General features: G+C 50.9%; 4 protein-coding genes across 5 annotated transcripts; 1 reads left to right on the forward strand and 3 right to left on the reverse strand.

Annotated features, from left to right (window-relative positions):
- The first annotated feature begins 28,900 nt into the window (after positions 1–28,900).
- NEURL1B (neuralized E3 ubiquitin protein ligase 1B) lies at positions 28,901–62,503 on the forward strand. Its single transcript, XM_041489999.1, has 5 exons — positions 28,901–29,002; positions 52,997–53,557; positions 56,255–56,962; positions 57,995–58,120; positions 58,880–62,503. The coding sequence occupies exons 1-5, from the start codon at positions 28,972–28,974 to the stop codon at positions 59,122–59,124; spliced, it is 1,671 nt and encodes a 556-aa protein (XP_041345933.1). The 5' UTR covers positions 28,901–28,971; the 3' UTR covers positions 59,125–62,503.
- A 1,193-nt stretch (positions 62,504–63,696) lies between these two features.
- On the reverse strand, positions 63,697–128,812 carry SH3PXD2B (SH3 and PX domains 2B). Of its 2 annotated transcripts, XM_041490001.1 has the most exons (13): positions 128,696–128,812; positions 118,446–118,526; positions 100,274–100,349; positions 93,110–93,186; positions 89,229–89,320; positions 82,683–82,708; positions 75,823–75,957; positions 74,370–74,474; positions 72,377–72,494; positions 71,046–71,272; positions 69,176–69,225; positions 68,888–69,013; positions 63,697–68,082 (listed from the first exon to the last, which is right to left on the reverse strand). In XM_041490001.1, the coding sequence occupies exons 1-13, from the start codon at positions 128,765–128,767 to the stop codon at positions 66,598–66,600; spliced, it is 2,670 nt and encodes an 889-aa protein (XP_041345935.1). In that variant the 5' UTR covers positions 128,768–128,812; the 3' UTR covers positions 63,697–66,597. The 2 variants fall into 2 exon arrangements, with proteins under 2 accessions (XP_041345935.1, XP_041345936.1); XM_041490002.1 differs by lacking the exon at positions 75,823–75,957.
- A 5,201-nt stretch (positions 128,813–134,013) lies between these two features.
- Positions 134,014–177,868, reverse strand: STK10 (serine/threonine kinase 10). The gene is made up of 19 exons (XM_041489944.1): positions 177,559–177,868; positions 167,066–167,230; positions 153,943–153,991; positions 151,625–151,774; positions 150,286–150,358; positions 149,477–149,671; positions 148,380–148,461; positions 147,522–147,656; positions 146,172–146,810; positions 144,837–144,967; positions 142,928–143,051; positions 142,047–142,226; positions 139,834–139,926; positions 139,541–139,670; positions 139,005–139,129; positions 138,211–138,399; positions 137,800–137,925; positions 137,197–137,310; positions 134,014–136,571 (listed from the first exon to the last, which is right to left on the reverse strand). Exons 1-19 carry the CDS (start codon positions 177,712–177,714, stop codon positions 136,431–136,433), a joined length of 2,997 nt encoding a protein of 998 aa, XP_041345878.1. The 5' UTR covers positions 177,715–177,868; the 3' UTR covers positions 134,014–136,430.
- Positions 177,869–190,238: 12,370 nt separating this feature from the next.
- Positions 190,239–212,073, reverse strand: UBTD2 (ubiquitin domain containing 2). The gene is made up of 2 exons (XM_041489982.1): positions 211,810–212,073; positions 190,239–190,798 (listed from the first exon to the last, which is right to left on the reverse strand). Exons 1-2 carry the CDS (start codon positions 211,982–211,984, stop codon positions 190,401–190,403), a joined length of 573 nt encoding a protein of 190 aa, XP_041345916.1. The 5' UTR covers positions 211,985–212,073; the 3' UTR covers positions 190,239–190,400.
- Positions 212,074–283,244: the final 71,171 nt, after the last annotated feature.

The following is a 283,244-nucleotide window of genomic DNA, read 5'->3' on the forward strand; positions in this document are numbered from 1 at the left end:
CAGAAGTTAATTAGGGACTGAAGAGGCAAGGATGTCTCTGATCTCCTTTCCTTGGCTGAAGTTATGATACTAAGTCCCAACTTGGTCTTTTAACCTGGACATTTTCATCTGGGTGGAATATTGGGAACTGGAGTTGTCACTTGAGCTCTCCCTGTTCCTCCTGTGGATTTCTGGAGGAAATCCAAAAGGTACAGAGCTGGAGTTCCTTCAAAGGACTCTGGAGCAGAGTGTCCTAAAAGTGGGATGGAAAACTCCATGAGAACCAGCTCTCTTGTGGTATCCCAATGTTTGGGGTTGCTATCCCATGTAAATATAAATAAGCCCTTCCAGAAATCTTGATTCAAGTTCAGTTCCAAAAGTGGCCCCAGGCCAATGTTTCTTTGGGACAAATCCTACTAAAACCCTCCCAGCTTTAGGACTCACCATCTCCCAGAGCATCAATCTTGGACTCTGCAGTGCAGGTAATGAGTTTGGCAAGGGGACACTGCTGCTGTGTCACCCAGCAGAGTTCCCAAGGGAGGAAGGAGTGTTTTGATCACCAGGAGAACTTGGTGCTCTCTCCCTCTTTCATGTGGGTAATTTATGTGCTCTCCCTGCCTCCATTTTCCATTGGTAGTTTGGATGTACTCACACTCTGCTTCTATCATGCCTCATCAGCCTCCTTTAATTAGGTGCTAAGATCATCAGGGGAAGAACATTTAGCACATAAGGCAGCTCCAGTACATTTAATGAATAATAACAAATGCGCTTTCTCAATTAATTTTTTTTTTCATTCTCTTACAAAATAACATGTTAGTGGCTTAATCAGCAACCTGCCTCATGCTCTGCCCCAGAGATGGGGGTCCTGAGGGGGCTTAGATCCTGCACTTTGTGTTGCAGATTTGGGAGAGATTCTCTGGCAGGAAGGGAATGCTCATGTGGGGCAACACCTCTTTTGTGTGGGCATGAAGAGAATCAGAATGGGTTGGGTTGGGAGGAACCTTAAAAAAATCTCATTGCCACGGCCAGGGACACTTTCCACTAGACCAGGTGGCTCAGAGCCCTGTTCAGCCTGGCCTTGGACACTGCCAGGGATGGGAACAACTTTGGGCATTCCGTGCCAGGAGCTCACCTTCCTCACAGTAATGAATTTCTTCCTAATACCCAATCTGTACCTACTCCCTGTCAGTGTGAAGCCATTCCCCCTCCTCCTGTCACTCCAGGCTCTGTAAAAATTCTCTCTCTGTCTTTCTTGGAGGTTCTCTTCAGTTCCCATCCCTTGTAGATCACAGTTAAGTCCCCGCTAAGCTTCTCTTCTCCTGGCTGAACATTGGAAATTCTTTTATCTTTTCTTCACAGAAGAAGTGTTCCCTCCCTGTAATCATCTTGGTGGAATCCAACAGCTCCATGTCCCTCCTGTGCTGGGAAAAGGGGATTTCTTCTCACAGAGAGGTGCTCACAGTTTGTTGTGACAGTCACAGGTCCAGGCTGGGATATCCCAGCTGGGTTTCTCGTGTCTCCTGGCATTGGGCTGTTCATTTTGCTTGGGCTGACCTATTTCCTCTTGTCTCAGTTAATTTTTAACCAAAAAAAAAAAAAAAAAAAAAAAAAAAAAGGAGCTCAGGAATGCTCAGCTTCTCCTGCAGAACTCTTTGAGATCCGTGGAAGAAAGCTGTCATATCTTAGGAAGTAGTCACATTAAAGTGGTAATTCTTGGTGTTTAAACAGGATCTGATGACAGATGGGATTAAATGCAAAGCAGCTTGTTATGAGGTTTTAATAACTGTGACAGACCTGGGGAAAGTGGTGTGGGGGGTGTGAGTGATCCAGAGAAGGCAGAAGCACATGATGCAGGATGACAGCTGATGGCATTGCCCAGGAGGGAGGAAGGATTATGCTGCAAGAAATTTTGTGTGTTTTGGGGAGAAGGGAAGAGGAAGGAAAAAAATAACCCAAACAGAGGAAAACTCCACGTTCCCACTGTTCTGCCACGTAACAGAGCTGCTCGTGACAGCACAGCAGCGAGTGCCAGGTGATGTGGCCACTAAATATAGGGGAAAATATGTCAGTGTGAGTGTCAGGTTGGGAATGAAGGGAAAAATAGACTCTGCTTCCTGTCAGAGCTGGGGACTGCAGAATTTGCAGGTTGTAAACCAAAGAGGACGTTCTCTCCTTGGTGTGTCTTCACTCGTGCCCACTCTGTCTTGCAGTGTCTCCCTGAGGGTGAGGACAGGATGTCCCTGGGAGCTGGAAACCCTGGCTTTGTGCTCTCTGTGGGGCAGTGGTGGGGCTGTGCCCTTGCAAAGACTCTGCTGTGCTCTAGAGAGGGATGTGGAGGATGCACCTGCCTGGCTTTGCTGAGGAAGAGTCTCCTGGGGGTGGAGGTGCTGCTTTGCTGGCTTGGAGGGATCCCCTGAGCTCTGTGGTACCTGTTCAGAGAGAAATCACAGCACCCTTCACAGAATCCCAGAATAATTCAGGCTGGAAAAGCCCTCCCAGACCATCAGTCCCAGCTGTGCCCATCCCAGAGCCCCGAGTGCCACCTCCAGCCCTTGCTGGGACACTCCAGGGATGGGCTCTCCAAACCTCCCTGGGCAGTTCCAGTGCCTGAGCACCCTTTCCATGGGGAAATTCCTACTGTGTCCACCCTGAGCCTGCCCTGGCCCAGCCTGAGGTAATTTCCTCTTTTCCTGTCAAACTAAATCTCGTGGTGAGGACCTCAGTGTCATCAATAACCCTTGGTTGGACCCAGTGCCATTAACAACCATGGAAAAACTCAACAGTTTTCCACTGGGCTTGTGCATATCACAATTTTGTCTCAAATCACAACACTTTGTGCTTTAAGGGGCTGGCATTTGCAATGGCCCAGCATTGAAACTGAGTCTGTGACTGGCTGTGTGTTGATCTATTAATTTTTTTGCCTCTTGCAGCTGCCTCAAGGTGCAGCCTTCTTCTTGTGCCACCCCAATCTTGAAACTGCTCTGAGCTGGGGACCCCCCAAACCCACCTGAGGCACTTTGCAGGGGCTCACAGGTTCCTCCTGTGACATAGAGCAGAAAACACCTGCCTCTGCTTTCAATTTTGTGTTTCACCCAAGCAACAGCTCCCATTTTGCAGCCTGCATCCTCTCTGTGGGAAGATCCAAGACGAGCCCCGTGGCTCCCAGGAGCTGCTGCCCTGTGCCAAGAGCAGAGGCGGCTCCTCAGCTGGGCCCCACTTGCATTCTGCTGCTTCAGGAGAGGGGCTTGAGCTAAAATGGAGATCTGGAGCTGCCCAATTTTAGCAATCCTGGAGTCCTGAGAGCTGGGGAGCTTCAGTGACTGAGCACAGCAGGAAGTGAGTTGGCTCCAAGCCTTCAGGGCTGTGGGGATCTGTCCTTACATATAGGCTCCCTCTCTGGATATATCTCTGGGTGTATATATATATATATATATATATATATTTTATATGCCTATATCCTTACATCTCTTTTTAGGTCATTGGAGATACTTCCTAGTCTATGGCAATTCCTAAAAAGAAGTTTTACAGCCTTCAGCCTGCTGTTAAGGAGCAGATGATGTTCTGATGATCATTCCCTTTCCCAGGCAGCTTCCTTTCATCTTCTGGATTTCTTTCATGGGGAATTTTCCCCCCTCTCATGCTATATTCTGCTGAAGGCAGCTACATGGAACTGGAGGCTCAGTTGATCTTTTTGCTCATTTCCACCCACAGAAGTCTGTCTTTTTTAACATCCTAAATACCTTGGTAACAAGATCATGGGTCTTGATTTGAAATCAGTCTTTAAAAGATCTTTTTTTTCTCCCCTTTCCTTTCCCAGATCCAAGCACCATCACAGGGGTGAAGACATGCACCTTCCCACAAAAGACTGAGAGGGTTCCAGGCCCCAGGTTTCCTTTGGTCCCTTTCCTAACAGGGAATTTAATCAAGGTTTCTTCTTCCCCTGAGAAAAACTCTGGTAATTCAAAGGAGTGGAGGAGAAGACTTGGCTTTTGCTGTCCCTCAGAGCACAGGGACACCAGTGTGAGTCCTGGCACAACCTTCACGGGGTGTTGAAATCACAGAGTCATGGAATGGTTTGGGTTGGAGGGAACCTTAAAGCTCCTCCAGTGCCAGCCCTGCCCAGGGGCTTGCACAGATCACTGATCCATGGCTGGGCAGGCTTCACCCCACTCTGGGCTCTGCTGGCGTGTCCCAAATTCCACCTCTCAGCCCAAATCAGAGCTTTGCCCCTGCAGTGAGAATGGGGCCAGCACAACCTCAGTCCTTTGCTTTGTGCCACGCTGGAGCTGCTGACCATCCTCCAGTCTCCACAGCAACGCTTTCTGAAGGCCTGGCAGGGGATTAGGGATAAATATGTGTAGAAAAGGGTATCCTCCTGCTGGATGAAGGCCTCTCTCATTAGAAAGCAAGTAAAAATAACACAGGGAATAGTCTGCAAGCTGCTCTCTGGATGAAGGTCTGGATTTTTAGACTCTAAGCAGAGGGTCTGAAGTTGTGTCAGCTTTGCCTGGCTGGGGGTGGGAGGAGGTGAGCTTTAAGGTCACTTCTAACCTAAGCTGTTCTGGTTCTATGAATGTACAGGTGTTTGTAGGGCTGGAAGCTGAACACCACTGCTCCAGCTCCTTGATGGATGGTGATATTGTGAGGTGGCTGATATAAATGCAGAGTCTCAAGCAAATCTTGCCAAGTGCTTTGCACAGATCTGTGACCTGAAGCAGGAATTCTTGTGAATAATTCTTGTAATCAAAGTGACACTGGAAATGGAAGGTGGGGTCAGCAGTTCATGGGGCTGCACAGCCACTCAGCCATCCTGTGCAGGGGGTGACTCAGGGATATCAGGAACATCACATAAAGATTTGCTGTAGTGGAGACATTGGGAATGGCCTGAGGTCATCCAGCACAGCTCTCACTGCCTTGTAAAACCCTCTGGTTCATGAGCACAGGCAGATGTGACTCAGGCCCCAAGGTGATTCCTATCTCTGCCTGCTGCCCCCCAGGTCACACTGTGCTTTTGGAAATTGTCAGCAAATTCTGCCTTAATGAGCACAAAGTCCTTCTGGGTGAGGGTGTGGGGGAACATTTCTTGCTTTTCCAGATTCTTCCTCCTCTGTCACAGCAGCTGGGAACTTTCTTAGCCTCAGTGTTTAATCACTGTGCTATCAGAGCAAGGAAGGCTGCTCTGCTGCCCAGAGATCCAAATGGGAAGCTGCATCCCAGAGCCAGCCAGCTCTGTAAATCAGACCTTCCCTCCCCATCCCACCCTGCAGAGAGCATTTGGGATTGACATGGTGTTCTTGAATCCCACATGCATGGATTAACCTCTAGCAGCATCCAGGGAAAGAGTGGAAATTCCCTGACTTCGCTCCCGCTTTCATTTCTCATGCTGTTACCAAAACAAAAGGTAATTCCAAGGAGCAGAGCAGCCCCCGGGGTTAATCCTGGGGAATGGGAGCAGGATGTGGGCTCCAGCTGGTTTTAGGCTCTGTCCTCAGGAGCTGTGAGGCTTTGGCAGTGCAAATTTTGGCCTTTCTATGTGTGTTCAATTGGCATCCTCATCTCCCAAAGACTTTATGTAACAGGGAGGATTTTGAACATTTTTATCACTCGCGGCCAGAAGGCAAACAAACTCCAGTGAAGGAGAAAAGCCATACTAATTGATGGTTATTTTCAGTATTCCTTGGGATATTTGCCAGGATTTTTGCCTGTCCCTCCATATTTCCAGCTAGCAGACCTCGAATCCATGGTCTGGGAATGGCCTGGAATCAATAGGACAATTAATTTTGCTGAATGTAAAGATGATTTCTCTTTTGGGGAAGAATATTCCCACAGGACAGCTCATGCTGGGACAAACCCTACACAGGTCAGGGTTCTTCATTGTTTTCCCTTAGAAAGCTGAAAGGCACTGGGTAAATAAAGTGCATTTTCAGTTAAGGAAGCAGAATGGGCAGTTGTCCTGAGAAATCTAAGTGCAATAAAATGAGGGGCATCTGAGAAAAGAATGAGTGACCTCACCTGGAGAAGGTGCAGCCCCAGGGACAGGTACAGCTCACGCACAGAGAAAGGGATTCACCTGAGGGAGCTGAGGTGAAAATTAGAAAGAGAAAAGGAAAGCAAAGCTTTCTTCTGAAATATATTCCACAGAGGAGGATTTTCTGGTCTGTACATCCACACCGTGCTGCCACCCCACAACTGCTGAGGTCAGAGTTTGCCCCAAGAGCAGCCTCACACTGGGGTAACCAAAACACCTCTCCAGGAGCTGATGCTGAGGCCACCAGGCACCTGCACAGAGGGTGGCTGTGTCCCCTGAGATGGGATGAGGACACTGAGCGGTTAGGGAGGTGACAAGGGCGGTGCTGTGACACTTCTGAAGCACCTGGGTCCCTGCTGAGGAGCTCCTGGTGCCTTTTCTCAAACGGTTACACCCCAAACCCCATTTGCTGCCCAGTGGGGCTGTGCTGGTGAGGGTGGGTGGGCTCCACACTGGACAGGGGGTGGCAGCTCACAAACCAGAGTGCAAAACCCACCGGAGGCACCCGGCATGACTGTGGGTGTGGGAAGTACAGGAGTACCAAGCAAATGTTGCCATAAACAAAACGTAAGTGAGGAAGGAATTTGTTTTCTGAAGGCATTTAGGAAGGAGAGAGAAAGAGGCAGAAAAGTGTCCCCATGTGGGTATTTGTGTGAGAGACAGAGCAAGAAGGGAGCAACAATCACCTGGAGCTGAGGAATAAAGAGCCTGGAGGAAACTGCACATGGGAGATGTGGCTGCTGTTAAAATGATGCTAAAAATGACTTTTCTGTTATCCAAAACAACTTTGTTCTTTGGTTTGGGTTGACACATTGCACGTGTTTACCAAACTATCAAAAACTGTCAGCTGGATTTCAGCTCATTCTGTGCCTCCACAGCAACTGCATCCCAATCACTGACTCCCTGTTCCAGGGGAAGGTCCAAGAGCCAGGAAAAATGTGACTGGGTGGTCTGAAAAATATAAAAGCTAAAACCTGAGGCATCAGCAGCAGTTTTTGGGATCTGTAGAACAGACAAGCAGAGCATCCTGAATTGGTGAGCTCCCTCCTGACCATCCCAGAGGGCGAAAAGGAGTCCCTGGGACCCCGTGGGCCTCGTGCTCTCCTCCCAGAGCAGGGCAGGGCAGGGCAGAGTGTGCCTCGCTGATGTAGAAGTTGTGTTTCCAGGGTGTCCTCAGTGTGCATGGGGAGTGTTGATGCTGATTTTGGAGAAGGAGATGAGCAAGGCAGAGCTGCTCTGGCACGTGGCCCCTGGGAAAGAGAGGAAGTCGCTCAAGCTGATATTTTTCAACTGGGAAGGGATGAAATCAATGGGGAAAAGAGTAATTGTTCCTAGGTCAGAAGAGCACGTTCCAGATGGTGGGGAGGAAAACCCATTTCCCCAGAGGAGTGTGGCTGGGCATTTTTCAGCTGAAGGATCCTGAGAAAAGACAGAACTGATTATGTCCACTTGGAGGTGAAGCCACACTAAAAAATAAAAAAAAAAAAAATTATGTAAAGGCCTTTTCTACTCCCAATGTTTTTTGTTTTTTGTTTTGTTTTGTTTTTTTTTTCCCTTATCTGATCTCCACCTGAAGCTGGGAGTTGGCTTGTTTTTTATTGTGTTGAAAGATCTGGTTTGCTTGAGATCCTTCCAGTAACATTTGCAGCAAGGTTTCCTTCCAGATTGTTGTCATTAGCTCTCAGATACAGCTGGATCTGGGTGGAAATTCAGCTTTCTACCACAGACATTCTCAGTGACCAAACTGCAGCATTGCTGGAAGTTTCTAGAGATGAGACAAAGGGAAGCAGATTTTTCCCAGGCAGGAGGGTGGACATGCCCTAGTGCAGGCTTCAGAGAGGACATCAAAGATCATTTATTCCCCCCAGCCAGGACAGAAACTCCCAAATCCTTAGATATGATTGAAGAGGAAGAGGCAGAGGATGTTGTTCAGATTTAATTTGGGGCCAGCCCAAAGGGATACCCGGGAGAGTGGTAGGGAGCAGGAAATGTCAAAGCAGAGCTTTCCAGCATCACTGATTCCTTTGCATTTTTGGATAATGGTCAAGAGAACATTTTTATTTTCATGGTACATCAGCCATGTGCTTTGTGCCCACAGATAAAACCTAAATGCCACGTCCTTGCCCAAAGGAGTTTTGTATTGAACTGAGTCCTTTTCTTTTACAGAGACACATATCTGGAGAGAAACAAATTGCACTTAGTTTTCCTTCCCTCTCACACCAGCAGTTGCTGTACATGAGGTGAAATTGGGCCAGTGGCTTGCATTGCCAGGTTCTGAGATTGTTCTATCTCTGCAGATGCTGCCCACGGGGATGTTCCACAGCTGGACATCTCCCTGGAAATATTGACAGGCTTTAGCAGGGCAGGAGCTCTTCCCCCTTCCTGCCCTTGTGGGTGCAGGCACCACTGGTGTGGGTGGGTTTGGACCTCGTCAGCTGTGGAGCCACATCAGCTGAGCTCTGGCTGTTGGTTATGGGATCTTAATTTAACATGCAGGGAAATCTGAGCAAATCTGTACCCAGGAGTGGGCTTGTCCTAAAGACTCCAATATCCTGGTTTTAGGGAGGTCTGGAGGATATGAAAAGAAATGAGACCCCAGGTTCAAAAGCACCTGCAGGGATGCAATGTCACCTGCTTGCTTTTAGTGCAGAATATATTTTTATTCAAAATTCCTCATGACATGATACCCTCAATGTCTGCTTCAGGCAATTCTTTTTTTCCCAGCCTCTGAAGCAATCATGGAAAATTTGCTGCTTTGATTTGAGAGCTGTGCTGTGAAAAGGTGGCTGCACACCTGGTGTGGGAGAGTCACTGCTCTCTGTTGCCATTTATTTGGTTTTTTCCCCCAAGCACAAGTTTTTGTGACCATTAAAGACTGAGAGATTTGGTTTCCTGGTCATTATTTCCCCCAGCACTTGTTCTTCCATGCCTGGCATTTCTCTTGGCTTCCTGCTAGTTAAGTTGTATATTTTCTATATCCAAACAGATAAGAGATTAGGTTTAGATTAGGGATTAGGAAGAAATTGTTCCCTGTGAGGGTGGTGAGGCCCTGGCACAGAGCAGCTGTGGTTCCCCCATCCCTGGAAATGTTCAAGGCCAGGCTGGATGGGGCTTGGAGCAACCTGGGATAGTGGAAGGTGTCCCTGCACATGGCAGGGGGTGGAACTGAATGATATTTAAGGTCCTTTCCAACACAAACCAATCCATGATTCCATAATCTTCCTCAATCAAACACATTTTCCAACACTGGCTGTTTGGGAATACCCTACTTGTGTGTTTCTCTGTTTATTCCTGCGTCCCCTCTGTGTGTTGGGAGCAGCCCCTGCAGTGTTTGCAGGGAGCAGAACCCCAAGCTCTGAGCTCCTCCTGGAGCTTTGGGGCACGGGTGGTTTTGTGCAGCTGCACATGGATGTTTGCACAAGGACAGCAATAAATTTCAGGCTCTCGTGTCAATTAATTGCTGTGCAGTTTGGCCTGGGATTATGTCCCAACCTCAACAACTGTTTGTTAATAGTTAAGAAGGGCTTGACAGATTCTTAACTGGTTAATAAATAACTCAGGGCAGAGAAGGTTCTTTTCTAAATTACAGGTTAGTTCACTTTATTTTTAATGATGTCCCTTGTGTGTGCCTTGTAAAATTTCTCGAGAGCATAAGTGAGTGACAGGCCTGTGGCACTGAAATCTCCTCTGCTCTTTTTTCTGTGTTCAGCCAAGGCAACTTCATTTTAGTCTCTTCCATGAAATATGGGATAGCATTGAATATGCTGCCATAAATAGAGCTTCAAAAGGCCTGTGCAGCTTGGCCCCAGAGTCTGTCCTCTTGCAAAATCCAGGATTATGAATTCCAGGTGATGTCATGCCAGGTATGAAATCCTTCCAGCCAGTAGAGATGGGATTATTTTCCTCATAGCATTCCTGAGAATGACTGCCTGTGAATCTGGGATCCTGCAATTGATTTTGTTTCTCCATCTGGCAGAGAGTGCTCAGTCTCCCATCCCCCTGGATTATTTGGTGAATGTTTCTTTCATCTTAGATCACAGACAGACAAGCATCAGCTCACGAGGTGTCATGTACCAGCTACTGAATTTAGAGCTGCAAGAAGCAGAAAACACAGGCTCTGCTTCTTTAATTAGTCCCTGCATCTGCTTTGTTAGCTGATCAGAAGTCCAGGAGCAGAAGGAGTATTTGGCCCAGGACACTGATAGCCATGCAGTGAGATCATCAACAATTCTTTCCAAAAGGGAAAGTTAAGGAGTCCTCCTTCGAGGTCCCGAAATAGATTTCCTGTTGAAAACCCAGATAGTTTCACTATTCCAGTATCACACCAGCACTTCTGGCCGTGATGTGGAGGGCTGTGAACCTCGCTGGAGCTCCTACCCTCAAGGACATGACTTCCAGAAAGCCCTCAGGCTGGAGTTGAGGGATCTCTTGCTGTCTCACAGCTGTGTCCCTCCTGAGCTGCTGGTCCCTGTCCTGACAGATCTCCCAAAGGACAAACTTGATCCAAGCATCCAAAGGCTTTGCTTGTTGGAGCCTTGAATAACACAGGGACAGGGTGAGATCAAAGCTTCTTGGTGTAGGTTTTAGTTTGGGGAAGGCACTTTGGGGTTTGTCAGCAGTGACACATAAATTCTCCTTCTGTGAGCAGGAGAAGCAGCGTGAAGCAAAGAAGGTGTGGTGTGGGATTTTTTGTAGTGAGTTGGTGGCTCTTCTCTACAGGACACAACTCAGCAGGCAGCATGGGTGTTTTTGTAAGGAACCACAGGGAAAACAGATCTGTCTCATGCAGGTGAGGGTGGTGCTGTTTTCTGGGAAATACCTCGTTCTCAGGAACCTAGATTCTCTAGAACCACCAGCTAATGCTGCCCATGTTAATCTGTTTGTAGGACAGGGTTACATCCACATTTACTGCTCAGAATGAGAGCAGCCAGCCTGCTCAGCTGAGTATTGAGTAAGTAATAGAATAATTACATCTGTTTAGTTCTCAATGTGATAAAATCAAGTTCTGGCATGGTTGCTGGCTTTGTTTTAACCCTAACATGATGCACAGACTCTAGTTTAATACTAAGGTCCAATTCTAAGCTGCATGAATGTCTCAGGTTAAGAACTGACTGATGGTTGTGGGTTATGTTCACATCCTGCCCATCACAGGGTATGTTTAGGGCTCCCTTTTCCAAGTACATCCTTTCTGTCTTTTGGGGTTGAAAAGGTCTCTTTCCTGAACTGCCCAGGGTCTGCAGGGCAGGTGCTGTGGCCAGGGGGTTTTGTTTCAAGGGCTGATGGTGATTTCTGGGCACAGAGAGCACTCAAGTGAATCCCCAATCCAGCCAGCCTCAGCCACCATGAGCTGTCCTGCAGATCAATTTAAAGCATAGATTTATGGCACAAACTCTTGGCTGGAAACCCCACACTATTCCTGTCCATGGCTTGACTGTGAGCAGGGACTTCTTTCTGCAACTGGACCAGTTTCTTTCTCTGGTTCCCAGGACTCCCAGGGCAATTTCATTGATAATAATTTCAGATAAGAAAAGGAGGGGTACAGGCACATTTTGGCAGCACACAAGGGTGAGAAGGAGCAGAGAGGCACAGGGGTCAGGGCAGTGTCCCCAGTCCTGGCATCATTATCCCAAAAGGGACAAACTGGAGCAAAGTTAAGCCAGGCCTGGGGTGCAGGGGTGCCACACGTGCAGACAGCAGAGCACCGCTGTGCTTGGCAGGCACTGAGATGTGCAGACATCCTTGGCACGTGTTCCTGCAGCGCTCAGTCACGCCAGGAAAGCTGTCCCAGGTGAGCTCTTTTAACTCTCTCCAACTTCTCCTGATCCTGGGAGGAGCTGAGGGCCCCACCTTGCAATTAAAGCATCAGGAGCATGGCAGACCATAGCTCCTAATTAGCAGCTGCCTGGGTTAGATGCCAGCTGGGTTTTTCCTTCTGGGTGATGGTGACAAGGTGAGGAGGGAGGGAGGGACAGCCTGCTCTGCAGCTCTGTCCCCACGAGGAGGGACAGCAGGGACTCCCAGCCACTAACCCCAGGTTTCCAGTCATGGCAGGCACAAAGCAAGCAAGCAGATGTCACACGCTGTGCCCTGTCCTGGGGCCAGGAGCAGAGCCTCGAGCACATCTCTGAGCTCTTGAAAACACACAGATATCCTGGCTGCTGAGCTGTGCCTCCCCTTCCTTCACTTCAGGAGAGCACGGGGACTATTCTTGGAGCCCACCCTCGTCCTAGAAATCATAAACCTGGCAGCTGTCCTGGCCCTCTTGCCTGGACGTGGCCCTGTCTGCAGCACATCACAGGAGCCAGCAGGAGCTCCCCAAGGGTCTGCCCTCCACTGGGGACACCAGGGGCCTGTCCTCACTTGTCAGGCTGCTCACAGGGTCTGTTTCACTGCAGTCCCATGGCCAAAAGTGTCTTAAAAAGGAAATATTTGAAAAAGATATGAAATCTATTTTATATATTTATTTAGATAACTATATTTGCAATATTTTAATATATTTTATATAAAATCCCCAGCAGCCCTTTTAAAGATGAAGAATGAGACAGATCCAGTGTGGGCTGGGGGAGCTGCAGGCTGTGTGCTGCTCCACTTTGTCACTGGCCACCTGGGGACAGGGTTAGGGTTAGTATTTATTATTTATTTATTTTTATTTTACATTTTTGGTGGTTTTATTTATTGACTAGTCACCCCATCTCTGTAAAAGCTAAGAAAACCAACACAGAGCCATTCCTGCAAGGACATGGGGTAGATTCAAGCTGTCCCTTGAGTCCTCTGGAGATGTGGGAGAAGGAGATGCTCCCAAAACTGATGAGCACAGCCCTGAGTGGGGCCTTGTCTTCAGTGTCCCACCCTGGCTCCAACCAGCACAGCACAGGTGTAAAACCATAACATTCCCCCCCCAAAGCAAAAAAAAAAGGTGCTGAAAACATCTCCAGGTGTGGTGGAAGGGTCTGTGCCAGAGCAGAGGGAAGGATTTCTCCTGGGGGTGTTTGGATGCTCTGAGGTGATAACTGTGAGTCACTGCTCAAACACAGAGCTCCAAACCCTGCCCAGGGGATCCCAGCTCCCCCAGCCTGGATCACTGCAGGAGGGAAAAGGAATGAGTTTTTAGGGGATCTCAGTTACCATGTGCTGGATCACTGCAGGGTGGAAAAGGAATGAGTTTTTAGGGGATCTCAGTTTCCACGGCCTGGATACTGCAGGAGGGAAAAGGAATGAGTTTTTAGGGGATCTGTTATCACAGCCTGGCTCACTGCAGGGTGGAAAAAGAATGATTTTTTTGGGGATCTCAGTTCCATGGCCTGGCTCAATGCAGGAGGGAAAATTGATGATTTTTTAGGGGTTCTCAGTTACCATGACCAGGCTCACTACAGGATGAAAAAGGAATGATTTTTTAGGGGTTCTGTTACCATGTCCTGGCTCACTGTAGGACAGAAAAGGGATGATTTTTTAGGGGATCTCAGTTCCATGGCCTGGATCACTGCAGGACAGAAAATGAATTATTTTTTAGGGGATTTCCGTTACCACAACCTGGCTCACTGTAGAAGGGCAAAGGAATGATTTTTTAGGGGATCTCAATTTCCATGGCCTGGCTCAATGCAGGAGGGAAAAGGAATTATTTTTTTTACAAGGAAACATCAGGGCAGTCCTGTTCTCCAGGGACCCTCCTGGCTGCTGTTGGGGCCTCTCTGGGAGGAGATTTTCATCTCCTGGCACCACTTCAGTTCGGCAGCAGCGTTTGTGGCCGAGCTGTCCTGCTGATGGCTTCCTTGTAGCTTTTATCACCCTTTCCACCTCAGCAAACCCGTTCTGGCTCTGCTGAAGGAAGGTTTGGATGAGGATTTGTGGGACTGGGGGAAATCCAGGAGATCCGCTTTGCTGTGACCCCAGAATGGGTTTGGGGAGGAGATGCAGTGCAGCCCCAGGTTCCCCCAGGACAGGGGAGATCAGCCAGCCCTTGAGAGCTCAGAACAGCCCAAAGAGCTGCCACCAGCCCCTGTGCTGTCCCTGCTGCTCCAGCTGTGGCTCCAGCACAGCTCTGAGGAGAGTCCCCTGCACGCCCCGCGGTTGTTCAGGTCGGGGCACATTCCTGGGAGCAGCTCCATCCTTTCCACAGCTCCTGCCTCAGCTGTGCTTGGCTCTGCTGCTTCCCCCAGAGCAAACCTTCCCTGTGGTTAATGCTGGTTTGAAAGGGATGAAACAACAGGGTCTGGCTTGGGACAAGGGGAGAACAGAGACACAGCCATGCAGCCCCTGGGATGGGGACAAGGTGGGGGTCAGGCACAGCTGGGTCTTTTCCAAAAGAAGGGCTTTTCCAAATGATTCCGTGGCTCTCTGGTGCTGCCTCGCTCCCCAGCAAGAAGGTTTGAGACACCTCCGTTCTTCCTAGCTGAGGGAAAATTGTGTGGGTAAAAGAGGAAGGATTTCACTGGTCTTTGTGGGGGTTTAAAAGGCTTCCTCCATGAAAAAAAGAGGCCCTTGGGTTTAGATTTGCAGCAACCTGAGCAGTTATCCAGCTGTATTTAACATCTGCAGCTCCCAAGGAACCTCTGGGTTCCTTACCCATGCCTGTTGTCTTTTCTGACAGTCCCAGGTGTGTTTGGGTGCTTTATTTCCTCTTTTGATTTAGGTGACTCTGGTTTTTAAACCAGCACACCCCAGCTTGGGCAGAATTCCCAGAGATTTCTGGGGAAGCAGCATGTGCTGCTGTCTGTTCTGACGGGAGAGCAGGGGCAGAGGTGCCTGGGCCAGCCCCTCATTTCCAGAATACCCACATTTAGCTGGTTGTGTCTGTGCAGAGGAGCAGGGTGAGGCTGTGCCCAGCTCCCAGAGCCACTTCCAGCCTCTCATAACTCTCCTACCCATAGAAAGGGAGGGAGATGGAGCCAAGAGCTTCTGTCTGCCCTGTGACCCCTCAGTGCTTGACCTGAGCCCCCAGCAGCACCAGGAGGGACCAATTCCCCCAAGGAACAAGTCCTGTCCTTCCATTTTAAGCCCATTTCTAAAAGGAGTGCTCTTTTCCATTTGTTTCCCCCTTTTCTTCTTTTGATGCCAATCTCTATTGTTTGAGGAATCTCGTGCTAGGAAACTGGGACTGGGGAAAAGGAAGCTCAAAGACAGAGCAGCCAAACCCTTTGCAGGAATCTGCTCTCCTCTGAAGGTTAAAGCTTGTCATTTTTCTGATTTGCTGGAAATGATTGGTGTTTCCTTTGTTCTCTGTTGTGGTGGCTGCTCTGATAAGCCCCGAGGGATACTTTCCTTGGATGGATCTGGAACCTTTACAGCAAAAAAAAAAAAAGAAAAAAAAAAAAAAGAAAAAAGGAAAGTAAACCCATTTGCTGTTTTCCTCTATTCCATTTGTTGTAAATCAGGGGTTTTGCTTGTTTCAGGGAAGGACTCAGGGCTCTGTATCTGTAATTTCTGGGGACTTTAAAAGGCTGCAGACCTTGAAGCACCATCACCCCAGGCTGCTGTGATGGGAGAGCTCTGAATGCACTGTGTGGTCTGACCTTTGGTGTTTGGAGAGAGGCTGCTGGGACTGACACAGCTCGGAGATGGAGAGGTTTTGGAGCCTGATTGAAGTTTGCTGGGAGCCCAGAGCCCTTTCCAGTCAGAGTTCAACCCTGAGACCTTTCCAGGACCAGGGCAGGAGAGAGCTGCAGCTCCAGGCTGAGCAGGACTGTGTGTGGCCCAGAAATAGAGAGATGCTGCAGGCCAAACCCCGCTGATAAAGGAATAAATCTGATTTTAGGAATAAACATCCTCTCCCAGGCTGGGTGGGGATGGTGAGTGGAGAGGGCACTTGGCCAAGCACAATGCAGAACTTGTGCCATGCGAAGAGGTGCTGCTGTCACTCAGCCCTGTGCTTTCCTAAGGTGGCTCCTCTCACACCTGGGAGCTGCTCAAGGGCTGCCATTCCCTGGTGTGCAACAGCAAACTCTGATTGTCTGTGCCAGGAGGTCCCCTGTGTGAGGGTCTCACCTGTGCCAGGGTCTCACATGTGCCAGGGTCTCATCTGTGTCAGGAGTTCACCTGTGCCAGAAGCTCCCCTGTGCCAGGGTCTCACCTGTGCCAGGGTCTCACCTGTGCCAGGAGTTCCTCTGTGCCAGGGTCTCACCTGTGCCAGGGGCTCCCCTGCCTGGGGAAGGCTGATGGCCCTAACCCACATTCCCTCTGAAACAGCAGGAGATTTTCCCAGTGCCTTCAGTGGGCTGCAGCCACCTCTGTGCCATTTCTGTACCACCCTGTACCATCCTGTGCCACCTCTCTGCCACCCTGTGCCACCTCTGTGCCACCTCTGTGCCACCCTATGCCACCTCTGTGCCACCCTGTACCATCCTGTGCCACCCTGTGCCACCCTGTGCCTAGGTTTCCCCGTGCAGCCCAGCACCCAGCACCTCCCCGGGGTGCTCTGGGGCTGTTGGCATTTTCTGGAGCCCTGAGATGTGTGGAATGACGTGTCAGGAGTGTCCCTCTGGGAAGGCACAGCTGGGCCCTGCTGGCTGTGCCTGGAGGGTGGTGGCACCTGCTGGGAGGCAGGAAGGAGGGAAGGACCCTCTCTTGCTGTCTGGGGAGAGCTTAGACCAAAATACGGAGTGTCCAGTCCTCCTCCATCCCTCCCCACGACTTAGAGGCCTGGTGAGGTTTTTTGTGCTGTGCTGTGAGGGTTTTTTTTTGACTGTGGGCTTGGTACCCCCGTGGTGCCTTGTCCCTCCACCAGCCGAGCTGCAGGGTGATGGCAGTGCCACCAAACCCCTCCCGGTGACCCCGAAATCTGCCCTAGCTGGGTCAGTCTGGTTAGCAATGCGGTGGGAGCAGCTGGAAGGAGACACAGCAGCACTGCTCCTACAAGTCCAGATGAAGGATGGAAACACCTGGAAAAATGTTTGCTGTGGGAGGCTGGGAATGAGAGCCTGCGGTGCACGGGGCTGCTCACACACTGCATTTCACATCGGGCCAGTGGAGGGGTGATGGATGGGCTGCTGGAGCAGGGAAGGCAGCAGGCTCAGCCCTTGCCAGGCACGGGAGAGGGTGTCTTGCAAAGTGACTGTCACTGTTGGGCTGGATCACACAGGATCTAAGAAGAAAACGTTTTTATTCTGCGTGTTCTGTAGTTTATATACTCTTAACAAAGTGTGATCTTAAGTCATTAACTTATTATATTCATTGCTGCAAAGCAATTAACGTATAACATAATATTAATATAATATAATATTAATATAATATAATATAATTAGCAAAAGTTTTACAGAAATTTAATAAGGCACGTATACACATTTACTTATGCACATAATCTAACTTATAAAAATTTTCATGTATCTTTTCTCATCTGTTCCCATGCTAATGGCCTTATCTTCTTCCTTGTTATAAATACACTCAGAAATCATCAATTGTTAATTCTTCTACTAACTCAGCTTTACTTACAAACCAGCTATCAAGCCCCTCCATAGCGTCCTGAATACCAAGAGGTATCACAAGTATTGTGAGATGTCTCCTCCTTTTTACTGCACACAGATCTCTAAAAGATGCTGCTTCCTCTTTTCTTGAAATCAAAACTCCAGTGACCACGTGCACTGCAAGGATGGGGCCTTTCCTTCAGGACAGAAGGGGGTGGGATGGGGCTTTTCAAAGGGAAAAGTTGAATGCCATCCCAAAATTTCAGTTTTCTGGCAGTACACAGAAGAAAGGCTTTAACATCCTCCTGAGTTTTGGAACATCCTCATCATCTGAGAGGTCTCTGAGCCCAAACCAGCCTGGGGGTGTAATGAATTCAGTGTTCTCCCTCTGTAGACAGCTCTGATTTCTGGGGCTCTGTAAACATCCCCAAATCCAGTGCTGCTGGAGGAGCTGCCTTTCAGCTGCCTCTCCCCAAGTGCCTCTCAAAGGAGGAGACAAACCCTCCGTCCCTCTCCAAGTCACAGAGGAAAAACATTGAGATTCAGACCTCAACCTTGAATTTGGAAAGAAAATGGCCAATGCAGGTGCAGGAAGATTTTGTAGCTGCAGAGATTTCCCTGTCCATGTCAGTGGGGTTGGAACAAAACGATCTTTAAGGCTCCTTCCAAGCCAAGGCATTCCATGATTTATTGGAGTCTCTTTCAAACCACGTTGCGTGACTCAGGGGTTGTTATCTCCAGTCTGAACTGTTGAGTCTCAAGGGTGTGCTTTGGGTTTTTTTTAATAAAAATATCCTGTCTTTATTTAATAGCTGAGATAGAAGGTTCAAGCCAGTATCTCTTGGGAAGACTCTAAAATTGGCAGCTAAAAAAGAAATCCCAGTAGAATTGAAGAATTACTGATGCTTTATAGGAGAATTACTGATATTTATAGAACATGGATGTACATTTAATTTGGAGACAATAGTGCAGATGTAGCACATCTTGGCAGTTGTTTTATTTTGCTGATAAGGGTGCACAGGGACAGGAGTGTCATTCACTAGGACTTTCTGCTTTGCTCCTTGTGTGCTGTCCTTGCCCAGATCTGCACTGCCTGTTCCTGCAGTGCCCCTGTGGTCACTCAGGGCCCCACTCCAGTCCTTCTGCAGTGCTTTGGGATCACACTGGCTTAAGATCACTGGTACAGTGGCTTAGGATCCTTGGTTACAGTGGTTTAAAATCCCTGGTCACAGTGGTTTAGGATCCCTGGTTACAGTGGTTTAGGATCCTTGGTTACAGTGATTTAGAATCCCTGGTTACAGTGGTTTGGAATCCCTGGTTACAGAGGTTTAGGATCCCTGGTTACAGTGGTTTAGGATCCCTGTTTGCACTGGTTTAAGGCCTCTGCTTACACTGGTTTAGGATCCCTGGTTACAGAGGTTTAAGATCTCTGGTTACAGTGGTTTAGTATCCCTGGTTACAGTGGTTTAGGATCCTTGGTTACAGTGGTTTAGGATCCCTGGTTACAGTGGTTTAGGATCCCTGTTTGCACTGGTTTAAGGCCTCTGCTTACACTGGTTTAGGATCCCTGGTTACAGAGGTTTAAGATCTCTGGTTACAGTGGTTTAGTATCCCTGGTTACAGTGGTTTAGGATCCTTGGTTACAGTGGTTTGGAATCCCTGGTTACAGAGGTTTAGGATTCCTGGTTACACTGGTTTAAGGTCACTGGTACAGTGGTTTAGGATCCTTGGTTACAGTGGTTTAGGATCCTTGGTTACAGTGGTTTAGGATCCCTGGTTACAGTGGTTTAGGATCCCTGTTTGCACTGGTTTAGGATCCCTGCTTACACTGATTTTAAGTCCCTGGTTACAGCGGTTTAGGATCCCTGGTTACAGTGGTTTAGGATCCCTGGTTACAGAGGTTTAGGATCCCTGTTTGCACTGGTTTAAGCCCCTGGTTACAGTGGAACCACCCTGGCGCTCTCTGCCATCTCCATCCCATCCCCAATCCCTTTCCCCCGCAGTGGGACACAGGACAGGGCTGGCTGCAGCTGCTGGGTGGCTCCAGAGGGCAGGGACAGCCCCGTCTGTGCCCTCCTGCCAGCCCTGCAGGGCAAAACCCACCAGAGATCCCCTGGAGCCAGCCGTGTGCAGCAGCTTTGCTCCTGCTGCCATCCCAGGGAGCTCCATCTGCTCTTGCAGAGAGCTGAACCCGTGCTTCCTCAAAGGGTTTTTATTTTTCCGTGGTTCTTGGTGAGCACAGAGCCCTGGAGAGGGAAAATCCCTGCTGAGTTTGGTGCTGGGCTGCAGAGAGCCCTGCCCCAGAGAGTCCCTGCCCTTAGGGGGCTGGCAAGGGATAATTTGCTTTTTATTACACACAAGCACTTCTACAAATTCCTGAACCCAGCCTTTTGGTCAAAAGGTCCAACCTGAAACCTCTTGCAGGTTTTTTTTTTTTTTAATTAAAGCAGGTACTCTGATTTTTTTTTTTTTTTTCATGGCAGAAAAGCCAGCAAATCTCTAGGCTACCTGCTAGAGAAGAAAAACCAGGCACCATATGCAATGTAGCTCTTGCTCTAGCTCAAAAATGCCGAACTCTGGGAGAGAATTCGTCCCACCAAACGCCCACTAAGCACATTTTTTAAATCTGGTTTCTCAGCCTTTCGGGAAAGGAGAAGCAAAATCTTCTTGCCTGCTGGAACTGGGCCCCGTTTCATGAAATTAAATGGCTAAGGAGGAAAAAAAAATATATCCAAGGCAAAGATGCTATTCTCAACAAAGGAAACAGTATATGCAACAGCTTCTGCAGCATTCCTGCAACATGATGTCTTTCCCTGCAGAGTCCCAGTCAGGAATTGATTGTCTAAGCAGAGAATTGCTCGATTCAGAAAGGCTTAGGGCACACTTCATGAACTGTTTGCTGAAAGGATGAATAGCTGGGCATGTGTGTATATCAATCTATGAACCGTGGCTTGTTCTGCCCCAAGGAGGACAGCTGAGATGGGGTTCTTTGTCACTCGGTTTGTGTGCTCAGGGCTGGGGATGAGGGCAGCAGTGGCCAGCACGGGGTCAGGATTTGATGCCACAGCTCTGGAAGGACAATCTGTGGCAAAGAGGAGGTGGCATCGATGGGTAAAGGGGTAACAGCACTCCTGCTGCTCTGATGGGCTCTCTGGTGAGTGCCTCTCATTTGGGTTCTCTTTTGTCCCAGTTTTTTTCCCAAGTGATGTGTGGGTTGTGGTTTGGGTGTTTGGTGGCACCACTGCTGAGTTGTCACTGCCACCCTTTCTGTCCCCCTGCTCAGGAGTGCTCTGCTGCTTGGGCTGATTTGGCTGGAATTTGGGTGCATTTTGTCCCACTCTGTGAGGTTCTGGAGGAGGGGTGGGAGCTGGAACAAACCCCAGAGCTGAGAGGTGCTGCAGAAGGGCCCTGCAAGAGCTGTGCTGTGACCAGGGGTCCTCTGGGAGATGCTGAGCAGGGAGGGGACTGTCCAGGAGCCAGGTGGCCTGGGGAAGTGCCACTTGTGTCCCCCTGCTCCCCAGGCTGTGGCCTTTGGGCAGCAGTGGGGTGCCAGCAGCTGTGTGTCCCCCTCCTTGGGGCAAGCCAGAGGAGCCCACAGCAGGGCCAAACCTGAGCCCCTCAGCCCAAAACCTGTTTTCTGTCCCTGAGGCTGTGCCAGGAGGGAATCTCTTCTAGGAAACCCCCAGAGAAAAGCTGTGAGACCCCCCCAGGAATCCCTGCAGTGCCCAAATGTGATCCCACAGCCAAAGGCTGAGGGACATCCTGAGCATCTCCTGCTGGTTTGGGTTCTCTCCATAAATCCCACGGGTATCCAGGCAAATTTCACAGTGGCTCCGTGTCCCTGGCTCACCCCATGGGCATTTTTCCTCTTGGTGGGCTCTGCTGTGGCCCTGGCCCATGAGAAGCTGCCCCACAGCCCCTCAGGCAATGGCTTTGTGCTGGCAGCTGGCACAGGAGCACGGGCATCGCCTGGGCACGGAGCTTCTTGCTTATAAATTAACTACAAGTCACCAAGGGTCAGCTCCTTTTTGCTTTATTATGCATGAAAAGTTCAGGAAGGTCGAGCAAGGAGTGAAAGATGTTTTTTTCTTTGATAGTTTTCTGCCTATCCAGTAGCCCTGTGCCCTCTCTCCGTGCTTCATTTCAAAGGAATAACTCCTAAGTAGAGACTTAAGAAGTTGGTCTCACTTTTAGAAAGTGACAGAGGCAGTAAATGCAGGATTTGTCTTGTTTTGGTTTGGTTTGGTTTGGTTTTCCCATGAGCTCCTAAAATGTAAAATATTATCAACTGCTGCATTTCAAAGTGGCCTTTCAGTCATTGCCCTGCCTGGGGAAATCAGTAACAGGTGAAAGAGCTCGAAGCAGGGGCAGATGAGCTCCTCTGTTTGTGTTTCTCACTTGTCATCTGCTCCCCAAAGAGCTCCCAGAGGTCAAACAATTCTGTCTGCCTGCTTTGTCTGCCACTGAGAGCTGTCCTGCTTTCCTGGGAAAAGCTGGGCTTTAGGCAGCTCCATCCCTGGTTTTCTCCCCCTGATGTCTCCCAGTTCTGACAGATTTGCCTTGGCTGCTTTTCACAGGGCTCAGGAGAAACCCTCCTGCCAGCAAATGGAGGGTTTTGGGTTTTTTTCTCTTTTTCATTTCTTCCTCAGAATTTTTCTTCTTCCTTCTGGGGAGGGTTTCTCAGTCTCCCAAAATTCATCATGTGATGTTTGTGTCTCATGAAATGCATCCCCCTGGACTGTGGGAATGCTGCTCCCTCTAATCCCAGAGCAGGGGCTGTGGGAATGGAGAAAGGCAGATGGCAGGGATTCAAGGATTCAGGGATGGATTTGGCAATGGTGCAAAGGCATATCAGGGATTCAGGGATGGGTTTGGGAATGGTGCAAGGCAGATGTCAGGGATTCAGGGATTCAGGGATGGGATGGGTTTGGGAATGGTGCAAAGGCAGATATCAGAGATTCAGGGATTTAGGGATGGGATGGGTTTGGGAAAGGTGCAGAGGCAGATCAGGGATTCAGGGATGGATTTGGGAATGGTGCAAGGCAGATGTCAGGGATTCAGGGATTCAGGGATTCAGGGATGGGTTTGGAATGGGCACCATCTCTCCTGCCTGCCCAGTTCCCCTGGGATAGATGTGGGTCAGTTTGTGTTTCCCAGAGCACAGGGAATGGAAAGCCCGGGGGGTCAGGGGTAACCCTGGCAGATGTTGCACTCTGGGTTTGTTTGTTTGGATCTCCAGAGCACGCTCTGATCCCAAGCTTTTCCGCTCTGGGTGAGCTGATTCTGGAATTTTAGTGCAGCCTGAAGTGGGCAAGTGTTCCCAGCTCCCGGTTCACACGCACTTCCACTCCCCCTGTGGTGGCTGCTCATCACCACGTGGACACTGGGAGCCTCCCCGAGGAGAAGGGGAAGGGGAGAGGAGTTTCCCCAAGCGTTTCATGTATTTATTTTATCAATATTTGTCACAAACCATGCTCGTTTTCCAAAAAGTCGCAGTTTGCAAATCTCCAGGTTTCCTGTTAGGAATTCCCACCCACCGTCTGAAAATCCTTGTCCCCAGTTAGCTTGGGATTGGTATCCAGCACCCAGAGGCTGCATCCAGCCCTTCCCAAGATCAGCCTGTTGCACTGCTAAGCCCTTCTGCTTTCCTTGCCTCACTGAAATAACAATTTGCTTTTACATAATGTTCTTTAAAACCTCCTGGGTGAGCATTAGCTGACCCTGCTGAAGGCACAGGCGTGTTCCTGCTCTGCAGATGGAGGAAGGAGGGCAGGAGGAGGGTACCAAATTTGTGAAGGTCACCCAGCAAAGCAGGAGCAGAGCTCGGGCTGCAATTCCCTCCTGCTCCTTCCCTCCCGCTCCAGGCACTGACACACAGCACTAAGAGTCCAAATTAAGAGATTATAATGCATAATCCACACTGGTGTGCCAAGAATTCTCTAAATCATATTACACTGTCACATAAAATGATGACTCATTTGGTAACACAGCCCACAACCAGTTCCTTTATGTTAAAATTACGTGGACAAGACTGGATTTAACAAGAAGAAGGAGAGCTTGTTTTGTGTGTAGTGAATGCTGAGTTATAGATGCCTTCATGGATGTTATTTTGGCTGATGCTGAAGGAGCATTTGTGAGCCTGTTTGTTGACAGTGGTGCTGGGGACCAGAGATGCTGACATCCCACTAACAATAATAGGAACTGCCTCTGTTTGTTTCTAAATTGGAATTTCTTCCTTCCATGGGCCCAGCCCACCCTCCGCCCCCACAGGAGGAAAGGGCACTGCTCCGGGGCTGGCAAGGGAGCATCTCCCAGCAGGGCTGCAGCTTCTGGGCTGCAGGGATATCGTGGCCAGGAGCTCCTCTCCTCCCCACGCCCATGGGGAGGTGGAGAGAAAGCACCTTTGTTAATCTAAAGCATGAAGAGGGTGGAATTAGCCCAGTTGCGCTTTTCCCAGGAGAAGATGCTGTCACCAAGTCTCCCCCTTGCTGCCTCTGCTCTCCTCGCTCCTCCCTGCATCATCATCCTCGCTGCCACCCCAGCTCCTGCCCTTCCTGGCAGCCTCTGCTGCTGTTTGGGGACTGTCATTCTCCTTCCCAAAGCCACTTGGGACGTGGCTGCTGCGAGTGACACTGAGCTGTGCTTTGCTGCGCTGTGGTTTCACCATTTCCTTTTCCTCTCTCTGCCTGGGCTTGAATTCCTGCAGCTGAGGAATCCGTGGCAAAATCCCTTTCTGCCAGGAATGCCCACATGTTCCTCAGCTCAGAGCTGCTCTGGCATCTCGTCAGAGGTGGTTTCTGCATCCCCTGCGTGGCTGGCACACGTCACAGCCTGCTCCCTGAGCAGAGAGCCCTGTCAGGGCAGGTGCTCCCTGCTCCTTTGGATGTTTGACCACAAAATCCATCCATCCACCCCTGCAGGCTTTCCTTCCCTGTCTGCACCACATCCTGTGGGTCAGCTCTGGCCCAGCAGCTCTCTGCCCTATATTCCAGAAATTGTGGTTTAATGTCCCAGTTTGGGGTAAATAAGCCAAATCTCCAGCAGGCTCTGAGGGCAAGGATCAGGAAACAGCTTCGGCCGCTGCGCAGTCAAGGCCAGTTCAAGAAGCCCTTTACAAGATTTTCCTACTGTTGTGCTAGAAGCTCCTGCTTCCCTTCATTTCTTAGAGGGGAAAAAAAACCTCAGAGCCAGTTTGTGAGTGTGACCTGTGGAGACCCTGAGCATCCTGTGCTGGAGCTGGGAGCAGGGAGGGAAGGAATTGCTGTCAGCAATTCGGGAGGCGTGGGTGGCAGGAGGGCTTTGTGTGGCGCTGGAGGATGCTCTGTACATGCATCCCTCCTAAACAAATACCTCTTTAAATGTGTGTGATGGGAATTCAGCTTTTTTTTTTCCTTTTTTTTTTTTTTTTCCACTCGTCTCCAAGTAGGAGAGAGGCTTATTAGTACTCTCCTTCCATAGGCAAGATGCGGAGGCTGGGAAGTTGTGAGACGAGTTACATTTGCTTTTATCAGGCAAATCTGCTCTCTTCTGGACAGTCCCTTCAGCCAGAAGGAGGAGGAAAGGAAGCACAAGGTGCTGGCAGGAGCTCTAGGGGGAAGCTCATGAAACCACCCAGCACAGCCAGGGAAATGAACTCTTGTCAGGAGGAAGGAATTGTTTCCATGCTGGATGAGCACCTGTTGAAAAATATGTGTTGAATGTCACTGATGTGCATTCAGAGGAGCTGCACTCTCTTGGACATGGTGGTGTTTGTAAGCTGGAAGGGCATTTTAGGCTGGGACAGTCCCCTCATGTCTTTTTTAGGGCATTTTCCATCTTCAGGCTCTGAGAATTCCCAGGGAGCTCCTGCTAAGCAGGGGAGGGAAGGGAGGTTTCAGGGTGAGGTGTGATGGAAGGGAGGGCGGTTTGGGCAGCCTCAGAGCTCCAGGCAGATGGAGCTGGAAGAGGAATGGATGCTCTGAGCATCTCCTCAGATTTAGTCACAGAGAAAGGGAAGGATCCAGAGCTGAGGGCGCAGGGTGTGAAACAGGAGCGAGAGCTGGCAGCGCCCGGGCTGTGGCACAGCTCTGCACGCAGGAATCTGCTCTTTGGGAAGGACAGATAACTCTGGGAGCTCCCCAGGATTTCTCTGTGAACAACACCGACCTGGCCACTTTGAGAGTGTCGAGGAGCAGAGCTGGTGTTTGTGGGAGGCAGCCGGGAGCAGGGGCTCTGCTGGCCAGGCAAGGTGATGCCCCTGAACTGGTTTTTGGGATGGCAGGAGACTCCCCTGGAGGGCAGGAGGGCTCCCTGCCCCACAGATAGATTCCTCAGGGTTTGTCTCGCTGTTGTTGAAGAGCCGAGCCTGTCATTATTTACTGCCATCTGTTAGAGACACGAATGGCAGCTGCTCCCAGTGATTCCTTACAGCTCACAGCGGCTTTCAGCCCCCAAAACTCGAGCCCCCGGGGGGATTTACAAAGACAATGAAACCCATCTGATGCTGTCGGGCTGGTAACGATCAGTGGAAATTTAGCTGTCCCTTGTAAGCTATTTGCATCTCTGGGAACATTACATTTATACAAACGTGTTTATGTGATTGCTAATATTTCCCTCTCTGAGAGGCCTGGCCTGTGTGGGTGCTTAGAGGAGGGTTTGTGTCAGATTCCTGTCTGCGACAAACCTCAAGTGGAATTCATCACATTTTTGATTCAGGAAGAAATTTGTCTCTCTTTTCCTTTTTTTTTTTTGGTCCATTTTGAAAGGCCTGGGTACACACCCCTGCACAGTGAGATTTAGAAGTGATTACAGTGAGCTGGGAAGCAGCTGTCTGACATCAGTGGGATACAGAAAGCCTCCCAAAGACTTTTTCCTTTGCATAATATTATCCTGATCATACTCCACTGATCCCACTAAGATGAATTTGTTATGGGGAGCAACAGAAAATGCAGAGGGAGAAGCAACTAAAATGTGTGCAGCTAAAAGTGTCCAAGCTGGGTCCAGCTCGGTTTTGTGGCTGCTCCAGAGCTCTGCTCCCCAGTCTGCCAACCTGTGACCTTGTACAAATCTCCTGGCTTCTTTGTGGCTTGGTTTCATCCCCGATGAAATAAGGATAATGTCACTCACCTTGTCTGCAAAACGGTTTGAGGTCTAGTGGTAAAAATTGCCGGGAAGGAGCTTAGGTGGATTACAGTTTGATATTTATGGGAGAGCAGATAGCAGAGCAGGTGACAGCCGTGCGTGCAGGTCAGGCTGTGCCTGGTCAGCGAGGGGGACAGGGAAGGGGATTTCTTCAGAGGCACACAGAGGAGATTGCTGAAGTGTGTTTTGATCAAGAGTTATCAAAACTTGCTGGAGCAGAAAGAATCTTAAAATGCTAATGAGCTTTTGTCTGTGGAGCCTTGCTTGGGGCAGTTTCTGCTTTTCTCCAGGCTGGCTTTGCAGTGCTGCTCAGGCCCTGCTCAGGGTCCAGTCCTGGCTCTCTTTTACTCTCTCTTTCTGGGGAGGGTGAAATCCTCCTCGCTGAACCATTTCCCAGGAGTGTCGTTTTGCATTGTGAGAAGAAGGTTATTACAACAAACTCTCCATTTTCACAACGCCAAGAGCAGGAGCGCCGGTTGCGTTCCTGCAGGCAGCCCCCGCGTCCCGAGGATGTGCGTTTCCATTTCACTGTCCTCTATTTTTACCTCGTTTTGGGCAGGAGGAAGGGCCGGGACACCCTTGGGACGGGCAGTGTGTGGGCTGGTGTGGCCGGGGTGTGGCAGGAGGGACAGCGACAGGCCGGGAGGTGGCACCCAGCCCGCACATGGCACACGCATCAGCAGCCCCCGGCTGTGCGGAACCGGCTGCTGCCGCCGCCGGCTTTTGAAGGCGAATTTAAACCCTAAAATAACAACTGCCACTCCCTGCTGAGGGAAAGCGGCCGCGATGAGCGAAGCCTCCCATTCCCCGCTGTCTGGTGAGACAAGGACATTCCCCTCTGTGTCAAGAGGGTGACATTGCCACCCTCCCCTTGTCCCCCAAGAGGAGCACTGGGCTCCCGCTGCCCTCCGACAGCTCCTGCAGCAAAGGGAGTGGGAGACATGTGCTAACCTAAGGAGACAGCAGATGGGTGCAGGCGCTTTTAAGAACAGCTGCTGGTGTCTCACTCAATAATCCCATTTTTAACAAATCCCTATGATAGCGAAAAAATGCTGGAAATTAGGTTTTTCTGTCCTCTCTCATCTCTCGAGCCACACTTGACCTGTTCAACATGATCTAGGGATTAAAGGCTTGTTATTTTAGCTTCTCTATAATAGATCAGAGGCTGATCTCTGTCAGGCTATTGAGCTACTATTCCTTGGCTCTCCCCCTCTTCCCACTCTTCCTTTTGTGTCCCAGGCTATGTGTTACTCCAGAGATGTGACTCCTGCTGGGGGACACTTTCCCCCAACACTGTGCACCGTGTCATCAGCCCAAGGTGCTGGCTGCGGAACATTTTGGGGCTCTGAGGCTCCCAGTTCTAAAGTCTTAAAACTCTGGAAGCTGCCTCAGGGAGGGAAGGCTTGGCACCCTCAGCATCGTCACCCCTCGGGCAGCAGGAGTGTGGCCAGGAGGAGGGACGGGAGGGAGCCTTGCTGTTCTCCAGGGGGGCTCCAAAGGTGTTTTTCTGTCTGAGATCCGAAGGAGGGAAGCTGTGGAGCCGATATTGTCGGTGCGGAGCTGTCGGCTGTGGGCTGAGGTGTCCTTCGTCGTCACCGTGCTTCAAACTAATCACGCCTTTGCCGACACAACACTCCTGCTAATTCCCTCGGTTCCCAGCTGGGGAAGCCGTGTCACCGAGATGCAAAGTGGCTTATCCAAGGTCACCCGCAAGGAAATGGCACGGAGAGGGAGAGAGCTGAGGTTTATCGGCTCCCAGTGCTCCCCAGTGCAGCTGGTGCCCTTCGGGGAGGTGTTGCTGATGGATAGGTGTGCTTGTGCTACCGGAGAAAGAGGATTTTTTTTTTTTTTTCCCTAGGAGGGAGAAGCAGAAGGTCTGTCGGGGGTCTCTGGGGGCTCCGGAGGAGAGCCGGGCCCGTGTGTGCCCAAATCGGATTTTTTTTTTTTTTTTTTTTCCCCTAGGAGGGAGAGGCAGAAGGTCTGTCGGGGGTCTCTGGGGGCTCCGGAGGAGAGCCGGGCCCGTGTGTGCCCAAATCCCCGGCTGGCAGCTCCTCCGACAGGTGCCAGTGGATGCTCCCCGGAGAGCACACCCCCGGAATGGCACCGGGACAGGGATGGGGCAGAGCGGCACAGCCCGGAGGGACACAGGGACAGGGATGGGGCAGAGCAGCTCATCCCGGACAGACACAGACACAGGAGCAGGGATGGGGCAGAGCAGCCCATCCCGGACAGACACAGACACAGGAGCAGGGATGGGGCAGAGCAGCCCATCCCGGAGGGACACAGACACAGGGATGGGGCAGAGCAGCCCATCCGCCGCCCGGGCGGGGCGCTCCGCGGGGCGGGCCGGGGGCGGGCGCGGAGCGGCGGCGGGAGGCGGGCGCTGTCCATGGCCCTGCGGAGCTCCGGGCGGCCCCGGGCTCCGCCGCGCCGCCGACCGAGCGAGCGATGGGCAACACGGTGCACAAGACGCTGGCAGGTACCGACGGGGGCGCGGGGCTGCGGGCGGGGGGCGCGTCCTGCCCCGGGGATGCTGCGGGCGAGCGGCGGCGGCTGTGCCGCCCCAGCCGCGGTGCGAGGCTCCCCGGGAGAAGCCGAACGTGTCAGAAATCCCGGGAGAAGCCGAGCGTGTCAGCAATGGCCGGAGAAGCCGGGCGTTTCGGGAATTTTTGCGGCGATGCGCGGCGGGCGGGGATGCTTCAGCGCGGGGTGAAGCGGGGCTGATCCCGCAGCGGGAGCGGCGCTTCCCAGCCCTCGCACCCGCTCCTCGGAGGGGCTTTCTGTTTCATTTCACCTCCTCGTTGTATTATTTTAATACAACTTTTTAATGGGGGGAGACGGTAATTGTTCGGAGCGGCCGGAGGAAAACTGCAGCGAGGTCTGAGATGCTGGGTGGGCTGCCCTGGCTTTAAAACTGCCTTTTTAGCCAATTCTGCACTTGGACAAGAGATGTACAGATTCTTTTCCTTTGCAAGTTCGTAACTGTGGGGTTCTCTCCCCCCTCGGAGAATCTGTGCATAATAAAAGCAGTTGGTCTCTATAGAATCAACAGTGTTGAATTACTGAGCCCTTGCCAGGCTGTATCTTCAGCTACTTTGCTTTTCTTCTCTTTTCTGCTCTTGCAGAGCTCCTGCACTGCATCCTTTGTACTTCAGGCTCCCATAAATAAAAAGGGTATTATTAAACTTATTTAAAGAAGCAGGAGGACCTATTGAACACATACACGTCTGCCTGTAATCAGCCGGGGAGCTGAATATAGAAATAAAGAGAGGAATAGATTAGCATTTGGATGTGCCATATATTGTCTTTGCAAAGAGAGGGTGCCTGGGACCTTCAGGGCACAAAAGAAAGCTGCTAAGCTTGTGGTTTAGCTATGAAGCAGCGATTAAATTTCTAGTTGCATCTCCTCTCGTTCTCTATTACATTTAAATGGGACATTAGCTCCTCTCATAATAAGGAAGTTTTCATTTTTTTTTTAATACTTCACTAACTGGCAAATAAAGGCATCGTGAGTAGTGCATGACCTTGGAGGAATTTTTTTTTTTTTTTGGGGGGGCACATGCAAAAAACCTGTGAGAGGAAAAAAAAAAAAAAAAAAAGCCAGGGAAACATCTTTGGGTCAGCAGAGGTTACCCCGGTCAGGCTGGAACTTCCCAAAGGAAAATATCTGTACCTGCTGGGCCGTGGGATCCTGCTGAGAGCCGTGTTCCAGCAGGCTGGGAGTTGTACCAGCCCTTCTGCCTGGTGCTAGAACAGTCTCTCCTGAGCAGCCTCCACATGCTCAGCCCTCCACACGTGAATTTAAAAAAAGGGATGACATCAGCTGCACCGCAGTGATTCAGGACTTCCTCGCGGTGCTTTCGAAAGGAGTTGTTAAAGAGGAAAAGTTTGATGGGGGGAAAAACGAAGGCTTGATTTATGGAGACCTCCCAGCTCAAGCGTTTGTTCTGGTGGCCTAGAAAATCTCGGTCGTGTCCCTCCAGGTGGAGGCTGTCTGGGAGGATTGCAGCGCTGGGGACGGTCCATTTGCAAACATTTGTCAAATTGCGCAAGGCAAAGCTATGCAGGACACTTGAATGTCTTTGCCGAGGGCTGGATGATGCTGGAAATGTGTCTTTTCCCCAAATTCAGCTCGCTTTTTACAAGAATGATGACAGCCTGAAGGAGCTGTTAACCTGTGGCTGCAGAGGAGCTTTTGGATGTTTGCAGTTCGGAAGTTTATGAATGTCTTTTGTCGGGTTGGACCCCATTCAGCAATTTTTCATATGAAATTGAATTTTGGATGGATTGTTTGTCTTTCATTATCCAAATGGCATTGCGGAGGGAAGCAGGTTTAGAACTGTTCTTGGAACAGTCCTTTTGAAAATTAGAAAGTTTTTCCGGAAGACTGAATGGTTGGATGAAGTCCTATTTATAAATGTGAGGGCTGTTTAGAATTACTCAAAGATAATCAGTCAGAATTAAGTCTTTCCTTTTCTTGGTCCAAAATGCATCTCTTTCTTCACCCTGCAGACTGAGCAAGGCACTTTCACTCTCATTTTGACAAACAGAGGAATTGTTCTCTGTCCCATGGACTGAAGAAACTTCTTAATAAAACCCAAACAATCAAACAGAACATCTTCAAACTGAAATTTGCTTACTTGTGTTAAATTGATTCAGTGCAGAATCAGTTTGGTTGTTTTGTTCACCATAAATAGCTTCAGGTAGAAAAAGCCTTTTCAATGCAATCAAATGTAGAGGGAATGTGGAGGGACCTGGCTCCTGGAAAAGCCAAACAAGCAGCAGTTCAGGTTTTATACAGAAACGTCAATGCTTTTCTCAAACAGCGGAATTCAGTTTTAAATCCTATTGAAGACAACTCATTTTTATACCCGACTTTGTCCCAATGGGCTTGAACAAACCGTTCTTGTTGCATCTTTAAACCCTCGCCCAGCCTCATCCGTTTCCGTGGAACGATGCAAGAGCACACGCTATCGGTGCCGGAGGGATCCGTGCAGGAGCTTGGGAAACTCGTGTTTGCCAAGCACCCGGTGGTTAGCACACAATGGGCTCTGTCAAATTAACAGCGAGGTTCATGACGAGTCATGGGGCTGTGGCTAATGAGAGGCATTCCCGAGGAAGGGAGAGGAGCTGGGATGTGTCAGATGCGCTCAACAACGGGCCTGAGGTGCTGCTGGAAGTCGCTGTTATCTGGGTGACAGCTAAATGACACACGACACACGCGGCTGCTGCCTCCGGGCTGCCCCTGGGATGCTCCCGGAGCCCTCGGGATGCTCCGGAGCAGCTCCCGCATCTCCTGCCCGAGCAGCTCCGGCACAGCCTGGGAAGGGATGCTGCTGTTTCCCTGCTCCCCTGTCCCAGTTTCCCTGCTCCCCTGTCCCTGTTTCCCTGTTTCCCTGTTTCCCTGTCCTTGTTTCCCTGCTCCCCTGTCCCTGTTTCCCTGTCCCCCTGTTGTTTCCCTGCTCCCCAGTGAGGCAAGAGGGAATTGTTGGTTCTTGAGGCACGGTGTTCTCCTGGCTCCTGCAGGTGATGGGCAGCGCCTGCCTGGCCTGCAGAGCGGGCTGGGAGCTGCTGGTTCTGTGGCATTTGTGGCTCTGTGCCTGGTTTTCTGCAGGGAATCACTTTGGAGAGAGGCAGGGAGCAGCACAAAGCACCCCGGTGTCATGGATGGGGCTCCTTTCTCCATGGGGCTCCTTTCTGCAGGCACACACAGGGCTCAGGAAAGGGTTAATAACCAGAGGGAGCAGGAAGATGCCTGAACCTCAGCAGGGCAGGCTTGGGAGAGGAGAAAATTCCTCTGATCCAGGGAAACCCTTGTGAGGAGCAGTGTCTGGGAGGCTGGGACAGCAGCGTGTGGTGACAGGGGGAAGGTGGACAGCTGCTGGGACACAGCAGGCACTCACCACCCCAGGCACGAGTGAAGGACTTTCCACTCGGGATCCAGTTGTTGGTCCTGACCCAAATAGGGGCATTGGTATTTAAAAAAGGAGCCAAATTCCCTTTTTAGAATCTGGCTGGGATCTGATTGCTGCGCTTCTCCCACAGCCTTCCTCACAACTGCGAGGAATACCAAGTATGAGTGGCATTTGTGTCTGGTAAACACGAGGGAGAATGGGGCTTGTTCTGGCACAAGTGACTTCGGTGCAAGAAATTATTTTGTATTCTTAAGGAAAAGGCTTCTAATCATTAACCTGCCCTCAACAAGGCAGAAATCCCAAGTTTAGACATTCACCAGGCTGGTGCTCCCAGCTGCCAGGCCAAACAGGGATGGTTGGAGGGTGCTGGTTACGGCAGAGCAGCAGGAATTTACAGCATGTGGGTTAAAAAAGACATTTCTGTGTATGCTTTTTCAAAATACTGATTCAGTTCTCCTCTAAGAAATGAGGAGAAAAGTCCATGCAGCGGGAAAAGATCTCTCTGCCTTTTCCAGGGTCTAAAATTTCACTTGAAGGAGTACTTTTGTTTAGATTTGTTTTCTGGTCCCTCCTCCTTCAGCTGCTAGTGATGCACTGTGGGAGGAGTTCTTGTTATTGTCAGGAGCTCAGTAAATTGTTTGATTTGGCTCCAGTCTGACTTCAAGAAAACTACAAAAAACCACTTCAGGTTGTTCTGGTTTGAGTGAAAAAGGTACCTGTTCAGACCAGTTTTTGGTTTGGGTTTGGTTCAGTGCTGATCAACACGGACTGCAGGTGTTAGTCCAGCCCAATTTTGCCTGTTTTTCTGCATCTTTTAGGCTGGCAGTTGAGGTTCTGAGAGTCTGTCACTGATTTTGATGACTCCCTGTGTGACCTTTGAGCAAGTGGCTTTATCACTTTTTTTTTTTTTATCACTTTATCAGGATTGCTTTGAATGTAAGGGAGGTAGGAAACCCTGGCTCACATGGGGGTACAAGAGTTAATTAATTATGAAGCATCTCCTGGAAGAAGGTCACAGAAGTGAAAAAAAAAAAAAAAAGAGAAGAGAAAAGATTAATTCACTGCTTTCTTAGCAACCTTCTGCTTTTCCACTCTTCAAAAGGAAACCTGTGAGGCTGCTCAGCCTTCTCTGGGATTTAAGGCTGGAGCAGGTTGGTTGTGCACCGAGGGCTCTCTTTAACCACTGTACATGCCCCAAACTGGCACGATTAATTCAGCCTTTGGCACCTGGGCTCTGGAGGCTGGAGGAACAACTGTGCTCCAATCCAGGCAGGCATCACCTCCCAGGCTGGTGTTAAATGGAGCTGTGTCATGCCCCGTGGCCCACGGGCTGTCACACACGCTCAGCGCTGTGCCAAGTGTGTCATTAAAGCCAGAGCTTTCCCTGCTCTCCCCTGGGTAGTGCTGGGCAGGTGCCCTCTCTCTTTTTTTATTTTATTTTTTAAAAAATTTTAATTATTTATGCTCCAGAGGGGAAATGCTTTCCCCACTTTTATTTCTTTCTATTTTTTCGGATCACTGCTGCAGGCCAGGAGGAGCTGTGTGTGTCAGCACCTCAGCCTCCTGCAGACGCTGAAAATCCCACCCCAGGGTCTGTCTGGGTAGGCAAAACCCTCCCCGCAGGCAGAGGAAATCGTGGCTTCCAGCACATTATCATCCGACAACCTATGGAAGTGCTTAAGGATGTTTAAGGTGTTTAACTCCGGGCAGCCAGGTCTGAAGGCGAGGGCATTCGTGTTTATTTGACCGGAGAAGGATGAGTCAGTGCCAGCCTCATGCCGGGTTCCTCTCCCGGTCCTGCTGAGGATCCTCCTTGCTCTCACACTGCCTGGCTTTTCAATCAGGAATGCAAATCAGCACCTCTGAGCTCCGGGGGGGATTTCTCCTCCCTGAGCTGTGGAGCTGCTCTTGGGGCAGCCGTGTCCTGCCGCAGGGTTTGCCTTGAAAGGAAACATTTTCCTCCTGCCCAGCATCCCGCTGTTTACACAGCCTATCTGTGCCTTGGCAGCTAAATTAGGAGCAGGCTCTCCTCACCGGGATGGATGTGGTGGGCTCGGGAGAGGAGCAGGGAGCAGAGTGGTGCAGGCAGGCAGAGGGAGAGCCCGTGGCTCATCTTCCTACAAAGTCCCCAGCAAAATGAGAACAAAAGTTCACTCATCTCCCAGCCCAGAGGGGCTCAGGGTTCTGAGCTGGGGTTCCCTCTGGAGCCCCAGGTTTTTGGGGACTGGGCTGGGTGAGTGGCACTGCCTGGGGTGCCATCCAGGTGGCAATCTGGGTGACCCCACCAGCAAAGGCTGTCCCCATGGGCCAGGCTGGATGAGATTCCCTGGAATACCGTGTCAGATCCCGCCTGGATTTCCCCACGGGGAAGGGGTGTGAGATCCTCCATCTCTTCTCTTTGCGTTTCTGTGGGGAGTGGGTTTGTGTAATGGTGTGAGTTATAACGTCTGTGTTGTCTCAGCCTTCTCGTGAGACTGAAAATAGAATAAAAGTTTTTAAAACGCCTCTCAGTTACCCCACCTCTGAGTCAAAAAAGGTTATAATCCGACACATTTCCACGTTATTGTCTCCTGTGCTTGTCTCCCCCTGCCTGGGGCAGTTTTTGGGAGCAGTTTGGAGTCCTGTGCCCTGCACAGCAGCCAAACCACAGGGCTGACTCACAACCTGCACCTTCCCCCTCCTCAGGAGCTCCTGGGCCACTTTTGGGACTCCCTGGCAGCCAAATTCTCCAGATTATCCAGAGGGCAGGGGTGTGCTCGGCTGCCAAGGAGTGGGGCAGGCCTTGGGGAAGGGCCTGGCTCCCTGGCACAGCTCAGGGGAGTTCCTCTGGCTGCCCCAGCTCCAGGAAGCTCTGCTGGAGGAGGATTTCCATACTTCGTCCTGTCCTCTCATCCAGGCAGCTTCTCCACCCTTGTTTGGTGTCACTGATCTGTGTCCTGGAGGGGACAGAGCCTGGGCCAGTGGAATTTTGGCGCCCTTAGTGAGGTTCTGCCACTTGTCCTTCCCATCCCAGCTCTTTCCCCAGAGGCATCAGCAGGGGCAGGCCCTCCCAAGGCTCCCTTAGATAAGATCCTGTGCCCATGGGAGGACTTCTTTTGGTGGGAAGGAGATGCTGTTTACTCTGTGTTCTTCCCTGTCTTGGTGATGGCTGCGTTTATTTTCCCTGTGTATGATAAAAAGAATGAATCACTGGCACTGAGAAAGCTTTATTTCACCTTACCTGTGCCAGCTTTCCCCTTCAGACCTGGATGCCCTGTTGTCTCAATTACTGAGTGCTGGAACATGAATTCCTGGTGTCTGAGCAGTTGCAGTGGGGCTTTGGGGAGGAGGGAGGGAGGAGAAAGTGATTTCTTGCTTGTTAATTTGTTTTCCCCTCTGTGTCCAGGGAGATCTCCTCCTCTGCTTTGTGTAAGCAGGGCTTGCTTTCCACCCAGGAGGTTTTTTTTCTCCCTGGGTTCTTTCAGACCTCTGGCAATGGAGCAGCTCAGGAATCTCCTGCTGAGAGGATCTGACCCCAATCCTTCCCCCTTTCCAGCAAAACCATGTCTTTTTTTTTCCTTTCTGCACCCTTCTGCTGTTAGGAAACCAAATCAGAAGATAAAAAAATTATTTATTGCTTCACTTGCACAGGAAGATTCCTTAAAGACAAAACCATCTAACTGCACTTCAAAGCCTTCCCTGTGCAGCTGGGAAATCACATTTAAGATTTTTTTTTAAGAGCTGCTGATGCTTTGAGGGGAGAAGGATGGATGGAGTTGTGATTGTGGTTGTTGGCTGGGTAGTTGCATGTAACTGGTTTCATTTTTGAACTTTGCTGGTTTTACTGTGGATTTTTACATAATAATGATAATTCTGTACTTTAGGAATTCTCCTATTTTAACCATTTTCCTGTGATTGCATTCCTGATAGGAAAATGTCAAATGGTAATGTGGGAGAAATAAATAGACACGTAAAAGCAAAGCTCTGGGTTTCGTTGTCTGTGTGGCAACACAGGGGAAACAATCAGTCAAGAAAGAATTCCCTTGAGCAAAAGTTTTCCACCAGGTTTCCAAATGCCAGGGAATAAAGATTTTTGATTTTTGCCCTCCTCCACAACTCAAACATTGAATCCTCCAGGCCCTGCCTGGAGAAGCCAAAGATAAAAGATAGAATATCCCATTTGGCGGCACAAATGAAATAATTTCATTCAAGTTTATCTCGCTCTGCTCAGAGATAACTGGCACTGTGGCACAGCTTTCCTGAGCCTGTTATCTCCTCTCGTCCCATCGGGACACCAGCTGCTCAGCTTGATGTCTTCTGGAATTTATGGAGTGCAGTTCAAAAGTTATCTCCTCAGCTTGAAAGCATAATTCCTAATGAGGGAAATTTGCTGTTTCTTGGGGTCTTAAACTTGACATGGTTGGATGGAGCTTTTTTTTTTCCCTGGGAGCACAAAACTCTACTCCAGATCTGCCTGGTGTAGTGTGCAGGGAGTGACTAAAATTCTGTTAAGGGGAGCAGTTCAGAGGCTGCAGTGAATTTTGGGGAGAAGACAGGAATTTTGAGCATGTATTCTCAGGTAGGTTAGCACCCATGCAAAGCCTTGGTGGAATAGTTCTATCACTGGAGAATAAGAATAATAAGAATAAAAACAATAATAAGAACAATAAGAATAGTTCTATCACTGGAGATCTTAAAGAACAAGTTATTTTTATTTGTTATTCATCAGCTAGGAATGGAATGAGTAGAACTGGACCACCAGGGCTAAAGGTGGGTTTGATAATCCCTGTAGGCTCCTGACAAAAAGCTGTGTCCCCTTGTGACCCCTTTAGGGGCTGTTCTATGGTGGTCCTTTCCTCAGGACACCTGCAACAACTCTTGATTGTTTTGTCCTGCCAAGTGAAAGGGTTTCCAAGAATGAAAACTGAAATAATTTTCTAAGTGGCCGTTGCTTGTAGAGATAACGAGCTTCTTCCCCTGGCAGGTATTTCAGAATTCCAGGTGTTTTGGTGCTCTCTCCTGGAGTGGAGGTGTCCCCTGCAGGGTGCAAGGCAGATCTCCACCGGGGCTCCTGATTTGTGGGTTTAAACAGCAATTACCGGGTGGTTTGGCAGCAGCTCGAGCTGCCGATGCCATCAAAGGCACAGGGTGAGAAGGACAGAAGCTCCACAAGGCTCAATTTCACGGAAATCCATCTGGGGTAAAGTTTATACAAAGTGATCTCAGCCCCTGTAGCTCTGTGGCTGTAAACACCCCAGCCCGGAGCAGGGCTTGTGCCTGGAGATTGGATCCTGGGGATTGTGATCCCTGTTATCCTGGGGATTGTGATCCCTGTTACCCTGGGGATTGTGATCCCTGTTATCCTGGGGATTGTGATTCCTGTTATCCTGGGGATTGTGATCCCTGTTATCCTGGGAATTGTGATCCCTGTTATCCTGGGATTGTGATCCTTGTTATCCTGGGGATTGTGATCCCTGTTACCCTGGGGATTGTGATTCCTGTTGTCCTGGGGATTGTGATCCCTGTTGTCCTGGGGATTGTGATCCCTGTTATCCAGGGGTTTGTGATCCCTGTTACCCTGGGGATTGTGATCCCTGTTACCCTGGGGATTGTGATCCCTGTTATCCAGGGGTTTGGAAGGGGTGGGAAGAGACACCACAAACCCAAACGCTGTCCAGCGACCAAAATCAACCTCCTGAGCCCCAGTGCTGCTTCCAGGGATGCCAGAGTGGCTCAGGGCAGGCTCTGTCTGACTCCAGGATGCTTTTCCCACCCTTGTGCTGAGCTGGGGGCCTCGGATGGATGCAGGAAAACTTCTCCCTGCCTTCCTCAGAGGATGGGCTCAATAATCTTAAGAGATCTTCTCCAGCCTAAACTCTGCCTCATGCCTTCAGACATCTGACAAGTGCTTTATGTAAGACCTCTCAGATCCGTGGAATTGTGCAGGAAGGGGGATTTTATTTTGTTTTTTTTTTTTTCTGGAATAAGAATTGCTTTCTTCCAAATTAGCTTAGTCTGCTGCTGACGTCACCCGCTGTGCCAAGGCCTGGGAGTTTGCCAAATTCCAGGCTCTGCTCTGAGATGTGGCAACCAGGGATCTGCTGGCCTGGGCACCCTGCCTGCTGCCAGAACTTCCATGTCTAGACAAAGGATGCAGCTCACCTGCAGGGCTCAGCCATCCCCTCTGTTTGTTTTGCTAGAGCACAGTCATTAAGAGATGAATTTATATTAAAGGCTTCCAAGAAATGCCTCTGCAACCCCAATGTTTATGTAAGAGAGGCCGAGAAATTCATAATTTATTGAATTTGTGTGTGTTCTGCTTGGGATTATTCATTGGAGGAACATACTAAGTGATTTTTTGTATCCTAGTAACCAACTGCGGTTGCTTTTCCATGAATAATCTTTCTAGTTTAACTTGACCAGTCAAATCTAGAAGGGAAAACTCAAATTAAATTTTCAAGGCTCAGATAGCTTTCGCAGGTGAGAGAGAACACATTTTTTTCTCCCTCATTTAACCACATAATGATCAGATTGACAGATGCTGTCTGGAGAGTTGGATTTTCCCAAGCAGAACAAGAGTGGAATTTTGACTCGTTATGAACTGAGCTTCACAACTTGATTTCTTTAATATTCATAATTAATGAATTGGTTAAAATAATCCTTTCCTCCCTCAATCTGATGGTTTCCAGGGCAGATTTTGAATAGCAATGCAGATTATTTCCCTTTTGTGGGGAGCACAGCGTGGGGGGTCTCCCATCAGCTCATGAGGACACTCTGATGGTTAATTAATAAAATGATTTGTGAATTATTTCTCCCTGCCTTGCCAGCCCTGTGTAGAACAGCTGGAGTATCACTTAATAGGAGTGTGTTCACATTCTTCTTCAAAATTTATTTTGATTCAAAAGGACCCCCTTTTCAAAGTTGTGTTTCTTTCAAAATGCCTCTTGCTCTTAGAAACATTAAAAGCTACTTTGAGAAGCAAAACAAAAATAAGAATTTCCTTCCCAGCTCCCTGGGTGAGCTCCTCGTTTCTCCCACCCTCATGGAGCACTCAGCTGACCATCTCCACAGCAGAGGGCAGAGGGACATTCCTCCCTCAGAGGTCAACACCACTTCTCATTTCAAACCAAACTCTTTGCAAAGCATCTTTTTGTATGCATTCCTATTTAGTCAATGTTTACAGCCCCGTGCACATTGACTGCACTCCTGTAAATACCAGAGTCTGTGGGCACGCTGGAGGAATCCTCTCCAAACCACGTCAAGCAGCCCTTAAACCACTGGCTCAGATTTTCCTTGGAGGTGAGATTAATGGTGTGACCTCGTTGCACAGCCCCAGAAGGAGGGAGAAGCTTTCCCTGTGTGCCTCTGGATTGTGACCATGATTTCCCCTCCCTGATTTGCCCCCTGCCTCCTTTTCTTGGGCACGTGGAGCAGTCCTGCTTTCCTCCTTTGCAGGTGGCTAAAGGTGGTGGGCACAAATGTTGGGTAGGGCAGTGCTGAGGAAGTTTCTGTATCCATATTTCTGCATTTCCCTTTCTGTGCCCAATCCTGCATTTCCCCTTTCTGTGCCCAATCCTGCATTTCCCTTTCTGTGCCCAATCCTACATTTCCCCTTTCTGTGCCCATATTCCTGCATTTCCCCTTTCTGTGCCCATTCCTGCATTTCCCTTTCTGTGCCCATTCCTGCATTTACCTTTGGACTGGTTGCTGTTGGGCATCTCCGGCTGTCACTCATCATCACACACTCAACATCTCAGGCTACCATCTTTGTCCTACCCAGCCAAGGCTCTTCCCAAGCTCTCCCTGTCTTTTGGATAATCCTGGGGTTTACATTGGTACTGGGAGCACCTAAGAATCCTCAGATTCTGGAGGGGAAAATGCTGCTTGAACCTGAATCACCAGCAGAAATGTGTCCTTCAGACTGGGAACAAATCCTTGCTCTCAGCTCCTCGTAGATCTCAGATCTCATTTTAAGTTCCATGAGGAGCTGCTGAGGGAGCTGGGAAGGATCTGGAGCCCCAGGAAGGGCTGAGGGAGCTGGGAAGGGGCTCAGCCTGGAGAAAAGGAGGCTCAGGGGGACCTTGTGGCTCTGCACAGCTCCTGACAGGAGGGGACAGCCGGGGGGTCGGGCTGTGCTCCAGGGAACAGGGACAGGAGCAGAGGGAACGGCCTCAGGCTGGGCCAGGGCAGGCTCAGGGTGGGCACAGCAGGAATTTCCCCATGGAAAGGGGGCTCAGGCACTGGAACTGCCCAGGGAGGTTTGGAGAGCCCATCCCTGGAGTGTCCCAGGAAGGGCTGGAGGTGGCACTCGGGGCTCTGGGCTGGAGACAAGGTGGGGATGGGGCACAGCCTGGATTTTATGATCTTTTGATGATCTTTTGCAAGCAAAATGATTCTGGGATTCTTTGCTGGTTTTCCTGCAGCTCTGTTCTGATCTGGCATTTTGAAATGCTCCATGAGCAGTGAAAGCCACAGCACTCAGTGTCTGATGGGTTTGGGACCAGGGAAATCCCTGCTGTGGCTCTGTTTTGGTAACTTCCCTGTACCTTTGGGATCCCTTTTCCAGCTCAGAATCCCAGGAAGATGATGCAAATGGGAGCTTCTGGGTGTCCTGAATTTCGAAGAACTGGAGGGACAGTGTGGAGCTGTGTTTTATTGTGGCCAGAACCACAGAGGCTGTGAGCTGTCAACACATAATTGTGCATTTTGTGTTTGGTAGTAAAAGTTTGTTCTACCAAAAAAAGAACAAAAAGAACTGCCCAAAGAGGAACAAATTCCTTCTCTCTTTGCAGCTTTTCAGATGTGATTTATAGGTGTGTTTTTCCAAGTAAGTCCAAACAAGGGCAGTGAATGGCTCTGAATTAGTTTGATTCTGTTAATTGAAACAAGAGACATCTGGGTGGAAATGGGAGGGTTTAGGCAGCTGGCTTTTTTTTTTTGTTTCATGTGGGATTTCTAATATTCCCAATTCCACGGTTACCAAGGAGTGCTGTTGGACTGTGCACTGGGGTTTAGAGGTGGAAATGATCAATGAAAAACACAAAAACCCCCAAAATACAGCTGTAACAATAACAATAACTGGCAGCTCTGCAGTGAACTGCTTGGAAGGTATTGACCAAAGGAGTTCTGCTGCACAACAGCCCAAGCTCCACATTAAAAAAGTGAGAAAACAGGGTGTAAATTAGGGCTTGGTACTGCCTGGACCTGGCCATTGCAGTGTTCTTTGCTCCATAATTCACACCTTCATCCCAAGGATTCTTTCCTCTGGGGCAGGGAGCAAAAAAACCCAAAAATATTGTTTTCATCATTTTCTGGCTTTTCAACAATGCAAGGAATTGTGTCTCATCTCCAGATTGTTTTTGCTTCACCTGCCTCTGTCATATTTTGGCTGTGATACCACAAAGACAGAAAGAATAAAGGGAGAAAAATGCTGGTGTTGATTTAGGTGTGCTGGGGTCAAACCCCACTGGAATTAAGGTTGACACAGAGGCTTAAAAATAAACCTCTCTTGCTCAAATCCCTCTTGTGTTGAAATAATTGAAGACATTTGAGATGAAGGAAGGGGGCTGAGGTCATGGTGTGACCAGTAATGGTATGACTGTATTTGGTTTTTTTTTTGTTTGTTTGGACAGTTTAATGTCTTGAAGTGGGTCTTGTTTCCTCTTATTAATTCCTGCAAATATCACGGAAAAGGATCTCAGAGCTGAGCCATGCAGCAGCCAAGTGTTGCACAACCACCTGCCTCTCAGAATGCCTTCACAGCTTAGCAGAGAAATCTGCATTTTTAAAAACCTCAGCTAAGGAAAAGAGGGATGCATCTTTTTTTAGTGGGATGTTTTCCTGTGTTTCTGGACCAGAATGCTACTCTTTTATTTTTTTTTTTCCTTGCTTTTTTCTTTTGCCCTTTAACATTTTTTTTTTGGATTTGTTTCTGAAGTACTTAGAAAAAAGCCCCAGGTTGTTTGTCTGAATATTTACTAAAACAGCCAACTAAATATGTGATGTTATTGTACAGGTTGGACTCTACACGAGTTGAGTGAGGTCATCAGAAGGAGAATTTGGCCAGATGAAATTTCCTTGAAATCTCCCTGCTGGGACAGTGCTGGCTTGAGGCAGCAGCCCACCAGTACAGCCCCTGGAGAGCCCCCAGTCCCACCAGTCCCACCAGTCCCACCAGTCCCACTGTCCCTCAGCCATTCCTCCAGGGAAACGAGCCTGGCAGAGGAGCAGAGCTGTTCTGTGCCCCTGATTTAATTATAACCAGTTATTACCGTTGTTTTGCCCTGTTTTGGATTCTTTACATATTGTTTTGGAAAAGCTTAGTGGAATCGCAGCCTTTGTATATATAAAATATAGGGTGATTGAAGAGCTGGCCACTGCTTTATTTAGCTTCCTCAGCCATGCGTTCCTCCCCAGGCATTTTCCCCTCCTGCTGCCAGATCACTGTTTAAATTGTGTGTAAATAGAAAAGGAACTGTGCACAGAGTTAAAAAATGCTGGAAGTGGGGTTTACTGGGAAGAACACCCTCCTAGAGGCCTTTCCCCCCTTTTCCTGGGGTTTTTGGCTCTTTGGGCAGATCTAAAGCCCTCGATGGGTGGCACTGTTAAGTCTGATGGCTCTCTGGTTATCCATCCCTGTTTGGACTGGAGTAGCTCCACTGTTTTTTTGCTTTTCATCTGAATTCTTTGGAGTTTAGAGAAGTTGTAATTGGGAGGAGAAAAAAAAAAAAAAAAGGGAGTCTTAGAACCACTGTGAAGAGAGATAAAGACAAAAGAGGCTCCTGTAAAAGTGAGGAAGCAAAGAAAAAGAGCAGGTTTGTTCCTTTTATCTTGAGGGTTTTTTAGGGAAAAGTTGAAGGTGGAATGAATGGCCAAGATCTCCTTCCTGCACCTGCAGCATCGCTCCAAGTGCTGATCTCACCCTTCATAGAATCCCAGAATGGTTTGGGTTGGAAGAGACTTAGAGATCATTCCACCCCCCTGGCATGGAAGGGACACCTTCCCTAGTCCAGGTGCTCATCATCTGCAGCTTTTCTTCCTCCCCAGCCCTGGAGCTGGAGGATTCCTGTGCTCAGGGGGAATTTTCTGGTGTTTTCAGGGAGTGTGGAAATCACACTCCTGGCTGGAGCCTCGCACGCCCCACCTGAGTCATCCACCGAGCCTCCCAGCACAGCTCGTGGCCTGGCCTAGCTCCAAACATGCTTTTGGGAGGTGGGGAAGGCGTGAGGATTGTGTACAGCCCAACTCCAGAGGGATGAAGATAAGGTAAACACAGCTTTTCGGGGCTTTTCGGTGAACAATGCATGGAAAGTGAAGCTCAGTTGCCGCTATCGCTCTTCAAATCTTTTTTTTTTAAATTTTCCCTGTGTCACAAGCTGCCCTCGTGGTGCAGTGCCTGTCTGTAGGGGATGGGTGGGTTTCCTGCATCAGGGAGACAACAAAATGATTTCCCTCTTTGTGTTCCTGTCCAAAGCAACACATGGATGGGCTGTGGGAAGGATGTGCTGAGCCCCAGCGCTGCAGTGAAACCATGGCATGGAGTGGAACTGCAGCAGAGGATGTTCAAAGGGAATGCGTGCCATCCTTCAATTTCATTAAAAGCCATTAACATTGGCATGACATGGTCACTATTTATAAATCCCCAGTGCAGAGGACTTGGTGCAGCTGGCCAGGAGAAAAGGCTCAATGGAAACAGGGAGTTTATTTGCATTAATGGTCCTTACGTGCTGCTCTGGCAGCAGGAGGAGGCTGAGGGCATGGACCATTTCAATGTCAGTGATTATGGCAGGCACGGGTTCTTGTAACTCTTCAACAAACCCCAGTCCTGACTGGAGAACACCAGAATGAAGCTTTTGAACCAATGGGTTGCTCTGAAAACCTGAGCTGTTTATCCTCTCTGTGGGGCAGAGTTGCCTTGGAAGAGAGAAATGAACGGGGAGGAACTGGGGTCAAAGAAACCAAGCCAGGTTTTTTAATCTGTGAGGAATACTCTGTGATCTTTGCTGTGCAGAGGGATCAGCCAGGAGCAGGGGATGGTCTCACACCACGGGGTGGCTCCAGGGGCCAGCAGCACTCCCTGACACAGGAGGTTTTTGGGGTCTCTTGGGTTGCTCTTGGGCTGGGTCTGTGCTCTCACCTTGGACCCTATTTCTGTATGAATTTAGTAAATCTAAGCAGAGCCCAGCCACCCCAGAGAACATGAGGGTTTTGTTCACATCTCTGCTCCTCTCTTCCCATCCTGGGGTCTCCAGCTGTGATCATTCCTCCCAGACCAGTCTTTCCAGCCTCGAGTGTTGCGTATTTTAACTCCCTCTCTGCTTTCTGCTGCACACTGCCTGTTTCTGGAAAACAACGAAAACAATAAATCACAAGAAATAAATGTTTTAATCCCTGACTGACAATCACCAAGCATTTAGATTCGGAAAATATTCAGTCTTCCAACCTAGTGATGATCATTTCCAACCCAGCATTCCTCAGAAACCATTTGTGGAGTTGCTTTAAGAGCTGTCAGCTGCTCACTTCTCGCTGCTTTTGGTCACCTCCCAAAACTCCGTGATGGACTCGGAGAAGATAAAGTGAGCTGAGCAGACCTTTGCTCTCCTCAAGCTAAGCTCCACTTTCTAAAGAAGGTAAAAGTTTTGCAGACCCATCATACATCAAGTCAGGGGCAGGGGTTTGCTTTGCTGGTGTAGGAACTCGTGTGTGTTGCACATGCAGCTGATTAGCGAGAGCACAGCCCAAAAATCCCCACTCGGAGCTACAGCGAGAGTGGCTGACTGATCATTTCTGACAAGGTGTTTTTATCTTTAGCCAGTAGCCAAAAGTTGCAGCGGGTTTTGCACGATGGCTCTCGGATCCCTGCCGTCCCTCGGCGCTGTCTGGCTCGGGAGCGCGGCTCTGGGAGCCACACGAGCCAGGAGCTGGGTGTCGAGCCCGGGAGGAGCTGTGCCATTTCCAGGGCTCCTCATCCATCATGCTGCTGCTTTCATCGCTTGCACTGAAGGAATTAAGCCGGGATTATGGCATGAACCCTGCCTTTCCTCCATCCTGCTCGCTCTGTCTCTCATTAACCAGCTCGAAGAGTTTCTTACTCGACTTGCAGACTCATTGACCCAGATTCCCTAATAATACAGGGAAGAGGAGATTTTTTTTTTTTTTCCCGTGCTTAATCGCTGGCTTCTGTATATACTTAGTGCTATTTATATGCAGCAGGACTAAAAGCCTGTAATAAAGATGGGGCCAACTTTGCAGCAAAATTCCTGCATGCCCAGAGCAGGAGGCACAACAGGAGAGGCAGAGGTGAGTGTGGGTGGATGTTCCCATCCTTGCTGACCCAGCAGGAGGTTGTTTTTGGGGTGCAGCCCCTGCTTTTACAGCTTGATCCACCAATATTGGTTTAGCTCAGGGCTCCCCACTTTGCTCTGGAAATGCTTTTCCATCGAAGTCATGCACTGGCTTTTCTTGTGGCATATTTGATTTCTTGTACCACCAAAAACAAAGCCAAGCAGAAGAATATTATATTAATTATATTAATGATATTAATTAATTATGTCAATTCTATTCTATTCTATTCTATTCTATTATATTATATATATTATATTATATATAATTATATATTATATATTGTAGAATTTATAATATGTAATATATATTATATTACATTACATTACATTATATTACATTATATTATATATAGCATTATATATTTATATAATTTTATATATAATATAATATAATATAATATAATACAATATAATATATTTTAATATAATATACATTTTTAATATATATAATCCCATATATATTTTATATATTTTATATGTGTATATATGTATGTGTGTGTATATATATGGAAGAATATTCCTGGCTGGCTCTCCTCAGCCTCTGGGGCTCTCCTAGGTTGTGGAGGATTTGCCATCAGCACTTTCCATCCTCGGAGCAGAGCTTCTGTCGTGGTTTATTTTCTGCCCTGAGCCAACTGGTGGTTGCTGGGAGGGACATGTCAGAGTTTCAGCTGCACTCCCCATCTTCTGCCTTCAAAGCTGCTGCCATGAGGAGATGTTGGGATAACCAGGAGAGTTCAGGCTTGGTCTTGGCTTTCCTTTCAGTTCTTTTACGGGATGGGGCTGAGCTCTGGTGTGAGCTCCTCACTGCAAGAAAGGGGTTTCAGTTGAAAGGAGCAGCAATGCAGGAGCTCTTTTCCTGAGGACACACCAGAGGTGGAGCAGCCTGGGAAATACAGTGGGAGATGGGAGGTGGGACGAGCTGGAAATTACTGCAAGGTCCTGCTGGAGTTGCCTTTGCTGGTTTGAGAAAAAGGATCAGAATGAAAGGATTTTGCCTAATGCTGTTGGCAAATACCGCTCTGTTTTCATGGAGGTACACCTGGAAGTCCAGAATAAATACATCATTAGCTCCTGCCTGTATAAAAAAAATGGATTTTAGCATTTTAGGAAAAATCCTGCATAAAATGTTTGATTTGAAGCATTAGAGGGTTTTCTTGTGGAGACAGGCACAGCTTGATTTTGTGAGCTAAAGTCAATCCCTGTTCTCTGCCAGAGATTTTTCTGAACTGTTCTGCAATGAGAAATGTATTTCCATGAGATATTTGCATTGAGAGTTACCTCAGTGCCACAACACAGCTTCTTTTAGTGAAAAAGTGACTTTTATCTGTCTTTTCTCCTCCCCTCCTTCACAAGTGTTTCTTCAAAAATTTCACATTTCCTGTAATTCATCACAGGCTCTTCAGTGTCCCCTTAACACCTCAATTTCTGTGTCACTCTCTTGCAAATGAACCTTTTCTGAATTCTCTGGAAGTTGGTTTCAGGTTAGAAGACCAAGCAAGGAGACATTACATCAGAACAGGCCTCCAGACTGGTCGTGCAAACCATAGGAATTTACACAGGGGGGGTTTATTAATTGAATTTTCCAGTGTTTGAGCCAGCAGGACATTCAGAAATGAGGCAGATTTTTTTTTTAATGTTGAATTTGGTAGCCCAGCTTTCCAAATCCACACTGTTGAGTGTGGAATAGGCCACCCCAGTGCTTCCCACAGAGATCCCTGACACATTTTCTGTATTCAGAAAAAAAAAAGAAATAAATGTCTAGACAGCTCACTAAATTTATATGTGAGCAGATTTGTATCTCTTGTCCTCAGGAGATAAGATCGTGTCGGAGCAGAATCCTGTTTCGTGCTGCTGGGGATGTTTGGTGTCTGCAGTAACAGCCTCCCCTGCCTCTTCCAGTCTCCCAGTGGCTCCAGCAGTGAAGATGTTGTGGTGATGCCTCAGCTTTGAGCTTTTATGTGTTTCAGGATCTGTGCCAAGGCATCACTGGGATGAGGACTCTGAGGATGTGCCTTGACTGCAGCACACTGGGATTGACTGGGATTGTTTCCACCAGCTCGCTGTCACATCCTTCTTGTCCCCACCTGTTGGGATTTTCCTGTCACAAAGCAAACTCCACCTACCCCTGTCTGCAGACACCTTGTTCAATGTGCAGCAGCAGCAGCAGCCACGCGAGGATCTGCTGGGATAGGAAGAGGTTCAGTGCTGCAGATAAAGCAGAGCCGATAAAGATAAGCTGTGGGTGTGTTTGGTGAATTCCCTTTCACCGGGCACCAGGCTCCAGAGGTGGATTTCAGGCTGCATGCTGCTGCCTCTCAGGAGGTTTTCAGCCTCTCATCTGAACCTTTCAGCCTTTCTCTGAATCTTTAAGCCTTTCTCTGACCCTTTCAGCCTTTCTCTGACCAAGGGCAGACCATGCTCCTGCAGCATGAGCCGTGTCTGCTGCCAGCTGTGGATGGTCCCAGTAATTTTCCCTCTCTGTGTCCACTGCACAGCCCTGTTCGGTACCAAGCTGCTCCTTGGGATCCTGTGGGTCTTTTGTGATGGATTTACTTGGGAGAGGCCCTCAGGAGTGAGCTGTAGGAGCCAGGAATGTCTCTGGTGCAGACCATGGATTTACCGGTGACGCATGAGGACGCAGCGCTCTCCTCCTCCTCTCCTCCTGTCAGGCTGCTCTCGCTGTAGCTCAGCTCTCCTTCAACATTATTCCCTTCTCCCCCGTTTTAGGGGTATTATTCCTGCCTGGCTTGTCAGGGCAAGTGAAGACAGGATGGATCTGGCTCGAGGTCACTCCCCAGCTGAGCAGCCTCCTCCATCCCACGCCCCAGGGAGAGCAGCAGCCTCAGACAGTGCTCTGGAGCTGAATTTTGTCTGCTGCTGTCAGTGGGATTACAGTGCCACTGCAAACAAATGGGTGAAAAAAAAATGTTTATTTTTAGAACTGGAACCATGATAAATATGTGGAATTTGTCCAGGGTCTGCCTGCTGTACCTTTTTGAAATTCAAAGTGCATGTCTGTTAAAATACCTCTCCAAAGGTCAGCATAACCTCCAGAATGAGCATGTTGGCCTTTTGGAAAGCAGGTGAAGCTTCAGATGAGAGCACGGGCCCCCAGAACCCAAATCTGCCTCAGTGTCATCTGACACCACAAGGATGGAAATGCTGCCTTGCCAAAAGGGTTTATCCTTCAGGTTTCAGTGAGGACCCTCAGACCGTTCCTCACCCTCCACTTCGGCTTTTCCTTCCATTTTCCTGCCTTTTATATTTGCTGATGCGTTTGAGGGACGTGCTGTGAGTGTCATGTTTGAAACTGGTGAGAATGGGGATAAAAAATGGAAAACTGGAATAAAAAGAAGGATGGAAGCTCAAGGCATCCCTCAGTGGGTTTGTGTCCCCTGTGGTGATGCAGCCAGGCTTGCAGAGCTCAGGGGTTGAAGTGTTTTTCCATCCTTCCAGCTGCCCATGAGGTGGAGGAATGGTGTTACCGTCTCTTAGACAGGGAAGTGAGGCAGAAAGAGAAGAAATGACTTGCTCCCAAGAGTTGTAGGAATCTCACAGCTGAAAAGAAAAAAGAGTTGGCGTAGTTCTTCACTGCCTGTCAGGCACCCTGGGTAGGGTGGCACTTGTGCCACGAGCTTGGCTGTCGTCATCCCACTTTTTGGGTGGGAATGCACAGCCGGGAGAGGAGAGGCTCTGGAGCAACAGCAGAGGGAATAAACTCGAGGAGCCAAAGTGTGGAAGCCGAGCTGCAAATTAGGGCAATTCAAAGGCACAATTGAAAGGCACAAACATCCTGTTGAGCTTGGAGTCCCCGTCAGCACCTAATGAGTAAAGCACATGGCCCAGCTCAACCCCAGGGGTGTTTCAGTGGGAAAACTCTGCCTCTCTACCTCGGGTTGTGGCTGGCTTTATTCCACAGGCAGGTGTTCATGTGAAGGGGGGAACAGCGTTATAAATAAATTATCCGTTCATTTCCGTCCGAGCGTTTCCTATTGTTTAGCCACAATATGCTTTCCTGTTTTTTTAAACAAAACAAAACAAAATAAACACAAAAAGTGCTAGACCCCGACCCCGAGTCCCCTTCTGGAAGGGTGGACCCAAAGCTGTGTTTGAAGTGGGTGCCAGTGTCCTCGCTGTCCTGTCACTCGTGCTGGTGGCACTGACACTGCCACCTCATCCTTCTGTGCCTTCTGAGAGTGCCACGGGCATCACATCCCTGGCAGGAGCCTTTTCTCCATCAGGGGGCTGTGGGAGGAAGGCTGGTGCTGCACTGGCGTTGGGAACGAGGGGATTTTGGGGATAGCAGAGAGGAGAACAAAATCTGTTTTCCTTCCTTCCCCCTCCTGGCCAATGTGGGCATTGAGGCCATGGCACTTGCAACAACAGGGGGGTTGTTTTTAACCATTTTACAAACAAAAAGCAGATCAGCTGGTTATAAAACGAGGGTTTCTCTGCCTGGGGAGGCTGTTGCCCAGCCAGGCAGGGTGTGAGGTGGCACTGAGTCCCTCAGGAGCCCCTTGGGATCCATCCCAGCTCTGCTGGACCCAGGTCCCACCTCAAGGACACAAAGGCTGTGTGAATGCACATGGAAAAAGGGATGCTGTGTGGGGAGACAAGGCCAGGAGAGGCTTCACCCTGCCCTGTGCTGGCTGGGTCCCTGCCTGGAGCCCCCAGACCCCGCTCCCTTTGCAGCAGCTCCCTTTGTCAGGAGCTCTGACAGGCACACGCGGAGCAGCACCCACATGAGCACGGGTGGGCTGTGCTGGGAGCAGCCATTTCTGCATTTCAGCTCTTCAGCAGGCAAGGAATGAGATTTCTCCTGGAAATACACAAAGAAATGTCCCTTCCTGGGGAGCCCTCCTGTGCTGGGGCCTGGCCTGCAGTGCTGCTGAGAGCAGAGGTGCTGTGCTGGGCAGGAGGATTGAGCATCTGGGGAGGATTTTCCCTTCCTCATCTGCTCCAGGGTTCTTGTCCACAGCCCTAGCATGGAACTGGCACCCTCCCCTCACTGGCTGAGAGCAAGGATGTATTAATTTCCACGGTGTTTGACAGGATTAACCATTGCACAGCGACTGTCACGTGCAGGACAAACCAAGAGACAAAACACCTTTTGACTGTTATTTTTATCTTGCTGCAAACAGGAGCTTTTTGCCTTCACAGGCTTTTGACTCCCTTTCCAGATGCCTGATTTGAAGGGCTAATCCTGTGCTCTGATCTTGCTGCAACCTCTCCTCTCTTTGCTCAGTGCCTCAGTGCAGGTCCCAACCTCTCGCTGCCCTGTCTGCTCTGGTTTTGCTTCCAAAAAAAAGCTGCCACCACTGCAGCCCTCCTGCCAGCTCACGCAGCTGAGCTCCCAGGATCTTCTGGTGGGTTTTTTTCGAACAGAGAGAAATGACAGAAAATCCTTCCCTTGTCATGAAGCAGAACCTGGGGTTACACACAGGGAGGAAGCAGCTTGAAGGAAGGGCCTGGCAGGTGGCTGCTAAAGCTTCAAGCATGGCAAAAGTGCTCAGAATAATTGTGAGCATGTGATGGGGTTTTATATTTAACAGGAGGGCTTTGGGCATTCAGAATGTGTTCCATTTTTGCTTTAAACATCTACAAAGGCAGGTGCAGAGACAGGAGGAGAGGCGGAGTGGGTGTGGAATAGGGAGACCAAATTCCCTGGAACACTATGGTGGTGGAGGGAGCCCAGGACCTGGAGCAAGTCCCCATGTGCTCAGGGATATGCAAAAGATATCATCTCCACCTCAGGGAGCTTCTAGCTAAGGTTTAAGATTCAAAGTTGAGCTTTTTTTCATTGCTGCTTCATGCCTGTGTGAAGCTCGCTTTAGGTCCCAAATCTGCTTGTCTTGAAATCAGTCTCAGAATTGCTCTTGACTTTAAATGCTGCAAGATCTCACCCATCAATTCTCCTTCTCCCATCTGTAAAACGAGGATGGCAGGATTTCTGTGCCATCTGCGGTGCTGTGAAGCTGAAAACAATCATCATTTATAAAGTGCTTTGAGCTCAAATGGGAGGTTCTGGGTAAAGGCAAGGATGAAATGTTCCTGAATGTGCCAGTTGCATCTGATATCTGAGCCAGGGGCTGGGTTGAAGGTTTAGGAGGAACAATCTGGTGCTGCAGAGGTGCTCCAGCTGCTGAATGTTGTGTAGTATTTGTGTTGGTCAAACGTTCCTGTTCATCATTACAAAATCAGGGTACAGAGGAGCTGGTAGCTGCATGTCCCACAAAAATCTTCTGAAACCCGTGCTCACCTTGAGCATCTGTGATTTTTAACAGCCACAATCCTCAGGGCTCCTGTCTCTGGCCACCATGTGAGTTAGCAGCACGTGCACTGCAAGGAGGAAACTCGGAGCTGCAGATGTTGAGCTTTTCCGAGGGCAGTAGGAAGCATCTGATGGGAACAAAGGACGTTCCTTCCTCTCCAGCTTTGCAGGGAAGCTGCCTAACCTTGCTTGACACGTTTTTGCAGAAAGCTGAGGCCAAACTGGGACAACAAAGAGCAGGTTGTGGCTAAGCATGCTGTGTTAAGGTGAAATATTGAGGGGCTTGGAATGCAAGCCCTATGAGGAACGATGGAGGGAGCTGGGGGTGTTCAGCCTGGAGAAAAGAAGACTCAAGGGTGACCTTATCACTCTGCACAGCTCCTGAAAGGTGCCTGTGCTCAGCTGGGGTTGTCTCTTTCTCCAGGCAGCACTGACAGAACCAGAGGACAGCCTTGAGCTGCACCAAGGGAAATACAGGTTGGATATTAGAAAACAATGTTTTCCAGAAAGGGTGATAAAGTTCTGGAATGGCTGCCCGGGGAGGTGGTGCAGTCACCATCCCTGGGTGTGTTTAACAAAGCCTGGATGTGGCACTGGGTGCCAGGGTTTAGTTGAGGTGTTGGGGCTGGGTTGGACTCCATGATCTTGAAGGTCTCATCCAGCTTGGTGATTCTGTGAGTTCTGTGTGATTCTGGGTGTGATTCTGTGAATTCTGTGGTTCTGTGTGGTTTTCTGATTCTGTGTGATTCTGTGATTGTGTGTGACTGTGTGTGATTCTGTCATTCTGTGAGATTCTGTGTGACTCTGTGTATGATTCTGTGTGTGATTCTGTCATTCTGTGAGATCCTGTGAGATTCTGTGACATTTCAGGTCTTGGCAGAGCGGTGCAAATCACACCCAGCTGAGCCCAACCCCTGGCTGGTGCCAAGCCCCGCTGACAGATGTGCTTTGTCCTTCTGCAGACACGAGCCACCAGGCGCGCTCGGTGTCCAGCCGGCCCTACTACAGCTTGCCCAACAGCAGCCATGAGCGACGCTCGGTGCTGGCCATCACGGAGCCGCCGCGCTTCCACTCGCAGGCCAAGGGCAAGAACGTGCGGCTGGACGCGCACTCGCGCAAGGCCACGCGCAGGAACAGCTTCTGCAACGGCGTCACCTTCACCAACCGGCCCATCCACCTCTACGAGAAGGTGCGCCTCAAGCTGGTGGCCGTGCACCACGGCTGGAGCGGCGCCCTGCGCTTCGGCTTCACCATCCACGACCCCTCGCAGATGAGCTCCGAGGAGATACCAAAGTACGCCTGCCCCGACCTCGTCACCCGCCCCGGCTACTGGGCCAAGGCTCTGCCGGAGAGGTTTGCGGTCAGGGACAATATCTTGGCCTTCTGGGTGGACCGGCACGGCAGAGTCTTCTACAGTATTAATGATGAGGAGCCAATCTTGTTTCACTGTGGTATTAAAGTTTCCGGGCCTCTTTGGGCGCTCATAGATGTCTACGGAATTACCCACGAAGTGCAAATTCTAGGTGAGTGTGTCTTTGTGGCCTGTGGGCTGCTCTTCTGCTTGCTCTTTGTGATGCTGTAGGGAAAATGCATGATCTGTGTGAGCATTTCTATGGGACACTTAAGAAAATTAATTTGCTGTTGGTTTTGTACCTCCAATTAATCATCTTTCTTCTGCCAGCAGTAGGGATGTAGAAAGCAATATATTCCAGAGATGGCAGTGATGGAAAGTCCTGAGGCTGCACATTATGGGAGGGGGTAAATGGAAATCTTTATCTGTAATTCCTCTCAGCTTTCTCTGAGCTGGATGTGCTGCTTTGGCATGGAAAAACATGGAGCAAGGTCCCAGGGACTGAGAAGACAAAAAGGACCAGTTGTGACTTTGTCTATTTTTTCCCAGATACCAGTTACTGCCAATCCATGGGAAAACTACCAGTAATTGCCCAAGAGTTTCCTGGAGCCCTTCCCCAGCCCCTCTCTCAGCTCCTGGCCGTGGTCCCACCCAGGCTGGCAGTTTGAGGGGCTGTGTTGGCACTGTGACCCTTCCCTGGCACAGGGACATCACTCAGACCCCTGGAATCAGGTGGAGTCTGGCTGGTTTACAGCCTGTTCCTTAGGGAGGGCTGCAGGAGGGGATGAATCTGTTCCCATTAATAAGCCCAGCTGATGGCCATGGAATGATTTTCCTTTAGTGGCTTTTACAGCATTGAAGTTTCTAATTAATTCAGCGTTAGATGGAGTGTTTGAACTGGGCTGCACCACAGGGAACACTTTTAAAATCCAAGAGAGTTGCCCTTTCCTGGAGGCTCCTCGGAGCTGATGGAGTTTTAACAGCCAAAGCCAGCTGCACCTGCCCCAGGGGATGGTGCTGCCAGCCTGGCATGGAGCAGGCACCAGGGATAAGCTGTGGAATGGTGAGTCCAGAGGGCAGGCAGCTCCATCACACATCCTTCTGAACAGTGCCAATTATTTTACAGGCGAGAAGGCCACACATAAACAACGCTTTTCCCTGTCTGCTGTGCCTCAAATGTGTAATTAAACCTCACCAGCAGCTTGTTCTGTAATTGCAGTTGTGACACACTCCAGCCTCTGGTGCTCGTCACAGAGGAGAAGGAGTGTTTGCTGTATTGGCCAAGGCAGCTGCTTCACCAGAGCTCTCCTTTCTCCTCATTAAATTGGAGTTTGAAAAATAAAATGCAGCTTCTTTCTGCTCCTCACCTCCAGTCCTGCCTGCAGCATCCAAGAGTTCCCAGTGAAAGACTCAGGCTGAGAGCACCTGCACTCTGCTGGGAGGTTTTTTAATTAAAATACCAAACCCCTCACACTGCCCTAGGAATCAGGGCCATGCTCAGCCACATGGGGCACCAAGGGACCCGAATTCCTTGCTTGAGGGTGTGCTTGTCTCTGTCTCATCCCTCCAAAATGTTTTTAGTTGAGAAAATGGTGAAATACAGCTCTGGTTCTGAAGCACAAAATGCATCTTTCAGGATCATGAATCACAGAATGGTTTGGGCTGGAAGGGATCTTAGAGATCATCATTCCAACCCCCTACCATGGGCAGGGACACCTTCCACTATCCCAGGCTGTTCCAAGCCCTGTCCAACCTGGCCTTGGACACTTCCAGGAATGGGACATCCATCACGAAGCTAGGATGTGTCTGACTCCTCTGTGGGAGCATTTCTTGCCACACAAGCTGTGCTGGCTGAGAAGGAGCTGCTCCAGCCATCAGCCCACCCCAGTGGGCTTCTGAGTGAGGCACGTTCTGCTTTGCAGCTGCTGGGTGGATTTGGGTGTTTTTCCTTCTTTGCCAAGAGCCTGGGGGTTCTCTCCTCCAGGGAGCAGGCAGTGTTGGTGCTGGGCTGCTTCACCCCTCTCCATCTCTGGGAAGATTAGGAGTCGTTCACACAGACTCTTGAATTCCACGTGCTCTGACTTTGCTCAGTGTGTTAAACCTTTCAGAGTGAAGTGTCCAGGCTGCCCCAGGCAGGGCTGGAGGTAGGAGGGAGAACACTCCCAAACTTTCCCACACCTTTACATCACCCCTAGGCCTGGCATGGCTCAAGTGGAAACCTGGGAAATTAATTAAGGATCAACATCCTGACTTTCCCTTTGCTGTGAAAAGGGAAAACAACCTTCTGCTGTAAAAGCTTTCTAACACCTGCAGGAAGTAGCTTTTGTGACAAGCTCTCCATTCAAAACCCCTGCAGGGCTGTGAACACCCCTGAGATACGAGGCTTGAAATGACCTCTCTGGGACACACCTGTGCCTGGACACAGGTATAAGGCAATGACAAGGAGTGTGGAAAGAATATCCATTCATCCTTGAGTTCATCACTTGTGGACCTGTCTTGCAGAAGACCTTGGGACAACAAAATATTGAGAATTTTTTTTTTTTTTAAATAGTGTAACCTCAGAGCTATGAGATCCTTCTCCTCAGAAAGCTGTAGGACCACACTGGTTTACAGCTTTTCCCCATTTCCCAGTGCAGGGAGCTCCCAGATCACACAGGTACTTTGGAACAGTTGTTTTTCCTTGGCTGGTGCCAGATGCAGCCGCTCTCTGCCTGCTCCACGCGTGACTCTGCACCAGGAGCTGTTCATTAGTGGGTGACCCGTGGCTGATTTTTCCTTATGGAGTCTGTAGGCTGCAATAACAACCATAAGCATAAAAGCAGGCAGTTTTCTCTTGACTAAAGCCTCTGTGCCTGGGTTTCTCTCACAGACAGCATGTTTGCAGAGACCATGACCACTGCCCGGCTCAGCACCGCCCGGCTCAGCACCTGCCTTCCCCAGAGCAACCACGACTCGGCCAACTTCAACAACAACGAGCTCGAGAACAACCAAGTGGTGGCCAAAATTGCAAACCTAAACCTAAGCCGGGTACCAGGGCTTGGGACTGACAACCACATCATCCCCTGCTGCCCCAGCCGGCGGCAGCACGCCCAGGGAGTCCCGGCGTTCCTGGACACCGACCTGCGGTTCCACCCCACCCGCGGCCCCGACGTCACCTTTTCCCAGGACAGGATGGTGGCCTGCACCAACTGGCAGGAGAGCAATAGGACTTTGGTGTTTTCTGACCGGCCTTTGCACATCGGGGAGAGCCTCTTTGTGGAAGTAGGACACCTGGGGCTGCCGTACTACGGGGCCCTCTCGTTCGGCATCACCTCTTGTGATCCGAGCACTTTGCGGACAAACGAGCTCCCGGCGGATCCGGATTTTCTCCTGGACCGTAAGGAGTACTGGGTGGTTTACCGGGCCTTCCCGGTGCTCAACAGCGGCGACATCCTCAGCTTCATGGTCCTGCCCAACGGAGAGGTGCACCACGGGGTCAACGGGGCCAGCCGGGGGATGCTCATGTGCGTGGACACCTCACAGTCCCTCTGGGTGTTTTTTACCATCCACGGCGTGATCAACCAGCTCAAAATCCTGGGTAAGTACAGCCGATGGAGCTTCTGGCTGGAGAAGGTTCCTGGGTCAAAGCAGAGCTCTGGGTTTGCACTCACAGTGGTCACTGATGTGAGGATGCAGCTCCTCGTGTTTGCAAACAAGAGTGACAAAGCATGGTGCTGTCACAGAGATGTGTGCAGCCTCTATGGTTCCCCCAGGAAAGGATGAGAGATAAAACAAGCAGCAGGCAGGGAGGCAGGGATGGCTGTGGGGGGCAGCTTCTTTTTCAGTAGGTTTGTTTTTAGAAGGGATTCTTTATAAACAGGGATGGTTGTGGAGGGCAGCTGTTTTTTCAGTGGGTTTGTTTTTAGAAGGGATTCTTCATAAACTCCCTGTTCCAGTTTTGTTTTTAGAAGGGATTCTTTATAAACAGGGATGGTTGTGGAGGGCAGCTGTTTTTCAGTAGGTTTGTTTTTAGAAGGGATTCTTTATAAACTCCCTGTTCCAGCCCACAGGTATTAAACTTCTGCCTTGGTAAGAGTGATGATTTTTGTGAGCACAGCTGTGGTTTAAGCATGGGCAGTAATTGCTCCTGAAGCACTGCCACAACTCAGGGATCAGCTGGCATTTCTAATCCATTGCTGGTGGCCAGTTCCAGCCTTTCTCCTTTCCTCCTGTTAAGGATTCCATCAGAAAAGCAGATGTTAATGACTTTGTAAAGCAGGTTTTCCTCATCCAAAGCAATGGCTTTTCCCAGCTGACAGTGTGACAGCCACAGCTGGAGCCCACTGCTGCCAGGGAGAGTGGGACCATGGGGAAGTGGAAAGGCAAATATTGCATAACCTGGTGCTTGCTTCTCTGAAGCTGAACAGGCATCACACAAAGGCATAACGACGTCCAGAGCCTGGGCTCACATCCAGGATCTTGCCCTATGTCGTTACCAAGGGGCAGCACTAACTCAGGACTTGCCCTGAAGTCGCTGTGCAGGTGGGGTGGGAGCAGCTCAGCAGGCTGAGGGGGTTTGGCCAGGCTTGGGGTGTCCCTCTGTGGGCTCAGCTCTCTCCTGTGTTCCCAGGCACGGTGCAGTCCAGCCCAGGGACGGTGTCTCCCTCAGGATCCCCCGGTGGCTCCCAGTACGACAGCGACTCGGACATGGCCTTCAGCGTCAACAGGTCCTCATCAGCCTCCGAGTCCTCGCTGGGTAAGGACAGCCAGCCCTCAGCCCCGGGGGGGTTACCTCTCCTGCCAGGCCAACAGAAGGAATGGGAAGAAAACACAGTGCTGGAAAGGTTTTCATGGCCTGGAGAAGGGCTGTGCATTGGTTGTATCAGCCCCGGTGTGGCCAGCAGGAGCAGGGCAGGGACTGTCCCCTGTGCTGGGCACTGCTGGGGCTGCACCTCGAATTGTGTCCAGTTCTGGGCCACTGGAGATGAGAAAGACATGGAGGGGCTGGAGTGTGCCCAGGGAAGGGGATGGAGCTGGGAAAGGGGCTCAGCCTGGAGAAAAGGAAGCTCAAGGGGGCCCTCATGGCTTTGCACAGCTCCCTGACAGGAGGGGACAGCCGGGGGATCGGGCTGTGCTCCCAGGGAACAGGGACACGATGGGAGGAAGCAGCATCTAGTTGCACCCGGAGTGGTTTAATTTAAATATAAGGAATAATCTCTTTATGGAAAGGGTGGTCAGGTATCGAACAAGCAGCCCAGAGAAGTGGTGGAATCAGCATCCCTACAAGTGTTCAGAAAATGTGTGGATGTGGCACCTGCTCCATGTGTAGAAAGGGGATAACAGGCTCTGCCCAGAGCTGTGACTGCTGCAGGTTGGAATACACTGGGATCCATTTGGCCAAAGAACCAGGCAACAACTAAGACAGCCTTAAAAACTCCCTTAAATGTTTATACAGTGTCAGCTTTGCCCCATCCCAGTTGACCAAAGCACCTCATTCCCCCCTTTTCTTTCGCAGTGACTGCCCCCAGCTCCCCTTTGAGCCCCCCCATCTCTCCTGTCTTCTCCCCTCCGGAGCCATCGAGCAGCAAGAACGGGGAGTGCACCGTGTGCTTTGACAGCGAGGTGGACACGGTGATCTACACCTGCGGACACATGTGCCTCTGCAACACCTGTGGTCTTAAGCTGAAGAAGCAGCTCAACGCCTGCTGCCCCATTTGCCGACGGGTCATCAAAGATGTGATTAAAATCTACCGCCCGTAGCGCCCGTCAGGGGCTGCAGGAAGGGGGAACGCCGCTAGCAAACCACGCCTTTCCGTCCCTGCTTATGGGTTATCGTGCTGGTCAGTCGTTATCCAGTGGCTCGTTATCTGTGTTTCCTTTTTTGACTGCTAGGGCACAATTCAGGGAGCAAAGCTGAGGATCGTGTGGGGCCCGCAGGCCTCGCCAGGACCCGAGCCAGCTGCAAATGAGAAATTTCCCGTGCAAAGGCTCCTTTTTCCCTCCTCCTGCTGCGGGGGAGGCTCGCCGTGCTGCGGGTCTGGGTGGGGAGGTTGCCACTTGGGCAGTGCCAGGTGCCACTGGGCTTCCCGAGCCTAAAACCCGACAGCTCTGGGCTGCTGCCAGGGGTTTGTGCTGTGGTGGAGCAAAACTGGGACGAGGCCCAGCAGGAGGGTTCAAAGTGGACAGAAGTGATCTGGAAATGTCATGTAAGGAAAAGCAGCTCAGGCCAAATAGTGGCACAGCCAGGTTGTCACTTAATGGGGTCCTGTCCCCATGAACAGGCTCACGGGGACATGGAGGAGCCGGTCTGGGTTAGATAATGCAGATTTTTCTTTCTGTGGCAGAACAAGGACTTCTGGCCATGGAGGCTGAGAGCCAGGGAGCTGCCCTGGGGTAGCAGTGAGGAGCATGAGCCCACGCAGAGCCCCTGCAGTGATGGAGCTGCAGGGAGCTGTGAGGGGCAGCTCGGGCACTGCCCTGCTGCCTTCTGAAGCCATAAACTGCAGCCCGTGGGTGACAGGGGTGTGTGGATGGGCACACTGCAACCCTGCCTCGGGACACTGCAGTGGTGGGGTTTGTCACCTGCAGGCACACACCCCTGCACTTTGCTCTGCCCTCCTGGCAGGTGGCACAGCTGCATGTCACCCTGTCCTGACTGTCACCTGTGCTAGACCTTCCCCTGCTGGTGCCATGGTAGGGCTCAGCCTTCCTCCCGCCCCACCACGGGGATTTTTTGGAGGCTCTGGTGAGAAATTAATTTCTGACCCAGTCCCATCAGGCTCACCTTTATTTCTGGGGACTGTATATGCTGATTTTACCTGTTCTTTCTCCAGCCTTTGCAGATTTCCCAGCACAGCTCCCAGCTGCCTGCACGCTGGGTCTCAACTCTACCCGAGACCTTGTTGAGAAAAACAGGGACTATCTCACTTGGCTTTACTGAGGAGGAAAGAAAAAGCTCTGAGGCTGAATTAGATGGTGGGAATTAAAAGGTAAATGGGTTTTGGGTGTAATGTCAGCTGCAGGCAGCACCTGATTGTTCAGCACTGGGGCTGGTGTGAGGAGCTCAGCATCCTCCTCCCTGCTGCTCCAGCAGGAGCTGCCCTCCAGTCTCCATCCTTTGCCCATTGCACAGCCCCTATCCTGTCCTTCAGCCCCAGCCTGGCCAGTTTCCAGCTGCTTCAGGCTCATAAAGAGGGAAAAAAGATGAAAATGGGAGGATGAGAGGAGCTGTGTTCCTGTAGCTCGGTGACCGTGTGCTACCAAGTGCATAAGAACAGCTTTTCAGAAAGGTGCAATTACCACATTTTAGTCTGGAAAAAGGGAGAAATTGAATAATAGCTCCTGTACATTTTAGAGCTTCTGGGCACAGAGGGAGCCTGAGGGATATCTGGTTATTCCCTCTCTCCTCCAAGGCTCTGGGTGCTTGGTGCTGCTGCCCAGGTGGGGGCTTGGCTGTGCCAGGAGAGCTGGGTTTTCCTACTGGCCTGTGCCAGCCCCGTGCCAGCCCTGTGCCACGCTGCCATTGGTGAGGGCACACCCAGGGAGCAGCTCATCCTCATCCTGCAGCAGGCTGTTCTCACAGGGCACCCAGAAACCTTTTGTTTTTTCCTTGGAGAGCCGATGAACGTTTTTATTGAGTGTATCAGTGCTGTGACCTCTCAGCCATGGCCCTGCACGAGGGCCCAACAGCTTTGCAGAGCCCTTTTTGGAGACCTTTTTGGTGCCACTGGCTGTGCCATTGCCCTCAGCAGAGCCACTGCACCTTTCACTCCCACCTTTCCCCACGGAGGAGCCAGGGCACATTCCCTGCCTCTGGAGCTTTTCTGGAGCTCCCAGCTGTCCTCCACCCCAGGGACCAGAGGCTTTGCACTCCCAGGGATGTCCCAGCCCCACGCTGGCAGATCCAGGTCCAGCAGTGGGCACAGCACCAAGGGCACAGCGAGGCTGGGCACTGCCAGCCGTGGGATGCCTTTCCCTGGGGAGGAATTCAAGGAAAGCTGTGGGAATGCCCAGCCTGGAGCAGGTCTGGGCCATGCCAGGGGTGCTGTCCCAGCTCCAGGGGTGCCCTTTGGTGACAGCTCACAGGGGGCAGAGCCCCTTTGCTCGGTGCCACCTCAGGACCTCCATCAGCAGGGTGGGTGCAGCCTGAGGGGTGATTTTTTGGTGTAGCTCTGTTTTGTATTTTTAAGCCAGCAAGGAGAAACACCGAATCCACCCCAGGAGCTGTTCAGGACACTTTGCAGAGGCTGAATTTTTGCTGTAGCAGCCAAAACCAGTTTGCAAGAAGGGGCAGCACCCAGTGAGGCCAGCAAGGAACCAAGTGGGATGGGAGAGCAGTGGACCTGTGGCCCTGCCTATCCAAGAGCAACAGGAATTTTCCAAAATAGGCCTCAAAAAATAAAAAAGAATAAAAAAATATTTCCAGGAAAAGGTAGCCTCTTACAGATTTCATTGTTAGTATTCGTATTGCTATTTTTTTTAAACAGTCCAATGATATATGATTTGTACAGAAGATCTGTTTGTGCCTTATAAGGGTGTCTGTGCACTTTTTATCCTTTTTAAAGCAACTTTTAAAAAGAAAAAAAAAAAGATGTGGGGAGAAAACCAACACAGATCAATGGTAGTTTTATAGAATTTTGTGTTCACTGAGAATCCTGCTTTTTATATATATATATATATATATATGTATATACATACATACATACATATATATATATATATATATAGGAGTGAAAAAGTGTTTATTTCCATGGATTTTCCCCTCCTCTCCTCCTTAACCTTTGTTTGAAAATTTAAGGAAAAAAGGAGAAAAAGGAAGACAGGAAAGAGATGGGGGAACTCTTTTACCTCTCCCCCTTTCTGAGGCAGTTCCTCTCTTGTTGTTACCTTTATGATTCAATACTGTGACCTGTAGTATCTTGTTGAAGCTGAATCAGATTTTGGACCTCTGTATTAGGCTTTTCAAGCAAAATTTTGGGGGGCCTGGGGAGGGAGGGCATCGCACGAGGGAGGGAGCTGCACCTCTACATGTCAGTGCTCTATAGTGTTCAGTGCTGTGTGTTTTCCTTTTGTCCATTTACCTGTTTTCCATGAATATAATTTTGACTTGTTTATGAAACAAATAAACCTTTGGCTTGTACGGATTGCTCTGGAGTGCTTCAAAGAGTTTGAGCTGAGGGGTGAGACAGCCTTGATTTGCAAAGTGAGGAAAGGCTGATCCAGAGGGGCAGAGGCTTCCAAAATAATAAAAAAGATGCTTTACAAACCTTTCCTGAGCTTTGCTTTGCTCCTGGGAGTCACTGCCCAGGGGCTGCTCACTCCCTCGGTGGGCTGGGAGGCTTTGCTGGCTCATTTAACCCTGCAAATCCATGGAAGTTTTGGGGGACAAGGGTGTATTGCAGGGCTACAGAGATGGAGGGGTTTGGTGACCCTCACAAAGAGCCCCAAATTTCTTATTCAATCTCCAGCCTGGCCCTCTCCTGTGCCCTGCTGGGGCTGAGGCAGCCAGGGGTGATGCAGACACAGCAGGAGGGCTGATTTTCATTTTCTTTTTTTTTTTCCTTTTCTCCTTTTTCCTGTTTCCTTCCCCTTTGCCTTTTCTCTCTTCCCTTTCCTTTCCCCCTTCCCTTTCCCCTTTCTTCTTCCCTTTTCCCTTTTCCTGTTTCCTTTTATTTTTGTCTTTTCCTTTCCCTTTGCCTGTTTCCTTTCCCCTTTTCTTCCCCTTTTCCTCTTCCCTTTTCCTGTTTCCTTTTCCCTTTTCTTTTTCTCTTCATGTTGAGTGGAAAAATTCATCCACAACTCTGCCCTGCCAGAGCTGAGTGTTCACACAAACCCCTCATTCACTCTGGGTGCTGAAGGAGCTGACAATTTATGTCAAAATGCCTTTTTAGACACTCTGCTGCCTCAGTTTACCCCCAGAACTGATCCCTGGCCACTCAGAACCCCCAAAGCCCCTCAGCACTGGCAATGCCTCCTTCTCTCTCTGCACTTTCCCAAAATCACTGAACTCTGCTGGTTTGAGCCCACAGTAAAAACTTCCACACTCCACTGCCCCATTTGGTGGGATACAAAGCCTGGGCACCAAGGAAGACACAAGGAGCTGTCAGGGTCCCCATGAGCCTCCCTGCCACAGCTGCCAGGATGGATGGACAGACAGACCCCAAAGCAGCCCTGGACACAAGAGCAGCACCCCACAATTCCACCAGCCATACACATGGGTTCACCAGGGTGCTTGAAACCAGTCAAGCAGTTTATTTTTGTTTCTTAAAAAAAAAAAAAAAAAAAAAAAAAAAAAAAAAAAAAAAAAAAACCCCAAACCCACCAAATAAAAAAAAATCCATCCCTTAAAGGTGAAGGTATAGACAGGGCATGGACACAGCTACATCTACCTTCTGCTGCCCCCCACCCACCCACAGTATGGAGATTTATACACATTATATAATATAGAGACACATGGACAAACAAATGGGCTTTGGGAGCCTGGCAGGAGCTGGGCACTGCAGGGCTGATGCCCACCCAGGATGTCCCCAAATCCCAGCTCCTGGCCCCCAAGCCATGGCAGTGCCCCCCTTGGCACAGCCCCTGATCTCAGGGCTGCTCTGGGAGGCTGGGCTGTGCCTGGTGGGGGGCTGCCCCCGACTTTGGGGTGCTTTTGGCCACCCTCCTCCTCCTCACGAGGTAGGCAGGGAGGTACAGGGAGGAGAGGCAGCCTGGCTTGGGGCACAGGTGGCTGCAGGACCGGGGGCACAAATCAGAGGGGGACAAAGCCCTGCCAGCCCAGTGGCTCCTGGCATCTTCCCCACAGGAGCTCGGGCAGCCCACGGCCCCTTGGCAGCCAGGAGAGTGGGAAAGGGGTAAGGCTGCAGGTGTGGGCACCTCCTGAGGGGGATCCCAGCGGGGCATTCCCTCTTGGAAGCTCTTTGGGAAGAAGGGAGCGATCCTGCCCCACGCTCAGCGAGCCAAATACAGTACTTGTGTCAGGAGAATGGAGCACGACCAGTTGCGAGGCTCAGGCTGGGAGGGGAGAGGGGACAGCCCTCCTTCAGAGGCGAGACCACACAAATAGCACAGCCCTCTCTGAGGACAGCCAGGGCACGGAGGTCTCTGAGACAGAGCTGAGATGAAAAGGCCATTCAGCAAAGGCAGAGCAAGGACACGGTGCCTGGGAAAAGGACACCCAGCCCTTCCACCCTGTGTCAAGAGCAGGGATGCAGGTCCAGCCCTTCCCACATACTGTGGGAGCTGGATTTGGCCGTGGAGCAGCTCTGCTTTAACTCATCCTGTCCCCACTCCTTTCCAAAGCAGAAGGGATTGAGTGGAGCCAGGCAGAGCGAAGGCAGCGCTGTCCCAACCCACCCTGCAGCTCTCCCGGGAGCACATCAACACCTCCCGACGTGCCAGCAAGCAGCTTTGTTATTGCACTGGCTTGAAAATGCAGTGCTTTTTGCCAGCTCAGGTGAGTCAGCCCCATCAGGGGCTGATGTGCCACCGGAGAAAACCGCAGGTGGGAGGGAGAGCAATCAGCCACACACCGGGGTGCATGAATTCCCATGGCTAAAAATGAATTCTGGGGCTTCTGGATATGAGGATGGTCAGGATTTCTCTATCAGATCAAACTGCCCCATGGCCCTCCCATAATGATCCTGGGACCACTGTTTTATTCTGTATGCAGACAGAGGGATCTTCACATTCCCAGGGTGGAAAATATGGACAGAGAAGGAAGCGAGCATCTGGGGGAGTGGAGAATGCTCCTTCAATTCAGGCAGCCTCAAATTAGAGGGAAAACTGTCATTATTTTCAGCAGCAAAACAATGTGGCTGCATTGCTCACGCTTGCAATTAGACCAGAGAAGGCAACAGAGCTTGGTCAACACCAAACCTGCCCCTGCCTTGGCAGGGATGCTGGACTGGATGATCTCCAGAGGTCCCTTCCAGCCCCAACCATTCTGTAACTCTGTGAAAACCACAGACATCTGGGTTTAAAGCTCTTCTGGAGAGAAATGTGGCCCTGAAGCTGCAAATAGCCAAGGACAGAAAGGAAGAAAACAGCACTGGGGAACAACAGCTCATCCTCCTGCTGGGATAAGCAGCACTGAGGGCGAGGCAGGAATGTCAGCATGGAAAAACCCCAGGATCTGCTTGCCCAGAAGCCCCTCCAAGCCAACCTGGCCCACAGGGTGAAATGCAAGTACCTGAGGACAGGCAGGTGGGGTGACAAACAAGGCAGGCAGCCCCTGAGCACCAGACACACCTCAGAACTGGTGGTGATGAGGAGCTGAGCTCCCACATTCTGGATTGCACTTGATAATATCAGCACCGAGGGAAGGACCCAGCTCCCGGCTGCTGCCCGCCAGCCCGGGGAGCTCGGTGGGTCCTGGCAAGGGGTGGTCCCCTCCTAGTCCAACAGGCAGGGCAGTCTGTGTGGGGACGAGAGCAAAGCATCCCTTTTCCAGGGTTTTTGGGGTCGTTCTGGTCCTCTGTGCCTTGCATAGAATTCCTCAGCTCTGGAAGCAAAACCCCTCTGATGTTTGGTTGCAGTACTGCAGGGGAGAAGCCTGAGAGCTGTTCTGGAGCAGCACAGCAGGACCTGTTAAATGAAGGTGTATTTTTCCCTATTTTTTCCTACCAGGAGGATGTTGAAGTTAACACTTGTCATTGTTGAGCAGGGAAGGACCAAGGGATGATCCCTGTGCAGAGGGAGCATGGCACAGCCCTTAACCAGAGACAGAGCTACAGGAACCTGTTCTCAGCAGTCATTTCCTCCTTTTTGCCACATTCCTTGTGGCTCTGCTACGCCACTGGACTAAGCAACATGACCTGCAACTCTTGGCTGTGACCCTGAGCTTCAGGGAAAGGTAAATCCTACTGTGATTTCCTGCACTGGTACCATTCCACCTGGCTGGATTTCTGGAAATCCTGCTGGATTTCTTTCCAGTTCACCACAGAGGTGGCAAAATGTCACTCCAGGTCCATCTCCCCAGCACAGAGAACCACGGGAGCCAAGTCCTTTGGGGAATGTGAGGAGGAGGGTGGGTACAGGGAGCACAGGGATGAGGAGGGGAGGCTGAGCTGCTTCCTCCAGCTGCTGCCAAGGGGCTCCAGCTGGGAGGCGTGGGATCTCCAATTACTATCTTTTCTTTTAAAGCCAGCCTTACAGAAAACTATAAATTAATCTGCTCATTAAATACTCAGGTGAGAGACCAGGGAGCCTCCAGCCATGCAGGCCGAGGAGCAGCTATGGCTTCTTCCTCAGGTAATTGGAAGGGATCCAGCCCTCCCAGCACGGCCCCCCAGCCAGGACCCTGCAGAACCACCAGCCACTGCTGTTCTTCTCACGAACTTCAAACAAAGTCCCTTCTCTGAAGCTGTTGGTCTCCTCGTCACCTTCAAAATCCGCCACTGCCACGTAGAGAGCTTCCCTGGAGATGTCCGGCCCGGAGCCGGGGGCCGAGGGCCTCTCCTTGGCCTCCCCTCTTTCCACGGCCTTGGAGATGACCTTTGGGTTTATGCTGCTTCTGGCTTTGGCTTCGTCTTGCATGCAGGCAGAGAGGAAGGGCTTGGCTTTGGGAGGGACCAGCATGGGCCTCCCTGGCACTGCTGAGGGCCTGAGCTCGGGAGCCTCCCGTGCCGGGGCCCTGGGCTCGGCGGGGACGGAGGCCGGAGCCCCCATCTTCTTGGGAGGGGGTGGCCTGCGAGGTGGCACCACAGGGCGCTGCGGAGGGGCATCCCTGGCACAGGGGGGGCTTGCTGGGCCCAGGGGAGATTTGGGCAGTGCCTCTTTGGGGGCAATGTCCGGCTTGGGCAGGGCTTTGCTCTCCGTGCCCGGCCGCTCCGGAAACCGCCCGCAAGGCTCCGAGGAGATCACGGCATTGCTGAAGGAGCTTTCCCCAGCAGCAGGGTCCTGCTCCGAGGGCTTCTCTGGGCACTTGGCAGGTCTCAGCTTGCTCCGCAGGCTGCAAATGTCCAGTTTGTCGTCGGCTGGGGGTGGCTCAGTCCGGGGGGACGCGGCAGGTTTTGGCCTGATCTGAGGTCTTGACTTCAAGAACGGGTTCTGGGTGATGGGCTCAGGTTTGTCCTCCACAGGCTCAGCTTTTGGCTTGGTTGGCTTGACAATGGGCCGGAGGTTTGGCTTCTTCACCTCCTTGGCCGACACCTTGTGTCCACATTCCAGCCCCATTTCGTTTTTCAGCTGGAAGAGTTTGCCCTTCTCCCCTTTGAGCTCCGGCTTCTTGCTGTCCTTCGGGGCTGCCGACTGCTTGGGTGGGATCATGGGCAAAATCATGCCTGGGGGCTTGGGGGGAGGCCTCTGCCTCTCTAGTAACTCTCCTTCTGATTTGATGATGGATTCCTTCCTGGGTGGGAGGCTGGGCTTCTCCTCCGTGTCGCGGTCCGAGATCTCCTCGTAGCCCCCAGCAAAGGACAGGTCCCCGCTGTCAGGAGCCTCCTTCCCCTTCCAGTCCTTGCCCCACCTCCCAGTGCAGTCCATGCCGTTGGGAGGAGCCTCTGGCAGGGGTCGGCAGGGCCCTGTCACCTCCTCGCTGGCACTGCCATCGGTGTCACCGAGCCGCAGCTGCGCCATCTCGTTGGGAAGGGGAGCCAGGAAATTGGGCCTGGAGGCGTTGCTGGTTTTCTTGTACTTATCAATGAAGGTGGCAGGGGCCCAGCCCTCCTTCTCCTCGATCTGGATGTACCACCAGCCACTCAGGTTCTTCTCAATAACCTGCCAGGGGGAAAGGAGACCTCAGACAGCCACTCTGCGCTCAGGGGTCTGGGAAATGATGGCAGGGTGACACATGGCGTTGTGCTGCTCCAGCCAAAAGCCATGGAATCCCAGGAATGGCATCCTAAGGAGAGGGACACCTGGTCCTGGCTGCCAGGGAAGGAAGAGGGCTGAGGGAGGGCTGCTGAGCTGTCTCTGTCCCTCCCGGAGCGGGGTGCCGGCAGCTGGCGGTGGCCACAGCGTGGCACTGTTGGAGCAATGAAGCAGCAGCAGCGATCCCGTGTGGATCCCACACTGCCCAGCCTGTCTGCAGCTCCAGGAGCAGGGCTGGGGCCTGGCAGGGGCTGAGTGGGGCAGCCCTGAAGGAAAAATCCTCTTAGAGAGGCGTAAATCACATCCGCACACGGAGAAAGCAAAATCCCATCCGCAGGGAGCAGCAAAGAGGCTGTGCCAGGAATTTTGGAAGGGTTTTTAACTTTACACCTGGCCTAACTAAGAGGAAAAACTCCCATCTCCAATGCCATTTGTGGTGTGGCTCAAACAGAGCACTCACACCTGGGGGACAGGAGGCCACCAAGAACGGTGTGGGGTCAGAGTCTCTTGAGCTCCTACAGGTTTTTATGCCACTCTCAGAGTCTGGAATGTTAACAGAGACAAAACCATGCCTGGTTTGCACCCAGGGCACCATGGGGAGCAGATCCCCCTGGCCTGGAAGGGGAGCTCCTGCCTGAGATGTGCCAGGGTAGTGAGGGTCACGAGCACTGCCCTGAAGTGGCAGTGTGTGAAGGGAAGGTGACAGTCTCACCTCTACTTTCATTCCTGCCTGGAAGCTGATGCCATCAGGGATGGTGGTCTGGAAGTCAGCAATGGTGTAATATTCCTCTTCCACTTGAGGGGGGACAGGAGGCTTAGGCAGGTTCAGGCCACGGGGCTGGGACAGGAAAACAGAAAAACCATCAGTGTGTTTGTAGAGCAGGTGTGACACCACATCCAGGCACGGGGACAAGATCCCAACCAGCGACCAGAGCTCCTTGCAGTGCTCCCCTCCCTCCCCCTGTGCCACTGCTGCCCTCCCACACCAGCCGGCACTTACTATGGTGAGGTCTCGGCGAGGAGGTGGCCTCTGCCTCATCTTTGGTGATTCTGTGGAGGAAGAATTCCAGATGCTGTTGAGTTTCTGGCTTTTGAGCACGTGTTTAGAAAAGACAAGTGAGAGACAGAACAGAAAGGCAAGGACTAAACCTGTCCCAGGGAAAAGAACCTGAAGGAGGAGCCCATCATCCCAGAATCCGCTGGACTGGATCCCATCAGCCCAGAACCCATCAGCCCAGAACCCTGAGTGGCACAGGTCCCCCAGGTCTCAAGGGTATCCCAGCTTTCAGGCTCTCCTGGGAAATGCAGCTGAGGTGACCATGTGAAATTACTTTGGCATTGCAGGACTGACCCAGAGGACCTGGACTGCAGAGGAGTTATGATCACAGAATCCCAGAATCATGGAATTTGAAAAGACCTCAAAGCCCATCTCATTCCACCTCCTGTCACGGCAGGGACACCTTTCATTATCCCAGGTGTCTCCAAGCCCTGTCCAACCTGGCCTTGAGCACTGCCAGGGATCCAGGGGCAGCCACAGCTGCTCTGGGCACTCACAGGGAACAATTTCCTCCCAATATCCCTCTAACCTCACTCTCTGTCACTGTGAAGCCGTTCTCCCTTGTCCTCTAAAACATCCTCTCAATCTTTCTGGCAGGCTCCTTTTAGGTGCCCCACTTTCTGAGAGGAGAACATCTCCAGCTGACCCTGGAGCCTGGGGGGGGATCCCCATCCCATGTGCTGACCCTCAGCAGGTCCCTGGGCAGCGCTGTCCCTGTGCCCCCTGCATGTGCCACAATCCCCCCTGACCCCACTGCAGAACCCACAGGCCCTGCCAGGCTCTGTCAGCTCACAGCCTCTTATTGTGCTCAAAATCTGTGGGGAAGACTCCCTCTGCCTCATCTTTGGTGATTCTGTGGAGGAAGAATTCCAGATGCTGTTGAGTTTCTGGCTTTTGAGCACGTGTTTAGAAAAGACAAGTGAGAGACAGAACAGAAAGGCAAGGACTAAACCTGTCCCAGGGAAAAGAACCTGAAGGAGGAGCCCATCATCCCAGAACCCATCAGCCCAGAACCCATCAGCCCAGAACCCATCAGCCCAGAACCCTGAGTGGCACAGGTCCCCCAGGTCTCAAGGGTATCCCAGCTTTCAGGCTCTCCTGGGAAATGCAGCTGAGGTGACCATGTGAAATTACTTTGGCATTGCAGGACTGACCCAGAGGACCTGGACTGCAGAGGAGTTATGATCACAGAATCCCAGAATCATGGAATTTGAAAAGACCTCAAAGCCCATCTCATTCCACCTCCTGTCACGGCAGGGACACCTTTCATTATCCCAGGTGTCTCCAAGCCCTGTCCAACCTGGCCTTGAGCACTGCCAGGGATCCAGGGGCAGCCACAGCTGCTCTGGGCACTCACAGGGAACAATTTCCTCCCAATATCCCTCTAACCTCACTCTCTGTCACTGTGAAGCCGTTCTCCCTTGTCCTCTAAAACATCCTCTCAATCTTTCTGGCAGGCTCCTTTTAGGTGCCCCACTTTCTGAGAGGAGAACATCTCCAGCTGACCCTGGAGCCTGGGGGGGGATCCCCATCCCATGTGCTGACCCTCAGCAGGTCCCTGGGCAGCGCTGTCCCTGTGCCCCCTGCGTGTGCCATGATCCCCCCTGACCCCACTGCAGAACCCACAGACCCTGCCAGGCTCTGTCAGCTCACAGCCTCTTATTGTGCTCAAAATCTGTGGGGAAGACTCTGTTTGGAGCCCACTCAAGGCTGTGTTTGAGCCCACTCAAGGCTGTGTTTGAGCCCACTCAAGGCTGTGTTTGGAGCCCACCCAAGACTGTGTTTGAGCCCACCTGCCCTGCCCAGCACTCACTGCGGCGGATGTCGGCGCTGGGCAGGGGCCGGCTCTCGAGCCTGCTGTCCCTCTGTCCCCCCAGCCCGTCCTTGTCCCTGCTGGCCAGCAGCTGCTGCCTGGAGATGCCATCCAGATCCAGGGCACTGGAGTGAGCCGAGGAGCCCGAGCCCAGCTTCGGTGGGAACACATCTCCATTCCCCTTCCTGAGGTAGGAGGCAGGGGCCCAGCCCTCCTGGCCCTGGTACCTGTGGGGGCAAGGACAGCAGGGTCACTGCACAGGGACACGCCAGGGACCTGAGCCCAGAGCTCAGCACACACCTTGGCTGAAGGCACTGCCAGCTCTGGGCAACAGGAGCTCGCCAGGTTCTCCATGGCACCAGCAGAGCCCCCTCATGGCTAATGCTCCCACAGATGCTGGCCCCAGCCAGGGCCAAAGGCTGGGAATGCTGTGAAGGCTGGGAATGCTGGGAATGTGTGTTTTCACGTCAGCAATGGCACCAGTTCAGTAGTGAAGAGCTCTGGCAGGGAAAGCAGAGGGAAAAACAAGAGGGCTGCTGCTGGGATTGATGTACCTGGTCTTTGGAGAGAGCACAAGCCCTCTCCCTGCTGGCAGCTTGGATCCCTTCCCTGCTCTAAATCGGTTTAGGAGAGAAATCAGCTCCGTGACCTGATTGAAAAACCACATCCATGTGCCCCTGCCATGCCAGACCCTCCCTCCTGGCTGGGCTGCAGCTACCTCGTTCAGATGGCACCAGCTACTCAGCCTGTAATTGCCTTTGGAGCTCCTGTGGCAGCTCTCCTGTGCCTCAAACGTCAGTGGATGTGTTTCTGGGGCTGTGCTGCTGCCAGGAGCACAGGTTCAGTGTGAGGTTATGAAAATTGCAGCGTGTGCTCCCACCCTGAGCAAGCCCGGCCGTTTGCTCAACCACGGAGAAGAGAAAATGAGCTTCCAGCAGAAAACAAGCCCCAGCTGAGGATGGGCTGGAGCCTTTGGCTCAGCACACTCTGCACTCAGCAGAGCTGGCCCAGACCTGGCCATTCCCTGCAGGAAACTCCAAGAGAGCCAGGGGACGCAGCCTGCCCTGGGACATTCCTGGGTTTTCCCATCAGCAGGATGTGACACCCCACTAAACACACCCCGCTCTCACACCTTGGCACTGCAGGAGGACACAGCCACCTCCCAGCACAGGAAAGCTGGGCAGTTCAAAGATTTTCAACCAAAACTGTGCTTGAACATCAAATCTGTCAGGATGGAGAGAAAAGAGTTCTGGAACTCTGCTCTCCCCAGCTCACAGACTTGCCTTGGGGCTGGCACCCCACAGTCCCAGCTGCAGTGCCTGGGACAGTACCTGATTTTCCACCAGCCCTCCAGGTTCTTCTGGATCACCACCACCACGGCCCCTTTGTCCAGGTTCATCTCATCCTGGTCTCTTGCAGTGTAGGGGTAAATCACCGTGTACTTCTCCTCTGTTGGAAAGAAAGAGCAGCTTCACTGAGGAGCTGTTTGATGGAAACCTGGCCTCAGCTGACAAATGGCTAGGAACTTCTTTATACAAATGATAATTCTTGTAATTTAGGTGCAAACACAGAGATACATGACCATTCAAAGGGAAATGACAGTGAAATGTATTTGGAAATGTAAATTTTGGTGAGCTGCTCTGGCCCAAGAAGTTCTCTAAAACAGTTTCTCCTCTCCCTTAAAGACTTTTCACAACTCATCACAGAAACTCTTCCATGCATCCACTTCAGCTCAAATTTCATTCTCAGAGTTTTTAAAGAGGAACTGTCCTCTGTAAGGGGACAGAAATCCCACAGGCATGAGGGGGTAACCCCATGCACACAGAGGTGCCCTCAAACTGCTCCAGAGCAGCAGATCTGCAGGAACGTCACCATTTATCCCCCAGGACATTGGTCAAAGCCATGTGGGAAGCCTGGAGAGGAACCTGATGTCCTGTCCACCAGAACAAGGGATGTTAAGCAGGAATATGGATGTTCTTCCCTTCAGGAGGAAGGAGAAACATCCTAAAAGCCATGCAGCCATGTCAGACAGATGGGTCCATCCATCCTCCCCTCTCCCTCACCTTCCTCTCTGGAAGAAACACAGGGAAATAACTGCCTGTGCTTAAGCAGTGCCTTTCCAACATGGTGAAGGCCATTTGAGGAAAAATCTGCCTCCAAAATTCACCCCTCTGGACATCCCTACATCTCCACCATGCAGGTTTCCTAGATTTGTCTTCTGGGAGTGGCATGGCTCTGGAAGGGTCTGATTTCCCACCCCCTTCATGCAGAGGAGACCAAGCAGGGAATGTCCTGTCACATCCAGCAGGACCTTCTCCTCCTGACCCCACCTTGAGGCACCAGCCCAGGTTACTGCAGGAACTAAGGCAGCAGCTGCAAGAATTCTGCACATGTGTGCTGGGGGAAAGCAGGAGCTGCAGTTTCTGAGCCCAAACCAAGACGTGAGAAGGAAGAGCTGAGAGAGGACAGGGATGTGCACAGGAGGGAAGGCTGAGGAGCAGGGGTGGCATGCTCTGAGGGCTGACACATGCACAGCAAACCAACATGCACACAAGGCTCCAAGCACAACACAGGGGCAGCCAAGAAAGTCTCTGTGTGGTCCACCTTGACCCCATCCAGTGGTGTACAAGTCCCCAAGAGTCCGGCGGCGGCCAAGGTGCCTGGGCAGGGACCAGTATCTCCATGGCACTGGGAACAGCACGGTGGGGAAGCAGGAGAAGGACAAGAGAGGACGTAAGGAGGTGGCACTTCAGGTCCAGGAGGAGACAGGGCTGGCACAGAGAGTGGTACAGAGACTCTGCTCACCTGGAGCCCCCCCCAGGCTGAGCCCCCCTCCATCTCCAGCTGCCCAGAGCAGGGGCTGAGCCAGCTACTGCTCTGCCTTGGGCACACGGAGGCACTGGGAAGGGTGTGTTATCCAGGGGCACTTGGGATTTGCTCCAAGGACAGGCTGGAACCTTGCCTTCCCCACACTGCGTGCTCTTTGTTCTCTGCACATGCATTGTCCAAGGACCTGGGCTTTGCTCCTCCTCCAGGGCAGGTAAAACAGCCCCCTGGGCTGAAAGGAGGCACTGGGGTGAGCATTCCTGGGAGGTGGCACCTCTGTGGAGGAGCAGAAAGGCCAGTGGATTCACCAGCAGTGTCCAGCTGCCCCAGTCCTGCTGCAGCACTGGGCAGGCAGGACCAGTCCTGGGGCTTTTTCTCTTTTCCCAGGTTTTGTTCCTGGGTTTTGTCTCCCCCAGGTTCGTGCCCTGCCCCTTTAGGGAGGTGATGCAGTGCCTCCAGTAGAGGAAGCTGGGGCAGATGCCTCCAGCAGCTTCTTACCTTCATCAGGCTGCATTGAGAACTCATCCTGGACTCCATCCTGGGCCTCCAGGCAGGTGGCTGGCACCCAGCCCTGCTCCTCCAACGTGCTCACGAACCACCAGCCTGAGGAGAAAACAGCAGGAGGCTCAGCCAAGGGCTCACACCAGCCAAAAACTCCCTCCAAACCACGTGCCTGGGGGGCTGTGACCCCTTTCTTGCATCTCCAAGGGAAGCTGGGGTGACCCCAAAGCAACAGAGCCAAGCACAGGAGAACTGCAGCTGAGTGACATCTAAAAGTACAATTCCCTCCCCAGGAAAACCAGAAGAGGCTCTGAGAGCTGAATGGCTCCAGCCACTGCATTTGCTTTTGTTTTTTTCTGCCCCTTCATGGTTCATTTTCCCTCAGTGTGGGTCAGCAAGCCCGGGCTAATTAGCAGAGATGAATACCCTGCGTGTGAATCGATAGCTGAGTCCTGCTGCGCTCGCCTTCTCTACATTTGTGGAAACAGCAGAACTGAAAAGCCACGAGCAAATGCAGGATTTAAAACATCAGCTCTCCCAGTGGAAGCCCAGCCAGCTCCAGAGAGGCCACAAGCAATTCTGGGCCCCCCTGTGTGTCCAATCAAAACCAATGCTTGTTGCTCATTATTAAAAGCACAATTTGTGTCTTCAGGGGGGAAAAATAAAGACTTGAGTATTACCCTCAGAACCCTCCCAGTGAGCCATTTAGAAAGACAACCAGATTGTCAGGGAGGGAATCAGCTACCTGCATGGGAGGGACAAGCAGGCTGACCTTTGATAAATAAATGATTTTCCACAGCTTTTGAGCTGGCTAAGCTAATAGTTTCATTTGCTTCAGGGTTGCTTTTATTTCTCTCGTACTCAAACAGAGCTGCTGGTGCAACTGATCCTCTGGCAACCAGCTCTCCAGAGCTGTTAAAATCTATTTTCATTTAACTCCCCCCAACAAGCAACTTCTGTAAGCTTCAGGGAATACATTCTCCACAAGCTGGGTCCACGACAAGGCTCAGTCCATTTGCAGAGGTTAAGAGCTAGTTTAAGTTTCGAAGCAAGCGAAGAGCTCGGCTGCTGCCCACAGGAATTGGGAATGCACCAAGGGGGCTTTCATGGCCACCACGAGAATGTCCCCCTCTGTCACTCACTAAACCCAGCCTGCCAAGCCCAGGGATGGCTTTTGTCCTCAGGACACATCAGCCAAGTTTTGAAGCACCAAGCAGAGAGTGACGAAGGGGGACGGCATCGGGCACCCGGCACGGGGGGGGAAATCAGCCCTGAGAGAGCCCTGCAGCCTCGTCCACACTCACAGACCAGAGCTGCCTCCTGCACACCCCACCTCAGCTCACCATGCCCGTGGCATGCCCGGGGGCTGCTCTGCTTAAGGAGAACACTGCCAGCCCTGTGCTGCTCCTGTGCAGCCCCAGAACCCTGTGCAGAGCCCGGCTCCCTGTACCTGATTCGTTCTTCTCAATGATATCCACCACCTGGCCCACGCACAGGCTGATCTCCGAGCTCTCCTGCTTCTGGTAGTCGGCCACCACGACATACTGCTCCAGCACCAGGGGCTCAGCCGAGGCACAGTCAGCTCCTGCACAGGGAGGGGGACAAAACCGACCCGTGTGCCAGGTCAGCACTGTCCCCAGGGCACGGCCACCACCACCCAGCAGCTCCAGGACACCCCGGGGACCCCAGCGTGACAGGGGTGAGCCAGAGGTTTGGGCAGAGTGAGGGGGACAGAGATCAAACCAGCAGCCAGGTGAGGTGGGGACAGCCAGGTGAGACCTGCTGCTGCCCACCAGAGCCATCCAAGCAACCTCCACCAGCCACCACCAGCACAGGAGCTCACAGCAGCCTGGACTGCCTGGGGTTTTGGGAACCCTCCTGTGCACATCGGCTGCCCCAAAACACAGAGCCTGCAGTGGGTTCTGCTGGGCTGAGGAGCCCCAGACCCCACTGGGAGGGGTTTGTAGGACAGGACAGATCCCCTGGAGGTGTTTGTGGGACAGGGCAGCATCCCCTGAGGTGTCTGTGGGATGGGGCAGCATCCCCTGAGGTGTCTGTGGGATGGGGCAGCATCCTCCCAGCCCCGCTGTGCTCAGCCCCTCTGTCTGCTCTGCTCCCTGCCCAGCTGCACATCCCGCTCTCCTGGCAAAAAAAGTGGAAAAAAATACCCCGAGGAGGGGCAGAGGGGGCAGAACCCAGCGGGAACGAAGCGCTCCGGTGGCCAAGAGGAGAGCCGGGAGCTGCCGGGGAACGGAGCTGGACCGGCGGCAGGTGGCACTGCGGGACAAGCCGGGATAACGCGGGACAATCGGGACAACTGCGGGATAACCGGGACACCGGGAGAACCGTAGGACAACCGGGACACCGGGAAAACTGTGGGGTAACCGGGACACCGGGATAACCATGGGATAACCGGGACACCAGGAGCACTGTGGGATCACTGGGACACCGGGAGAACTTCTGGCTCACCAGGACCAACTGTGGGATAACCGGGATACCGGGAGAACCATGGGATAACTGGGACACCGGGAAAACTACGGGACAACCGGCACAACCATGGGATAAGCGGGACATTGGGAGAACTGTGGGATAACTGGGACAACTGCGGGATAACTGGGACACCGGGAGCACTGCAGGATCACCGGGACCCGGGAGCACTGTAGGATCACCGGGAGCACTGCAGGATCACCGGGAGCACAGTGGGATAATCAGGACACCGGGAGCACTGCAGGATCACCGGGACACCGGGAGCAGGGCAGAATCACCGGGAGCACTGCAGGATCACCGGGAGCACTGCAGGATCTCCGGGAGCACTGCAGGATCACCGGGACACCGGGAGCACTGCAATAGCGCCGGGACACCGGGATGCTCCACACACATCCCGGACCCTCGGGACACACGGGAGGGGCACTGCCAGCCCCGCTGTCACCGCAGGGGAGCGGGGCCAGCCCTGTGCCCGGTTTGTGCTTCACAGCACGTTCTCCTCCAGGGCAGAGCTCTGGATGTGGATCCCCCTGGCAGCCTGAGGCACAACTCCCCACCACATCTGCCACCACCCCACAAACTGAGTGTCCCCCACACACTGGGCAGCTCCCCTTTCCCACTTTCCCACTTTCCAGGGAGCCCATGGAGTACCAGGGCTTGGCAGGACACTGCCAGTGCCCCGTGTCCAGCTGGGCATTCCCTGCTCACACCCCCCATGAACCAGGCACGGGGCACTCAGGCACCACTGCACCTCCCTCTCTGCCTCCAAAAACCTCCAAGAAGCAAAAAAACTCTCAAAAAAAATCCTCCTCCAGGATTCCCCTGCACTGGGATAAGGAAAGGTAAAGGAACAGGCAAGGATCATGGCACAGTTTTTACAGCCCCTGATGGGATGAAGTGCAGTGAGCCCCAGGAGCAAAGGGAAGGGGGAGGCCACCAGGACAGTGACAAGGAAGGAATGATTGTGCCATTTGTGAAAAAGAACTTTAGAAAGGGATTGTTCGGGGTGTCAGGATCTGCTGCTGTACCTGGAGCCCCTGCTGGACCCAGAATTGTGTTTCCTAGCAGACACAGGAACTTCTCTTCTGAGCTGAATTTTATGCCAAACGGGGGACAATTGTTCAAATGTTCTTTTGCTAAGGGGGAAAGATGAGCAGGTGCATTTTATAAAATTAATATTGGAGAATGTGTGTGTGAGGTCATGGGAGGCCCTGGTACGGGTGACTTGAGGTCATCTGGGGTTCCTTGGGGTCATTTGGGGTTCCTTGAGGTCATTTGGGGTTCCTTGAGGTCACTGGAATCCCTGAGAGGTGTTGTTTTAGTTCATTTGGGATTACTAGAGGTCACTGGAGTATTTTTTAATTGATCTAGGGGTTACTTGAGGACATTTGAGGCCCTGAGTGGGGTTACTTGAGGTCACAGAGGCTACTTGAGGTCATTAGAGTATTTTTTAATTGATCTTTTGAATTGATCTCTAATGCCCCAGAGATTTGGACTCCCCAACAGTAAGAAAAGGATGGGAGGCCTTGGCTATCAGGAGCCACCTACAAGGATTACTGGGCTAATATGAACTCTCATTGTCTACTTTATTCTCTGTATTTACTTGCCACACCTGGTGCAGAGACCAGGAAAAGTCAGGAGGGGGTGTTCCAGGTTGTTCAAAAGTAGAATTTGTAAAGACAAATTGAGAGATAAGAGGAGGGATTGAGAGGAAAGATGTGTGCCAAGGTTCCATCCTCATCCTGAAGGACAAGATCTAGCAGGTCCTCAGGACTCCCAGGATGTTCTGCTGCCTCCTGGAGAAGTTCTCCTGTTCACAAGGTCACAACCTCTCCCAGCTGCTTCTGAGAACGTCAGACCACAACCAAGATTTAAATGAACCACGTGTCTGCAGGGCAGTGTTATTTAAAGGAAGAGAAGGAAACTGTCTGTGGCCATAAACAGCACTCTGCAGAGCTCCAGGTGAGCTGGCCAAGTGCAGAGGCTCTGCTCCTGCTCAGGAAAGCTTCCTCCACACCAAAACCCAAAGGTGGGGCAGCAGACAGAGTTAAAAATAACCCTGCAAAGTGAATGGTGGATGCTGGGACTATCTCTTCTAGCAGCTCAATTAAAGGTTTGTGCTTAAAGGGATCTGAGGATCTACCCAGCCCCTGAGAGAAGAATAACAACTGCAGGAAGAGATAAGTACTCCCCTTTCTGCCTCCCTCCTGTAATTACACCCGTGCCTCTGAGGCTATTTGGAGTTTCAGCAGCCAATTCTGGATCCTCCAATGTACCCATTAAACCAGCAAGAGAAGTGGTAAACCGAGCTTGGAGGAAGAGGTGGGCGTTAATTTTGGGAGCATTTCACCTGGCCTAATCATCCCCAGCCACAAAAACACACCCTGGAGTGAGCACAGCATCCTGAGCACGGCCAGACCTGGCTCCTCAAAATAGCACCAGTGTAAAGCTGCCCAGGGAGGTGGGAGACAGCACCAAAGCTCTGAGCTGGGGAGGGGAGGAGGGGGTTTGCAGGCATCCTCAGCTGGGACAGTGACACAAATGTGACCCAGGAAAGGGGAATCCATCGAGTCAACGGGACCACTGAGGCCTGGGGCTGGGCTTGCAGAAGTGATGCTTGCCCTGGATGCAGGAGAGGCACTCAGCACATCCCAGAGCCCACCCCAGGGCTGCTCAGAGCAGTGACCTCACGCTCAGCCAGCCCAAAAATCCTCACAGGTTTTGTTTGGCCAGAAACTTGGCCTTGACCCAAGGGCTGAGATGTACAAACCCAGCACAAGATCTCACAGATATGGGGTTGCTTGTGACCTTTTTCTTTCCTTTCCTTTTTCCTTTTTCCTTTTTCCTTTTTCCTTTTTCCCTTTCCTTTCCTTTCCTTTCCTTTTCTGTCCTGTCCTGTCCTGTCCTTTTTTTTCACTTTGCAAGTGCCAAAAGTGACAGATCTTGGCCATTGGTGCTGCCAGAGGGACACAAAGAGCTCAGCACTGAGTTAGGGGCACAGGTATTTGAGTTTGAAGGCTGTTGTACACTCCAGCCTTTGTCCAATGCATCTCCCAGAAATGCCATACTTTGGATAAAGTCCCTTCCTGCTCTGCCTGTGTGGATCAGACCCAGAGTTCTCAGGACAGCTCTTCTCCTAGCCCTGAGGGGTTTGGGATGATCAGTGCTGCAAGGGGATGGACCTTCCTCCTGCTCTCACTGAAGGCTCTGCTGAATTCTTTGCAAACCATCTCATTTCTCCAGGGATTCTTCCAGAATGTGGAAAACAATCACATGGAAATACCATCCACCAGAGGGGCTTCAGACAGCTCCCCTGTGGCTGCTGTGTTTTCACTGCCTCTCCTCAGACCAAACTCTGCAGTCTGGGGTCTCCCTGCCACTGCAGGGACATTCCTCAGCACAGCAAAAGGGACGTGGGCACACAAGAAAGCAGCTAAAATCAACCTGACAAAGGGGCATTTGAGGTCTCTGCCAGCCTCTTTGGGCAGCTCCACCCAAATATAAACTCTGGAGGCAGTTCCAGGCTCGCCTGCACCAACCCATGGCTCTCCATCTGTGCTTTCTGTGCAACTGTGAGAGGCAGAGAGAACAGAAACGCTCCCACAGTCAGGGGACTGATGGGATGACTGCTTTTAGACAAACCTAGATCAGTGGCCAAGGCAGAGCCCCAAAGTCTGGGGATAATCCACCCCCTGCAAACTGTGCAGAGCCCACGCCTCAGGCTCAGCCAGGTGGGATTACAAATGCTGGGGAAAAAAGCTAAGCAAAGAAAGCAGGTTTTATTTCCAGTGCTCACACACACCGGGCCCTCCTCGAAACTCCAAATGTCCTCTGGGTCTCGTGGTCACCACAGGAGCAGCACTTTAACCCACTCTGCATCCCAGTGTTTGCTCAAATCCCATTTCCAAACCCTCAGAGCTCTTTCCAACACTACTCAAGAGCAGTTCACCCCCTCTCTAGCAATTGGGAAATTGCTTTTTGGACAATCCTCGTGATTTTTGTTTGTTAGCAGCTGTTGGATGACCCCTCCTCAGGGACATCTGGATTGAAGGAGTATTTTTTGTGCCTTGTTCTCAAAAATCTCAAAGCAGGCCTGGCCCGAAGACCCAATGAACCACCAGGGATTTCCTCAAGGTATAGAAGGAGTTGGGCTGACAGCTGCTGAACCAAATTCTGTTTCTGCTGCCAGGAAATGCAAGACAGTGAGATGAATCTCTGAACATGTCTGGCACGAGGCATCAACCCAGTGTAAGGTTACTGAGAGCAAACACCTTTCCCTGGTGGGAAAGAACAGCACATCCTGCCCTGCCAGAGCAGGCTCTGCCTTGGGTGTTATCCAAACTCTTCCTTCTCAGTGGAGAACTCCTGCTTCTCTAACAGGCAGTGTCCTTAAATTGAATTTTACCCTCATTGAACTGAGTTATGCACCAGAAATTTTCTTCCCTAGAGAGGCCTCCCCTTCTCTTGTCCCCAGCACTTCAGAACAGAGCCAAGCTGTGCTTGCAAATGGTTCATGAGAGTTTAAAATGCCCATCCCAATGTCCTGCTTGGGCAGAGAGCAGTCAGAGATTGAGCAGAAAATGCTGTCCAAAGGTTTTAACAGGTTAAAACCCTGTGAATCCCACAGGAGAGCACTCAGCCAATGAAAACAGATCAAAACCAGGAGCCACCAACAACACCAGAGCTTCCCACCTGAATCCTACCACCAGCCTCAGTGTCCACTGGGACACCATCAGCTCCTGAGGAGGGACGACCTGCAGCTCCACTGGAAAAGGAACTGGAGTCTCTGAGTCCCTCCTGTGCCTCTCCTCCCTCCTGCAAGAGGAGCCCACTCACCCACAAGTGAGTTTGCTCACACAGGTGATGGCAGTGCCAGTTCTCTGGCCAAAATCCTCTCCACCACTGATTTCAGCAGGATCTCCATGCAGCCAAAGCTCAGGCCTTCCTTCCCAAAGAATTTCACATAATTTTTAAACCTTCTGCAGCTGCAGGAGCTGAAAGGTGCCTCCTTAACCCACGGATCAAAGGCTCTTCCACTCCTCTCTCCTGATCCTTTTGGGAAGCTCAAATAACCCTAAACCACACCAACAAGGGGGTCTTTCAGAGATGTCCCCCTCTCTTGAGGAGCAAGGCTAGAGCATCCCAGACCAAACCACCTTCCCAAGGCTCCCAGCTGAGAGAAGTTCTCTCTTCTCATGGTGAAGGAGAACATCCTGCTGCACTGGGTGACTTTCATGCCCACACTGCCCCCCAGGCAGCTCAGACATTCCTCTGCACTCCTGAAATATTTCACTGCCACCCCTGCAGACCTTCAGCAGGAGCTGGGGCACGTCCCCTGCCCCTGGAGCTGCACCAAGAGCCAAGCCCCAGCCCCTGTGCCACCACCCCGTGTCCACCAGCCACCACAGACAGCCACAGGGGACGTGACAGCTTCTGGCAAAGGTGACAAGCTTCTTGCCCCCCCCAGCTGAGCAGGTGTCCCCCCAAAAGGCAGAGCAGAGCAAGGGCAGGAGCAGCTGTTAGTACCTCTCTGCAGGAAAGAGGCCGTTCTCTGGATAATCCCTGATGAGGAACAAAAGGATGGGAGACAAGGCATGAGGCAGGGAGGGCATGGCCTGGGGGGTCCAGCAGTGCTTCCAGCACCTCCAGGGCAGTGCTGAGAGCTGTGGGCATCTGACCCACCTTGGGGAGCACCACAGAGGCTCGGGGGATACGGGATGGGGGCCTGGGTTTGCCATGGGGCTGGGACCTTGCCCCACAGCAGGAGCTGGCCTGGGGGTGGGAGGAGGAATTGGTGTAAGCAGCAGAGAGGAAAGGAGTCCTTACCAGACCTCTTCTTTCCAATGGGCTCCCTGAAAAAGAGAAGGAGGAGTGTCAGCAGAGCGAGGGGACAGTTGGGGTGACGGCCAAGTGACAAACCCACCCACACAGTGCTGGCTCTGTTGGGGCCACTGACCCTCCTCAACCAGCCATTGTCCCCATGGGCAGCACCCACCTGCAAACAGCCCCTGCCACCCTCCTTTCATTTCATAATTTAATATTTTGCCCTCCCCAGGCTGAGCTTGGCTGCTGGCCTGGCCTTGCAACTTCCACCGGGGCACTGGGTACCACCTCGGGCACTCATCCACGGGAGTATCAACAAAATGAAATAAAATGCAGCCAAGATGGAGTGGAAACAAACAGGACCTTGTTACAGAAACTGGAGCCTGGTGAGTTCAGAGACCACAGACTGTGCAGAGACCTGAACAGAACGTCCCAGGTGCAGACACCAGCAGGGGAATCTGGGACAGAGCATCCCAAGGATTTCTCAGCAGAGGCAGCATTGCAGAGCTAAATCAGAGTTAATTAATAATCCCCATTAAAATTGCCCCAGTTCAGAGGTACCACAGGGAAGGGAGGCAAAGCAAGGCCAGATGAGCAGGGTGGAGACCAGCAGGTGGGAATGGCACCCTGGTGCTGATGGGAATAACTGGAGTTTCTGCCCTGCCTTCTGCTAAAGCCATCACTGTAACTCATCCCCTGCTTCCCTTCCCTGGCTGCTCCCTCTGACTGAGGGGGCAAGGAAGGAGCTGCAATTCCACTTTGCTGCTGGGATGTTCCTGGCAGGGCCACAAAGAGCTGCAGGTCTGAAGAGCAGCAGCCCTGGCCCAAGCACCTCAGAGGGGACAGGAGCTCAGACAAGACAGGAAACAGCAATAAACTCCTGGCAGCATCTCCTCCTCCTCCTCCTCCTCAGATCCCCGTGGAGCAGAGAAGGGCAGAGCAGAGCTCATGTGCTCCCTGGAAACTCATGGCTCCAGCAGAAGGGAAGGAAAAACCACTCTGCCTTCCACTGTAAATCTCACTGAGCTGCAGCCCCCCAGCAGCCACAGCCCAGCTGTGACAGGGGGACACCAACCAGCCCCACAGAGGTGGAAAAAGCCAGGAATGCTTCTCCAGCTGCTTCCCAGAACGCTGAAGGCAAAGGTTGCTGTGTGACTGGAGCCTCACTTAGAGCTCTGAGCCAACACCACAGCCTCAGTGGGCTCAGCTCAGTGTCCTTCAAGAACCTCATAATCCCCTGAAAGGAAACTCTGACACATGGAGAACTCTTAGCACGTTCAATAATCCCCATGCCACGTTTGTTTTAGGAAAAGAGAGTCAGGTTTCTCAAGCATCTTCTCTAGGCAGCATCCCTGAGGATCCAGGGGTGGGAAGGAGTGAGATGGGGAGCACAGAGGTTGAGCAAAGTGAGCAGACTTTAAAAATAAATTAAAAACAAAATACAAAGAGGCTGCTTTTCCACAACCTGTAAGACAACTGTTAAACTACTCACTGCAGGATGCTGGGGACACTGAAATTCTTCATGGACTTACAGGGTCACAATTCAGGCATGAAATGTTAATTAAAAGTCATTAATTATAAAGCCAGGTCTAAAGAAGAGTTGTTACAAGCTGGCTTGAGTTTATAAACTTTTTCCTGAGGTACATTTGGGCCAGGCAGGTCCCAGAGCTGCAGGGAGGTAGCCCTGAGGTTGTCACACAGAAAAACCCACCTTGCAGTGGGACTCACAGGAGAAAATTGTCCCCAAATGTGGCTTTGGGGACCTCAGCACTGGCCCTGCTGCCACAGCCAGCTGGTGGAATAGGTGAAGGACTGGAAACCCAACAGCAGGAAAACAACTGCAGCTGCTGCAAACCCACACAGCAGCCACATCAAACAGGACGGATCTGAGGTCAGCATTCCAAGATTTATTCTCCCTCATATTAAAAAAAAAAAACCCAAAAAAACCTCTCTCTTGTAAAAAAAGTCCTGCTGTAACACAGTAATGCCACCAAAATAGCTGTCAGGAGGGGCTTCACCTCCTAAGCATTCAGCAAGCTCGGAGATGTTTGCAGGATTCCTGGAGGTGAGGAAGGGGGTACAAGAGAGCCCTTGTTTGGGAGAAGTGATGTTTAGCAAATGCTCCAGCAGCACTGAAAGGAGCCCCTGTCCCCACACTCCAGGGCCACTGCAGAGCTGGCCAAGCTGAGCCCTCAGGCTCAGAACCTGCCCTGGTAGCTCAGGAAAGCCAGTGCTCTGTCCAGGGAGTGGCACAAAGCAGGGCTCTGCAGAAATGTGGTATTTCTGTCTGCTGGCATCCAGCACAGCCAGCTCTCAGCAGAAAGGGAAGGAGGAGGCTGATCTGGAGCTGGGATCCAGCCTGAGCTCCTGGTGAACATGCACGTGGGGATCAGCAGAAATGCAAAACAAACAACTTTGTGTACAGGCTGTGATCTGTGTGGAGAGCAGGACATGACCCCAGAGCTACAAGCCAGCAAGAATCCTTATCCAAACCAACTCATGGGTCTCTGGTCCACCAGCAAAAGCTCCTGGAGTGGCTTCCTGCAGCCCCTCCATCCCAGAGCAGGGACAAAGCTCAAAGCAACAGCTTTTATAAGTGTTTTATACATGATGGGCTGCTCAGCCGCCCAAAAAATCCAGTGAAAGATGATTTTCATTGAAGGGGTTTCTCATGGCCAGGGGTGCATCCCATCCCCAGGTGTGGGAACAGCACCACGACAGCCCCTTCCCCACCACACCCCCCTTGTAACTGTGGGCAGTGAATAAATAACTGCTTGGTAAGATTAATAACCAGTTAGTCATTAATATTAATAATTTATTAATAACTATTAGGGCCTTGCTTCTCTACAGGGTTAACCTGGGCTCCCTCATGTCCCAGAGCTGAAATTCAGCTGCAGGAGAGAGCAGCTGAATGCCTTGACTCAGCAGTGGCTCCGTGCCCAGCCCCTCAGACTTCCCCAGCCTTGTTCCAGCACCTCTGCTGTGGTTAAAACCAGCTCTGAGCTGCAGAGGGCTGGCTGGGAGTGAGGGGGTGCCCACAGCAACCCCCCACCTCAGCATCCTGTGCTGGTCAGACCTGCTGAGACGTGGGGAGCAGGAATTTGATGACTTCTGTTCTTTGAAGCTGCAGGGCTTCCATCCAACACCGAGGAGAAAAATCCCACATCCCCCAGACGGCTAACTTTCCAGAGGTTTCTTTTTCCATAACTATTTCTCTTCTCCTCCTTCCCTCTTCACAAATTCCTCTGGATTCAGCCTCATTCTGCCCCACGTTGGGCAGCCCTAGGAGTTGGAAGCAGGGGGGTAATTTCAGTCCAGAGCTGGCTGGACAGGGATGCACATCACAAAAGCCACCAGCTGTCGCTGCCAGGAGAAGCCCTGCCACCTCCCCCTGCTCTCCTGTTTGATGTGGTCTCTCCAGGACACAGGAAAGCTGGGGATGAGGAAAGAGGGGATGGAGGGAGGGCTTCACCTTCCTCTTCCACGCACCAAATGCTGGAGACTCCTGTCTCAACTCCCCTCCTGGCTGTGACATCCTGCCCAGCTGGGAGAAGTGGTGGAAGGAGGAGGAATAAAGTCAGAGTTTGACCCTTTTCCTCTCCCTGGGACAGGCTGGGGCTTGGAGAGCAGGGGGGAGCTTGGGAAGGGCTGAGGACTGCTCGTGTTGTTCAGCACTGGGCTGCTGAAGGGAGCAGGAAAAGCTGGAGAGCCCTGGCCTGGGGAGAGCTCCAGCTCTGGGGAAAACAACACCACAGGGGCCTGGAGAGAAATGCTTGGGCTGTCCAACCTCCTCTTTCCATTCCCAAACACTGCCAGAACCAAGGGCTGAATTCACCCTTTGCAGTTAAACCAGAGCTCCAAGAACTGCAGTTAAACCAGAATTCCATGAAGTGCAGTTAAACCAGAGCTCCATAAACTGCAGTTAAACCAGAATTCCATGACTTACAGCTAAACCAGAGCTCCATGAATTTCAGTTAAACCAGAATTCCACAAACTGCAGTTAAAACCAGGATTCCAAGGACTGCAGTTAAACCAGAATTCCATGAACTGCAGTTAAAGCAGAGCTCCACAAAGTGCAGTTAAACCAGGATTCCATGAACTGCAGTTAAACCAGAATTCCAAGGAGTGCAGGTAAAGCAGAATTGCATGAACTGCAGCTCAAGCAGAGCCCCAAGGGCTGCAGCCAGCTGTGGCCCCTGGCAGGGTCTGACACCCTGGGGTGCAGTGAGTTGGGTGCCCCCAGACTGAACAAGCACAGGGTAGATCCAACAGCACTCACAGTCCCCTTCACTGCCACCAGCTGCCACCCTCGTGGACAGGGGTGAGCAGAGGTGTCAGCCAGGGAAGCCAAGCGAAGGGACAGGGAGCAGGAAGGTTCCTGTGAGAGTGGCTGACCAGTCCTTTTCCCCTCCCTCATTCCCACCTTTCAGCCACCCAGCATAAAAATATTTTCCTTTTCTTTTTTCCTTTTTTTTTTTTTTTTTCCTTTCTCCCACTCTGCTCATGGCCTGGCTCCCTTTCAAATTCCCAGAGCAGAGTATTTGTGAGCTGGATGAAGGATGACATCCGGCCCAACCCCAGACACGCCATCACGTCTGATCCAGCCCAGCCGTCTATCACGGCTCCCATCTCCTTAGTGCTGAGCTGGCAGCACTCCAGGCCTTGGGAATGGGCTCCCAGTCCCTCCAGAGGAGACAGTCAAGGACTTGGATTAATTAGCATTTTGAATTGTAGCTAATAAATACCCCTCTGGCATTTGGAATGGGATGGGGGACACAATGGGGATGTCCTTGAGATGCTGCTGTAGGGTTTGGCTGCTGCAGGCAAAGGGACACGGGACACCCACGGAGATCTGTGTGCTGCAAGCTTGGATCTCCTCCTGGAGAGGAGGAGAAAGGGAAGGAGCACAAGTGAGGCTGAAGCTGCCCTTCCATCCCCTGTGCTGAAGGTCCCTCACTGCAAGCAGGTCCAGGACCTGACTCCTACGGCAGAGCAGCTCCTCCTCCTCATGCAGGGCTCCAGGATCCCTGCACAGACAGTGCCCCACATCCCAAAACAGCCTCACCCTGTGACATCCCCCCTCTGATGTCCTTGTAAGCTCATCATGTCCTGGTGTCCCTTGCTTGCCCCTGAGCTGAGCTTTCCTTGAGGGACGACCTCCCCTGAGGGATAACCTTCCCTAAAGGATGACCTTCCCTAAAGGATGACCTTCCCTAAAGGATGACCTTCCCTGAGGGATGACCCATGGAGCAGCAGGTTAAGTGGTGAGCAATAGCTGGGCAGGACAGATGAGAGCATCAGAGACAGCAAGCAATTAGTTAATGGGCTCTGGGGCTCTCAGACCAATCTCATCAGTGACCACGAGCTGCAGGAGAAATGATGACAGGCCAAGCCAATAGAAACAGGAGCCAAAGGAGGAAAGCAGGGATGGGGGAAGGGGGAATTAAGAGAGGGAATGAAAATAATCCAAAACCCAGGGAGAAGATGTAGTCCACACAAGCACCGTACTGAGCTGACAGGCTCAGCTGCTGCTCAGGGGAGAAAAACAAAATCCCTTTATCTACCTCCACACCCTTGCAACAGAGAGTGGTGTCAAATCAATTTATTGCCTTTCCCCTGACAATCAGTCAAGCCTCCTGCACTGCTCAGAGCCGTGTCACATGCAGCAGGGAAAGGGAGAGCAGCAGAGCAGGACACGGAGGCGGCTGCTCAGAGTTCTGCTGCTCGTGATTAGCAGGAGATGGGTGGCTCCTGGCCAGAGCAGCTCACAGTCACAAGACTTAGAACCACACTGAGTTGTGGAAGGCATGCAAGATTCCCTGCAAACCTTGCTGGGTTTGCATGGAGAGGCTCTGGAGCTTGGTTATGGATGGGGCTCGTGGATATGGGGAGGCAAAGTGCCCTTCCAGAGAGGCAGAGGTTGGTGCAAATGTGTGAAGTGAGGCTCTTCAGGCAGACCATGCTCCTGAGACTGGTGTTTGCAAGTAGAAAGAGGCTCAGGAAGAGACCAACACTTCATGGAGTACCAGAGAAGTGTTTCCACTTCCCCACTGGAGAAAACTGCCCACACTGAGCTGCAGAGCCTCTCCACCAAAGTCTCCAAATCCCAGATCTGTCACTCACAAGGGAATTGCTCATGAATACCAGAGTCCTGGCTATCAGCAAGTCCAAGGCAGTTTGTGTCTCATCACATCCCAGTTTGTGTCTGCCCATCCCAGTTTGTGTCTCATCACATCCCAGTTTGTCTCTCCCCATCCCAGTTTGTATCACCACCATCCAAGTTTATATCTCACTATCCCAGTTTGTCTCTCCCCATCCTAGTCTGTGTCTCATCACATCCCAGTTTGTGGCTCATCATCCCACTTTGTCTCTCCCCAGCCCAGTTTGTCTCTCCCCAGCCCAGTTTGTGTCTGCCCATCCCAGTTTGTCTCTCCCCATCCCAGTTTGTGTCCCCATCATCCCAGTTTGTGTCTCCCCAGCCCAGTTTGTCTTTCCCCAGCCCAGTTTGTGTCTCCCCCCTCCCAGCAGTGGCACACCCACCCAACTCACTCTTTGGGGGGGGTCAGGTCGTCGGGCCGTGTCTCGAAGAACTGCAGCACCTCCTCGCACTGGGAGATGTAGGGGGGCAGCTGGATCAGAGCCTGAGGAGCAAACACACACACTGCTGGTGGGAGCTTCCAAACTGTGCCAGGAGCCCAGCGAGGACTCCTGGGAGTGCAGGACCTGGCACCCAAGGAGAGCCACAGCAAACCCAGAGAGCCCCACTTCCACCCACCACCCCACCCTGCTGCAGTTAAAACTAAAGGAAAATAAGCAGAGACTGCCCAGGCCCTGCTTAGCCAGCTCCAGCTTTTTTGGCAGGTGTTGTGTCAGAGGCTGAGAGCCCCAGGGTGTCCATCCAGCCTCCCAGCTCTGTTCCCAGCCTGGAGCAGCCATCCCTGGGAAAGGCTGGGCACTTTACACGTGGCAGACTCTCAGTGCCACCCCAGCACAACCTAAACATGCTCCCCTGGGCGGTGGCAGCTTGGGAAGGGGCAGGGAGAGAAGCAAGGGAGGCAAAAGCACAGACACCAGGGCTGGGAGGCTGCTCTGCTGCTGTGGAATGGCAGGAGATGGAAAATTCCCTCTGCTTCTTTCCCTTCAAGGAATCTATTGTAAAAAGTCTTCAACAGTGGGACCTGCAGGGTGAGAGTGCCTGGCTGGGAGGGCAGTGGAAAAAGGGAGTATTTAAAATCAGGGAGCAGAGCTGCAGCCTGACCTGGAGCAGATTTATATCCACTTTTCTGTACAATTCCCCCTCCCCTCTGTTTGCTGTCCCAGCAGTCCCGTGACAGCAGCGTGGGCAAAGCAAACCTCCCCTCATTTCTCTCCTGGAGACAAAACCACAGCTGCAGAGCCTCGGGGTGACCACAGAGATCAGATGTGGCTCCTTACTGCCCCAAGTGCTGGCCCCCAAAGCCCTTGCAGCCACTGAGCAGCAGTGCCTCAGTGCCAGCACAGCAGACTGTCACACCACTAATCACAGGCCAGGCTGAACAGGATCATGTGAGACACAGCAGAGACAAAACCACTCCCTCCATGGCTTCTGGGCCCAGGCAAGGGCTATTCAGATATCAGGTTTTGCATGGATGCCATTCCCATGTGGTACCACTCCCCAGCTCCAGCATCCCATGATCTAAGTGATTCCGCCATGCCAAAATCCCTGGGATTTTGTGGCCTGGAGAAGGCTCTGTGCCCTCTGAGAGGAGGGGATGATCCCAGAGAACACCCTGTGCTGGAAGGAGCAGACACGAGGCCCACAGCTCATTTCCCAGCACGTTTGGAAGGAAGCCCACCCAGAGCTGACAGTGCTGAGCCAAGCAGGTCACCCTGCAGAACAGAAACAGTGGCACGAGCAGCCTGATGTCTGTGCCACCTCTGGCCCTGCCAGCCAAAGCAGGGACAGCAGGACACAGCAAAGTCACCTTCCCATCCCTCCTGCAGGCCTGAGGAGAAAGGACCAAGACAGAGGATCCTTGTTGGATCAAAATCCATTTTGCAGGCAGTGAGAAAGGATTTTCTTTCCTTTCTCAGGGCAGCAGTATTCTCAGTGGGCCACCCAGGCTCCTTGGGGTAGAGCATCACCACTCCTCCATCAACCCCACTCTGACACCTTCCCAAAATCCCTTAGACAGGAGGAAGGCAGATCCCACACCACGAGAAAGGCCAAAGACAATAAACTGGAGAAATGGGAAGACATTTCAGGCCTCAGCTCCCTCTCCTTGCCAATTCCATGCCTGTTTGAAGTCTCATTTAGCAACTCATTGCTCTTACCACTTTGCTCTGATTCCTTCACTGCTTTTCCTGCACTTTTTCTTAAATTGCCACATTTTCCAGTACAACAGGAGCTGCAACAGAGCTCTCCAGCAGGAACACTGCCCTGTGAAAGCAGTGGTTCCCCTCCTGCTCCTCCTCCCTGCTTCCACCCCAAATCTCACCCAGAGAACCGAGACACCCAGCTTCCCCCAGAGGAGATGGCAATAAAGCAGAAACTTCCTCACACAGCTCATTTTCCACCTCTGCAGCCCCTGGTCAGTCCCACAGCCAGCTCAGCTCAGCTGCTTTCCGGGTAAGCAGCAGCAGCTCAAGGCCAGGAGGGAGAGCTGGGAACTCCTGGGTGATGCATTAACGGCAGGGGGAGAGCACATCTCCCTAAGTGGGTCATATAACATCAGCCATTACCTTCCTCTTGTTAAGTCAAATGGGTTCATTATATTTTATGCCACTAATGGCACGGCTCTGAAAGAGGCAGCAGCAGCATTTCACCACTGAGGGATGTTTTCTACCCCAAAATGGAATTTATGGCCACGTCTGTCTGTGCAGCTGACACGGGGGACAAGCACCACCAGCCTCCCCCAGGACAGGCACACCCTGTCCCATACCTCCAGCACTCTGCCCTCATCTGCTCTCCTGGCCCGCAGTGATTCTCATCTGCAGCCCCTCTGCAGAGCTGTCAGGATGCATTTCCCAATCCATCTCCATCCCTGGAGTTGTTATTCCAGCCACGGCCTCCCTGCCAGGGGCTTGGCTGAGCCCCAAAGCCCACAGCCTCCCCCACCACGCAGAGCCACTGCCACACCTCCCTCACCTAAGGGATGGCATGGATATTTTACCATTTCCCCATCTCCTCCCGTGGGTTTTACAGTCTTTGCATGTATTTCCAACAACATTCAGACTGGATTTTGGAGGTACCAGTCCTACCATGGCTGCTGCAAGTACTAAAGCATGTTTTTGACATGATGAGATGTGACACACTGGATTTGTGTGTGGACTTCAGTATTTTGTTTCCCCTGCCAAAAAAAATCTGCCCTAAAATCATAATTTCCCTTACACTTCAGCCCAGTTTTATATCCTTCAAGAGTATGGAGCAAATTGTCTCAGCCTTCTCCCTGTTCCAATAATTTTCTGAAGGTACAACTCATCTTACCCTGTTTTTGTAACCAGTAACTGGAGTCTGCATCCCAGTTTGGAGCCACCCCACCATCCTACGGCCTCAAGTGCTGTCTGCCACATCAAACAGGAGGCCTTTTCCCAAAAGATGGGAAAGAAAAGGCTCCCTGAGGAGCTGAGCCCTTCAAACCAAGTCCTGCACGGAACCATTTCACTCTGAACCGGTGGTGATGGACACAGCCAGGTCCTTTCCAGCCCCTCCAGAGCTGGTTCTGCTCTGGAAGGGACAGGGGGAGGCAAAGCCCAGCAGCAGGGTGCAAACTGGAGTGGGGCTGGGCACCTCTGCCCCCTGCGAGGCCAGGCCTCCAACACCAGCATGATCACGAGGAGAGAAAAGCTAAACCATGGGTGGGTTTTAATCCAAAAGGGAATTGATAGCAGGGGCTAAGCCACACTCCCCGTGCTCTTGCGTAACTCTGCCCAGCCTCTGTCCCAGGCAGCCTCTGAAGGCATCAGGGCAGCACTGGCACACCAATGAGATGCTGTCAGCCCATCAGGATGGAGCTGGGCCAAGCTGGGATTGTCCTTGGTGGGTGTCCAAGGATGGACTCGATGATCTTGAAAGTCTCTTGCAACCTGGTGATTCTGTGAATTCTGTGAATTCTATAACTCTGCGTGGTTCTGTGAATTCTATGTGATTCTGTCTATGATTTTGTGTGTGTTTCTGTGATTCTGTGTGATTCTGTGATTCTGTGTGATTCTGTGATTCTCTGTGTGATTCTCTGTGTGATTCTGTGATTCTGTGTGTGATTCTGTATATGATTCTGTGTGATTCTGTGTGTAATTCTGTGTGATTCCGTGACTCTGTGTGATTCTGTGTGTGATTCTGTGATTCTGTATATGATTCTGTGTGAATCTGTGTAATTCTGTGTGATTCTGTCTGTGATTCTGTGTGTGATTCTGTGCCTCTGTGTGATTCTGTGAGCTGGCAGCCCCCTCACCTTGCAGTACTCGTCAATGGGGATCAGCCGTTTGACCGCGACGTCGCGGATGTGGCTCCGGCGGAAGAGGATCTTCCCTGAAACACGAGAGGAGACAGGGACAGGTCAGCTCAGCACTCTGGGATCACTCTGTCAGGACCTTTTCCCTGCACCCCCCCTTGTTCCCAAAAGCACCATACCCCAAAAAAGCCCATTCCACACGCAGATTGAACACCTCATCAGAATGAGGCACAGTTCACGTGGCAAGGACACTCCAGGAGAGAGAAGAGGAAACAGCTCCCAGCAAACTGCATCCCCTGCTCTCCCACCAGTGATGTCCTCATCAGCCCCCACCAAAGCACACCTCTCTGCTCGCTGCTGTGCAAGTCTGGGGTGGACAAAACCCCTAGCAAACGCTGCAGGACATCCCTTGTCCCATTGTCCAGGGTGTCCAGCGTGGGCAGCAGCCAAGCCAGAGGGTTTTTCCCTGTGCAGCTCCTGGTCCTGGAAGTCACAGTGTCTGCAGCTCTGAGTCAGACCTATAGAATTTTCCTTCCTGTCTGGGGTTTATTTTTGTTCTCCATTAATGGGATCCTCTTGCCACTCCGTTTCCTCCCCTCTGGCTTATGGTACAGGCCTCTTGCCTTTGAAGCCTAATGAGTCCTAAATGCTTCAAGCTGCTCTCTTAGAGAACAGCTTCTCTGGTTTAAGCAGACAAAGGCCATTAGCAGACAGTGAAACAGATCCCTGATCAAAAGGGGTGGTACTGGCAGGATTTCAGACCACTTCCCAAAGCTCCAGGAACTGGCACTGCTCTGCAACACCATCACCTGGAAAGCTGAGGTTTGGAAGGTGGCTGGCAGTGAAGTTCCTCCTGGCAGCTCCAATACCACAGGAAAATCTTTTTTTGTGCCTGCTTGGGTTTCCAGTCCCATCCCTGAACCCAAGGAGAGCAATAACCCCTTCATTTATCAAAGGAGACAAGCCAGAAGCCAAACTCCCCTCACTCCACCCTTGCAAACCACATGAGAGCAGGGAAAAAGCACTCGGGCAGTCACAGCATGGCTTGCTTTGTCCCTTTGTCCCTTTCCCTCTGGAATTACTGAAGACAGGGGCTGGATGCTGCTAAGAAAAGGACACAGGAAAATGATCACATGATTCTGACAATTTTAAATCCAGGGCTGAGTCATTGATCAGAATTTGACATCCAGGGCTGGGTGATTTATCCCAGTGTGAAATCCAGGGCTGGGTCACCCCCTGTGCCTCTCCCTGACTTGGCCAGGAGCTGGGTCACGGGTGACTCGTGCAAGCTGCCAATGCATTTTTGAAGCAGAGATGAACTAAAGCCAAGCCAAGTTCAGCTTGCAAAGAGCACGAGCAAGAACCTTCTGGAGGAGCCAAATCTCCTGCCAGGCTCAGTTAAAGCTTTGGAACAGGACTGAATCCACTCAAAGGCAGCTCCATGCTTGCCCTGCAGGGAAGGGAGGGGGTCAGGCAGCTCAGCCCAGGATTGCTCCTCATTTCTGGGCCCCTGGCAGCAGGGCTGGGATGCTGCTGGTGGGAAATGCTCTGCTCTGCAGTGCATTCCCTCTCAAAGCATGCCAAGAAGAGCCAAATCTGGCAGCCTTTGTGACAAAGTGAGAACAAAATCCCCCTCTATTCAATCTTTTCCTATTTTGAGGGTGAAGAGCCTGGGAACAGGGGGTTTGTCAGGGAAAATTGGGACCAGCACCCAGGCTGGAGCTCCATTCCTTGCCCTGAGCAATTCTATTCCATCTGACAAGAGAATGATCAAATTTTGCCTTTGCATGAGCAATCCCAGAGTATTTGCTGCTGAGGATTCTGTTTGATGATTGCTAAAAAGATGAATGGATCACACCAGTTCTGTTGGCAGTGGGAAGGAATGGCTGTTCTGGTTCTAGGTCTGCCAAAATGAAATCACTGATGGGTGGGTAGGTTATAAATGGCTGAAATAATAAGCTCTGGGTGTGGGAATATTGAAATGTTTAACAAACATATGCTAGTGAGTAATAATAAAAAGAATACAGTTTGGGGGAATAAATTCATCACAAGTGATCTTAAATTAGCCCAGGCATGGAGCATGTGAAGCAGCAGGAAATCTAGCTCCTCTCTCTGTTTGCTCTAGATCTGGTATTTTTCAACAAGGAAGTTTATTTTCTAACAAAAAGCTGACTTTAATCAAAAAGCCTAATTAACATAATTGCAGCCCCTTCAGTGCTGCCAAATCCAGCAATAGAAACCCTTGAGCTGACAGGCAGGAGAGAGCAGGAAACCCCTCCTGGGAGGGAGAGCAGGGTCAGGGAGATGCAGCATTTCCCTGGGCAGGTTTTCCTTGGCCCAGACCTAAACCTGGGGATTTAGGGAGGAATTTCAGCAGAGCTGTGCAGAGGGGTTTTTCCCATGGCCAAACCAAACACGAGGGGAGCACAGGAGATTGAGGGGTGCAGAGAGCACCTGAATGATGCTGCAGCTCCAGGGGATGGCTCCCAGCACTGCATTCCCAGTACTCTCCCCCTGGTGCTTTTCAGGCTGCTTCCAGAACCTGTAAGGATCCTCAGCCAGGTTCTGGAAGTGTCCCAGGCCAGGCTGGACAGGGCTTGGAGCATCCTGGGGGAGTGGAGGTGCCCTGCCCATGGCAGGGGTGGATGAGGTGACCTTTAAGGTCCCTTCCAACCCAAACCACTCCATGGCTCCACGATTCCAAACTCGTTTCCCCCCTCCCAGCACTGCTCCTGCCTCGGGATGAGGAACACCAAGGACAAGGGGGCAGCTCTGCTGGTAAAGGGGTTTTCCATCAGCTGCAAAGGCCAGTGCTGCTGCAGGCTCCATTTGCTCAGCTTCTCTCTCTTGTCACCATGCCAGGACTCAGAAATAATTGGATTTTCTTATTTACATGGATAATGTGATGCATGAGCAATGGGAGCAGTTAGGCTCCATCCCTGCTGGCACCAGGAATTCCCTCCAGCAGGAAGTGTGGTCAAATACACTGTAAAAATATCCTGCAAAACGCACTGTCCTTTACACAAACAAAGCTGAGAGAGCACTGAACATTTATCACCCAGGAATGTGTCAAACAAGTTGATTTTGGAAAAAGAGGACTGAGATAAGGCTCTAACACACAATGGCTGTCCTGGCTGTGCAAGCACCCACGCTCCAGGACCTGCTGCCTGCTTTTTCTGGGCTTTAAAAACCTGTTAATCCCTACAAAGGAAAAGAGAAGCTCTACTGAAGGGATTCTGTCTGGCCATGAAAATTCCTCTGGTGCCAGAAAGGATCTGTTCCCCAGGAGTGGAAGAACCAAACTCTGTGGGTTATCAATTTTTGATTTGCTTTATCTGATTGACCCAGAGCAAAAATTGATGGAGCAGCTCCCAAAGTGGGGCTGGAAAAAAAATGCAGCCTGGTCCCCACTGCCTCAGGCTTTCATTGGGACTGGGAAGTGCCAGGAAACCTTGGGGACAAGGCTGATGAGGAATTTGGGTCTCCAGCAGTGCCAGCCACAGCAGGCAGGCCACAGGAGGGGTTAATCTCTCCAAACAAACAAAAACAGGGAAAACAGGGCTCTGCAAATTGTTCCCTCCTGGGGGAATTCTCCAGGTAGAGCTGGAGTTGTACTGGGAGCAAGGAGCTGGAAAAAAAAAACCAACAACAAAAAGCCCACAAAAAAAACACGCAGAGGGACCTTAAGCAGCAAAACTGTGGAGCCTGGAAAAAAAAAAAAACAACAACAAAAAACCCACAAAAAAAAACAGGCAGAGGGACCTTAAGTAGCAAAACTGTGGAGCTAAAGGCTGGATCTGCAGCAAGCTGAGAACCCCAAACACATCCCCCTGGCCAGCCCTGCTGTGAACCAAGGCAGGGGTTCCAGGAGTGGAAAAGCAGCTGTGCCTCCTGCTTTACCCTGGAGGAGCCCCCCCACTCTGCCCCTGCCCACGGCCTCGGAAAGAATTCACTTCTCTGCACCTTTCAAATCACATCCAGACTTTCCCCAGCACGGGTTCCAAGCTCACTTCAGAGAAAAGGCAGCCCTGAATGTACATGTAATTAATCCCAGCCCCTGGAGCAGCCAGCTATGCCTGGGATGGGGGATCAGGCATGGGAGATGGCGTTTCCAGGAGTCCTGCACGCAGCATCGGCTCTGTGCAGGGGTTCAGCCTGCCCTCCCAACCTGCTACAGCAGAGATCCCATCTCATCAGAGCACAAAACAACAATGAGGACCCTTCCCCATCTCCAGCTCACAGGAAGATGCAACAGGACTGAGCAAAGTCAAGTACCACAGCTGGAAAATGGATGAGTTTTCCCCCACTGCCTTCCCAGAGGTTTTGTGGGGAGCTAAAGCACCCTCACAGTTATCCTGGGAGAAAAACCCCAAATTTGTGGGTGTCACTGATGCCCACACCCAGCAGGCTGGTGGGCTGGGAAAGGAGCAGAAAGCAGGGCTAATTCTGCTTTTAAAAACCACCTCCCCAAACCCCCTTTCTCCTCCTCCCTCCTCAGGACTTCACTGCTAAATCTTCCTAAAAAGCAACTTTACAGCCAAAGTGAGCTCAGCCTCAGGCAACCCCTCCTTGCTGAGGCTCACGTTTCCAGCGAGGCAGGAGGACTGGCCAGGAGCTGCTCCAGGCCACTGGGGCTGCAGGCAGCTTGGAAAGCTCCACGTTCCTTAGAAAAGCTGTTTCCTGCAGCATCTGGCACAGCCCTCCCCAGCTGAGCTCATCTGTTTGCTCTGCTCCTTCTTTCTTTCCTGGGGTCTCCAGGCTGTCCCGTGCCAGGGTGGAACCCTGGTGTGGCTGTCCCAGCTGGGCACCAGCAGGGCTCTGCTCCTCTGCAGCTGCTCCAGAGCCGTGCCAGGGGCACAGCTGGTGCCAGCCACGGGCTGGGTGCTGCCACAGCTGCTCCAGCACCACAAAAAAAGCTCTGCCAGGGGATCAGAGCCAGCTAAGAGAGCTCAAAAAAAACCACTTCAAATTCCCCTCAGAGCTTTTCAGGCACAGAGCAGGAGCACTGCCAGGAAAATCCAAAGCCCACCAGGCTCTGCTGTGGGATGGAGGTGGTGCCAAGAGCCAGAAAGGGACAGGCCCTGGCCCCAAAGCTCAAGAGAGCTGCTCTGCTTTGGAGGACCCAGCTCTGAGGCTCCACAAGGGCTGAGGGGGCTGAAGGACTTCTGCACTTCCAAAAGCCCCTCCTGATAGCATCAAAGACCTGCTCAGAGAGGCCAAAGTCTCCAGAAATTTCCCATAAAAAGTCAAATCCTCAAAGCAATCACAAAATGAGGCCACACCAAGCCAGCAGGGTTGCTGTGGGCTGGTGTTGGAATGTGGGGCAATCCTGGAGCTCCTTCCCATGCCAGGAAACCAGCCTGACACACAAAGCCCTGGCACCTGCTCAGGTGGTGCTGCTGACCCCGAGCTTGGGGCACTTTGGGGTTTGCTAAGGAAGCCAGAGCTGCAGGAAGCATTTTGGAGAGCTGCAGTGGTGCTGCTCTGCAAGGGCTTCCCAGAAAGCAGAGGGCTTGCAGGAAAGCACAGCGGCCAAATCTCCCCTGCTAATGAAATTCAGATGCTCCAAATGGGATTGGGAACGAACTCCAGTATTCCCAGAAGCTGGACACCATCAAAACCCAGCAAGTCTAGGGAGACAGAACCACGTTTGTGCAGAAAACCAGTCCCAGGCTCACCTGGGCTGAGACAGACAGAGCTGGGGATCAGCTGTGACAAAACTTGTTGTCACCCCAAGCTGGGAAGGCAAAAAACTGCTCCAGAAAGGAATCAGGCTCCAGGGCAGCCAGCAAATATTGAAAGAGCCTTCAGGTGAAACCCTCTTTCAGAATCAGGGCTTGCCCAGGCTGTCACAGCTGCAGGGACAGCCACAGCTCCTGCCTGCCCCTGAGGACAAATCACCTCGGTGATTCCCAGCTCCAGCCACACACCTTCCCGAAGCACAGGCCTCCTGGAGCTGGCCCAGGTTTCTTTTCCAGCAATTTCCAGCCCCTTTTTTTCCCACAGTGGAAATCCCAGTGACACGTTTCCGAGCAAAGGGGAACTATTCCAGCACCAGGGAGAAACAAATACTGGTGAGTGCGAGCAGCAGGGCTCTGACCAGGCTTCCCTCCCAAAAATAGCAGAGTTTTGGTGGGAATTTTCTGCAAGTGTAGCAGGGCCAAAGCACAAATCCAATTTTTCCAAGTGATGCCCTTTGCTAGTTTGGCTCCCATCTCTCCCTGCTGGCAGGAGCACTTGTACAGCAAGAGCTTTTCTACTCTTAACACCAGCTGAGCTTTCCTGCTCTAACACCAGCTGAGCTTTGCTTTTGCTGATGTTACAAAGCCAGGACAAGCCAGAATCAGAAACCCAGACCAGATTCTCTTGCTCAGAAAGGGGTGAAAATTATTATTTTTTTTTTTCCACAGCACTCAGAGCAAAGCAAAGCCCACAAAAGCCTTTGTGTTTCTAGAAGAGCCAGGAGGCAGAGCACAGCACAAAGGCTGCACTAAACAGACCTGACAGCCACTGGAAGTGATTATGGTGCCCTGACATTCCTAAATATCCTCATTAGCTGCTGGGGGTGGGGGTAAAGACAACTCTGTGGTCAAAGAGACTCCCCACAGGCTGCTCGTTTTCCCAAGGCATATTTGGGCTCTTTTTCCCCCCACAGCTGCAGCCACCAGCAATCCCCACGCCACAAAGAGCCAGGGATTATCACATCTCTTCTCTGGGCATAAAACCACTGGTGCTGGGCATGGCACAGAAATGTGGTTTTGAGCAGTGCCTGCCAAACACCACGGCAGGAAGCCAAGTCTGTCCATCAGCCTGAGTTCCATTGTTCTTTCCCTCCCTCTGGATGTCCCCTGCAGCTGCCCAGGACAGGGAAAGCAGCGTGGCAACAGTTTTGGGGAGCCTCACACCACCCTCAGCCCTGTGCCTGTGGGGCTCTTGGTCTTCCACTCAACAATTCTGGAGGTTCAGAGAAATCCTGGGGGGTTTAACACCCACTGGGCACACTGCTGACAAATCCAGAGGTGTTAAAGAACTCAGTGGTGCAGCAGATAAGAGCTAAATTCTGTGTATGCTCCCACATGTGTGCATGCTCCCAGTCCCACAGAGTGGGTAAAAGCTCCTGCAGTGCCAAAACCAGCCTGGGCTCTGCTGAGCCCCCTGGCCTACCTGGCAGAAAGGGGATGATCCTTTGCTTGGGGTCCTTCTGGCCTCCTTCCATGGGGAACTTGTCCAGCATCTGCATCTAGGAAAGAAAATGCAAGAGAGGTGAGGAAGGTGAGGGATTCACTGGCAGGACACAAAGCAGGGGAGCCAGAACACACCCAGAGACATCCAACACTCCCTCCTTTGGGAGGAAGATCCAAACTCTCCTTTGGTTTCCCCAGGTCATGGATCTGCAGTGTCTCCCAGGATTTCTGCAGCTCCCAGGGTACTGAAATGGGTCTGGTTGTGTCTGTTGGAGCTCTCTGCCTAAAGAATTCACATTTTTGGAAGCACTGGAAGAGTCCTGAGCACCTGGAAAGTCCAACCTGCCCTCTGCAGCCCTTCACAGGCAGTAGTTACTCTCTTTTTCCTTGGATCTCAAACCCTGGGATAAATTACTGAGGTTTGGAGCAGAGGGGACAGATGGAAGGAGGTATTTTCCCCTGCATTTTGAGAAGAGATTAAAAACTCCCCCAAGCCTCCCAAAGACAAGAGGGAAAGCAGAAGGAGCTGTCAGAGTGAACTCAGAGCCTGGGTGGCACTGAGCACAGCGGGGCTCACAGGAACCAACTGGGGAGAAGTTTGTGAGGGAAAAAATGTCCCCAGCCAGGGACTGTGGTGACATTCCAGCAGCCCCAGGGAGGACTTGGCTGCCCAGGCAGGCCAAGATCTCTTCCCTCCATCCATGGAAATGCAGGCTGCCAGCACAGCCCCGTCCCTCTGTGCAACACTCCTGGGTGCAGAGGGGCCCCCAGCCCCGCTCACAGCTTGGGGCTGGAGAGGGGGCAGGAAAACAAGGCACAAACCCTGCACAGCTGGCTGTGCTAAACCCTGGGGGCACTGGGAACAGTCCTGGAGACACTGGGGCAACCCTGGAGGCACTGGGAGCATTTCTGGAGGCACTGGGAGCACTCCTGGAGGCACTGGGAGCATTTCTGGAGACATTGGGGGCATTCCTGGAGGCACTGGGATCAGTCCTGGAGGTACTGGGGCATTCCTGGAGGCACTGGGATCAGTCCTGGAGGCACTGGGAACAGTCCTGGAGACACTGGGGCAATCCTGGAGGCACTGGCGCATTCCTGGAGGCACTGGGAACAACCCTGGAGGCACTGGGGCATTCCTGGAGACATTGGGATCAGTTCTGGAGGCACTGGGAACAATCCTGGAGGCACTGGGATCAGTCCTGGAGGCACTGGGAGCATTTCTGGAGACATTGGGGGCATTCCTGGAGGCACTGGGATCAGTTCTGGAGGCACTGGGGCATTCCTGGAGGCACTGGGAGCTCCCCATGCCCTGCTGCAGCCCCAGCTGAGCTCCCTGGCTGCAGAGCTCTGTGATGCTCCAAGGCAGAGCAGGGCAGGCTGTGCTCTCCCAGCACACGTGCCTGGGCTGTGCCTCTGGCCAGATCCGGGAACAATCCTGGAGGCACTGGGATCAGTTCTGGAGGCACTGGGGCAATCCTGGAGGCACTGGGAGCTCCCCATGCCCTGCTGCAGCCCCAGCTGAGCTCCCTGGCTGCAGAGCTCTGTGATGCTCCAAGGCAGAGCAGGGCAGGCTGTGCTCTCCCAGCACACGTGCCTGGGCTGTGCCTCTGGCCAGATCCCTTCCCAGCCATGTGATCCCACCAAACCCATGCAGAACTCCTGCCCAGCCCATCTCCATCTCCTTTTGCTGCCCTGCAAAGCTGCTGCTCAGCGTGGGGACCCTTCTCTCTGTTCCTGCCCAGCCCAGGGGCTCCAGCACCACCCCCAGACCTGCCTGGGCTGGCACCACGCAGCCTGGAAGGAACAAACTGCTCTTTTTTCTTGCTGGAAGGAGGAAAAGGGGTGGCAGAGTGCCTGGAGCACCCTCTGGCATTGACAGGAGGAGGAGAAGGTGGGGAAGGAGAGGGCAGGGGGGTGATCCCATGGATCCCAGCCAGCCCGGCTGCCACATCACCCAGCTCTGCGGGAGGCAGCAGCAAACACCAGCTCATCAGCTGTCCTGGGCATGAGCCTGTGGGAAGAAGAGCTGAAAACCTCACTCCAAGGAAAACAAACCCCTGTGAGCACCAGGAATAGCAGATCCAGGAGCACAGAGGCACAGAAAGCCAGCCTGGGCTGAGGGCTCCTCCAGAGCTGCACACACACAAAACACAGAACAGAGAGGGGAAAAGAGAGCTCCAGAGGAGGGGAAAGGGCAGAGGAAAAGAAAAGAGAGCTCCAGAGGCAGGGAAAGAGCAGGGGAAAAGAAAAGAGAGCTCCAGAACCAGGAGAAAGAGCAGAGGAAAAAAGCAGCTCCAGAGGCAGGGGATGCCACCAGAGACAAGGCAGAGGCAGCTGGCAGAGCTCTGGGGTCCCTGTGTGCTCCCTGTCCTGCTGGCTCTGCAGGATGGGGATGCAGCAGAGGCTGTCACACTGCTCCAGTCAAGGAACGCCAAGGAAAGCAGCTCCAGCTCGGGAAAAGGGATGGGAAAAGGGTAAAAGTGCAGCAACCCCACAAACCCTGGGGGAGGGACACAGGGACAGGCACCAGAGGCTGGTGTGCAGGTTGCAGTGCCAGATTTTCTGTAGGGAGCACCCTTCCCCAGGCATGCCCCAGCAGAGCTGTGCCAGGGAGGGGGCTGGCATGGGGACACTCCAAAGGTCCCCTCCAAGCCCCAAACAGGGCTGCTCACATCCCAGCCAGGCTCCTGGGGAGAGGGGCAGACAGGGCAGCAGGGATGAGACAGACACAAAACAAAGGGGAGCCCAGAGGGGCCAAGTCCTGCTCTCAGCAATGCACCCAGCCAGCTCAGGGAGAAAAATGAAGGGAAAAAAAAAAAACCACCCAGCAACAATTAATCTATTGTTTCTCCTCTTCCAAGATTATTTTTAAGTATTTGTGACAGAGAAGGGAAAAGAAAAAGGCTGAAGTGGATGCAGTTTGAAGAATTTTGGTGTCTGTTATGACATGGGAAGCTGTTGTGTCCCATTTTTTCCTGACCCCTTTGCAGCAGGGAGAGGGATTCCAGGACTGGGGCACAGAAACCCCAGTGGGGTACCCAGCCCAGGCTTCCCACACCAGCACAGGGCACATTTATCCACATTTATCTCCACCACCAACTAATCTTATCAGTTAGCTGTTTTCCTTACCCAGGAATGTCTGGGCAGCGAGTCTGGAGTGAGGCAGAGTGTGAGAACTCCCTGTCCCCACTCCCAGCTGTCCATTACCAGGGAAATACAGGAAAAACAAACCAGGATAACACCCCCAGAGAGGGCAGCCTTGCAAAAGCAGCTCTGTACCAGCAGCCCTCAGGCTGGCAGAGAGCTGCTTCATCAACAGGAAACCCCTAAGATAAAATCCTAATTAGAGCAATTAAGAGTGCAGCAGGGGATCCTGGGGAGAGGGGATGTCCCTGCTCAGCAGGATTCCTGGCAAGCAAAGCCCAAAAAGGAGCTGTGGGGCAGTGCCAGAGGGTTTTACACCCCGGTGTCCCAGCCTGCAGGCAGGACATGGCACTTCCCAGCTGGAGACAGCCTGGGGAAAGCACTGCCAAAAATGCACAGCCTCAGGCCAAGTGCCAGCAGGTAACAAGGTGTGCCATGCTCTGCTGCCCCTCTCCTGTCCACACTGCAGAGCTGCTCCTCAGCAGGAGGATTTTGAATGAGACAAGAGGAAGGGCAGGAACTGATGCTCAGGAAGCTCCACCTGGACAAAGGGAAGAACTTCCCTGCTCAGTGAATAGAGGGGATGGGGGATATCCCCTGGGGATGTTGCAGAGCTGTCCCTGTGCCCCGAGCTCTGGGAGGGCCCTGCTGGAGCAGGGAGGTGGCACAGTGACCTCTGTGGTCACAATCCATCCCAGGATTCCGGGATTTGCTCTGCTTGGCTGGCAGAGCTTCAGCCTAAAGCCACACTGCTCCTTTGTGGGCCAGCAGGAGAGAGCTGCCCTGAGCCTTTACCCAGAGCACAGCAGCCAGCAGGGAAAGGGGGGAAAAAAGGAGTTCAACAAAAGGCTCCCAGCCTGGTGGCAGAATCACAAGAGACTCTTTGTGACAAGGGCAGCAGCAGCAGCCTGCCGTGGAGCAGGGATGAGCTGGGCCAAGGCTGCTCTCATCCACTCATCCAGCTTTAAATTCACGCTCAGCTTTAAATTCATGCCCAGTTTTAAATTTGTGCCCAGTTTGAAATTCATGCCCAGTTTGAAATTCGTGCCCGGTTTGAAATTCGTGCCCAGTCAAATTCATGCCCAGTTTGAAATTCGTGCCCGGTTTGAAATTCGTGCCCAGTCTGAAATTCGTGCCCAGTTGAAGCCTGTGGCAGGCCCTGTGAGTGTCCGTCCGAAATCTCCCTCATTCTTTGCCTCTCAATCCTCATGGAAGTCGAGACCACCGGGGAAAGGAGAAGATCCTGTTCTGAAAATCTGGGTCTGACTGGTCCACCAAGCCAAAAGAGGCTAGAGCTGACTGGTACCCTGGAGATCTCCCCTGACATGAACACGACACACTCTTCATCGACTGGACTTCGAGGGACTTTGCCATCCACACTTCTGGAAGCCATACACCTTTCTTTTCCTCCCCTCTTTTTTTTCCCTTATCCTTTCCCTTCTCTCCTCTCCCCTTCTCCCTAACGCATTTTTTATGTGGTTGTCTCAATAAAAGTACATTTGTTTTTTCCTGCAAAAGCCCCTTGCCGTGTCAGCCATTGCACCCTGAGGGCAGTGAAAAGAACCCTCAGGAGCCACGTCCTTGGGACGGATCGTGTCAGGCCCAGACACGGCGAGGCACAGGAGGAGGCAGGGGCTGAGCTGAGCAAAAGCTCAGGGCAGGAGCAGCAGCCTCCTGAGCCTCCCCAGCTCCCCACAGCCCATCCCTGCGGGCAGGGAGAGCCCCAGGCAGCCAGGCTGAGCCCCAGAGGGGACAGCCAGGGGAGCAGGGTCCTGCTCCAAACTGCGGCCACCAGAGTCCCACTGCTGAGGTGGGAAAGGGACTCGGGTCCTGCCAGCCCTGCCAGGGGGGACAGCATGGGGGACACAGCTCCTAGGGACTTCTCAGAGTGTCCCAGCAGATCAAAGCACTGGAGTCAGCCGGTTTGGGAAACCTCTGCCAAGCAATAGTCTGGGAAGAGACATCTGGCAGCAGCTCACAGGCCCCTGTTTAGTCTCCTTCAGATCCTTCCCTGCATCCTCAAGGGCTGTCTGAACAAACAGGGGGTGAAACAAGCCCCACAGCCGCCCAGAAGATAGAGGGATGAACAAGCAGCAAGCCCAGATCCCAGATGTGCTGGATGAGACAAGAGAAACGGGCAGGAACTGATGCCCAGGAAGTTCCACCTGAACACAGGGAAGAGCCTCTGCCCTGGGCAAGGGCTCCAGTGGTGCCACACCATTCCCACGCCATGCCAAGGGGAGCTGGGTGCTCACAGCAGCAGGAATTGCCCCAGCTGAGCAGCATGAGGAGCCCAGTGCATTTAATTTCACTTCACACAGCAGGAGCCGCCCCAGATGGGCAGAGTGAGGAGTCCAGTGCATTTAATTTCATTTCACACAGCAGCAGGAACTGCCCCAGCTGAGCAGGGTGAGGAGCCCCAGTGCATTTAACTTCATTTTACACAGCAGGAACTGCCCCAGATGGGCAGTGAGGTGTCCAGTGCATTTAATTTCATTTCTCACAGCAGCAGGAACTGCCCCATGCATGCTGAGCAGCATGAGGAGCCCAGTGCATTTCATTGCATTTCATTTCTCACAGCAGCAGGAGGGCCAAGCCCAACCTCCCCAGCACTGGGAAATGGCATCACACAGCTGGATTGTGAAAACCTCATGGAAAGCTTGAAGCATCGCTCAGGAATCGACAAAAAAAAAAGAATTAACTGAGGTCAGAGGGGAAAAAAAAAACAAAGGGCCACACAAATTGTCAGCAGCTGGCAGTGCAGGAGGGATTTCCTGTGAAGGCACAGGAGCATTGGCACACGCTGGTGCCTGGGGACAGCTCCTGGCATGGGGAGCACTGGGGTGGGCAGGACACTCCCTCCACCCCTGGGACCCCAGCACTGAGCCACCACCAGCTCTGCGTCACCCCAGAAAGCACAAGGGACAAAGCCAGGGAGCTGGGGGGGCTCCCAGTGGCAGAGCTGCTGGGGACAGAGCAGCAAGGTCCCCTCCAAGTGCCCCAGGGCTCACAGGGAGGGCTGGATATCCAGAACTGCACAAAATTCCAAGGGAAATGCCATCCTCTATCAGGGAAATTTGGAACTGCACAAGGGAAACACAGCAAAATTCCAAGGGAAATGCCATCCTCTATCAGGGAAATTTGGAACTGCACAAGGGAAACACAGCAAAATTCCAAGGGAAATGCCATCCTGTATCAGGGATATTCGGAATTGCACAAAATTCCAAGGGAAATGCCATCCTGTATCAGGGATATTCGGAATTGCACAAAATTCCAAGGGAAATGCCATCCTGTATCAGGGATATTCGGAATTGCACAAAATTCCAAGGGAAATGCCATCCTGTATCAGGGATATTCCCCCTGGGCCAGCAAACACAGAGGAGCTCCCAAGAGCAGCAAACCCTGCTGCTTTCTGGGCTTTGGAAAATGCAGATTTAGCACAGAACTCAGCCCAAAGCGCACCTTGCCCTTTTAGGATCCAAGCAGGAGAACCAAAACCTCTCAGGAGCACAAAGCCTGGATCTGAGAGCTCCCCACACAGTGTCACCACAGGGACACAAAGAGAGAAAATCTCAAAGCCTCTGGCCAAATTCATTGCCTGCTAAAAACCCAGCACAATTCTGGGGCTGAAAGCAGGTGTGAAGCTGTCACCCCCAAATGGAAACCTCAGAGCTCCTGGGACCTTTCCAAGGGGACTTTTTCATTTCCTGGAGGTAGGAGGGGGGCTGGAAAATGCTGATCTACCCAGGAGAAAGATCAGCAGGTGAGGATTCATTACAATTAACGTCTCAATGTGAGCTGCTGCAATTAAAAGGTTTGGTTGTTTTTTTTTAATGTTTTAAGTGACTCATCAAGGGGAAAGCTTTTCTTAAGAATATTAATAGTGAAAAAACCCAAGAGAACGTTTTACACAGGCTGAACTGAGCTTCTTTCCTTGCCTTCCACTTCCTCTTCCCCATCCCAGCCATGGGAACATCCCTGCAGCACAGCTGGGGCTGTGTCACACAGGATGTGCCCCCTTGGCAAGAGCCAAAATCCACAGAGCCACCACCAGAACCATCAGGAAAGCTGCACAGGTGAGTCCTGCTCAGCCACACCGCCCTCTCCAGCAGCCCCAGACACCTCAAACCAGCACCTTCCCAAACCATGGAAGACTGGGAACGCATCAGGTTTGGGTTTGAGAGCAGTGTGGAGGAACACCAAAACCTGTCTCACTGTGCTCACACCTCAGTTCCACACCTCACACGCTGCTCCACACCCACAGCCAGCCCCCCAAAGGTCCCAGGGTCCCAGAGACCCCCAAACCTCAGCCTGAGCTCCAGCTCTGGCCTCTCCCTTCCCTCCCTGCTCAGCATGAGGAGCAGCAGAGCTGTGGGCATTCCTGCCCTGAAATTGGTGCCCAGTTTGAGATTCCTGCCCAGTTTGAACCTGTGATGAGGCACAGGAGGAGGCAGGGGTGAGCTGAGCAAAAGCTCAGGGCAGGAGCAGCAGCCTCGTCAGCTTCTTCTTGCCCCACACTTCTTGCTAACCACCTAAACCATCTATTTCCCCTGCTGTTCCTTCTCCAGACACAGCCCCAGGCCCCGAGTCAGCAGAAAAGCCGATACTGGGAGATTTTTGTCCCCACACGAGGGAGGATTTCATCCTTTGGGTTCACAGAGGTGTCAGCAAGAGCAGCTCCAGGGAAAAGGGCACTGCAGACCCTGAGGGGCTCAGCTGCCAGACCCAGGGGTTCATACAGAACAAACCTCAGCCCCTGGCATGGCCGTGGCCCTTCCTGCCCTCTCCCAGCTGGCAGCGAAACTCTGGCAGAGACAGGAGGTGCTGGCAGCCCCAGGGAGCATCCCCAGAGCTCCCTCTGCACCTTCTGAGCTGAGCAGAGCTCAGGGCAGGAGCAGCAGCCTCACGAGCCTCTCCTTGCATCCCACAGCAGCTGCAAAATGCTGATCTGCCCAGGAGAAAGATCAGCAGGTGAGGATTCATTACAATTAACGTTTCAATGTGAGCTGCTGAAATTAAAAGGCTTTTTTTTTTTTTTAATGTTTTAAGTGACTCATCAAGGGGAAAGCTTTTCTTAAGAATATTAATAGTGAAAAAAGAAAAAAAACAAACCAAGAGAATGTTTTACACAGGCTGAACTGAGCTTCTTCCCTTGCTGGAATTTAAACACTAACCCTCCTCCCCTTCTGAAGAGCTTCCCAGCTGGTTTAGCTCTTCATGTGGCTGAGCACAGAAACTTCTTTGGGGCAGTGAAAATATGGGATTGCAAAGCTCTGTTGACTGAGATGGGGTGAGAACCCCAAGATCTCAGATCTCCTGGCAGTTTCCCAGCCCAGCAGAGGGGCAATGCCTGCTGCCAGCAGTGCCTCCAGGGGCAGAAATCCTCACACAGGGAGGGAGAATCACGATTTCATCTTCTAAAAAATAATTCCCTCCATTTTCCAGCAATATTATCCCCTAAAAAAAACCCCAAATCAAGCTGGCAGCTGCACTCTGCAAGGCTGAGCACCTCAGCATCACTGGGATGCTCTGCAGAGCACAGAGGAGTAGAAGTTACACAAAAAGCAAGAGTGAGGTTGCACAGAAGAGTTGAAGCAGCTGGACTTGAGCCTTCAGCCCAAGGCAGGGAAAGATCTCACCTCCACCCACCTCCTTCTCCTCCTTCCTGGCTCTCCAAGAGTTCCAAGCTGGTTTTCTGCCACTTTGGGGTGGTGGATCGGCCCCAGAAGGGTCTCAAATCCTCTTTTAAACACCCAAACTCCTCACTGAGGGAAGTATTCCTCAAAACCTGCTAGAACAACTCATTTTCCTCCTCTCCAGAAATGCCCAGTACCAGCCCATGGTTGGGGGTAAAGGATCAGAGGAAAGTGGGAGCACAAGGAATTCTCCACAAGCTGCACAGCAGCACCTTGTGTATTGAAAAACACCTGGTTTGGCTAATTTAACATGGTGAAAAACGACATCCAAGTGAAACCCTAAATGTTCAGTCAAAGGCAGTATGAAAACAATAATTCACCTCCCTTAATTACACCTCCAAGATCTGATCTCCACGCTGCCAGGTGCAGACAGCCACAAACCTCGTTTATAATTCCCTCCTCAGTGACTCACTGCTCCTGCAAGGGCCTCAAAGTGTGGTGCCAGCATGGCAGAAAGGCTCAGGGAGGTGGAATTGTCCCAGGGAAGGTGCTGGGTGTCCTCATGCCACCAGAGATCATTTTTTAGGCAGGTTATTGCTCACTCTGCAACCCCAGAAAAGACCAGAGCGTGGAAGTCACCACAACAGGGAGCAGAGCAGCACCTTGGGGGTGGGAAGGTGAGCAGAAGGAAAACCCTGGAGTCAGCCTGGCACCACAGAGCCCTGCAGCATCCTCCCACTTGGCACCAGCTCTCGTTTTCCCCTCTCCACTCTCTGGCTGGAAGGTCCCCTCCCCTGAGCTCCTCCCTGCCCCACGAGGTCTCCCCTAACCCAGCTGGAGTGCCCAGCCCTTCCTCACACCCAGGAAAAGTCTGTGCAGCACCCAGAGATGGGAATGAGGAGACAGGCAAGCCCCAGGGCGTGCTGTATAATGGGGAAAACATGGAAGGGAAGTAAGGAGAAAGGAGCAGCACTTCTGGGATGGAGCAAAAAAGAGGTTCAATTGTTCCCCTGTGCCCAGGCCCCCCCAGGAGATCCCTGCAGAGGTTCACAGACCTTTGCCAGGGGACCCCAAAGTGCCAGAAATCCCTCACCAAAAGCACAGGAGCAGTGATTTCCAGCAGCCTGGCAGCCCTGTGAGAGCCTGCAAGGGATGGGAGAGGAGTGAGGAGCCAGGAATGTGGGGAAACACCTCGTCCCTTCAGCTTCATCACCTCCCCCTGCAAGGGCAGCACAAGCCCAGCTCTCATTTCTGTCTCCCACTCCCCATCCAAGCTCACAGATCCACTTCTTGGCTGCCCAGGGTGTGTGGGTGGTGCTCAGAGCAGTCTGTGCCGTACCAGGAGGATTTAACAATAGAAACAGGTCCTGGCCATTTCAGTAAAAATCCCCCGCTCTGAGACACAGCACTCCTTCACGCTGATTTACTGCTCTCCGTCCTCAGCCTCTCCCCAGGCAGCATCCATCAGCTTGAAACTGGTTCATTTTGGATCCAGGGCTGCTGCCACATGATATAAATTGCAGGTCCTTCCAGCAGCAGAGTGGCTGTGTTAGGTTGATTAAAAGCACGCGCAGACGCTGGGTCTCACGTCAGCCCAGACCCAAAAAGCCCCACCAAACCCCCAGGGCACGGGCAGGCACCTCCCCAGGGACAGGGGCAGGAGAGGGGCCCCAGGGCCCTGGCAGCAAGGAGGAGATGAATTTCCAGAGCTTTTCCAATAATAGATAGCTGGGGAGTGGAGGCTCAGGGAGAGAAACCAGGAAAAGCTTTAAGCATCGCATTATCCAAAGGCTCCTCCCAAAAACCCACACTGGACTGTCAGCACCAGCCCTCAGCTCCATCCCCAAGGGATGGAACTTTTATCCCTCCCATCCTTTTGGCTCCATCCACTCAGGCTCTCTCCCAGATCAGACCTTGCCACGCTTCCCCTGGGATGTGCTTCCCACAGGGCTGGGAGTGCTGTCCCTGCAGCTGCTCTGCCAAGTTTCCAGAGGGAGGGAGACACATGGTGCCAGGAGGGATGAATGAGCAGAGAACAGGCCCAGGAGCCAGCCCTCCTCTGCCTTGGGTGCACTGGGAGCAAGGCACCATCCCAAGGGAACAGGCAGAGATGGACTCAGCAAAGCACTGGGACAGGGAGATGGGCTGGGAACCAACCAGGAGCCATGGAGAGCTGTTCCCAGTCTAGAATGAGCCATGGAGAGCTATTCCTAACCTGGAATAAATCAGGGGTCATGGAGAGCTGTTCTCAGCCTGGAATAAACCAAGAGCCATGGAGAGCTGTTCCCAGTCTGGGATGGGCCATGGAGAGCTGTTCCCAACCTGGAATAAATCAGGAGTCATGGAGTGCTGTTCCCAACCTGGAATGAGCCATGGAATGTTGTTCCCAGCCTGGAATAAACCAAGAGCCATAGAGTGCTGTTCCCAGCCTCAGGGGTCATGGAGCGCCCTTCCCAGCCTGGAATAAGCCATGGAGTGCTGTCCCCAGCCTGGAATAAACCAAAAGCCATGGAATGTTGTTCCCAGCCTGGGATGAGCCATAGAGTGCTGTTCCCAGCCTGGAATAAATCAGGGGTCATGGAGTGCCCTTCCCAGCCTGGAATAAACCATGGGGAGCTGTTCCCAGCCTGGAATAAGCCATGGGGAGCTGTTTCCAGCCTGGAATGAGCCGTGGAGTTCCCAGCACTGCCCTAGCAGGCTCTAGCCCTGGGAAGTGCAGATGTTCCCTCCTGCCCAGCCCTGCTGCGTGCCCTGGCTGTGTGCTGGCCTGGGAATGCTCACCCAGGCTGCTGCTCCCAGGGGCAGGCTCAGCTTTGTGTGCCAGGCACAGGAGGTGCCAGCTCAGCCCTTGCTGAGTCCCTGACCTGCCCCGGCGCTGGCACGCTCGGGAATGTGCTGGCTGCTGCTGCCAAGGGCTGGAACGCTATAAATGGGAGACATTTGGAGAGAGAAAGCACGAAGGAGCCAACTTTTAACTAGGCTGGAGTGCATTGGACTGTGCATGTTCTTTGTGGAGGGAGAGAGGAGGAGGGTGATGAAGGTCTTTGATGCACTGCTGGAAAAATACCGACTGCCCTTCCTGCAAACAGAAGGAGCCCTTATTTAATGGAGAGTGTTTTCTCCTGAGTTCAGGGATGGGAATTCACTATTCCTACACTTCTGTAAGTGGTGTTGAGCCCGTGGCTCTGGCTGCAGCCTGGGCACGGAGCACAAAGCAGTTGCTGGAGGAAGCTGTGGGTTTTTCCCTGTGCTCAGTCACGCAGGGCCTGCCTTTCCTGATCCAACTGCCTGAGAGCGAGATCCTGATGATTTATTTTTGTGGGAGGGTGAAACCACAACGTTCATTGCACGCACAACTGCTCAGAATTTTGCTGAACTCCATAAACCCTGGAGGGGGGGGAAAAAAAAAGAAATCCCCGAAGTGTTGAAATAAGATTCCTGTTACGAAAGAACTGTTGAGAGAGCCCTGTTTACCATCCCTGGACACACAAAACCCTGCAGCTCCTGCAGCCACAGCCTGGCTGAGCTGCCTCAGGGCTTTGCCATCAAAGAGGCCGCCCAGACCAGGCATGACCCAGGAGAGGGCAAATCCAGGCTGGCATTCCCACTGTATGACCCAGCAGAGGGGGATCCAGGCTGGCATTCCCACTGTATGACCCAGGAGAGGGAGATCCAGGCTGGCATTCCCACTGTATGACCCAGCAGAGGGAGATCCAGGCTGGCATTCCCACTGTATGACCCAGCAGAGGGGGATCCAGGCTGGCATTCCCTGCTGCTGGAGCCCTGTGCTGCTGAGGGCACACTGCTCAGCACAGCTGCTCTTTGCTCTCCACATCAGGAGGATTAAGATAACACTCACTTCACCTCTGAGCACTCCTGCCAGGAGCCTGGGTTAAATCATGGAGGAGGAGGAGAAAAAAGTGGAGGAGGAAGGGAAGGAGACAGAGGAAGGCAAGATCTGAGCTCACAGTAATGGAAGCAAGAGGCTCATTTTAATTTTTCAAGCCTCCAACTGCCTGAAACAAGCTGATGAGAACAATTCCTCTTTGTGTGCCAGCTCCAGCCTTCAGAGCCCATTCACTGTGCTGGATTATTCAGAACCTCTCTGACTCCCTGAGACACAGACTTTCCCCTCTCCCTGCCTCTGCCTGGCGCCTGTGTGCACACAACAGGTGAGGAACCCCTCCAGAAGGAGCAGGCTCTGTTCCACATGGAGATGGCAGGCACAGGCCACTGCCTGCTGCCAATTTTCTCATGGAAGTAGGCACCACTTCAACAGACTATTTATTTTTCGGTGTTCCACACAAAGCTGCTGGCCCCAGGGCTGCAGGACTCTCTCCAAGATGACACAGCTCCAGGTGGGTCAAAGCTGAGAGTTTCCAGCAAAGAACCTGAAGGAGTTCTTAAACATATGGACAAACAAGAGAGCTGGGAAACACACTGGATGCACAGACAGCCAGGAATGGCAGGGAGAGCCAGAGCCAATTTGCTGCCTCAAATTCCCAGTTTTTCTGTCCCTGAATTGTGCAGCAAGCACGTTTAGCCCAGCCTGTGTCGTGTCTCCAGCCCTGGCCCCAAAATGAAAGCTCTGTGCAGAGGAGCAGCCGCAGAGCATCACCCTCTGCTGCAGCTCCAGCTGGGACAAGGGCTGCAAGACTCCACTGCAAGGGGAAAAGCCTTGGGGCAACCAGGGGCACTCCTGAAACATGCCAGGGGACAGCCAGGGGGGTCAGGCTCTGCTCCAGGGAACAGGGACAGGAGGAGAGGGAACCTGAGAGAGGCTCAGCAGGAATTTCCCCATGGAAAGGGTGCTCAGGCACTGGAACTGCCCAGGGAGGTTTGGAGTGCCCATCCCTGGAGTGTCCCAGAAAGGGCTGGAGGTGGCACTCGGGGCTCTGGGGACAAGGTGGGATCAGGCACAGCTTGGATTTGATGGTATCAGAGATGTTTTTCCAACCTCAATAATTCTGGCATTCTGAGAATGTGGCTGCAGCCAAAAGGCAGAAGGTGCTGAGGACATGGAGTGGGGCTCCATGAGGACAGCACAGGGGCTGGCAATAGCAGGAAAGGTGTAAAAGAGTTGGGTTTGGGGTGTTTTAGGAGAGCAGCAAGACAACAGTGGTTCTCGGTCACATGAAGAGCTGAAGTGACTGCCAGCCATGCCTGCTGAACTCAGAATGACAAAGGGGGGGAAAAATGTTCCTTTCTGGGGGTTTCCACAAGAAACCACAAGAGACCAGCCAGAATCTGTTCTCAAAGCAGCAGTGCCACTCCTTGCAGGCAGTGGTTTCAAGAGGATCCTTCCAAGGAACTCATCAGGCCCTTCCCACAGGGAGCACCCCACAAGGCAGCCCCCAGTCACTGCACAGCTTCTCTACCCTTGGCAGGGCTGGCAGCACCTCCCAGGCAGGACCAGACCCTGATCCTCTCCCCCTGCCCACCACAGAAGCCACTCCTGTGCCTGATCACCTTCCACGGCAGCTGACATTGCCAGCATCCCTGCAAGCATCCATCCCATTCCCTTTATTTCTCAGGAACAGCATCCATCTGCTGCCAGCAGCTCACATCTGGAATAGCGAGTGCTGTGAAAGAGCCCCAGTCCTGTTGGAAGGAAATTATTCCTCCAGCCAAGGGATTTATGGAAAACAGAGTTTAGCATTTGGAGTTACAAATTTACTACAAATCCTACAGTTACACCAGGTTTTAAACCTCAGAATTACAGTTTTATCCTCCTTCGTTCCTAAAAAGCTGCCCTCATGTAAACTGCCACCTGACAGAAAATATTCACGGGGAAAACGAGGAGAGGCAGAGGCTCTGCAGAGCAAAACCCCTCCTGAGCACTGCCCAGCCCCCTGAGCTCCTGCACAGAGCACGAGCTGGAGCTGACCCTCAGCTCCACAATCAGCACTGGAATGGTGACCCCAGGCAGGAAAAGGCACGACCCGAGCACTTCCCAAGGGATGAGAGCCACGCTGCATCTGCCTAAACTGCTGGCATGGCTCCAGGAGGAAGCAGCCAGAGCTTCGTGCTGAGCTCAGCTCAGGGGTGAGCAGGGGTCACCAGCCCTTGGAGAGAGGTGACAACCTCCTGGGACAGCTCCTGTGGGACACTGAATGGCCCTGGGGGGCACAAGGACTGGAAACAGGCAAGCAGGCAGAAAGAGGAGGTCCTGCCACCCTTGGGAGAGAAAGGCAGGGTGGTGGTGCTTGGAAAGGCTGCTGCAGCCACGAGCTGGGAACCTGGAATTCTGCAGGACAGGGCCAGGCTTGGGAACCAAGGGCAGGAGAGGGAAGAGCTCTGCAAGGTCACAAGACCCAGGCAAAGCCTCAAATGCTCCTGGCTGGAAGCTGTGGCATCACTGTGACCAGCAAGGTGGCTTCTGACGTCCTAGCTGCTCTGGTGGCTCCAAGGCAAAGGAATTTCCCCATGGGAAGGGTGCTCAGGCACTGGAACTGCCCAGGGGGGTTTGGAGAGCTCATCCCTGGAGGTGTCCCCTGGAGGTGGCACTCCTGGCTGGGGACAGGGTGGGGATGGGCACAGCTGGACTCTGATCCCGGGGCTCTTTTCCAACCTCAAGGATTCTGTGGAGTCAGAGTGCAGCAGCCTCCAGGCTTCACTCCTGGTTCAGCTGGTGTTTGGAGTGTCCCTCCTGCCTGCCTGGGGAGGGGAGGACACTGTGCCCCTGGCTCTGCTCTCAGCACTCATCCTGCTCGTGTTTCCCTTGGCCCCGCTCCTGAAATAAATGTCTAGCCACGATGGAAGGTGACAAATGACTCAGCTGTGGCTCCACTGGGAACACCAGGAGGAACTCCCCAGGCACTCCCAGGGAGCTGCAGCATCTCCTCAGCCCCACCAAGCTCCTCTCTCCCACTTGGATCCAGAAGTTTCCACGTCCCTGCCAAGGAGCAGCTGCTGACAGCCAAGGAGGGGGCACCAACCTTTTCCCTGCTCTTGAGAAAAACAAACCCTGCTCAGCCTCTGACAGGAGCATGGAAAGTGCAGCCAGAGCCACGGGGAACACTGATATTAAATGAACAAACATCCCAACCCAAACATGCATGTACTGGGATTGCTCAAGGCTCTGAGCATGGATAAATCTGGATGGATTTTCCCTGGATAACATGAAAGGCAGATTCTTGACACAGAGCTCACCTGCAACTCAAATTTCCAATTCTTCCTCCAGCACATCAAAAAGATCATCAGAACTGGACCTAGGAAAAATATTTTCCCCTCTTGCTGTTTTCAGAAGCAGCTGAACCGTTTCAGTCCCACACTTATTTTGTGGGGGGCTGTGTGGAATTTTCCCTATTTTTTTTTTTTTAATAACCAGAGGCATGAATAATTTCCAGCATGGAAAACTTCTGCCTGAAGAGCTAAAATTGGCACAGAATCATCCAAGAGTCACACAAGAAAGGCCTCCAGCAATGGCAGCAGTGCTACCAAGCCTACCTAGAGCATTTTTTTCCACTGTGCTCACAGGATCTGTTTCACTCCTCGCCTCTCAATCCAATTTCCACTGTCCTGCACCACGAGTTTAAAATAAGGACACCAGGAAGCATGTGTGATAAGGGGGAAGGAAGGGAAAAACCACAGCTTCTTTCATTCTTTCAACAGAGCCAAAAAGGAGTGGTTGTTATCATTTTTTTCATTTTTTTTTAAGAAAAAGCTGCAGGGAACAGCGAAGGGCGGAGATGTTTGCTTTAAACTTTCCCACCTCCACCATGACACACATCTATATGGATTTACAAAGCATCTCTGCTTCTAAAGGTGTTTTGCAGAGTGCCTGACTCCAGTGATGGCATTTTCCACCCCAGGAGCTCCAGCCAGGATGGAGGGGAGGGAGCACAGCCACAATTCCCCACAGCCCTTCCCCAGCCCAGGGAACCAGCACAGCTGGGGGCACAGACACCCCAAAATCTGCGCCCCCCTCACAGCAGACAGAGCAATGAGCTTGGCCAGCACCTTGGAGCACCATGAAGACGAGATGCTGCAGAGAAGGAAGCACGAGTTCCATTTCCTTCCAGCCCTGGCTGCTGCCCAACAGCTGTTCCTTATTTATTTACTTTAATATTTCCTTGGTTACACAAGCAGCTGCTGGGCAGATTAACCCCTGCCTGCCCCAGCACTGCCTGGGCCACCCTCCCTGGGGCTGGGGCAGTGTGACAGCAGCACAGGGACAGCCAGAGCTGCCAGCTCAGCGTGCTCACAGCCACAGCTCTGCTGCAGGTGTCCTGTTGGGCAGGGGGCAGGGGACAGGGCAGCACTGCTGTGAGCAGCATCTGCCCCATCCCAGGCTTTGCAGGAGCCAGCTGAAGCTGGGAAAGCCATCTGCAGTCCCAGGGGCTGGCTCTGCTGGGCAGGCTGGAATTTCAGCAGGGTGTTTGTGTCTGGATGGAGAGGTCCCAGCAGAGGAATCCAGCCCACGGTGATGCTCAGCCCCATGTCAGAGGGTGCCCAGCTCCTCCCTGTGCCACAAACAGCCCAGGAAGGGCATCCCAGTGGCCCCTCTGGCAGATGCTGCCAGCCCAGAGATCCCTTTGTGCATTTTTTCTGTTCTCCTCTCTGCACAGAGCCTCTTCCAGCAGCTCAGTTTGTGTTTTGGCTCATAAAGCCCAGCCAGACCCCCTGGCTCATCTCCACCAAGGAGGAGGTGGAAAACACCCTTTGCCTGCTCACCCAGAGCACTGCTTTGGGATTTCTGCAGCCCAGCCTGTCCCAATTGCCTTTCCAGCCTCCTCTCTCCCATTTTCCTCCTGGCTCCCTCCTGCACCAGGAGGGAATTAAATCAGAATAATGGCATGGTCTGGCTTGGAAGGGATCTTACAGATCATTTAGTTCCAACACTCTGCCACGGGCAGGGACATCCTCTACCACAGCAGCTCGCCCAGAGCTCCATCCAGCCTCTCCTTGGGCACTTCCAGGGACCCACAGCTGCTCTGGGCACCCTGTGCCAGGGCCTGCCCACCCTCACAGGGAGGATTTTTCCTGATATCTGCTCTTAACCCACTCTCTCAGTTTGAAGCCATTCCCCCTTGTCCTGTCACTTCATGCTTTGGTAAAAAGTCCCTCTCCCTTTCCTGCTGGCTCCCTTCAGGTCCCAAAGCAGGCACCTCTGGGCTGCCAGGGGAGTGGGCACTGCCCCAGGAACCAGGGAACCAGCTCTTTCCCAGTGGCAGCCCTGCTGTGCTGGGACAGCAGCTGGGAAAGCCACAGCAACGGAATTTGGACCCAACTGGGACAAAATCCTCCCCAAAAGCAAACAAACCCCCCCTCAGTAACAACCCCAATGGCACAGGTAAAGCAGAAGCAGCAGCTGGAGGAGCTCAGCCTCTCTCATGTCCCCAGGGCTGGAGCATTCCCAGCGTTTCCCACCTGCAGGTCGAAGAACTTGCTGTACCGCCGGTAAATGACCTCGGTGGCTCCATTGGACCAGCTGACCCTGATGATGTACACCTGCAGGGAACAGAGGCAGGAATCAGAGGCAGGGACCCAAAAAAACCCCCACCACAGCCCAAAAGGTGCCAGTGCAGCCCCCACGGCTGGGTGGCGACCAGGGGAAGGCTCCAGATCACTTCAGCAGCACCACAGCAGAGGCAAGGCTAAATTACTGAGCCCCACTGCTGCAGCTCAACCAAATGTTTATTTCTGGTGGTGAACTGAGCTCTGTGGCCCTGGAGAGGGGCACACATTGACTGTGAAGTGATACTTGTGTGTAAAAACACAGCACAAATCCCTGCAGACACAGGAGTTAATAACCAAACCCTGGCCACCCCATTCACAGCTGCAGCACCAAAGCTGATGCTGAGATCCAAGGGCAGCACCTGCACCAGCCTGGCTGCTGCAGCTGGGACTGCAACAGCTCAAACCCCCAGGGTCTGAAACTCCACCTGCTTGGGGTTGGGTTTCTGACACTTGTTGGGGTGGAAATCAGCGTCCTGATCCTTAAAATGTCACAGGATCAGCCCCAGTCACTGCAGGCTATTCACAGACCCGTGACCAGGCTTTAACTGGTGATGAATGCAAAACAAAACACCAAAGCCAGCCCATTTCATCACTAATTCTTCTCTGAAGGACAACAAGCACATCACAGAATGAGGCAATTACTGATCTAATGTCCTCTCTGTGTTTCACAGAAAGCAGAGATAACCCTTGGTTAGGTGCCAGTGTAACACCCAAGTGATACAAATCTCAAATTGACAACAGATTCACTGAGCAGAACCCGGGGTATTTTTCCCCCCCCCAACTCAAGTCCTATTTCCACCAGAAATTCAAGTATCAGTTCCTTGAAGAAGGACCAAAACCTTCAGAAGACCAAGTGAAGGGACCTGCCAGAACTTCTGCTGGCAAAATCAAGTATCAAGGCTCTTAAAAGCTGATGTTTTGGTATTTAAAGGAGAATCCCTCAGGAGATTCACAAGGTTTTCCCACTGAGATGCCCATTTTTCCAGATTCTGGAATGTCACCATCCTCAACCAGCCCCCAAACTCAAACACCAGGACAGCAAAACACTCAGTTATTTCAGTTTATCAAACCTGCTCAAATCCTGTACTCAGAATCTACCTCAAGTCTCACTCTGCTGCTCAGAGGGCTGACACAGCCTGAGCCACCAAGGTGAGGACACTCCCGAGGGGTGACAAACTCTTCCCAGTGCAATCACTTCCAAATTAAGACAGAAAACGAGGCAGCAAGAGGGACCAAGTTCTTATTGCTGAAATAAAGAACTTCCCTACTTTCAAACCAGTAATTCAAGATCCACTTTTGTTGAATTTGGGTTGGGTTAGAAGGGACCTTAAAGCTCATCCAGTGCCACCCCTGCCATGGCAGGGACACCTCCCACTGTCCCAGGGTGATCAAACACCTGGCCTTGGGTACTGCCAGGGATCCAGGGGCAGCCCCAGCTGCTCTGGGCACCCTGTGCCAGGGCCTCAGCACTCAATATCCCACCTAAACCCCTCCCTCAGTCTGGAGCCATTCCCTGCTCTGCTTTCATTCCCCAACTCTTATTTTGAGATGAAGGACCCGCATTTCCTCCCTGTGAACACCAGGAACACAGATGGATTCTCCAAGACAACATCTGCTCCAGCTGTGGAGGCCTGGAAGGACCAGGCTGTGCTGCAGGGGAGCAAACCAAGGGTTAACCTGGTGTTAACACAGGTTCAAACTCCTTTACCCTCTCGCCAGGACTTGCTGCTGGGCCAGCATGAGCTCATGTGGGCTGGAAGCTCAGTTGATATCCCAGTTTTCTTACAGTCCCCAGCACTGCTCGGGGTTATATCACCGCTGGCTGCCTGCCTGGAGAGAGCCTTCCACTGGGGCAGCAGGAGGAGCCAGCTTCTCCTCGTTGTTTATTCCTCTCCTGCCTTTATTTGGAGTCAACAGCTTATTAGACTGGGATTTTAATCAGGATGTGGACAGACTCGAGCCAGGGTAATTCAGAGCTCTTCAGGGTAATGAAGGCACGAGGTCTGAGGGCACACCAGGCTTCTGCAGCGAGGGAAGCAGCACTGCTGCTGAGTGATGAGCTCACTGCTGTTTTGCTGAAATGCAGATCTCCCAGGGGTCAGGAGAAGAGTTTCTTGCACATCCCTTTCCAGCAGCAGAAAGGTCTCCAGGGGTATCTCCTCAGCCTGCTTATGGAAAGCAGAGAAGGTGGGGGAACCCACCTCAGTACTGATAAAACCTGGGGAAAGCCAACTTCCTCTCTCCTGGTGGATATTCCTCGTCTTTCCAACAGCCCCATCCCAGATCTTGGTCTCTCCCAATATCTAATCCAGTCCCTGCTGTCTCAGAAATAAAAAAATCCACCAGAAAACACAACTCTGATGCTCCCCTCACCTAACAACAAGCGCAGGTTTGGAAAGGTTTGAACAGTGCACTCACCCAGTGAGCGTTTCCAGAGGACTGCACATGAGGCACTAAGCTCCCACAGACCCAAAATTCCCTTCCTCAGCTGCTTTTGGAAGGCAGTTCCAACGACCAAGAGAGCTTTAAAACCACTGCACTTGGTCTGAAGTCTCCCCTCCTGGCCTGGCAGTGCACCGTGTCCTGCCAGGAGCAGCCACCAGGAAGCAGCAACCCAAATAACCCCAATTTTGAAATCATCCCAGTAGGAGTCACCCCTTCAGCTGCTCTGAGAAGAGGCTTTTTCCCAGCCCAGGACATGTGGAAGCAGTTATTCCATGGGTCTTTTTCACTGAGACACCACCTGCAGGGCTTTTCCCTGGAGAGGAGAAGAGAGGGGATCCCCCAGGGCTGTGCCCCCCCAGGGATGGGGCTGGATCCTCCTGGATCCTCTCCAGGGACAGCAAGGAGGGGTGGCTGCATCCAGGGGGGCTTGGGCTGGGCCCCTGGCCAAAACCAACAGCTGAGCTGCCCAAATCCCAAATATCCAAATATCTGCAGCCCTCCCCGGGCCAGCTGGGGGGTCTGCACCAGGGAAGGGAAGGAGCTGAGTCAGTGAAACCCAGGAATGGTGGCTGCCCTCTCTCATCTGGAAAGGACACCCTGCCTTCCCCCCAGCCCTGGGAGCCTCAGTGCTGGCAGGGACAGAAGGCACAGGGACAATTTCTGAGGTGCAGGTGGATTTTGTTTAGTGCCAGGTCAGAGGAGCATTTCTCATGAGCACCAAACCCTCTCCGTGCTCCCATCCCTTGGAGGACAGAGATGGAACAGATCCCTCACAGAAAATGGAAACCTGCAGATGCAAAAGGCTGAGTACAACAGACTCCACTGGAACTGGGCTCCCAAACTCCTTGGGATCCCCACAGCACAAGGAAATGGTCACAAACCAACCACTCACTGAGCAGTGTGACATCAGGACCACCAACCACTGCCCAAGGTTCTCCCTGGTGACACAAAATGCCCCAAATGGAAATATAAAATGGCAAAAGGCCCAGGGGATCCTGCAGCCTTCCCAGTGAGCTTGGTCTCTCCATCATCACCCAGCATCTGTCACTGCTGTCCCCTCCCCAGCACCTCTCAGAGAGAGAACAGGCCCGCGGAAAATGGGGCTGAAAACCTTTGGAAGGGAACTGTCAGAAAAATGAAATGCAAACAGCACCTGGCCAAGCGTGCAGAGCTGTCAGAGGAGCCCAGGGGAACAGCCTGACAGGAGAGAGCCACAGGGACATCCAGGACATCCCTCCGGGGCAGGAGGGCAGCCCAGGCAGGGAGGGAGCTCCTGGGAGGCTGCAGGAGCCAGCCCAGACACATCCAGAGCCATGGCAGTCACGGGGACAGGGGATGAGAAGCCAGGGAGAATCTGAAAAGGGCAGCCAGAGATTTCAGGGGTTTTTTTTTTCTTTCTTTTCCTCTTGAAGAAATGAGGCAGCGAGCCCTGGGAGCAGTCAGCCACCAGAAGTGTTTTTGCAGGGACTGCTGGAAATCCCTGGTGCTGCAGCCAGCAGTGGCTCCTGGTGACTCCCAGTGCCCAGAGGGACCGAGGGCACCGGAGCCATTCCCAAATCCTCCATCCTGCCCTTCCCAAAGAGGCACAAAGTCCCTCACAACAGCACGGGGAGAGAGAGGAGCTGATTCAAACTGCTGACTCGAGGCAAGGAAATTAAGAACAGATACTGAAAAAAAAAAAAATAAAATCAAATAACAGAACCAGCTTCCCGTTCTTAAACACGAGGCCGTGTGACCTCGCAGAAGAATCACTTCTGGACTCCCTGCATAAACACACCAGGACAAGCTGGGAAGCAGCCTGGACTGCTTAAATGTGAGCAGGAAAAAGGCAGAGTGAAGGTGAGGAAAACGTAGAGCTGCAGTTTCAGCTTTTCTCCCCTCCTACAGGAGTTTTCCCAAGTTTTTCATGGAGATTTGCACGGCATCCTGGCTAGGGGGGAGACACATAAACCCCACAAGGAAGGATGTGGGAGAGGGGAGCTGCCTGGGAACTCTGCCTGGCACCCAGCTGAACCAGGCAGCAAATCCACACCAAGCTCAGCAGCACCCAGAATCCAGGTGGAGCCCAGGAGCAGCTCAGCCATCCCAGCACCAGCTCTCCTGGCACGGCACAGCCTTCCCTGAAGGATCCCAGATCTTCCCTGGCATCCCTGTGTCCAGAGCTCCTCCACACAGACACGGGCAGGGTGAAGAGCAACCCCATGGTCACTTGGAAAGCCATCTCCACGGCAAGGCAGGGACACCAGAGAAGGTGCCCAGCCTCCAGGAGAGCTCCTGCACAGCTCCAGACACAGCAGCCTGCAGCGGGGGCTGAGCTGTCTGCAGAGCTGCTTCCAAAGGCTTGGAGCCTGTGTGGTCTCGGGTCCAGGGAGACTCTGCACAATAAACCTCTCTGTGGAAAACTCCACATATTTAAAGCATCTTTCACCAGCAAAAAGGAAAAGCATCAGTCAAAAGCATCAGGCTTTTGATTTCACCCACGCTACCCCGACCCTGAAACGAGGGGAGATGTGAGAGCCTCACCCTCCCTGCAGAAACCCAAAGGGCAGAGAAACCAAAGGAGCTGAGCAATCCAGCCAAGCCAGAGTGGGCTTAACATAGAAAAGGGAGTGGGAAATTTTAAGAGGAAAAAAAAAAAAAAAAAAAAAAAAAAAAGGAGGGAGGTGGCTGGAAACAAAGAAAGTTCTTGGCACCAAGCTGCTGTGCTTGGCCCCTCTCCATCAGCCCTCACTGCCTGCGGGGCTGGGGAGGGGACTTGGGGCTCCTGTGCCATGGGGTGCCAAAGCCTGGAGCAGGACAGGGCTCAGCTCGGGGGGCAGACAGCTCGTGACCCCCTGACTCCTGCTCTGTGCCTGGGGAACTGGGCCATGCTGGCATGAGAAGGGATTCCAGCCGCAGGGATGCCACCCCGGGCCCTCTGGCAAAGGGCAGGCAGGAGCAGCAAGGCAGAGCTGGAGGCAGGGCTGGAGGCAGCAGCAGGGCAGGCAGACCCTCAGCAGCAGCCAAGGCAGCCTGAGCACACAGCCACACTGCAGAGCAGCCACCTCCCCTCACCCCAGCTCATCCCTCGCGATTTTTGACCTGTACCCTCTTCCCCCCAGGCTGCTGTACAGCCTGGCAGGGCGCAGCACTGCTGGGGTGGCAAGGGCACAGCCAGCAGGCTGGCACCCCCAAGGACAGCCCAGCAAAGGCTGCTCAGAGCCCCGAGCCACGCAGCCAGCCTGCCCCAGTGCCACCGAAGGTCACACAGATGGATTCTCCCGTTTCCCGTCCCCCACTGCGACAGGAAGACAGAGATACCCTGCAAAGCAAAGCTGGGGGGATCAAGGTCAGAGAGCTGGGGGCAGGCAGAGGCCAGGGATGGCCCCAGAGCTGCAGCTCACTGCTGGAACCCAGGGTGAGCATCAGCTTCCCCCACGGGGCTGCTCCTGCCTCAGCAGACAAGGGCCAGGCAGGATTTGGCCCTTCCACGTCCAAGCTTTTCAACAGCCACCAGAAACGTGACTGGGGAAGAAAAACAAAGGAGGGTTTGAGTCTGAGTGCTGGTTTTCATCCACAAAGATAAGAGTGCTCCATGCCCAGCTCTGCTGAGAGGTGAGGAGGAAAGCCTGGTGAGCTCTGTGGAGCAGAGCAGGGCCAGCCACGAGGACAGGGCAAAATTCCTGCCAAATTCCCTGCCCATGGCCTGCCTCACTGGGACAGCATCATCCAGCTGGCAGGAAATGGAATGAGACAAGGCACAACCACAGGATACAGCAGCAAACCACCACTGAGGATGCTGAGAAAGCCCTCAAACCTTCAGAGGCCACCAGGAGTCAGACTGCAGCTTCCCCTGGCTGTCTCCCACTCCTAGTTTGGTTATCTGGGGACACTACACTGCATAGATTTCACGCTACTCATGCCAACCTCTTCCCTCCTCACTCAGCTCCTCGGGCTGCCCACAGGACATTCCCACATTCCAAGGGCACAGTCACCCTTCCAAGAGGCAGCACGGGGAGAAGTCATCCCCGACACCCTTTTGAAGCCAAACGACCAGAATGATCCACAAGGGCAGAAATAACTCCCAAAATCCACGGGAACAGCTCAGCTGCACATGGTGACAACGTGACGGGGCCACCGAGCTCTGCTCCAGCTGGGGCCACAAAACAGAGCCCACGGGGCATGTGCTCCTCAGAAATACCTTCAGCTCTATAAATACAAGGCACAAAAGAACCAGGGAAGCTGTAGATTGGCAGCTCTGTCCTCCTGCCATTCCAACACTCCACAATCAGCTCCAGATAAACAGCAGGGCTGGGCCACACGAGGAATGAAACCACAAATGGCCTCACCACAACCAGGAACAGAGAGAGAGAGGACACCTGCACCATCCCATCACAAATTCCACATCAAAAATATAACAGCACCTTCGCTTCCTGAACGTGGCTCTCCTCAGATTTGTTTCCAAACACCTGTAGATCCCATTAACCAGATTCCACCACGCACTGTTAATTACTTTCACAAGCCAGCTGCCACTAATGAGGTCTTCATCTTGTTTCAAGCTTTGCCATCTTGTTCACTGGGTTTGCAAAATAAATGTATGCTGCACACTTTGTTTAAATTCCCCTTTTTCAGGGATACATGGAGGCTGGCAATGGAAGTCCTGCGAGAACATAATCCAGCTTTCCCGAAAATCTGATCCACCCAAACAGCGTGCTGTTGAATGGATATATGTAATTTTGGATGGTGCTCCAGAACAACTATTTAAACCTCTATAACTACAGAAATGTTCCTGGTAGGCAGAAATGGAGATGGGATTCAATGGCACTGCTATTAACACATAGAAAACACACACACTGCAGCTGTAACAAAATGAAACATCCTGAAGCTTGCCCAAGGGAAAGAAAACCCAATCTGGATTTAGTAGGAAAAAGCTTTATTTTAGGGCTTCTGCTCGAGAATAACAAACACAATACTATAAAAAGGTCCCACATGAAGTCCTTTAAAGGAAAATCCAGTCTGTTTCTACTATGGCTTTGTTTTGGGTCTTTTCTGAATAAACATTCATTTATCAGAGACTTGGCCAGACCAGAGAAATGACAGTCTGCTCCTCTGTCTCTCACAATGATTATTTTTAAACTTTCCCCTTGGACTTTGCCTGATTTGCAGGATGGCCCCGGAGCCCTCGCTGGCAGCACCCCTGAGCTGTGATCACTTCACACAGGAGCCTGTGGGAAATGGAACTGAAAATGTCACCTGCAGGATGGAGTCCCCTGTTCACTTGGAAAATGGGGATGAGCCAGAGCGTCCTGCAAGAAACACCTGCAGGAGGATCATTCCTCAATGCCCCTGCCAGGCAGTGCCCATGAAGAAAAGCTTAAAAACACAAGTTTTTAGGAGTTTGAGGGCACAGGGCTGGGCTTGCGTCCCCAGCTGAGCCCTAACACAGCTCAGCACCTGCACCCAGCTACCCAAACCCTGCCCAGCACCTTGCTGGGTGCTTGCCCTGCAATTTGGGGAAATATTGGGCACCCTGCTTCAGAGCAGAGCTGCAAAACAACCAACTTCTTGTCCCAGGCATTGCAATTCTTGTAGTATCAATTACCCAGGTGAAAGGCAAACCACAGCAGCCTGAATAGAGCCAGCCCTCCCCACTGCAGGTGCAACAAGGACTTTGAAACACTGGCTGGATCTCACTTTTCTGGGAAAGTGGAATTCATAACTTTGTGCTGTGGCCTCATCTTGAGCAGCACAATCACACCTTTGTCCAGCAAAGGGAAACCTCTGGCTGGTGCAGAGGAGTCTGAGCAGGGCAGGTCATCACAGAGGCACCAGGAGGAAAAGGCAGCATGCTCCTCCAGCCTCCCAAAGAGACAGGGAGTCCTTCAGCCTCCCCAGGAACAGGAGTGCTGCCCCAGGGCTGGGACAGAGCACATCTGTGTGATGGGAGAAGGCAGAGGGCAGAGAAGGCAAAGGTTTTACACGGACACTTGGTGGTTGCTTTGGATTCCTGCTGCGACAGCAGCCACTGTCTAAAACGATTCAGCCATGATTTGCTGCCTCTCTTTCTCTTTGCAGGAGGAAAAAAGCGAAAAAAACCAAAAAGGTTTGGTTTCATATAATTAACCGGCTTTGTGAATCTGCCCGGCTCTATTGATTCCTCCAGCAAGGCTCCCATTGACTCCGGCGCTGCTCGGGGGAGGCAGCTGCCTGCAGGCTGCCGGCCCCTCCCTGGGCTCAGCCCTCTCCCGGCGAGCCACGCTGGCTCCCGCTGCTGGATTTCGGTCCAAGCCAAGTGCAGGGGAAGGCTGGAGGCGCAGGGATGGGCTGGAGGCGCAGGGATGGGCTGGAGGCGCAGGGATGGGCTGGGGCGGCCGCACAGCTGTCACACACCGCTCCCGGAGCTCCTGCTCCCTGTCCCCAGCCTCTGCCCCGCCATCCAGCTCCCTCCCCAGAAAACACCGGCGCAGTTTTGCAGCCTCACGGGGATTATTTGTGCCATTCCCAACTCCAGCCGGCTCTCCGCGAGCGCGCAAGGCAGGCGGTGTGCGGCACTGGGAGCGCGTCCCTGCCGCGGGGACACCGCTCCCGAGGGGCACATAAGGGACCGGAGGGACAGCACAGGAGCTCCCGCAGCCATCCCAGCCCGGCCTCGCTACGGGACACGGCGGCGAAGCCCCGCATCCGCCAAGACAAACAGCAGCGCGCAAAGCTCCGCACGTACGCGCGGCTCCGGAGCGGGGCCACGGCACAGCCGCGATGAGTAAGGATGAGATGGACACGGCAGGGAAAAACCGCACATCTGGAGAGGCGACAGGGCTGCTAAAGCTCCGGGCAGGGCAGCAGGAAGAAGGGGCGATAAGGGGAAGGGTGGCAGCGGCCACGCCGCATCTCTGATGCAAGGAGAGACGCCGCTGCCCTCGCCTCCCGGAGCTGGCTGCCCTCGGCTTTCCTCCAATTGTTGCTCCATGCCACAAACCAGCCGAGGGGACCTGGAGGAGCCCTTGGTCTCCGCAGAGCTCTGAAAGCCTGGCTCTTGTGACAACTGACTGCAGCCAGAGCAAACAGCACATCTGCACAGCCCGAACGTGGCACGAGCAGTGTGTCACTGGGTCACCCTGGGCTACGGCAGAACGGGAGGCAAGAACATTTCGGTCTTTGTTTTACGGCTGTTGCCAGGATTCACCCAAAGCTCTCTGCGGGTGCCTGGAAACACACCAAAGTTTAAATCGTACAAAAAAAAAATTAAAAAAATAAAACCACCTTCAAAAATAGACAAACCCACAACAGTTTGGAAGATGCCCCGGAGCACGCAGCAAGGCTGGGCAGGATGCAGGCGACACGGGGGATCCTTCCTAGCGACCGAGCATTACCCAGGGAGCAGAAAGCAGGAGCCGGGTGGTCCCTTTGCCCCGGGACTCTGCGACCAACAGGTCCCAGGGCCCCGGCAGCAGCGGGGACGCCTCACCGCGCTGCCCGTGGCCGCTGCCCGGTGCGCGCAACCCCCGCCCGCATCCCCGGGCATCCCCCGCGGGGCCGGGGGCAGCGGCGGGGCATCCCCCCGCTGGCACGGGCACCGCGGGACACCCTCGGGACACCCGTGAGAGGCAGCCCCGGCAGCGCTGCCGCCCTCTTTCTCCTCCTCCTCCTCCTCCGTCCTCCCTTCCCGGAGCTCCGCGCGGGAGCGGGGCCGGCAGCGCCCGGCCTTTGTTCGCGCAGGGCCGGGCTCGGGCACTCACATAGTGCTTGTTGGGGATGCGCCGCTTCTGCACGTCCAGCACCTTCACCTCGGCGATGCTCCGCCTGGGCATCGCCGCTGCCGTGCCCCTCGGGGAGCGGGGACGCTGTGGCGCTGCCCGCCGGCACCGGAGGCTGCAGCGCGGCCGAGCCTCCCCGCGCCGCCCGCTCCGGGGGCGGGAGGCGGCCCCGGCCCGGCCCGGCCTATCCCGGCTGGCGGGGCGGCCCCACCGCCGCCCGCTTAAAGGGCCGGCCGGCCCCGAGCCTGCCCGGGGTGCCCGCTCCGTGCCCGGTGTGCCAGCTCTGTGCCCGCTCCGTGCCCGTGCCCGGTGTGCCCGCTCCTTGTCCATGCCCGGTGTGCTCGCTCCGTGCCCGCTCCGTGCCCGGTGTGCCCGCTCCGTGCCCGGTATGCCCGCTCCGTGCCCGCTCCGTGCCCGGTGTGCTCGCTCCGTGCCCGTGCCCGGTGTGCCCGCTCCGTGCCCGGTGTGCCCGCTCCGTGCCCGCTCCGTGCCCGGTGTGCCCGCTCCGTGCCCGGCGCTGCGGTGGGAGATGTTTCTGAGAGCGCGGTGCCTCTCCCGGGGAGCGGTCCCGGTTTGCTCCCCTTACCTGAGCGTGAGCTCCTCATCCCGTGCCGGTTCTGCTCTTGTCCCATGGCAGCAGCGCCCGGCGGCAGCCACGGCCCTAGAGGAGGCAGGAAATGAGTGGGACAGGTCTGTCCTGCTCAGGTCGGAGCTGCCGTGCCCGGGACACGCCGCATACCTGCGCGGAGAGGCTGCTGGCAAGGGCGTGCAGGGACAGGACCAGGGGAATGGCTCCAACCTGAGAGCAGGCTAAGATTAGATATCAGGAAGGAATTCTTCACCGTGAGCGTGGGGAGGCATGACACAGGTTGTGCAGGGAGGTTCCATCCCTGGAAGTTTCCAAGGCCAGGCTGGAGCAACCTGGGATATTGGAAGGTGTCCCTGCCCATGGAATGGGATGATCTTTAAGGTGCCTTCCAGCCCAAACCAGTCCATGATTCTATCCCTGTGAGCCAGGAGCTGACCCCTGCACCCACCTCTCCTCCTGGCAGCCCCCCTCTGTGCCAGGAGAGGAGCCAGGGCAGTGCCCAGGCCCTTCTCTGTATCAGCACTTGCCCGTGGCCTCCGTGCTCCCAGCAGCTCCTCAACACGTGGCATAACCCAGCTCTCTCCCCCGTTGGGCTTTTAATTACATTATAAAGTTACTCAAGGCTTACACTGGCAGGTCATTAGTTTTCATATGAATTTAATTTAATCATAAACAACTCATCTCACTCCTTAGCGGCTCCTTAAATGTGGCTCTTTTTAACACTATTAACTTTGCTACAGCCACCCCAGAGAATTAATGGAGGTGCAGGCAGTTTGCCAGGGCTTTATTGCCCCTCCCCAAGGACTCATCTTCATCCTCCTCCCCCTCAGCAAAGCCCCAGATCACAGTGTCCCTGCAGGAGGGTTGCTGGGCTGTCAGAAGGGGACATCAGGCCCCTGGTCACCTCCCTGCTGCCTGCTGGGGTGCAGACACAGCTCTGGGTTACTGCACATCACCCCCACTCCTGCCCCCGTCACCACTGCTCAGTCAGATGTGCTTTGAAGGCAGGAGGATGTGGAGGTGAGCTGTGGAATCCTCCCTTCCTTCTGTCATTGTGGCATTCATGTGGGATGCTGGGGCTGGAAGCGCTCACGAAGAGCCTGGGACAGCACCAACATCTGGAATGGCAGCTCCTGGTGTTGTGTGGAGTGTCCAGGCTGGAGCAGAGGAAGTTTTACCTGTTTAAAAGTCCTGAGAGATGCACAAATCCTCCAGAGGATGGTGAGGAAAACACCCAAAGCAGCTGGAGCGTACACTGAGATGTGGAGCAATGGAGAAAGCTGCTTGAGAGAGGAATGAAACAATTCCTGGGCTTCGCATGCTGAAAAGGAGAGTTAAGCTAGAGAAGCATTTAAGCATCAGCATTGTCTTCTCCTCTGGCCTGCTGAGGGGATTCCATCTCTCCCGGGCCCTGGCAGCCTCACAGCTAATGAGCACCCAGGAACCAGCAGGGCTTGGGGAGAATCTCAGCTCAGGCTGCAAAATGGCTCCAGAGCTTAATTAACAAGTCTAATGAGGGCTGTAGAGAGGAGTGGAGAGTGGCTTTGCATGCTGACCAGATCACCTCCACGGGGAGACACCCTGGGAAGCTGTGGAGAGGCAGAGCCTGCCTCGGGCTCTGCTGTGCCCTGGTCATTCCTCAGGGAATCTGCCCAGGATTTGTCAGGGAGCCCAAAGGAGGGGTTTGTGAGTGGCCTGGGAGTCCTGTGCTCAGCCCACACCTCTGGGGAGGCTGCTGCAGGACAGCAGAGATGTGGCAGCAGCACGTCCCACAAACAGGTTGGATGCTGCAGGTGCAGCTGAGGAGAGTTTCAGGATAAACATTCATCCCCTGCTGCCCTAACCACTTAGAGAGGAGTGGAGAGTGGCTTTGCATGCTGACCAGATCACCTCCACGGGGAGACACCCTGGGAAGCTGTGGAGAGGCAGAGCCTGCCTCGGGCTCTGCTGTGCCCTGGTCATTCCTCAGGGAATCTGCCCAGGATTTGTCAGGGAGCCCAAAGGAGGGGTTTGTGAGTGGCCTGGGAGTCCTGTGCTCAGCCCATACCTCTGGGGAGGCTGCTGCAGGACAGCAGAGATGTGGCAGCAGCACGTCCCACAAACAGGTTGGGTGCTGCAGGTGCAGCTGAGGAGAGTTTCAGCATAAACATTCATTCCCTGCTGCCCTAACCACAGGCTGGAGCTTCATGAAGCCAAATAAAATAAAATAACTGTGATAAAATAGCTACACAGCAGAGGTCACGACCTACACAAGAGTCAGGCTTGTTGCACTCTCCTTCGTGCCTGTCAGGATCAGCAGAGCAATTTAAAACAAGAGGGCAAATGACTTCTGAAAAACCATCCCTCAGCTCCGATGGACAAATGGGTTTCTGCACAGCTGTAAGTGCACTCCAGCTGTTTGGGCACAGCTGGGCAGTCCCTGAGGTCTGCCTGGTGTCAGGGAGGGAGTGGAATGAGGAAGCAGTGCCCCACCATCAATCACCCTGACTGCAGAGGGAATGCTGACTGCAGCCATCCTGGCACGGAGAGCCCAGTGCTGCTGCTGCTCCCTTGTCCATTTCACAATGGGAGATTGTGCCAGGTGCCTGAATGTCCTGGTCCTCCCTGTGTACAGAACAAATGCATCCATCCTCCCCGAGCCAAAATGTCCAAAATTATGCTCCTACCCCCACAGAGGACACATCACTGCAGCTGCAGCCCAGCCCAGCAGAGATTTCCCATTTCACACCAGGGCTGGATCTCGCTGATGCTCAGCTGTCAGCAGGAATGGTTTTCCACTGCTGTGACCCCTGAATTGCAGGGTTTAGGTGGCACCCATGAGAGCCAGGCTGGCAGCAGGCAGCACCCATCCTGCCCAGAGAGAGCAGAACCCACACAGGGGGTGCTGAGCCCTCAGATGGGGGAGCCCAGGGAAACTCCTGAGGACAACGCTGGAAAAGTACTGAAACCCCGAGGAGAAGCAGAGATCTGGTGGGAGGGATGCCCCAGAGAGTGCCAAATGCAGGGAAAAGAGCCAGAGAGCCCTTGAGGAGCTCCAGCGTTGTGCCATCTAGTGAGCGAGACGAAGAGCAGCTCCTGCCAGCCTGGAATCGGGTCCGGAGCAGTGCAGGGTGGGCTGCCCCCAAAAGTGCCCCCAAAATCCAGCCCCATCCCGGGCAGGAGAGCAAACACCAGCAGCCAGGCAGGGCCAACACCTCCAGGGAGGCTTGGATTGCTCGAGCCATGGGGAGTTTGGCGTTTGGAGAATAAACCTGTGGCCACTGCAGCAGCGTTTGGCTTCAGAGGGTGCAGGTCAGGAACCAAGGGAGCAGGGATGCAGCCGTGGGAGGAGAGCACTCAGGCACAAGCCCAAGGCCCTCCCTGCCTGCCCTGCTTTTCTCCCCCCAGAGAGTTCCAGCATCAGCAACTGCAAAAGCCCTTGGGCAGCCCAGAGGAGTTTGGAGCCCAGATGTGACAGGAGCTGAACAACAGGGAATGCTGCACAGCTGCAGCACCAGGAACTTCTCAGGGCTGTCAGCTCTGTGTTTAAAAATGAAGAAATATTTTTACTTTCACTCTGTTTTCAGCCTAGCACCCGGATGAAATGGTAGTTAACAGTTATTTCTGGAATATACAGTACTTATACATATATTTATATATATGTTAAAGCCTCATGGTTGAAGTTCCCCTCAGGCACTGCCAAGGACATGCAGATGAAGTTAAATATTCCCAGGAGATCTCCTGCTTCCCTGGGATACACTGAGACCAGTGCAGTCCTGCTATACATAAACAAAATGATTAATTATGTGTCCTCAGACAGTCCATTCCTTACTACCTCGTGGAGCAAGGAGACAAGAACCCTCAGGCTTTGCTCATCCTTCTCTCTGTGCTCATTTAAAACCTCACCAGCACCACCTCACACTCCCAATTCCATCTCCTTTTCAGCACCTCACCTGAGCTCAGGTCCTGCACTTACCTGGGGTGGGCACTGCCAGCAAGGTCATTTCCTGCAGGAAACCCAAGGTTGAATTGGCATCTTCTGGCACAACCTTCCAAAATTGGGGGTAAACCCACAGCAGCTCCATGGGCTGTTGTCAAAGCTGCCCTGATTTAATGTGGTGTGTCCTTGAGAGGAGTCAAGGAGAGCAGCAGGTGAAAAGTTGTGAGCAGGGAACAAAGGGCGTTTGGTTTCCGTGGTGGGAGCTTTCCTGAGCAGCCCAGGGGATGGGGCAGAGATTTCCCCCTGCACCCACAGGGCAAAACATGATTTTTTTTCCCCTCCTGAGCAGAGGAGAGCATGGGAGGAGACAGGGAGGCATCTCCTTGTGCCACCAAGCCAAGGGAACTGAAGCGTCGGTGCGAGATCCCTGTTAATTAAAAAGGAAGAAGGATCCCTGCAGAAATGCAGGAAGGAATTAAAAAGGAGGAAGGATCCCTGCAGAAGTGCTTTGCTGGGGTGCAGTACTCACTCCTCACCGAGCAGCGTCAGCCCAGCACCATCTGAGCACGCACAGGACTCACCCAGGAGCGGCTGCTTCCCTTCAGACCCCAGAACCTCAGCTTGGTGCCAAGATGTGCCTGCCCCTGAGCAGCAGGAGAGGCTCCAGCTCGCCTTTATTCAGCCTTGCCAAGTTCAAATGCCACAAGTTTCTCTAAGTCAGTAAAACCCAGAGCAGAAGCAAAGCTGAGTGAGGTCACAGCTGGCAAGCAGGCACAAAAGCAGACCCATGCCCAGGTTTCTCAGTCTGTTACTTTATTAGAGAGGTCTTTACATCATGGTGGTGGCCCCACTGAAGATATTTTACAAAATATTTTTTTAAAAAAACCCTTTTTATTCGAAGCCACAATTTTAAAAATCGTGTCCCATCCCCTCCCCGAAAAGCAAGCTGGGTTTAATTGTGGTTCCTTCTGCACAGGGAACAACAAAAAACATCCTCTTTTGAAAGGAGGGAAAATGATAACCACGCTGTAAACATGACAGCCAGATGATGTGCCCCCCTTCTAGGTGAGGAACACGGTACTGGAGCCTGGCACACCCAGGGAGAGAACAAAAATGGGGGGACAGAGCCATCCCTGCTTCTGTCAGCAAGGCTGTGATGCTCTCTCTGAGCTGAAAACCAGCTGGACTGGAAAAAGGGATACCTGATTTACCCTGGGAGGGAGAGATACCTGATTTACCACGGGGGCAGTGCATCAGCTTGGAGAGCCCCCAGAAAACCTTTCCTCGTGGCTGCAGGGTGTCCAGAGAGGGATGGTGCTGCCTGGGCTGCTGGAGAAGGCAGCAGAGCCCCTCAGCTGAGGGTTGACAGTGTGCTGCTGCAGCACAGCTTCTGCAGGGCCCTCAGGGACAGGGCTCTGGCACACAGCCCTTGCACAGAACAGCTCCAGCAGGACCAGAACCAGAACCACTGGGGCCGCTGCAACACATTCCTAAGGGGATTAGAAGTCTCCAATCAGCCCCTTGTCCCATTTGGGAACATCCCTTGGCATTCATTAACCTCCCATCAGCTCCCAGCCTGGTGTTATCACATCTGGGAGGCACAATCCACACTTTTGGAGCCCTTCCTGTGTTCATTAACAGAGACATCACTGCTGTGACATCAGAGGTAACCTGGAATGGCCCGAAGAGACAGAACCTTGCTAGCTTGCAGGAAGCTTATAAATATGGATTAGAAGCTCTAAAAGGGTAGGAAATGCACTCCCCAGATCCAGAGTTAAAGACCTGGGGGCTGCCTCCTTCAGCCAGTACCTAGAAGTGAGGCACATCACATACCACCTTTCCCTGAAATGCCAGTAAATCAACAGAGGGGACTTGAAAATAACAACTTTTTTTCTTTCTTTTTTAAGCAGATTTTTTTTTTCTTGCTAAAGAAACAGGTCTAAAACAAACCAGAAAAAAACCTTAAGTGCTGCCTTACACCTTTGGGTTGTGTAAAGAAGAAGGTGCTGCCAGTGAGGTCCCTGACCCCTCCCCAGCTCTGTGCCCCCAGTCCCACCCAGCAGCTCAGCACAGCCCTGCCTTGTGCAGGAGGAGGGGACAGAAAGGACAGAGGACCTGCTCTGCCACTCTGCCACGACACCCAGCCAGGAGAACCATCCAAAAAGCTGTGCACATCACAGGGAGATAAGACATCAGTGGACAAGGAGATGCTGGGAGCAACAAGCCCCTTTGCATCTCCTCTTCCCGTGTTCCACTGCTCCTTTGTTCCTCCCAAAGGATGCTCTGCAGCCATAACCCCCTGGCCAGGCTGCCTGACCCACATGGCCCCACACAGAAACGACTTAAAAACCAGCCTGAAGCACCTGTGTGATCGTGAGAGCTGTGGCTGTAACACCCTTCACCCCTCTCCTCCCAAAGGCACACGGCAGTGACACACACTCCACCGTGTCACCGCAGGGCTGAGCGCTGTCCCCAACCTTCCCTCTGCCCCTGCACTGCCTCAAAGCAAAGCCTGCAGCCAGCTGGGCAGTGCCAGCAGCCCCAAGCCAGCCTCTGGAAACAGAGCTAGTGCCAGAGGGGCTGTGGTGCCACTGGTGACAGCAAAGGAAGAGCAGAAGCATCTTTGGGAGGACATCCAGCTCCTTTCTGCACAGTCTGCATGGGGAGCAGGAGGAAAAAAAACCCCAGCCCTCCCTAGGCAAAAACCCCCCAAATCTTTGTCTCTCTGTGGCAATAAAAGGCCACGGTGGAGAGGAGTAAGTTTAAGGCCAAGGTGAGTTTAAGACAATGCCAGAGCTGCTGTGCCCCAGGCCAGGCCTTACAAAGGACTGGGACAGGAGCAGCCACGTAGGGAGAGGGAGGTGACAGCCCTGTCCTGAGGGGCTGTTTCTCCTGGTCAGAGTGGTCACTGCTCCAGTCTGAGCTGACAAACCCAGTGAGCGCCAGGCTCACCCAGGAAGCATCCAGCCATCAGTGCAAGTACAATCCAGAGAGGGTCCTGCCCCAATTCCCAGCCTGGAGCTCCTGGGAAAGCCACCCCAAGTTCCAGCCAGCATCCCTCAGCGCAGAGGCCACGTTTATCCCAGGCAGAGCGCGGGGACAGGAGGGTGCTGTGGTGAGAAGGGGCTGCTGACAGGGTCTTCCCAGTCCAAGTTGCCCCCTGCAGCCCAGGAGGGCACGGCCAGTACCAGCTGGTGGCCTGCCAGGTGTTACAAGCTCTCTGAGGAGCTGAAGGGGACGAACTTGGCGTGTTTGCTGGGGGACACTGGCACCTGTCCATCGGCCTCCTCGCTCAGCTTGAAGAACATCTCCTGCTCACGCTTCTTCTGGTTCAGCTCATCCTCCAGGGCCTTGAGCAAAGAGAACAACACAAGAGCTGTGTTTGAGATGGTTCTGGAGCTGTGGGCACTATCCTCTCCTGTAGCAGGCCCAGGACCTGCAATGGCCCCTTGGAGGTCAGAAGCCTAAGCCAGGAAATGCCAAGTCATGATGACTGGACCTTAGAAGCCCCTCTCTTCCACCTTCAGACCCTTGCTTATCTCTCTGTAAGCCTATAGGTCACTTTCCTTTGACCCTTACTATTGGACAATTTCCAAAACCCCTTTAATGTATATAAACCCCTGCTTCTGCCCAGTTCAGTAGAAGAGCTGTCACTGAGAACCTTTGTGGAGGACGCCAATAAAGAATTTCTTCTGAATCTCACACGGCCTTCTCCTCTCTCTCCCTGTGTCTGCCTGGCACCTAGCAAGCTAAAGAGCTGAAATCACAAAGATCTGATAATCACTAAGAGCTGATATCACTTGAGCTTGCTAAGGTTGCCTGTGGCTGGGAGCTGCTTGGGAGCTCGGACAGGCTGTGCTGAGCAGAACTGAGCTATCCTGGCTAAGGCAGCCCACTGGGCATAACCCAGCTGGAAAGCCACCAATAAACCCTCCAGCCAGCCAGCACACCCTGCTCACAGCCAGGACAACCCACCTTCTTCCGTGGTCTCAGCTTGTCCCTCCACTCCTTCATGTGCTGGTTGTGGCTCTCATCCAGGGACTTCAGCTTCTGGGTTTCGTGCTCGATCAGGAGGTGACACTTCTCATTCTAAAAACACATCAGCAAACACAACACCCATCAGCAGCTGGAGCTGTACATCCAGTGGTGAAATGCTGGATTAAGCTCTTTTCTGATTTAGGGATGGGGTAACTGAGAGGTGTTTTAAAAACTTTTATTCCATTTTCAGTCTCATGCGAAGGGTGAGACAATGCAGATGTTATATTTATGCTATTACAATCTTACGCTAATTATTTCTTAATTATAAGTGTTTCTTGGCTTATCAGCTTTAGTTACATCTATTTCTTACAGTCAAACAGGATTTGTCTTAGGCAGAGATATTCTGAGCTCCATGTTTAGACCCAATGTCTTGGGCAGAGACATTCAGAGCTCTGAGCTCCACGTTTAGACAATGGCAACAAAAACCTCTCAGGCAAGAGCAAGGGGACACCAACCCCTGACAGTCCTCTGCAGCCACTTCTCCAGAGGCTGAGCCCTGCACAGGCAGCTCTGGCAGACCAAGCCATGAGGGATGAGTACCTGGAGATGCTGGAGCTCGTTGGTGTTGCTCTCACACTGGGCCTGCATGTCCTTCATCTGTGACTCGTGCTTCTGCTGCTGGTGCAGCCGCTCTGCTTTCTGCCTCTTCTCCTCCTGCAGAGCAAACTGGAAGACAGAAAAGCAAAGTGTAGGCAGCATTGCCCTGGTCTCTGGGGCTGCCTGAGAGACCAGCCAATTTCCATTATTGCACAGGAAGGAAGGAATTTGTGTTGCTTCCCAACACAAGTCACGATGGAGGCAGCGCTGAAAACCACACGTGACACCACAAAACACAGCCCTCCAACCCAGCAGTAAGTTAAACTCTGGAAACAGGAATTTGGGAAAATGCAGCTTTCTCCCCGCACCAAGCCAAGCCAAGCCTCAACCCCTGGTGCCTTTTCAGGCCCTGACCTGTTTGATCTTCTCCCTCTGCTCGGAGGCACTGCCGCTGGAGTGGATGTGGAGGCTCTTCTTGTACATGGCCATGCGGGTCTTGCCCTCGCTGCGCTGGATTTTGGGCAGCCGGGCCTTCTCCTGCTGCTGCCTCACCTTCAGCTGCTCCAGCATCCGCTGGTTGTAGCGCTGCATCTGCTCCCTTTCCTGCAGGCACACAGGGCTCAGAGGGGAGGACACCTCCCCAGAGCCCTGAGGGGAACAGGGACAGCTGGAGGGCAGATTTGGGAATAGCCTGGAGGTGGCTGGTGACACTCCAAAGGGACAAGAGGGGATGGGGCTGAACATGCTGGGAAAGCAGAGGAGAAGGGGCTGGAAGTGTCAGTCTTCACTCCATGCTCTAGGAGGCAACCATGCCAAATCCTGGGCAGTGGCAGATTTCCAGAAAAGCCCTCCAGAATTCCCCACTTCTTGCACATCAAATGCACACAAAACAGAGCACACGTCCCAGGCAAGAAGGCTTCATTGCCTTCTTGACACCAGCTGTACTCTGGTCTTAATAATGACCAAGCCCTTTAACTCCCAACCCACCCTTAGAATTACAGAATTTGTAGAATGACAGAATTACAGAATATTCTGAGTTGGAAGGGACCCAAAAGGATTGAGTCCAACTCTTAAGTGAACAGCACATATAGGGATGGAACACAACCTTGGTGATTTCCCCCCTTTCAGAAAGAAGAGAAGAGAAACACCCAGGGACACCTGGACACTTTGCTGACCCACACCAGCATGGGAAGGTGCAAAGCTTTCACCTTCTCGTGCTTCCGGAGCAGCTCGTGCCTCTGGAGGAAATACTGGTCCTTCAGCTGCTGCTTGATGAGCTGGTGCTTCTCCTGCTGCTGACGCTCCTCCAGATCCCAGATGCAAGCTTCCCGGTCTGTGGGGAGGAGAAGGAGCAGGAGATCACCCACCCTGGCCTCCTATCCTGGTCACATAAAGTGTCCCAAGCTCGAGAGACCTGTGTGCACACCAACAGCGCAGCAGATGTTGGGGGTGATCATTCACCTCCTGTTTTCCAAGAGAAATTGGTTGCAAACCATATTGGAACCTGATTTTTTGCAATTATGAAGCCTAATTGGTTCATATTTGTAAAGCACTCTGAAGATTAAAGCACTAAGTATTATTATTGTTAAACATTTAGACAGGACCTGGCAAGGCTGGTTTTTTCTACATCCCATCCTGCCAGCTTGCAACTCTGTCACAGCATCTGCTGCGTGGGAAGAGCCAGGGCTGGATAAACCCATGGTTGCAGCACTCCCTCCCCTCCCTCACAGCCTTTGCCACCCACCTCTCATCAGCTGCTGCTTCTTGTTGAGGCACTCACGCTCCTTGTCACAGATCTCTCTTTTGTTCTGGGCAATGATGTTCTTCATGGCCTGCTCCAGGTCCTCCTTCTGCTTGGCCAAAAACTCCTGTTCCTGTTAACAAACCAGCAGTACCACCATGAGCTCTGCTTCTGCTGCAGCTTGGAAAGCAGCTGCTGGTGTTTCAGAACCTGCCAGTCCCTCCAGCAGGAAGGGTGCTTTATTCTACTGCACATTTCCCAGTCTTGGAACTGGGGGGATCTTCCCTGGGTCTCACCATGGTTTGTTTTTTCTGGGTGAAGTCATCCATCTTCACCTTCAGGTTCCCTTTGCGCTGCTGCCGTGGCAGCTTCTCAACCTCGTTCTTAACCTGTGGGGAGGAAATTAAATTTCCCTGCAGGGCACTTTGGGCCAGGAACAACCCTACCTCCAGTCACTGAACAACTCAGGAATCACCCAAAACCACCTCAGGAATCACAAAAAAACCTCAGGAATCACCCAAAAACATCTTGGGAATCACAAAAACCCTCAGGAACCACCCAAAAACACCTCAGGAACCACCCAAAAACACCTCAGGAACCATCCAAAAAGGACCTCAGGAATCACCCAAAAACACCTCAGGAATCACTCAAAAACCTCAAAAATCACCCAAAAACCTCAGAAATCACCCAAAAACCTCAGAAATCACCCAAACACCTCAGGAATCACCCAAAACCATCTCAGGAACCACCCAAAACACCTCAGGAGCCACCCAAAAGCAAGACTTTCCTCTCAAGTTCTGCTACGAGAAATGCTGAACTCCCCAGGAAGAAAGAGGCGCAGGAAATCACCTTCCCTCCCTCCCAGCCCCAGTTTTCACCTCCTTCTTCATCTGCTTGAGCTGCTCCAGGAAGCGGGCGTGGTCGCGCTCCTGCTCCAGGCGGATGCGCTTGGCCTCCTCGCGCCGGCGCAGGGCGTGCTCCTGCTCCATCCTCTCGATCTGCTGCTTCTGCTGCCGCTCCAGGTTCTCCAGCTCCGCGTCATAGAACTTCTTCTTTGCCTGCCCAGGAAAGGTTAGGGTTAAGGTTAGGGTTCCTGACTTACAAATGTTTAAAGAGAAAAGTGAAAAGAGAAAAAACAAGCACAAAAGGGGCAGGGGGGTTGTTCCTGCTTGGATTGAGCCTCTTTACAGAGGAGGGGAACTTCCAACCAGCACCTCACAAGGTTTGGAGCTCTGTGCTCCAACGCTGCCCTCATGCCATGGAAAGAGAAGATCTTTAAGGTCCCTTCCAACCCAAACCATTCTGTGATTAGCTACAATATTACTTTACTCCAACAGAAGGGACCAAGTGTGTGAGGCCAGTTTATTCAGTTTACTCTCAAAGCCTTGCCAGATTTCCTGCTGTCACACTCAGGCCGTGCTGCTTTCTTATTTAAAGTTTTTTTTTTTTCCTGTGAATTACAACAGCACTATAAACTGTTTCTCACAGTAGCCATGAACAGACATAAAAGAAAAGATCATTAAAGGGAGAAAGTCCAGAACAACCCTTTCCCTGTTACACCCTGCCAGGCAAAGGCTGCCAGTGCTTCCCAGGGTGCTTAATGCCCACAAAACCTCCATCCTCCACCCATGCTGCAAATCCCAAAGGGGTTCCTGTGATGCCCAAGGCTGTTGTAACCCTGAGAGCATCCCCGTGTGGGGCACCTGCAGAGGAGCTGGGCTCCCAGCTGATTCCCAGGGGTTTTCCCTGCCCTCCTACCATCATCTCCTGCTCGAAGCGCCGCAGCATCTGCTCCTGCTGCAGCTGGTGTTTGCTGTTCAGCTGGGCCTGGTTCCTGTGCTCCTCCTTCTGCAGGAGACGCAGCTCCCGCAGCTCCTGGCGCCTGCAGAGGGGCAGGGTGGGGCGGGGGGACAGAGAGATGCAGGGTCAGGCAGGGTGGGAGGGATGTGATGGGCAGGGACAGTTCCATCCACAAGCAGAGCATTCCAGCAGGGAGTGGAAGCTGCACCTGCAGCCCACAGCACCCTGCCTCTCGGGATTTCCTCTGGTTGAGGTGATCCCGAGGTGTGTTAAAAAAGTCTCTTCACCTCAACCCAGCTGTTGAAGAAGAAATCAGGAGTCTTCGGCTGTCGTTCTCGAGGTTGATTATTATTTCTTATCTAAAACATTTTCTGTCTGCCCTGCCGCACCCAAAAACACCTCAGGAACCACCCAAAAACACCTCAGGAACCATCCAAAAAGGACCTCAGGAATCACCCAAAAACACCTCAGGAATCACTCAAAAACCTCAAAAATCACCCAAAAACCTCAGAAATCACCCAAAAACCTCAGAAATCACCCAAACACCTCAGGAATCACCCAAAACCATCTCAGGAACCACCCAAAACACCTCAGGAGCCACCCAAAAGCAAGACTTTCCTCTCAAGTTCTGCCACGAGAAATGCTGAACTCCCCAGGAAGAAAGAGGTGCAGGAAATCACCTTCCCTCCCTCCCAGCCCCAGTTTTCACCTCCTTCTTCATCTGCTTGAGCTGCTCCAGGAAGCGGGCGTGGTCGCGCTCCTGCTCCAGGCGGATGCGCTTGGCCTCCTCGCGCCGGCGCAGGGCGTGCTCCTGCTCCATCCTCTCGATCTGCTGCTTCTGCTGCCGCTCCAGGTTCTCCAGCTCCGCGTCATAGAACTTCTTCTTTGCCTGCCCAGGAAAGGTTAGGGTTAAGGTTAGGGTTCCTGACTTACAAACGTTTAAAGAGAAAAGTGAAAAGAGAAAAAACAAGCAAAAAAGGGGCAGGGGGGTTGTTCCTGCTTGGATTGAGCCTCTTTACAGAGGAGGGGAACTTCCAACCAGCACCTCACAAGGTTTGGAGCTCTGTGCTCCAACGCTGCCCTCATGCCATGGAAAGAGAAGATCTTTAAGGTCCCTTCCAACCCAAACCATTCTGTGATTAGCTACAATATTACTTTACTCCAACAGAAGGGACCAAGTGTGTGAGGCCAGTTTATTCAGTTTACTCTCAAAGCCTTGCCAGATTTCCTGCTGTCACACTCAGGCCGTGCTGCTTTCTTATTTAAAGTTTTTTTTTTTTTCCTGTGAATTACAACAGCACTATAAACTGTTTCTCACAGTAGCCATGAACAGACATAAAAGAAAAGATCATTAAAGGGAGAAAGTCCAGAACAACCCTTTCCCTGTTACACCCTGCCAGGCAAAGGCTGCCAGTGCTTCCCAGGGTGCTTAATGCCCACAAAACCTCCATCCTCCACCCATGCTGCAAATCCCAAAGGGGTTCCTGTGATGCCCAAGGCTGTTGTAACCCTGAGAGCATCCCCGTGTGGGGCACCTGCAGAGGAGCTGGGCTCCCAGCTGATTCCCAGGGGTTTTCCCTGCCCTCCTACCATCATCTCCTGCTCGAAGCGCCGCAGCATCTGCTCCTGCTGCAGCTGGTGTTTGCTGTTCAGCTGGGCCTGGTTCCTGTGCTCCTCCTTCTGCAGGAGACGCAGCTCCCGCAGCTCCTGGCGCCTGCAGAGGGGCAGGGTGGGGCGGGGGGACAGAGAGATGCAGGGTCAGGCAGGGTGGGAGGGATGTGATGGGCAGGGACAGTTCCATCCACAAGCAGAGCATTCCAGCAGGGAGTGGAAGCTGCACCTGCAGCCCACAGCACCCTGCCTCTCGGGATTTCCTCTGGTTGAGGTGATCCCGAGGTATGTTAAAAAAGTCTCTTCACCTCAACCCAGCTGTTGAAGAAGAAATCAGGAGTCTTCGGCTGTCGTTCTCGAGGTTGATTATTATTTCTTATCTAAAACATTTTCTGTCTGCCCTGCCGAGGTCTATTCTGCAGGTCAGTCTGAGGCACACTCCCCGCCCCTGGGCTGGTGTTGTCTTTTATACTATAACCTACATATTCGATATTTACAGTTATTTTCCCATGCCTATCACCTATGTTAGACAGTGACTTTCTACCCTAAACCAATCCCAAAGTGCCACCATCACCAAGAAGATGGAGGCTAGGAAGAAGAAGGAAGAAGGACAGGACAACGCCCAGATCCCTCCATCTTGTCCCCCTAGACCCCCATAGTAAAATTCTTTAAAATTTCACCTTTCACCCTGTGACAACTACTGTTATGTTATCTAAACTTTTGTGACTTGTAATTCTTCATATGCAGTTGGTCATTTGCTCCATGGATTGAGATCGAATTCCCAGGTGTCTTTGTCTTCCTGCCAGGGCTTTGAGCCATCCAGGGCATCCAGAGGGATGTTCTGAGTTCTGACACCCGCCCTGCTCTGAGCACAGGCAGGAGGCAGATCCCAGCTCCCTGATGTGCTCCAGGTGCTGGGACACTGCAGGAAGCAGGATGCTACTCATGGGAACTGTGGAAAACCACCAGCTCCCACAGGTAAAGCCTGTTAGCATTCACAGCTTCCAAACAAGCCCTGGCAAGGCTCCTGAGGTGGTTCTGCAGGGACTGGTGTCCCCCAGCAGCCCAAATCCCCATTGTGCCAGCTGGGGTAGTGCTCACTGGTCCTCAAGTCCCAAGCTGGACTGCTCTGGCCTGGCCTCTGTGCTCTGTGTCCATTCTTATTCACACCTGGGTGGCAAAAAGGGCAGTTTTCCCAAATTCTGACCTATCTATGATGACATTGCATCTCTCCCCTCATCCAGCTCACCAGTAAATGAGCTCTGCTAATGAGCTTTTACATAAATCTGATATTGGGGCTGAGGAATAAGGCAGCCACAGGGACACAGTGTTTAGGACAAATTATCCTCTCAGGGAGTCCCCAAGAGCAGCACGAGGGAGCCTGGAATTTGGCATCAAATGAAACAATTTGTATTTTAATTATTTTAAGGGCCTTTTCATTTCAGTGCTAGAAACAGCAGCTCCTCTTTCTGAGAGTAAGTCAGGGAGGTTTGAAAGCTGTAAGATTTGCAAAGGAGTCATCAAGGAGGGAGGATACACCCATGAATATTAAATAATGCTCCAGGAGTTTACAACTCCCTTGGCCATTCTGTTAATGAAGTCTGGGGAGATTTGAGAACAAAAGGGAGAGGAACATCTTGAGAAGATTTCTGAGCTAATTTCCACTGAGCCAGGCATCTGCAGCCCTGGGGACACATTCAGTCATTCCCAGAGGACAGAGCCAGCCACAACAAACCTCCCCTTGTCCCAGTCTTGCTGCATCTTGAGCTGAATCCCTCCTTCCCCTGTCCAACTGGGACCAAGACAACAACGTGGACTTTAGGTCGCCCCTGGATTAGCTCACAGAGAGGAAAACCCTGCCCTCCCTCCATCCAAGGGCCCCACTTGCCTGAGGAACCTCATTTCTTCATCCTTCTTCTCATCCTCACTGATGATCTTGGAGGTGGTGACGCTCACCTCCACGCCGTCCACCACGAACTTGCGGGTGCGTTTCAGGGTCTTCTTCTGCATCCTGGAGTCCTGGGGTGGGCAGGGAGGAGAGGAGGGGCTGTGAAGCAGCTCCCCAGGGCTGCAAGAGCTGGACTGGAGCCCTCAGAGCAATTTTAATGCTCTGTTATTCATGAGGAACATACAGAAGGAAACCACAAGGGGCACAAACCGTCAGTGAATTTGGAGATCCAGCGCGGCTACTAAACCATGGAGCAGGGGACTTCCACCCTGAAGAAACCTGACCCACCTCCCAAAGACTCCTCCTCACCTTCCTCACATGGCTTACTCCCTGAAAAACCCAAACAACTCCTTTCCCCTTCTAAAGGACCAACTCAGAGAGCAAATCTCTGTGTGGCATCGTATTCCTCCTCCTCAAGGATTCCAGGTGTCCTGGAAAGGAGGAGGAAATTCCTGTGCAAGAGCATCACATTTCCAATCATTAGGGATTGCAGACTGCTCTGGGGGATGTTGGCTCTCCAGCTCCCAGCAGGAGGTGGGGAAGGTTTTGCCAAGAAAGGTTTTTAGGCACGTTTCTGTGCCGGGAAGTTCTCACTCTTGCAGGCAATGTGACAAAGATCTTGTGCAACACATTCCTCTGCCCCCTCAAGTCATAACATTTCTTCTCCTGGAGCTCAGCAATTACCATTCCAGTTATTTTGCCTCTTCCTTGAAGCCCTGCTGACCTGGGCAGCTCCAGGTCTAGCATTCCCAGCCTCCAGGAAGCTTTAGCAAAAGTCAAGAAGCCTGGGAGGTCTTTGTACAGCCCCTGCTGACACAAACCAGTTTAGATTGGATCAGGTGGGGAAAACTGAGAGGCACAAGCCCAGATGAACTTTTTCCTGGGATCAGGTGTGCTAAGGAAGAGCAAATAAGTGATGGACTATGGATAAAGTTTAGGAAGCCCCATTTGGGGTTTCACTTCTAAGCAAGTACAAGTCATGGTCATGGCATGGTTACTTCACACAAAATAGATACAAGACATCAGACTTCCCCTAGATTTCAATGGCCTGGCACAGAAGAGGACACATGAACCTTCAGCAGCTCCACCATGAGCTCCTCCTTCACTTCAGGACATGCCACATCCCCCTGGCACAGCTCAACCCAGCTGTAAACGCTGTGCTGGCCTGAGCCCAGCTGGGACAGGCAACATGGAAAACAAACCCTGGAAAGCTTTCCCTAGGGAAGGGTTCTTCCCTCCTGCATGTTCTCCAGCACCCTCTGGCACCACTCTCACCTTGAGGGAGATGGAGCCACTCTCCCTGTTGAGGGACAGGTCAGCAGACAAGGAGATGGTGAGGTCCATGCTCTCAGAGGCTGAAGTGCTGCCGGAATCCGAGTCCCTTTTGGAGCGGGGGAATGGTCCCAGGGGCTCCAGGCTTCCATTGGCCAGCTTCTCCTCGCTGAAGTTCTCCAGGAAAACACTCTCTGGTCGCTCCACGATGCTCTTCCTCTCCCCCATACTCTTCCTCTCCTCAATGCTCTTCCCCTCCCCGATGCTCTTCCTCTCCTCGATGCTCTTCCTCTGTTCAAGGCTCTTCCCCTCCCCAAGGCTTTTCCTCTCCTCTCTGCCTGGCCTGGGCTCCTTGTTCCCCTCTGTTGAGTTTCCCAAATGTCCTGGCTGCAGGATGATGTCCGGCTTGTCCTGGGTGGCCGAGGAGGCCGAGCTGGGTTTTGTGGAGTGGTTGCTCCCCAATTTGTCACTGTCACTGCTCATCCCTTTATCCGAGGCTTTGTGGCTCTGGCTCTCTGTGGTGTCCTTGCCAGTCCCCGCGGAGCCGTTCACAGCTTTGGGCAAGGGCGAGTCCAGAGGTTTCTCCCCATCAAGGCTCAGCTGGCTCAGCTCGGACGGGTCCCGCTTGTGCTTCCCAGGTGGCTGCAAGGACAGGCAAGGGCAGATGTTGGGTTGGGCACCCCACCCAACACAACTGCAAGGGCTACAAGGCAGAGCAAAGGCACCCTGAACCCTGAGGGAATGTCCCCTGTAGGATATCTGCCCTGGGATGCTTCCATCTTTCCCCAGGTTTGTGGCCCCAAGGATCCGGGGGGGAAGGAAGAGGAACAATGAAAAAGCCCCAGAACCTGCACATCCTTAAGAGGCAGATGAGGAATTTGCACACCAAACTCCTTTTCCCATGGCTAATTCCACTGTGGATGAGCCACTTCCCTTTGTGACAGAGGAGGGAGGTCGAGACATGTCCCCAAACAGCTCTGAGATGTCCCCTGCAGAGCCAAGCCCAGGGACAGACTGCCCAGCTCCCTCCTTGGGCTGGTGGTCCCTCCACGTGCTGCTGGCTTTGCTTTCACTCCACCTTCTCCAGCCTGCATCAGGGCTTATTTCCTTTTTTTTTTTTCCTTTTCCTTTTGTTTTTTAACCACTTTCCATGAGCCCCTCCAGTGAGGGGCACTGGGGCCCCCCCCCCAGCACCATTATTTCTCCATGCCCTTGGTGGCCACCAAAACCCAGCCCCTCCCCGGCCAAGCAACCACTCCCCCTCCACCTGATGTGACCCAAACCAGTTTTTGGAAGCTGAAAAAATCACCAGGTTCTTTCCCCCAGCACAGCCACTGTGGTGAAGCTGCTCACCGAGGCAGACTCCGAGGAGTCATCCTCCTCTGCTTCATCCCGACTGTCCTCGATCTCCTCCATCACCTCAGCCTTGGCCTCGGCCACCAGCTCCCGCAGGGCCCTGTTGCTGGTCACCTTGCTGACAAAGGGATGCTGAAAACCAAGCACAGTGTAAATGTCAGGTGGCCAAAGTCACATCTTGTGAGCCCAAGGATGACTTTTGGCTTTCAGAGACCTGAGGCTGTGGTTCCTTGCAGTGTCACTGGGATTTACCCCCAGAGGAATTCACAGAAGTGAGGCTGAGGTTCAGGGCACACTGAACCTCAGATGTTCCCCAAAGCTGTTTTATGGCAGCAGCTCCCCCAAAAAAAGCAGCAGCAGCATTTAAACAAGGGGACATCTGTTCACGGAATGTCACCTGGAGCAGTCTGCAGGATCCCTGGGAGCCAGGAGAGCCTGGGGGGAGGTTAAATTGGAATGGGGCTGGAATAACTCAGTGCTCACAGTGGAATCACACTGCTCACAGTGCTGGTGCTGAGCTGCACCAAAGGCAGGGGAGTCCCTGGGCTCTGTGCACCAGCACACAGTGCAGCCAGCAGGGAACAGCAGCTCCCAGGTGTTTGCTGTGATTTTGGGAATGGACAGGAGGAAAGGAATTGAATTTCAATCAGAGCTAACCAGGTTCAGCCCAAGCTGGCTGCCACAGGAGCTGCTTCTGCTCCAGGTGGTGTCCACAGGGGCTCTGCAGGTTGCTCCAAAGGGAAAAACACTGCTGATCATTTTTGGAGAGTTTTAGTGGCTGAAAAGTGCTATGAACTTTCTAAACAAGACAGAAATAATGTGAATCCAGTCTGGGGTCACGGCTCTGGTCCCTACCTCCAGCAGCTGGGCAGCACTGGGCCGGGTCTCTGGGTTCTTGTCCAGCGCCTTCTTCAGGAAATCTCTGAACTCCAGGGACCTTAAAACACAGCTGGTGGTGAGAAATTCAGCACAGGAAAGGCCTCAAATAGCAGAGGGATCAGCCTGATCCCTCAGCAGGTTCTGTCCCAGCTTGCAATTGGCCATAATCAGCATTTTGCTCCCATGGGAAATCCTGAGCTCAGTAGTTCTGATTATTTGTATAAAAAGCAGCAACAGGGCCAGACCAGGGACCAGGTTTTGCCTTTAGCTGTGCTGGCAGCAGATGGTGGGGACTGAGCCCAGCCCCTGTGCAAAGGCAGGGCAGGACACAGCAGCTGTCCCCCAGAGGAGCCCATGGCAGAGGAGCCCCAGAGGAGCTGCTTGGGGACAAGGAGCCCCAGTGGGAAAGGGTGGCTGTGAAGGACCAGGAACCCCATAGGAGGGCACCCTCAGCCTGCAAAGTGCAGCTCTGAGCTCCAGAGCATGGCCCTGATGTCACTTCTGGGCAGCTCCAGAGGCAGCTCCCACCCAGCCTGCTGCCTGTGACAATGACTGGGACTGCTGTGACAATGCTGGGACTCCAGGGCTCTGCCAGTAATTTGCTGCTGGCTGATCTGCAGCAGCTTCTATGATTTAGAAATAAGTAAATTAATAAAATAAATAAACAAATAAAAATCAACTAGCTAGTTTTCTTTAAATTAACTGGCTCGTTTTCTTTTACATGCAGAATTGGCTTTCCAGACTTCAGGGAAAGCAGTTCTGGAGCTCTTGGCCACCTCCAGCTTTAGAGAAAAGTCTGCCTTTCATACACACAGGTTGTTTTGAGACCAGCCAAGGGGTCACCCCTGGTTTTGGGGGGGCATCTGTGGGTGAGCAGCAGCTCTCCCTGTGCTGCCTGGACACTGTGAGCAGTGTGAGCATCCTGCCCTCAGCCAGCAGTGCCTTCCCAGCCCCTTGCACACAGCTGGACCCAGAATACAGCTAAAACCCTACTCAAATGAAAGAAAACTGCTAAAACCAACTGGTTTTTCTCCATGTGTGAGCTGGGAGATGCTCCCTGGGCTGCCCCTCACCATTTGGAAGGGCAGCTGAGCGTGGGCGGGTCGGACTTGGCGATCTTCAGCAGGACCCTCATGGGGTTGAGCTCATGGTGGGGTGGCTCAATCTGGGCCATCTCGATCAGGGTGATCCCCAGGGACCAGATGTCAGCCTTGTAGTCGTAGGGAGTGTCCTTCATGGTCTCACACATCACCACCTCCGGGGCCATCCTGCGAAGGGCAGAGCGGGGCCGGGGTGACGCCTGGCAGCAGCAATTAAACCCTTCAAATAACCCACAGAGCTGCAGAAAACACAGATTTTTTTCCCCCAGTGCTGCAGAAAACACAGCTTTTCCCCCCAGCTCCGGGTTTCAGAAGCAGCAGCATCTTTTCCACGGGGTGCAGCCCCCTCCCTCCTCTACAGAAAACCCCCAGGCCGTTGACATCTGGCACGGATGTTGCATCAGAGCATCAATTAATCCCTGCAATTCCATTCCTTCGGCAAGCTGGGTGATTTAGAGGTTGTGTTTCTGGGGCAGGGACTCATTCCCATGTGCTTGGAGTGCCTTCAAAGCCCATCTCACCCCCGGAGTGGGGGGAGCAGGGAGAGCACACTCGTGTGACCCTCGCTCCAAGCCTGGAGCACTGTGACCCCTCAGCAGCTCACAGAGCTCCCACACCACTGGGGCTGCTCCCAGGCAAGGAAAACCCTTGAAAGTGCAGAAAACAGACAAGAATCCTCATTCAGATCCTCCCACCCTAAGGCACCGTGGTCCAACACACCCCAAAGCTTCAGAGCTAACCTGATTTTCAGCAGTGAAACCCTTCACGAACGGGGGACTCACCAGTAAGGGGTCCCAATGAAGGAATCTCGCTTCTGCAAGGTTTTCATGTTCTTGGCAGACACTCCAAAGTCAGCTGCAAAGAGCAGTAACATTAGAGGCTGGAGGAAAGCTGAAAAACCCTTCTGAGTTAGCACACTTGGCTGAGACAGACTGGAAAACAAACAACACACACTGGAGGCAAGAACGTGATGCCATGAGCTGTGTCCTCTGAGCTGAGCATCAGGAATTAAATTTGGTTTGGGGTACATGACCCCCAGGATTTTCCTCTCCCATTTACTAAAAAACAGGCACAACAACCCCCCCTGCCAAACCTTACATGTCTAGGAGGAAATGGAGCTCTTTTCTGCAAACAAAAGCAGCTCCATGGCAGATTTCAGGATTATTTCCTAGCAGAAAACCTGATTCTCGGAGCAGAAAAATCAAAGTGGTGCTACATTCCTCCATAACAGATTTCAGGAACTTATTTCCTAGCCAAAAGTCTGATTTTAGAGCAGAAAAACTGAAGTGCTGTTAAATCCTGAATTCTGCTATGGAGGAATGTATTTCCCAAGAAAAAAATCTGATTTTAGAGCAGAAAAACCAAAGTGCTGTTCCATTCCTCCATGGCAGATTTCAGGACTTCTTTCCTAGCAAAAAGCCTGATTTTAGAGCAGAAAAACCAAAGTGCTGTTCCATTCCTTCTCTCTCAGCCACTGCTAGATGCCTCTCCCTGATTTTGTCCCTTCTCAGCTCAACCCAAATTGAACTGGTCAGACCTGCAGGGGGTACTGAGCCCACTCCAGGTGGGTTTGCTCTCCAGGACAGCCCTGGTGGCAGCTGGAGGAGCTGTCACCCATCCCCAGCCTGAGCTCAGGGTGTCCCTGCCTGGGGGTCACCCTCCTGCAGACAAATCCACCCTCTCCTGCCCCAGCAGGTCGTTGGGTGCCAATTTAACTCCAGAGCAGAGCGAGCTGGCAAAGGAACCCTTTGGCAACGCTCCCCCTGTCACCACCAAAGCTGCCGTGCAGATAAGAGGAATTCTTCCAGCTCCCAGCCCTGCCAACTGGCACCCTGCTCAGGATGCTCAGCAGGCCAAAAGGCACAGAAATGGGGTTCAGAGAGGGATTAAACAAACTCAGGGAAGGAAAATCCATCGGGGGCCTGAGCTGGCTGTGCCCTGGGGTCTCAGCACAGCACGCAGCTCCATTTGCCTTTCCCTGGAACCAAACCTTTCCCTCCTCGCCCTGCTGCTCCTCCTGCAGCAAAGGAGCATCCCTCAATCCCAGCACACTCAGGGACACCCAAACCCTACAAATCCAGCTCCAGCTGTCCCTGGGGGTGATGCCAGGGACTGACTCACCCAGCTTGATGTCCCCATCCTGGGTGAGAAGCACGTTGCCAGCCTTCAGGTCCCTGTGGATGATCCTTTTGCTGTGCAGGTAGTGCAGAGCTTCCAACATCTGGCGGCAAATCACCTGGATCTGGGGCTCAGTCAGACCCCGGTCCAGCTCTGCAGGGAGGGACAGGGAGGTCAAACAGGGCAGGGATAAAGGGATGCTCACCTGAGCAGCAGAAAGGCCCAGCAGAGCATGGCAAAGCCACTGTCCCTGTGTCAGAGCAGCAGGGGATGATGGAAATCAGCTTGTAAAGGTGATTTATTCCCTAAGCCTTGCAGCAGAATTTCCACCTCTTGGAGCTGCTGGCTCCTTGTTCCCTCCCGGGAATGCTCACTGGAACAGTGGGGGAGGGGGATGAGGAGGGGGAGCCAGAAATGCTTGGGATGGGGTCTGAACTGCCAATTCTCTGACAATTTGGGAAGACAGACAAGCTGGGTCTCAGCCAGCTGCACTGGGCTCAGACACAGGCATGAACGCCAGCAGCCCTCACTCCCCAGGGAAGCAGGGAATGATCCCTGCTGTGGGGGTGCAGGGCAGCCCCTAAACATCACCAGGGACACAGCACTTCCCAAAGGAACATGATTTAAATGCTCAGCAGGGTTATCCCTACCCACTGCTTGGAGCTGGTGTTTTAGGTAGCACCAGTGCCAGAGTTCAAGGAGTGTTTGGACACTCTCAGGCACATGATGGGATTCTTGAGGCCGTCCTGTGCAGGGTCATGAGCTGGATTTTGTGTGTCCCTTCCAGCTGAGGATGTTTTGTGATTCAGTGATTCCATTTTTGGTGCTCACAGGGACAGCGTGACCTCCCTGCTGAGCTCTGCTGGGCCACCTCCACCAGGGTGACAGCTCTGCAGAGCATCCCCCCTCCAGATGGCCAGCACCTCCTGAGCTGCCCTCCCTCCTCGGCAGCGCCTCTGCAGTGCAGATCCCTCCTCCAGCAGAGCAGAGCAGGGCTCAGCCAGCACCAGAGGGGCTGATGGAGGGACCCCAGCAGCTGGGACAGATGTTTGCTCAGAGCAAGGATCTTAACCACAATGTGGGGGTGCTGGGTCAGCCACTTTGTTCCTCCTTTCCTCACCAGTATCTCCCCTGCTCTGGGAAAAGCTGATGATTTTCACCCTCCATCTGGCAAAAACAAGTTCCAGTGGGCCTCAAGTTTTGTCCGTAAGATTTTGAAGGGCAAACCCCAGTTGCAGGTGGGGATCGGGAGGTGGGACAGGCAGCATTCAGCATTTCTGGAATTCTGGGATTTATTAATTCTGAATTTACTAATTCTGGGAGCATTCCTGAGCTCCAGCTCCTCCTCACCCTCACTCAGGGGTCACAGAGCCACAGCCAGGCTGCTCTCTCATGGTCTTCTCTGCTGCCCCTGCCAGCTCCTCCAGAGAGGAGCCATGAATGCTCAGGAGCGTTTTTATGTTCCAAGAGATGGGTAAAACCCCCCTGCTGAGGTTTTTCCACGGGGAAGGCATCATTCCCTCCAGCACTCCAGGAAAGGTATTTTTTCACGCAGTGATTTGGAGCAGCTTTAAAGAAATTCCCTAAAGGAGGGACAAGGTTTAAGGGCTGAGTTAAAGATGATAAATTTGGAAATAAAAAGCAAGCGAGGCCTTTGGAAGGATCAGGCTGACAAGGAGTCACCCCCAGGGAGATGTGGCTCTGTCCCAGGGCTCTGGGCAAGGTGATGTCAGAGCATCACATCTGCTGTGCAGAAGGGATGTCACCCAGAGGGGCTGTGCCACCAGCCAGGGTTCTTTTGGGGTGCAGCCACCCATCCCTGCTCCCAGCAGCTCTCTCTGTGTGGGAGGGAGGAGGTGGAAAAGGGGAGGTTGCTGGGATTGCTGCAAACTGCAGCTCAGCAGAGCTCTGTGCCTCAGCCAGTGACTGATACCATACGGAGAAGTCAGCAAAAACATCTGGGGAAATTCACCTTGACAGGCACCCAGCTTCAACATCTCAGCCCTGCTGGGAGCTGTGGGAACGGGATCCCAGTGCCCCCAGCAGATAAATATTGAAATTCAGCTTTCCCCTGCAGCCAGACTCTCCCTTCTCCCCACCCCTGCTGATCCCAGCAGCTTAAATCACAAAAGGACATTAAAGTAGCTCAAAAACTCCCCCGGGGCTGCCACACCTTCTGCTCAGGGGATGGAAATAGGCAAACTCCTGGGAGAAAAAGGGCAGCTGTGGCACCCACGCCTGCCATCTGTCTGAGGGTTGCTCCTGGTGCCAGGAGGCTGGAAATGCCCAGTGGGCATCGCCCCGGTCACAGCTGCACTCACCCAGCATCGTGGCATCCACGGCCCCGCCCGGGCAGAACTCGATCATGATCTGGGGGAGCAAAGAGAGAGTTAAAGCCAGGCTGTGGCTCACTGGGCAAAGGGAGGGAAGAGGAGGAAAGCTGGGTTTGGTTCCCTGCCCCAGGCGGGCTGGGCGAGCTCCCCTTGGGCACTGCAAGGAGCTCCGAGCCCCGGGGCCACGTGCCACCCTCTGCCCACCTCCCAGGGACCTTCCAGCAGGGTGTCCCTCCCCAGGACACCCCCGTACCTGATGCCCACCCCAGCAGCAGCTTCAGGATTTGGAGGTGCCCCCGATTCCATCCCTTCCCCTGCCTTTGGAGCAGCGCTGCCAGCAGGATGGGATAACTGTCATAGCTGAGAGCTGACGTGGCTGAGAGGCTTCAGGCAGGATTTTCCCTGCCAAATGAGGGATGGGGAGGGCTCTCATGTCTTTAGGGTAGGTTTTTTTTAGCTGGTTTTATTTCCCCACATTGCTCAGTAGTTCATTGCTCTCTTATTTTGAGCACTTTGAGGGGAAAGTGTTTCAACAAACAGGGTGAGCACATTCCCCAGATGCTGCCGTTTTTCCCCAGGGATGTGCAGAGCCCTGCCAGTCCCACACATCTGCTTGCCATCCCTAGCAGTTGCCCCCAGCACCTCAGGGATGCAGATCCTCTCCCTCAGCTCTGCACAGGCTCAGCCAGAGCAGCCTTCAATTCCCTGCTTCCCTCTGGGGCTGCTCAGATAAACTGATTACAATTTCAAGCAGCCAGGGATTACAGGGGACAAGAGATGCTTCACCTCTCCAACAAGCTCTCCTCCTTGTGGAGGTGACACAGGGCAGCATTCCAGAGTGGTGAAATGCCAGAGGTGACTCTGAGGACAGGCCTGAGCAGTGTTTACAGCTCAGCTCTCCAAACCCTTCAAGAGAGGGTCACGTTACTCAGAGCAGCTCCAAGCACTGGCCCAGGAGCTGAGGGGATAAGGTTCAAGCTCCATTTCCCATGGTTTGATCCTGCAGCTCCATGAAAGCCACATCCCACCCTGGAGATGCCTGCACAGGCAAGGGAAGTGCAGCTATCACCTGCTGGGAGACGGCTGCTATGCTCTGGAGAGCAGGGAGCAGGAGCAGGACTGGGCTGCAGCAAAGCTGGAACTGCTCTGGGACAATCAGCCCAGGTCCAGGGAGTCAGAGAGGGACAAACAGAGGGGACAAACCCAGGCAGGGGTGATAGAGGCACCAACGGAGGTGAATAACGAGGGCCCAGGGCTGGGGGAGCACTTGGAACAGGCAGGTGGAGAGAAACAATTGGGGGAAAGACAACTGAACCATTCCCAAACCAGGAGAACCACCTGGTACAGCTGCAGGTGGAAGTCTGGCAGGAGAGATGGGGCCAGCAGAGCATCAGTGGGACACACCAACACTGTGCTGTTGTTTAACACCTTGAACCAGAGCAGCAGCAGCTTCCTGAGCACATGGAAAGGCAGGAATTGTCTCCTGCCATGGTGCCCCCAGGCAGAGAACTGCCCTGTGCCCCACTGTCACCCCAGCCAGCTCCAGGAGCATCATTTCAACCCATTGTTTTTGTGCTGCTCCTCATCTCATTCATGAGAGCAGAATAAGCCAAGAGTGGCCAGCAGCCCTTCCTGGGCTCCTCAGAGCAAACCTCACAAAATTCCAGCCACGTTTGCAGCCTGGCAGGGAGAAAGTTTGAGGACAAGGGATGCTGGCAGTCTGAGCACAGAGCAGCCCTGGGCTGGCAGTGGTGCCCAGGCCCTGGAGGTGAGGGCTGCCTGCAGGCTTCTCCTGGGACTTTGCTGCTCATGCAGTGCTCATTAGGGAGTTTGGGGTCACAGAGGGGCTCCAGGGGTCACAGAGGGGCTCCAGAGCTCCCAGGGCCATCCCTGTGGGGGGCTTTGTTCTCTGCCGGTGTTCTGAATGTCTGTGAACACACACGTGGCTATGGGGAAATGCTGGATGTGGGTCTGCAGGACGCCCCTGCAGCAATCAAGGAACCTCATTAAGAGCCTTCAGGAGGCATGGAAAGGGTTTAGACCCCTCTGTCCATCATTTGTGGGACCGTTGTGTGGGCAGGAGGAGGAAATGGGAGGGTTGGAACACATATCACATAGTGGGAGATTGCAGGGGCTGGGATTGTCCAGGCTGGCTCTGGGAACATCCCAGATTTTGGGTTTTATCTGTCTCAATAAATTAGTTTTAACTTGGGGTTCCAGTGCAGGATCAGGAGCTGGATTTGATGATCCTGGTGGGTCCCTTCCAGCTCAGGATATTCCGTGACTCTGTGACACCGTGACAAGAACTGCAGCCCGCAGTGGGCACAGGGCCCTGCCCGTGCCCCCAGCACCCAAATGCCCCCAGATCCACCCTGCCTGGCCAGGAACAGCCCCAACCCCCAGCACAGCCCCAACCCCCAGTAATTTCCTCCCCTGTCTGCAGCAGTGGGGCTCACGTTGTTTGTGTGAGCAGCTGCTGGAAGCCACAGCATCCTGCTGCCACTGCCACCCCCGGCACCCACGTGGCTCTGCCACGTTTCTGGGGCAGCTCTGAGGTGTCCTTGTCACCCACAGTGGAAAGCACCCCCAGCACAGCCTTGTGCTGGCACACAGGGGTTGTGGAGATAAGAAAAACCAAATTTGATAAAGGAAACCGTGCTGCACTTGCAGAGAACTGAGGAAGGAAATGCTGTCAGGTTCCCTCCTTGCCACCCATCACATCTGGTCCTCCTTCTCTCCATCCAGAGTGTGGAGTTGGCACAAAGCTCCCAGGGGTTTGCTGCCACTGGCAGCAGTAATTTCCACTTGGGTGTTTTCCAAATTGGAGCAGGGCATGGAAAAGGAGTGTCCCAGCTGGCCCCAGCCCTGCTCACAGCAGAGGGCTCAGCCCTGCTCCTACAGGGACACTGCAGGGACACCACAGTGCTCCCTGGGCTGAGCTGGGATGGAGAGGAGGAGCCAGATGTACCCACAGGGGTGCCCCAGCAGGGCAGAGCACAGCAGGGCTTTCCTGGCATCACCACCCACTTACAGGAAAAGCAGACAAGAGTCCTTCACATTCAACAAAACCACCACAAAGGGAAAAGGGAAAGAGCCAGAGGAGCTGGGGGCCCTGGCTGCCTCCAGCCGTGCTGGTGCTGCACACAGGGATGAGCTGCCCGCTGTGAGGCTGGCAGTGAGAGGCAAGGAACAGCTACAGGGCCCCCCAATATGAAACCTCCCTGCTCCAGGAGCTGTCCTGGCATTCCCTAGGCTGCCTGGCCTGCCCTCACCTTCTGTCCCCATCCCTGGTCCTGCCCTCACTCTCTGTCCCCATCCCTAGCCCTGCCCTCACTCTCTGTCCCCATCCCTGGCCCTGTTGTCACCCTCTGTCCCCATCCCTGGCCCTGCTGTCACCCTGCCTGTGCTCAGTCTGCTGAGCCAGCCCTGCTGTGAGCTCAATCCCACCCTTCTTTCCCCCACATGCAGGTGATGGACACTGCTTCCAAAGCCGCCTCATCTGGGAGCCAGCAGCTTGTGAGGGAAGGACAGGGCGCTGCTCACGCTGGGCTGCAGCAGCAGAAGAGGAAAGAAACCCCCTTAGGGTGAATTTTACAAAGCTGCTCTAATTTTTTTTTTTTTTACAAAGCTTGCCAAGCTCCCTGTGCCACCACTGATGAAGGTGAAGGTTTTGCCTACAAAATCTGGTGCCACCCTTCCTCTGCCAGCACCAGCCTGGTGCCTTCCTCCTGCTCCTCCACCCCAAACCCAAGCAGGACACCTCACACCATGCCCGGACCCTGCAGGAGGAGCCCCAACCCAAAATTCTCCCTGGCTTTGGCACAGACACAGCATTTCCCTTCAGTGCAGCGAGCCCAGGACGAGGTTGGGCTGCTGGAGGCTGCTCACACAGCCCACAGCAGCACCCTGGCATGGGCATGCTGCCCTGGCATCCCTGGGGAGCAGCAGGAAATGGCCCAGACCTGCCGTGAGTGACACAGGAGTCACAAAAGGCCGTGCCCCCAGCGCTGGGATCACACCAGGGCCAGGCTGGCTCCTTCCCCGGCCTGCAGGAGCAGGGGGAGAGGCCAGACAGCCTCGAGGGCTTTTGGTCTTGACTCAGAGGCAGAGGAGGCTGAGCAAGGCCAGGAGAGCCCCTTCCTGCAGCCCTCAGGCCTGGCCTGAGCAGTGCAGGAGCTCCCTGGCCCTCACCCACGCTGGCTGGGGTAATTCCAGCTTTCCCAGCCCGTTCCTCGGGATCAGGGGCACCCAGCAGCTCCCCTCAGCACTGCCCAGTCCCACACAACACAGGCTGTGCACAGAAAGGCCAGAGGCAGCAGCTGGCTCTGTTCTCAAGCTCTGCTCATCACCACGGCACTGAGAGGACTCTGACAAGTCAGGAACATCTGGAGCAGGGCCCAACGTCCACACAAATCCCATGGAGGGGATGATCCCAGCCCAGCAACACTGGCTGCAGCAAATACAGAGCACAGCCACCCAAAAAAAAATGGTCATTTGTCCAAAAGCCTCCCAGAAAAATGATGGACACAGACTTGAGGCCCCATCCTGAGACCACTGTGGGCCAGAGGCTGTCCTGCACAGACTGGGACACTGGCAGCAGCCTCCTGTGTCCTCCGGGATTCCAGCAGCTCAGCTCAGCTGTGGCCTGGCTGTGAACAGCTCCTCCCCAGCCTCACTCATCTGTCAGGGATTTCCCCTGCTCCCAACACCCCCAAAACCTGAGTCACTTGGCTCCATGTCCTGTCCCCACAAGCCCACACATCCCCTGGGCTGAGCCCAGCAAAAACTTGGGACACATTTCTACTTCCCAGGACTGAGAAAGGGCCTTCAGCTTCTGAGTGAGCCAGACACCAGACACAGAGCCATTCCTCACTGGTGGGAGGAATACAGGGATGCATCCAGGCACAGGAACCACATTTAGTGAGGGTCAAGAGGCACATCCTTTATCTGTGTGACATCTGAACCCAGGTTCTGGTGGTTAACAGTGAAGCTACGCTGTCCTGGTGGCTGCAAGAGGAGGCAGGATAAGGAATGTGGGATCAGAGCTGCCAGGAGCAGATCAGAGCTGGATCAGACCTTCCATCAACAGATCAGAGAGGGATCAGAACAGCCAGGAGCAGATCAGAGTGGGATCAGAACTTCCAGCAACACATTAGAGTGGGATCAGACCTTTCAGGGGCAGATCAGAGCTGCCAGGAGCAGATCAGAGCTGGATCAGAACCTCCAGGAGCAGATCAGAGCTGGATCAGAACTTCCAGGAGCAGATCAGAGCTGCCAGGAGCAGATCAGAGTGGGATCAGACCTTCCAGGAACAGATCAGAATGGGATCAGAACATCCAGGAGCAGATCAGAGTGGGATCAGAACCTCCAGGAACAGATCAGAGCTGGATCAGAGCCTCCAGGAGCAGATCAGAGCAGGATCAGACCTTTCAGGAGCAGATCAGACCTTCTGGGAGCCTCTCTGTACACAGCACTGGGGAGTGCAGGACCACGGGGGTGGATTTGGAGAGCACCCCCTTGACTTTTGAAGCCCATTTGGTCAGATCTCCTCTCTCCCTCACAGTGGGGCTGTGCAGAGCAGCTGCCTGAGCCTCCCTGGTATCTCCCCAGCCTCCCCTGCTCCCACCTGAGCCCAAGGACTGAGTTTACATTGTGGAGCAGAGGGAGGAGGTGCTCACATTCCTGCACCAGCTCACCTTGGCACCTTCCCCAGCAGCCTCCTGCCCATTGCTCTTCACCCCACACATGCCAAAGAGCACGGGGAATACATTCCACCAGCCTTGCTCATAAACCACCAGATGGGCTCAACCCAGAGCAAGGCTGAGCTGCTCTGCTCTCTGCTGGGGGCTGAACCACAAAATCCTTCCCAGCCTCATTCCCAGAGCACCACGAGGCCAGAGCACCACCAAGACAAAAGGGGACAACACCCAAGGGCCATGGGGAGCTGCAAAAGCCACCAGCTCCGGCTGCAGCCGGACCTCAGCAGCCACCAGAGAGGGCACAGAACAATCCAGAAGCCACCAAAAGCCTCTTGGCTGCCCCAGAGCAGCACAAATGTCAAAAGCTGGCCTGACATGGCAAGTATGCTGTAGGTGGAAGTGAAATAATTCCCTCTCTGTAAGAGAAGGCTCCAAGCTTGCCAATTTTCCCTCATAGACAAGGACACCATTCAGAGACTTTAAATATAATAAACCTTTTCTGCCCCCTTTTCTGGACAAAATAACCTACAGAGAAAAATATTTGAAATCAGAAATGAAAAAAGGCTGTCCCCATAAGGGGTGGGGGGAAGACGATGCAGGGCAGGAAACAAGGAACACAAAGTTTAGGGAGTTTCAGAGTAAGAAAAGTTTATGGAGAACAAAGTCAATACTCCTGGCGAAGTGCAGAGCTCCCTGCTGATCTTAAGGAAACTGGGGACGAGTTCTCCACATTTAAATCACTGCAAGATGACAAAATGTTTCCTTGGACTGCCCCCCACAGATGGCAGAAATATTCCCATCCCTACTGTAATTTTGGCAGCACAAATTGAAACTCCTTAAACTCCTTTGAGTTCAACCAAATGGTTTTGATGTTGCAAAAAGCATCTTTTGCTGCTTGGAGGGCTGTGAGTGGGATCCCTTTTCTCAGCCAGTTATCACCATTTAGAGGCCACTGAGTTCACTTTGTTACAGGAGGGGAAGCAAAACTCCAAGAATCATTTCAGATATAAATAGTAAAAAGGAAGAAGTTGCTGCTTCAGTGGGAAGATTCCCCAGCCCCAAGTGCCCCGAGTCTGTGTCAGCATCTGAAAGAGATGATGCGTCTCAGAAGGGCAAAGCTCACTGGGAGAGCTGGAGTTTGACCCAGGACAAGTTTCCTGCTATCTTTGATGAAGTCAGCATTTCCAGTACAGCCCCAAAGCCTCACCTGGCCACGAGGACAGTGCAGTGAAGGGCTGGCAAAGGGCTTGACGAATTTTCCACTCCTGCCTGGCATCTCCCTAGAAACAGTAACCACTTGTCCTAATCGTCCCCAAATTCCCAGCACAGGGTGCCTGGATCCATCACACAGCCTGAGTGTTGCTGTTTAACAGTTTCTGTGAGGGCTTTGAAGTCAGTGGATCACTCCAGGCCACGAGCTCTGCAAAAGGATGTCCCTCCCTCCCTCCAAATGACAACTTTCAGGCTATATCTGAAACAGAATAAAGTTTAAACCTGCAAGCTATCCCTCCTTGCAGGGCTTGGGCTGAAGCTGGGTTTCAAGGTGCTGTCTCCTATCCACGGGGAGTTCATAAATATTCCTTTCTATGCAAACACTGCTCCTTAGCATTCCCTTGGAGATCCAGCCAAGTGGGAACGTGGCTTATTGCAATTCAGTCCTAAACAAAGTTTTCAGGTGCTTTGAAAACTGATTTGCCTATAAGGCTTCTTGTCTGCTCTGCTTTTCTTTTCATGAAACTCCAGCCTCACATTGTAACCCTGCACTGGGACTGAGCACCCAGGACTTATTCCCAAGTGCCATTTACCCCTGGGGAAACTTTAGGCAAATCCCTGTCTGTGCCTTCACTCTCAGAGCCAGGATAATGACACCAGGTCTTTTCTAAAGCATTCCAGGGTGTGCAGATGACAAGGCTGTGCAATCACAAGGAATTATTACAGCCTCAATAAGCTCTTCATGCAACGTTATCCTGTGCAAAGGGTGGCAGACAATGGTTTCTGTTCTCCTTTGGGCTGTCGTGTCAGTGCCTGTAGGAGCACTCTTGAACTCAGCTGGGCTGTGGCAATTTGCCTGATACATAAATCATTTTGGGGGTTGCTGAAAATCACTCAGTTTCCCTCTGTTTTAAGGGAAACCCCCCAGTTTTACCCAGAGTAGGATTTACAGTCACTTGCCAGGAGGCTGAATGCTGGAGCTCATGTTCACAGCACGGAGGGGGCCCGTGGAACCTGCTGCCCAGATTTCCAGCAGAAGAGGATTTAGACCTCCAGGCCTTTGGGAATGGCCAGGCAGAGAGAAGGGAAGGAGGATGTCACCCAGAGATGTGACCCACAGCATCCCAGCTGGCAGAGACACGGCCCCAGAGCTGGAGCAGGAGTGACCACCCACTTCAATTATGCTACTCTGAACAGCAAACTGCTGACCCTGGAAATGCAGCAAAGTGCCAAAAAGCCACTGGGCTGCATCACTTTTTCCACTTCGCAGCTCTGGCCAGGCTGAGGAGCTGCCCCTCAGGACAGGGAGGGGACACTGTGATGTCCCTGCTGCATTCCCAGCTCCCAGCAATGCCCTGTCCCGATGCGTGCTGATGTCTGCCCACACCTGCTCCTCTCCTACCCACCCTGCTGAAGTTCCTGGGGGTGTTTTGCAGTTCTGCCCGAATTCTGGACTGGTAGGAATTTGGAAACCGGTCCAGCAAACCCCACCCCCACGCTGCTTTTCCCAGCGGGGCTGATCCTGCAGCAGCTCCCAAACCCTGCGTGTCCCAGGGAACTGCCAAATCCGGGAGGGATTGGGATTTGTGTTCCTGCAGCTGGGACAAGGAGCAAGGGAAGGGATTGTTGTTCCTCCAGGAGGCTGGTGAGCTGTTTAGCAGAGTTTGGGATCTCTTTGTTTTCCTGGGTTTTCCCTCGGCTACGCTCGAGTCCCGCGAGCCGCGAACAACAAAGTTCAAGAACTTCTGGGGGAAGTTTGGTACAAAGCTTCAGGAGCAGGAGGCCAAGTAGGAAGGGCTGCAGCTCTGCTGCCAAGTGGAGCTTTAAAGGGACAGAAAGAGCCATGGGATTCCTCAGGGACTGAGGGCTGAGCAGCCTGGAGAGCCTGTTCTGGTCCAGCATTCACACAAACAGATCCCCACAGGCATCCAGCCAAGTTCAGGCTGCTCACCCTGCAAGACATCCCTGCAAGTTGTGATAACCTCCCTTTGCTAAGGAAAGCTGTGGGGAATCTGAGCCTGCTACCAGCTCCCTTTTCTGTTTGTTTTAAAGAAAAGGTATTGCCAGCCTCAGAGAACCAAAGGCTGCAGATGCTTTACATAGCCCAGCAGTCGAGTGCATGGGATAATGAACATTTCTTTATGCTACAGGATTTTCAAGAATGCCCAAATCTCCAGTCAACATCCATATCAAAGGGGGAGCAATCCCAAAAGTCCCTGGCTGAACAGGTCAGGGCCTGCCCACAGAAAATGCAAAGGGCTTTTTTTAAGGCGAGTACAAAGAGCAGCACAGAGCTGGAGTCTCTGTGCCAGCTGTAGGAGTCTGTACCCACACAGGAGAAACCCTAAGCTGATTAAATGAACCATTCCCCCATGGCACAGGCAGGCAGGGTTACCTGCACGGTGCAGCAATCCCTGCTTTGATCTCCAGGAAACGGCTGTTCATTCAAAAACCCTTTTGCCATGGCAACCGTGGGGCAGGGAGAAGCAGGGAGGGGGAGACAATTCCCCAGGGCTTCCCTGGAAAAGTTGTCCCACCACCAGCACAGTGCTTCAACACCTGGTGCCAAATGAGATTTTAATGAATTTCTAGAGATTCCTGCAGACTCTGCTGGAGCATCTCAGGCTCCTGGGTTTCCTGCCATGCTGCTGGGGTGGCTGGGCACAGCCACCATCCCCTGGGAGCAGAGGTTTCCTGCAGGAAAGGTCAGGATCTTCACAGCAAACAAAACTCTCCTCCCCTCTGTCTTATCACTGCTCTGGCTGCGGGAGGAGACACTCGGAAACAGCAGAGGGGTTCAGCAGCAGCAGCAGATCAAAAGTTCCTCCCTTCCTCTGAGGTCTCAGTCTGGTTTTTTGTTGTTGTTGTTGTGGAAGGGGGAAAAAAAGACTCCCAAACACGCAGCCCTCGAGAGGGACACAAAACACAAGAGCTGTTGTTTTCCTTTCCCATGTTGTAATAATTATCAGTGAAAATTCTGTTCAAAGCAAGCAAACCCAATTTCAGTCCCATTCCTAAGCCACAAATAACTTTTAAAAGTCCATTTTAAAAGCTGTGTTATATTGGGTGAGGGGGATTTGCTTCTGTGTTTCCAAGTCCTCCATCACAGTGCAGGAAAAGAGACTTTAAAATGTGTCCCAGCCACAAGGACTCAAACCACACTCTTTAAAAGAAAGCATGAGAATCTCAGCTTTCATTCGGTGCCCCCATTTCCAGCAGCCAGGATTTATGCAAAAGAACATGAAATGCCACGGGGCTTGTAATAAAAATAAAATAAAATCCTGAAAGCTCCCACCAGGGCAGTTCTGCAGCTTCCCTGGGCTGTTTTCAAGCAGCACAAGACTTCTTGGCCTCTGCCACGAGCAAAGAAAAGGAGGTGGAGGGGGATGGAATGAGATAGGAGCTGCTGGCAGGGCACAGCCTCTCTGCAGAGCATTTAAATGCCAAGAAAGTTCATGCTGGATGCTGCTACCCCACCAGATTTATTCCTGGGAACTCACTGGGGTTCTCCCAACCCTTGCTCACAGTGGGCTTTGCTCCATCCCACACAAGAACTGGGGTTTTCCTCCTTGTACACTTAATACCAACCAGGTATAAAACCCAGAGGAACACTCTGGCTTGTGCTTTCCTTCCAGTGCTGTGGATTTCTGAGCAGCTGCAGGAGGATGAGCCACTTCCCCTTGCACAGTAAGGTCTTGTGCTCCATAAATATTTCATGGCCCCTCCTGGCTGCTGGAGCACAAAGCCAGAGCCTGGCAGAGGAGCCACGGGGACCTGACACAGCTCAGGGGGAGCAGGAGGGCCAGGGTTCCTCACACATTTCCCTTGTGAACTCAAGGAAAGAACAGCCAGAGTGATTTAGGAAGAGCCTGTCTCAGGCCAAGCCTGCTTGTGGCACTGTGAATTGTTCAAGAGCCAAAGAGCTGCTGCCACCCAGGAGCTTGGGCACATCTGGACCTGCTCACTTGGAATATTCTCTTTCCATGCTGGGCAGAATATTCTGCTCACTTGGAATATTCTCTTTCCATGCTGGGCAGAATATTCTGCTCACTTGGAATATTCTCTTTCCATGCTGGGCTGTGAGGAGCAAGGAAGCCACAGCAGGTTCCTGAGCAGACAGGCACCCCCAGAGGTTTTATCCAGAGCCACTCTGGGAATCCAGGCACCCACCATGCAAATGATCCAGGAAAATGCTGGTTCAAAAACTGCACAGACAGAAATGAGGATGAGATGTGGGCAGAACAATAAAAGTTTCTGTTTATATTTGGATGCAAATTTTCCCCAGCAGCACTGGTCACCAAGAAGGGGAAGGTTTTGACTTCAGGGAAAATCTGGTAGGGACTGAAAGCCTTGCAGAAGTAAAACAGCCTGGCTTAATGACTCCCCTCCAAGCCAGGAAAACACTGGAGCATTAATAAAACCAGCCTGAGCAGTGAAATGCAAATGCTACTCTAATAATGAAATAAAAAGAAGGATCCTGCTCCCAGAACAAGGGCTGGGGCTGTAGGGTGGGTTTGACAGAACCCCAGGTCCTGTCCTGGTGGGGCAGCCCCAAACAGGAGGCTCTTGTTGCAGAGTTTAATTTTAGCAGGTCCCTAAGCACTTGACATCACAAAGCCCTCCCTGGACAAAGGAACTCTGCAATCCCTTTTCCTCCAGGAAGGAAGGAAGGCAAAGCTTCCCATGGCAGGGAGGGGGTGGGAAGAGGGGAGTGGGCTGACATTTCAGAGCAGGAGCAGGGCCCACGTGGAGGGTGCAGGCAGAGCAGGGAGGTGAAGCCAGGAGAAGAGGGTGGCAGATAAGGCAGCCTCATCTCTCACCCCAGCTCAGGGTGTGTTTGCCTTTTTACTTTAGCCCAGATTAATCCTGCTGCACTTGCAATCCATCCAGATCCCAAGTCCCCTCCTAGGAGGGATGTTTGTCCTTCCCTTCCTTAGCAGAGTACATATTTACCTTGTTCTTTAACATAGCCAGGGCTCAGAATCCATCCAAAATACCAAGTGGACAACTCAGCTCCCTCGAGACCAGAGCAGAAACACTCCAGCACTCCAAGCTGGGTGTCCCAGAGAGCTCAGGGGCTTTAGCCATGGATTTTTAAAAAAGAAAACATGTGTTGACAATGCAAAAGGTGCCTGCTGAATCAGCCTAATAAAACATCCCTCTCCTGCATTGCTGGACCCAGGAATGAGCCAGACTGGGATTGTGTTATCCCAGCTCAGCCCTCGGCACCACAGGCAGGGACTGGCAGCTCCAACAGCTCAGCTCACACCAGGGCAAGTCCCAAAAGCTGAGATCTCTTTTTAAACTCTATTAAATTTACTCAGGGAGACCACAAAGGTACCTGAAACTTTAAAAACAGGAAGGAAGAAGCACCAGAGCTGCTGAACGCACGCTTTGCCACTCTCCTGACCTCCTGCAGTTCAAGGAGGAACAGATGAACTGAGAAGGAGGGTTTGGAAATCCTCCTGCTCACCTGCTTTCCACAATCCTCACCCAGGCACAGAGGTGAGTATCCAAGGGCTCACTCCCTCAGCCTCTCCATGTCCTGTACAGAGCACAGGAAGGTGCCTTTCACGCTCAGCTACCTGTGCTGCCAGGCACTCAGAGAGAGCAGCAGGCAAGGGAAATAAAAAATCATATATAAACCTGCTGGGCTAGGGGAGAGAGCTGCAGGAACCTGCTGTTCCAGCCCTTGCACCAACCCACTCCACTGCATTTTATGGCCCTGCACCTCCACAACGGAGCTCTTGGTGCCTCTGCACTGCAAGTGCTGAGCCCCAAATCCAGAAAATCACTTGGAAGAGTCACCCTTCCAGGTTGTGTTTTAAAAGAGAGGGGAACTTATTGGTGATGCTTTTTCTACCTTTACAAACCCTTAATGGTGGAAAAAAACACAGCTCCAACTTCCCTATGAAATCCCTTGGGTTTTTACCAGCAGCTTTAGTTAGAAGAGAGTTTGGTGATAAAGACAGCAGGGAAAATCCAGACCCTGAGCACAAAGTGAGGTCATGACTCATTTCTGATGTTCAAGCAGCTCCAGAGGTTTTGCTTCACCATGAGCAGCCCTTTCCTCTGAGCAGGGTGAGGATGTCCCATCCCACCTGGGCCAGCCTCACCCAGAGTTTGCCAACCCATCCCATCCCATCCCATCCTACCCCTTCCCACCCCTTCCCATCCCATCCCATCCCGGCCAGCCTTACCCAGAGTTTGCCATCCCAGTAGAAGGCTCCCAGCAGTTTGACAATGTGAGGGTGGTCACAGGTGGCCAGGATCTCAATCTCCACCATGTAATCCTCCAGCTCATCCTCGCTCTTGGTCTCGATGACCTTGGCAGCTGCCAAAGCTCCCGTTTCCTTGTTCTTGGCCTGGAGGGAAAAACCAGGGTGAGTCCAGAGAAAGTGAGGAGCACAAAATTCCTGCTGGTCCAATTCCTGCTCAGCTTGGCTGGCCCCAGCCATCTCACCAGGAGGGAAACATGCAGGGGCATTTCTGCTTCCTAAAGCTGCCCACAGCTTCAGAGAGGCTGGATCCTCCTTCCTCCTTCCAGGCTCCAAAGCCCAAACCACTTCCCATCACAGGGAGATGCAAACTTTTAGGAAAGGAGATGCAGCCTGTTGTTTGTAGCATGGGGGGAAAAAAAGGAAGCAAGACAAGGTGGGGATGGGGCACAGCTGGGATTTGATGATGTTGAAAGCCTTTTCCAACCTCAGTGATTCTGTGACTTTGTAAAATTCACAGTCCAGCGTCACCAGGAGATGTGTCACACGTGGCAGAGGGGTGAGACAGGAGCTGCTGACTCAGGAGCATCCAGACATTCCCAGAAGCTCATTGAGTCAGCAGATCACAGCACAGAGCTCCCTACAGCTCACCCACTGCTCCCCACTGACACAATTCCACCTCCTCCCCCTTTTTCCTGCCATCTCCCCCACCCCAGGCTGCCTCTCCCCCAGGGAAACAATTCCCACTGTGGATGGAAATCCTGGAGGAGCCAGCCAAGCTCTGCTTGTGACCTTTCTTCCCACTCTGCAGTTTACATCTCTGTGTTTGGAAAACCTGCAGGGGAGCTTACAGGAGGATTAATTCCTGCTGTAAACACCACAAACCCCTCTGAACAGCTTCCCACAGCTTGGGTGACACTATCACCACGTACCAAGGGACAGGCTGGGGAGGGCAGGAAGGAATATTGGGCAAATCATTCAGCAGACGGAGGAAAATGAGGGATCTCTGCCGTGTTTTGAAGTGTTGCTGCATTCCAGGAGCTGGCAGGGACAGCCGTGTCCTTACCACAGGGGACAAATCCATTTCCATCTGGGCTGGCTGCCCAAACACAGGCCAGCAGCTCCTGCTGCTTTCAGGAGAAATTAGGGGGTTTCAGGAGAAATTAGGGGGTTTCTTTAGCTCAGGTTGGCTGGGTTCTCACCCAGCCACCACCAGATGCTCTCACACGGAGGGCAGGGCAGGGGGACGCGTGGAAGGAGCACGGGGAGAAGCTCAGCCCTTCCAAACGGGAGCCAGAAGTGCCCCACTGTGTTTGCTCTGCACTTACAGAGCTGGGAGAGCTCCAAGGAGGGGAAGTAAATATTGTGAGAAGAGGTGGGGCTTCTCCTGGAGGTTTGCTTCCCACCGGCAGGGGCCCTGCAGGCTCAGCCCCTGCAGGATGCTGGGGCCCAGCAGCACCTGGAAAAACCCAGGAGCAGAGCACGGAGCTGGGCTGGGGGTCAGGGTCTGCAATGCAGGCTGCAGATTGTGCTGGGCAGGGACCACAGCCCAGCCTGGCCTGGCTCACTGTTATTGCCACATCCCAGGGGTCAGCAGCCCAGTGCCCAGCTGGGAGCCCACCTGAGGCTGCCTGGTGCCCAGCTTCACAGGAGGCCAGGACAGAGTCACCTCTGCGTTCCTGCCCCACGCTGAGCTGGCCGGAGCAAGTGTCCACAGGGTCCACAGAATTCACAGAATCACACACAGAATTCACAAAATGACACAGAATTACACAGAATCACACCCAGAATCACAGAATGACCAGGTTGGAAGAGACCTTCAAGATCATGGAGTCCAACCCAGTCCCAACACCTCAACTAAACCCTGGCACCCAGTGCCACATCCAGGCTTTGTTAAACACACCCAGGGATGGTGACTGCACCACCTCCCCAGGCAGCCATTCCAGAACTTTATCACCCTTTCTGGAAAAAACTTCTTCCTGATATCCAACCCGTATTTCCCTTGAATGGTGTTCACCCACCCTTCCCCATGTCCCTGAGCTCCAAAGGGAACACTTTCTATGTCCCACGTCCCCCTAGCTGACACAGGGAGGTAAAACTTGGGCACCCCAGAGGAAATGAGAGCAGCATCTCCAAGGAAACATCAGCTCAGGACATCACCAGCAGCACTGTGGAGGCAGCAGGCTGACACAGGCAGGGGTGGCACAGGGATGGGGTGGGCATGACCCTGTCATAATGTCACTGCTGCAACCAAGGACATTTCCCAGAAGGGACCAAACTGACCCTTAGGATGGCAGAAGAAGCTGAAGTAGGAAGGAGATCATGGGGTGAGCAGGGGGTGTTGGAAAATGATCTCCCCTGTAGTGCAGAGAAGACTCTGGCTACCCCACCCAGCAGCTTTGGGAGGACCAACACTGGTACAGGCTGGACAGTTCATCCCTCCCTGAGGTGTCCATGGCCCCTCTGGGCCCAAATTCCAGCTGTCCTGTTCCTACCACACAAGGCAGAGGGAGATTCCCAGTGCCTGGCACGGGCAATCCTGAACTGAGCCCAGCAAATCACCCTGGGCATCATGAAAGCTTTGAAATTCCAGGATCTTCTGTCTCTTTCTCTTCATCTGCTTGTCCCCCAGCCCTGACACCAGGCTACAGTCCCATCCCAGCAGCCTCCCAGAATAAAACCCCAAGAAACTGTTGGATGCCAGTTCCATCTTTTAGCTCCTCCACTCCTGGACATTTCAATCCCATGGATAATTTGTCCTTGGGGTGTTAATTAGCACCAAAACAAAAAAAAATCCAGGCATTCAGCTGCCAGCATAGTGCCCAGAGGGTGCTGCTGAACTCCAGAGGGGTTCACTGCAGTCATTTAAACCCCAAAAACCCCTCGTGGCCACCAGCAGCCCGTGAGCAAGTCAACGGTGACAGGTCGGTGCAGGAACAGGGCTGGAATGTGCATTCCACAAATGTCACATAAAAGTTACTCAGTAAACCACTGACAGAGAGCCACGCCAGGAGCCAAGCAGGAAACAAGGGAAAGGATCTCCCTGCAGAACCCTGGAGCAAAGCGGGTGCTGGCCCTGCTCTGGCCAACCCCTGGGAATGCCAGGAGATAGGGGATGAGCAGGATTGCTCCTGGAAGGCACAGAGGGAAAGCACTGCTGGGATTATGGATCGGAGGGGTGAGAGGTGCCTGCTCAGGTGACAGAAGTGGCTCTTTGGCCTCTGCCTGTGACTCACCCCGCAGCTATTGTGAAATCCAGTGTGACAAACACAGGAGCTATTTTAAGCCCTGAAAGAAGCCACCAGCGGAAGGCTGGATGGTTCAGGACGGCCAGTTTCTAGGTGAGGCAGAGGAAAGCCCTCCCTGAACTCTCACTGGCACAAAAAGCAGAACTGAGAGTCCCCAAGGGCCTCATCTCAGCTCCTTTGCACCCAGCACCTCCCCAGGCCACGGGGCCATCCTTCACAGGCTATCAAGCCACCACATTTTTGGTGTCAGCTCTTCTTGCCCTCCTTGCCAGCCCTGTCCCCACGGCAGGAGAGCTGATGGTTCAGATATCACCAGGTTAGAGCCCCACAAGGAGCCAGGAGGTCCCAGGGATGCTGCATTTGGAGGGGTGATAGCTGGCCCTGCCCCACCCCACTCCTGCTCTGTGGCACTGCTCCCTCCCATGATTCCCAGGGATTACATCATGATTAATTGCCTCCTGATGAACCTGGCCTGAGCTCCCTGCATCAATAAACAAACACAGAACAGCCAGGCTCGAGGCAGTGCTCCTGGTGGTGTCAGACAATCAGTGGGAGCTGGAATGGAGACAGGCTGAGAAAGTTGGGGCTGTTCAGCCTGGAGAAGTGAAGCTTTGGGGTGATCTCACTGGGGCCTTCCAGTGCCACAAAAAAAAATGGAGAGGGACTGTTCCTCAGGAATGGGAGTGACAGGACACAGGGAATGGCTTCACACTGACAGAGCAGGGCCAGGTGGGATTTTGGGAAGGAATTGTTCCCTGGGAGGGTGGGCAGGCCCTGGCACAGGGTGCCCAGAGCAGCTGTGGCTGCCCCTGGATCCCTGGCAGTGCCCAAGGCCAGGCTGGATGGGGCTGGGAGCACCTGGGACAGTGGAAGGTGTCCCTGCCATGGCAGGGGTGGAATGAAGTGAGCTTTAATTTCCCTTCCATCCCAAACCATTCCATGACTTCCAAGCCTATCAGGCCCCCTAGAACCATAAATGAATCCTATTTTGAGTTTTGTTTGAAACTCTGGATTCAAGCCCTGGTGCCACCAAACAGAGCAGCTGTGACACATGGCCAGGGGACAGCAGCACAGCCCTGGCCCCACAGCCCCACCACTGCTGCTCTGGCAGCTGAGGCAACATTTCAGCAAGAGGGAAGGGGAAGTGGCTTATGAAACACCCCAAAAACCGTTACAAAAAAAAACCATTAAAAAGCAGAAATGCCTTCCTTTGGTTGTACAAGCTGAGGGCAGGAAAGCAGCCCCACCAGAGAGCTCAGCTACAGCCACAGCCTCGTTTTCTGGGTAGCCAAACAAAAGTGTGACCCAAGCACAGCACAAACACCTCTCCTGGCCTCTGCTCAGCAGTGGCCCAGCAAAGGGGGGCAGAGAAGAGAAGCCCACAGAGCAGCAGAGCTCCACGTGATGTTCCAGAGCTTGCACCCAAAGAGGCACAGCGAGGGGGTTGGGGCTGCTGTGCTGTGCTGGAGCCACCCACAGAAACCAGGCAGAGCTCCTGGGCCTGGGCTCAGCGAGACTCATGCAAATAGACAGGGTTTGAGGAGAGGGAAGTTCCACCTTGACCCAGCATCTTCAGCCTAAAACTTGAGAGCACCAAACATCCTTCAAATCCCTGGAAGAGCACTGTGCTCCAAGTGAGCATTCCTGGCCCTGTCTTCATTCAGACAACGCCACAACATGGATAAAATAAAAAAAATATAGAGGGGAAAAAGCCTTTCAGCCAGTTCTGAGTTTCCTAGCAACTTCCTGCTACAGACTTGGTGCACAGAGAGCTGTGGGAGCAGGGGCTGAATGGCTGAGACACCCAAGAGCCAGGGAAGGGCTTTGGGCTGGCACTGCCAGGTCTGGCTGGCTGGCAGCCCTCTCTCTCACTGGGCTGGAAAGCATCAGCTCAGCAAGGCCCTGGCAGGGGAATAAAACACTCAGCTCTTCCCTGTCTCCAGAGTCCAGGGCTGCCAGGGTGGCCCAGCACTGCTGGCACTTCCCTTGGCAGATGGAATTTGGGGCAGGAGCAGCAGATCCAGGTGTGAGGAGAACCAACAGCAGCTGCTGGGCACAGCCTCCTTCTCTGCCTCCCCAAATACCACAGAGACCCTGGCAGAGCAAAGAGAGACAGGACAGGAGGTGAGAAATGCCAGCAAGGTTCCCTGTGCTGCCTGGGAAGGGCAGCCTGGGAGGTGACCCCGAGGTGCTTTTCTCCAGCCAGGAGAGAGTCAGAGAATGCAGCAGGAACAGAGCCACGGCTCTGCTCCGTGCCAGGGACACGCTGCCCCTTCCAGCCCACTCCTGGGGTGGCACATCCTGACACTGCCCTCGGGGGAGCTGCCCCCTCCCTTTCCCATGGGAGCAGAGTTGTGGAGTTGTGCTTTTGCTCTCCTGATGCATCTCTGCTCTCTCTGGATTCAGGCCCAGCCAGGCTGGGGACACAGCACAGCCACCCCCACAGCCCCTGGGGACACCCAGCCACCTGAGACTTGCCAGGAGAACCCCACATTTACAGCAGCACCCCATGGACAAGAAAAAGAACTTTTTCTCTAAGGAAACTGGATTCTCAGGAGACAAAACCTTTAGAAAATCATGAGATGTGCAGGGAGGAGTTTTTCTGAGCCACGTGCTGAGGGTGAAAGGCTCATCTGAGCTCTCCTGCAGGCAGCTGCCCACAGCTCCCACTGGCAGCAGCACTGCCAGGATCTGGGCTGTGCCACTGAAGTCATTGCCCAAATATTTAGGCCATGGAGAGCTGTCCCTGTCCCATGTCACACAGAGACAGCCACAGGGCACAGGGCTGCAGCAGGGACAGAGCATCCCACGTTTCCATCAGCTGAAAGTGAAAAGCAAGTTTAAAGTTCAGCCAGGTTTAACATTGTTAAACCTTCCCATTCCTCTTTCCTAAGAGAAAAGATTTTAAGGAAACCCTTCAGCAGTTCTAAAGGACAAGACCACGATCTGATCTTACATTTCTTGTGGCCAATCAGCTCAAACTTCCCCTGTTTCTGTTTTCCTTCCCTTTTCTTTTTCAAAGTTAACTCGGGCAGATTAACATCTCTCTGTGACACCCTTTCCAGGAATTAAAGTGTAGAATCACAGAACGATTTGGGCTGGAAGGAACCTTAAAGCTCATTTTGTTGCCATGGGCAGGGACATTTTCCATTGTCCCAGGTGGATTCAAGCCCTGTCCAAGTGTCCCTTGGGCCACAGCTTCTCTGCCCACCCTGTGCCAGGGCCTCTGAGGGAACAATTCCTTCCCAAAATCCCAGTAACCCTGCTCCCTCATGGATCAAACCCAGAGCTGAGCCTGGATCACCTGAGCCACCCACGAGTGGTGCGGGCTGGGCTGATGAGCAGAGCGCTCTGCGGTGCCAGGGCCACCCTGGTGCCCACAAAGAGCCCCTGCAGGCTCTTTGCTCTGCACAACCCAACAACCAGCCTCTCACCACCACCTGTCAAAGCCTGTACAGCACCCATGGCAGCACAGCACAGCAGATCGCAGAGAGGAAAGGAGGACAAGGCACAACAGAGGCGCTGCTGGCTGGCTGTGCCCCGGGGTGGGATGGAGCTGCGTGAGGGCGATTTGGAGGGATGAAGTGAAGAACCCCCTCGGGCAGCCTGTCCCCACCCTGCCTTATCGCAGCCACTGTCCCCATCAGCAGCGCTGGGCAGGGCAGATAGCGCCGCACAAGAGGCAAGGAGCAGCAAAACAATCCCAGGAGAGAGGCAGCAGGCCCTGGCAGAGGAGCCCCTGCCAGCCAGAGCTCTCCATGCCCAATGGGCATCCCTTCCCGGGGGCTTCCCTGCGAGGGTGAAGCAGGGAGTGCTCGGTTTGCAGGGATGAGAGGGGATGCAGGGGCTCCAGCACTGCTGGTTTCACCCTGAGCATCTTCCTGAGAGCCCACTGCCACCTGTGCCTCCAAACAATGCCAGCTCTGAAGTGGCAGCACACATCCTCTGGGTTTATCTTAGGTGTCTTTCCAGGAAAATAACTCTGCTTTTCTTTTTTCTTTTCTTTTCTGAAGTGGCAACACAGATCCTCTGGGATTGTAAGTGGTATCTTAGATGTTTTTCCAGGAGAATAACTCTGTTTTTTTCTTTTCTGACATGGCAGCACAGATCCTCTGGGTTTATAGGTGGTATCTTAGGTGTCTTTCCAGGAGAGTAACTCTACTTTTTTCTTTTCTGACATGGCAGCACAGATCCTCTGGGTTTACGGGTGGTATCTTAGGTGTTTTTCTGGGAAAGTAACTCTGCTTTTCTTCTAAGGCAGCTTGGGAAGGGTCTGAGTGAGGAACTTTTACAGGTTCCCAACCCTGGGTGGGCTGGAGCCTTCCCAGGCTGGCACCCACCGACCACAGCTCCCAACTGCTGGGTTTGGGATCATCCACTTAACGAGCTTTGGATGGGGTGGTGACAAAGCTTGGTCACCTGTGGGTGCCACCACGTCCTCAGTGGACCTCTGGCCTTGCCAAGACCACAGCATTCATGGAATAAGAGCTAGAAAGAAACATTTCCTCCCCACCCCCTCCTACTTTTCAGCTTCATTGCCCTCTGTTCGACTGGTTCCTCATGCAGCCAGATCCTCTTTTACTGCAAAAAGACTTTCTATAAAAACAGGGAAATCCCAGTCCCAGTTCCTGCTGGCCGCAGGTTTTTTTAGGTTTGCTGTGTAGGATCCAGACTCCACTATAAATTTAATTATTTTTTAATTAATATGTATTTAAATGAAGCTTGTCCTACTTTTTGCCGGCACAGGGAACACTGTGAGAAGCCAGTTCAGCTTTGCTGAGCCCAGGACACAGCTCCAGAAGGATCCCACAGGGCAGGAATACCCCAAACCCCCGAGCCCTCCTTCCTCCTTCACACCCAGCCTCACAAAACCAAATCCTACTAAACCCAGCCCGTTTTTCCATCTTCCCACACCTCGCTTTCTGCCAGGTCTGACTGCCCAGAGAACAAAGCCCTGCTCAGACCTTTCCAAGGGGACACAACAGATGGCACACGGGGCAGGATGCAGGCACAGGATTCCGTCACCTCCCCACGCTTCCGGGCGTGGAAAAGGGGCGGAAAACGGGCAGGAACTCCACTCCAGCATCCTGAAAACCCTGCAGACACTCAGCCTCGCTCCAAGCAGTGCCTTTAGTGAGAAAATCAAATTGACTTTAGGGTCAAGAGAATGATTCAAGTTGTTCACTGGATTTTGGGCGCCTCTGTTCTCCTGGAGCACGGTGGGTTATTCAGCTGCTGGGTTTTTGCTGGGTTATTCTGCAGTTTTTGGTGGGTTATTCTGCAGTTTTTGGTGGGTTATTCAGCTGATTTTTTTGGCAGCTGAGCAGCACAAGAGAGCAAACCCCTTCTTTGACACCCCACCTTACACTCATCCGCACCCATAGATATAAAAAAGCAAAAGGAGACAACAAAAGAACTTTAGGTGAAGGGAAATTGTGTCTCTGGTTATTAATCCTAAAATAAGGATTAATAAGGATTATTAATCCTTGTAAAACAAGGACTTATTATCCTAAAATAAGGATTTATAGCACAGCACCCCCAAATAATTCGGGGTTCTTAAATGAACAAACAAAGTCCTGGATGAGAATTCAAAATCCAGCCATGACCTTTTGCCAGCTGGAATGGAGAACAGGTGGAAAAGAGATCAAAGCAATGGAGAAGTGAAATGTTGCTAAATACAATAAAGTAACCCTTTGATTTCTGGCATGATGTTAAACCTCACCCTGCCTAACAGGGTTAAAACTCCACAAAAGCAAAAATTTGCCTGAATATTCAAGTTCCAGGAGTGAACTTCTGGTTGTAAACACACGGTGTCCACTGGGATGTTTTCATTCTCATTTGGGTCAAAATAGGGATGAAAGGAGCTGGAGATGAGCTGTTATTGCCTGACAGGCTGACATTCTTTACCTACAGTCATAAAGTTACTCTGACAATGGTTTTCTTGGGAGGCTGGGGTTAATAACTGAGGCATTCAGCTACAATAACAGGCTAAAAACCAAATCAGCCACCTCTGAAGTAGCTTTATTCTCAAAGTCACCTACTTTGGGTACATTTTACATGTTTAAAATAGAAAGCATTTAAATAATTATTTAAGTTTTCCTTTCTCTCAGAGGCCACTGAAGCTATTTTACACTGTTTACCTGGTTCCTGTCAGTGTTTGAGAAACTTGAGCAAATAAAAGAAAGGAATCATCCAGGAGTGAGTGTTGCTACACACAAATGTGTCTCCAATGCACCTCCCAGAGCAGAATGGCAACAGAACTTCTACTGATGCTGCTTTCAGAAGGATAAATGGAGAAGGGATTTAAATGTCATTTTTAGGAACTGTGTTTAATTAGAAGATAGGATCCTTCACTAAAAAGTTTCACTCAGTGGGTATTTAGCCCTCAGTTTTTTAGAGTTTCTGTCAAATACCGTGACAGAGTATGAGGAGTAAACACCAAATCCCCCTGTCCTGACCGGCAGTCACCCGCCTCCCTTCCTGCCCTATTTATTTCTCTTTTTTTTTTCAAAGGCAATACTCCTCAGCTGATCTAACGAGGCCATCAAGCCCCAGCTGCCCGAGAGGCAACTGCCACCCCCATTCCAAGCGGCGCCTGTCACACAGGTGTGTCCAGGGTCCCCGGGCTGCTCCCGGCTCAGCCCTGCCAGGACACGGGACACTTCCGAGCAGGGACAGCGGGAACGCCGCTGCTCCGGAGGGCAAAGTCCGGGGAATCTTTGCTCCTTGAAACCCCCGTCCCTAAAGCCCGAGGTTAAACATTCACAGCGCTGGACCCGGCTCCTCTTGGCCCTCCCGAGTTTTCTGCCGGCAGCAACGGCGGGGATACAAATCCCCTGTCACCCGCGGAGACTGAGAGAACTTGGAGACAGCCCTGGAAGCGCCGACTTCCAAGAAACCTCCCTCCATTCATTGCACCGGCGGGCTTGGCAGGGAGCGCCCGGGTCTGCTCGCGAAAGCATCACTCTGAAAACGGGCGATTCGGGGCCACAAAAAAAAAAAAAAAAAATAAAAAAAAAAAAAAAAAGGCAAGAAAGAAGAAAAGCAGGAAGCTTTCCCGCTCCTCTCCCCTTCCCGGAGCGCTGCGCCCCCAGCCCAGCCCAGCCGTGCCCGCCCGGCTCCTCCCGGCTAACGGGATGCGGAGCCGGCCGAGCTGTGCCGGGCCAGCGGAGCCGCTCCGAGCCCGGCCCGGCACCGCCGCTGCTCCCGGACCCCCCGAGCACCCACCTTGTAGACTTTGCCGAAGGCTCCATCTCCCAGCTCGCCCACCACCTCCCACACCTCGCCGGGGTCCAGGTCGCGGCGGACGTGCTCGTATTCCTTGGAGCGGCGCTTCTCGAAGGCGGAGAGGCGCAGGATGCGGCGGAAATTGGCGAAAGCCATCCCGGAGTGCGGCCCCGGGAGCTGCGGAGCCGCCGCCCGCTCCGGCCCCGGGAGGACGGAGCCGCTGCGCGCCCGGGGAGCGGCGAGGCGGGACCGGCACCGGGGCCGCCTCCAGCCGCGCACATGGAGCCGGAGCCGCTCCACCTGCTGGGCTGGGCTGGGCTGCCCGGGACGGAGCCATTGGCCGCCCGAGCCCTCCGCCCGCCCGGCCGGCACCGCCCCGCACGGCCCGGCTCGGTCCGGGTATGGCACGGCACAGACAGGGCACGGTCCGGGCACGGCGCCGCCCGCACGGCTCGGCCCGGGGAGGGCACAGACAGGGCACGGTCCGGGCACGGCGCCGCCCGCACGGCTCGGCCCGGGGAGGGCACAGACAGGGCACGGTCCGGGCACGGCGCCGCCCGCACGGCTCGGCCCGGGGAGGGCACAGACAGGGCACGGTCCGGGCACGGCGCCGCCCGCACGGCTCGGCCCGGGGAGGGCACAGACAGGGCACGGTCCGGGCACGGCACAGCCCCGCACGGCTCGGCTCGGTCCGGGTATGGCACGGCACAGACAGGGCACAGTCCGGGCACGGCACAGCACCGCACGGCTCGGCCCGGGTAGGGCACAGACAGGGCACGGTCCGGGCACGGCGCCGCCCGCACGGCTCGGCCCGGGTAGGGCACAGACAGGGCACGGTCCGGGCACGGCACAGCCCCGCACGGCTCGGCTCGGTCCGGGGATGGCACGGCACAGACAGGGCACGGTCCGGGCACGGCACAGCCCCGCACGGCTCGGCTCGGTCCGGGTATAGCACGGCTCGGCTCGGCTCGGTCCGGGTATGGCACGGCACAGACAGGGCACAGTCCGGGCACGGCACAGCACCGCACGGCTCGGCCCGGGTAGGGCACAGACAGGGCACGGCCCGCCCAGACTGTCACGGCTCATCCCGGGCACGGTTCAGCCTGGGCACGGCTCTGCCCTGGCCCGGCACTGCCCAGCCGGGTCAAGGTCCGCCCTGACCGGCACGGCTCAGCCCGGGTACGCTCTGCCCAGTCGTCGTGGCACGGTTCAGCCTGGGCACGGGCCCCGTTCTGCCCGTCCCGGTGCATCGCGGCACGGCCCAGCCCGGCTCGGAGCCAGCCAGGGCATCGCAATCCCGAGCCGAGGAAAGCAAACCCCGGCGGGCCGGGCAGGGAAGGAGCGATGTCCCCGCTCGGCCCGCGGCATCCCCGGGGCTGCGTCCGACCCCGCACGGAAAACCCGAATCCCGCCCTGCCCCGGCCGCCGAGCCGCGATCCCGCTGCCCCCGCTCCGCCTCCCGGGAAAACAGACGGACCCAGCGGATTCCAGCCTCCGGGAATTCCGGGGAACCCTCCCCGGGTCTGCTTCGGACATGGGACGCGGCCGGTCCGGGGGGAAGTTCGCATCCTCGCCACGGCGGAGCTCGAAGCCTCGGGAAAGGCGGCTGCCAATCCCGTTGGAATGGGGACATCTAGGGGACCCCCCCGGCGGTGCAGCGCGGAGCCATCGGGCCGGCCCCGCACGGACCCGCACCGCGCGGGTTTTGCCCCAAATCCGCCCCCAGCGCGCAGCCCGGGGCACAGGAACAGGGGGGATTCTCACGCTCCATCCTGAAGGATAATTCCAGCAAAATTCAGCACAGGCTCCGTCGTTCAGAACATCTGATGTTAGCGATGCCGCACGAGTTCCCTGACACATCATTCCTTAAAACTGATTGTCATCTTTCCCCGTCCTCGGTGTTAAAAAAACCCCAAAACCTGGCGAGTATTTCCAGCTCCCGGATGTTGATTGAAAGAATCACCTGAGCAGTAAATGCTCCTGAAAACGAGGTTGGCATTAAAGCTCTCAAATGCTCTGTGTGATGTTTAGGGAAGGGACACACAGACCCTGCATCACCTGGGATTTAAAACCAGGGATCAGTGACACTACAAATATTGCACTTCAGATGTTCCAACAACAGCAGCACTCTGTAATATTAATTAGCCACCAGGTTGGTTAATTCAGGGCTTGGCAATTCCCCAGAAAGCTTTCAGACACAGCTCTGTGTCCTCCCTCCCTGCTGCTCTGGGAGGTGACAATGGCCTGGCTGCTCCCCAGGGCTGTGAGGCTCAGGGGAGCTGGCAGAGCCACCAAGATCCATTCCAGCTCTGCCTGAGGATCCTCCTTCCCCCTGCATTGCCTCCTCCCCTGTTTGTGAGACAGACAAAGCTCCAGCCCTGACTGGACTGATGTCATTCCTGTCCCCTGTGTCCCCTTCCTGCCCCCTGTGAAGCCCCCAAGCCAGGCTGTCCAAACACAATAACCAGGTCCTGGCACAGGGAGCACAAAATCCACGTAGGGAAACCCCAGCCAGCACTGCAGGAATCCTTCCAGCTGTGCCAGATGCCAGGGGCACGGGGCAAGAGGGCATTTGTGCCTCATTGGAGCTCATTCCCGAGTGCTGCACATGTCATCCTTTCCCTCAGCCATGAACCACGCTGACAAGCATTTTTTTGGTTTCTTGCCAAAAGTCCTCCACATGAGGCTTTTTGCAACCCCTCACCCACTGGTTCGGTGCTTCCCCACCTCATGCTGCAGTTCTTCAATATATTTGAAGATATTTTCAAGGTGTTTCAGCCCAAATGATCCCACTTCCCAGAGGTTTCCCCCACTGGCAGAGATTTAAGGGTGGCAGAATCAGCCCAAGCTGCAGATTTGATTTTAGCACGGGCAGTTTTTGTCCTGTGTGTTCACACTTGGGGGAGTTTGATTGAAATTCTGGAGCTGGTTTGGTTCTTCCTCTGCGCTGCCCTGGAGGAGATTAAAGAGGACTGAAAAGAATTGTTAAAAGTGGCACCTTCAAAAGAAAAATGTGGGGGTTTTTCGAGTGTTTCTGGTTTGTTGGAAAAGTATTTTTTTTCCTCTAGTGGTGGGGTGGGAAAGAAGGTGGGAGAAGAAGACAGGAAGAGAGGACAGGCAGACAGCAATGAGCACCTTCACATTTACTCTGGGCAAAAATCACATGTGGCTCTCTCATAAATCATCTCATTAATACTGTCCATGAATTCTGAGCAGCATCTCGTGTCTGTTCCAGGGTGTTAATTGCTTGTGCAGCCTGACTGGGAGCAGTGGGCATTTCAAATGAAATAAATCCTGCTAATTATTGCTCTCAGCTTCGTGCAGGAGATGCCTGAGAGCTCCCTGCTCTCCTCAGGGGAAGTTTTATTGCTTTCTCCAGGGTGGGACCAACCTGAGTAAGGATCAGATCCTGCTGTTCTTCCACCCACTGGGCTGCAATGCTGTGAGGAGGGAGAGGGGTGGTAAAGCTAGGATTAACCATAAAGCTCAGCTTTGATGTTGGGCACGACCTGCAGCTCTGCTCTGGAGCAGGATCAACACTGGGGGTGTCCCCTGTGGGATTTGGGGAGGAGGGGGAGAAGCCAGCCATGGACATGGGAGGGATGGGAAAGGAACTCTCAAAGGAAAGCTCCAGGATGAGCAGAGGGATGGAGCAGCTCTGCTGGGAGAGCTGGGATTGTTCACCTGGACAGGAGAAGCTTTGGGGTGACACAGCTGTGACCTTCCTGAGGGAGCTGCTGGAAGGGTGGAGAGAGACTTTACAAGAGCCTGCGTGACAGGATACTGGGAATGGCTTCCTACTGCCAGAAGGGAGATTTAGATGGGATATTGGGAAGGAATTGTTCCCTGTGAGGGTGGGCAGGCCCTGGCACAGGGTGCCCAGAGCAGCTGTGGCTGCCCCTGGATCCCTGGCAGTGCCCAAGGCCAGGCTGGACAGGGCTGGGAACACCTGGGACAGGGGAAGGTGTCCCTGCCATGGCAGGGGGTGAAGTGGGATGAGCTTTAAGGTCCCTTCCAACCCAAACCACCCCGTGACTCCCTGGCAGCAGCTGTGGAGCCTGCCTGGTGTCAGTTGCTGTCCCAGCACATCCCAAAGCCAGCAGCAGCTGAGGCTCCGTGGCAGGAAGCAGCAGGATTCTGGCATTTCCTGCGGCTGGGAGAAGCAGGAGGTCCCAGTTATTGTCTGGATGTGAGCACTGCTCAGTGTTCCACGTGCTCCTCCCAGGCAGGAAATCAGTATTATGGTCTGTTCCTGAACTTTCTGCCCTGAACAGAGCATCTCCACCTGCTCCAGGGCACGAGGAGCTGAGGGAGATCACCTCACCTGCTCCTCCTTTCTGCTGCCAGCTCCCTGGGTTACTGTTTTTAATAAAAAGATAATTAATAATAAGATAATTCTCCTCTTCGCCCACCAGAGTCTCCTCTCATTTATTTGTTGGAGGTGGTTGGACCTCAGCCCTGCAGGGTTTGCAGCCCCTGCCCTGGCAGGTCCCAAACCTCCCCTTCCTCCCTGAAAGTGTCCCCCCATCCCTGAAAGTGTCACATCCACCCTGAAGATGTCACCTCCTCCCTTCCCCTGCTCCTCCCAGGGCTGAGGTTGGTGTCCCCTCCACCCTGAAGGTGTCACCTCCTCCCTGAAGGTGTCCCCTCCTCCTCCCAGGGCTGAGGTTGATGTCCCCCCCTCCCTGAAAGTGTCCCCCCCTCCCTGCAGGTGTCCCCTGCTCCCTGTCCCTGTTCCTCCCAGGGCTGAGGTTGGTGTCCCCTCCTCCCTGTCGCTGTCCCCCGCTCCCTGTCCCCGCTCCCCCCGGGCTGTCCCGGAGCCACACTGGTGTGACTGGGGCACACCGGGCTCTGCCCAAGGCTGGCTCACTGCCAGGGGCAGCTCCTGTTCCACATCCCCAAAATCCCTGCCGGAGAGCTGAGGGACAGCCCAGCACCAGCACACGCCTCATTAACGAACCCACCTAATTAAAGCCATGTGGGGAGAAGGCAAGAGAGGCACTTTTGTATTTTTTACTGAATATTGGCTGTTCACCCCATGGATTTATTCCCCCTGGCACCTCTCTCACAGCCCAGGACAGCACAGAGCTCTTCCAAACGCTGGAGTGTCCCTGAGGAAATGGCTGCAGCATGAGGGAATAATTCAATTTGGAAATTCCAGCCTCCAAGGGCCTCCCCACCCCACAACTGCTCCGAGTCTGCGCTTGGAGCAACCTGGGATGGAGGAAAATGTCCCTGCCTGGGGGAAAAGTTTGGAGCAAGAGGTTCTTTAAGGTCCCCTCTGACCCAAAGCATCCTGTGATTTTATGGAATGGCTGCATAATTTATAATTGTCTTTAATTTATCCATATTCCCTTTTGTAAGGGAATTTTTAATTTATCCATATTCCCTTACAAAAGGGAATATGGATAAATTAAAGAAAATTATAAATTTCTTTACAAGAAAATTGTAAAGGTGCAAAGCCTTTGCACCTTGTATTTTATTAGAAAAGGCAATATTGATAAATTAAAGATACTATATGTCTTTAATAATAGAAAATATTATATATTATATCCCATATAAAAGGAATAAAAATTATGTATTTTACATCTGTAAAGGGAAAATTTCCAGGAGAATCACACCCTTGTTTGTAACTCTCGTCCCTAATTCTATGTGAAATTACTTTAATTTCTTGAATTTTATTTAAAAAAATGGAAATATTTCGCTGTGGCCTCCAAAGAATGATTCCTACTCCTCTGATACCTCTGGTAGTTAATCAAGACTATAAAAGTGCTGACCTGAATTAAGACAAACTGTCAGGGAATGTAATTACAGGACAATTACCCAGATCCATTATTTCTGTTCAGCAAGGAGCTGATCCCCAGAGCCAGGCACATCTCCAGGCCCAGAATTCTCCACGGATTTCACACCTTGTCTGCGAGATAAAACATTGTCACACACCCAAATTCACATTAAAATGTGTCCCTTAGGGGTAGCAGAGGTAATGGAGAAATTGGAGAATTGCAGCTCCACACCAAAAGCCCCACTGAAGAAATTTCAGGAGGGAAAAGAACACTGAGTGTATTTCTTAAGGCGTGGCACGGCCAGGATTATTCTTATTTTTTAAATGCAGGGGGGAAAAAGTGTAAATTTTTTTTTGTTTTGTTATTAATACAGGAAATTTGCACAGCGTTTCCACTGGAAATTCAGGGTGGTTTGCTCTCAGCAGTAAAAGATCTTCCCTGGGATAAGAAATAATTATAATTATAATGAATAAGAAATAATATATAATAATTATAACATAGTAAATATATTAAATATTCTATATGATATTAAATATATATTCTATTCTATTCTATTAAATATATTATATATATAATAGTATATAATATATATTATATATTCTAATAGAATATATTCTAATATAATATACAATTATATATTATATAATAAAATATATATTACAAATAATATATTAATAGTTTAAATAAGAAAGAATTATAACAATTAACAAGAAATAATAGCCTGGAGACAACCTGTGAAGTGTTAATAAATACCAGATCAAAACCCACGAAGCACTTTGGAAGTTACCTGGTGTTCAGAGCGGGATAAAATTGGAATTCTGGAATTCTTCCCTGAGCAGCGAGGGGGAAAACATTAAAAAAATATTAACTAAATATTGGATTCTAAAAGTGTTCCTAGAGTTAGAGGGGAGGGGAAGAGCCCCGTGCCTGGATCCCCCAGGTGCTCCCAAGGGCAGCAGCAGATCCAAGAACGGGAACGTCAATCCCACCTCACACACACACACACCGGGCTCTTACCATAAAAATGAAGGTATTTATTCAAGAAGTACAAATTTGATGGTACCAGCCATCTTTGAAAGCCATTCCCATGAGGCAGAGAGGACACAGAGCCCAGTCCCTTGCTCAGAGCACACAAAGTGTCACCAAGTGCCACCAGGTGTCACCAAGTGCCACCACCGCAGTCCTGGCCGGCGTTGCTCAAATCCAACTCTTTTGAAACATTCCCTGGACTTGAGAGGCACAAATAGGGGTTTGAAGCCAAGACCAGTTTGTTGTTTTAATAAAGCCACCAGCTCCAATTTCTTTTGTTTTCCACTGCCTTGAATTGTCTCCAGCCTTTGGAGCGGATTCCGATTTCCCGACGGGAAAAAAAAAAGCCCCTTTTTCTAACAGAGACTACTTTCATTTCAAAGTAACAGGATCTGAGCAGCACAGGGAAAAAGCCAAAAAAGAAAAATTCCTTTTTTTTTTTTTCCCTGAGCAGCGAGGGGGAAAACATTAAAAAAATATTAACTAAATATTGGATTCTAAAAGTGTTCCTAGAGTTAGAGGGGAGGGGAAGAGCCCCGTGCCTGGATCCCCCAGGTGCTCCCAAGGGCAGCAGCAGATCCAAGAACGGGAACGTCAATCCCACCTCACACACACACACACCGGGCTCTTACCATAAAAATGAAGGTATTTATTCAAGAAGTACAAATTTGATGGTACCAGCCATCTTTGAAAGCCATTCCCATGAGGCAGAGAGGACACAGAGCCCAGTCCCTTGCTCAGAGCACACAAAGTGTCACCAAGTGCCACCAGGTGTCACCAAGTGCCACCACCGCAGTCCTGGCCGGCGTTGCTCAAATCCAACTCTTTTGAAACATTCCCTGGACTTGAGAGGCACAAATAGGGGTTTGAAGCCAAGACCAGTTTGTTGTTTTAATAAAGCCACCAGCTCCAATTTCTTTTGTTTTCCACTGCCTTGAATTGTCTCCAGCCTTTGGAGCGGATTCCGATTTCCCGACGGGAAAAAAAAAAGGGATCTGGGAGTGAGCAGGTGCAGGATTTTCTGGAGCTCAAGATGAAGGAGAGGTTTTAAGGCAGGAGTCAGGATGTGAAGCTGTTTCTTTGCCCCGTGGCTCTGGCTGAGTGGTCTTCATGTGGAAAATGTACAAATCCAGAGTTCCCCTGGACCAACCCCCTGCTCGGAGGCTCAGGACAAATTTTCCACGGAAAATCCAGCAGACACGTTGGGTGAAAGTCTCAAAGTCCACTTTAAGGAGCCTTTTGGTTAAAATATCTCCTTTTCCAGCTGCCTGCCTGGTGTAGGCTCAGTGAAGTGTCCCCCTTGGGAAGGAGAGCTCCAAGTCCATCCCCACGGAGGATCCACGAGGGTGGAATTTGGGAGAGGAGAGGCTCCCACAGCAATCCCAAACATCGCCTGGGAAGGGAAATCTTGGAGCAGATTTGTGCATCCAAACCACCACGAGTGTTTGTGGCTGCAGAGGGAACAGCAGGACATTCATCATTTGGGGAGGAAACACAAATGTGGGTGCTGGGAAATCCAATCCCAGGGAATCTGCAAGGCAGCCACACATCCAGGGGTTTGGAGCAGGGTTTGCTGTTTGCCAAGAAGCTGCAGCGTGGACAAAGCTCATCCCCACAGCCAAGGCAGGGTTTTTTAAAATCACCTTTCTCAAGCACCTCTAATCCCACTCCAGAGAAGTCCAAGCTGTCCCAGAGCTTCCAGCCACAATCCAGGAGGGATTTGATTACAGGGAAGGGCGAAGGCAAAAAAACCATACAACCAACCAACCAAAGAAAAAAAAGCCCCTTTTTCTAACAGAGACTACTTTCATTTCAAAGTAACAGGATCTGAGCAGCACAGGGAAAAAGCCAAAAAAGAAAAATTCCTTTTTTTTTTTAATGTAAACATTCTCTGCATAAGGTGCAGGGTCTCGGATGTCTGTACAGGAACATGGAAAAGTTTGGAAAAGAGAGCTCCAGAGCCAGAAATGCAGCTGCCCCTTCCATTTCTGAAGCATCACAGACATGGAGAAACGTTCAGCATTCACTTTGTCAACACCTACACAGCAAAAATGCTTCCAGAATTCCATGGCTAAAAGCATCCCACCATTGTAACAAAGCGTATTTTTGTATTTTTAATACTTCCAAAAAGAAAAAAAAGATTTTACATTATTTACTAGCAATGGATATATATGCAGAAGCACATCACAGTACAGCAATATTTTATCAAGTTATCATTGACCTTCACCAAACATTATGCACAGTTGCTCCAAAGATTCTCTCTTTACTTCCCAAACTTTCTGTGGAAGGCAAAGAAAAGCTGGGCTTGGTTTGGTTGCTCCTGGGCTGAGGTTTTTTGGCGTTGTTACACCCCAAATTTAAGGTGTCAGTTAAAAACCCAACTTAACACACCACCAATTCGTTTTCCAAAATACTCCCCAGCTCCAGAGGAGCAAAGGCTTTCAGCAAATGGATCCCAAGCTGTGTTTTGTGTGGAGGACCCCAAAAACTGCGATGCACCGAGGGACATTTGGGGGGCTCTGAAGGAGCAGCTGTCACTGGGGTGGGGAAGAAGACCCTGAGCATCCTTCTGCAGTGCCCCAAACAGACCTGCAGCACACCTGGGGCTTTTCTGGGGCTCCCTGGCCCTGGCAGGCTCAGGTGTTTGTGCCTCTCTGCCCTTCAAGTTCTTCAGGAGTGTGACTTTCATCGGGTCGTTACTTCTGGCTCGGGCAGAAGTGACAAGAAAGAGTAGAAAAATCTGAGCTGTGTCAAACAGAGCTGTCACTGACAGGGTAAAAAAGGTTCTCCTGGCATCAGTTCCCAGCCAGAGCTGAGCAGGAATGGCACAGAGGGCTGAGGGGGGGCGGATTTAAAAATCCCAAACTGATTTCTCCTTGCTTGGGTCGTGTGCGTTAAAATTCTGTTCCAGCATTCACACCCCAGGGGCTCAGGGTGGGGACAGCAGCCCAGGGGCCAAAACCCAGTCAGGACATGCTGCCAGCACCCTCCTGCTGCGATCCAGGGCTTCTCCCTCCTCTCCTGGGGTTCTCCATCCTCTCCTGGGGTTCTCCATCCTCTCCTGGGGTTCTCCATCCTCTCCTGGAGTTCTCCATCCTCTCCTGGGGTTACCCATCCTCTCCTGGGGTTCTCCATCCTTTCCTGGGGTTACCCATCCTTTCCTGGGGTTACCCATCCTCTCCTGGGGTTACCCATCCTTTCCTGGGGTTCTCCCTCCTCTCCTGGAGTTCTCCCTCCTCTCCTGGGGTTCTCCATCCTCTCCTGAGGTTCTCCCTCCTCTCCCCAGCAGCCACCAGCACCCGTGGGACAGCCCCTGATCAGTGCCACTTCATCCACTCAAATAAATTTCCCTCCCTCAAGGGGACACCCCCTCTGCCCCAAAACTCATCCCACACTCCCAGCCTTCTCCCCTGCACTGGAATCTGCACCAAACCCCAACTTTTAGGACCAACTCAATCATTTGAGACACAAATGTTCTCTGTTGTGTCACAATTTCCAGTTCTATACGTGGTCAGCCATGTGCCTTTACAGCTTGTTGCTGATATTTTTAACAGATATTTTGAGATTGAAAGTTCTTTCCTAATAGAAATCTTGTAAAATTGTGTTTCTGCAGGGTGTGTGCTCAGTAGTGCTGTCACTTTATAAAGAGAGGGTCAAACTCTTCACTGTCACCTCTAAAAGCATTTCACCATTGAATTCTTTCAGGTTTTGATATGTGATTAAAGAGGGGGAGGCTGTTAAAGAGAATTTTCATGAACAAAATCTCTGTTCTACTCAGAACCCACTCACAACACGGCCTTCAGAGCATCACCTTTCCTCCCTGCCATGAAAGCAATTCATAGAAACCATGATCATGTGGAACAGTGTCACAAAACTGAGCCTTTTCCAGCTCAGAGGGGGCAAAGAAGGAGCAATCCCAGCCCCAACAGCTCAAAACCAGCACCTGGTGACAAATTGCCTGAATGAAAATAGAAAAAATAATAATAAATGATCCTACAAAAATAAAATGAAAAAAAAAGTGGTGTTTTAGTGTTCACAGCTCCAGGTTTGCTCCTCCTTAATCCATCAGAATTTCCTCCCTTTCCAGGAGGGACTGCAGGGAAATGACACATAAAGAGCATTTATCCAGACATATAAATTATGCCTTATAGGACAAGTAGTGTCTTCCTGGCATGAACCCATCCTTTGCCCAGAGAAAACCCAAGAGAGATTTTTTTGACTTGTTTATGTAGCAAATATTTCCCCCTCCCCTGGAATGCAAAAGATTTGGCTGCAAAAACCCTCAAGTACAGTAAATCAAATTTGCTTTAAAAAAACTCCACAATAGAAAACTTGTTCTAGGTTAGTATTGATCAGCTCACTTTCACCTTTAAAAATAAAGGGGAAAAAAAAAGAAGAAAAAAAAGAAAAGCAAAGCAAGTCACTTTGGTGATTATGAGAACAGGAACTCATTTTCCTTCCTACAGCCCTGCCACTGCATTTCAGGCATCCTGTACCAAGTGGGGCCAGTGGAGCTGTCAGAAACCCCCAGGTTTGATACAAAATGAGGACCAAAAAAAGCTCTAGTGGCGTGGGGTGGGGTGGGAAATGCAAACAAAACGTGGCTCTGTTTCCAAACCATCAATGAAATTCTGCTTCCACCTGCTGGGATGTCCCTGATCACCCTGACTGGTGCAAGAACTCCCTCGGAGTTTCTGAGTGCCAGAAATTCGATTTCTATGGAATTACTGAAGGAGCAGAAGTTTAAAATTGTCAAGGGAATCCCTCAGTTTCACTTAATTCACAGAGGGAAGACAGAAACCAGGGGGGAAAAAAAAAATAATCTGCTATTTCCATATTAAGAGCACATTTGACTTTGGAAGAAGTGATTTCAACGATGGCTTAAGCCCCAAGCAAACAGAAATGATGATTAAAAGAGCAGGGCCTTGATCTCCAGCAAAGGCAGGGGGGCAGAGCAGCCCCAGAGCAGCTCCATGGGGGAACAAAGTGCATCCCCCGAGCCCAGCATGGCCTTTGAGGCCACAGAAGGATTTGTCACCTGCTGCAGGGCCCCTGGTACATTCTGGAGGGCCAGCACTGGCTGGGGGACACTGTGCTGCTGAGGCCACCCCAGCTGTCCTGGAGAGCCACCCCAGCCCCAAGGCTGGCTCCCAGGGACACCCCAAAGGCTGGCAACTGTGTGCTGCTGCATCCTGAGCACCTCCAAGCTGGGAGCCCTGCAGGGAAGCGTGGGGAGCTGCAATCCATCACTCCTGGCAGGAGGAGCAGTCACCTGGCCCAGGGGTGCTCTGGGGGCTGGATCACAGAGCAGCACTCACCCCAGCACGGCCTCTGGGGTCTGAGGGACAGGAATTCAGGCACAGACTCAGGAGCTGAGGCTGAGTCAGTGCTGGAGCAGGTAAATTACAGTACAGAGCAGACAGGGCTGAGTTATTGCCTGAGGCAGTGGCACGGGGCTGCACTGCCACCTTGGAATGTACAACTGCTCGGTCTGAGCATCACCAGGAGCTGCCAGAGAGCAAAGCCCAGCCCAGCTCCACTGCCCAGGGCTGGCTGTGCCTCCTCAGAGCCCGGGCACAGCCAGAGGGATCCCCGTGAGCACCGGGCTCCTTCCTGCAGGAGCTGTGTGCTGCTGCTATGGAACTGGGTACACTGATTCCGTTTGAAGTTGGTTTTTTAAATAAAAGTGCTCTCTGTTGCTCCGGCCTCGTGGATCAGGACACCACCGACAGTTCCAGGACCATTACAAGTCTGCATTAAGTGAAGAACAATCTCTTCCCTCCCCCTTTTCCCCTCCCTTCCTTCGCCCTGCCCCGCTGCTCCTGCTGTTCAATACGAGATCAGGCAAACCCCAGAGGCCAGGTTACATTTTTACAGATCTCCATCACAGATGGAATTTTTTTTTTTGTTTTTGCTGGTCATTTCTTGCAACCCATCCACGAGCAGGCCAACCCCAGAAAGAAGAGAGGGCAGTGAAAACAAACCCCACAAGAGAGACGCGGCAGAGAAGAACCAACGAACGAGCAGCGGTCAGTTTTCCACCGGGGTGGGATTTGCTAAGGGCTGGCTCACGATCACTTGCACCACGTAGTCCTTTGGGATTTTCAACTCCTCCAGTTTCATTTTGTCTGCCAGGGGTCTCCCAGAGAAGAACCAGCGCTGGCTGCCCGGCTCCACTCCCTCCACGGCGTGCAGCCGCCGCTTCATGTGGTACACGGTGTCCATGCTGCGCACCAGCAGCTTCAGGTCTTTGCCCGTGGACAGGCGCAGGCGGAGCTGGCACTCGTGCCCGGAGTTGGGAGGGGGCTCAGGGATGTCCAGAGTCTCCAGGTCACCCTTCTCCTCGATCATGTTGATGGGTGGGGCGAGGCAGTAGACGGGGAGCTGGTAGCGGTTGCCCAGTTCATCGTAACACTCCGTAAGAGCACCTGGAGGAGAGAAAAGGGAAGGTGAGCGGGAATTCCTGGTGCATTGCACACTGCAGGGTCGCTCCGGGGAGTTCTACCCTGCTCTGCAACCGCCCAAGAGGTGAGGGTGGAATTCAGGCTTTAAAGGACCGGGCAAAAATCATCAATGCCCCACTCTGTTTGCATACAGATAAAATTCATCAATGCCCCCACCTCGTCTGCATAAAGACATTTTAAAAATCATCAATGTCCCCACCTCGTGTGCATAAAGACATTTTAAAAATCATCAATGTCCCACCTCGTTTGCATAAAGATATTTTAAAAATCATCAATGTCCCACCTCGTCTGCACAAAGACATTTTAAAAATCATCAATGTCCCACCTCGTTTGCATACAGACATTTAAAAAATCATCAATGCCCCACCTCGTTTGCATAAAGATATTTTAAAAATCATCAATGCCCCACTTTGTTTGCATACAGATAAAAATCATTAATGCCCCACCTTGTTTGCATAAAGACATTTTAAAAATCATGAATGTTGCACCTCATCTGCATACAGACATTTAAAAATCATCAATGTCCCACCTTGTTTGCATACAGATAAAAATCATCAATGCCCCCACCTCGTCTGCATAAAGACATTTTAAAAATCATCACGTTTTAAAAATCATCAATGTCCCACCTCGTTTGCATAAAGATATTTTAAAAATCATCAATGTCCCACCTCGTTTGCATAAAGATATTTTAAAAATCATCAATGTCCCACCTCGTCTGCACAAAGACATTTTAAAAATCATCAATGTCCCCACCTCGTGTGCATAAAGACATTTTAAAAATCATCAATGTCCCCACCTCGTGTGCATAAAGACATTTTAAAAATCATCAATGTGAGGAGAGAAAAGGGAAGGTGAGCGGGAATTCCTGGTGCATTGCACACTGCAGGGTCGCTCCGGGGAGTTCTACCCTGCTCTGCAACCGCCCAAGAGGTGAGGGTGGAATTCAGGCTTTAAAGGACCGGGCAAAAATCATCAATGCCCCACTCTGTTTGCATACAGATAAAATTCATCAATGCCCCCACCTCGTCTGCATAAAGACATTTTAAAAATCATCAATGTCCCCACCTCGTGTGCATAAAGACATTTTAAAAATCATCAATGTCCCACCTCGTTTGCATAAAGATATTTTAAAAATCACCAATGCCCCACTTTGTTTGCATACAGATAAAAATCATTAATGCCCCACCTTGTTTGCATAAAGACATTTTAAAAATCATGAATGTTGCACCTCATCTGCATAAAGACCTTTAAAAAATCATCAATGTCCCACCTCGTTTGCATACAGATAAAAATCATCAATGCCCCCACCTCGTCTGCATAAAGACATTTTAAAAATCATCACATTTTAAAAATCATCAATGCCCCACCCTGTTTGCATAAAGACATTTTAAAAATCATCACGTTTTAAAAATCATCAATGTCCCACCTTGTTTGCATAAAGACATTATAAAAATCAATGCCCCACCTTGTGTGCATAAAGACATTTTAAAAATCATCAATGCCCCACCTTGTTTGCATAAAGACATTATAAAAATCAATGTCCCACCTTGTGTGCATAAAGACATTTAAAAATCATCAATGCCCCACCTTGTTTGCATACAGACATTTTAAAAATCATCAATGCCCCACTTTGTTTGCATACAGATAAAATTCATCAATGTCCCACCTCATCTGCATACAGACATTTTAAAAATCATCAATGCCCCGCTTTGTTTGAAACTTGGGGTTGAGATAAAAGCACACACCCCTAAAAGCCAAACACCCAGATAAACCAGGATGAAGTCCCAAAGCAGGCAGCAGGGATGAGGATGTGCTCCCGTGTCTCATTTCAGCAGCAGCATGGCCAAGGTTCAGCACACAAAAATGCCACTTGGAGCAATTCCACCAGGCTCAGCCCGAGCTGTGAAAACGCAGGAGAGCATTTTCCTCCATGAAAGGAGGATTTTGTAACTTCTCAAACATCCCCAAACTGCTGGAATGGTTCTTGCAGGCCCCGTGTTTTAGTGAGCACTGCCAGGACAAACAAACGTGGCCACCCAAGTCTGCGGCTCCACCACCACCACGGAACAGCACCCAGCACGGATTTTGGGTTTCCACAGCACCTCTGAGCCCACATTCAAACCCTGGAGTGTCAGGAGGGGTTTTTATTTCCCTAAACTCCCTTGGGATCATCTGGATAACCTGGGGGCTCAGGAATTCTACCACGTGCTGAAGTCTCAAATACAGGCTGAGTTTTTCGCAGTGTAACTTTATAAAATAGAGTTATAAAATGGATTTAATTTTCTAGCCTAGAAAAGCAGCAGCACATTTTCTGTGCTGTTGTAAGAATTCAAGGCACAGAAGGCTGAAAGCAGAGCTTGGGAAACTGAGGGAGCTGCATCCCAAAAGCAGGAATCCCTTCTCACTGTGGTTAAACCCCCCCTGCCCTGGTCTGAATTTACCTGCAGAACCAATTTCAACATTTCTGCCCCTGGAGGGGCACGGTCACTTGCCAAATTACCCATCCTTGTGGAGCTGGGAATGCTTGAAGAGGAGCCAAGTCCTTGAGCTACAGAACATTAAAAACCTCTTTGACTCTGTTCTGCACACAACAGCCAAGTGCTCCTTGTTAAAAACTAAGGTTGTTTTTTTTAATTTGGAGTTTTTTTTTTCATGCTGACACTGAGTTGACTTAAACTTTGCTGTTTGATCAGCAAAATTACCACAATATAAAATTATAACTCAGGGATATGTGGTGTCACCCAGCCCAGTGTAACAACAGCATCTTCTGGTGGAAATCTTTTGGATTGAAATACTCATTTTTTAAGGATAATTTGTGTTTGCAAAAGCACACAGAGGAAATCATTCAAAAGATCAATGGTTTAGGCTTTCTGTTTGTACAGGCAGCACCGAGGCATCTGTGCTCTGAGATTTATCAGAGAACAAAACAAAAGGAAATAAAATTATCTAATTACATGAACTCATTAAAGTGTTTTACCATTAATGAATTTCAGAGCAAACCAACTTTTATCAAAGCTGTGCTGGACCCAAACCCTTTTATGCTTCTTTGCCATTTACAGACCCAAGCTTGGGAGCTCCCACACTTGAGTTTTGTTTTACAACGTTCATTTCACTCCTCATCTATTTGCTAAATGCCACAGGACTAAATTCCAGACATAGAAACAAATTTGCTGCTAAAAACAAGCCAAAATCCAAACCTCAACAGCCTTTCAATGTAGCTAAAGCAGAGAAAATTTCTTCAAAAGCCATTTCTCTTAAAAAGAATGCATCAGCTTTAGAAAAGCTCCTCAAAGAGTTAATTTTAAATAACATGGGGGGAGCTCGCTGAGGAATTCCTGCATCATTTATCTGGCTGCCCAGCTGAGCTGACAAGGAGGTCAGAGCTGATGCTATAAACACTGCATTCCTTAATCATCATCAGATAAGCAATACTGAAACAAATCCTCTCAAACAGCAGCTAACTTGGAGGTCTGCAGCTAAAGAAAATAAATAAATAGAAAGAGACACAGCAGAGGAAAGCTCTTGCCAATAAAACCCCACAGTCCCATCCCAGGCTGAGAAATGGTTTCTACCAAACTGGTAATGCAAGAACAGGTTATTAAACCTCACCAGTAATGCCAGTCTTCCTTTCATCCTGGTGGAAATGTCCCCTGTCCCAAGTCCCCAAATGTCCCAGCTAAAGAGCATCTCCTAGCATTGCTGTTCTAACTGAAAATCACAGGAAATCAAACATCCCAAATAGAGAACATGTCCTAAAACTGATGTTGTAACTGAAAATCCCAGGAAATCAAATATCCCAACCAGAGAACATATCCTAAAACTGATGTTGTAACTGAAAATCCCAGGAAATCAAATATCCCAACTAGAGAATACAACATTGCTGTCCTAACTGAAAATCACAAATACTCCTACTAAAGAGCACATCCTAGCATTGCTCTTCTAACTGAAAATCACAACAAATCAAACATCCCAGCTAGAGAACATGTCCTAAAATTGATGTTCTAAATGAAAATCACAGGAAATCAAATATCCCAACTAAAGAACATGTCCTAAAATTGATGTTGTAACTGAAAATCACAGGAAATCAAACATCCCAACTAGAGAACACTTACTAACATTGCTTTTCTAACTGAAAATCAAATTTCTGATCCTTCCTGCAGGACACAGCAGCTTGCACCACATTTAGCTGGAAGGGGCACTAAAAGACTATAAAGTTTTTATGAGAAAGTGGAAAACAAGAGAGAAATAAATTTATTTTTTTGGTTTTTCTGTCCCCTAGGCAGCAGGGTCCTTCCAGCACAGGAAGGATGCAGCTTCCCCAAAGCAGAGGAGGAAAAGGCAGCACAGAGATGCTCAGAAGAGCCACCCCACACCCCAAGTGAGCCTCATCTCCCTTCCCTTCCCCAAACCAGAGAGGTTCAGATGCCAAAGCCTCAAGGATTGGAGTTTTCACTGCTGGATCATCCAAAGAAACCTCTGGAAGGGGCAGATTCTGGGAGGAAGGCAGCAGGAAGGAAGGGTGGCAGACAATGCAAAAAAAACAACAGCAGATGGGATTATTTTAATATTTCAGAATTTGGGGAGTGAGGGATTCTGGAAGGAGCTACAAGGCAGAGCTTCTTGTTGGTTGTTATCCAGGTAGGAGACAGCTTGAGAATTTCAGAGGGAAAAATAAGCAGATGTGATCATCAAGCATAAGGGAACGGGAACATTTTGAAATTAATTGCTTCGCCAGCCACAAAAACTTTGTTTTATGAAGATTATGAGGATATTTCACTGGATTTGGAAGGGAAAACACAAAAAAAAGGACTGGTTAAAACACTGCTTCCACCCCTAAGCAGTTCAGAGTTTGGACTTGCTTATCCTCCTGCAGGACCAACAATTTAAGAGCTCTCAATGACAGGAAGCTCAACTTTTGCAGGAGTTATTAAGTCAAGCAACTATGGTCACACTCACCTGAAAACACAAAGTTTTAATGCATTTGGAATGGCATTTTGGCATTAATTTAAGCTGCACACCATTCTTTTCAGGAAAATTCTTGTTTTCTATACATAAAATGCCTTCAAGTTTTGGAGCAATTTTGAGGAGCATTGCTCAGAAACACCCAAAACTTAAGACCTGAGCAGATTTCCATTTTATTTTTCCCCTTCTCTCAGCCAGATTTGCTGCAGGAAGAAAAATTAAGACAACACAACCCAAAATGTAGCACTGCAGTGAGACTCAGCTAATTTAAGGAGACTGTCTGTGTAGAACACATTTGCCCAAGGAACAGCTGGTTCAGTTGTTTTTCTGACTGAAAATCTCCATTCCAAAGCCAAGCTGAGCCTGGGTTGCTGAATAAATTGGGGAAAGCAGAGCTCTCACCTGTGGAGTATTGATTTGGACCCAACATAAATCACTGATGCCTGAAATTCAGAAGGAAAACAAAGAAGTCTCTGGGTCTCACAGCAGAGCAGTTCCTGGAGAGCAAAGATGAGGCAGAAAAGCTGAATTATCTCTTCATCTTTATTAGCTGCTGATTCTAGGTCTGAACTGGGAAATACAAGATTTTATGAGGAAAAACATCCCTGTGCTGACACCAGGAGCACGTGGGAGAGGTGGAGGGTGGCTCCTGCAGAGTGGGAGCAGGGCTGGGACAGGAGCAAACACACAGTGCTGTGTTCCATTCACCTCCAGGCAGCCCCAGCTGGGAGGAATTCACACCAAAAAGCTCTTCCTGACTTAATCCCAACAGAAACTGCTCAGTTCATCCCTGGAAGTGTCCAAGGCTGCTGTTACCAGCATGGCTTTCCTGTTTTCCAGAGGGAAATTTGTGGGAATACTTGTGCAAGTCAGTGCCTTGCACGGTGTAAAGAGAACAATAAAGAATTAATGGTGTGGGGGAAACACATGGCAATAAACCACCCATATAAACCCCCCTCCTGTGCTCCTTCCACACTAAATTTCCATGGGTTCTGCAGGTTTGAACTGGCAGAAAGCTCCTGGACAAAGGTGCAGCTTGGATCCTGAGGCAGGGCACGAGTGCTCTGCTCTCATCCCCACCCTGCCTCTGGCACTGCAGCTCCTGAAGGAATGGGTTTGCAGATAATGAGTGTTAAGCATTTAATAATTCTCATTTCAAATCCACTGAAAAGCAGCTCTTCCATTATGGGAACATTATTGGTCTGGCTCCATTCCACGCTGGAGAAGAACTCCCAGAGCCAGCAGGAGATCCCAGGGCTCCAGGAGCTGCTTGGGGAGCAGGACCAGCTCACTCCCACTTGTGACACACAGGAATTGAAACTGAAAAGAGGAGGAAATAAGAGGCTCTGACACCCTTCCCAACCTCGAGGATCCTACCCAGCTGCTTTTGCTGCAGTCACAGAATGGCTGGGGTTAGAAGGGACCTCTGGAGATCACCCAGTCCAACCCGTCCCAGGCAGGGTCACCTGGAGCAGGTGACACAGGGACACATCCAGCTGGGTCTGGGATGTCCCCACAACCTCCCTGGGCAGCTGCTCCAGGGCTCTGCCACTCTCCACAGAAAGAAGATTTTCCTCATGCTGTAATACCAAAATAACACTTTTAAAGAGCAATTCCCAGTTGGAGAACGCAAGCAAAGATCCCTCAGGTGGATCCAAGCCTTCCTGCCCCAAACTAAGCACAGCCCACCCTAACACAGGGCAGGCTCCTCACTGAACAGCTTGTCCAGAGAAATTGTGGCTGCCCCATCCCTGGAAGTGTCCAGGGCCAGGCTGGGAAAAGCCAGGATAATGATGTCCCTGCTATGGCAGGGGGTGTGACTGCATGAGCTTTAAGGTCCCCACCCACCCAAATTTTGGGAAAATCCTGCTGCACGTGTGCCATGTGCATCGCTGGGCTTGCTGATCCTCTCCCTCTACCACAGCAGAGCACCAGCACCACTTCACTCATTAGCACTAATTAACTAGGCTGAAAGATAATTAACAGAGTCTTCTGAAACAGAGGAATTTCTGCTAAATGAGCCACCTTTGTTCAGGTTTTAGCCCCAGCTCCCAGCTGTGCCTCCCTCACTGTGCCCGATGTGCTGGAGCAGGGAGAGCAGAGGGAGCAGGGATGGGACACTTGGGAAACCAAACCCCTCAAAATTCCTCTTAGAAATCCACACTAATGCCAACAGCAGCAGCGCAATCCTGGCAGAGGAGCTGGAATCTGTCACCTCACCTCGCTCACCTGAGGGACACCAGGGAGGAAGGGACCTACACCAGAAAGTTCCAAATCTCCCAGCAGTGTAACTTCCACAAACCACCCAATCCTTCCCTGCAAAGCTCACATTCCTCCAGTCTGTGCAGTTCATTGGCTTTCCATCACTGGCTTTGATAAATAAAGTAATTATGCACTAATGCTCAGTAGCTGTCATGTTAACAACACCATATGTACTGCTGCTTCCATATCCCTGTAAAACTTGGATCTAATATTGCATGGAAGGAACAGCTTCCAAGAGATATTCCATCAGGGTTCAAAGATGACAAGTCATTTTACTAATGAAGTATTCATCTACTACTCTGCTTTGCATGTCATGAAAATAAATGCCTGTCTAGACAGGCTTCTTAGATTCTGGCTGCCCAGCTGAGCTGACAAGGAGGTCAGAGCTGATGCTATAAACACTGCATTCCTTAATCATCATCAGATAAGCAATACTGAAACAAATCCTCTCAAACAGCAGCTAACTTGGAGGTCTGCAGCTAAAGAAAATAAATAAATAGAAAGAGACACAGCAGAGGAAAGCTCTTGCCAATAAAACCCCACAGTCCCATCCCAGTCTGAGAAATGGTTTCTACTAAACTGGTAATGCAAGAACAGGTTATTAAACCTAACATGTCCTAGAATTGATGTACTAAATGAAAATCACAGGAAATCAAATATCCCAACTAAAGAACATGTCCTAAAATTGATGTTGTAACTGAAAATCACAGGAAATCAAACATCCCAAATAGAGAACATGTCCTAAAACTGATGTTGTAACTGAAAATCCCAGGAAATCAAATATCCCAACCAGAGAACATATCCTAAAACTGATGTTGTAACTGAAAATCCCAGGAAATCAAATATCCCAACTAGAGAATACAACATTGCTGTCCTAACTGAAAATCACAAATATTCCTACTAAAGAGCACATCCTAACATTGCTCTTCTAACTGAAAATCACAACAAATCAAACATCCCAGCTAGAGAACATGTCCTAAAATTGATGTTCTAAATGAAAATCACAGGAAATCAAATATCCCAACTAAAGAACATGTCCTAAAATTGATGTTGTAACTGAAAATCACAGGAAATCAAACATCCCAACTAGAGAACACTTACTAACATTGCTTTTCTAACTGAAAATCAAATTTTTGATCCTTCCTGCAGGACACAGCAGCTTGCACCACATTTAGCTGGAAGGGGCACTAAAAGACTATAAAGTTTTTATGAGAAAGTGGAAAACAAGAGAGAAATAAATTTATTTTTTTGGTTTTTCTGTCCCCTAGGCAGCAGGGTCCTTCCAGCACAGGAAGGATGCAGCTTCCCCAAAGCAGAGGAGGAAAAGGCAGCACAGAGATGCTCAGAAGAGCCACCCCACACCCCAAGTGAGCCTCATCTCCCTTCCCTTCCCCAAACCAGAGAGGTTCAGATGCCAAAGCCTCAAGGATTGGAGTTTTCACTGCTGGATCATCCAAAGAAACCTCTGGAAGGGGCAGATTCTGGGAGGAAGGCAGCAGGAAGGAAGGGTGGCAGACAATGCAAAAAAAACAACAGCAGATGGGATTATTTTAATATTTCAGAATTTGGGGAGTGAGGGATTCTGGAAGGAGCTACAAGGCAGAGCTTCTTGTTGGTTGTTATCCAGGTAGGAGACAGCTTGAGAATTTCAGAGGGAAAAATAAGCAGATGTGATCATCAAGCATAAGGGAACGGGAACATTTTGAAATTAATTGCTTCGCCAGCCACAAAAACTTTGTTTTATGAAGATTATGAGGATATTTCACTGGATTTGGAAGGGAAAACACAAAAAAAGGACTGGTTAAAACACTGCTTCCACCCCTAAGCAGTTCAGAGTTTGGACTTGCTTATCCTCCTGCAGGACCAACAATTTAAGAGCTCTCAATGACAGGAAGCTCAACTTTTGCAGGAGTTATTAAGTCAAGCAACTATGGTCACACTCACCTGAAAACACAAAGTTTTAATGCATTTGGAATGGCATTTTGGCATTAATTTAAGCTGCACACCATTCTTTTCAGGAAAATTCTTGTTTTCTATACATAAAATGCCTTCAAGTTTTGGAGCAATTTTGAGGAGCATTGGTCAGAAACACCCAAAACTTAAGACCTGAGCAGATTTCCATTTTATTTTTCCCCTTCTCTCAGCCAGATTTGCTGCAGGAAGAAAAATTAAGACAACACAACCCAAAATGTAGCACTGCAGTGAGACTCAGCTAATTTAAGGAGACTGTCTGTGTAGAACACATTTGCCCAAGGAACAGCTGGTTCAGTTGTTTTTCTGACTGAAAATCTCCATTCCAAAGCCAAGCTGAGCCTGGGTTGCTGAATAAATTGGGGAAAGCAGAGCTCTCACCTGTGGAGTATTGATTTGGACCCAACATAAATCACTGATGCCTGAAATTCAGAAGGAAAACAAAGAAGTCTCTGGGTCTCACAGCAGAACAGTTCCTGGAGAGCAAAGATGAGGCAGAAAAGCTGAATTATCTCCTCATCTTTATTAGCTGCTGATTCTAGGTCTGAACTGGGAAATACAAGATTTTATGAGGAAAAACATCCCTGTGCTGACACCAGGAGCACGTGGGAGAGGTGGAGGGTGGCTCCTGCAGAGTGGGAGCAGGGCTGGGACAGGAGCAAACACACAGTGCTGTGTTCCATTCACCTCCAGGCAGCCCCAGCTGGGAGGAATTCACACCAAAAAGCTCTTCCTGACTTAATCCCAACAGAAACTGCTCAGTTCATCCCTGGAAGTGTCCAAGGCTGCTGTTACCAGCATGGCTTTCCTGTTTTCCAGAGGGAAATTTGTGGGAATACTTGTGCAAGTCAGTGCCTTGCACGGTGTAAAGAGAACAATAAAGAATTAATGGTGTGGGGGAAACACATGGCAATAAACCACCCATATAAACCCCCCTCCTGTGCTCCTTCCACACTAAATTTCCATGGGTTCTGCAGGTTTGAACTGGCAGAAAGCTCCTGGACAAAGGTGCAGCTTGGATCCTGAGGCAGGGCACGAGTGCTCTGCTCTCATCCCCACCCTGCCTCTGGCACTGCAGCTCCTGAAGGAATGGGTTTGCAGATAATGAGTGTTAAGCATTTAATAATTCTCATTTCAAATCCACTGAAAAGCAGCTCTTCCATTATGGGAACATTATTGGTCTGGCTCCATTCCACGCTGGAGAAGAACTCCCAGAGCCAGCAGGAGATCCCAGGGCTCCAGGAGCTGCTTGGGGAGCAGGACCAGCTCACTCCCACTTGTGACACACAGGAATTGAAACTGAAAAGAGGAGGAAATAAGAGGCTCTGACACCCTTCCCAGCCTCGAGGATCCTACCCAGCTGCTTTTGCTGCAGTCACAGAATGGCTGGGGTTAGAAGGGACCTCTGGAGATCACCCAGTCCAACCCTTCCCAGGCAGGGTCACCTGGAGCAGGTGACACAGGGACACATCCAGCTGGGTCTGGGATGTCCCCACAACCTCCCTGGGCAGCTGCTCCAGGGCTCTGCCACTCTCCACAGAAAGAAGATTTTCCTCATGCTGTAATACCAAAATAACACTTTTAAAGAGCAATTCCCAGTTGGAGAACGCAAGCAAAGATCCCTCAGGTGGATCCAAGCCTTCCTGCCCCAAACTAAGCACAGCCCACCCTAACACAGGGCAGGCTCCTCACTGAACAGCTTGTCCAGAGAAATTGTGGCTGCCCCATCCCTGGAAGTGTCCAGGGCCAGGCTGGGAAAAGCCAGGATAATGAAGATGTCCCTGCTATGGCAGGGGGTGGGACTGCATGAGCTTTAAGGTCCCCACCCACCCAAATTTTGGGAAAATCCTGCTGCACGTGTGCCATGTGCATCGCTGGGCTTGCTGATCCTCTCCCTCTACCACAGCAGAGCACCAGCACCGCTTCACTCATTAGCACTAATTAACTAGGCTGAAAGATAATTAACAGAGTCGACATTATACACGTGACAGAAATTTCCTTTTTCTTGCCAACCACTGACACTGACAGATTGTGTCCCAGGAAGTCTACAAGGTGCCACATCCAGGAATTCCTTGGACACTCCAGGGATGGGGATCCAAACCTCACCCAAATTTTGGGAAAATCCTGCTGCACGTGTGCCATGTGCATCGCTGGGCTTGCTGATCCTCTCCCTCTACCACAGCAGAGCACCAGCACCACTTCACTCATTAGCACTAATTAACTAGGCTGAAAGATAATTAACAGAGTCTTCTGAAACAGAGGAATTTCTGCTAAATGAGCCACCTTTGTTCAGGTTTTAGCCCCAGCTCCCAGCTGTGCCTCCCTCACTGTGCCCGATGTGCTGGAGAAGGAAGAGCAGAGGGAGCAGGGATGGGACACTTGGGAAACCAAACCCTTCAAAATTCCTCTTAGAAATCCACACTAATGCCAACAGCAGCAGCGCAATCCTGGCAGAGGAGCTGGAATCTGTCACCTCACCTCGCTCACCTGAGGGACACCAGGGAGGAAGGGACCTACACCAGAAAGTTCCAAATCTCCCAGCAGTGTAACTTCCACAAACCACCCAATCCTTCCCTGCAAAGCTCACATTCCTCCAGTCTGTGCAGTTCATTGGCTTTCCATCACTGGCTTTGATAAATAAAGTAATTATGCACTAATGCTCAGTAGCTGTCATGTTAACAACACCATATGTACTGCTGCTTCCATATCCCTGTAAAACTTGGATCTAATATTGCATGGAAGGAACAGCTTCCAAGAGATATTCCATCAGGGTTCAAAGATGACAAGTCATTTTACTAATGAAGTATTCATCTACTACTCTGCTTTGCATGTCATGAAAATAAATGCCTGTCTAGACAGGCTTCTTAGATAAAAATTTAAAAATAAAATGGTTGGTAAAAGAGCTTCTCTGTGTACTCTCTTCATTTACATTTGCTGTTCTGCATTATCCAGCTTCTTCAAGGGGCTGGAGGGTTTTGGAGGAGAAAAGGAAAAGCAGAGTATCACCACCAGCTGAGGTGGTGATCCCTCCAAGCACAGCTGCCCTGGCAGTGTTTAAAGTCCCCAGGTCACCTGCTCAGGGTGAGGCTGAACCCAGATTTACACAAGTTGTCACTGCCTTGGTTACCATTGATTTTTTTAGTCTGCTGTTCCTGTAAATCCAGAGTGAACACCTGGCACTCAGCATCCCACATCCCTGGCATGGTTCAAATGGAAACCAAACAGGAGTTGCCTCCTGTCCCTGTTCCCTGGGAGAAGAAACTTCCCAGCTCCAACCTCATTCCAGGGATTGCAGAGAGAGAGGAGGCCCAGACTGGCCAAGACTTGTTGGGATGTTCAATTAGCAACTGGTGATCACAACTCGAGCTGCTCCACTGCTGTGCACTCCAGGCAGGGAGTTCAGCCCTCAAACAATCCCCTGCTCAAAATGAGATTTCAGAGAGTTTAATCTGAGCTCCAAGCAGATTTGGAGGGAAAACCAGGATGATACAGCACTTGTTAAAGCTCCAGGTAAAGCAGCAGCAGTGACAATCCCTCAGACTGAACAGCAAACAAATGTTGGCTCTGATGGAGCATGGAGTTATCTCACAGAGCTGGAGAACTCAAACTGAACAACTCTTCCCCACCTGTGTGCAACAGGGAGAGAAGGCAAGTGATGCCTTCAGTTTGAGCTTTGATATTTCCCAGACTCTGCACTGCCTTATTTAAAATAGAAAAGAGGAAACATGACTGATAAAGCACAAAGGTGGAAGACTGAATGTTGGTGCTGCCTCGTGCTCTGAATGTGCCCTGAGCAGAGGCTGCACAGATGGTGAGAGCCCAAAAAAGGTTAAAAATTCAAGGCCTTGCTGTACCTGTGACCTTCTAGAAAAACCTTCCTTGATCACTCAGGAATTATTAAAAGCACCTCGGAGGTTTCATTGTTCCTGTGCAGTTTCAAGGAGTCAAAACACAGGTGGAAACACAGAGTTCATTCTGCTGCAGGTTTTCTTTGCAATACAGCTACAAAGCAAGCACTGCTCGCTCTGGGCTGGGCTCAGCAAAAAAAAAGGAAAGTTTTTTTTTCTCAGAGATGATTTTTCCAGTGCTAACTGTCAGCAAAAAGCAGCTCCCAGCTCTAGGTGCATAAAATCCTTGGAAATTTGGATTTTTTCCAGAGGTCAGGCTGTCTGTAACACACTCAGGGAGTGACTCTGAGTTATCAGCCTGAGTATTTATTGAAGGAGGTTGTGGAATATTTAAAAATCCTGAAACAGCTCAAGAGTGTTGCCCATGTTCAGCGCAGGCAGGATTTCTCCAGCCACTGCCTGCCCCTAAAAGGTTAAAGGGAGAAACGTTCTGGGGCTCACACACTTTGCCTTGGTTTTGGAGAAGAGTCACCATCTTATCAATATTTAAATTCCTGAAGCCAAACCAGCAGAGGATGCCAAATGTTTTGGCCACAATCAAGTGGAGGTGATGGAAGAGGAGTGGGATGAGGCAGAGGCAGGTGGGACACCCAAGGGCTGGTGTTCCTGGAGGGATTGGTGCCCTCAGCTTGGTCAATATTCCCTCCAGGAACACCAAACCACTGCAAACCACATCTCCAGAAGGCAGCAGAGCCACCCCTGGAAGGTTCTCACTGGAATCTTCAGGGGGAAAACCCATTTTAAACTTCATTTCCCACTCACATTTTAAAGAGTTCATACTTCTTTTTCTCATTTCCCAAGCAGACAGCAAGGCAGATGAAGCTGATACTCAGCCCCTCCACTGAGAGCAGCCAATAATGGAGTAAATATCCACTCCTGGAATATTTAATAAACAGACATCATGTCCTGGCCACCATCAGATAGCACAGGACTATTATTCACCTGAGCCAGACACATCTGTCTGCAACATCTGCAACACCCAACCAACAAGCAGCTGGAAACATGAGGAACTGGAGATGTTCTTCTGGCACAAACCTGGGTTTATTTTGAGCATCTCGTGGCCACTTTGGGTTTGTTGCTTTGTTTTCTGTTTTTTTTTCCTTAAAGGAATTTGCTGCAATTTTCTGGTCACACATTAATGGTTAAAAAAAACCCCTAAAACAGCATTTTTGAAAAGTGTTGCTCAGTCATTCTCTCCACACCAAAAAGACAAACTGAAACCAAAGGCAGGAAACAGAGAGGCAAGTGCTGCAGGGGAAGAGACTCCAGAAGAGTCCAAGAATTCTGTTGACAGAATTCCTCAAAAAATCTTTCAAAACACAAGAGCAGAAGTTAAAGATATTTAAGGAAAACAGCTGTAGGATGGAGCCCTAAGTGGGGCTTTTATTTGAAGGGTTGAGAGTTTCTAACCTGCACTTAGATATATAAATATTCCAGCCAGCCACAATTGCTTTACATCCTGAGGGTTTGATTCATTTTCCTTCCACTTGAAGAAAACCTTGGGAATGCAGCATCCCTCAGAAAGGATGTTGTGATCTATTTTAAAAATACTAATCACAGCAGAAATGATGGAAAGCAGCATCTTCATTGGAGGAGGCTGTGAGGAAAAGGATTCTTTTTCAAGGTCAGGAGGAATTTGGAGACACAACAACACAGCACATCCTTTACAGAACCATGGCCATTCCCAAGGGGAATAAACCATTTTCCCAGGTGTGATGGACAGAGAAAATGCCAAAAATCACCAAATCAGCAGAGGAGGAGGAGCTGCCACTGTGCCCCGAGCAGGCTGAGGGAAGCTGGAGCTGGGTAATCCCAGATCCAGGCACTCAGCCTGGAGGTGAGCACCCCTCCTTTGGATGGAGCTCCTGATGGAAAAGCAACTCCTGTGCCCTGAAAGAGGCAGAGATTTGGGGGATTTCTCCTCAGCAGGAGGCACTTTGTGAGGAGCCAGGGCAGCCAGAGCTGCTCCAGGAGATTGATTTGGGCATGAGCTGGGAAATGGATTTGGGGATGAGCTGGGAAATGGATTTGGGGATGAGCTGGGAAATGGATTTGGGGATGAGCAATGGATTTGGGGAAGAGCTGGGAAATGGATTTGGAGATGAGCTGGGCTCCCACATTCCAAAAAAAAATGGATTTTGGGAATGAGCTGGGCTCCCCAGCTCTGGGAATTGGATTTTGGGATGAGTTGGGCTCCCACACCCCACAAAATGGGTTTTGAGGATGAGCTGGGTTCCCCAGCTCTGGGAATTGGATTTTGGGATGAGCTAGGCTCCCCAGCTCTGGGAAATGGATTTTAGGGTAAATTGGGCTGCACCACTATGAGAAATGGATTTTGGGGTGAGCTGGGCTCCCACACTCCAAAAAATGGGGTTTGGGGATGAGCAGGTCTCTCCAACCCTGAGAAATGGGTTTTGGAATGAGTTGGACTCCTGCATTCCAAAAAATCTCCCACACTCCAAAAAAAAAGGATTTTGGGAATGAGCTGGGCTCCCCAGCTCTGGGAATTGGATTTTGGGATGAGTTGGGCTCCCACACCCCACAAAATGGGTTTTGAGGATGAGCTGGGTTCCCCAGCTCTGGGAATTGGATTTTGGGATGAGCTAGGCTCCCCAGCTCTGGGAAATGGATTTTAGGGTAAATTGGGCTGCACCACTATGAGAAATGGATTTTGGGGTGAGCTGGGCTCCCACACTCCAAAAAATGGGGTTTGGGGATGAGCAGGTCTCTCCAACCCTGAGAAATGGGTTTTGGAATGAGTTGGACTCCTGCATTCCAAAAAATGGATTTTGAGATGGGCTGGGCTCCCCAACTCTGGAAATTGGATTTTGGGGTGAGCTGGGCTGCCCCACTCTGGGAAATGGACTTTGGGATGAGCTGGCATGCCCCACTTTGGGAAATGGATTTTGGGGTAAGTTGGGCTGCCCCACTCTGGGAATTGGATTTTGGGCTGATCTGGGATTCCCCGCTTTGGGAATTGGATTTTGGGGTGATCTGGGATCTCCCACTCAGGGAATTGGATTTTGGGGTGATCCGGGATCCCCTGCTCTGGGAATTGGATTTTGGGCTGATCTGGCTGCCCCACTGCCCGGCAGGAGCCCGGAGGAGCAGAGCAGAGCCAGCAGAGCCATCTGTGTCCCCCCTGTCCCTGTCCCTGTCCCTGTGCTGTGCCTGTGCTGCAGAGCAGGCAGGGATGGGGCTGGAGCACCCCAAACTGGGATGCAGCTCCCAGCCCTTTGCCAGAGGATGCCAGAGGGTGCTGGGAGGCAGGAGGGATTCAAGCAGCCCTTTTATGAAATACCCAGTGCATTCAGTCCCCATTTCAGCCACGTTCAGCCCACAGAGGGGACTTGACGTCAAGAACCCTTAAAAATAGACATGGATGTGTAGAAGAAAAAGCAAAATAAAAGCACTCTCCTAATGCACACACAGCCTCAGTGCCAGCAGCAGCTTGTCTGCCTGCTTCCTCACAAGACAGCAGCAATTTTGGGTTTTAATCCCTTGCCTTTTGGGTTTTTTTAAAACTGAAGTAAAAACAAACCAGAAAAAGCTTCCCTCCAACTAATAACTGCTGTCTCCTGAGCAGAGTTTAGTCAAAAAAAAAAAACCCCAAAGCAACAAACCAGGAGGCTCAGCTGTAAATTTTATGATATTCACTACAGATTTTAGAGTTTAACTTTCAGGGGCTGCATTTTCCTCTCAGTACTACTGCTGATCATATTGACAGACAGGCTTTGGTAGTCAGACCTCCCAAAGCTTCCATAACTCTGCTGGAATCTAAAATTAGACAGCCACACAGTGACCAAAATACCATTTACTCCCCTTTTAAAGGGGCATTAGAGAAACTGAGTGAGTATTTGGTATCCTCACAGAAAAACACACTGCCCAGCAATGTTTTACACGTGTGTAGAGAACGTAATCCATCAAAAATATGATTTTTCGTGATAATTAAAAAGCCTCTTCAGACAAGCAATTCCTAGAGCTTTAATTCCCATCAATGGATACAGCAATTTTCAGGGAGAAGAGGAAGAAATTTTAAGTATTGTATTTTATTACCTATTAAAGGTAACCTGCATTTTATTCCAACTTCCCCCTGTAAAAATTGAGTTTTTCTGCCATCTCCAATTTATATTTTAGCAACAATGCAAGGGCTGCAAAGATGCAATCTCTGAGATATTTAACCCCAGTATCCTGGGAACTCTGCTGCAGCTCATGAGGTGTCCAGCCTGGAATTTAAAAACTCCACTTAACCCCAGCCAGATTGCAATTAATATTAATGACTTGCAGGCCAAGTTCAGCTCAACATTAAGATTATTATAAAATACTACACACTCCAAGATTTCCTGTTTGATAGCTGAGAAGTATGGAAAACTCTTCTTCATGAAATTTAAATGCACTCATTAATAAAATATGGAGGATGTGCTACTTTAAGACAGGAGGAGGAGAAAAAAAGGAGTATAAATTGGTGATAATGTTATTTCTATTTTTAAACCCATCCCACAGAGTCACCCAAGATAGATGAGAAGTGCTAAGCCCATCCCACGAGCTTATTTATTTATTTAATACTTCTTACACGCTATTTTTAACAGCAGAAGCCAGCAAAAGGCATCCATTAGAAAAATTACACTGCTGAGAGAATTCCTCACACCAGAGCAGTGGCAGATCTGGCTGGAAGCAGCCTCAGAAAAGATATTTTTTTTTTTTTAATTTTTCCCTTCCCTTTTCTGTAGGATTCTGGGATAAAAAAGCAATTTTATTTTTGCAGCATCAGCTCAGCCCGAGTGTGTGTGGTTGTCAGTCCTTCCTCACTCCCCAGCCCCTCCTCTCCCTCCTCCACTTCCTGCAAGTTTCATTTTCTCAGGAACCCAAGGCTGAACTCAGGGACAGTCAGATGGGCACGGAGGCCTTGGCTTGGGGCTTTTTTTTTTTTTTTAAAGCCCCTTATTGTACGCACAAAAATAAATGAAAAGAAATGAAAGCAAAAATGGAGCAAATAAATGAAACACCACAGCCTCTGGCATTGCAGCATTCTGCAGAAGGAAAAATTAGTGAGAAAGCTTTCTCTTTTTTTTTAAAGAGATTTAAAGGAATTTATCCAACAAATGTTGGGTTTTCTTGGGGAGATATTTAGGTTCCCAGCAGGAATACAGAGTGGCAGGCACCTCCAGGGATGGGGATCCAAACCTCCCTGGGCAGTTCCAGTGCCTGAGCACCCTTTCCATGGGGAAAATCCTACTGTGCCCACCCTGAGCCTGCCCTGGCCCAGCCTGAGGCTTCATTTTCATCCAAACTTTTTTTATAGAAGACAGAGCCTGGGCATGTAAAGAGATCCAGAGGAAAAAAAAAAAAAAAAACCAAAAAACCAAATCAAACCAAACCAAACCAAACCAAAACCAACAACAAACAAAAAAAATAAAACCACCCCAAAAGAAAAAACCCCAACAAACAAAAAAATACAACAAATAAAAGCCAAAATGAAACAAAAAAAGCAAAAAACCCCCAAAAAACAACAACAACAACAAAAAAAAAAACCAAAAACCAAACCCAAAACCAAAAAATAACCCCCCACCCCAAAAAAAAGGGCTAAAAGCTGAATTTCAGCAGTGCCAGTGTCCCCTGCAGAGCCTAGCAGCTCCATGGGGCAATCAGAGGGAACAGGATCCCATCCTGCTGCATTTCTCCACTGCTATTCCCATTCTTCCCCAATTTTGCCCAAAATGAGCTTTTTGTAACCAGAGCCCCAGAGGTTGCTGGTGTCACTCAGAGCAAGGAGAGTTTGTTTGTTTGTTCTTTCTGCCTGGGGAAAAGCTCACTTTGCATCCCTGGCTCCCTGAGTGAAAGGATTTGATCCAAATTCTCCCCCTCCATGGCACTGCCAATGCCTGGCTCAGGAATATTTGGATTTTTAGAAGCAGCAGCTTTCTCTGGACTGGGGAGGTCACACTGCATGGAGAGCTGATGCTCAAACGTGTCAGAAAGCTGGATAAAAATAAATAATGCAATTCTGTGGGTAGAAAAATCCCCAGTAAGCTCTACATCCTGGATAAAAATTCTAAATATTCTCTCTGTTTGGAATTCAGCCTCAAGCCAGGCCTGGCTTGGGCAGCAGAGCCCCTGGGTCAGCTTTGATTTCTGAGTTATTTCTGAGAAACTCTGAATATTCTGCATGTGGGCCTTAAAAAGCAGATTTTAACCTGCCAGCAGTAGGCAGGACTCGAAGCAAACTGCTGGAAAAACAAATTTAAGAGCTCACATCCATTTTTTTTTTCCAAATCTGGGAGCCTTGAAACTGCACATTAGAGAAAGTCTGTTTTCCTGAGCCACACAAGGGACTGCCCTGTGCCCCCAAAGCCAGACTGAGCCTTCCAGGCAGGATTAAACTGCTTCAACTTTGGATTTTTCCAGCTCCTCCCTCACAGTTACAAGCTGTTATGGCACTCTAACAAGAGGCAGCACAGACCCAACGTGCCAAACACCTTCTTTGCAGGATTTGATGCCATAAATTGAATGTTTTCCCCCGAAGTGCTGCTCATCTGTGCTTGTGCAACATTTCAGCTGAATGCACAACCCAAGGCTGCCAAGGCAGCTCATTAATGGGGGCTCATCAAATTCATTACAGAAATAACATCCCCCTCGCTGCTCCCGGCTCCAAATTTTCATTTGTTAAGATAATTATGTTTTTACCAGGCTTTTGTATGGTCAGAACCAGACTGAGACCCTCACAGAGAGGAACTTTCCCACATTAAAGACAATTTTTGAGGGCTGATGTGAGGGAGACACCACAGTGAAAGGTAACCTGTATTTTATTCCACCTTCCCCATGTATAAATTGAGTTTTCCTGGCACCTACAGTTGATATTTTAGCAACTAAAAACAATGCAGCAACTCCCTTAGGTCCGCAAAAATGCAATTTCTGAGCTCTTATTTCCATTTATGTGAATGGTGACTTCAAATGATCAGTGACTTCTTGCCAGCCTCCTCTCCCTGTATTTCTGTTAGGAATATAGGGAAGTGATTTATTTCAGAGCTGTGGAGAGAGGGAAATATTACTTGGAAAAAAAAAAACCCACCCAGCAAGATTCAGAATAACAAAACAAAGGGGAAAGTACCCAAAATACGAGCTTGCAGTTTATCTCACACAGGATCTAACAGCAGATTGCCAGCCCCAAATTTTTGGGAAATTTTTTCAGGCTCTTCAGAAGAGAAAGTTTAAAAAAAAAACCCAACAGTTCAAGTGCCAAAGAAACCCATAAAATCAGGAGGGAAAAATAATCTGCTTCCTTACAAAGAGAAGCTAGGAAAAAAGTGATGAAAATGGTGCCTTGGAGCATCCAGGTGCTCCAAGAGATCACAGAAAGTCCCAAGTGCTGCCTGGAAAGATCAGACTCAAGCTGAGTATCCCCATGGACCACATCATCCAATCCAACTTCAGGAACTACCAAAAAAAGCAGATTTTCTTGGTCCCTCTACTTATTAACACCATTTTGCTTGGAAGCTCTGAACAGGAGCACATCCACACCGAAACACAGATATTTTAAACCATTCCATCACTGATTTTTGGGGTGAAACCATCATGATTTTAACCTGTCACCCTTTGGAAAGGCCACATCTTTCCTGCCTGGAAAGATCAGACTCAAGCTGAGTATCCCCATGGACCACATCATAATTCCACTGCAGGAACCACCAAAAAAAGCAGATTTTCTTGGTCCCTCTACTTATTAACACCATTTTGCTTGGAAGCTCTGAACAGGAGCACATCCACACCGAAACACAGATATTTTAAACCATTCCATCACTGATTTTTGGGGTGAAACCATCATGATTTTAACCTGTCACCCTCTGGAGAGGCCACATCCTCAGGAGCTGCACCTACCATGGGGCAGTGTTATGTTTGCACCATCAATGATTGCTTGTGCCAGTTCGTGGTCGTTGCTCTCAAAGGCGTGGGCAGCAGCCTTGAGGGCATCCCAAATCTCCTTCCTGCCCTCAAAGGCCGGGGCTGTGTCCCAAAATTCATCCCTCTTACTGCGCAGCTGCCCGTCCGTCATGGGGTAATCGCTCTTCCATTTGGGTTTCTCCTTCTTCAGGGGTTGGTTACGACCAAGAGCCACTGTGGGGGACAAAGAAAAAAGGGAATTCATCAAAATAAGACCACAAAATTCCCTTGGGTTGCTCTGTTTTGGATTAACAGTATGCCTCAGGTTTTAGCTTTTATATTTTTCAGATTCTGTGCTCCTTTAGTGTGTGGGTCTGGGTTCACATCAGGGGATGGTGAGCTCTGTGCACAGAGCAGGGAGACAAAACAATTCCTGCTCCAGCTGGGCACCAAGGACAAATGATCCAAATCTCAGCCCAGGAGCACAAACCCCGTGGGCTGGAGAGAGAAAAACAAGCAGGATGGGAGTGCAGGGGCTGAGCTGGAATTGGACACTGAACTGCAATGTGCACATGGAGCAGAGCTGATCCCAGGGAGAGACCCCGTGAGCGCTCGTGCATTTTGGGACCATTTGGGTTCATCTTGGCTGCAGCCCTGGCTGGGCTCTTGTGCTGCCCAAGGTGCATCCATTGGGGAGATCTTTTTAATTAATCCCTGCTTTATTCTGGAACTCTGTCTGGTGTCTGCTCTAGCTCAGCCTTCCCAAGGCATCACAGAGCTGAATTTGCAAGCCTGGTCCTTTTTGTTCATCACCTCCCAGGTGATGCAGTGGGAGGGGTGTTATTCATATACTGCTCATGGTTCAGATCTTCATTTCCTGAGAGAATTATGTTTTTACAGTCTTGTATGGTCAAAACCAGACTCAGAGTCTCCTCAATTTCCCCAAGAGGTCAAAGCACCATGGAGCTTCGGAGAAGGGAGGTGATATGGATGTGGGCCATGCAATTGTTACTTGCTACTTCTAATTAGGAGCTGACTTTGTTTCTGTGCAAATTCATCCTCCTGCTTGTTGATTTCCCCTGGAAATCCAGGAATCCATCAAGGTTTAAAGAGCATTTTCCTCCTTCTCAATAAACACAACCCCATTTGTTTCCCTTTAACTACAGCTATTTTTGTGTAATAGCCACTTTGAGGTTATCACAGGTATAAAAGTTGACAGATTAAAACTCCCTGCTCTCATCCCCATCAGTGCCTGGGGCTGCAGCAGGAGATTCCAAGCTCACAGAGGTTTTAAGGAGACCAAAACCCCTGACAGGAGGTTAATCCACACACCCTTATTCAATCTGACCCCGTATGACCAAGGAATGATCAGCTTCCTTTGCTAGCTCAGGATGACAGACACGTTCATGAACCTGGAGTGTAAGTCATGGAAAAGAGAAGTTTGAAAAGGATTCGTGCTGGAATGAGCTTTCTTTGGGTTAAAAACCACGGGAGAATGGGTTGGGTTGGAAGGAACACTAAAGATCATTTAATTCCACCCCCTGCCATGGGCAAGGACACTTCCCACTATCCCAGGGTGCTCCAAGCTGCCAGGGATGGGGCCACACAGCCAAGAATTTCTTCCCAATATGCAATCTACGCCTATTCCCTGTCCGTGTGAAACCATTCCCAGAATCCTGTGCCTCCATCCCTTGGAAATCCTCTCTCCATCTTTTCCTTTCTCTCCATCTGCAGCTCCTTCAGTCCACACTGAGATCACCCCAAAGCCTCTCCTCTCCAGGCTGAACAATCCCAGCCCTCCCAGCAGAGCTGCTCCATCCCTCCAATCCTGGTGGCCTCCTCTGGAGGATGCATCTGCACAGAAACGAAAAGTCAGCTCCCAATTAAAAGTAGCAAATGACAATTGCATGGCCCACATCCACCGACTCCAGCTGCTCCTTGTGTCCCACGCAGAACCCAGAATAATAAACTGCTGAGCCCTTTCAAGTGACCACAAGCATTTACTGCTTTTTGTTTCCACGGGATTGCTTCCATGGGACGGCTTCCATTTGCTTTTCAAAGGAGTGCTGACCATTTAGCAGATTGCAGAGCAGCAAGCCCCAGTGTTTACAAAACACCAAGTTTCCTGGCAGAGCCCAGCCTTTCCCAGTCCAAGGCTCAGCTGAGCACACGAAGCCTGGAAGATGATGCTGGGGCAGCCTCAAGCAATGGGGCTGTGCATTAAACCCTGTACATGCTAAAATTCTAAAAACATATGTGGGAAAACACTCCAGCAAGGAATTGTTTCCTTATTAAGGCTCAGCAGCCAGAGGATGACATTTTCAGCCAGACAGAACAGGACACACTGCAAGAAATTTGGGTCAGTGGATATCTTTTTTTCCATTCCACTTTAGCTCACATCTGTTTGCATCCACTCAATGGATGCTGATTTGTCCCACAGGGCCCTCTCCCTGTCCCCAAACATCAATTATGGAAGCAGGTTAAAGGCACTTCCCGCAGCCCACTGCTCTCCCTGCTTCCCCCTCTGCCCCAGACAGCACCCAGATTTATTAAAAATTGATTTATCCTCACTCCAGCAAAGGCTCAGATCCTCACAGCCCCCAATAACTCCTCCCTGGAGATCCCATCCTTCCCACACAGACAGCAGTGATGATAAACCTGGTGATAAATTCTCTTTTTTCCTGAGCTGGAAGGAAGGATGGTGGAAGAAAGGGACTCTCCAAATGGCTCAAAAGCCAAATCCACTCTAGCAAGCCATCCATCCCAATACTGAGCCTTTAAACACAACTTGGCTTCAGCACAAGCCAGTATTTAAAAAGATCTTTGGCGTGTTTATCATTTAATAGAAGTGCCTCAAGGATCCCCAAAAAGCTTTATGCCTTCCCTGAAGAAATATTCATTATTTAGCTCTGTGGATAGACTGGGCAGAAAGGATGAAAGAAACTTATGCCATGTAAAAAAATAATGTGCAAAAAGGCCCAAATATTTCTCTTTCCAGCCCATGTTTTAGTCACTAAAGCAAAACATGCGAATTTCTACAACCAAACTTTTGGACCACATCAAAGCACTTTCCCTTTTCTGTTAACAAGGCTGATAAAGAAACAAACATCAACAGTCTGAACCACTTAAAAGTATTTACAGTGTCAGTTTTCTGTTCCTCACTTCGGAAGGAAATTGGAGCTCAAAAGGAAACCTTGACTTCATTTAAGACCATACACATCAGAGGCACCACCAGCTTGCAGGATCCAGAAGAGAAAGCAGCATCCACATTAATTTTTCATCTTACATCACTTCAACATGAGTAAGAAATTATTAATACCCTGCTGGAAAGCAGGAATTGTTTTCCAAATGCCAAGAAGAAGGCACGTTCTCTCTGAAGCAATTCTCCAAGTCACCCTCTCAGCAGAGGCCAGCGGTTGATATTTTTGGCAAGGGATTTATTTAGAAGGGAATACGGAAATCAGCACTGGTCTACTTTTCAAGAAGTGAAATATCAGCAGCCACACTTCAAAATGAGCTAGGCTGTTGTTCCAACAGCTCAGGTGTGCAGGTGGTGCTGTGCAGGGTAAGAAATGCACAGAGTTTAGGGTGGAAAAGCCCTCCCAGCCCACGGAGTCCCAGCTGTGCCCCATTCCCAGCCCAGAGCCCCGAGTGCCACTCCAGGAATTCCCTGGGCACCTCCAGGGATGGGGATCCAAACCTCCCTTCGTGTCTGCTTGGAAAAGTGGTGATGGATCAAAGACTGGACACAAACTCTTCTGAAAGTTCTTTTCCAATCCTAATGATTGTTTAGTGCCCCAAAGTAGTGGCACACAAGCCCTGGGCTGTTCCTGTAGGATTTAGCAGCATTACCTGTTTTTCCTTCACGGGCAGAGTGCAGGATCCTCGAGGCAGCTGCTCCTGCCTGCCCCACTGAACTCCTGGCAGGCTAAAAAGTCTTCTTTTTCAGGAGGAAAAATGTATTTCTGCAATTCTTGCAGACTGTTTTATCACCTGAATGGTAAATTTATTTCCCTTCCCCGCAGCTTCCCATCAAAGCAATGAATCTGTAAGGTTATCTCTGCTCCTTATGCAGATAAACCCAGATATTTAAATCAGTTTCTTAACAGAATGTCAAGAAATGTCTCTGTGGAAGCTCTTTGGAGCAGCTGGTGTGTTTGTTATGCTGCTATCACTGTGGATATCACTGTGGATATCACTGGTGCCTCTTCTGAGGGGGACCAGATGAGCAGGAGCAGCTGCTACCACAGGATTCTTGTATTAAAAGCCAATATCCAGCTACACAATCCATAATTCCTAATTTATACCACCCAAATTACAGCACTCCATCGTCAAATTTGGAATATCTCAGCCCCAGAGGGTTTTGTGCCAAATCAGACGTGGCCAAGCTGAGCCAAGGGACAGCTCAGAGCTCTGGAGAAGGGAGGATCTCTGCTTCAGGGGTGACCTGCATCTTCCTCCTCCCCACTTTCTGCCCTGCCTGGTAACTCTGGATGAGACCTGGAACAGCCCTGAAGCAGCTGAGCTCAAATCTTAATTATTTATGGAAACACCTCTGCTGTCATCAGCCTTAGGTGAGTTTTCCCTCCCACCCCATCCTTCAAACATCTTTCACCTATTTCTAAAAATAAAGTTAGGATCAGATTTGGCTCTTCTATCCCTGCAAGTGCTCCACAGTGAATTTCCTCCTTTCCCTTGGAAACACAAGCATATGTTGCTTGCAGCATTAGTCTTTTACAGCTTTTGGAAAAAGCACAGGAAAGTGGCCCAGGCTGGTGGTGGGGAACTTTCCAGGCACACAGAGCCCACCCAGGGCATGGAAAACCCAGCAGGAGCCACCTGGATTGGACAGGTTCCACTTTTGGTGATCTGCAGGGGTCCAGCAGCAGCTGGAGATACAAGGACAGGGCCTGGCTGTGCTTCCCAATCCCTGCAGATCTGTGGAAGATGGACACACAGCCAGAAAGCACCAGGGAGGGACAGCCCATCAGTGGAACACGAGTTAAGAGCAGATACAGGCAAACATTCCAAGATCAAAGTGGTGAAATGCTGCAATAGGAGAATTTGGCAAGATTGAGTTTATACATAAAATATAATAATAAATATATTATTTATATTATTATTTATTATATATTATTTATTATAATAAATAATATATAAAAGAAAATATAGTCTTGTCTTTTTTTTCTTTGTCTTGTTTAAGTAAATATCCAAGAGATGAAGTCAACTGCTTAAGTGGTGAAAGATGAAAAAGCTTTGGAGTGCCCTGTGAGGAAAGCAGCAGGAATGCCCAAGAGAAGGATAAAAGATCACCACAAATCTCTCTGAATGGGAATGACACGTTGAGGAGGTGCTGTGGGTGGAAAAGATGGGATTGGAGGGCTGGCCATGGAATGATGAGCTGAGGAGGGAACAGCCCAGCCCCAGAGCTGCAGAGTTCAGGGAGGAGAACCCCCAGGCTGGTTTGGGGCTGCAAACACTCCCAGCCCAGCAGGACAGGGGATGCCCACCCAGGAGACCCAGCTGGACAAACCTCAGCAGTGGCCTGAAGGCAGCCAGGAGAAGCTGAGGAAATGTTTTACAAACTGAACCAATGATCAAAGCTATTTTCTTTACCAGATTGCTTCCCTGTTGAGGCTCAGCCACTAACAAAGTGTTTTTCTATCAGAAATGAAATGCAAATAACGGTTTGCTACCCAGAAAGTTTCTGTCAGTAATAGTCCCAAGGGCTCCCCTCCCCACAATCACCCAGCACTTCTCTGCTTAATCAAATGAGTCCCATTTGAAACCCATTTTGCTCCAATTTCCTCACGAGGTACCTTGTAATTTGGTATCAATATCACACAGTTCACCTGAAACATTTTCTTTGCGTCGTTCTCCGGTGTGATCCTGAATTACAACGGTGCTTGGAAGAGCCAGGACAAAGGAAAAGTGCAAAAACCCAGGGAAAACAGGGAGGGAGAAAGGGAAAATTCATTGCATTTAAGCAGCAGACAATTTGAATTACATTAAGCAACACAGGCTTACACAATTTAAATGACATTAAATAGCACAGGCGTAGCCAACAACAGGAAAATGACAGAATTTTATCTGCTTATTGCTGATTTTCAGTGATTTTCTTCTTAAGGTGGTTACATTTTTCCAAGGCAAGAAGAGGATTTTGGAACAGAAGTGGCACTGGACAGTGGCAAAGACTTAAAAGTGAAGTATTAGGACAATTAGGCTTTCCTAACAAGGAAATGAAATAACATTTCTAGGGAGCCTGTGTGAACTTTCCAAATAAATACAGATGGACAGATAGAAAGATAATGCTTGAAACGAAGTCAAGTTTTGCTTTTTTTTAGGAGGGTAAAATGAACACTACTTTCCTGGTAGAAATTCAGGTTATATTTTGAAACAGTTGTGTACTAAACCACCAGGCTGCAGACTCAAAGCAGTATTACAGAAGCGTAGGCAAAGGTATTAATTTTGAGGCAAGTAACAAACTGTGAAGCTTTTCAGAGCAGCAAACCCAGCAGAGACACATCTGCACACAAGAAATAAACCCCCAGCCAAGCCCTGAGCAATTTCCCCTTTCTCCCACCTGAAAGGAGGTGAAGAAAGGAAGAAAATAAACACACAAAAAAAGAATCAGATGGAGAGGGGAAGGAGCAGTAGGGCCAGGGGCTGAGCAGCAGCATTACAGGCAGGCACCATGTGCTGCTGCTGAATGATGGATGTGCTGCCTCTGGGGACAAGGGGGACATCAATCACTGGTGCCACCCAGTGCTCCCAGCCTGGCACACAGAGCTGGGCAGGGAATCCTCCCCTGCTTCTCCTCAATTCTTACTCAACACCAAAAATTGCCCAGAAGAGGCTGCAGGGAGTAAAATGCAAGTTCCTCTGGTAATTCCAGGCAGCTCTGGACAACTTAGCCCTGCCTTTGTCCACACGTGAAACCTTCCCCGAGTCAATCCAGAGGCTTCTCAGCATGAGAGGATGAGGGTGTATGAATGAGCTGGACAAAGAGAAGAACTGACTCTAATTGCCAGCTATTCCACTGTATTTTCCATTTCTCCCATCATTTTCAGCAGAAACTGCAGAAGAAATCAGGAGATTTCCGGGCAGCTCATCACTCATCACCCCTCAAAGGAGTGTTGCAGCAAGAAATAAAAGCTTCAGCTCTGGAAATCTGAATCTTTGCTCCCTCTGTGGTATTCCAGAGATCCCAGCTCATCCCAGCCCAGGCAGGATCTGCTCAGGTGATCACAGCCCTGGGATGTCCTGAGCAGAACTGAAACCAGGTCAGTGAATTTTGTCTGACCTGAGGGGGCACTCCCAGCCCAGAGCCAGCTGGCAAGGGGGAATTTAGACTGGATATTGGGAATAAATGTTTCCCTGGGAGGGTGGGCAGGCCCTGGCACAGTGCCCAGAGCAGCTGTGGCTGCCCCTGCATCCCTGGCAGTGCCCAAGGCCAGGTTGGATGGGCTTGGAGCAGCCTGGGATACTGGAAAGTGTTCCTGCCCTGAACAAGCTGATTTTTAAGGTCCCTTCCAACCCAAACCATCCTTCGTTTCCATGATTATTATTTCCAAAAGCTCTGTGGGTACTCCTGAGTCCTGCCTGCCCACCCAGCCTCCTGCTGGAAGCACAAGCAGAGGATTCTCAATCATCTTGATGAAGCTCATGATACAACAGCTCCTGTAGACAGAGAAAAATGGCTCAGGGAGGGAACACCTTTGTGGAGCCACCACATCCTCAGTGCCTGGGGCAAGGGCTGAGCAGGGGTGAGGAAGGAAGGCTGCCAGGCAGGGCACAGCCCAGGGGATGCCCATCTGTCTCTGTTCTTTCCCAGCACAGGAACCCTGGAGCCCCAAACTCAGCTTGCCTGAACTCAGGTCCATAAGCAGGAGCTGTAAAACCCAGCTCAGAGTCAGCCCCAGCCTGGCAGGGAAGTTCACTGAGGTGGAACAGCTCCAGGGGACAGACATTATCAACACAATTACCTGTCAGCACTGTTTACACTGGAATTTAAACTGCTCCTATCTCTGGCAGATGAATGTTTTCAGCTGGATACAGCAGAGGATAAAGATTTCCCCATCCCCAACTCACAGTGTGCAAGCACCAAGAGCTTCAATCTGCTCCATCTACAGTGCACAACTGGGCCACCTTTTTAAAAGCTGCGACAAGAACCATTAAGGAAGCTGTCAGCAACATGAAAAATATTCTGTCTGAGCCAGGCTGCACAGAGCACACGTTTGTTGTGACTTCTGCAGCGTGTGGCTTAAACTCCAGCTCAATTGTAGCTGAGCTTGGCACCAGGGCAGCCCCACACCCAAAACAAGAGCAGCACAGAGCAGGCAGAGCTCTGGGAATGCAGTGGGAAGCTGCACAGAGCTTATCTGCAAAAAAAAAAAAAAAAAAAAGAAAAAAAAAAACTAAAAAAACCCCACCCCAGAGCTTTCTGTATCTCAGCATGAGGAAGAATGCAACTCAGCAACTTCACTTTTAAAGCACTAAAAGCCTTTTGTGTCTCCTGTCCCTCCAGCTCCCAGGGAAACTTTAGACCCATCAGATAAAAGTGCAAATTCCTGACTGGACAACCTGTGCTGGTGCACTGCTGGCACAGGGCACTGCCCACTGCTCCAGGCTCATGGGCAGCCTGGATTTAACACCAGGAAATGTCCAGTTCCAGCTGCAAATGAACCAGGCTCACAAATTCCCTTCCTCCTTGAGACTGTTGTCCTTCTGACCTCTGCATAACAAGCATGAACTGCTAAAAAAGTGATTTAAAGTTCACTGGGGGCTGACACCGCAGAAGCACTGAGGTTGGAAAAGCCCTCCAAGATCACCAGGCTGTGCCCAGTGATCCCCTTGTCCCCAGCCCTGAGTGCCACCTCCAGCCCTTCCCTGGGCATCTCCAGGGAAAAGGAGCAGCACCAAAACTCTCCCAGTGCCAAGGGCATCCCCACACACTGGCAGCTGAGCTCTCAGCTGAGCTCGGCGTGCTTTGAGCAAAGCCAAGGCGGGGTTTGGCTGAGCAGGGTTTAAAATAAAGCCTGGCTTTTCTCTTGGTTGAGCCATGGGAGTGGCGTGGCCAGCGCTGGCCACACGAGGCCACCAGGAATCCTGAGCTGGCCAAGTGATACAGGACCATCTGTTGGACATCTGGGCTGTGTATAACACACCACGAGTGCTTCCAACATCAGGAAAAAAAAAAAAAAAAAAAAGACAAAAAAAGGGTATTTTGCTATTACTACTTTCCTTTACTTTTAGGAATGGTCACTCCAAAAGAAAGCTGTGTTGCCTAAAGGTGATAAGTAAAGAAATCTTTGACTGACACTATTATATGATGTAGTAGAGAAGGACTTAATTCTCTACGACTGTTCAAAACACACCTGTCACAAGTAGTTATTCACTTGAAAATTTTATTTAAAAACAAAAGAATAATTGTTCTATTAAAATGTTTGAACAAAATATTACATTTTCTGATCTAAAGAAAAAATTAAGATGACTGTGTCCATATTTTTTTATTCTACTTCTTTGAAAATGATCACCAGGCTGTGCCCAGTGATCCCCTTGTCCCCAGCCCTGAGTGCCACCTCCAGCCCTTCCTTGGGCATCTCCAGGAAAAAGGAGCAGCACCAAAACTCTCCCAGTGCCAAGGGCATCCCCACACACTGGCAGCTGAGCTCTCAGCTGAGCTCGGCGTGCTTTGAGCAAAGCCAAGGCCCAGAATGACAAAAAATATTTGGCTGAGGATTTCTGCAGCCCCTGATGAGGTGTGATGGTGCTGAAAGCAGCCAGGACACCCTGCTCAGCAGGCCCTCGTGCAGAGGGAGTTTAAATGAGGGGCTGAACCTTCTGGAGACCTTCTGGATGGTGCCACCAGGGAATTTCATTTACTACAAGTAAACCCAAAGTTCATAAAGTCATTGGATGGTTTGGGTTTGAAGGGATCTTAAATCTCATCCAGTGCCAGCCTCCGCCATGGGCAAGGACAGTTTTCACCATCCCAGACTGCTCCAAGCCCCAGCCTTGGATATTTCCAGGGATGGGGCAGCCACAGCTTCTCTGGGAAACCCATTCCAGGGCTCCCCACCCTCCCAGGGAAGAATTCCTCCCCAGTATCCATCTCTGTCAGTGTGAACCCGTTCCCCTGGTCCTGTCACTCCAGGCTCTTGTAGAATTCCCTCTCCATCTTTCTCAGGTTTTTCCCTCAGGTAAAACTGCCCAGGAGCCAGCAGAGTGCTCAGACCCCATCTCAGCACAGCCTTCATTTGGCTTTGCTCATTAAACCCTCGCACAAACCCTGAAATCTGGGTAATTCAAGGTATAATGCTCAGGACAGATGGCCAACTCCACGTTCCCAAGGATTTTTTGGCTGAACACGCCACGCTTGCCATGTCACTGCTGCCAGCACAGCAGTCACAAATTCCAGGAGGGAACGACCCAAAAAAAGCCTCCAAGTTGGTGGCTGTTTTTACAATGACCAACAATTAAATTAGCTTAGTTAAAGGATCTAACACCATGTCTTGAATTTATTCCAGTGTCACAGTTATTGGCAGGGATGAAGTTTCACATGAGCCAATTAACTAAATGCACTATTACTGTATCTCAGCTGCTTAAGCTCATCAGTTAATTAAGAGCTCAGTGTAAGCTGAAAATAGGAATCTTACCTGACACACATCCCAAACATACATTATCTTAATGATTTCAATTTACACTCCCATATTATGTTCCTCGGGTGCCTGAGGAAAACTGCAAGGTGACTGCTTGGCTTAAAGAAAAGTGAAAGTGAAAGTCACACAAACATTCACAGATTTCATCTAAGAAATTGGATTTCTCAGAAAGGTACTTGCTGCTTTATTCAGCCCAATTTTACAGGGTACTTTTTCATAGGAAAGTTAATATTTCACATTCAATTTTGAAACTCAGCTCCTCTCTGTTGTCCTGGGCAGTCACCCCCAGGAAAACTCCAGCACCCATGCTGGATAAAGCTCAACAGCTGAAATTCAGTGCAGCACACACGACCAACCTCTTGGCCATAAGGAATTCCTACCCTTCAAGCACACATTTTGTTAAGAAATTCACATTTATCCCTGAGTTAGAGGCAAGTAATAACAGATAAGGACATCAGTGGATTGCTCAGATAATTAGAAAGCAATCTAAGTTAAAATGAAAAATGTGCAAGCCTTTGTTGCAACTTGTATAAATACCTGGATGTCTTGTACATCCAGGGGGGGAAAAAAGCCCCAAACCAACCCAATCCTGTAAATGGCAGCACCTGAACAAAGCAGCCTTAAAACTCCATCCTTCCAAGGCCTTTTTATCCCCCTGTGGATGTTCTTGGAGAAAAAATAGCCCTGTTAGAGCCTCAAGGATTACTGATGTAATCAGAGAATGGTTTGGGCTGGAAGGGACCTTGAGGGACATCCAGTGCCACCCCTGCAGTGAGCAAGGACACTGCCACTGTCCCAGGTGCTTCATCCAGCCTGGCCTTGGGCACTGCCAGGGATGCAGGGGCAGCTGCTCTGGGCACCCTGTGCCAGTGAATCCAACCCTGAGCTTTTCAAATCCCCCCAAATCAGGAATGAATCAAGGCCTCCTCCTCGCAGCAAAGCACAGAGAGCACCTTGTGAGCTGGGAGGAAGCACAGGAACCTGCCCTCTTCGTTTAAATTGCTGAAATGAAGCGAGATTAAAGCAGGCAGAGCCTTTCCACCTTTAGCAAATTAATCTGATCTCTTTCAGAAGTCCCTGAGCACACGAGGCTTTAGCTCTATTAATGGCCTGAGTGATGCTTGCTCAGTGTTTCCTACGGACACAGCAGCCCTTGAGGAACTTCCTTTCAAAGGCAGGGATCACAGAATTTGATTGAAAACGCATTTAATTCTCCACAGCTCAGGGCAGGCTCAAAACTGGCAGCCCAGGGATGGTGCTGGCAATGCTCTCAGTTGTTCCACAGCCAGCAAGAGCTGAAGCAGGGCTTGGCCGTGGGCTGTGCTTGTCTTTTCTAAAAAGCTCCTCACCAAAATGCTCCAGGAGCTTCTTTCTCCTGTGGCATCACTGCAAAGCAAGAGCAGAGCTCTTTGTCAGGACAGATGCACTTTTCCTACTTTTTCCCATTATTTAAGACATAACTGATGTAATAACAAATTAATAAGTGTGTGAAGATGCTGGGCTTTAAAGTGTCTGCAAGAACAGTTCTGAGTTCAAGCAGAACTCTCCATTATTACACAGATTCTCTTCTCACCCCTGCTCCCCTTCTGCAAGGGAAAATAGTTTCAAATTAAAGATGAGAAGTTTGATTGACAATGAGAATGCATTATTAAAAAGAAATTCTTATTTCAGCCATCTGAAAACAGGAGCCCACCTGTCCCACGGCTCCTCAGGGCAGGTGGGATGATTTGGTTTAGGGAAAGGAACTCCTGAAAGCGTTGGGGAAATCAAACCCCAACACCCAAAGCAGCAGTGGAAAGGATTCCTAAGAATGGCTGCATGCAAGTCCACGACAAACTCACTAATTACTGTGCTCTAATGAGCAAACCATGGCCAGGAAGTGCTGATTCCACAGCTCTGAACAAAGGCATCTCAAAGCCCGGAGCAGCAGAACTGGGGCCACTTTCAGACCTGAGGATGAGCAGGAGAAAAATGCATTAAAAACTGTTCCCATCTGAGCAGCATCCACACAGCTCTCCGTTATTAGCACCAAAAGTGCCTTTAACACACAATAATCCCTGAAATATCTTGACAGAAAAATGCTGCGTGAGAAAAAGGGCTCCTAATTTATTTGCCTTCAACAGAAACCAGCAAAAGTTGGAAAGTTTCAAAACACAAGAAAAGAAATGGTGCAGGTCCCTAAAGCTGAATTGCATGGCCAGAGTCCCCTGAGCTGGAAAAAATCCCCTGATTAATTCAGAATAACGAAAGGAGACGTGAGAAAGAAGGAAGGGTGAATGCAGAGAGCAGAGAGAAATGCACTTTATCAATGGGAGATGAACTCAGCCTGGAAATTTGGCAGGCAGAGCAATCAGATAGCGACAGAATCCTTGAGCAGGCAAACCTGGAAAGAGTTTCAAGACAAGATTAGATCAGATGGTAGAATTTCTAAGGCAGAATATTCTGTTTGACACAGCACTGAAGCAGAGATACAGAAGCCTTTGCCATCTTGGACCTTGCAGAACTTGGTTTTAAGCTGAATTGTCATTACTTAATAAAATGGATTTTTTTTATGTAATAAAATGGATTTTGAACAGGCTCAATTATCAGATCAGCAGCTCAGCATCCCTCTGGACAGAGCTGCCAAGAGATGTTAAAGCAGGACACTGCTAGCAACCAAACACTTCCTCCCCTACCCCGAAATATCTGCAATATTTTCCTAACTAATGTGAGCTCAATGCAAATTATTAACTCTTGGTAATAAGTTTCCCAGCACAATAAGATAAAATGCTAATGTGGTTCCTTCCCCAGTCCTGCAGCACACCAATCATGAGGAAAAACATGTTCAGAGCCAGAAAGAACTGCAGTTGCATTCCTAAGATAAAACACTTTATTTGGGATGGATAAAGCAGGAAAAAAAAATTTATAAAGGAACCTGTTGATTTCCCAAAGCAATATTGTGAAGCAGATGTGGTAAGCATCAATTTCAATAAGTTTAACTTTAAAATTCTGGAGGAAATTTGCTCCCTGAGAATGGATCGTGACTGATGCTGGGATGGAGGAAGGCTGGGACTGAGGAGTGCTTGGAGCCCTCCCACTCCTGTCATGTTCAAGATAAAAAAGAGAATTTTGGGTTCCTCTTTAAGTGGGTGATTGTGTTTTCCCCACTGCTGAGCACCAACACTCCAAAACCCAGCAGGTTATTTCAATTTTCAAGCTAAAATTTCAGTTTTCAAGCTGTCAGAATGATAATTTAATCAAAAGCCAAACTTCTCCTCCTCAATTTAAACCTAATTCCCAGGACACCAATATTTAGGAGAATTGGAAAGGGCACAAAACTTCCCAGGGAGCCAGAGCACACAGAGCCCTTGAGATTCACCTCTAACAACAGCTGAGAGGAACCTGTAATGTTTTCTAAAGGTTTGTTATTCAGGAGAATAAAAGCCCCAAAGACATTCCAAGTGTTTTTAGAGGTTTACAGAAAATAATCTCTGTCTACACTCGATTAGAAAGCCTCCATTCCCAGGCAGAGCTCAAGAACTAAAAGCTTATTTACAACTAAGGGATTTTTATTCTGGTGCTGCCTTGTAACACCAAACCACAACAATCTGACAATGCTGCTGCTCCTTTTTTTTTATTCCCAGCTGCCAGACTAAAATCTTGTATTCCCTGCTCTGTTTTGCAGGAGTTTCAGATAAAGACAAACCCGTGCCTGGAGTATTTTTGGAGCTATTTTAGTGCTGTATTAAAAGCCCTGGATATACACAAGGAATGTGATTTGTTGGGATGCACGAAGGCAGCAAAAAATGGGATTTTGCTGTAAGATCCATGTGGGGCCATCCAATCTGTGAGTGACTGGAAGTGTGTGACTTCAGTCAAGCAATAATCATGTGGTTTTCTGCTGAAATTCGAGCTTTTTTGGCACCACAACTACTTTTAGATCTGGATAAACACACAATGGAGTTCTATGGATGTGAAAAACACACAAAAGAGTGAGAACTCATCTCAAATGAGCATTTAAACCTGTCTCAGGATAATATCCAATATTGATCAGCACTTCACAGAAGGTATTTTTGTTCTAAAAAGCACTCATATTTATAGCAACCCATGTGCTTTTAACGAACTTATGTGGGCACAGAGAAAAAAAAAACAAACCACACACACAAAAAAAAAATCAGTCTGCTACGTGTTTCACTGAGCCAAGTCATCAACATGCAACTCACGAGTGAAATCTAACTCCTCAAAAAAATAAAGTTTAAATAGCTCTGTGAGAGCTTTCCTCTTCTTCAGCCCTCCCAGTGCTCCCCCTCAGCTGGGAGCTCTGATTTCCCAGTTTCCAGAGCAAGTTTGGTCATTTCAGGCACTGGGAGGATGGAAATGCCCAGGGAAAGGGAGATTTTGGCTCAGCCTCAGCCATGGGGGCAATGGCAAATCTGGGAATGCTGCTCCCTGGAAGTGGGAAGCACTGGAGTGCTCAGCTGTACATGTTTGACTCTGAAAAATAGAAAAGCTAAACCTGAGACATCAGCAGCAGATCCTGTGCTGCTTTAGTGTGTGGGTCTGGGTTCACATCAGGGGATGGTGAGCTCTGTGCACAGAGCAGGGGACAAAACAATTCCTGCTCCAGCTGGGCACCAAGGACAAATGATCCAAATCTCAGCCCAAGAGCACAAACCCCGTGGGCTGGAGAGAGAAAAGCAAGCAGGATGGGAGTGCAGGGGCTGAGCTGGAATTGGACACTGAACTGCAATGTGCACATGGAGCAGAGCTGATCCCAGGGAGAGACCCCGTGAGCGCTCGTGCATTTTGGGACCATTTGGGTTCATCTTGGGTGCAGCCCTGGCTGGGCTCTTGTGCTGCCCAAGGTGCATCCATGGAGGAGATCCTTTGAATAAATCCCTGCTTTATTTTTTAACTCTTTCTGGCCTCTGTTCTAGCTCAGCCTTCCCAAGACATCACTGCCACCAAATTTATCCCACCTGGGAATTCATCCAGCCAAGGAAATGCACCCAACCTTCGGGTAACCACTGTGCTTTCCAAGCTGTGCTTCCCAAAATCTTCCCAACTGCTCCTTCCCCTGTCCTCTCACCCTGGGGAGGGGTAACAAGCTGGGAGCAGCCACAGCCATGCAAGGTAGGAATGGGATTTGTACCTGCGCTAAAAAAATATCTAAAACACATTTGCACATTCCAAGATTTGGGTGTTCCTTCCTACTCAGGGCATGTCTCCTCTGAAGGACAGGGAGGCAATGGCTCAGGAGCATTTGAGGCTCAATATTCTGCATTAAAGACACTCTTTTGACATACCCAGCTTCTGTGTGCACCTGAGAGGGAGAAAAACACACCCAAACCCACTCTGAAGGCACGAATCCAGCACGTGTGACACAGGCAGGGCTCAGTGACAGCTCTCCCAGCAGCTTTGTGCAGCCAGGGCATGGGAATTAACAATTTTTCCTTCAATTCTCCAGCCAGCCATTATCCTGTACTTGCTGATGCTCTGCTGCAGGCTCAGGTGCTCCCAAAAAAACAATTGGCAGAGAGGAGAAAATGGCATTTGGCAGCTGCAGGTACCCTCTGCTATTCTGTAGGTGCTCTTTTGCAAAGAGTCTGTATTTACCCACACAGGCAGGAAATCACAGGAGATGAGAGCTCTGTGGCAGGGAAATAAAGCAACAAAGTAAATGCCACGGAGAGATTCTTCTGCTGAATCCACAGTGCCCTTCATCACAGCATGGGAGCAGAGCTGGAGCTTCATGACTGGATTTTAAAAATAGAAAGGTAACAAGCTTCCAATCCCAAAGTGCTGTGCTCTGCTTCCGATGCCATTTCAGGCCCTGGGAGTGCTCTCAAAGAGCACACAGCTCCTCGGGGAAAAGGTGAAAAATGCCTCCCTCCAGAAGCTGTTGTCTGAACTAAGAGAATTATTTATAGTTGCTACATTTATTATACATTATTATAAACTGGAAGCTGTTATGAGCTATAAAATGTTTATCATTTCAGGGGATGAAAAGTAATTTATTTATAGAAAAGTGCTGCTAATGCTAGACTGAATATATGTGTTTTAAGAGTGAACTTTCCCTGTTAAACATGTGCAGAGCCACCATGCTCTGTGAGACACATTTTCCCATTTTAGCCTCTAATCTTTTCCCCCTGGGCACTACCTGTTCTTGCTGCAAACTACTGAAGCATTTTTCTCTCCCATTTGTGAAGTGCCTCTGCTTTCATGGCTGAGAATGTGGGGGAAAAGCACATGACAGATCATGCAGAAAACTCCCCAAATCCCCTCCCTTCCACCTCATCTGCAGCACAAGGATGTCTTTATACACACACAGATAGACAGGCACATATAAAATCCTCCAGCACGTCTGAGATTCTCCAGAAGCAAAAAAAAATAAATAAAAATCAGCATTTCAGAGCTGTGCCCATCTCCTCCCACAAATGGCTTTCAAGCAGGGCTTTGAATTTTCCTTTTTAAATCCTCTTCACTGAGGAGAGGGGGAGATGGGCAGGGAAAAGGACACTGAGAAAAGGCTGAAGGGAGGAGCTGCTAGAACTGCTCTAATCCACAACCCCAGCAGTATTTCCGCTTTGGGAAGGACAATTTCCAAATGTTTTCCATCAGGCCTGAGAGGTCAAGTGGATGTGGAGCAGCTCCTGCAAATTGATAGCATCCAATAATTGCTCCTGTATTTATTACCTGCAGAACCTGCAGTGCCCTTGCATTTCCCAGTGCTGGGAAGCCTCAGGATGAGACTGATGATATTTTAAATATTTAAGGTAGTGTAAGAAACTTCAGCCTCATTCAGCATTTGAGACAGTTTTTAATTTACTCCTAAAATGGGGACCAGAACAAAAACACTTCCTGCAGTTTGCTGTGCCCCATCTTTTGTCCAGCTCTCACTTGCATCAAATCTGAGTGTGCCAGGGCCAGCACAAGGCAGCAAATGCAAAATTCAGGTTCCAGCTGAACCTTAAAATAAACCACAAGAGACATTTTCCGTGCACACAGGTCAAACAGTGCAGTATCAGCTGACATCCTGTGCTGGAGGAGTTTTCCACACCCAGTGCCACCAGCATTCCTGCTGCTTTGGGATGCAGGAGCCTTTGGATCCATCATCTCTTCTGCTATGGATAACTCGGTCTGAAACACTGAATTACACTGAATTACACTGCAAACACAACCCTCACGTGAGGGGAAACCTTTTTGTTTTCTTAAAAAAAACAAACAAGTAAACAAACAAAATTTTAAAAATCCCTAACAAAACTGACAGTTCATTTACTTCCTAACTAGTGGAACATTTCTGTTTTGTCAGCTCTAAATTGCCAGACAACACAGAAGCAGCAGATGAAACTGTAACTAAAAACCTCAGAGTGCAAGAAAAGTGTTTTATTCCACAGCCAGGAACCAGGTACTGATCCCAGCTCTGTTATTCCTCCACAGAACAGCCCCTCCCTCCTGATTTTGGGTGACTGAACTCTCATCATGAGTCTTGCAAAGGAAGGAAGAGTCCCCCAGAGCCCCCAGCAAACCCAGAAACCTCCCCAGGCTCCACCAGGGCACCTGCACACTTTGGGAAGGTGAAAGGGAAGCAAGGGATCCTCCCTGGATGGACCTTCCAGACCCAGGGGATGCCCCATGGACCCCTCCCTGCTCCATCCTGGCTGCTGGGAGGCAGAACTTCACCCCCCAAAAAATCCGACACTTTTCTGTAGGAGCCATAAATGATTTAGGGAAAAAAACCCACACAAAATTTAAAAAAAAAATAAAATTAAGAGATAAAACCCAACTGAAATACTTGCAGAAAAGGAGGCTGAACTTCAGGGCAGTGAAAGTCAAGGTGGCAAACTGAAAATAATTAGCTTAAAAATGTATCAGACATTTATACACAGTGTCTGTCTAGAAAAGAGGATGAAGGTGATTGTTACATCACACTCTAAATTGTAAGTACTTACATTCCTTTCTCAATCATGGTCATTTGCTCATGAACTTTCCAGGTCTTTATATTCTTTCTTTTTTAGAGGTAACCAAAGCAATTAAGGCCAACTTGACCCTTCCTTGTACCTTCAAGAAGACTCACAGGAATTTGCAACTTAACCACAAGGCAAATCTGTACTTCAGGCTTCAACTGCATTATAATTTGTGACTCATAAATTATATTATTCAACATTCACATGAAAAATAATAGCTATCATATTACTTGCTGCAATGAGAGTGGATGCCTGCTTTGTAGAGTTTATTCAAACTGGCAACTAATAATATTTTCCATTTATCAAAAGTCTCCAAAGCACAATGACTGTTCAATTTATTGTATTTAACATTCAGTGAAGGAGGATGTTGTCGTTTTCAACACTGCAATCCCAAACAGAGAAATTAAAATAAATCACTTCATCTAGAAACCAAACAAACAATTACATGGAGGAACCAGCCAAAAAGGAAACCAAACAGCTTCGTTTGCCAGCCCTTATTAACAGCAAAAATAACACTTTATTTCGGTTTCTGAGAGCTCCTTGTTATCACCTGGAAAACAAAACCGAGTCTGGTGGTTTACAAATGAAAAGTGTCACAGCAGCAGAGTGACACGCCAGGAGATGAACGCTTGGGACTGAATTATCAGGGGTTGGCAGCACCCACTCCCAGACCCTAATAACCTCCAGCAGGCTGTGGGTGCCCAGCCCTCAGGAAATAAGAGTTATTAAAGGCTACTTTTATTCCAAAGCCATGAGAAAACCCACACATAACTCTCGTGGAAATTACAGGCTCGTTTAGGTTGGAAAAGACCTTTAGGATCATCATTAACCCATCACTGCCCCCTCTAAACCACGTCCCCAAGTGCTCCATCTACACATCCTTTAAATACACCCTGGCATGGAGCAGGAGGATTTGGAGCAAGTTTCAGAGCCATGCTAAGCTTTTTTTGGTTATTCCATAAAAAAAAAAACCCCAAAACCGAAACAAACCATACAAAACACCCCCCAGCAGGACCTAACAGCAAAGCCAGCTCTGATTTAGTAATATTTTTGCCAGCCCTGTATTCCAGACCAGCAGGAACTACCTGAAATCCAGAGGTGCCTCTTTCAGATGGCAGTGAAAAACCATCCCAGCCTGCACCCAACAGCTCCAACCCACTGCAAAAAATCCCTCTGGGAGACTCTTTGTGTGCTCCAGCACAAAAGGGAGGCACCAAATGCTCTTAAGTGCTCAGTCATGAGCTGCTTGTTTAACCCCCCCGTGCCAGCCAAGCAGAGCCCAGCTGTATTAGTGCAATTGTGAGCAACAAATCTCACTGCTTAATATGCAAATTCCCCTGGTCAGTCTTGCAGAGAAGCACCATGAAAGCAGTTATTGTGACTTCCAATTAGCCATGTGATACGCAGCCCTGCACAGCACTCAAGGAAAATATTTAAGAAACTGTTGTCCAGTTGCTGAGAGCAGAGGTGGAGCACAATATTTGCTTTTCTCCGAGTTAATGAAGCTCCAGCACTGCATCAAACTCCACGGGAGGAGTTGATAGTTTGAATAATCTCCCATTCTGGCAGCCTTATTTCCACTTGGCCCTGTTCTCACTGCTGGGTGATGGGGGCAGCAGGAAAGAAGACAAATTTCAAACACAATCAGCATCTTTGCTCCCAAGGAAGGGCGACAAGAACTGCAGCAGGCAGGCGAGCATCGTGTCAAGGAGAGCTCAGCAGCAATCAGACAGCTGCAGCCAAAATCCTTAATCTGGAATGACTCGTGCTTCCAGCCACTGTATTCCCTGCTTTTCCCTCACCCCACACAAGTAACTGTCTCACTGAATTCACCACATCAGACAAAGTAATATGCAGCTCCTGAGAGGGGTGAGAGTTTGCCATGAGAGAACGAACAGGTTCCACCTTTTCCTTCTCAAAAAGAAATTGAGGAGCCCTCCAGGAAGGACTTGCCTGTGGGATGGGAGCTGGCACAGCTCTGCTGCTTTTCCTCAACTGAACATACCTGATGTACAGACAAAAGGGCAGAGTTTTCCAGCAGTTCATTCCAAGCCCAAAGCAATGCCAAAAGCACAAGTGAGGAGGTCACACAGCCTGGGAAGTGCTGCAGAACAGTTATTCCCCCCCTGCTCTCACCATGCTGCAGGAACTCGGGCACCTTTGGCAGGGCACAGCTGGAACAGATGCAGTGCTCAGCTCCTGAAACCTCGGGCTGTTAGGTGGGAGACAGCTGAGCCAAAGGGATGAAGTGGACAAAACCCATGTCTATAACCCAGTTAATGATGTCCTTTAATGACTCTCCAATAAATCCACCCAGGACACCCACCACAGTTTGGTGCTGCTGGGCTACAACACACTGAGCATCGAGGCAGGAACTTTTCCTGTCTATGCCAAACAATGTCCTGGTGAAATGAAAACTTGCTAAAAAGAGCAGTGCTAATGAAACAGCTGGTACCAATCTGCAAAGCCCATTTCATTTCCAGCCCGATGGGCAGAGCAGCATCTGTTAAATTCTTGGTGAGGAACAGCCTCCTCCTGCTCCGGTCACTGCAAACAGAACTGTGCAATAAGCTGGGCTTTGATTAGCTCCATCTCACACATGCAGGCACACCTGAGGATCCACACCAGCTCTCCTGACACACACAGGCATCCTGACCTTGAAAAATGCCCACAGTAAGAGACAAAAGAAGCACACGTGGCCAGGACATGCCGTCAGCTCTGCCAAGCTGCACACGAGCAACGGGAAGTGCTGGCCATGGACAAAAACACTGAGGAGAATACAGGGATGTGACAAATCCTCCTCTCAACTCCAATAACACAATTGAGCACGATTTTGCCACTCCCCACTGCCCTGGAATAAATTGAAACTGGGATGAATCAGACTTGAGAGCTGGCTCTGCTTTCACCCAGCATCGCACACGGCCGCTGCTGGCTGATCAAGCTCTTGGGCGCTCACAATTCTCCAGAAACTTTTCCATTCTGGGGAAAAGACAAAGCCTCTCCAAAACAAGTCCATCACTGGCAAGTTAGAATCATCATGTTCCAAAACACCTTCCCAGGATTTCGAAATGTTCTGGCCCCGCTCACCGACAGCAATCTGAAAGCGAATGTAGCGGGTTAGGTCACAACCCCGGAGCTGGAGGAAATGAGCCTCACTTGGGGAACAGGAAAAAGTCATCTCTCTGCACAGGTCTCAACTCCAAACCGTGTTCACTTGTGCTTCAGCTGCTTCACTGGCCCATGCCTCCAGACAGAAGCTCCCCTGAGAGAGCAAGTCAGGTTTCAGGCTTGCTGAGGGCACGTTGGCAGAACCTGTAAAGCTCCGAATCGGCGCAGGCTGGACTTTGACACCCGGGGAGTCACGTTTAGGGGAGATACTCAGAGCTTCCTCCAGCTTAACCTACCCCCCCTTTCCTTCTTGTGGAGAGGCAGGAACAGATCTGTAGCATTACAAAACAGGCTATTGCACACTGGAGCTGATTGTTTAAGACAGTCCTAAGAAGCTCATAATTCAAGTGAAATTTCAGCGCCTCTCACTTCAGCGAGACAACCTTAAGGAACATTACCCTGAGAGCATGAATCAACACGAGCCAGCTGACACGAATTTCACATCTCTTACATCTTGAAAGCCCAGCTGCTGTTGTAATGCAGCAGGCACAATGGGTTATTTAACCCCAGAGCAGCAGAGTGCCATGCCCTGGGAGCACCAGGCAGGGACACAGCCTGGATGGAGCACATGCTGCTCTAGGGTGTGGAATCTGTTTTACAGTATCACCCAAAGCCTGCTCGTGTTCTTCTCCTATCTCATTCATTCGATATCACAGGTGAGATAAGAGCAAGGAAATTAAACCCAGCCTATTTCTGTGACATGATCTCACCTCGTAACACCAAAGCACATCTCAGGACAAGCACCAGTGGAGCTTTTAATGCTATTTTTTGGTCAAGATTGTGGGGTATGTGATGATTCCTGCTGTTCTTTTCCTTTGACTGGTCCATTCTGCTCAGCACACCTGCAGGTTTTTACTGGTTGGTAAATCTGCTTAGTACAGATGCATTTTAGGTAACCCACTCCTTCCCTTTTTACTAATAGAGTAAGGAAGACTCGCACTACTGAAAGCTATGAAATTCCTTTTAATGACACTGATGTGATTAAATCCACAGGAGGCTGTGGAGCCTCCTTCTCTGCACACATTCCAAACCCACCTGGATGTGTCCCTGTGTCACCTGCTCTGGATGAGCCTGCCTTAGCAGGGGGGTTGGTCTGGATGATCTCCAGAGGTCACTCCCCAACTATTGGGGTCCCCAACCCCAACTATTCTGGGATTCGGTGAAATCCCACAGAGTTCTTAGCAGCTGGAATTCTGGTATTTCCATGAACTCTGTATCTGGCATGAGCCAGCAGATGGTGGTTCAGATACAACTCCAAGTGCTGCATATTTTTACATTATGGAATGGCAGCAAAGATGGAAAGAACACCCATCAGCTGGGACACCTGAAACAAAACCAGACTGATAAATAACAATCTGTAAAACACAGGGGAAAACACAGACCTAGATCAGCAATTCTCCTCCTGAAATCTGTGGACCCTGCATGTGTGAGGACTACTTATAAGTCAAGTGTCCTGTTGGCAGGCTGACTTTAAATGACTATAAACCATACACAGCTCAGCTGGAGAACATCAGGGGTCCACAAACCTGAGAGCATTGAAAAAGCAATCATTCAGGCATTTAGCTGGGGAGAAACACGCCGGTGAAAGGCTGCTGAGACTGCAGCAGCGTTTGCACGCTGGCTTTGCTCCCCAGGTCGGGCTGAGCTCGCACACGAACGACAGGGACCACGGTGCTCCATCCATCCCCCCATCCATCCATCCATCCATGATCTCCAGCCGCCGCCAGCCGCTCCCGTCTCACGGCCGAGGCTGGAGCCAAGCACCTCTCCCGGCTGAAAAACAAACCCCGGCCCCGCAGCACCGCCAGGATCTCAGCGAGCTCAGCAATCATTTCCCGCACACCGCAAGGAGCGGAGCCCGAGGAAAACAAACTTCGGGAGCCCCGGGCAGGCCCTTTCCCCAGCCTGGCTTCATTTCAGCAGGGGCCGCGTCCCTGAGCCCCCCAGCGAGACAGCCCCGACCCCGCTCCGCGCTACCGCCCGGCGGCGGAGCCCCGGCACAGCCCCGGCCGCGGAGTGAGGGCTGAGCCCCGGGGCAGCGCCCGCCGAGCGCCGCCGGCCCCGCGCCCCGGCAAACTTGAGGCGAACGCGGGGGAGAAGCCGGGGGATGGTCCGGGGGATGGTCCGGGCCAGCAGCCGGACGGCACCGGCCGCGCCCGCTGCCCCGCCACCGGCACGGCACCGGAACTGGGACCGGGACCGGGACCTGGACCTGGACCTGGACCGGCATCGGGACCGGCATCAGTACCGGGCCCGCCCGCCGGCCCGGCCCGGCAACGGCATGGGACTGGGATTGGGACTGGGACCGACACCGGCACTGCCACCGGCACCGCACCGGCACCGGCAAAGCACGCGGGACCGCACTGACACCAGCACCGCACCGGCACCGCCTCTGGCCCGCGGCACCGCCCCAGTACCGGCACAGGGACCGGCACCGACAGCGGGACCGTCCCTGGCCCGTGGGACCACTCCGGCACCGGCACCGGCACCAACACCGACCCTGGCGCCAGGCTCGGGACCGCCCCGATATCCACACCGACATCGGGACCGCCCCGACACCGCCGCTGGCACCAGCCCAGCACCGGCCCCGGGATGCGGGGCCAGCCCCGCGGCCCCAGCCCGGGCGGGTCCCGCGGCCGTGGGTGCGGGCTGTGTTCATTCCCTTCTCGCTTGTTCATTCCCTTCTCGCTGTGTTTATTCCCCGCTCTCTGTGTTTATTCCCCTCTCACTGCACAGCCTGCGTGCCCTGCTGTGCTCTGCCCCATCCCCGAGGTGCTCAGGGATGGAGCTCTGAGCATCCCGGTGGTGAAAGGTGTCTCTGCCCAGGGAACAAGAGGATCCATAAGGTCACTCCCAACCTAAATCGTTCTGTGTTCCATGATTTTGCTCTTCAAACGAAGAGAAAGGCCACACTCAGATAAATCCCTGCCCCACTGCCCAGCCACCCACCCCTGTGTTATCAGACTGCCGGTCTGAAATGAAAACTAAGCAAACTCGGTGCTTTTTGGTCAATCTGACCAAGCAGGCTTCAGTTCTCTGAGAAGAAAAGTTCAACTTTTGTGCTCTTAATGCTCAGCTGGTTATCTCATTTCGGCAGCCATCCCAGCCTGGGATTGAGGAGTTACAGTTCCTACACTATCAGATCCACTGGAGCGCCTTGGAATAATCAGCAATAAGTCAGAACACTGAAAAATGGGAGCAGACAGTGCAAAAAATAAAGCCTGGTAACAGACTGTGCTCTGGGTTCCCCGCACGCTCTGCAAACACGGCAGCTCCATGTTCTCGTACACAGGGCAGCACAAAACAAAACTCAAGCTGAACATATTTTTCCTCCACAAAGATGACATTGCAAATGTGTTTTTTGGAATTAAAATAGCATAGCTGCTTGTAGAGTTTCTAGTCACCACAGTGAAAAGAACTGATGGACAAAGGCGTTTTTCTGCCATTAATTTCCCGACCTAATCTTCACACCCAAAGCCCAGCCAGCATTTGGGAAGGCTCTTGTGTTGATAATTAAAATCCCAAACGTATGAGATAAGCTGGGTGCCAAATGCCAGGCACTTTGTCATCTGAGAACAAAAAGGCACAGAGCTCATTTGCTTTGTTGGGTCCAAATGGGAAGGTCAGGCCTGGTAAGAAAGCCTAAAGAACAATGATTAGAGTCTGAGCACATGCCCACTAATTACAACAAAAGCAAAAACTCCTTGTCTGTGCAGACACTTAAACCAGATCAAGGAACCCCACAGAGCCCAGTTTTCAGATTTTATCTGAGGGTCACGAGGGAGTTTGCCCATATATACACTGTATAATCAAAGATATTGTAGAATCACAAAATCAGTTAGGTTGGAAAAGAGCTCCAAGACCACGGAGTGCCACCTGTGCCCCATGCCCACCTTGTCCCCAGCCCAGAGCACTGAGTGCCACCTCCAGGGATGGGCTCTCCAAACCTCCCTGAGCACCCCATTCCCATGCCTGAGATATGTCAGGCTGGGAGGGGGAGGGATTGGATATTATTTATTCAAAACCGTAGGAAATTTGGAAGACAGTTGCAAATTTTCCTAGAAGTAGGTGTTGCTGTGAGTATTTTATCATCAGAGCACATAACTCTGCAGGGAATCATGGATTGTGGGGAGGCACTTGGGATGCACCCTGGGAGGATATCTGGATATCTGCTGCCCAGTGAGATCCCAAAACTGGTGGAAATTCAACGTGACTCTGTTCCATAACAGGGAGGCTGGCGTGGGAAAGTCTGTCCCCACCAGCCAGCAGTCTGGAAAAAAAACACACCAGAGCTTGTTATTCTGCCTGCTTGGGACTGAACTGTTTCACTGGACACCTCGTTGTTCCCTCCCACACGGTATGGAGCACATATAGATGTGTTTGTGTGCGTACAAACACTCAGGATGGGCCAAAGCGAATATTTACAGCCTGACCCCACGGATCAGGGTGTACTGCATTGTACTAACGAAGTGCTGAATTAAAAACAAACGTTTTTCTAACTGGATTGTTTATTTTGAAGGTTATTTCCTCCTCAAATTAAGTTCCCCTGGCATTTTCTGCGCCTCAATCTCAGCTCTGCTCCAACACCCACTGTGGCTTGGACAAGTCAGTAACCTTGGCTGCTGTGTTTCTGTCAGTAGCTCAGTGTTTGTCTGCACATCTCTTGGGGGTACGGCCAGGATTAATTAATCCTTGCTCTTTATGACTTGCTAACTGCCTGCAATGCGTGGGATGTAAAACTCTGAACATCAAAAGTGACTTTTCACAATTGAAGGGTGCCACGGATGGACTGTTCCGCGGAGGCACCGCTGCCCTGTGTGCTTGGGATTATCTGGGGGTCACAAACCCTACAGTGCCAACAGCTGGAGGATTTTCTCGTGGCACAAACCCTGCTGGACTGTGCTGTCCTGGGAGCACCAGAGGGATGCGGTTTGTGTAAAAATCCCTGAGGAGATCCCCACGTGCACTGTGCTGGAGGAGGTCCCAGGATGGGCAGAGGGATGGAACAGCTCTGCTGAGAGAGCTGGGGTTGTTCACCTGGACAGCAGGAGCTTTGGGGTGACACAATTGTGGCCTCACAGTGCCTGAAGGAGCCAACAAGATGGAGAGAGACAATTCCAAGGGATGGAGTGCCAGGAGAAGGGGAATGGCTTCAAACTGACAGAGGGCAGGGATGGATGGGATGTTGGGAAGAAATTGTGAGGGAGTGAAGCCCTGGCACAGGGTGCCCAGAGCAGCTGGGGCTGCCCCTGGATCCCTGGCAGTGCCCAAGGCCAGGCTGGACAGGGCTGGGAGCAGCCTGGGACAGTGGGATGTGTCCCTGCCATGGCAAAGGGATTGGAATTGGATGATCTTTAAGATCCCTTCCAACCCAGGCGGTTCCATGGCTCTGTGAATGTCAGGTTATTCCCTATATAACCCTATATAATCCTATATAATGAAATATTTTCTGCACGTGGCCAATGTTTCTCCCCAGCTGGGCTCTGGCTGTTTGCTCGCAGTGCTGGTGGTGGGCTTTGCCATCACATGATGATCCAGAGTGACAAATCCCTGTTCTCTGATGATTCAGCTCTGTGTGGGAACAAGGATGAGATGCTGACAAATTGCATCAGCACTGAAACTTCTCTCTCAGGCATCCACATTTTGATTTTAGCAGTGCTGCTCGGGACAGCACTATCAAAGTCTTCACATTGTAGTGAAAGTCTTCCCAGATTTCTGCCATCCTGCTTTTGGCAGATGGGAAGGGGAGACACGGCTGATGAGGTTATCAACCAAAGGTCCCACAGGAAGAAGGAGCAGGAAAGAACTGTGGAGTCCAACTGCTCATTTTCCTCCTCAGAGGGTCTGAAGAGATTCAGCAAGTTGCTATTTTCAGTTTTATTTCCCCATGGCTCTTCCTCAAAGCTGCTGAGGCTGTAGCCTCATTTTCACAGGCTGGAGGTTTCCCTGCACAGCATTTCTGTTAAGATGTGGTTTTTAGGAATGCTGGCTCCTATTCCAAACTTTCCACCAGCAGCTTTTAGGCTGATTCCAATCCCATCTAATCCATCCCTTCCCAAAGTGGCTGGTAGCAACCTCCACCACCCAGAGGCAGCAAAGCTGTGTCAAAATGATGTGAAACCAGGCAGGGTTTGTTTCCCTGGGGTGGCCAAGGACAGAAAACTGCACAGAGGAATTCCTGTGGCTGAGGAGCCCCAGGAGATCCCGAGCTGGCCAGGAATGAAGAGAGTGAGGTCTGTGTGTGCCCCCCAGCCCCTCTCCAGGAGCACAGCCCCACTCCCGGAGCCCTGGCACACACCTCTGCTGCAGGGATGCCAGGATGGGCAGCTGGAGCTCCCGAGGGAACTTCCACGCTCGGATTATTGCTGTGAAGAGCAATGTTGAGTTTCTCTCCTGATCTCTGCACAGCCCCACACCCACTCCTGGGGGCTGCTGGGGGTTCTTGATCTCTTTCTGTTAATAACAGAAGGAAAAGTCATGATTCCACTTGCTTTAAATGTTTCTGCAAAGCTCTGAGGTTTTGATTTCAGTTGCTGGAGAAAAAGGGGTCACTGAAAAGGCTAAAAATCACTTTTAATGTGCAGCATCAGCAGTGGTGGTAGGAATCTCTGGAAGGGGTGGATTCCACTGCAAGAACCAAGCTGGATGGGGCTTGGAGCAACCTGGGCTGATGGAAGGTGTCCCTGCCCATGGCAGGGGGTGGAATGAGATGATCTTTAAGGTCTCTTCCAACCAAAACCATTCCATGATTCTGTGATTTATTGCTTTGTCACATCAGGCAGGTTTTGCTAATCAAAATATACATTAAAAAAGGAAAAAAAAAAAAAAAAAAAAAAAAAAAAAAAAAAAAAAAAACTTGGGTGCTAAAAAAAAAAAAAGAACCTTGGCTGCTAAAGCAACAAAAGTGAAACACTGCTTCCCTCCTGTGGTGACCTCCCTGATTGCACAGCGAGGCGCTGCAATAAACGGCACTTTTAACGTGGTTTTTAAAAATCATGATCGTTATTCTGATGCACTTGCAGGCAGGCAGTCGCTCACACCCCGCTGCCATTGTCACAGCCCTGGACTGACGTTTCCAGAGCACAACACCGAGCCCAGCTCCTGCTGCTCTGGGAGCCCAGAGAACCTTATCTCCTCCTGAGCTGCTCTTTGTGGCCAAGTTCTCCCCTTTCAGCTGCCTTTGAGTGGATTCCCTGCCTGGCTGGCTGCAGGAGTGTCCTGTGTCACTAAATAATGAAGGGGCTGAGTGGCACAAAGGCAGCACACGAGGAGGATGGGGCTCCCAAGCCTTTGCACATCCCCAGTGCAGCAGGAGCTGCTTGAGAGCTGGGTCACTGAGCCAGCACAAGGCACAGCCACACCTGGCCTCTGGTGGTGCCATTTCTGCCTTTCCTGCTGTTGTTGTATTCATTTTGTGTTGTAGAAATGTTTTATTAATGTCTGGAGGCTCATTTGGGAGCTGACATCTCCACCTGGAGTGTCCAAGGCCAGGCTGGATGGAGCTCTGAGCAAGCTGGGGTAGTGGAAGGTGTCCCTGGAGTTGGAGTTGGATGATCTTTAAGGTCCTTTCCAACCCAAACCATTCTCTGGTTCCATGACACTGAAGTTTGGATTTAGGTTGTGGTTTGCTGTGGGAAAGGAACACAGCAGGGATGTCACAAAAATATCTGTGGTCATGAATAAGTGAGAATAAATAAGGCAAGAGATTTGGAATTCCTTTTTTTCTCCTTATGAAGGGATGCACAATCAGTGGTGACAGGAAAAGTCAGGGACGATTGAAGTACAATAGTTTTTATTCTCTGAGGGCCAACAACAGGAGGAGAGGGAACGGCCTCAGGGTGGGCCAGGGCAGGCTCAGGGTGGGCACAGCAGGAATTTCCCCATGGAAAGGGTGCTCAGGCACTGGAACTGCCCAGGGAGGTTTGGATCCCCATCCCTGGAGTGTCCCAGGAAGGGCTGGAGGTGGCACTCGGGGCTCTGGGCTGGGGACAGGGTGGGATCAGGTTGGACTTGGTAGTTTGGGAGGGCTTTTCCAACCTGAATAATTCTGGGATTCTGAGCAGAGTGGAAGAAATGTGCAACACCCAAGCCACACTTCTATTTCAATTGAGCTCATGAATACCAAAAATTTCTCTGGGAGAGAAGTTTGTGAGTTGCCTTGTTCCTGAATTCCTAGCTCAGCTTCCCAAAAGTGAAGTGTTTGAAATCAAAGAGCTATTCCTAGACAGAATATCCAGACAGCCTTCTCACTCAGGACTGGAGATTGGGTTCATCTGAGGAGATATCAGCCAGGTTTTGGCGGGAGGAGAAGGAAGGATGGAAAAAGAAACATTCTCCCTCCTGTCACAATGCTTTTGATAAAATTAAAGCTGCAGCAGATGGTGATGGTACAGGCTAATGTTCCCATATGGCAGGATCAATCAGGCAAGGAATATGCTGCTTTAAGAGACGTGTGAAACTGATAGATGTTAATATTCCAAATATTTTAGCTTTGGATCTTGAGCATTCTCCCAGGCTGGGGAGCTGGAGGAATATCCTCGTGCTCAGGAAGGGTTTGCCTGGACTGCAGTTGTACTTTGGTGGGATATTCATTCCTCCTCTCTGTCCTCAGCTGGCTGAGCTCCTGCTTGGCTCCCTGCTTGGTGCTGAGGGCAGGGGCTCAGCCAGAGGGGAAATGGAGATGGGAAAAAGAGCAGGAAGGGGAATGGAGACAGGGAAAGGAGCAGGAAGGGGAATGGAGATGGGAAAAAGAGCAGGAAGGGAAATGGAGATGGGAAAAAGAGCAGGAAGGGAAATGGAGACAGGGAAAGGAGCAGGAAGGGAAATGGAGATGGGAAAAAGAGCAGGAAGGGAAATGGAGACAGGGAAAGGAGCACGAATACAAATGGAGATGGGAAAAGGAGCAGGAAGGGAAATGAAAATAAGGAAAGGAGCAGGAAGGGGAATGGAGACAGGGAAAGGAGCAGGAAGGGGAATGGAGATGGGAAAAAGAGCAGGAAGGGAAATGGAGATGGGAAAAAGAGCAGGAAGGGAAATGGAGACAGGGAAAGGAGCAGGAAGGGAAATGGAGATGGGAAAAAGAGCAGGAAGGGAAATGGAGACAGGGAAAGGAGCACGAATACAAATGGAGATGGGAAAAGGAGCAGGAAGGGAAATGAAAATAAGGAAAGGAGCAGGAAGGGGAATGGAGGCAGGGAAAGGAGCAGGAAATTAAATGGAGGCAGGGAAAGGAACAGGAACAGAAATGGGGATGGGAAAGAATCAGGAAGGGAAATGGAGATGGGAAAAGGAGCAGGGACAGAAATGGAGCCAGGAAAAGGAGCAAGGTCTGGCTGCACAGGCAGGGCAGGGCCGCTGTCAGTGCCAGGTGCTCCCTGTTCCATGGTTTTGTGGGACACCCAAGCACAGACACTGTCAGGGACCAGGACCTGCCACACTGTCCCTGCAGCAGTTCCTTTCCACCTAGAGAAAACCAGGAATTCTTCCCGGCTCTTGGTTCCTAATCCTGACAGTCAGCGTTCAGAGCTGAATTATTTTGTGAATGATTCACTTTTATGGGACTGAGCTTTGCATGGAAATGGGGGAAACACCCCAAAATCCCAGCCTGAACAATCCCCAGCATGGCAGGACACATTTGCACCGAGCTCTTGGATGATTTCACCTGGCTGGACACCAAAATCTTATCTCTTCTTATCACTCTTGTCCCTGAGGAGCTCATTGCATGTGTTCTGTGCCTCTACTCAGCGGTGGAATTACATTAGGGATGCTAAAGTTGGATCCAAATCTGTTTGGAACTTTGGATGATGCTATTAAACATCAAAACCAATAAAGACAAGGAAAGATCCTGGCTGTGAGCACTGTTGTTTGTCCCTCGGGGTGTGGAATAGGATCCTATTGTTGTATTCCCAATAAACAAAGAGGCAGATTCTCCTCGTGCCTGATTAGATGGTCTTTGTATGAGTGGAGGAAAATAAAGTCAGTGTGAGACAGAACTCGGTGTGAGGGATCCTCCTGGGCCAGCCCTGCTGGGGACGTGACCTCCAGGGCGTGTGAGGGGGACAAAGAGTCAGTTTGAGAATCCACGGATTCACAGGGATGTTCATCTCAATTTTAATCTCAATTTTAACACTCTGCAAAATACTCCCAGCAATTTAAACTGAAGGGATGCAGGGACAGGAGTGACTCTGCGGGGCTGGGAACCTCAAAGGGAGATAGTTCAGAAGTGGTGCTAAGGAGGAATTTCCAGAGTTCCTACAGGAAAATTCCCCTCTGTGCTGTGATTGACAAGGAAACCTGGATTTGGGACAGCTCCCATCCCACCTGCAATGTGCTGGTCAGAGAAACCCCTGACAGGAAACACCTGAAGAGATGGGAAAGTGGTTTAAATACTGGCATTTATAAATGAGGGCATCCTGTTACTGCCTGTGGAAAAATTAAAGACTTCTTGAATCAGCGCTTCAGCCCTTGCTGCTGGCTCAAAACCACCCCAATTTTTGGGGATGGGAGCTGTGAGTGGCCATTTCTGAGGTGTCACCAGTGTTCCATGCCAGGTCCTGGGCCTGGCTGGTGTCACAGGATCCCAGGATCACTAAAGCTGGAAAATCCCTCCCAGGTCATGGAGTCCCCTTAATCCCCACCCTGTCCCCAGCCCAGAGCCCTGAGTGCCACCTCCAGCCCTTCCTGGGACACTCCAGGGATGGGGATCCACAGCTCCCTGGGCAGTTCCAGTGCCTGAGCACCCTTTCCATGGGGAAATTCCTGCTGTGCCCACCCTGAGCCTGCCCTGGCCCAGCCTGAGGCCATTCCCTCTGCTCCTGTCCCTGTTCCCTGGAGCACAGCCCGACCCCCCGGCTGTCCCCTCCTGTCAGGAGCTGTGCAGAGCCACAAGGTCCCCCTGAGCCTCCTTTTCTCCAGGCTGAGCCCCTTCCCAGCTCCCTTCCCTGCCCTGGACACGCTCCAGCCCCTCCATGCCCATCTTGCCCTGAGGGCCCAGAACTGGACACAGCACTCAAGGTGTGACCTCGCCACTCCAGCTCTCCCTAAAACATTATTTTTTAAACCATAAACCTTGAAAAAATACATATTCGTTGTTAAAAATAATAATAAGAAGAAATAATCTGTCAATGTCAAAAGTATCTGCACACGTTAAAATCAGAAAAGAAACCCTCTGAGCTCAGGCGGAAGAGATGAAGTCATTTGTGTCCCCATCCTTCCAGCGAGGCTTTGTCCCTTATCTTTCATTTTGCATCTGCACATTTGATTTTTCCTGCCTAAGCCTGGGATTCTGCGTTTGTCCTCGGCGAGTTTCAGCCCACAGATCTCATCCCATTATCCAGATCAATCAGAATTCAGGAGCTGCTCTGCGCGTTGTTCCGACACCTCCCAGCTCATAAAGCTGCATTATCTCTGCTATCAGACAAATCACTTATTAATGGGCACGAACAGAACAAGCAGCTCTGGCCCCACCTGAATTGGGGGCTGCATTTTCTCCTGCCGAGGCACTGAAATTACAGCGCTTTTTTCATGTTTCTATTTTGCTCCCGTGGCCCTGATTTGCTCATGAGGCTGCCATGCAATCCTGAGTACACAGATTTTTACAGTCAGGATATCTCACATTTGCTTCTCTCCTGTCTATCAGGCTGTTACTCTGTCAGGGGAGGAAATCAGATTGATTTGATGCGATTTGCTCCTGAGAAATCCATGCTGGTTATTTTATTTTTATTTCCCCTGTAATCTTATTACCTTCTAGGTGTTTATATTGATTATTTCATTATTTGTCCCAGGATCTTTCCAAGAAATGGAGTTGGACAGGTTCAGGGATCACTCCTGGGGCTTCTTTTCCTCCTTTTTCAAAGCCAGGGCACTCTTTATTCCTCCTGCCACCACCTTCCCAGAGATCCTCACTAATGCCTCAGAAATTCCCTTGGATGGTTCACAAGTGCTCTGGGATGAATTCCATCACCTCTGCTGGTTTCAGGGCACCCACACATTTCCATGGGTGTATTCCAGCCTAGCTTCAGCTCCTTTCTAGCACCAGGTGAGGGAAAATGATGGAACAAAGCAGATTTTCTCCAAAACAGAGCCCACACAAAGACAGGAGAGCGCCTGTGCAAGGAACTGGGAAATCTTGGTCTCCACATCACAGGAATGGTGCCTCTCCCACAGATCTGCAGGAAAAACGAGGCTGTGGTTTTGCAGGAATTATCTCTGGGACAGGGATGATTTCCTGATGCTCCTCTGAGCTCCAAACCACCCTTGTCAGGCTGCTGAGGGGGCAGGGGGCTCGGGAAGCTCCTGAGATGTTGATTATGGACCCAAACCGGTCTGAGGGTGATGCCTCAGGTTTTAGCTTTACAGGTTCAGGGGATAATTCCTGTTCCATGCCACGACCTTCAAAAAAGACCAGGAATTCTCTGCGTCTGTATTTGGGCTCACTTTTGCTGGTCTGAACCCAGCAAACTCACATTGAAATGTGAAATGAGAGATCCTGACTCTGAACCCTGAGCTGGGACATTCCACATCTTAATTTGGGTGCTTAATCTGGATTAATTTGGGTGCTTAATCTGGATCACAGAGGCAACTGACTGAAAAAAACAGTGTGAATTATCATTGGGCAGGCAGGAGGGGAGAGCCTGGTGTCAGCTTGCAATTTCCAAGTAATTTATTTCATTTATTAATTATTAACTGCCGCCCTGTCAGGAATACATTTACAAGGGCAAAATTAGATCAAGCTCATCCCTTTCTGAACAATTCAGCTTTTTATTAAATTTCCATCCAGGAGAAGACTTTATGCTGATGAAATTATTTGAGGGACTATTAAGAAGATCCATAAAAATCCCAGTTCAGTGCAGCAGAAAGAGGAGGGTTTATGAGATTTGTGAGAAAGCATTTATCACCTGCAAACACACCCCAGGTAGCTCAATCCACTTTGCTTTTAATTTAACTGCTCAAAAGTGACGGGATGTCTTTTTGTTCATACTTAAATCACCCAAAGTAATTACAGAGCAGGACTTCCATCTCATTAAGCTTCAGACCACTAGAGAGAGCCAGACTAAAGTCAATGCCCTGACTATATGCAGCCTGAAATGGGAACCACAGCTCAGATCAGGAGATTCAGAGCGGATAAATCAAAATTTGTATCAAAATTTGTGCTCAGAGTTCCTGCCTGGGGGCTCAGGGCTGAGCTGCTTCACCCAACAGGCCAAGGGTGGCTTCTCTGCCTTGGAAATGTGGATCCATCTGTGCCAGATCCTGCACATGCTTTGGGAATTCTGCCCTTCTGAGGTTCCAGCATCACCCACTTCTTGTCCTGGGGCTCTCAAGGAGATAAATCCCTTTATTTATTATTATAATATTTTATTTCTTTCTTTTCAATTTCAAGGCGATTTGCTGTGGCTAGAGAGCTCTCTAATATCATATTAGCTATGCCAGTGAAAAAAAAAAGGGAAAAAAAAAAAAAAACCCAAAATAAAAAGGGCCCAAGGGGGAACTGACTGAAAAAAACAGTGTGAATTATCATTGGGCAGGCAGGAGGGGAGAGCCTGGTGTCAGCTTGCAATTTCCAAGTAATTTATTTCATTTATTAATTATTAACTGCCGCCCTGTCAGGAATACATTTACAAGGGCAAAATTAGATCAAGCTCATCCCTTTCTGAACAATTCAGCTTTTTATTAAATTTCCATCCAGGAGAAGACTTTATGCTGATGAAATTATTTGAGGGACTATTAAGAAGATCCATAAAAATCCCAGTTCAGTGCAGCAGAAAGAGGAGGGTTTATGAGATTTGTGAGAAAGCATTTATCACCTGCAAACACACCCCAGGTAGCTCAATCCACTTTGCTTTTAATTTAACTGCTCAAAAGTGACGGGATGTCTTTTTGTTCATACTTAAATCACCCAAAGTAATTACAGAGCAGGACTTCCATCTCATTAAGCTTCAGACCACTAGAGAGAGCCAGACTAAAGTCAATGCACTGACTACATGCAGCCTGAAATGGGAACCACAGCTCAGATCAGGAGATTCAGAGCGGATAAATCAAAATTTGTATCAAAATTTGTGCTCAGAGTTCCTGCCTGGGGGCTCAGGGCTGAGCTGCTTCACCCAACAGGCCAAGGGTGGCTTCTCTGCCTTGGAAATGTGGATCCATCTGTGCCAGATCCTGCACATGCTTTGGGAATTCTGCCCTTCTGAGGTTCCAGCATCACCCACTTCTTGTCCTGGGGCTCTCAAGGAGATAAATCCCTTTATTTATTATTATAATATTTTATTTCTTTCTTTTCAATTTCAAGGTGATTTTCTGTGGCTAGAGAGCTCTCTAATATCATATTAGCTATGCCAGTGGAAAAAAAAAGAAAAAAAAAGAAAAAAAAAACGCAAAATACAAAAGCACCAAGGTGATCAGGGGGATGGAGCAGCTGTGCTGGGACAGCTGGGGTTGTTCGCCTGGGCAGGAGGAGCTTTGGGGTGACACAGTTGTGGGGTCTGAAGGAGCTGCAGGAAAAGATGGAGAGAGACTTTCCAAGGGATGGAGTGACAGGACAGGGGAGAATGGATTCAAACTGACAGAGAGTGGGTTTAGGTGGGATATTGGGAATAAATCCCTCCCTGTGAGGGTGGGCAGGCCCTGGCACAGTGCCCAGAGCAGCTGGGGCTGCCCCTGGATCCCTGGCAGTGCCCAAGCTGCTTCACCCAACAGGCCACGGGTGGCTTCTCTGCCTTGGAAATCTGGATCCATCTGTGCCAGATCCTGCAAATTCTTTGGGAATTCTGCGCTTCTGAGATTCCAGCATCACCCACTTCTTGTCCTGGGGCTCTCAAGGAGATAAATCCCTTTATTTATTATTATAATATTTTATTTCTTTCTTTTCAATTTCAAGGTGATTTTCTGTGGCTAGAGAGCTCTCTAATATCATATTAGCTATGCCAGTGGAAAAAAAAAGAAAAAAAAAGAAAAAAAAAACGCAAAATACAAAAGCACCAAGGTGATCAGGGGGATGGAGCAGCTGTGCTGGGACAGCTGGGGTTGTTCGCCTGGGCAGGAGGAGCTTTGGGGTGACACAGTTGTGGGGTCTGAAGGAGCTGCAGGAAAAGATGGAGAGAGACTTTCCAAGGGATGGAGTGACAGGACAGGGGAGAATGGATTCAAACTGACAGAGAGTGGGTTTAGGTGGGATATTGGGAATAAATCCCTCCCTGTGAGGGTGGGATGCCCTGGCACAGTGCCCAGAGCAGCTGGGGCTGCCCCTGGATCCCTGGCAGTGCCCAAGGCCAGGCTGGACAGGGCTGGGAGCACCTGGGACAGTGGGAGGTGTCCCTGCCATGGCAGGAGTGGAATGAAATGATTTCCAAAATCTTTAAAATAAAACAAAACAGCACCACTTCCTCCTCACTTTTCCATCCTGGCTATCAAGGTGACCTGCAGTGACTCTCAGAGGAGAAAATCTCTGAGTGTTTGCAGCAGAGAACATGGCAGAGAGCAGCAGGGCTCCCTTGTTTAAGGAAAAACTTCTTGAAACTGTCTGAAACGAGCCTGCCAAATATTTGTGTGCAGCATCAGCACATAAACAAACAGGGCTCTGGGCAGTGTTGAGGTTAAACACTCCCAGATTTCCCCCTCTTTGTGCTCTTCCAAGCCCAGAAAATTATATTAAAATACACTGTATCAAATATAATATACTATATATGTTTACTATATAGACTATACAGTATAGTATGTATAGTATATAGTGTATATATACTATATATGATATCAAAAACAGTTAAAAAGTTATTATAAACTTTATATTATTTTAATTTATTATATTATTATTTATTTACATTATATTATTTTATATATATTATTTGTTATAGTATTTAATTATTGTTTATTTATATAGTATTTGTACTATTTATATATTATTTATATTATTTATATATATTTATACTGTTTATTTATTATTTATATTATTTTTATATATTTATACAGTTTATTTATTATTAATTATTTATTATATTTTATATGTATAATAATAATTCATTATATTATTTAGTATATTATATATTATGCAGTATCATATTTTATATTATATTGTTATAATATATAATATATAATATATAATGTATAATGTAGAATATATAATGTATAATAAGCTGGGGCTGCCCCTGGATCCCTGGCAGTGCCCAAGGCCAGGCTGGACAGGGCTGGGAGCACCTGGGACAGTGGGAGGTGTCCCTGCCATGGCAGGAGTGGAATGAAATGATTTCCAAAATCTTTAAAATAAAACAAAACAGCACCACTTCCTCCTCACTTTTCCATCCTGGCTATCAAGGTGACCTGCAGTGACTCTCAGAGGAGAAAATCTCTGAGTGTTTGCAGCAGAGAACATGGCAGAGAGCAGCAGGGCTCCCTTGTTTAAGGAAAAACTTCTTGAAACTGTCTGAAACGAGCCTGCCAAATATTTGTGTGCAGCATCAGCACATAAACAAACAGGGCTCTGGGCAGTGTTGAGGTTAAACACTCCCAGATTTCCCCCTCTTTGTGCTCTTCCAAGCCCAGAAAATTATATTAAAATACACTGTATCAAATATAATATACTATATATGTTTACTATATAGACTATACAGTATAGTATGTATAGTATATAGTGTATATATACTATATACGATCTCATAACCAGTTAAAAAGTGAATATAAACTTTATATTATTTTAATTTACTATATTATTATTTATTTACATTATATTATTTTATGTATATTATTTGTTATAGTATTTAATTATTGTTTATTTATATAGTATTTGTACTATTTATATATTATTTATATTATTTATATATATTTATACTGTTTATTTATTATTTATATTATTTTTATATATTTATACAGTTTATTTATTATTAATTATTTATTATATTTTATATGTATAATAATAATTCATTATATTATTTAGTATATTATATATTATGCAGTATCATATTTTATATTATATTGTTATAATATATAATATATAATATATAATGTATAATGTAGAATATATAATGTATAATACCATCTATGTGTCTGAAAGCTGAACAGGTGTTATGGGTGTCATTCGAGGCAGTTTGGCAATTCAGGGCTTTGTTTATACCATTTGTGCCTTCAGCCTTTCTTGACAAATAGTTACAAGTACAGGCCTTAAGTGTAATATAATATAATATATATAATATATAATGTATAATGTATAAAATATAATATAATATATATAATATATAATGTATAATGTATAATGTATAATATATAATATATAATGTATAATGTATAATGTATAATGTATAATATATAATATATATTATGTAATATGTCATATTTAATATATATTATATTTATTTATTATGTTATTTATATTTATTCTTTCTCTTCTATTAACATTTACATCTTCATATCACATTAAAATTGTGATTAATAGTAATTTACAAAAGCTAACATACAACAGCAAAATCCAACAACTACCCTGGCATTTCTAGCCCCGTGTAAATGTGTGCTTCCCCCCACCCCGAGCACCCCACAACCTCCCGCATTCCCATCCTCTCCCCCCGAGGCAAGACCCGGGGCCGAGCTGGAGCTGCTCCTCTCGGGCTCCTTGCAGTCACGCTGAGGAGCTGCTCTCTCCCTGACAAACACTCTGCTGAAGAATGGTTTTTCCACTTTGCCAGGCAGCAGGAAAAAGCTCTCCTGGCACTCCCGGAGCCAGGCAGGGCCGTGCACTTAGTGGGCTTTGGGGAACAAAGCATAAATATTTCAGAAGGGTGCTTTAATCAGTGTTTGTTTGCTCGGGAGCTGTTGACTCCTTCTTGGGGAGTTGCTATGGTAAAACCACGTTGGTTTAAACAGGAATAATGATTCTCTCCTCGTGGCTGGGGCTGTGGGAGCTCCTGCAGGTCCCTGTGTCACCGGGAAAGGGATGGCTCTGGCAAGAAGGGGGTGCAAGGACAGATTTTTCTGAACGTGTTCTGGTACTGCCTGTGCCAGAAGAAAATTGAGGAGTAGGAGAAGGAGCTGCTGGAAAGACGGGGAGAGGCTTTACAAGGGATGGAGTGACAGGACAAGGGGAATGGATTCAAACTGAGAGTCCCCTTCTTGTGTAGGAGAATTGAGGCTTCAAAACTCACCATGGAGCAAAGGAATTTGAATTCCATCCCCTCAGCACGTTGTTCCTGGATTTAGGAGCACCCTATCCACCCAGGTGGCAGAGATGGGGATGTGTTCTGCTCCAGCATCTTTAGGAAAGGAGCTGGAGTTGATGGACATGGTGGGGATGTAAGGAGAGATTTTGTCTGATGAGACTTCATCTGATTTTCTGAGCATGTTCTGGTCAGATTTGGTTGGATTTTCTGAGCACTTTGTGGTACTGCCTGTTCCAGACTTTGTGGCAGAGAATTGAGGCCTCAAAACTCGCCCCTACCTCCCCTTCTGAGCACAGGGCTTTGCATTCCATCCTCTCTGCACGTGATTCCTGGGTTTAGGAACACCCAACCTGCCCAGATGGCAGAGATGGGGATGTGTTCTGCTCCAGCATCTTTAGGAAAGGAGCTGGAGTTGGTGCCGGAGAGCTGCTGCCGGAAACTACAACAGGCACAGACTAAACATTTGGTACAGCAAAGAGCCAAAAATAGAGGGGCTGCCTTAGATAAGGGACTGACAGACTGTGCCACTTCAGCTGGGCTTGTTTCACCCTGCCTTTGTGTCACAGGTTCCAGCCTCTCCCACTCTTCAGCAGCAGCAGCACACGGCCCCGTGTCCCAAAAAACAACCCCAGGGCTTAGCAAGGCGCTGCTAAAACCTGGCCAGGAGAGGGAATGTCCTTTGTGGCGCTGAGGTTGTTGGCATGGCAACGGGAGCTCATCACAGGGCATGTCCTTTCTCTCCCACCAGCAGGGAACTGGCAGTGTTCAGCCCCAAAAGCAGGCTGGAGGAAGTGCTCAGGATGCCTTGGGAGAGGCCAGCCTGCTCCCCGTTTGTATTCCTGCTCTGTGACACAGGAAAAAGGGAGCTGGAACATCCAGCCTGGGCTGGGTGGTGTTTCTTTTCAATTCCAAGGTGATTTTCTGTGTCTAGGGAGCTCTCTGATATCATACCAGCTATGCCAGGGGGAAAAAACCCAAGCAAGGTGATCAGAGGGATGGAGCAGCATCATGAGGAATGGCCTTTGGGCTTCGTCATCCACCAACGACTCCCAGGGCACAGCCAAAAATACAATTTTGTCCTCGTGGTGTTCTGGTTGAAGGCCTGGAGAGCAGCAAAGGACACTCCACTCTTGTTTCCCTCTGCTGCAGTAGGCAAAATCAGTCCTGATGTGTTTGAGGTTGGGCTGGGCAAGAAATTCCCAAGTGAATCTGGGGACATAACACAGGACAATGTCCTGAGGGCTCTCAGGATATCAGATCCTGAGATAACAGAGAATTTTTGGAAACTCCTCAGCAATAGCACTATTTTTTTTTTACAGAACAGGTCCATTTAGTCAGACAGAATTTTTTGTGGGAAAAGATCCCAAGAGATTCCCAGAAGCATTGTTAACCCTCAGGTTTGGAGCTGGGAATGCTCAGGGATAGGATTCTCTGAGTGATTTGCTGATTTAATCCATCCCAGGTTGGATTCTTGCCCTCCCTGCTGCCCAGCACTCTCCTCCTTTTCCTCAGTGTCCTGCAGGGAGCAAAAAGATCACTGGGAAACCTGGATGTGTTTTCCATGAGGGACAAATCCTCCTTTCCACCTCTGTTTCTGAGAATTTTCAGAACATTTTTCAAGGGAAAAAAAACCAAAAAAACAAAAGAGAGAATGGGTTAACTTTGGAGCATCCCAGGCAGAGCAGGGATGGGAAGGGATTTTGGGGACATCCTGAGCTGACTCTGGGGGTTTTCCTCAGCATCTCTCCCTAGAAATACCCCAGGACCTCAATTCCCCAGGAAATCCATTCTGGTGGATTGCTCCCTGCAGCAGCAGGGCTGGCCCAGGTGGAATCTTGTCCAGGATCTCACAGGCTGAGGTGGCCAGGGACAGTCCCCACTTCCTTCCAGAGAGTTTGGAACAGCTTTTGGAAAATAAACAAAGCCCAGAAAAAAGCCACACAACCCTGCAGGAGCAGGGCTGGCTGCTGACTCTGCAGGTGCTATTTTTACACCTTAAGTGTTTCCAAGCTCCCAAGAGCAGGTCCAGAGGAGACGTTCCTTGGGAAGGGCTCTGCTGAGCAGGAGAGGTTTTTTCCTGTTTATTCACTGCTGACATTGTGTTTAAAAGCAGGAGGGAGTGACTTTGTGTCAGCCTGCAGAGCATTTCCCTTGCCTGGCTTAGTGGCCAGGGAAAACAATTGGAAAAAAAAACCCCAATCCCTAAAAAAAACTACAAAAAAAGATTTCTGCCCTAGGGTTTGGCTGACGGGATGCAAGAGAAGAATCCAGGTTCCAAAGTGGGTCCCATCCCAGCCACCCCATTTATTGTCACCCATTAAATCCACGTGGTTTCCCAGGGAGCACAGCTCCATCCTGCAGCTCCCAGAGTGGGAAGAGCTCAGCTTTGCTCGGGATGCAGCATCCCAGGGCAGGGAGTGCCTTTCCCTGCAGCTCAGGGCCCTGCTGGGGGAGCAGGGAGCCCACACCCCACACCCGTGAACTTCTCCGGGTCTGGATGCTGCAGGTGGGGAGGGAATAGCTCAGCTCAGCTCCTGGTGTGAGCTTTGGAGAGCTCAGGGATGATTTCAGGGTCAGCAGCTCCTCCCAAGGAGGGGGCTCTGTGTGTGTCCAGCACCCCGGGGCTCTCGGGCTGGGCTCCATCTCCTCCACGTGCTGATCTCACACAAGCTGTCCTTGGGGAGCTATGTTGGAGCCCTGGATGCTGAGAATTTTCAACTTTCTGTGCTGAAAAACACAGACCCACAAGAGAACACTGCATTTGAGCTAAGGCCAAAAAATTGAGAGTTTAATGTTTTAGAATATAGCAATAAATATGGGGCAGGGTGGAGGTTTGAGGGTTGTTCTTCTTCAGCTTCTTCTCCATGGGTTTGGGTGGTGTTTTGTAATTGGACAGAATTGTGGGACATGAGTGATTAATTATTGGGTTAAAAGTAAAGCTATTTAGGTGTCATTTCTTAATGGGATAGTTTAGCCTTAAAGGACTTCGTAGAGAAAGAGGGTTGGGCATTTTATGGCTTGTTAGTAGAATCCTGCAGAAGTCATGACTTGTGAAACTGTAATCTAGATAAGAAATAATAAACATTTGAGCCTGAACACGAAATTCAGTCTCTGGTGCTTCAATCCTGACCTGGACAGAGGCAGAGGAGAAGCCAAGAAGCAGCAGGAGCTTTGGAGCTTGAGGCAGCTGGGCTGGGGAAGGTGGCCCTGACACAGCAGGGAGGGGAATGGGGTGAGTTTTAAACGCTCTCCAAACCCAAACCATTCTGGGGTCATGGAGAAGAGCTGGCCAAACCCGACCCTGGAATGCTCCAAAGCATGTCCAGGGTCCCAGCCTGAAGAAAAAATTATTCTAGTTCAACACAAAACCTTTCATTTTGCTTTGGTTTTGGATAATTTAACACCTTCAAACACCTTCCTGTGGATGCCCTGACTCAATAAATCCCCTTTAGCCAAGAGGTTTATTGAGTTCCTCTCAGTATTTTTGGCAGAGAAGGGATTTTTATTATGGAAATTCAATAAATTCACAGGGATTGGGGTTGGGAACCTCCTGGACATGGCAGAAATGCAAAACTTCAGGTGGCATCTATCCCATCATGGACCTGATTTCAAATTTTGAATGATTTAACACCTTCAAACCTCTTTAAAAAAATCTGATTTTGCTTTATATTTTTTAAAGAGCAGGTAGACTGCAAAAACAAATTATATTTAAATATTTAAAATTTAACATATCAAATTTTAAATTACTTTGGTTTTAGCTCCTAAAGAGACTGTCTGCTTTTAAAAATATTGAAAAAATGCAAGGTTTGACTTTATAAAAATGCTTTTTTTTTTTTTTCCCCACCTCAACTTCTGTGAGTAGAAGGATTTGAAGAATTCAACCTTTTCGGGAGAAGTGGATTCCTGAGGAACAATTCCCACAGCATCCTCTTCCAGTTCCTAAATCTTTCACAATTCTCAGTTGCCTCAGTCTCAGATTCTGCTGTAATCACAGGCTTTTCACATAATAATTGTTTACAGACAGCTTCTACCTGTTCCCATCTGTGCTTTATCAGCAGCCTCTGCTGGAGCAGCATTTTCTGTCAATAACTGCCAGGAGTTCCCAGGATACCAAACCTGCCTGGGCCACGTGGGTGATGAGGAGCTCAGAAATTGCTGGGGGAGAAAAATCAACCATCAGAAAGTTCTTTCCAAAAGGAGAAAAAGGCTCCTCCAAAAAAAGATTCAAAAGCATCACCAAGAGTTCTTTCCCAGCCTTGGTCCTTCAGGGGGCTGGGATGGGGCAGCTCTGCCAGGAAAAATGGGAAGGAAAAAGGAAAGAGGAGGAGTGAAGGTTCCTCTGGATGCCTTGACTCAATAAATCCCCTTTAGCCAAGAGGTTTATCCAGTTCCTCTCAGTGTTTTCAGCAGAGAAGGGATTTTTATTATGGAAATTCAATAAATTTGCAGGGATTTGGGTCAGGAAACTCCTGGACATGGCAGAGTGCAAAGCTTCAGGTGGCACCCATCCCATCATGGACCTGATCTCACCCCCTTCTGCACATAACTGTGATGAGGGGTCAGGTTTGTCCTCTGTTTATCCTCTCCTCATTCCCTGCAGGACAGAGGTGGAAGCCTCCCAACCCCTCCTGTAATTTCTCCCTCTTTGCTGCTTCTCGAAATGAGCTGGAAATGATTTTATTTATCTGGTCAGCATTCTCCTCTCTGTGGTCTCCACTGATGGGTTCTCTCTGTTCCTTCCTCCCTCTCCTCTCTCTGGGGTTTTCCTGTGTGCAGATGGAGTTTTTGGAGTTTTCCCAGTGATCTTCCTGCAGAAACAAGGACAGAGGACAAGGAGGAGCCCTCTGTGCCAGGCTGAGCTGGGTTTAGGGACAGCAGCGACTCCCTGCACAGCCCAGCCTCTGGGATATTTATTTTATAGGGATTTTATGGGATAAATACACTTTTGTCAGTGCAGGGGTGGTTACAGATGGGCTTGGCTGGTGAAACTGGGGAGATTCCTGCCAGAGTGGTTTGCAGGATGGGTCCCTTTCCCTGGAATCTCCTCTGGGAAGAAATTCTGCCTGAGAATACCCTGCAACACCTACAGAGCATTCCTGACAGGGAAGGCAGGATTGCCTTTGGATTCCTTTCCATCCTTTTCCCAGCAGCTGTGGCTGCCCCTGGATCCCTGGCAGTGCCAAGGCCAGGCTGGACACTGGGGCTGGAGCAGCCTGGGACAGTGGGAGCTGTCCCTGCCATGGCAGGGGTGGCACTGGAGGATCCTTTCCAACTCAGGTCATTCCATCGTCCTGTGATAAACAGGCAATAAAACTGCATCTCAGAAAAGTCTGTAACTTAACAAAGGAGCTCTCAGTGCTTCAGGCTGTTATTTTGCTGTGCTGATGGGAAATGGGCAGGAAACGTGGCCAGAGCTGCTGATTAGTAGCAAATTAACACCAGAGCCAAGCCCAGAACTGCAGAGTCCTGATGTGCAGTGCCTGAATGTAACCCCAGCAGAGCACAGCTTCACATGTGCCTATTTGCACCTCTTTTTGTGAAATTAAGCTTTATTTCTCTGCTTTTGTTGAATTTGGGAGCCCAGCTTTATTCTCAGAGGGAGTAAGAGGGAGAATGTCCTGCTCCAAGAGAGCCAGGGGTCAGAGCACTGCACCTCCTTCATCCTTCTGTCCCCTGGCATCCCTTGCTGAAAGCAGGAGACTTTATTGGCACCTTCCAAGCCATAAAATAAACAATCCCAAGAGCCCAATATTGAATTTTCGCTCTGTGCATTTGGCTCTGTGCAAAAGAGAGCCCTCTCACCCCAAGGGAGTTGGCAGCTGCCTTCTCCCTCTTCCACTCAGTTTTTAATGAAGTGTAGTGGCATTTTAGGGCATAAGGCACCCCCAGTGACCCACAAACAGAGCTGCTTGTGAAAGTGGGATGAAATGAAAGGCAAACAGCAGGGCTGTGCCAATAAATGAACGTTCTGTCCTGCCCAGCTTCCCCTGGGCCGTGGGGAGCAGGGCTGGTAATTCACCAGCTGTTTCTCACCACAGAATATTTGCAGTTGCAGAATTGCTCATTTAGAGCCACTCTGCCCAGGGACACTCTGGGCTCCAGGAGATCCCACATTCCCAAGAGCTGGAACAACAGATTGGAAGGGCTGTCCCTCCCCAGCTTGTCTCAAAGACTTTTTGAGCCCCCACAGTGTGTGCTCCTCTGCCTCCCAGCTCCATGGGATGTGCAAAATCAATTCTTACACTTTGAGGAAGGATCATTGAGCTCCTCTCACCGAACTCACCACGAGAAGAGGTGTTCAAATGAACACTGCAAGGTTTTGCTCATTCTCAAAGCAGCGCCAGAGAATCTTCTTCTCCAATTAGAAATTAAAAGCTGATTTCCCTATTTAATATTACCCCAGAGTCAGCTTTGGGGTGTGGAGCCTTGTCATTCCTGCCATTAATGACTGAGCTGTGTCCCAGGATTTGGGGTTAGGTGCTGGCCTTGGTCACTCCCCTGGGGCTCTGCTCCTGTGCAGGTGCAGGAGTGGAGGCACAGATGAGCATTTTTGGGGGCACTGCAGCAGTGCTGAGGATGTGGCTGTGCCCCACTGCAGCTGAGCACAGGGATGGAGCAGAGGGAAAATGCTGAAATAATCAACAGGAGACAGGGAATGGGGTGAGCCCTGCAGGAGAGGCTCCTTCACACAGATATTTCCACCTCTTCTTCACGGAATTGTTTGGGTTGGAAGGGACCTAAAGCTCCAGTGCCACCCCTGCCATGGCAGGGACACCTTCCACTGTCCCAGGTGGCTCCAAGCCCATCCAGCCTGGCCTTGGACACTTTCACAGATCCAGGGGCAGCCACAGCTTCTCACCCGACCCTCACAGGAAAAAAATTTCTTCCTAATTCCCAATCTAACCCTGCCCTCTGTCAGTTTGAGGCCATTCCCCTTTGTCCTGTCAAATTCAGCTTGGAAATTTCCTGTCAGGACCAAGCACATGAAGCAAGGCCAGGGAATGGTGCAGGCAGCCCTGGCTGTGGCTGTGTTTTACCTTCCAGGGCCTGAGCTGAGAATGGAGAATGGGGCAGCCCTGGCTTTCCTGTGTTTTGTCTTCCAGGGCCTGAGCTGAGAATGGAGAATGGGGCAGCCCTGGCTTTCCTGTGTTTTGTCTTCCAGGGCCTGAGCTGGGCCAGGTGCTGCAGTCAATACAAACAGCAGGGTGAGGGCAAGCCAGGCTGGACCCACAGAAAACAAGCTGGCATTTCATTCCTGCCATTATGAATTCATTCCAGCACCCGAATGTGAAATGAGGGAGGGATTCAGCTCCTGAGGGAGCCAGAGCTGCTCCTGGGCCTGAGCAAGGGCCTTTCATCAGGGGACAACCTCCTGTGATTATCCAACCATCACAGCAAGTCCTGTCTCCTGAGGGTCCTGCCAGGCAGGATTTGTCCCTGTCCTGCCCAGCAGCCTGACTGTGCCCATTCACCAGGCTGCTCTCCATGCAGGGCACTGAACAAACCAGCCAGTGATCCAGGGCTGGACATCTGCCACCAGCTCTGGGGGCTGAGCTTCCACCTTGCTCTTCCTGCTTTTCCATCCATCCATCCATCCATCCATGGCAGGAAGAGCTCCTTGTTCCCGTGCCAGGGGCAGTGCTGGCGCTGCTCCTGCTGTGCTGGGAATGCTCTCCTCTGGGAAGGACAGGGACACAGTCAGGCTTTTATTTAATGGCCAGCACAGAGAGGCTGTGGCCAGCTCCAGCTCGCTGCTCAGGTGAGTGGCTGGGCCCAGAAATGAGTGTCACCACGTCCCTGTGGCTGTGCTGCAGCCAGGGACAGAGCTAGCACCCTGTGCAGCCACCAAACCCTCCCTGGCACCAGGGCTGGCTCCAGGTGGTGCCCAATGTTCTGCAATTTGATGCCCAGTGTTCTGCAATTTATCCCACCACAGCACAGCTGGGCTGAGCCTGGAGTGACAGGACTGGGGGGGATGGATTCAAACTGACACAGAGTAGGCTTTAGATGGAATATTGGGAATAAATTCCCCCCTGGGACGGTGGGCAGGCCCTGGCACAGTGCCCAGAGCAGCTGTGGCTGCCCCTGGATCCCTGGCAGTGCCCAAGGCCAGGTTGGATGGGCTTGGAGCAGCCTGGGACAGTGGGAGCTGTCCCTGCCCATGGCTGGGGGTAGAATAGGATGAGCTTCAGGTCCTTAGAGTAAAGTGAAGTAAAACTGAGCCCCTTCATCCTCATTTTCCCCCTCTGCCTGCTGAGGGGATTGGTAATAACTTGCACTGGGCATTAAGAATCACGTGGTGTTTCCAAATCTAGAGGGGGTGAAAAATCCCTGGATCATATTTCTTTCCTTTTTTTTTTTTTTTTTTTTTTTTTTTTTTCTCTGTCTCTCACCAGGTGTCCTCTGTCCCATCCTGCTGACCCTGCTTGGCTCCCTGCTGGTAAACAGGGATAAAGTGGGCAGAGAGAGGGGCTTTGCTGGCTCAGCAGCCCTAGCATGGACAACATCTGCTGCCAGCCCAGGCTCCTGGGTGCTGCCGTGGGTGGGGATCTCAGCACAGACCTGCAGAGTGCAGATCCCACGTGGGCCTGGCTCCTGGCCCCCAGAAGGTTTAAAATATAACCTGGTTCATAGCTGCTATTTTGGGGGCTCTCTGTTTTCCCCTGCGTGAGCTCCCCAAGCATGTGCTGCTATTTTTTTCCAGTAATGATCAACATTACCCCACACATTTCATTTTAGAATATCCACTTTTAGCCCTGATTATGCAATTATTACTCCCCAAAATAATTTGCTGTATGAGCTGTATTTTTTTTTTCTTTTCAAAATAAAAACAGCAACAGATTTTGCTTCATTTATAGCACTGCTGAGTGGTTTTCCCCAGGATTAGAGTGGGCTTCTCCAGGGAGTGTGTGCTTCCCAACACACATCACCCCCATCAACATGTTTAGCTCTGATCCCTTTAAACACCACCAAACAGTCCCAGCTTTCATATTTTTCAAGCAGAAAAATATTTATAGGAAGGAGGACAAGACCACATGGAACTGCAGGGACAATTGCAACATTATTCCCAATTTGGGAGGCTGGAAACAAATCCAGGGCAGAGGAACTCAGTGTCTCAGCAAGGTGTGATGGTGTAAAAGCACCATGGGATGAGGTTTTCTGCCTGAGGGAGTGAGGGAAGCACTAAAATGCTCAGCAGGGCTATCCCAGCACCCTGCCCGTGCTCTGCTCCAGCTCCAGCCCTGCTTCCACTCCAGCTGTGCCCTGTCCCATCCAGCTGTGTCCCCTCCCATCCAGCTGTGCTCTCTCCCGTCCAGCTGTGCTCTCTCCCATCCAGCTGTGCTCTCTCCCGTCCAGCTGTGCCCTGTCCCATCCAGCTGTGCCCTCTCCCAGTCCAGCTGTGTCCCCTCCCAGTCCAGCTGTGTCCTGTCCCATCCAGCTGTGCCCTGTCCCATCCAGCTGTGCCTTCTCCCATCCAGCTGTGCCTTCTCCCATCCAGCTGTGCTCTCTCCCATCCAGCTGTGCCCCCTCCCAGTCCACCTTTGTGGTTCCAGTGCTGGCGTTGCTGCCAGCCATTGAGGGGACCCCCAGGGACAGAGTTTGCTGTTGCTGGGGGAAAAGAGTCTCCAAATTTTGTGGGGTTTGATCAGAGTGGCCGAAGCTGAGCCCTTGGGATTCTTTCATTGGAGGCAGATCCTGGTGGTGGTGGAGAGAGGGAGGAAATGTGAATTTGGGAGTATTCCCCAGCTGGATGTCCCTGAGGAGCCTGGGCAGGACCCAGGGTGGTGGCAGATGGCACATGGGCCTGCAGGGTGATGTCTCCTGCTTCCAAGCAGGGGGAAAGTGAGGGCAAGGGTTGCCTGTGCATCGATATCCCCCAGGCCAGGAGCCAACGAGTGCCATTGACGTCAAGAGTGACCCCGCCAGCGCCGAGTGTCCCCTTACAGGCAGGAGCTTTTAGCTCCAGGAAAATGCCTCCCTGCTGAAGCTCTCACTGCTGCCAAACATGCCAGAGCTCCTGGTGACTGGATCACCCCAGAGACCTGAAAGGAAAACAGCACAGAGCTCCTTCAGAGGAGAGACAAGATAAAACTTCCGAGCTGGGCGAAGCGAGCGGCTCCCGCTAGAACCTGGAGCTCCGTCTGCCTCCCTCCTCACAGAGCCACTGTGTGAGCAGGGCCAGGAACTCAGGGGCCCCAAAGGCTCTTTATCCTGGCCTGGAAAGCATGGTGTTGTCCCTTGGTTGTGGGATTTGTGGCCCGAGGCCAGCAGAGGAATCTGCTCCTCGGAGTTTGCCCCAGCCCCTGCATGGAGCCGAGCCAGCAGGACAGGAGATGGTGCTCAAAGCCTGACAATCCAGGCAGCTCTTTCCAGCCCCGTGCCGGCTCTCCACACATCCCAAAGCCACCTGGCAAGCCAGGGGGACGGCAGGGATCTCCCTGCAGGGCTGGGATGGGGCTGGAGCCCGGGGATGCTCCCGGGAGGAGCTAGGTGCTCTTCCAGCCAGGGCTGCGCCCTCCGTGGGCATTCCTGCTGCTGGGAAAGAAAAAAAAAAGAAAAAAAGAAAAAATGTTTTAGACTGTCCAAGGAATAGCTTGTGGATGTGTGGGAGGGCTGCTGGAGGCACCTGAAGCTCCTGTGTGTGCCTTGGGTGTGACATCCACTGTAAAAAGGAAACCGCGTTTGAGCTTTCCTTTTTTTCTTACCATTTCTTGCCTTTGCACCAGAATCCTCTTCCAGCCCTTTAAAGAGCTTTTTCTGGGAGAGGAGTGATGTGCTGAGTGCTGCCCACCCCACCCTGGCTGCCAGCAAAGCCAGCCTGGTTAAATATAGGCTCTGAGGGAGGCCTTGGGAGCAGCACTTCAACCTGAGGTCCTCAAACATGCCTGGAAAAATTCCACTTGGCATCAGGCACCTCGCCATATGCTGCTGTTCCCTTCTGCTGTTATCCACACAGGACCTCCAAGCTCTGGGCTGTGGAATAGCTGCTATTTTTGGGGGGGCATTTGATATCTTTCCATTCCCTGACCATTCCTGAAGGTGCTGTGCCCTCCTCCAGGCACACAAACAAACTTCCCAGCTGGATTCACTGGGTTGCACTGGGGCAGGACCCAGGCCTTGGTGGGAAGCTGTTGGGAGGCTGACAGGTACTCACATTTTCCCATCTGCTTTGGGATTTTTCTGTCACAATCTGTGGGACCTTCAAGAGCAAGACTCCCCCATTTCTATTTTGAACTGCTGGTTTTCTGAGGAGGAATTCTTGTTCCTTCTCTTTCCACCCAACATCTGTGGCTTTGTGAGAAATTTTTGCTCTCAGAAGAACAAAACGCTTTGAGCATCTGCTTTGTTCTCCCACCAAATCACACCTAAATCCCCCACATGGGTTTGTAGCAGCCAGGGGATTTGGCTGGGGTTTCCATGTGGAGAACATGGATTTCACAGCAGGGCTGATGCAAAGGTGCCACAGGGAACCTGCCACAAATCCCGGGGGACATTCCAGCTGGTTTTTTCCTTGCCCATCACTGCCATCACTGGAAGCACTGAGCTCTGCCCAGTGCAGGTGTGCAGCACAAAACCCCTTTAAGCCTGGCCTAAAGCTCTCCAGACAAACACAGATTTCTCTGAGGAGAGGTGTGGGAGGTGCCTGGGGGTTTCTTTCCCTTCCTCTGATCCCAAATTTGACAGACTTGCAAAGATGCTGATGCTTTTTCCTGAGCTGGCTCCCATCTCTAGGCTCGATCCTCACTCCTAAAATCATGAGAGCAGGAGGTGGAGAGGACGCAGCAAACACCAGCTGAGTTCTTTCCCAGGTTTATGGGAGGGAGTTTGTGTTGTAAAGCTGTCAGGAGGGTGGAACACGCAGATCTGAGCAGTCAGGCCTTGCTCCACCACGCTGGCCAAGCTCCTGTGCTGCCCTGGTGTCACTGGCAGGGTGGGGACAGGGCCTGGCTGGGCTCTCCATGCTCTGATATTTATTTGTTTGGATGCCTGATGCATCCCCAGCTGAAAAAAAAAAAAAACTGCCTGTTCCTCAAAGAGCTTCCTGAACTCATTGCTACAGGGGCAAGAAATCCAGATTTCCCTCATTCCCCAAATAAACACAACCTAAATACAAGCTCATTCATGCCTGCAGAGCATCCCTGCCCTCCTGCTTCTGTGAAGAATGCTATCAGGAGAACATTTGGGTATTTTTAGCTCCTTTTCATTTCAGTGGCAGCTGGAAAGCAGGAGGAGGGCCAGCAGCACGGTGCCAGCCAGCTCCTCACAGGTGTCCAGCAGCTCCCACACGGACACCTGGGGATCCAGGACAGGTCCCTGGGCACCTGGGACACGTTTGGGGCAGCTCTGAGAACAGCCACAGCATCCAGGAGCTGTGAACACTCTGTGTCCTCGCAGCCACCAGCCTGAGGCACATTGAGGCTGTCACCCTGCAGCCCCAGCCCCAGAGCTGCACAGGCTGCACTTTTCTCTCACTGCTGGAGCCCTGATGAGTCTGGAGTCAATACTGGCCACCCCTTGTGCTTGGAAGTGGGAAGAAAACATCTCACCAGCTGCCTAATCTGTGTAAATGCTTCTGTTTTAACAAGAGAGGGTGAGCAGTGAGAGCTCTGCCAGTGCAGCTGTGCTGTCCCTCCAAACCCCAAACCATGGGGGTGTCCTCTCTTGTGCCCATGGGGGAAGAACATCCCCACGGTGGGAAGGACTCCTGCAGGGCTGCAGGCAGCTCTGGGGCTTGTCTGTGTCACCCATCTGAAAATCAGAGAGTCCCAGAATATCCTGAGCTGGAAGGGACCCATGGGATGCTCTCCAACACTTTTAGATATTTTAGATACTTAAAACAAATCTTTTCAGGATTTAGTGCCCATTCCCAGGTTTTGAACATCTCCAGAGCTCTGGTGGGGCTGTGTAACCACCCATGACCATTCCTGGGCAGCCAAGGGTGGCTCTGCTGGCTCGCTGCTGTGACATTAAAGGTAGCAGAGCTTTTATTGCTGCTGGGGATGTGAGGAGCATGAAACATCCAGCTGGACTCCTTCTGTTTGCAAAATGAGCAGGCACAATCTGGAAACAGTTGGGAGGAAAACAAATGGGAATCACTGCAACGGCTTCTTTGTGAATTTACCTCGAGGGGAAAATGTCCTTTTCCAGCTTTTCCAGGTACAAGAGAAGTGTGCACAGCTCTGAAATAGGGTGGTAAACGTGGTTAATCTAAGGACTACCAGCCACAACAATTCCCTTTGCAGTTTCTAATGGCTGGAGAGGATTTCATCTTGCAGGATAAACCCATTCCAAGGCAATTTCCTTTATTATTCCAGCTTGTAAATTGCCTGTTCCTATTGGGCTTCAGTGCAGGTCTTTTTGAAGTTTAACACATCTGCCAGCTTATAAAGTCATTATTTTTAATTAATAGATAAAGTTCTTCCATTATTCTCTGAATTAACTCCAGCTGGAGAAGGAGACAGAGCCAATAAGTGGCTGTGTGTATTCACTAGGAAATTCTCTCGAAATGCTGTGATTAAAGGTAGAGAAAGGGATTTGGGCTTTATTTGGCAGATAAATGGAAAAGCAGAGCAAAATATTCCTTGCAGGTGTCAACCTGCCCTGCTCCCCTGGACCAAGGAGGTGGAATGGCAGCAAAGTGTCCTGGGAATGGCAGTGACATTTTTCTGGGAGCACTGCTCCCTCTCCTGCTCCCCACCCCAGGACCCTCCCCCTGGAGCTGAGCTTGGTCTGGGTTCAGAGCAGCTTCTCCTCCAAGGTCTGGACACACCTGGGAAGGTTTGGGAAGAAGGAGGAGGTGGAGGAAGGATGGAAAGCTGAGGTTCTTGGCTTTGGCTTTTGCACCTGTTGTGCAGGTCTGCAGTTCCCCCAGTGTCCTGGCATTCCAGAGAAGCAGTTTGGGAGAGGGATAGCCACCACTGTGTCTTTATTCCTGCAGGATTCTGGAGGACTCTGCTGGCTCCTTGAGGACTCTGTGATTAAAGAGCTCCTCTTGACCTGGCAGCAATGGAAAGATTAAATTTAGGAAAAATTGATTCTCCCACAGTGATGTGTCTCAATAGTGAGAAGGGCAACAGAGATCCTGCATGTTTACCGTAGAACACCCTAAAAAGTGCATTATTTATACATCAAAATAATTCCTGATCTTCCTTTGCCCCGTGCTGCTTCATGGCTCAGTCACATCCATTGTCATGGAAAAGGTTCTTGCCCAGGAATAGTTCTGCCTTCAAAGAAGAGGTCACAGTGATGGAGGGATAGGGGAGAAGCTCCCAAAATCCAAGTGGAGAAGGCAGGGTGTTCTCATGGAATTCCATCCATGGGGGAATGGGAGCAAGAAGGGCACAAAAGAAAACAAACAGTCAAGAGCTGGCAAGGTTTAAGAATCTGTTGAGGTCAAAAATCATGTTTAATATGAAATCCAGCCCAAGCACAGCCAGATCTCAGGAAATCACACTGGTAACTCAAATATAAACCAAAAATGAGATTGTTTATTTGGCATCAAATTGGACTTTTCAGGATATTCTTTGCAAGTCATAAAGATGAAGAAATTGCCTCAAATTGAAGTGACCAAAGGAAGAAGAGCTGTGAACAGTTCAAGCCTTGCTTCAGTGGCTGGCCAGGCTGGGCTGATGAGCTGAGAGTATTTCCCTGGACATCCATGGGCTGTTGAATCAATTCACAACTTTGCAGGTTTAACATGGGAGGAAACCATGGTTATCATTTGATTTTCAGTGCGAGGCATGAAGTTCCACGTGACACCTCCAGTTCTGGTCCCTCCTGCTCTGTTCATGCAGCAGAGGAAGTTTTCAGGGCGATGTCTGCTGTTCACTGGGACCCACAAAGGTTGCTGAGAAAGGCACTTTCACACATTCCTCACAGCAAACCACATATGTGACACTGACAAAAAAAACCCCTTTATCTTCACTGGGAAAGTTTTAGCTGTCCATACATGAAAACACAGTTGAAAAGCTCTTGGAAAGACATCAAAGTTTAGGCTAAAGGCCAAGAAAGGAGTTTTCTTTGTAGCTGTAAAGGGTGAGGGAGCCAAGCCACAGACAAGGACTGCCACTAAATTGTGGCAGAGGACCTCGGGGTGGCAACGCCAAAAGCTTTGGCCCTAAAATTTCCCTGAGATAAAAATGGGGATTAGATCTGAGTGAGCTGGGATTGTTCAGCCTGGAGAAAAGGAACTTTGGGGTGACTTAACTGTGGCCTGAAGGAGCTACAGGGAAGATGGAGAGAGATTATTTACAGGGGCCTGGAGTGACAGGACAAGGTGGAATGGCTTCAGATGGACAGAGCTGCTTCATCAGGCTGGGAGCTCACACAAGGTTCCAGTCTGAGGGGGTTTCATGCATGGGATGTTTAAAGGCAAAACAGATAAACAGGGGAGGAGTGCAATCCCAAGGCTGCATTTAGGTGTTTTAGGCAGCAGCACGTTTCAAATGTGTAAACAGGCACTGCTTTTACTGCACAGGAATGTCACAACAGAGGGTCTGGACAGCTGAGGGACCTCCTGGTGCAAGACCTGGCTTACCTTGGCATTGCACTAGATCTAGGAAGTAAATCAGGAAGACAAATTGCTTGACAAACAACAAAGATCCTGTTAATCCTAATCAGATGTGCCTCTCCTACCCCACAGTGAAGAATTTCTTCCACATATCCAACCTAAATTCCCCCTCTTTCAGTGTGAAGCCATTCCCCTTGTCCTGTTCCTCCAGTTCCTGATGAATTGTCCCTCTCCAGCTTCTTTGGAACCTCTTCAGGTACTGGAAGAGGCTGAGGGGTGTCCACACAATCTCTTCTCCAGGCTGAATATCCCCAACTTTTTCAGCCTGTCTCCATAGGGAACGTGCTCCAGTGCCCTTACCAACCTCGTGGTAAGGTTTTACAACCTATTAGAGAGCAATCATTCTGAAAATTTTGGGGACATTCAGGGGAGAAACTGTAAATAGTCTCCTCTGAAGAAGAGCAAGAACATTGTGAAAGCTTGGAGAGAGAAAGAGAATTACTGAATTCCCAGCACAGTTTCACTCCATCCACCCTTCTCCAGATGTTTGTCTATAAAAGGTTCATTTAAGCTCCATTTCTTAGCTAAAAGGGCTGATAGCAAAGATCTTTATCCCCTGCCTGGCTACTACTCTGATGAGCCAAATAGACAAGCCCTGCCAGAGAAGAGCCTGTTCTAGGAGCTATATTTGTAGCTGTGAGAACACAAAAAGTTATGCCTTTGGAATAGAATTGCCTGATTTCTCAGATGTCCTTCTGGATCCTGGCCTGGCAGCTCATTTCCCTATCTCCAGTTTTCATCTCCAGATTGCTCCAGTGGAGCAGCCTGAGGTTCTGAAGGCGCTGGCACTGCGAGTTCTGGCTGCCCTGGAGAAACACACCCTCAGAGGGCTGTTAATCACTGAGGTTGTATCCTGCAAAGGGAGGGAGGGAGGGAGGGATGGAGGAGCTTGAATGGCTTCTGGGAGTCCTGCAGAAGCTGGGGAGCCTGGGCTGAGCTCAGGCTGAGCCTGGGCTGAGCTCACTCCTTTGCAGAGCAGCAGAGTGACAAAGCTCTCCCAGCAGTGCAGATGAAATCCTGCACAGGCCAGGGGAGCAGGGCTGAGATGCACCCACAGACACTGTCTTGTTCCCAGGCACATTTAGGGCCAGATGAACACACAGCCCTGTTGGGGAACCAGAGTGACCACACTGGAGCCTCAGCACTAGCTGGAGATGTTCTCTGCCTCCCTGTCCTGCTGTTTTGATATTCCCTCATCCAGCCCTGGCTTAGTTTCCCCACCAGCACCCACAGACCTGCCCAAAGCTCCTCCTTTCCATCCACTTTGTTGTTAAATATCCCCAAATCCCAGACCAGCAGCTCAAGGGACACCTTTTACGTTTGTATTTTTGCTTGTCTCAAGCAGGTGGGGATGAAACTTCCCCCCAGCTCAGATATCTGCTCCTGATCCAGTGTTTTTTCCATTCTTCATGGAGTCACTCCCAGTAAGTGTGAGGGAGTGGACAGCTGCTCCTGGCCCCAGAGGTGAACAGGAAGGAGCAGCCAGGGGACATCTGTCAGAGGAGAAGGTTCAGGGCACAGAGCTCAGCCCACAGCGTTGGCTCCCTGCAGCGCCCAGCTGCAAGAACAGCCAGGAAGAACTTGTTCTCCCAGGATGAGCCAGGAGCAGGGATCCAGGGAAAGAGGGTCAGGAGTGGCAAAAGAAAAGACATTCAATGCTGACAGCCTGCAGGGATGGGCCAGGAAATCCAGCAGTGCAGGAGAGGCTGCAGGGAAGCAGCTGGAGGAGAGGAGGATACCTGGGAAGGGCTGGAAAGGAACTGCCTGGAATGTGTCCCTCCTTCTGCACCAGTGGGATCTTTAGGCTGCAGAAAAGGGGCTCAGGGGGGCTCTTGTGGCTCTGCACAACTCCTGCCAGGAGGGGACAGCCAGGGGGCATCCAGGAGGAGAGGGAACGGCCTCAGGCTGGGCCAGGGCAGGCTCAGGGTGGGCACAGCAGGAATTTCCCCATGGAAAGGGTGCTCAGGCACTGGAACTGCCCAGGGAGGTTTGGAGAGCCCATCCCTGGAGTGTTCTAGGAAGGGCTGGAGGTGGCACTGGGTGCTCTGGGCTGGGGCACAGGCTGAATTTGATGGCCTTGGAGAACTTTTCCAACCTCAGAGGGATCCTGTGGTTGTGTCCATCACTGGGGGATGGTCCTGGGGTGAGCACCAGAAGATGGCACTCCTGGCTGTGCAGCCACCCTGGAGATGAAACTCCTTGTGTTTGATCCCAACCTCTCTCCAAAGCCAGGGACCTGTTCCCAGTTTTTCAGGGTGACAATTCCCAGCCTTTGTGGGTGACAGCTGCTCTTGCTGGCGAGCAGAGCGTGGCCGGAGGAAGCCATTAATTTGTTTTGCTGTTAAAGTTTGAAAAAAAAAAAAAAGTTTTCTTGCAACCATGACCAAGAAAGGAGGCAAGAGCACCAGGCAAATAAACAGTCACGAGTGTCCCTCAGTGCTCTGTTTATGTTTCTCCCCAGAAAAGCAACTCCAACCCAGTGCAAGACTCCAGGATAGAGCTGGGGAAAGGGGGAGAGTTGGGAAAAACAGCCCAGACAGAGCAGGGGGTCCCTGTCACTGTCCAGGCAAGGGGACAGCCACCATGGGTGATGTGGGGTTGTGTCCAGCTGGGGACAAGTGTCCTGCACGAGGCATCTCTGCTTCCTTTCCTCTTCCATGGAGGGGCTCGTGGACATCCCAGCAGGAATGTGAGACAGGAAAACCCTCCTGGATCTGCCCTGAGCCATCCTCAGGGGACAGGAACATCACCTGCAGGAGCAGTGCCATTCAGGATGGACAGGTTAATATTTGCCAACATTTTCCCTTTCTTCCCACTCGGAGCTTGGCTGCCTCTGCTTCTTCTCACAGTGGCACCACACAGAGCAGGTGGGAAGTGGCCAAGCCACCCCCAGTGTGTCACTGTCCCTGTCCCCAGGCAGGGAGTGCAGGGACGAGGGGCTATGGCCACAGGTGGCACCTGCAGCCAGTTCCTTTTGCCCTTTTCTACATCTTGGGACCCAGGCAGGCAATACTGATCCCTTGGAGGTGAAGGGACAGATGCTGGCTGTAGTATCTGCTCTAGGCAACCCAAATCCTTTAAAACCCACCCCAAAAAGCTGTGCTGAGATCCCTCCCTGGGCTGGGTGTGTTGGCAGCTCTTGCCTGGTTTAGGTGGCACAGATGGTCAAATTTTGGGAATCAGGGGCTCTCCTGGCGGGCTCTGAGCTCCTCTTCCACGGGCAAGGAGAAGATAATTTCCCTGAACTAGAGCATTTCTGAGCAATGCCATTCCCAATGATTGTGCTTCTAATCCTCAAGGAATTTACAGAGAGGTTTGGGAAGGACGAGGCTGGATCCAGTTTGGAAGAGCTCTGATGGTTTGTCAGAGAGGAAAAATCCTGCTCCTAAACAGGATGTTCATCCAACTGCTCTGCATTTCCCATAAGAGGAACTGGGCCACAACCTGCTTGAATTCTCCTCAAATCTGTGATTCCTCCTCCAAACTATAATGTCCTTTTTATGAAACCTCCCAGTTCCCAACCTAAACCCCCAAAACAATCTTTGCCTTGCTCCTTTTCGCTTTCAAAGTTGTGTTTCAGTGCTGAGCAAAGCAATCCTCACTCACAGCTTGTGTTTACAGCAGGATTTTGGATCTTCCAGTATGAAAAATGCTGCAACTATGTCAGTTATTCCTTTTCCCATCAGTGCAGAGCAGAGAGTTCAGTCCCCTTTAGGAAACTCTTCTCCATAATTAGGAAAGTGTCACAGAAATTGTTTATCTTCTTCAGGGTGGCTGGCACTGTGAAGGCTGTGAACTCTGCAAGCCCCCAAAAACAAAGTGAGCTTTCCTGAGACCCCTGGGGGGTTCAGCAGCGAGCAGGGGACTGAGGGAAGGGTGTATGGCACAACTGGGGCAAGTGACACTGTTCTGATGCCACTGGCCTGGCAAGGATGGTGCTTTGCCAGTGGAAGTCCTGTTTGGGGCCATTTCCAGTGGGTTTTGTAGGGAATTCTCCTGAGGGAGCTGGTTCTGCTGCACGTGGGGACAGAGGTGAAGTGAGCCCAAGACTTGCAGGGAGAATTCCTGTTAATTTGGGTTGATTGGGGAAGACCAGTGAAACAGAATTAGAATTTTGGTATTAAAGCTCATCCAGTGCCACCCCTGCCATGGCAGGGACACCTTCCACTCCCTCAGGGTGCTCCAAGCCCCAGTGTCCACCTTGGGCACTGCCAGGGATCCAGGGGCAGCCACAGCTGCTCTGGGCACCCTGTGCCAAGGCCTGCCCACCCTACAAACAAGGAAGGATTTCTTCTTGAAGACTTCAGAGTCCTCTTCCTTTCCCTGCAGAGCTCAGGTCACTCTCACACACACCAGAGTGGTGCCAGGAGGTGGCTGTGGGAAGATGGAAATATCCCAAGAAGGTGGAAATGAATTTGCTTTTTCCCTCTTTTTTTTTTTTTTTTTCCCTGGCATCACAAATGGATCCTGGAAACAAAAAGGGTTTGCTTTTTCCCTCTTTTTTTTTCCCTGGCATCACAAATGGATCCTGGAAACAAAAAGGGAGAAAACAAGACTGCAGAGCATGATGCAGAAAGCAAACGTGGGGATTCTTGGTTTGTGGTGGGCTGAGTCATGGCCCTGCTGGCGAGGGACACGCGGTGGCACTGCAGAGGTGGGGAGGTGGCAGATGGCAGCTCCAGACCTGCTGGGGGGGAACGTGACAGATGAGTAATGCCATGGCTGACTCCCACAATTCAAAGGCAAATATCATATATATATACATATATATATATATATATGTGTGTTAAGAGAAGTTTTATAGATTGATAGTTATTGTTTAATAGGTTTATAGTTATGTTTTAGCCCTTGTGTTGTTATCAGGGGTGGCCTGGGTTTGGGACATTTGGGAGGGTGGCATTGTCACTATGGCAACCCCTGGCCTCCAATCAAGATGTAAAGAAGCAAACTCCACCACTGGACAGAGAAGGAGCCAAGGGACAGAACTTTGGGAGTGGCTAAAGGGTTAAAAGGCAAAACCTCCACTGTGTGGGTGAGCACATGGTGGGAAAGATTTCTCTATTCAGTCTTCTGCTGTATTTTTGATAAGTTTTAACAAACCTTTTAAATTTTTGGAAGTGAGTATCATTTCTCACAGGAAGGAGCAGTTTTCCAGCACCAGTTTGTGTGGAAGGCTCTGGCCCTCAGGATGCAGCTCAGGGGATGTGTGACCATGCCTGAGTCACAGCAGGCTCTCAGCCAAGGGATCCACGAGCTGGATCCATGTCCTGCACAGCCCAGTGATCCCCATTTAATTCTCTAAGCCAACTCTCCACTCCTTGGAGAGTCATTCCAAGGAGGAATCCCACCTGGGGGACACAGGAGTGGCTGATGTGTCAGATCTATCTGATGGAACACGTTTGGCTGATGCAGATGTAGTCAGAGATCATTTTGGCCCCTTATTCCATTGCTATTCGTCAGCCCTCATTAAATCCAACCCTGCCCTGACAAAGCACTGGCAGCGAGACTGCAGAGCTCAGCTTTGTCCCTGGGACAGCTTAATCTTCCTTCAGGCTGTAGCTGCTGTGGAATAATAAAGCTTCCCTGCTCGGATGTGCTTTCCCAAAGGTCACATCCTTTCCCAACACCCTCCCCAGTAGCCCTGGGCTGTAGTGGGAGGGGAAGGGAGTTTCTGTCCCCACGAAGGGATGTGCTGCCAGTCCCTGCTCCCATTTCAGAGCGTTCCCCCTGCCCTGCCCTGCCCTTCCAGGCTGAAGCAATTTTGGACTGGCTCCGCTGCTGGGAGAGCCTCACCCACAGCATCACTGCAGCTTCTCGCTGGACTCGTGTCCCTCAGGCTTTGCTTCTCCCCATCCTGTGCATCCCTGCACTGCCTGGAGGATGCAGCTGTGAGGACCGGTGAATCCCAGAATCCCAGAAAAGTTATTGTTTAATAGGTTTATAGTTATGTTTTAGCCCTTGTGTTGTTATCAGGGGTGGCCTGGGTTTGGGACATTTGGGAGGGTGGCATTGTCACTATGGCAACCCCTGGCCTCCAATCAAGATGTAAAGAAGCAAACTCCACCACTGGACAGAGAAGGAGCCAAGGGACAGAACTTTGGGAGCGGCTAAAGTGTTAAAAGGCAAAATCTCCATTGTGTGGGTGAGCACATGGTGGGAAAGATTTCTCTATTCAGTCTTCTGCTGTATTTTTGATAAGTTTTAACAAACCTTTTAAATTTTTGGAAGTGAGTATCATTTCTCACAGGAAGGAGCAGTTTTCCAGCACCAGTTTGTGTGGAAGGCTCTGGCCCTCAGGATGCAGCTCAGGGGATGTGTGACCATGCCTGAGTCACAGCAGGCTCTCAGCCAAGGGATCCACGAGCTGGATCCATGTCCTGCACAGCCCAGTGATCCCCATTTAATTCTCTAAGCCAACTCTCCACTCCTTGGAGAGTCATTCCAAGGAGAAATCCCACCTGGGGGACACAGGAGTGGCTGATGTGTCAGATCTATCTGATGGAACACGTTTGGCTGATGCAGATGTAGTCAGAGATCATTTTGGCCCCTTATTCCATTGCTATTCGTCAGCCCTCATTAAATCCAACCCTGCCCTGACAAAGCACTGGCAGCGAGACTGCAGAGCTCAGCTTTGTCCCTGGGACAGCTTAATCTTCCTTCAGGCTGTAGCTGCTGTGGAATAATAAAGCTTCCCTGCTCGGATGTGCTTTCCCAAAGGTCACATCCTTTCCCAACACCCTCCCCAGTAGCCCTGGGCTGTAGTGGGAGGGGAAGGGAGTTTCTGTCCCCACGAAGGGATGTGCTGCCAGTCCCTGCTCCCATTTCAGAGCGTTCCCCCTGCCCTGCCCTGCCCTTCCAGGCTGAAGCAATTTTGGACTGGCTCCGCTGCTGGGAGAGCCTCACCCACAGCATCACTGCAGCTTCTCGCTGGACTCGTGTCCCTCAGGCTTTGCTTCTCCCCATCCTGTGCATCCCTGCACTGCCTGGAGGATGCAGCTGTGAGGACCGGTGAATCCCAGAATCCCAGAAGCCATGAGGTTGGAAAATCCCTCTAGGATCATCAAATCTAAGCTGTGCCCAATGCCCACCTTCTCACCAGCCCAGAGCCCCGAGTGCCACCTCCAGGCCTTCCTTGGACACCTCCACCACCTTCCTGGGCAGCCCCTTCCAATGCCTGACCATGCTTTCCATGAAGAAATTCTTCCTGAAATTCCTTCTATTCCCTCTTTTTGATAATCACCTTCTCAGATCCGTTTAACTTTCACCCCACTCTTCACGTGCCCTACGTTTGTTCTCAGCTCTGCAACCAATCCACCTGCTCTGCAGTGCTACAGCCTTGATGTGCCTTTGCAAAGTTTAATTGTCCAGAGAATAATTAAGCTGAGCTTGTCTTTCCCTGCTATGCAGCAGGAAGGTCGCAAGAGCAGCTGAGCTCTGGCACTGGAGTTTGTTCCAGCCCTGTCCCTGCACTGCACCTGACCTCAGAGGGGTCTGGGCACCCTGGCACTGATCCCTCCTGGCCACAGGACACCTTTTGCTCCTCTCTGTTAAGGCAGGAATGACAGCAAAGCTGCAGCCCCACTGAGATTTCCACATCATGGTGATCAGTCCTGAATTCAGGAGGGGAAAACACCTTCTTTGACGCAGTTTGGGGGAAATATGCCCTGCACCATCCCTTGCTGGTGTTGGTGAGCTCCTTTCTGTGTACACCCAAAACCTCTGTGCCAACTGTGGGACAGTTGAGGAGGGCACAGCTCGCTGGCCACAGCCTTGGAGGTCACTTTGGCTTTGGTCCTACAGTGGCTTGATGGAGCAGAGGAAATGTTTAAAAGCAGGAAGCAATGGAGATGGATCAGGATCCTCCCACAGCTCTGCGCCAGGGAAGTGTTTCATTTGCCATATTAATTATTTCTTTAATTCTTTAACTTCAACAGGGCTCACAGAGGGATGTGGAGGCTGTCCTGGGCTCCTCCTGAGGCCAGCACTCCAGAGCCACCAATTCCCAGGGAACAGCTGGGAACTTCACCTGGCATGGCACAAAATCTCTGCTGCAGGATAAAGCCTGGATGGATAAACAATAGCCCAGGAATGAGAGGTGCAAATAGCTGAACCCTGGCCAGCCCAGTGGGAAAAACTGGCCCAGTGACTTGGATAGGAAAGGTCTGACAGGGAGCAAACTGGTGCTGCTGATCCAACAGGCATCCCTGCAGGAGCTGGGACCAAGAGGTTTGGAGCAAAGCTGGATGAGGGAAGGCTCCAAACCCACTGAGCGCTGAGCTTCCAGTTTGCTTGGACCTGACAGCAAATACCCCCCACGTGTGACTGTTCCAGGTCTCAACACTTGGCCCTCAGGGTGTTTCCTACATCCCCCAAAGCTGCCTGGCCCATCTGAGGAGCCAAATCCATGTGCTGGGAGTGTGGTGGGAGAAGGTGGCACTGAGGACCCACCCTGTAGTCACTTCAGGGCTTCTGGAGCACCAGGGTTGACTTGAAAGGGCAAAACTCCTTCACAGCCACATCTTGGGGGGATGGGTTTTCACATCTTGGATGGATGTGTTTTCACATCTTGGGGGGATGTGTGTTCACAGCTTTGGGGGATGTGTGTTCACAGCTTTGGGCAATGTGTTTTCACATCCTGAGGGGCTGTGTTTGCTCTTCTTGCTGGAGGAAGTGGTCAGGCCAAGGCTTTTCTCTCAGTGCATTGCACACTAATATTTATTATTTTCCAGCCCTTAAATTCTACATAGTATTCAAGGCACCTCTCCCAAGGAGCCGCTGTGTTTGCAAGAATTGTGAGGTTGTAAAAAGGGAATTTGTCAGCTGGGAATGCTGCCCCCAGCTTGGATGGATTTCTGATAAAATCTGCCTTCCAGAGGATAAGCAGGGTGGTTACTGTGAAAGCAGAAAAGTTTGGGGAATGTTGGGTATGAGGGAAATTAAGACATCCGAAGTTTTCCTCAGCCTGAGTGGGGAACATGAGCTGAGTCACCTCTTTTGAAGATTTCTTGGATGGTGGTGGGGTCCTTCAGCTCTAAACCATCATTTCAGTGTGAAGAACCCTGCAAAGTTGGTATTTCCATGAATATTTCATACTTAATGTGAGCCAGAAGAAGGAGCAATGCACAGTCAGTTGTGAGTTCATCCCCAGGAAATGGGATCACTTCAGAAAACACATGGAGCATGTCGCTGCTCATTAATTATGCACAACTTAATAAATTGCTGGATACAGACTGAGCTCAATTGCTCCATTTTTCCCCAAGCACAGCGGAGTGGAACTAAGCCCTGCCAGATTTGGGTTTCTTGTGTTTTAATTCCTCTGGGGGGAGCATGTGGACATTTCTTATCAAACTTTAGAGTGAGAAATAACCCTCCCTGCTTATCAGTGACTCCTGGAGCTGGATCAAAGGATGTTTGCTGTGCCACAGAGTTCAGTAGTGCCTGACTTGGAAGCAAATTCCTTTCCTGCCTCCTTTCCTGCCATGAGTTCTTCCATGCCTTGTTCTTTGTCCCTGCATCTCCTTGTCTTTCTATCAATCCTCTCTTCAGATTTAGCCCTTATCCAGGGGAATGCTGCCAAGGAGATCTGTGGAATTTTGTCCTCAGTAGATTGAAAATTTTAGGGAAAATGCTGTTTATGGAAGAAGGAAATGATTTACACATTTTTGGGTCAGGTTTTGTGTGTGTTTGTGTCCCACAAGGATTTCCCTTCCCCCAAATGTGCTGAAGTTTTTCATTTTGGCAGCTTGAAAGAAGCCTTTCAGCCTCATCTTTCAGAATCAGTGCTTGGTTTTTCCCTTTTGAAATGTGACTTATATTTTAGAAAAGAAGTTAAAAAGAAGAACCAATGGTCCCCAGACAAAAATAAATCTCTTGGTTTTGGTCTAATTCATCTTTGTCGCTGCTGTTTTACAAAACAGAGGTGGAAATGCAGCTCTGCTTGGGCTGAGCTAATTAATTTTCCTCTGCTTTCTTTGTTCACCCACCAAGCTGAAAAATTGGCTGTTCCTACAGCTTTATTTGGAAGTGAGCTGGGAAAGCTTCTTATTCAAAAAGTCAGACTGTAGGAAATGCCATGGGGATCTCAGGAGGAATAACACCAGGGACAGCACTTGGGTTAGGAGCATTCCTCCTGTTCTTAGGTGCAAACCCCCACTTTTTGCAGGAGATAAAGAGGATTTATGGCAATTAACGAGGGGATGGCTGCTTTTTAAGGAGCAGGGTGGTAGAAGCGATCCCAGGTGCCAGAGGTGGCTGCTGTGGCAGGAGGAGCCGTGGCTGTGCAGGCCGGGCGGAAGGGAGGCACCAGGCCCTGAGTGACTGAGGCACTCCAAGACACGGCTTTGGCTCTGTTTTCCTGAGTTATTTTTGCTCCTAACGAAGCCCTGGGCTGGTGGAAATGACCTCAGGAGCTCAGTGCTTCCTGTGGTCACCTGCCAGGGCTGGGAGGGCGGCAGGGCCTGTGCCCCAGCGCGGGGCCCGCCACGCTCCCTCTGCTGTGCCGGCGTCCCTGGGCTGGGCAGGGACAGGGGACAGTCCCCACATGTCCCTGGTGGGCAGTGCCAGCCCCACAGCCCCGAGTGGTCCTTCCCAGACGCCGTGTCCGGCCCAGGGCTCCAGCAGCCTCCCCAAAGCCACAGCAGAGGCTGTCTGCATCCTCCCCAGGGATGTTCACATTCCCAGACCGCCTCCCAAAGGAGCGCTTTGCTTTTTCCTGGATTGCTGAGTGTATTGCAGAGCAATTCCACAGAAAGCCCGGAATAAATGAATCTTTTCCTCTGTTGTTCTGACTTCATTTAACTCTTGGGACGCCAAACTCGTGGGAGGTTTTGGTTGTTTGGACATGGAGCTGCAGGAGGTAGAGAATGGAGGTGGTGGGACAAGTCCTGCTTTTCGTGGGGATAACGTGCAGCTGGATTCTGCAAGTGGATGTGGAATACTGGGCTCAGGTCTGCTGCTTCCAGCAGAAGCAGGACGTGGAACTGCTGGAACGATTCCAGAGGAGGCCACAAAGTGGATAAAGGGTCAGGAGCAATTCTCCTGTGGAGGAGCTGGGAGAGCTGGGAATGTTCAGCCTGGAGAGGAGAAGGTTGTGTGGAGACCTCACAGCACCTTCCAGACTCTGGAAGGGGTGCAGAGAGGCTGGAGAAGGAACTTCATCAGGAATTGGAGGGACAGGACGAGGGGAAATGGCTTCACACTGAAAATTATAGATTTAAATGGGATATCAGGAAGGAATTATTGCCTGTGAGGGTGGGCAGGCCCTGGCACAGGGTGCCCAGAGCAGCTGTGGCTGCCCCTGGATCCCTGGCAGTGTCCCAGGCCAACCTGGGACAGTAGAAGTTGGCCCTGCCCATGGCAGGGGTGGCACTGGATGATCCTTAAGGTTCCTTCCAACCCAACTCATTCCATGATTCTAAACCAGACCAGCAAAGGGGGAGAGCTGCTCACACTCACCTACGTGGTGCCCTTCTCTTCCTCACCACCAGCTCAGTTTCAGCTCCCACCCTTGGGAATGTGTCCTATGGATCTCTCCAGAGACAAGATGTACATGATGTTCCCACTGGCTGGGGATTGCTGCCTGATTCTCTCTGGGGATGGGAAAATGAGCAGGGAACACTTCAGTGTCCTGATCTTTCCCAAGGAACCTCTGAAGTGCTGGGTGTGGGAGGGCTGTACAATCAGGTCAATGCTTTTTGGGCTACAGCAAAATTCCTCTCTAATTCCCAAGGTTCCAGAACATGGAAGCCCTATCCTGGAGCAGTTTCCAGCAGGGACACCATGAACAAGTCAGCTTTAATCTTATTATCTCAATGATGCTCTTTATTAGCCTAAATCAGCCTGGCATCCTTTTGATGTCTGTCCAGGATGGGTTGGATCTCTCCCTGCTGGAAAGGCCATGGAGAACTCTGTTCCTGGGCTGCAAATAAGGAGGAAAAAAAAAAAAAATCCTCCTTGTTGATGAAGTGTTTTAGAGCACGAGGGAGGGAGAAAATGGAATGATCAGAGAGAGGTCCAACCTCCTGAAAACAGGGTGACTTTTGGGGAACAAAGCCCCTGCACTCCAGGAGGAAATCCCAGGCACCAGCACAGGCTGGGATGGCCCTGCTGGAGCAGGGAGGTGACACCAGTGACCCACTGTGGTCCCCTCCAACCTGACCCATCCTGGGATTCTGGGATGTTCCCAGGAGCCCATACCTTCACACCTGATGATGACAGGAAGCAGCTTTTCTCTTCCTCGAGCCAAATAGAGTTGAATGGAAGCCCTGTGTAATTCCAGGGCGTGGTGGGTGACAACACCATGATATCACTGCTTGGCAGTGCCAGCACCCTGCTCCCATGGCACAGCCCAGTGCCTTTCCAGGTGTGGCAGCAGGAGATGGGATCTCACCTGCCTGAACATCCCAGCGTGGCACCGACTCCTCAGCCAGGGAGGAGAGGAGAAGTCTTGGCTTCAGCCCCATGCTCCAGATTGATCTCAGCAGGGTGGTTGTATAAGCATTTTTAATTCTTTAAAAGCATTATCTCATAGGGTTATTTAATCAGCATTTTCACTGTTGGATTTGTTGTCCTCACAAAGCTTGAGCCAAAAATGGGATGGGCCAGAAATGAGGGTGAACCTGCCCAGTCTCCCTGCTTAGGCCACAGAACTGAAATTCAGCACAGAAAAGAAACCCAGGAAGATCAATCCATGCCATGAGCATTGCTATTAGTGGATGCTGATAAGGGAAATAATCTATTTTTAATAATCAGGATTGCTCTCTCAAGCACATCTCTCCAAAGTTCATTTTGCTATCCCCATGCTCATCCTCTGGCTGAGGAAGACCCTTTGAGAAGGACTCAATTCCCACGGGTTCCCAGCTCCCCAGCCCTAAACAGGGATTCAGAGAGTTGGGGCTGCTCAGAGAGTTGGAGCTGCTCACATTCCTGGGTCTGTTTCCATCCAGGAGAGTTCAGGGTGAGGAGAGGAGCCTGGCAGGAATGAAAAATATGCAGAGCAACCCAAGCTGCAGTGGGTAGAAAGTCCAGTTGGAATAAGCAAGGGAGATAAATTCACAGGAATTTTAGGCTTTAGGGCAAGAGGATAATTCCTTGGTTTTCTCTAGACCTGTAGTTCTGAGCATCCTCTCTTTTCCAGTGCTGGCCTCTGCTCAGAGCTGTGCCTTTAGTTGTTGTAATTAACTCATAGAGAATGAGTTAATTACAACACATCATTGCTTCAGAGTCCACAGAGGGAAAAGGGACCCCTGGCACAGCCCATCCCACAGGATCAGATTCCTTTGTCCTCCCTTATCAGCTTTCCCAGGGCACTGATTTGCCAGAAATTCCCCTCTGGACTCTGGGGTGAGAAAACTCCCTGGCCCCAGGGAATTTTTGTAGCTCAAGTGTGAAATTGCAGCACAGGGGAAGTGGAAAAGGGACATTAATTCATGGGATAGCTTTAATGTGGGCAGATATTTCATATTTCCCTCATGCAAATGCTCCAGGAATATGAATGGCCTCCAGCAGGGACTGCTCTCAGAGTTATGTTCTGTTGTTGGAATAAAAATTAGGGAATTAATTGACTCTGGACACAAGGTGGTGGGCAGCAACGGGATTGCCAGGAGCAGGAATTTGTCCCTGTTGTGACAAGAATCTTCTGAATATGACATTTCTCATCATTAATAAAAACCAATCATTTTAATTAAAAATATAAAAATTTTTAACAGCTGGAGATGCTCACTTGCAATGCAGATTCCCTCCAGTGCTTTTATTTGGGAAGAAAAGGGAAAATGAGCTGGTTCCAAAGGATTTTTTTCTTTTTTAACTTTCATAGAATCATGGAATCATACCATGATTTGGGTTGTAAATATTCGAGGCAAGGTTGGACAGCCTTGGGACAACCTGGCCTAGTGGAAGATGCTCCTGCCCATGGCAAAATGTTGGAACAGGAAAACCTTTAAGGTCCTTTCCAGCCCAACCCAGTCTGGGATTCTGTGATTCCAAGAAGGAGAATGCACCATGGATATTTGTCCTCATAGCTCTGGATGTTTATTAAAGATAAAGGCTGGAAAGAAAAATTTTTTCAAAGCCAACTCAACCCCAACAGGTCTGGCAGAAAGGCAAAAACCTTCAGGGACCTGAAAAATGGTTGAGTTAACATTAAATTGGTGATTTTTAGATGTGAGCAGTGAGTAGAATGAATAGACATCATATAATACAGATACGTATGGCCTGAGTTATTTAAGGTCTTAGATTATACATGAGTTATTTTATATTTTATATATAGCGCGTGGCATTAAATAAACCCCTCAGCATCTGCCAAGAGAGCCCAAAAATTGTCTCTGGAAATAGCCCAGGTCTTTTCCAGTGCCTCTATAAAGAGCACCTGCATTCAGTGGTCAGCAAATGTTGCCCAACTGATGGCAACTGTTGTCAACATCAACAAAAATAGATGGAATAATGAAAGATTTCTGCTGATTCTGTATCTGTATTCTCAGATATAACATGTGCAGCTGACCACAGATCCCTGACAAATTCCATTGGCTACAAGCTGAACAGATTTTTTAGGGAAAAATCCTCTGGGAGCTGCCAAAACTCACATTACTCTCTTGGTGACTTCATTATTGCATTGCTGGTATTGTTCAGGCTGCTTTTTAAAATGTTATCATGTTAATATGCTATTTAATAATATCATATTTTGTTCTAAAAGATAAAAATAGATTTCAAAAGCATCAGGGGCCAATACCTCTTCTTCCACTGTAAATGTTCCCAAGCCTTAAAGAAATCCCAAGAGTCCCATCATAAATATATGACATTAAAAAGGGCTGGTCCTGGTGCATCTGAACTGAACTCAAAGCCCTGTGGAAGGAAGAGCCTCTTCCCTAAGAAACTGATCCAAGTGCTGATGGAAAGGAAAGGAGACAGGGAATAAATCCTGGTTTTTCCAACAGTGTTATTCAATTTGCCTTTCTCCCATGGTGTTATTACCTGAGGTAATAACTTGATTTGAGCTGGATGAAATATTCCAAGATGCCAGGATTTCCCTCTTTATTCACCACGGGAATTTGATCCCTGTTGACAAGTTGGGAATCATTAGGATAAACAATCTCCTTAGGAAACCAACCCATCCTGGCCCTACATAATTGTTATGTAAGTTCTTGATGTCCTGAAAAACAAATTAATTAAATAAATAAAGGGGGAGAAAAAGTCATTAAAATAATTGGCTTCCTAATTTGCTTGATCAGAAGCAGCAGCATGGATTTGATTCCCTAGGACAACGTGTCCTGCTTTGGAAAAGGAGGAAAAACTCCTTGTCCTGCTCCACTGGGAGCTCCAAGCAGCAGAACGGGCTCAGTTTGACTCCCATCCCACCCCAGAAGTGCTGGTAATTGCCCAGAACAAATTCCAAGGCTTGAGGAACCCGTGGATAAAGTCAACAGCCATGGAGAACACTCATGGAGAAGCCTCTTGGCCTCATGGGTTTGAGAGGGAACTAAAGCTGGGCGTTTATTCTGGCTTTGGGATCCCCATTGGGAGCCCATGGTGTGGGAAGAAGGAAGAATATCTCCCTGTGTGCTGCACAAGGAGCTGCTCCACTTCATTTCCAAGGATGAGCCCTCAATGCTGCACACTCAGCTCCCACCCTTGCCTGAGCTGCTTTTGCATCAGAAGCCTCAAATTCCCCATTCCCAACTCTCTTTTCCAGAGGTTTTTTTTTGCCCAGGCTGGGTAAGCCTTGCTGCAGGGGAGGATACACACAATAAACAGCTTTTTGAGGTTGATTTAATGCCTCACCAGCTCTCCAGTTATTAATCTATCCACAGAGGAGGTTTATTGCTGTGTCTACCACAAACTGATAAAGATTATCACGGAATTAATTCCCAACAAGTGTGTTGTTAGGCTTGGAGCCAAATGCTCCGAGTTATCGGTGTGAATAAATACTTGAGCATAATTTCTCAATGAGCCT

Source organism: Pyrgilauda ruficollis, unplaced genomic scaffold, assembly GCF_017590135.1.
Source record: "Pyrgilauda ruficollis isolate IOZ18807 unplaced genomic scaffold, ASM1759013v1 scaffold97, whole genome shotgun sequence".
Taxonomy (NCBI): domain Eukaryota; kingdom Metazoa; phylum Chordata; class Aves; order Passeriformes; family Passeridae; genus Pyrgilauda; species Pyrgilauda ruficollis.

Bases quoted from the DNA above. Each gene is read 5' to 3' on its own strand.
- NEURL1B (XM_041489999.1), top strand. From the start codon at position 28,972: ATGGGCAACACGGTGCACAAGACGCTGGCAG. The intron at 56,963-57,994 runs GTAAGTACAGCC...CTGTGTTCCCAG, and splicing joins CAACCAGCTCAAAATCCTGG to GCACGGTGCAGTCCAGCCCA. The intron at 58,121-58,879 runs GTAAGGACAGCC...TTTCTTTCGCAG, and splicing joins AGCCTCCGAGTCCTCGCTGG to TGACTGCCCCCAGCTCCCCT.
- SH3PXD2B (XM_041490001.1), bottom strand. From the start codon at position 128,767: ATGCCCAGGCGGAGCATCGCCGAGGTGAAGGTGCTGGACGTGCAGAAG. The intron at 100,350-118,445 runs GTGGGAAACGCT...TTTCTTTCCTAG, and splicing joins GCAAGTTCTTCGACCTGCAG to ATGCAGATGCTGGACAAGTT. The intron at 71,273-72,376 runs GTACTGTCCCAG...TTGCCCCCACAG, and splicing joins GAGGGCTGGTGGAAAATCAG to GTACCAGGGCCAGGAGGGCT.
- STK10 (XM_041489944.1), bottom strand. From the start codon at position 177,714: ATGGCTTTCGCCAATTTCCGCCGCATCCTGCGCCTCTCCGCCTTCGAG. The intron at 153,992-167,065 runs GTAAGGCTGGCC...TTGCTCCCCCAG, and splicing joins ACTGGGATGGCAAACTCTGG to ATCATGATCGAGTTCTGCCC. The intron at 138,400-139,004 runs GTGAAAGCTTTG...GTGTGCCTGCAG, and splicing joins TGCTCCGGAAGCACGAGAAG to GAAAGGGAGCAGATGCAGCG.
- UBTD2 (XM_041489982.1), bottom strand. From the start codon at position 211,984: ATGACGGACGGGCAGCTGCGCAGTAAGAGGGATGAATTTTGGGACACA. The intron at 190,799-211,809 runs GTAGGTGCAGCT...TCTCTCCTCCAG, and splicing joins AAACATAACACTGCCCCATG to GTGCTCTTACGGAGTGTTAC.